This window comes from Loxodonta africana, chromosome 20 (genome assembly GCF_030014295.1).
Source record: "Loxodonta africana isolate mLoxAfr1 chromosome 20, mLoxAfr1.hap2, whole genome shotgun sequence".
NCBI classification, from domain to species: domain Eukaryota; kingdom Metazoa; phylum Chordata; class Mammalia; order Proboscidea; family Elephantidae; genus Loxodonta; species Loxodonta africana.
The window spans coordinates 38415198-38703555 of NC_087361.1; the positions used below are offsets into that span (position 1 = coordinate 38415198).

General features: G+C 36.9%; 1 protein-coding gene across 10 annotated transcripts; it reads left to right on the top strand.

Annotated features, from left to right (window-relative positions):
* Positions 1–14256: 14256 nt before the first annotated feature.
* Positions 14257–186577, top strand: USP25 (ubiquitin specific peptidase 25). Of its 10 annotated transcripts, XM_064273110.1 has the most exons (28): positions 14257–14385; positions 58601–58678; positions 60036–60176; positions 61786–61930; positions 65891–65974; positions 82328–82451; positions 96249–96411; positions 103205–103291; positions 115519–115656; positions 120412–120488; positions 122586–122659; positions 127713–127861; positions 133946–134073; positions 134467–134562; positions 135899–136060; positions 136822–137048; positions 140100–140170; positions 140837–141065; positions 142440–142640; positions 150699–150838; positions 155407–155520; positions 157636–157731; positions 167801–167979; positions 169796–169874; positions 172221–172300; positions 176057–176180; positions 181030–181225; positions 181534–186577. In XM_064273110.1, the coding sequence occupies exons 1-28, from the start codon at positions 14338–14340 to the stop codon at positions 181704–181706; spliced, it is 3603 nt and encodes a 1200-aa protein (XP_064129180.1). In that variant the 5' UTR covers positions 14257–14337; the 3' UTR covers positions 181707–186577. The 10 variants fall into 10 exon arrangements, with proteins under 10 accessions (XP_064129180.1, XP_064129182.1, XP_064129181.1 ...); XM_064273112.1 differs by lacking the exon at positions 155407–155520; XM_064273111.1 differs by lacking the exon at positions 65891–65974.
* The last annotated feature ends 101781 nt before the right edge of the window (positions 186578–288358 follow it).

The following is a 288358-nucleotide window of genomic DNA, read 5'->3' on the forward strand; positions in this document are numbered from 1 at the left end:
TAAGTTTGCAATAATTTATTACGTAACACAGAAAACTAATACACAAGTCTATGAAATTTTGTAAGTAAGTCTAATAACTTTGCACCACATAAAGCTGGTGCATATATCCTCATGTATTGCACGCTGCTTGAGGGAAGAGCTCATTTCTGGTTCTGTTTACAACTAAGTGCCTTCACGTAGCATATAAAAATATTCCTTAAATGTTCTTTGTATTAATAAATTCATGGCTGAATTTGTTTTTATAGTGCCCTTGTTTTTCAGTTCAATCCTTATGGTATCAAAGTGCCCTTGCCTATTCCGATTTTATTCCTTCTTGCTACTAATCACAACTACAGAACAAATTGTATCAATTAACCAGCTACGTTTTGATTATAATTAGCAAGCTTTAACATTGTGTTGTCTGGGGGAATTTTATCTCTTTGGGTTTGGGGTTCATGTGAGCTACTCAATGTATCTTCTTTCATATTTAATCATAAAGACATTCTTCCTTGGAGCATAATCACTCGTCACTTGACAATTGTTAAGGCATTCTTAAAGTGCATTTCCCATAGATGTTGTCCAATTAGAAGTACTGCTAGATACTGTTGCATTATACATTCTGTTACTCAGGAAAAACTGAACCACTCAGGGTTCCATGTTACAAATGTCAAAAATCAATTCTGCCTTTACAAAAGAAACAATCATATTGGAAATTTACCTGACAGCTCACAGAATAAAAGAAAGGATGGAAAACAAAGTTTGGGAAATGGGTAGGAACCGGAGGGGCTAGGTGGCTAGGACCCCAGACAAAGAAATCGCCTTCCAGCAACGAGGGCAGTGTGCTGCTACAGCCTGAGCCGGACAACAGACACTACTCATGATGTACGGACCACCACCATCTCTACCACTTCCCACCCCCACCAGAATGAATTCCAAACTGTCTCTGTTTCTCTGCCTTACTAGGTGAATATTCAACAGGCTTGAAGTAGCATCTGGTTGACAGAGTTCATTCTACGGATCTGAGACAGCATGTATCTGGCATTTTTGGCTTCTGCGGCAGGAGGTGGAGCTCTACCTCTTATCAAGACTCACACAAAAGTCAATTGCCCAAATATAGGTTCAGATAGTGGGCTACCCCTACCCAAAAACATGACCTCTGACACACATCTACTGCAAAATGTTGGTATCTTCTAGAAGAAGGCTCCCAGAATTTGCCTGCTAGTATGTACTTTTTTTTTTTTTTTTTATGTGCAGCTATGGGTAATTCCAATAAAGGAGAGTGAGGATTCTGCAAGCTTTAAGAAGTGCCATTTGCCCTTCGAAGTTTTTTTTTTTTTTTTTTTTTATGTTCCTTACTCTCAGCCTGACTATTGTAGAGACTCTGGCTACAGGACTTTCTGCTTGCAGCATGCAGGTATTATTTAAAACTAGCCAATATATTCGTGATCATTCACTTTGAGTTTTCAGTTTCCATGAAACAAAGTAAAAGAAAGGTCAAGTTTTTAGGATTTTCATTCAGCAGGCTCAAAACTGGGACCTGAGTGGGGACCTTTTTATTTTTTCATGTTTTAGATAAACATTTATTCTACTATGCTATCAAATTTAAGCTTAAAAAAAAATTACATTATTTCTCCAAAATTCCTTGTTTAGCTGAATACCTTACATAGTGTGGGTATTCAATGCTCAGTTATGTATGCTGAATGTTTAATAAGCAAGCTTTCATTTTCTTTAAAGGGTGAAAGGAAATGTGATACGTAAGCCCATGCCTTTCTCCCACCCAGCGAAACACCCACACGGATCAGACACCCAAATGTGATGACACTCAGAAATAACGGATGTGTCAGCATGTTGTCAATTGCTCTTACTACCATTCTTTCTCTACCAAGGCCTATAGCAGGTGTCATCTTCTATCTGAAACTTCGCTTTTTTCTTCCCAGACTGAGTCCATTGCTCCTTCCTCTGGGTTCCAGTAGTTATTTGTAAATAAATTTCCTTATTAACCAATGAACTTCCATTGTCTATATGTCTGTTTCTCCCACCAGACTGTGAATCGTATCAGAGTAAAGATCCCGTGTTATTCTGGCGGTAAAGTATTCTCTATTCTGGGTTTCCAAATGACCTTGAATATTACTACATTTTTTTCTGTAGCTGACTGCTCACCAGGTTGCAAGCTCCTTCAGGGTATAGTTTTCTCATCTTTGTTCATGATACTGAAATTTAAAAGAGCAAGTAGGGAGTGACCATCAGTTTGTCTTAAATGAACTTGACACATACAAAACATGGACTGAATTTTCATTTATTTGGCAAAACTATTTTACTTTTGGAACACCAATGAAACTTTTGTGTGTGTGTGTGTCTGTCTGTCTGTTTTGGATGTTAATGTTAATCCCATTATGCCATGTGAAAAAGAGTTAGCATTACCCTTTGAAGAAAGAAAAAGATAAATATGAGGCTTGAATATAAGCCCTTAGTATAAGAATGCATATCCTCTTCATCTTTTACTGCACTTCTGATAAAGATCTGCAGAAGTGAGTGCTAAATAGATACCACAATATGTCTTTTCAAATTCTTTTTGAATAATGATGGCAAATGAGCCTGTTGCAAAATCCCTAACATTCTTTTAATCAGCATATGTCAAAGCTAAGACACCGAGTTCTTTACCTTTCTCCATTCAATACATATTTTCTGAGTCATTATTCTAATTACAAGTTTTAGTACAGTCACTTACCTGCTGTGTTGTGTTGTCAAGTCACTCAACTACTCTTAGACTAAGGTTTGCGCAATGGTTTAAAGTGCTTGGCTGCTAACCAAGAGGTTTGTGGTTTGAACTCACCAGCCATTCCGGGAAAGAGATATGGCAGTCTGCTTCCATAAAGATTTACAGCCTTAGCCTATGGAGCAGTTCTACTCTGTCCTATAGGGTTGTTATGAGTCAAAACTGACTGGATGGTGCATAACAACAACAGCAACTACTCTCTGAGACAAGACAGGACATACAGATCCTAAAACCCACTGAGTGGTGGTTAGTAAGGGTCAAATGAGACACACTGTATGTTTAAGTAATTTATATATGGTAAAGTTTTTTTAAAGGATATAAATAAATATAAAACCTGTACCAAATCCCTTGCCGTCGAGTTGATTCCAACTCATAGGGACTCAGGATAGAATTATTAATGCAATAAAGTTGTATTTCTTAAATAGCATTATGGTTGTCTATCAGACCCAATTCCTAACTTCCAAAATTTCTGTACAACCACTGTATTAACTCATAACAGTACCATATATTAGGATTGTCCTTTGCTGTCTTGTGAATACTTCAAAATAAATTATCTTTGGTATTTTTTGTCTTCTAACAATAGAGAAGGTAGAACCACATTCTCTGCTTTAGTTTTTCATCCACACGTTTCTAGGGCTCCACTTTTTAATGTGATACAAGACCATTTCTAAATCTAGAGCTCAAATAGCTTTATTAATAAAAGATATTTTTAAAGATTTATTTTGATAAAATATAAAACCCATTGCCATCAAGTTGATTCCAACTCGTAATGGTCCTATAGGACAAAGTAGAGCTGCCCTATAGGGTTTCCAAGGACAGCCTGGTAGATTGGAACTGTCAATCTTTTGGCTAGCAAATGAACTCTTAAGCACTATGCCACCAGGGTTTCCATAATAAAATATATATGATGTATAATTTATCATTTTTGAGTGTACAATTCAGTAACATTGATTACACCCATGGTGTTATGCAACCATCACCACTATTTCCAAACTTTTTCATCACCCCAAACAGAAACTCTGTACCCATTGAGCAACAACTCCCCTCCTCTAAACACCTGGTAGCTCCAATTTACTTTCTGTCTCTATTAATTTGCCTGTTCTAGATATTTCATATATGTATTATCACACAATATTTGTTCTTTTGTGTCTGGCTTATTTCACTTAGCATAATGCTTTCAAGGTTCATCCATCTTATTGCACGTATTAGAACTTTGTTCCTTTGTGCAGCTAAATATCAAATAGCTTTTGAATGGTACTTGGATAAGGAAGAAATTTTGATTCAATTTATTTCTACCCCAATTTCTCAAAGAACCACATATACATGATACCTGAGAGGCATAGCTTCTTAGTTACCTAGTGATGCTGTAATACAAATATTACAAGTGGGTGGTTTTAAAGAACAGAACTTTATTTTCACAGAGTTCTGGAGGCTGAAAGTCCAAATCAGGTTCTTGGGCATGCTGATTCCTTCCTCACTGGTAGCCCTGGGTGTTCCCAGGTTCCTTGGTTTGTAGATGATCCTCACATGGCATCTGTCTTCCCGTGTGTGGGTGGTTTCTAGGTCTCATCCGCTCTTTTTAATCAGAAGTGATTAGATTTAGAACCCACTCTACTCCTGTATGATCTAATCAATATAACAAAGAAAAACCTACTTCCAAATAGGATTACACCAACAGGTATACGGGTTAGGATTCTAACACATATTTGGCAGGGGGCACAACTTAATCTATAACACATAGAGAGCTGCCAAATCATTTTTTTCCTAGTTCTTACAAAATGCGTGATGGCAATGGAAGTCCACACAATAGGTTTTAAGTTTTTGGACCTAGGACTGCTTTATACTCTTAAAAATTAGTGAAGACCCCAATAAGCTTTTATATCTGTGAGTTAGGTCTATCACTATTATAAGTTAAAACTGAGAAATTAAAAAATATTTATCATTATACCATTTTAACATAAGTTGTACTTTTATGAAAAAATAACATATTTTCCCAAACTTAAAAAAAAAAAATTTAGGGAGAAGAGAGACATTCTTTAACATTTTTGCAAATCTCTTTAATGTCTGGCTTAACAGAAGACAATAGAATCCTCTGAACTGCTTTTATATTCAATCTCTTGCCATATGTTGTTTTGGTTGAAATACATGGAAAAAATCTGGTCTTATGAAGATACACAGTTGGAAAAAAGGGCACCTTGTAGGCTCCCTGAAGGGGTCTGAGGACCTCCAGGAATCCATCAAGCACACTTTGACAACTACTGGTCTGCAGCATAGGGCGTCTAAGTGCAGAAGCTTTTAAGTCAGACAGACCTTCTGCCTGGTTTCAAACTGGTTTAACACAAATTGTTGCTTGAACGCCCTTGGGCAATTTACTCAAGCTATAAACTGCAGTTTCTTCCTCTATAAAAAAGAGTGTAATAATTCCAACTTCCTGGGGTTCTTGCAAGGATTAAATAATAAGTGTAAAGTACTTGGCACAGGTCCTAGCACATAGTAAATGCACAAAAATAGTTGTTATGTTGAGTTGATTCCAACTCATGACTACCCAGTGTGTGCAGTATAGAACTTCTCCATAGGATTTTCAAGGCTGTGATTTTAGGAAGAAGATTGCCAGGGCTGTCTCCTGAGATGGCTCTGGGTGAGTTTGAACCACCAACCTTTCGATTAATAGTGACATGCTTAACAGTTTTGAATCCCATATCCGCACTGAAAAAGAAGCCCAGAATAGTGATGACAACTGATCTGACAGTAAGGTCAAGCTTAGAGTGAAGATCCTGAAATCAAAACCATAAAATTTAATTTTAAAATACGCTACCCTATTTTCACTTGTACAGGGCTTATTCCAAGAAATTATCCCCATTTAATTAGGGGGTAACACGATAGTGCAATCTGATGCTATGTTAGATTTCAACAGAACCATGCAGCTAACCTTACCATAAAAAAATTCAATGTGATATTCTTGATGAAAAAATAGACCAAACTAATATGTCAAGATAATAGTAGATTATTGCATTAATATCTTATTTTACAAGATGATATTCAATACACTAATCAGTTGCCGTATAGTCAGTTCCGACTCTTGGAGATCCCATGTGCGTCAGAGGAGAACTGTACTCCACAGGGTTTTTAATGACTGATTATCCAGGAGTAGGTCGCCAGGGCTTTCTTCCAAGGCACTTATAGGTGGATTCAAACTTCCAATCTTTCAGTTAGCAACCAAGCGCATTAACCCTTCACACCATCTAGTGACACAAGTTGTTGTTGCTGTTAGGTTTTGTCAAGTCAGTTCCAACTCATAGCAACCCTATATACAACAGAACAAAACACTGCCCAGTCCTGCACCATCCTCACAATTCTTGCTATGTTTGAGCCCATTGTCAAAGCCACTATGTTAATCCACCTCATCAAAGGTCTTCCTCTTTTTCGCAGACCCCGCCAAGCATGATGTCCTTCTCCAGGGACTGGTCCCTCCTAATAAAATGTCCAAAGTATGTGGGATGATGTATCGCCATCCTTGCTTCCAAGGAGCCCTCTGGCTGTATTTCTCCCAAGACAGACTTGTTCGTTTTTGTAGCAGTCCGTGGTATATTCAGTATTCTTCCCCAGCACTATAATTCACAGGTGTCAATTCTTTGGTCTTCCTTATTCATCGTCCAGCTTTTATCTGTATGTAAGGCCATTGAAAATACCATGGCCTGGGACAGGCACACCTTAGCCCTCAAAGTGACATCTTTGCTTTGCAGCACTTTGAAGAGGTCTTCTGCAGCAGATTTTCCCAATGCAATATATCTTTTGATTTCTTGACTGCTGCTTCTTCCATATATGTTGATTGTGGATCTAAGTAAAATGAAATCCTTGACAACTTCAGTCTTCTCTTTATCATGATGTTGCTTATTGGACCATTTGCAGGGTTTTTGTTTTTTTTTTTATGTTGAGGTATAACCCAAACTCAAGGCTGTCAGTAAGTGCTGACTCCATCAGTAAGTGCTTCAAGTCCTCTTCATTTTCAGCAAGCAAGGCTGTGTCATCCGCATATCCCAGATTGTTAATGAGTCTTTCTTGAATCCCGATGCCTCATTCTTGTTCATATAGTCCAGCTTCTCGGGTTGTTTGCTCTGTATACAGATTGAATAAAATGGCAAAAGGATAAAATCCATGTGCACACCTTTCCTGATTTTAAACCATCCAGTATCCCCTTGTTCTGTTTGAATGGCTGCCTCTTGGTCTAAGTACAGTTTCCACATGAACACAGTGAAGTGTTCTGGAATTCCCATTCTTTGCAATGTTATCCATAGTTTGTTATGATTCACAGAGTCAAACGCCTTTGCATAGTCAATAAAACATCTTTCTGGCACTCTCTGCTTCCACCCAAGATCCTTCTGACATCAGCAATGATATCTCTCATCCCACATTCTCTTCTGAATTCTGCTTGAATTTCTGGCAATTCCCTGTTGACATACTGCTGCAACCATTTTCTAATTATCTTCAGCAAAATTTTACTTGCATGTGGTGTTAATGAAGTTGTTTGACAATTTCTGCATTCTGTTGAACAGAATCCAAAAATGAATAGTTTCTGCTTACTACTTAAGTTTTCTTCTTTTTTTCCTACTTGCTTTAGGATCATTTGCCCAATGATAAATTTCTGAATTCTCATATCTCTAGTATGTATTTAAAGAAATTAAAGACTTTTACACTTGAATGTTGTGTCTTTTCTCCTGTTTAATTGAGAATACAAATAATCACCATGGTTCTTAGACTGGAGGTAAAATAGCTGTCTAGTGATAACTAAACAAGATCATTGGATATGATTTGATGTATTGAATTACTGCAGAAATGTCAGCAGAACAGTTACTTCTTGGTCTTCAGATATTGGACTTCACTTGACCTAACTATGTTGCTTGCCTTGTTTTTCTAGACTGAGAATATACGATTCCAGCTGACTAATTCTTCTTGGTGCTCACCTAATGGTTTTAGCATACCTACTTATAGGTTGAAAACCCTGGTGTCATAGTGGTTAAGTGCTACGGCTGCTAACCAAAGGGTTGGCAGTTCGAATCCACCAGGGGCTCCTTGGAAACTCTATGGGGGCAGTTCTACTCTGTCCTATAGGGGCACTATGAGTCAGAATCAACTCGAAGGCACTGGGTTTGGTTTTTTTGGCTTACTTATAGGTCACAGAGATGCCCTAATAATAGTAGTGAAAACTAGCTCACATATATTTAGTACCTACGCCCTGGTGGTCCAGTGGTTAAAGCACTGGAGTGCTAAAGGAAAGGTCAGTGGTTCGAACCCACCAGCTGCTCTGTGAGAGAAAGATGTGGCAGTCTGCTTCTTTAAAGATTTAGAACTTTGGGAATCCTATGGGGCAGTTCTACTTTGTGCTATAGGGTCGCTATGAGTCAGTATTGATTCCACAGCAGTGGGTTTGGTTTGTTTATGTGCTGTAAGATGAGTTCCCTAGGTTGAAAGGCACTGAAAATACGTAATGGACTCAAGTATACCAATGATCATGAATATGGTGCAGGACCAGGCAATAGTTAGATCTGTTGAGTCAGAGCCAATTCAGCAACTTACAACAATAATCACAAATTATGTGCCTTGCCATGTTCTAAGCACCTTACATGTACTAAGTCATTTAATCATCCAAATAATGTTATATTATTTTTCCCGTTTTATAAATGATGTAACTGATGAGTGAACGTATATCAGTAAGGGTCCTGTCAGAAAAATAGAATACTCTCTAAGTGTTTAAAACAGGGTTACTTAATTCAGGCCATAGGTTTTAAAGGTAATGGAAGAGCTGAGAAGCCAAACAGTACAGTAAGTTAAGCCAGAGGTTAACAATTGCAAGAAGTTATTACCACCTTTCATTTGGAGGCATTTAGGGAGAAGTCAAGGTTTCCAGCGAAGCTTAGGACCCTGTGATGGTTACTGTTACGTGTCAACCTTGGCTAGACTATGATTTTCAGTGGTTTGGCAGACACTGGATTGGTGCTCTTCCATTATGTAATATAATGTAATCACTTCCCATTATGTGATCTCATGTGATCAGCCAACCAGTTGAAAGGGTGTGTTTCCATGGGGGTATGGCCTGCCTCCAGTATATAAATGGATATTCTGGTATAGCTTGTACTTTCTCTTTCTATCTCTCTCTCTCGACCCTGCACTCTGTCACCCGACCTCTGGTTCTTGGGACATAAGCCTGCAGAAGTCTTCAGTCTTCCACCTGACTCACAGATTCGGAACTTGCCAGTCCTTACATTTGTGTGAGCCATTTCCTCTCAATTGTGTGAACCATTTCCTTAAAGCAGATTTCTCTCTCTATGTTTATATATATGTTTCACTGGTTTTGCTCCTCTAGCGAACTCAGATTAAGAAAGGCCCTGTCTCAAGGAGGAAGCTGGAACCAGGGTGAGTCACTGTGGTGAGAGATGGACCTACAGAAAAGACATAGCCCAAGGAGAGTCCACCCCAAATGAGAGGGAGAAGGAGAAATAACCTAGCTTCTCCCTTTCCACCACACTTCAATACCTCACCTCTGCCTCTTGCTGGCCAAATTCATTCTGAATCCAGCTGACCTAAAGAGGGGAATATGCAGGGGTAGTACTTCCTGTGATTCAGAGCAGAGCAGTAGAAGTGCAAAGAATGCATATAGGCAAGGACTATTGGGTTTGGTTTTTATACAAAAGGGTTAAGTGACTTGCCCAAGGCCACAGGGTTAGTAGGCCCTGAGTGGTTCTTGGGAATTTGTATATATGTAGTGATCATGTCCTCTGAATACAGGAGAGACAAACCTTGGGAAGTGACATTAGTCATTTTTTAATATGTTGTTCCCTCTGCTCAGATGTTATTAGGATGATTTCAGGGAAATCTGCGACTATCACTGTAAAAGGGGAGGCGTTTGACTCTTGAGTACAGTATAAATGGAAGAAAGGAAAGAAATGAGGGGGAAGTGTCTGGGGCCTCTTAGCCATCTTCGCCATAAGAGTAGGAATTTGGGCATGTTCAAGGTGAGGGAAGCAAGAGGTAACAGGCGAGAAACTTCTACTTGCGCTGGCTCTCAGTTGATAAAGTGTGGCTATTTCTCTATATAAACCTTGCTTTCTAAGTAGACCTTGCAGAGCAAGAGTTCAGAATAGACTAGGTTCCTTGTTCAATTCACAGAATGCTTTCCTCCATAACAATTTTAATTGTAAGTGTCAGTATTGATAGAGAATGTTGTGGTACTATTCTTTAAGACATCTCTTACTAATAATCTGTGTGGTCATGGGTATAGGGCAGGAAAAGGAAGATTCGACGTGACAAATGTTTGAAATGCACAATGAAGCAAAATAGATTGGCTATGACCAAAGAAGCAATATCTGGAGGCTCTCAGGGTATGAGACACCGTTGAGAGTTGGAAATCCTAATAATGCCATACTTTGTCATGTTCAGAACCACAAAGCTGTCCACTTGGAATGAGAAAGTAGAGTTGGGTGTGTGCTGTAAACAGCATAAACAATTTTGTTTTCTCTTCTTCATGGCTGCCCAGTTAATTCAATAAGCATTTCATTGCACATGTATTAAGCAGACGATCCTAATGCAGGTTGTAATCTATAAACACTCTATCACTGAATAGTACCATTGAGACATCATAGAAACCTTTTCTTCGAATTATTGCTTTTTGTTTCCTTATTGCGGAAAATAAAATTATTTCTAAGATATCAGTCCGGCATTATGAATGAGATGCCTTCCTAAGTCTGCCTGTAAGCTGAATTTGCAGGTGAGTTGGAAGAGGTACATACGGTTTTTATTTAGCATCAGTTAGTCAAACGTTTGTCTTAGTATATAGCATATATCTCACCTTTCTATGCATATGAAACACTTAAGAAACACTTCCAAACCTTACAATGCTTTCACGAGCATCACAAAATAGTGCCTGCGTTTGTTATTACAAACCATTGTATTTAACTTACATTTTTAATATAATTGGCTTTATGGTAGTATATTCTTTAGTACAGGCTTTCTGTAAGTCAGATGTTTTTAACTGGGGACTGTCTGTATACCTAAAGGAGGAAGATAGTTCTGATTTTTATCCAAGTACATTTAACAACTATTCTTTTGTCATGAAAATTGTTCACATCTACCCTATGAATTGAATGCTGCTCTTTTACTAACGGCTTACAAATGTGTTTTGGTAACAGAAGAATTTTGGTCTCCGGGAATGGATTCTCAAACCCTTTGTCAACAGAAAGAAAGGAATACTCAAGATGGAGGAGTACTAATTTCTTTAGTTCGCATACAAAACACAACACTGAAAATTGTTAGAAACAGCATTTTGATGCAAAATAAATCTGTTTACTTTTAGACCTATGATTAAAAAACAAAGAAATTCATTTTATATGAAATCTATCACTTTATGTTTTTATCTGAATGTCCACGTTCCAGAGTAATGCAACAGTATACCAAAAAGAGTTATGAAATAGTATCCTCAGGGTATATAACTCCTGCAACCATATGTATTAAATCTGAGTCCTGAGCAAGAAAACTGGCATAGGGACAGATTTTGAAAAAGAATTAGGAAGTCCTCTCAATGGGTTTTATGTGCAAACTTATCTTAAATTCTCAAATTTCCATCTTGTACTTTTGCACTTGGGTGTTAACCAAAAGGTTGGTGATTAGAACCCACCCAGCAGTACCGTGGAAGAAAAGGCCTGGCAATATGCTTCTGTAAAAGATTATAGCCGAGAAAGCCCTATGGAGAAATTTTGCTCTGTAACACTTGGGTTGCCATGAATCGGAATTGACTCAATGGCATAAGACAACAACAACAATATTTAATTCATTCCAATTGTAAGCTTTCTAAAAAGAAATACAAGTAAGGAAACTTGAAAGTTTCTCCTCAAAGTTCTAGAAAATTACAGCAAGAAAAAGTAAGTAAATTATAGGAAATTATCAGAAATGAACCGGAAATCAAAGATCCAAGTAGGTAAATCTGACTACCCTATGAAGAGTTCTGGAGTGCCAGGCGGCAGCTAAGGAGACCTGGGGGTGCAGGGGTTAAAGTGTCTGACTCCTAACTGTAAGGTCAGTGGTTTGAAACCACTAGTGGCTCTGTGGGAGAAAGATGTGGCAGTCTGCTTCCGTAAAGATTTACAGCCTTGGAAACCCTATGAGGTCACTATGAGTCAGAACCGACTCTACGGGAGTGGGTTTTGGGCGGCTGCTAACCAAAATGTTACAGGTTCAAGTCCATCTGTAGGCACCTAGAAGAAAGGCCTTGTGATCTATTCTGAAAAATTAGCTATTAATAACCCTACGGAAATCAGTTCTATACTGACACATGAGTTGGAATTGATCTGACAGCAACTTTTTAAAAAATATTTTTCATGAAGAGATTTATCTTTTTTACCTGTACTAGCAGTATGAGGCCCTAGTTAAAAAAAATGTATATGTATATTTGTAGAGCTAAAAATTTTAACTCAGAGGAACACTGTATTGCCAAATTCTTGAAGCTAAACTTTAATGTCTGTCACTTTTTTAACCATGGTCCTAAATTTTTATGCTAAATTTAACTTTCTTAAGTTTAAATGTTATGAACCTGACAGATTTTAAAAAATACACATCTCTAATGCAGAGATACATGAGATTAGCATGTTGGAAAGATCTTTGGGCTGTGAGGAAAAATGGGCTCTTGCATGCTATGCTTGACACGTCACCCTTTTGGGGCCTCAGTGTTCTCCCAAAAAGATTTTTGCACTTGATGAGAACTGTTGCGTTATTCCTAATATTCTGAGTTTCCAACCATTCATGACTTTTCAAAAAGTTCTTACAAATAGGTAGGCCATCAATAAAATGAAATTTGCAATTTCTCAAAATCAAATGAGCAAATAAATATGAAGATTCAAGAGAATGATCACAAAAGGTGGTTGAAGGTATGTAAAGGGCAGACCAAAGAGGGTTGTAAAGCGTACAGGATTGTACAAAGCTTTATTTTAGAGTTACTATGATCCATGCTTATTAAATAAAACCAGATACTATTTCAGTTATCATTTACTAAACTTGCTTTTGTCATAGGATTAAAAATTCTACCTGGATTTGCAGAGGTGTGTACAGTATTTGTGACAATATGAGCTCACCCCTCACCCTGCCAGTCCCCAGTGTAGCCCATGAAACTCAAGATATTTTTCCAGCTAAAGATTGCTTTCTCAACGTTATATTTTCCTTTCAATTCCATATATAGTCAAGTATTTCACTTATGGTAGTTCATTGTTTGCTTAATATTATTAACTGGAATATTAGAATTATGTATCGTCTAGATAGTGATCCTCCTTTATAATGTTGTTTGCAGTGTAGGCCATATGTCATTTCCATTAACAGAAGCCCTGATGCTACAGCGGTAACCAAAAGGTCGGCTCAGACCCACCAGGAGCTCTGCGGGAGAAAGATGTGGCAGTCTGCTTCCCTAAAGATTTATAGCCTTGAAACCCTAAATCTCCGGGGAATAAATCCTATTTTTCTAGAACCTAGTAGAGACTGATGTATTTGAATGAATGAAGTAGATGGAAAAGGTCAATATTCATTTATGTAATGATTAGTCAAGTACATTTCAACGCAAGGACCTCTGACAGTCCTTTGCTTAAATCACACTTGGCTTTTCCCTTTGAGCAAGTTTGTTGCTTCTCAAATTCCTAGAAAGGAGAGGGGCGGGACAGGTTACATGGAAAGAAGCTGGGGCTAGGGACCCAACGCGGTTTTGGGACGTACCAGGGCCTGGAGGGAAATATTTGTTTTGGAGGCATGGGAAAGCGGGCGATCTGACAAGTCGTGGGCACAGGGAGGAACGCGGCCGTCGGGCTTCGGCTCCGAGATTCTCGGAGCCAAGGGCTGGAGCCGCGCAACCTGCCGCAGGGGCGGCACCCCAGCAGCCCCGCCCCCTGGGCGCGCCCTCGCCCAGCTCGGGGAGCGCAAGGCTCACGCGGGGCGGGGCGCGGTGGGGCGGGGCGAGGATTGGGGGCGGGCCTCCGTGCTGGCCCCGCCCCTCCCCTCCGCCCTACGGGTCACAATGTAGGGTTAGGGCGGCCGGCGGGCGGGGCTCGGCAGGGGAGGAGCCGCCGGGCGGGGGCGGTGACGGCGGTTGGGGGAGGGGAGGGGAGGAGGAGTCGGGGAGGGAGGAGAACAGCGCCATTCCGGCCGGCCGCTCCCTCCGTCCCTCGCTCCCTTCCTAGCAGTGGCCCCTTATCAGCCAGCGCAGGAGCGCGCGAGCGCGTGACGCGTCCCGGCTAGCTCGCGCCCTCTTGCGCCCCAGCGTCCGCCGCCAGCTCATGGCCCGGGCCGCCGCGGCCGAGCCGCGCTGAGGCGGGCCGAGCCGAGAGGTGGGGCCGCCGCCGTGGCCCTCGCAGCCCGCGCCTCGCCGCCTGCCCGCGGTGCCCGCGCACGCCGGCCGCCATCGCCTTCGCGCCTGGCTGGCGGGGGCGCTGTCCTCCCCGGCCGTCCGCGCCGCTCCCTGGAGCTCGGCGGAGCGCGGCCGCCTGGGCCGGCGGAGTCCCCGGGAACCGGACGCTGCCGCCTGTGTCGCCGCCGCCGCCGCCGCCGCGGGGGCCATGACCGTGGAGCAGAATGTGCTGCAGCAGCAGAGCGCGGCGCAGAAGGTAAGGCGAGCCCGCGAGCCGCTTCCGACGTGCCGGCCTCGTCTCCGCGGCCCCGGCTGCCTCCCCTGCCACCCACCGCTCCGACGCTTTGCCCTGGGGGCGTCGCGCCCAGCGCGGGGTCGCCTGTGGGGAGCGGGGTGTCCTTAGCGTCTTTCCGTCCCCGTCTTTCTGCCAGTTATTTTCCTAGCACTGACGGTGCAGGGTGTGGAGAGCCCTCACATTCCTACACTCCTCTTCTTTACGCCTTCCTAATTAAAGTTTTGTCTTTCTTTTTAAGAATAGCCAGTTGTCATTTCTCCTGAACTCAGTTTGTATTTCGAAGGTAGGAGCGTTCCAGGCCTGCTATTTTGCAACGAGTCTCCACCAAAATCCAGTTGCCTGCCTTGAGGGACAGGTACATTGCCAGGTGGACTCTATGTAGAAGTAGGGGATTTGGTGGGTTCCTTTTTCTTTTTCCTTTTCTGGTTGTAGAAATTATCCCTGAAGTAAGGAAACCTTTTGACCATGTTTATTCCAGGAGTCTTTTGTCCCCTAAGTTTGACCTTGTTCTACTCTTCACCCGTTAACTCCTGCATCAATCACACATTCTCATGGTCGCTCGCTGAAAAAAAAAAATTTTTTTTTTTCTGTTTGGGAACCTTCAAATCTGTCATAGTGGAGAGTGAGAGGCTCTCTAAATACTGTAGATTTTGCTTTCAGAATCTTAAATGCACCATCATGGCTTGCACCATATTCTGAAGAGCAGTTGACCGTGACTTACGTTTTTTTTTTTCCCGTCGTTTGTGTGAAAAGCACTTTGGGCCAAAGGGAAACGTTGCTTTAGTCGTGTTGGAATTTTGGGGTCATTGAGGTTTACTGTGAGCCATCAGCAAAGCTGTGTTTGGTTTGTCGGGGTGAGTAATGAGTGCCCCACCCTGTTGTAGTTTTAGAGTAGTAGTTAACGCCTACCTGTGATTGTTTAACTTGAGCATAAGGCCTCCGTCCCTAACACAGCCTTTGTATAAATTAAGCTTTTGCTTTGAGATTATTTTTAGGATTTTATGATAGTACTTGAGGTAATTGAAGATGCTAAAGAATTTCAGAAAGCAAGGATAGTGCATTGTTATTTTAGGAACTTTGGGTAAGTTGTTTTTGGAACTTTTGTATGTTAGCTGTTACTGGGAAATTTAGAAGATTTATTGCAGACTGCAATTTATTTACAGTGAAATAATTCAAGATTTAATAGTAGGAGTTTAAAACAGTAACCTCCTAAACCTTCTCTCTTCTGTTTTGAAAACCTTAAACTTTAGTTTTTGACACCGTGTATGTCATGAATGTTAGTACTTAGGACAGGATCCTGAGGCCCTGTGAGTGCGAAGCAATCTTTAACAGGCTTGGTATCGTTTTGTCTATAGTTGTCTTCAGTGTTGAATATTAAATCCTGTTATTTTAAAGTGGAAAGAGTAGTTTATGTTTTTCATACCTCTTAAGTTTGAACAATGGCAAGGAATTTGTTCTTTTCTCCCTTGACTTTGCTGGAAGTACACAGAATCAGAAAACGCAGAATAAATTTGTAGAATCAAGAATCAGATCACTGACAGTGGTCTTGGCAGTCAAGTCAAATTTCTTAGTTTAGTGACCCCCCTCCTTATACAAAGGAAGTAGTTGTTATTCCGGAATATTACCATTTTGTGTCTGGGGTGTGTGTGTGTGTGTGTGTGTGTGTGTGTGTTTTAAATCTTTTCATTGATATTGGGGAATTTTTTTTCTTGAGCAGTGTAATATAATTTTGTTTTGTTGTTTGCTTTCCATTTTTACATGCTACTGCTTTGTTATCCTAGAGTAAAACTATTTATATGACTGCAAATATGTTAAGCCATCTACCTCAAATAACTTGACGGATTTAAATCCACCAAGCTGGTAACTGGGAAGTGGACTTCAGACTTCAGAAGAAACAAAAGTGAAACTCTTCCTTTTCTTTTAGAAACTGTATGGAATATCAGTAAAAGGAGATGTGTCCAGTGTGTCTTGCACAGTCAGAATTTTAACCTGTTTTCTGTCCTTCTTAAAAAAAAAATACATATATGTGTGTGTGTATATAGAGAGAGTGTGTGTATAATATTGTATTAAAATAAATAGCCATATTGTGGTTGGAATGATTCCTATGTTTTCAAGATATTTTTTTTTCTTCCAGAGGGATGTAAAAGAAATAACCTTTTTTTCAAAAAGCAACACTACACAAAACTTTCATAGCTCTGTCATAGTTCACCTACAGAATAGCTTGTCACAATGTAGTATGAGAAGGCAAGTGGCTGCCTTGATGGGTTTTTTGCTTGATTGCTGAAGTTTGGCCAAGGCAAGGACTTAATGGGATACAGTAGAATTGCAGAGAGCTGCTTTTCTTAGGTTTAGATGCTATAAGTGAGGTGGTTTTGGCTGCAAATTAGTTACAATTAAATCCTGCGGTAATTTTGGTCTTGAACATGTATCTTTAGTCTTTGTGCTTGGTATTTACCTAAGTGGAGCGTCCTTTGACACATCTCGGATATTTGATGCACAGATTCAAGTTTCAAATGAGGATTCTTAGGGCAGCATTAGCATTTGGTCCTAGGGACCAAATTAATTTATAGAGCACTCCCCAATAAACAGGATATACTTACATTTAATACATCGATTTGAGTTGAATAAAGTGTAAAGTTAGGAGAACAAGCACTTTGCCTGTTATGTTTCACCCTAGGGTTTATAGCACTTCTTTGCCCTTTTTTTTTTTTTTTTCTCCACATGCTGTCAAGTCCATTGCGACAGAAGGGGACCCCATGTGTGTCAGAGTAGAATCGTGCGGCATAGGGTTTTCAGTGGCAGATTTTTGGGGAGTAGGTCATCAGGCCTTTCTTCAAAGGAGTCTCTGGTTGGACTCGAACCTCCAGTGTTTTGGTTAGCAACCAAACATGTTAACTGTTTGTACCATGTGGGGACTCCATTGTAGGAGTCAGTAAATATTTGTTCAGTGAAGTAAGGGATGAATGGCTTCTACAAGGGATGTGCATGTCTTAGTTCTTTAACTGATTTGCAAGTTTTAAAAATTATTCAGAAAGAATCAAAGCTTGAAACTGTGGAAAATTGTTAATTCTAAAAAAGAGTATTATGTGATAGGAAGACAGTAGAACTTGGGTTAGATCTAAATCACCTTTCTGTGACCGTGGGCAAGTCATTAAATTTGTCTAAATCTACTTTTAAAGCCTTATAGTTAGCATGATTAAACATGAACAACTTTGTATCTGAGTGTTTCCAGTTTAGCTAAGCAAGCATTTATTCTGGGAAGGGAGGGTAAAAAAGAAATAGTACAGGTAGTCCCGAATTAGGACGCATCAAGTTACCATGAGCTGCACTTGTGACAAACCACACTTACAACGGTTGGTTGGTTTTGTTTTTTTTTGGACATTTTATCGTTAGTAATATGTTGCAAAGCCTATGGGCTATCGGATTAGGTTTGAGAGTTACAGTAACTCATAAAATGATTAGAAAGCTTTTTATGTTTTCCTGTTCTTTGTTGAATATGGGATTAGATTGACCTCTTCAAAGTTGTTAGCATTTGGCCATATTTCACTTAAAAATTTAGGTGTGGTTCAACCTAAGTCCTTGTTACTTTGGAGGTTTGGCGAATATGACTATATTATATCAGGGCTGAGCATCTTATTTACAGCAAGTTTTAGATAAGGCTTACAGATTTTGCCTATTGTCTTTGTAGGTTTTCTGACTCTTCCAGAGTCAATTTTCTAAAATGTTTTATAGTTCTTAAAAATTTAGCAAGAAAATCTTAATTTAGATTTTCGTATTTATTGGCCTGAACTTAAATCTGTGCATAGGTGGGTATATGCCCTTTCTCATTCCTGTTTGTTTCCTTCTCAGTTATGACTGCCAGTGTTGAACTGTTTTATCAGTCTTACCAAAATTTAGCTCAGTTTTTTTTAATCAGTTGTTTTGTTTTCTAATTTATTTATTTTTGCTTTTTTCTTTAGTGTGTAATTCTACCTCTCTATTTTTTTTTTTGGTGTATTTTTTTCTTTTTGCTGCTTAAATTCAGTACTTAGTGAATTTACCATCATGTTTAATAATGAAAAGCATTTTGGGCTTTGGATCTTAGCCTGATTTTGTTATGGATTTGACTTTCTTTTTCTCTCATTTTTTTTAAAGTTTTTTTTTTTTTAACTTTTCAATATGTTACATTTTTTTAAGTCTTTCAATTCTTCATTTCTAGATTTGATACACTGTTTAGAAGGTATGATTTGTAATGGTTTTATGTATTTATTGAGATCTCATTATCAAGTATATGAGATTTTGATGAACATATGAAAAGAACGTATATTCTTTGAAAGTTAGAGTTCTATGTTTATATGTTAAATGAACACAGTATTTATTTGACTATGTCTTTTGTTCGTTTTCTTGATATGTTAAATTCAGAGAGATGTTGATGACACCACTTTTGATGTGATTTCATCAAATTCTTTTGGTATTTCTAATGGCTCTAATTTGGACTTGTATTTGTTTATATTTTGGTAGGATTCAGCCACTCACATATATGGTGATAGGTGATTGTTTTCTGATTTTCCATTTTTTAGTCTTTTTCTCATTGTTTTGATGTATTGATCAAGTTTTCTTCGTATCACTTCTTCTACCCTTCATTTTTTAATTCTTTAATAGTTTGGAATTTTTCTTATTTCTCTTACTTTGAAACTTTTACTTTTAAACAAATATATCTAAACATAACTTTTCTGATAATGTCAAGAATTAATAACTAGGTTGCCCTCCTTCCCTCACCCCAGTAGGATAAAACCTTTAGCATATTTTCACTTATCACATTCCTGATGTTGATGGGATAATATAGAATTGTAATTCGAGATGACTAATTTTTATATTTTTTGAGGTATATTTCTTGTGTTTACTTTCCATTTCTTATATTTACAGACCCATTATTAATAGATAATTAGCTTTTTGGAATTAGGTATTTAATTTTAACTACATGCTTTGTATTGTATAATACTGTTGAATCTCTCTCTTTTTTTTTTTAAACAGGTAAGTTAACTCTTAAGCTTTAAGATTTCCTCTTTGGTTTTAGAGTTCAGAAATTTCACCAGCATATGTCTTGTTCACGTATATATCTTTTAACAATCCTGCGTAGGATTTTTCATCTCAAAAACTCAGTGTTTTTTCTCAGAAGGAATATATATTTTAAAATTATTGCTTCTACTTTATTCTTTTTCTTCTTTGTTAAGTTGCATTATTTGAATTTTAGATGCTGTGGAAACCCTGGTGGCGTAGTAGTTAACAGCTATGCCTGCTAACCAAAAGGTTGGCAATTCGAATCCACCAGGCGCTCCTTGGAAACTATGGTGCAGTTGTACTCTGTGCTATATGGCCGCTGTGAGTCAGAATCAACTCGATGGTAATGGGTTTGGTTTGATTCATCTCACTTATTTCAAATTTTATTTTATAATTCTTATCTCTCCCTTTTTGCTGTATATAGTAGGCTAAGTTTTTAATCTAGATTAATTTTGTAATGTGCATTCTATATTTACTACTTCTATAGGTGATCAGTGGAAACCCTGGTGGCATAGTGGTTACGTGCTATGGCTGCTAACCAAAGGGTCGGCAGTTTGAAGCCACCAGGCGCTCCTTGGAAACTCTGTGGGGCAGTTCTGCTCTGTCCTGTAGGGTTGCTCTGAGTCGGAATCAACTTGATGGCACTGGGTTTGGTTTGTTTTTATAGATGATCAGTACTTTTCTGTTGTTCTAATATACATTTTTAGTTGGTTCTGAGGTACACAGAATTGAGTTCATTATAAACACTGGTTTGTGATTTGGAGCCCTAGTGGCTCAGTGCTACGACTGCTAACCCAAAAGATTTGGCATTTTGAATCCACCAGCTGCTCCTTGGAAATTCTATGGATAGTTTTAGTCTGTCCTATAAGGTCACTATGAGTCAGAATATATATATGTTATATATATTCTGACCTTCTTTTATTGAAAAGTTCATCCTGTTTCCATTGAACCGAGATCTTACCTTGCCATATACAAAAGTTTTATATAAAACATTTTTTTTTTTTTTACCATGGCTCTCTATTCTATTCCATTATTCATTTTGCCCACTCCTGTGCCAGTGCCATCCTGTCTTACTGCTCTAGCTTTATAATAATCTTTAATGTTTTAATAATCTCTAATATCTTGAAAAGTGGATGGTGCGGTGGTTAAAAGCTCAGGCTGCTGACCAAAAAGTTGGCACTTTGAATCCATCAGGCGCTCCCTCAAAACCTTATGGGGCAGTTCTGCTCTGCCCTGTAGGGCTGTTAAGAGTTGAAATTGACTTGACAGCATTGGGTTTGTGGTTTTTTTTTTAATCTTGAAAATAAGTCCCTTCTCTTTGTTCTTCTTCTTCAAAAATGTCATGACGCTTTATTTTCTTTTGAAATTTTAGAATAGTTTTACCAGGTTCTCCAAAAAACCCTGTTTGAGTTTTTGATTTATTTTGTTGAATCTGTAGATCAATTTTGGGATTATTGATATCTTTATTTTTTTTTTTTATAAGGAGTTCTGGTGGCATAGTGGTTAAGCTCACAGATTGGCGGTTCGAACCCACTTGACTTCATGGGGGAAAAACCTAGGCATCTGCTTCCATAATGATTATAGTCAAGAAAACCCTATGCGGCCATTCTGCTGTGACGCACGGGGTCATTATGAGTCAAAAATTGACTTGATGGCACCCAGCAACAGTAACAACATCTTTATTACATTGAATCTTTCTGTCCATTAACATAACATACCTCTACTTTTAGTTAGGTCTTTTTAAATATCTCTTTTACAGTTTGTAATTTTATCTGTAGAACTGTTAAATGCATCTTTTGTCACAGGTAGTCGATAATTTCTGGTAACTATCACACATGGTATTCTTTAAAAATTGCCCTGCTTAATGATTTGTTTCTGATGTGTACAAATGCAAATGATTTTTGTCTATCATTCTTATATCCAACCACCTCGTTCAACTTTACTATTCTAATAATTTCCCTGAAGATAATTTTGGAATTTCTATGTAGAAAATTATATTAAGCTTATGTAATGACAGTTTTATTTCCAATTTCTATGCCTGTAATTTCATTTTTTCATGTTTTCTAGCTGAGACTACTAATAAATGCTGATCAGAAGTGATGATACTGGATATCTTTATTGTATATATATATATTTTTATAACTGATTTTAAAGAGTGGATCCTTACTTTTCTATCTAATATACTTCTAAAATATTTACATGTGAAAGTTACATGAATTTCTTGAAGAACTGAAGAGTATCGTTGTGTTTTTAATTTTGGTTCCTGCACGTACTTTTTCCTTTGGGTCTTGGTGACCGCTGTGAAAGTTTTCACTTCCTAGGCTTCCTGGGATGGGGGACAGCCACTCTTCTGTCATCTTGGGTCCTCTGAAGTCTGGCAAGGTGCTTCCTTTTTATCATGGGTCCTCCTCCATCTTCTTCTCCAAGGATCAGCTTGGCAGTTATTCATCTGTGCCCAGATGTACCTAGAGTTGTTGTTGTTGTTAGTTGCCATCAAGTTGATTCCACCTCGTGACGAGCCCATATGTAGAGGTGGTTAAAAGGTCTTTCTTCCTCTGACACTGTTGTTGTTAGTTGCTGTTGTGTTGGCTCCGACTCATGGTGACCTTATGCATAACAGTGAAATGTTGACTGGTCCCATGCCATTTCCATGATCTTTGATATGGTTGATTGTTATCTATAAGATTTTCATTGGCTTATTTTCAGAAGTAGATCACCAGATCTTTCCAGTCTCTCTCGGTCTGGAAGCTCTGCTGAAACCTGTCCACGATTGGTGACCCTGCTGGTATTTGAAATGCTGAGGGCATAGCTTCTAGCATCAGAGCGACATGCAAACCACCACGGTGTGACAGAGTGTCAGATGAGTGGTAGACACTGCAATACACTTTTACTCCAATGTCATAGAACTGCTGTAAGTACTGATCTCCACCAGTGGCATTCCTTTTTCCTGCAAACATAACTGATGAGTATGGCACCATAAATAGCACATAATAATCATAGATGAATATTGTATATGAAAAACCAAATTTGCCTTTTGAAAGACAGTTTAGGGATGTCACTATGCAATGTGTTGTTGTTGTTGTTAGGTGCCTTCGAGTCAGTTCCAACTTATAGCAACCCTGTGCACAACACAACGAAACACTGCCTGGTACTGCGCCATCCTTACAGTCATTGCTGTGGTTGCCTTGTTGCAGCCACTGTGTCAGTCCACCTTGTTGAGGGTCTTCCTCTTTTCCACTCACTCTGTACTTTGCCAAGCACGATGTCCTTCTCCAGGGACTGATCCCTTCTGATAACATGTCCAAAGTATGTAAGACACAGTATCGCCATCCTTGCTTCTAAGGAGCATTCTGGTTGTACTTCTTCCAAGACAGATTTGTTTGTTCTTGTAGCAGTCCATAGTGTATTCAGTATTCTTCACTAACACCATAATTCAAAGTCATCATTTCTTCTTCGGTCTTCCTTATTCATTGTCCAGCTTTCACATGCTTATGGTGTGATTGAAAATACCACGGCTTGGGTCAAGTGCACTTTACTCTTCAAGGTGACATCCCTGCTTTTCAACACTTTAAGGAGGTCCTTTGCAGCAGATCTACCCAATGCAATGTGTCCTTTAATTTCTTGACTGCTGCTTCCATGGGTGTTGATTATGGATCCAAGTAAAATGAAATCCTTGACAACTTCAGTCTTTTCTCCGTTTATCATGATGTTGCTCATTTGTCCAGTTATGAGGATTTTTCTTTTCTTTATGTTGAGGTGCTGCAAGTCCTTTTCACTTTTCAACAAACAAGGTTGTGTCATGTGCATAATGCAGGTTGTTAGTGAGTCTTCCTCCAATCCTGATGCCCTGTTCTTCTTCATATAGTCCAGCTTCTTGGGTTATTTGCTCGGCATACAGATTGCGTAGGTGTGGTGAAAGGATACAACCCTGATGCACACCTTTCCTGACTTTAAGCCATCCAGTATCCCCTTGTTCTGTATGAACAACTGCCTCTTGATCTATGTAAAGGCTCCTCAAGAGCACAAATTTAAGTGTTCTGGAATTCCCATTCTTCACAACGTTATCCGTAATTTGTTACGCTCCACACAGTCGAATGCCTTTAAATAGTCAATAAAACACAGGTAAACATCCTTCTGGTATTCTCTGCTTTTAGCCAGGATCCATCTGACTTCAGCAATGGTATCCCTGGTTCCCCGTCCTCTTCTGAAACTGGCCTGAATTTCTGGCAGTTCCCTGTCGATGTACTGCTGCAGCCGTTTTTGAATGATCTTCAGTAAAATTTTGCTTGTGTGTGATACTAATGATATTGTTCTGTAATTTCCACATTCAGTTGGATCACCTTTCTTGGGAATAGGCATAAATATGGATCTCTTCCAGTCAGTTGGCCAGGAAGCTGTCTTCCATATTTCTTGGTATAGATGAGTGAGCACCTCCAGTGCTGCATCTGTTTGTTGAAACATCTCAGTTGATACTCCATCAGTTCCTGGAGCCTTGTTTTTCGCCAATGCCTTCAGAGCAGCTTGGACTTCTTCCTTCAGTACCGTTGGTTCCTGATCATATGCCACCTCTTGAAATGGTTGAACATTGACTAATTCTTTTTGGTATAATGACTTTGTGTATTCCTTCCGTCTTCTTTTGATGCTTCCTGAGTCATTTAACATCTTCCCCATAGAATTCTTCACTATTGCAACTTGAAGCTTGAATTTTTTCTTCAGTTCTTTCAGCTTGAGAAACCCCGAGCACGTTCTTCCCTTTTGGTGTTCTATCTCCAGGTCTTTGCACATGTCATTATAGTACTTTACTTTGTCTTCCCGAGATGCCCTTTGAAATCTTCTGTTCAATTCTTTTACTTCATTAATTCTTCCTTTTGCTTTAGGTGCTCAGTGTTGGTGAGCAAGTTTCAGAGCTCTTCTGGCAACCATCTTGGTCGTTTCTTTCTTTCTTGTCTTTTCAGTGACCTGTTGCCTTCTTCATGTATGATGTCATTCCACAACTTGTGTGGTCTTCGGTCACTAGTGTTCAGTGTGTCAGATCTATTCTTGAGATGGTCTCTAAATTCAGATGGGACATACTCAATGTCATATTTTGGCTCTCGTGGACTTGCTCTGATTTTCTTCAGTTTCAGCTTGAGCTCGCATGTGAGCACTTGATGGTCTGTTCCTCAGTCTGCCCCTGGCCTTGTTCTGACTGGTGATATTGAGCTTTTTCATCGTCTCTTTCCACAGATGTAGTCACTTTTATTCCTGTGTGTTCCATGTGGTGAGGTCCATGTGTCACCATTTATGTTGTTGAAAGAAGGTGTTTGCAGTGAAGAAGTCTTTGGTCTTGGAAAGTCGTTGGTCTTGACGAGTTGTGCCACATCAGCAAATGAAGGTCCTGAAAGCTTTATTGTATCCATGTAATTAAGGTCGACTTTACTTTGACGAGGCAGGTCTTTCGCAGTCATCTTTTGAGTGCCTTCCAACCTGGGGGGCTTTTCTTCTGGCACTGTATAGCATTCCGCTGCAATTCATAAGGTTTTCACTGCCTGCTTCTTTTCAGAGGTAGACTGCCGGGTCCTTCTTCTTAGTCTTTCTTAGTCTGGAAGCTCAGCTGAAACCTGTTTTCCTTGAGTGACCCTGCAGGTGTCTGAACAGTGGTGGTATAGCTTCCAGCATCACAGCAACATGCAAGCCCCCACACTACGACAAACAGACACGTGGGGGCTATGCAATGTGGCCAAGTAGGTCGTGTGAAAAGTTGGATTTATAAAAGGACCACTTGTTTTTAATTTATTTTGGTAAACTTGTTTTAATTTCCAAGAATATATTGTTTGTCATGGTATCTTGTTTTATAAGTGCAGTAAGTAATTTTTCAAAGTTTTCTCTTTTTTTTGGTCTTAATTAACTTTGGGTACAGACCATCTGCTTTATTCTTATTCTTGGATCCTCTGAGTTGCTAAATATTTTTAAATGACCCAGTAATGTTTTCCTTATTTCTTTAGCCTTGTCAGAATAGGTCTAGATCAGAATTTCTTACAGTGTGGTTTGTGCACTATCTGTATTACTTGTAGTGCTTTCTAAAAATGCAGGTTTTTGTGCTTCTCTCTAGACCCACTGTTTCCAGACTCAGTTAGGCTGTGGCATTCAGAACAATAATCAACCCCATTGGTTGAAATTAATTAGTGTTCTTACAGATGGGCATGTCTTTAGCATTTGTGTAAATTGAGTACAGTGGTCCTCCAGGGGTTGAATTATCACAATACATCCAATTTAGTATAAAAGAGAGTCTGCTTCCCTTGACCACATAGGGTTTCTCATGTTTCAAGTATTTCTCCCCATCAATGCACTGACATGCTTTCTAGTTGTGAAGGAGATGTCTCCTCCCTCAGCCTTTCATGGCAGACATCTCTATGGAAACCTAAAGCTTCAGGTGTGTAGGTGGGGCACTTGTCCCACCACCCCCAGAGGGACAAATTTAGTCTTTTTTTTATTCATTGTATCACTACAGCAGGGAATTTAGGATCAGTCAACTGTATATGCTAAAGTTGGAGTCTTCCTGTTGTTTCTTTTCTTCTCTTTTTGTTGTGTGTGTGTATATAAATCACTTCCGAAAGCTTCTTTTAAAAATTGTGAAACGTGAAAACTTATGATTTTTTAAATATAATAAATAATATGTACACACATATGTGTGTGTGTGAATATGCATGTGCGTGTATATGAAGCCCTGGTGGCACAGTGGTTAACAGCTTGGCTGCTAATCAAAAGATCGGCAGTTCGAATCCACCAGCCGCTCCTTGGAAACACTGTGGGACAGTCCTAACCTACCTTATAGGGTCGCTATGAGTTGGAATCAACTTGAGAGCAATGAGTTTGGTTTGTTTTTTTGGTTTTTATACATAATGTTGTTAGTTGCTATTGAATGTGTTCCTGTTCATGGCAACCCTGCCTATGCAGAGTAGAACTGCTCCATAGGGTTTTCAAAGCTGTGAACTTCCAGAAGCAGGTTACTAGGCCTGTCTTCTGAAGCACCTTTGGGTGGATTTGAACTGCCAACCTTTCGGCTAGTAGTCTAACGCTTAGTCATTTGTACCACCCAGTTGTGTATGTGTGTGTATATATATATAAATAAGTACATATATACGTACAAAAAATGAAAAAAAACCAAACCCATTGCCGTCAAGTTGATTCCGACTCATAGTGACCCTATAGGATAGACTAGAGCTGCCCTGTAGGGTTTCCAGGGAGTGCCTGGTGGATTCGAACTGCTGACCTTTTGGTTAGCAGCCGTAGCTCTTAACCACTGTGCCACCAGGGCTTTTATATATGTATATAAATATGTATGTGTGTGTATATATACACATACATACACAAACACACACACAGAGTGATCTGCTTTCGTAAAGATTATAGCAAGAAAACCCTGTGGGACAATTCTACTCTGTCACATGGGGTCACTATGAGTAAGAATCGAGTCAGTGGCACCCAACAACAACAACAACCTTTTGTAGCACCCTGGACATGAAGTAGTGTACGTTATTATCCCAGAAGTTGGTTTTGTGCTTCAGCCAAACTGCTCTTCTCTTCCGTATTTCAATAGCTGCTATCTTGACTTATTTTAAATTAATGTTACAGTGGTATAATTTACATAAAATGAATGTGACCATTTAAAGTGTGTGTTTTGATAATTTTGGCACATAGATAATTTCCAGCACTCTAAAAAGTTCCTTGTATCACGTCCTGTTCCATAATTGTACCATCTTCATTTTACGTAGCCACAAATCTGACTTCTTTTTCTTTATGTCAGTTTGACTGACTGTTTTAGGTCAATCAAAATTTCTTTGTATCTGGCTTCTTTCTTTCAGTAAAATATTTTTGTGCTGCAGCCATGTTGTTGCATGTGTCAGTAGTTCCTTTTTATTACTGAGTAATGTTTCATTGTATGACAGGTCCATAATCTGTGTATTCATGCACCTGATGGTGGACTTTTGGGTTGTTTCCAGTTTTGCCTGTTATTAATAATGCCACTACACGTACATTCGCGGGCAAGTTTTTGAGTAGACATATATTTATTTGCCTTTCTCTTGTGCAAATGTGTAAGAATGGAATTATTATAAGATATTGCGGAACTATTATCTGAAGTGGTTGTACTATTGTACATTCTCATCAGCAATGTATGGGAGTTCCAGTTTGTTGACATTCTTTTCTACAGTTGGTATTGTCAGTCTTTTAAGTTTTAGCCATTTTAGTGTGTATGTAGTGGCATTGTATGTGGTTTTAATTTGCATTTCTCTAATGACTAGTGGTTTTGAGCATCTTTCATGAGCTTATTGGCCATTTTTGGATTTTTTTTTATACTACATTTCATAAATTATCTTGTCTCACATTCTCAACAGGGACCAGGAATAATGATAGCTGCCTAGTCTTCCATGTCTGAAAATGGCAAGAATGTCACAGATGTAGCTAAAGGTAAAGCACTTCAGGACCAGTCACTATTATGTTCACAAAATTAAATTCCACAATTTTGCCTTCATTCTGTTTTTCTGAAACTACTGCCTATCAAAAAAGCTCATTGCTGAAGAATGAAAACCTTTTTCTTCTTTATGCCTGAAACTAAGCATTAAAGTTATCTGGAGAGCAAAGTGTCTTTAATAATTAATTGATTTCCCACAGAGAAGTCATTTATGATGCATATTTTATTACACAGAGTATAAAAATACCTTCACATCTCGGTTGGTTTGGCAGTTTGCAAAGAATGAGGACCAGTGGGAGGAGTGGAACGAGCTATGAAGAGGTAAACAAACTAGGCCCAGAAAGACTTTTCTTACAGATGCTGGCCCATCTAAGGACAAGGAAGAGGATGATCCTGATTTGAACTGGAAAAGAAAACATTCTGCTCGTTGTTGCTGTTCGGTCTGGCAGTTGGTGTGGATGGAGTGGGGATGAGGGGTGTTAGGCCATCAGAGCAGAATTGGCTGCCGAGCTGAGATTGCTGTGTACTCACTGAAGCAGGATGGATTTGTGGGAAGGGGTATGGAAAGAGGAACCAGAAATGATGAGCCATGAGTGGTTAGGACCTTTGCTATGGTGGCACCAATGTGAGAGCCAACTGTAATCTTACCTGTGCACCAATTCATGCATCTTAATTCATGCCCCAAAAAATGCAAAATCAAATGTTGCGGTTCCCTTGAGGTGGAGTTACAGAAACAAGTTTGGGCTGGAGATCTGGGGCTTGCCTCTTTTACAGAGGCTCTGAGTTGTGTCTGGATGCCTTAGCAAGAATGCCCCTGGAGTCCTCCCATGAAGCCTTCACCAAAGACTTTGGGGCAGGACAGGCCTGAGGAGAAGAGGATTGAAAGGAAACGAGAAGGTGTCCACTGAGTACGGTTTAAAATTCCCAGAATTTGGAGGGAAGCAGCAGCTCTCTGCAGGTTGCCAAGTGACAGTGGAAACTCTGCGTACCTATTCGGGTACTGTCATACAGACTCCCAAAATGGACTCCTGGGCTTCCTCACCTGTGGGGCAGGGATGTCAAGCAGTATTAAGACTGCAGAACTAAGAGAGCAGACCTTTCCATCCTTTCTGGGTGGCATCAGAGGGAGGGCACCAGTGCAACTGAGCATGTAAGGTAGGGGCTGGGTAGGTGAAGGCAGCATATGAATAGGCCGGGGTCAGCACTGTGGCGTACAGTGGGTAGTACCCCAGGCTTCTGTGGTCACAGGAATTAGAACAGCCCCTTCAGATCACAGCGGTCCCATTCAAGGACATGTGGTCCTATAGCTTCATGAATGTTGGTGGAATTTGGTGTTGCCATTAGCTTGCTCTTAGCCATCTGGTGTTGGCTTGGTCAAACTTCAGCCTCAGGGTCTGTGGTGGTTCTCAGATGGGAGCCAAGGCCTTTCTAAGCATTCTTGGTCACTTTAGCAATGCGAATATGATCAGGGACTCTTCATACCCCTTGAGTTCTCTGAGCTTAATGTCCACAAGGAGGTGTCTAACAACATCTAGACCACTTCCTCCATTTTCTTTTTCTCCTTCTCTGGTGCCAGTACCAGTGCTGTGCTGCGCTCCACTGCTAACCTAAAGGTTGACAGTTTGAATCCACCCAGTGACGCCATGAAAGAAAGGCCTGGTGATCTGCTTGCATAAAGATTACAGCCAAGAAAACCATGTGGAGCAACTCTGCCCTGTAACACATGGGGTCATCATGAGTTGGAATCAATTTTACAGCAGTGGGCTATCGTTTACAGGTCTTTGCTGTCTTTTATTAGATTTGATCCTTTTTAATACTGTTGTCAATTATATTTTTTGTTTAGTTTTATACTAGAATCATTCTTTGCTTAATAGAAAACAGTTGATTTTTATGTATTGAACTTCTGTCTCCTGACCTTGTTAAATTCACTTACTAGTTCTCTTTTGGGTGTGCAGATTCCATAGTTTTTTTTAATTATAATGTATAATGTCATGCTGTTTGTGAGCATCACTTTCTGTATAACCTTTATGTCAATTTTTTTCCTTGTTTTTATTGCACTCTATGTGGTCTCTTGTAAAATGTCACATAGAAGTGGCGATAACATACATCCTTGCCTTGTTCCTTATTTTATGTAGAAAGCAGTCTTTTACCATTAAGTGTGATGTTAACTGCAGGTTTTTTTGTAGATGTTCTTTAAAGGTTGAGGAATTTTTCTTCTATTCCTTCATCGCTAATATTTTGTTAAAGATTTTTATGTTGTAGTGTGTTTAAGAGGAGCCCTGGTGGTGCAGTGATTAAGAGCTTGGCTGCTAACTGAAAAGTTGGCAGTTCCAACCCACTAGCTGCTCCATGGGAGAAAGATGTGATAATCTGTTTCTGTAAAGATTACAACGTAGGAAACGCCATGGGGCAGTTCTCCTCTGTTCTATAGGGTTGCAGTGAGTTGGAATCGACTTAACGACAACAGGTTTGGGTTTTTTCTTTTCTTTTTTTTCCTTTTCAAGTACTTTTATACTTCTGGATATACTACAGCTTAACCATTCTACTGTTGATAAACTATTTGGTTACCTTTTTGTGTGCTTATGGACCGCTGTAGTTCTTTTCTGTGAAATTTACATTTGTTTCTCATTTTGGATTGTTTATCTTTTAGGTTTGAAGGAGTTCTTTATATTTTAGGTACTACTTTTTTTTCCTGGCTAATATATTTTGCAAGTATCATTTCCCAATTTGGACTTGTCTGTTTATTCTCTTGATGGTGTCTTTTGTTGACTAAGACTGTGTAGTTTTAATTTAATCTCACATATAGTTTGTTTTCCCACGTGCTTATCAATTTTTCATACTTTGGTGGCTTGCGTGTTGCTGAAAGCTGTGCCAGTGATATTTCAAACACCAGCATGGTCACCCCTGGGAGACAAATTTCAGTGGAGCTCCCAGACTAAGACAGACTAGGAAAAAGGACCTGGCAGTCTACTTCTAGAAGAATTGGCCGCTGAAAACCTTATGAATAGCAGTGGAACATTCTGTGATGTAGTGCTGGAAGATGAGCCCCTCAGGTTGGAAGGCACTCAAAATACGAGTGGGGAAGAGCTGCCTCCTCAAAGTAGAGTTGATCTTAATGATATGGATGGAGTCATTAAAAAGACAAGAGAGAAAGAAAAGATCACATGGATTCTGAAGAAATTCTGAAACTTGCTCTTGAATGTCTAGTAGCTAAAGTGAAAGGAAGATATGAAGTAAAAGAGCTGAAGAGAAGATTTCAAAGGGCATCTCGAGAAGACAAAGTATTATAATAATTTGTGCAAAGACCTGGAGTTAGAAAACCAAAAGGAAGAACATGGTCAGCATCTCTCAAGCTGAAAGAACTGAAGAAAAAAATTCAAGCCTCGAATTGAAATATTGAAGGATTCTATGGGGAAAATATTGAACAATGCAGGAAGCATCAAAAGCAGATGGAAGGAATATGCAGAGTCACTGTACCAAAAAGAATTGATCGATATTCAACCATTTCAGGAGGTAGCATATAATGATACTGATGATACTGAAGGAAGAAGTCCATGCTGCACTGAAGGAAATGATGGAAAACAGGGCTCCAGGAATTGACAGAATACCAAGTGAGATGTTTCAGCAAATGGATGCAGCACTGGAAGTGCTCCCTCGTCTGTGTGAAGACATTTAGAAGACAGCTTCCTGGCCTACCAACTGGAAGAGATCCATATGTGTGCCCATTCCAAAGAAAGGTGATCCATCAGAATATGGAAATTATTGAACAATATTATTAGTATAACGCATGTAAAATTTTGCTAAAGATATTTCAAAACTGGTTCCAGTAGTACATTGACAGGGAACTGCCAGAAATTCAAGCCAGATTCAGAAGAGGACATGGAATGAGGGATATCATTACTGATGCTGGTGGATCTTGGCTGAAAGCAGAGAATACCAGAAAGATATTTACTTGTGTTTTATTGGCTATGCAAAGGTAGTTGACTGTGTGGGTCATAACAAATTATGTATAACAATGTGAAGAGTGGGAGTTCCAGAACACTTGAGCTCATGTGGAACCTATATGTAGACCAGGAGGCAATGGTTCGAACAGAACAAAGGTATACTGCATGGTTGAAAGTCAGGAAAGGTGTGTGTCAGGGTTATATCCTTTCACCGTATTTGTTCAATCTGTATGCTGAGCCAAAAAGCCGAGAACTTGGCCTATATGAAGAAGAACTCGGCATCAGGATTGAGGAAGAGTCATTAACAACCTGTATTATGCAGATAACACAGCAGTGCTTGCTGAAAGTGAAGAGGACTTGAAGTACTTACTGATGAAGATCAAAGATCTACAGCCTTCAATATGGATTACACCTCAACATAAAGAAAACAAAAATCCTCACGACTGGACCAACAAGTAACATCGTTATAAATGGAGAAGATATTGAGGTTGTCAAGGATTTCATTTTACTTGGATTCACAATAAATGCCCACAAAAGCAGCAGTTAGGAAATCAAATGATGTATCACATTGGGCAAATCTGCTCCACCTTTCCACTTCAGATTTCCTGTGTCCATTTAACCAGCTCCTGTCCTTTTCTGCCTTCACATCTCAACTCCAGACAGAAGCTGCCCATTTAGTCTCATACATCTACTTGAACTAGAAGTGCACTCTTCACAAGTATCATTTTATGTCTATAGCCTGTCTAATCTTTGTCTGAAGAGTTGGCTTCCGGAATGGTTTTAGTTCTCGGTTAATAGTAAGTCTTCCAGGGTTCCTCCAGTCTCAGTCAGACCATTAAGCCTGGGCTTTTTACTACAATTTGAGTTCTGCATCTCACTTTTCTCCTGCTGTGCCAGGGAATCTCTGTTGTGTTCCCTGTCAGGGCAGTCATTGGTGGTAGTGGGGCACCATCTTGTTCTTCTATTCTCAGGCTGAAGGAGTCTCTGGTTTATGTGGCCCTTTTTGTCTCTTGTCTGTTGAACACTTTTTAATTGGACTGTTTGTTTTCTTGTTGAGTTTTAAGAGTTCTTTGTTTGTTTTGGATATAAGTCCTTTATCAGATATGTATTTTGCAGGTATTTTTGCCCAGTCTGTTGCTTTTCTTTTCATTCTTTTGAAGGATATTCTCTTAGTATGTTACTGTAAGTGGCACCTTAGGGAGTAAATTCTGTTATTATTGTCATTCATACTACACCTGTGACCTGTTACTCAGTTAATAACTATGATTTTAGATGGTCTTGAGTCATAACACACTCCACAGCAACTGGTTGGTTTAGGTGTCCCTGGGCTGCGCAGATAGTTAAACACTTGGCTACTAACTGTAAGGTTGGTGATTTGAAACCACTCAGGTGCATCGTAAGAAAGGTCTGGCAGTTTACTTCTGAAAGATCACAGCCATTGAAAACCTGATGGAGCGCAGTTATACGTTGAAACACATGAGGTTGCGGTGAGTCTGAGTTGATTGTACGGCATCTGGTTAGTAAAGCAGTGTCCTCAGCCTGTTTGTTGCAAAACCTTCATAAATGTGCCACCAAGTGTTGATCAAAGTTCAAAACATCTTTTCGATATAGTCCTATTAATGTAATGTAATTATTGCAGTGTTCCTCTAGGGTTCACAGGTGAAGAGGAATCTTCGGAATTTTGACTTGGAGTTGATTTAAGACTTTTGCTATGATGAGATGATTTGAATGTGTTTTACATGTGGCAAAGACATGAATTTTGGGGGACCAAAGGGTGGAATGTTGTGGATTGAATTCTGTCCCCCAAAAATGTGTGTCAGCTTGGCTAGTCCATGATTCCCAGTATTTTGTGATTGTCCATGATTTTGTCATCTGATGTGATTTTCCTATGTGTTGTAAATCCTACCTCTAGGATATTAATGAGGTGGGATTAGTGGCAGTTATTTTAATGAGGCAGGACTTAGGTTGTGTCCTAAATCAATCTCTTTTGAAATATAGAAGAGAGAAGCAAGCAGAGAGACATGGGGACCTCATTACCATCAAGAAGAAAGTGCCAGGAGCAGCACGTCCTTTGGACTCAGGATCCCTGCCCTTATACCTTCCCCCAGAGCCGGCAGAGAGAAAGCCTTCCCCTGGAGCGGGCACCCTGAATTGGAAATTCTAGCCTACTCGACTGTGAGAGAATAAGTGGTATTTCTGTTACAGCAGCACTAGATAACTAAGACAATGCCAAATAAATGTTATTTATTGAAACTCGTGAGTACTTTGCCTCGTGAACATATCTCAGAGCCTGGATAGTCAAGAGAGTAACTTATTGCTGTGCAGTGTGGTAACTGCTTTTGCTGACACTGTAAGCTGATATTATTATACTGGACTAATAATTATGTTGTGATAATTGCGATCTTTTGTAGAGTTATTGTACTTTGTTGTGGTGAAAGTTTTAAACTCTTTTCAAGTGTGCTGCCAACATTTTTAATATTTGCATGTATATTACGAACACAAAGAAGTTGAGAATTATTGGCTAAGAAGATACTAAGTAGCAAGTAGGTCTAGATATTGGACAAGAATTTTGTGAGCTTACAGCCTTTTGCTGTGTGAACTTTAACCAAAAACATCAAACCCGTTGCCCTTGAGTCTATTCCAACTCATAGTGGCCATATAGGAGAGAGTAGAACTGACCCATAGGGTTTCCAAAGCTGTAATCTTTACAGAAGGAGACTGCTGCCACATCTTTCTCCTGCGGAATGGCTGGTGGGTTCAAACTGCTGACCTTTCAGTTAGCATCCAAGTGCTTAACCGCTGTACCACCAGGGCTACTGGTGTATGAACTCTGAGTACATATTTTTAAACTATTTTCATTTGGGCTATACGGCATGGTAAAAATTTGGCTGCTAATACGTTATACTGTGTTTTCATGTCTTAACTGTAGGAATTTTCCAAGGATTAGTCCTTGATTTTCTGCTTTATTTTTGCAAGCCATATCTTTGAAGATAGCATGTATTTCCTGAGTCCTTTGTGTTTGCTAGGAGTTGGAATTGACTTCATGGGAAAGGGTATGTGTTCATTTCTGCCAAGTTTGTATAATCAAAGTAAGTATAATTTTACATTCTCACATAAACTCTAGTTTCACATTTTCAACCTCCTACTGTGGATTTTTTTTTTTTTACTGTGGATTTCTGCTTAGATATTTAGTTATCAGTCTGTACCTTGTCCATCGATTCATCCATTTATTTTTTGTTTTAAGCAGCTTGAAAAATAAATAAGATACAAAAAGCATACAGTTTGGTGGTGATAGGAGACAGAAATGCGTATGTCATTAGAAGTTAAATGAAGTACTTACAGGATTTAGTGGTAGGATCAAGGAGAGACTGGGTAGTTGTATCCAGGAGGAAAAAGAAAAGATTCGTAGAGGGGGTAATGGTTGAAATGAACTGCTGAAGATACATATGTGGATTAAAAGTATTCCAGGCAAAGAGAAGCCCGTGAGCCAGGACAAAGAAACACAAAATGCTTTGGTATATTGTTATCTACAAGTAGCTGTACATATATTGCTAACCATATAAGGCAAGGAGCTATGGTGGCACAATGGTTAAGCACTTCTCTACAAACCCAGCAGCTCTGGCGGAGAAAGACCTGGTGATCTGCTCCCATAAAGGTTACAGCCCAGGAAACCCTATGGGGCAGTTCTGCTCTATCCCATAGGGTCTGTGTGAGTCGAAATCGACTCAACGGCACCTGATAAGAACAACAACCGATAAGGCATATAATGTTGTATGGAAGTAGAAAGGATGAGTTAGGCTGGGACTAGATCGTGTATAGAATACTAAGAGGCTGGAATTTATTATATGGGGAATGGAAAGATTTAAGCTGGAATTCTGTGATTGGACTTGAATTTTACTTATAAATGCGGTCATAAAGTTTAATAACTGTTTTGTCTTGTTTAAATACAGGACAATTCATAATAAAAGACACTGATTTAAGTTTTATGAACCTGTAATTTTTTTTTTAATGAGGCTGAAGTTAACTTTTCCTTAGTTAATTTTTTAGTTAGCATATTCTAATGGGTTTAACACATTTATTTTCAAGAGGTGTGATGCTTTAGTGCCTGTAAACACTTGTAATAGGATTTTATACTTATGTCATTATTTCATCATAATTCTAGTGAGATTTGCTTGGAAGCCATTGTCCAGATGCTGGATGATTAGTGGTAAGGTTTTAGTTCATTGCTTGTCATTGAATGGCTTTCAGAATGAATTTACTGGTTTTATACTTTATACTATATGCTAACATTTGAAAGTCTAATTCAATGGATATTCTTATTCAGTGAAAAATAATGTCTGCATTCTGGCTTAATGATAGTTTTACTTTGCAATGAAAAGTTAGAATTCGTGACTCAAAAGAAAATTGACTTAGCTTTATAATTTTCGTGGCCCTCCTCACCTAGTGGTATTTCTTTTTCAGATATTAAAACATGGCAACATAATTTTTAAGATTATGAAAGTTTACACTTTTCCAACTATATGGGTATACTAAGCTATATAATAAACACTTATGCATAAGTTACTGTCTTAGTTATCTAGTGCTGCTATAAGGGAAATACCACAAGTGGATAGCTTTAACAAAGAGAAATTTATTCTCTCACAGTCTAGGAGGCTAGAAGTCTAAATTCAGGGTGCCAGTTCCAGGGGAAAGCTTTCCCTGGGTCGGCTCTGGGGGAAGGTCCATGTCATCAATCTTTAATGGTCGAGGAGCTTCTCAGTGCGGGGATCCTAGGTCCAAAGATGCAGTATTCTCTGGCTCTTGTTTCTTGGTGATTTGAGATCCCCATGTCTCTCTGTTCACTTCTCTCTTTTATATCTCAAAAGAGGTTGATGTAGGACACAGCCTAATCTTGTAGACTGAGTCTTAACTCGTTAACATCCTCAAAGTAGGATTTACAATATGTAGGAAAATCACATCAGATGACAGTATGGTAGACGGTCACATAGTACTGGGAATCATGAACTAGCCAAGCTGACACACATTTTTGGAGGACACAGTTCTATCCATAACAGTTGCTATTCATGGAAAATGTTTAATTTCCTTTTCTTTTATATAAAAATCATAAGAGGAACATTTTCAGCATCAGATGATGAGTGGCAAGAAAACAACGATTTTTGCAACGTGTTCAAGCCAACACCTTTTAGGAATTCTTTTGCGTGTATTCTACAAAGATTAACTGTGTTTATAATTTCATTTGGAAGAATAAAATGCTGCCGAGCCGTTGCTTTAGGTATATGTTTTGTATTTTTTTTTAAATAATTTTTATTGTACTTGAAGTGAAAGTTTACAAGTCAGCCTCTCACATATACACTTATATACACTTCATTACATACTCCCAATTACTCTCCCCCTAATGAGACAGCCCGCTCCCTCCTTCCAGTCTCTTTTTTCGTGACCATTTTGCCAGCTTCTAACCCCCCTACCCTCCCATCTCCCCTCCAGACAGGAGATGCCAGCATAATCTCAAGTGTCCACCTGATGCAAGTAGCTCACTCCTCATCAGCATGTCTCTCCAACCCATTGTCCAGTCCAACCCATGTCTGACAGGCTTCGGGAATGGTTCCTGTTCTGGGCTTACAAAAGGTTTGGGGACCATGACTGCCGGGGTCCTTCTAGTCTCAGTCAGACCATTAAGTCTGGCCTTTTTATGGGAATTTGGGGTCTGCATCCCACTGTTCTCCTGCTCCCTCAAGGGTTCTCTGTTGTGTTCCCTGTCAGGGCAGTCATCGTTGTGGCCGGGCACCATCTAGTTCTTCTGGTCTCAGGATGATGTAGTCTCTAGTTCATGTAGCCCTTTCTGTCTATTGGGCTCCAAATTACCTTGTGTCCTTGGTGTTCTTCATTCTCCTTTGATACAGGTGGGTTGAGACTCATTGATATATCTTAGATGACGCTTGCTAGCGCTTAAGACCCAGATGGCACAGTTCAAAGTGGAATGCAGAATGTTTTCTTAATAGATTTTATTTTGCCAATTGATTTAGATGTCCCCTGAAACCATAGTCCCCAAACCCCTGCCCCTGCTTCGTTGACCTTCAAAGCATCCAGTTAAGTCAGGAAACTTCTTTGCTTTTGGTTTAGTCCAGTTGTGCTGACCTCCCCCATATTGAGTGTTGTCCTTCCCTTCACCTAAAGTAGTACTTATCTACTATCTAATCAGTAAATACCTCTTTCCCACCCTCCCTTCCTCCCTCCCCCCTCTCTTTACCAGAAAAGAATGTTCTCTTCTCAGTTTAAACTATTTCTGAAGATCTTATAATAGTGGTCTTATACAATATTTGTCCTTTTGCAGCTGACTAATTTCACTCAGCATAATGCCTTCCAGGTTCTTCCATGTTGTGAAATGTTTCATAGATTCATCACTGTTCTTTATTGATGTGTAGTATTCCATTGTGTGAATATACCCTAATTTATTTATGCATTATTCCGTTGATGGGCACCTAGGTTGCTTCCATCTTTTTGCTATTGTAAACAGTGCTGCAATAAACATGGGTGTGCATATATCGGTTCGTGTAAGGGATCTTATTTCTCTAGGATATATTCCTAGGAGTGGGATTGCTGGATCGTATGGTAGTTCTATTTCTAGGTTTTTAAGGAAGCGCCAAATCGATTTCCAAAGTGGTTGTACCATTTGACATTCCCACCAGCAGTGTAGAAGTGTCCCAATCTCTCCACAGGCTCTCCAACATTTATTATTTTGTGTTTTTTGGATTAATGCCAGTCTTGTTAGAGTGAGGTGGAATCTCATTGTAGTTTTGATCTGCATTTCTCTAATGGCTAATGATCGAGAGCAATTCCTCATGTACTGTTAGCCACCTGAATGTCTTCTTTAGTGAAGTGCCTGTTCATATCCCTTGCCTAATTTTTAATTGGGTTGTTTGTCTTCTTGTGCTTGAGTTTTAGCAGAATCATGTAGATTTCAGAGATAGGCGCTGGTTGGAGATGTCCTAGCTGAAAATTTTCTCCCAGTCTGTAGGTGGTCTTTTTACTTTTTTGGTGAAGCCTTTAGGTGAGCATAGGTGTTTGATTTTTAGGAGCTTCAAGTTATCTGGTTTCTCTTCATCATTTTTTATAATGTTTTGTATTTTGTTTATGCCGTGTATTGGGGCTCCTAAGGTTGTCCCTATTTTTTCTTCCATGATCTTTATCGTTTTAGACTTTATGTTTAGGTCTTTGATCCATTTGGAGTTAGTTGTTGTGCATGGTGTGAGGTATGGGTCCTGTTTCATTTTTTTGCAGATGTATATCCAGTTATGCCAGCACCATTTGTTAAAAAGACTATCTTTTCCTCAATTAACTGACCCTGGGCCTTTGTCAAATATCAGCTGCTCATATGTGCATGGATTTATATGTGGATTCTCAATTCTGTTCCATTGGTCTATGTGTCTTTTGTTGTACCAGTACCAGGCTGTTTTGACTACTGTGGCTGTATAATAGGTTCTAAAATCAGGTAGAGTGAGGCCTCCCACTTTGTTTTTCTTTTTCAGTAACACTTTACTTATCCAGGGCTTCTTTCCATTTTGTATGAAGTTGGTGATTTGTTTCTCCATCACATTAAAAAATGTCGTTGGAATTTGGATCAGAAGTGCATTGTATATATAGATGGCTTTTGGTAGAGTAGACGTTTTTACAGTGTTATGTCTTCCTCTCCATGAGAAAGGTATGTTTTTCCACTTATGTAGGTCCCTTTTGGTTTCTTGCCGTAGTACCTTATAGTTTTCTTAGTATACGTCTTTTACCTCTTTGGTAAGATTTATTTCTAAGTATTTTATCTTGGGAGCTACTGTGAATGGTATTGATTTGGAGATTTCCTCTTCGATGTTCTTTTTTTTGATGTAGAGAAATCCTACTGATTTCTGTGTTTGTCTTGTAACCTGATACTCTGCTGAACTCTTCTATTAGTTTCAGTAGTTTTGTGGAGGATTCCTTAGGGTTTTCTGTGTATAAGATCATGTTGTCTGCAAATAGAGATACTTTTACTTCTTCTTTGCCAATCTTGATGCCCTTTATTTCTTTGCCTAGCCTGATTGCTCTGGCTAGGACTTCCAGCACAATGTTGAATAATATTGGTGGTAAAGGGCATCCTTGTCTGGTTCCCGTTCTCACGGGAAATGCTTTCAGGCTCTCTTCATTTAGGATGATGTTGGCTGTTGGCTTTGTATAAATGTCCTTTATTACGTTGAGGAATTTTCCTTCTATGCCTATTTTGCTGAGAGTTTTTATCATGAATGGGCGTTGGACTTTGTCAAATGCCTTCTCTGCATCAATTGATAAGATCATGTGGTTTTTGTCTTTCGTTTTATTTGTATGGTGGATTACATAAATTGTTTTTCTAACGTTGAACCGGCCTCGCATACCTGGTATAAATCCCACTTGGTCATGGTGGATTTTTTTTTTTGATATGTTGTTGAATTCTATTGGCTAGAATTTTGTTGAGGATTTTCGCATCTAAGTTCATGAGGGATATAGGTTTAAAATTTTCTTTTTGTGTGGTGTCTTCGCCTGGTTTTGGTATCAGGGATATGCTGGCTTCATAGAATGAGTTAGGTAGTATTCAATTCTTTTCTATGCTTTGAAATACCTTTTGTAGTAGCAATGTTTACTCTTCTCTGAAAGTTTGGTAGAACTCTTCAGTGAAGCCATCTGGGCCAGGGCTTTTTTTTTGTTGGGAGTTTTTTGATTACTTTTTCAATCTCTTTTTTTGTTATGGGTCTATTTAGTTGTTCTACTTCTGTTTGTGTTAGTTTAGGTAGGTAGTGTGTTTCTAGGAATTCATCCATTTCTTCTAGGTTTTCAAATTTGTTAGAGTACAATTTATCATAGTAATCTGATATGATTCTTTTAATTTCAGTTGGTTCTGTTGTGATACGGCCCATCGCATTTCTTATTTGGGTTATTTGTTTCCTTTCCTGTATTTCTGTAGTCAGTCTGGCCAATGGTTTATCAATTTTGTTAATTTTTTCAAAGAACTCGCTTTTGGCTTTGTTAATTCTTTTGTTTTTCTGTTCTCTAATTTCATTTAATTCCGCTCTAATATTTATTATTTGTTTTCTTCTGGTGCCTGATGGATCTTTCTGATGCTCTCTTTCTATTTGTTCAAGTTGTAGGGACAGTTCTCTGATTTTGGCTCTCTCTTCTTTATGTATATGTGCATTTATTGAAATAAATTGACCTCTAAGCACTGCTTTCGGTGTGTCCCAGAGGTTTTGATAGGAAGTGTTTTCATTCTCGTTGCATTCTATGAATTTCTTTATTCCCTCCTTAATGTCTTCTATAACCCAGTCTTTTTTGAGCAGGGTATTGTTCATTTTCCAAGTATTCGATTTCTTTTCCCTGATTTTTCTATTATTGATTTCTACTTTTATGGCCTTATGATTAGAGAAGATGCTTTGTAATATTTCGATGTTTTGGATTCTGCAAAGGTTTGTTTTATGACCTAAAGTGTGATCTATTCTAGAGAATGTTCCATGTGCACTAGCAAAAAAATGTATACTTTGCAGCTGTTGGGTGGAGTGTTCTGTATAAGTCTATGAGGTCGGGTTGGTTCATTGTAGCAATTAGATCTTCCGTGTCTCTATTGAGCTTCTTACGGGAAGTCCTATCCTCCGAAAGTGGTGTGTTGAAGTCTCCTACTGTAATTGTGTAGGTGTGTATCTCACTTTTCAATTCTGTTAAAGTTTCTTTTATGTATCTTGCAGCCCTGTCATTGGGTGCATAAATATTTAATATGGTTATATCTTCTTGGTCAATTGTCCCTTTAATCATTATGTAGTGTCCTTCTTTATCCTTTGTGGTGGATTTAACTTTGAAGTCTATTTTGTCAGAAACTAATATTGCCACTCCTGCTCTTTTTTGATTGTTGTTTGCTTGATATGTATTTTTTCCATCCTTTGAGTTTTAGTTTGTGTCTCTGAGTCTAAGGTATGTCTCTTGCAGGCAGCATATAGACAGATCGTGTTTTTTTTTCCCAGTCTGCGACTCTCTGTCTATTGGGTGCATTTAGTCCATTTACATTCAGCGTAATTATAGATAAGTATGAGTTTTTTTTTTATGAGTTTAGTGCTGTCATTTTGGTGCCTTTTTTTGTGTGTTGTTGACAATTTCATTTTTCTACTTTTTTGTGCTGAGAAATTGTTCTTTGTAAATTGTGTGTTCCTCATTTTTATAGTAGTTGAATTTAGTTTTGCTGAGTCGTTATGTTTGTCTTGGTACAGAATTGTTAGACCTCTTTGTGTTTACCTTAATATTTACCCCTATTTTTCTATGTAAAAACCTAACTTGTATCATCCTGTATCGCCTTGGTTTCCTCTGCATATGTTAGATCTATGCCTCCTGTATTTAGTCCCTCTTTTTTGATTATTGTAATCTTTTACATAATGACATCAATGATTCCCTGTTTTGAGCATTTTTTTTTTTTAATCTTATTTTGTTTTTGTGATTTCCCTATCTGAGTTGATACTAGGATGTTCTGTGACCTTGTGTTGTGTTGGTATCTGATATTATTGATTTGATGACCAAAGAATTTCCTTTAGTAATTCTTGTAACTTTGGTTTGGTTTTTGCAAATTGTCTAAGCTTGTGTTTATCTTTAAATGCCTTAATTTCACCTTCATATTTGAGAGAGAGTTTTGCTGGATATATGATTCTTAGCTGGCAGTTTTTCTCCTTCAGTGCTCTATGTATGTCATCCCATTGCCTTCTTGCCTGCATGGTTTCTGCCTAGTAGTCTGAACTTACTCTTACTGATTTTCCTTTGTAGGTGACTTTTCGTTTATCGCTGGCTGCTTTTAAAATTTTCTCTTTATCTTTGGTTTTGGCAAGCTTATGATAATATGTCTTTGTGATTTTCTTTTGGGGTCTATCTTGTATAGAGTCCAATGAGCATCTTGGATAGATATCCTTTCATCTTTCACAGTGCCAGAGAAGTTTTCTGCCAACAGATCTTCACCTATTCTTTCTGTATTTTCTGTTATCCCTCCCTGTTCTGGAACTCCAGTCACGCGCCAGTTATTCTTCTTGATAGAGTCCCACATGATTTTTAGGGTTTCTTCATTTTTTTTTAATTATTTTATCTGATTTTTCTTCAGCTATATTGGTGTCATTTGCCTTATTCTCCATTCCCCCACTCTGCATTCCTATTCCTTGATTCAGGTCCTCTGACTTCCTATTGAATTGTCTAATTCTGTAATTTTATTGTTAATCTTTTGGATTTCTGAATGCTGTCTCTCTATGGATTCTTGCAGTTTATTAATTTTTTCACTATGTTCTTGAATAATCTTTTTGATTTCTTCAACTGCTTTATCAGTGGGTTCCTTGGCTTTTTCTGTGGATGCCTTATTTAATTACTGAGGTCATCCCTGATGTCTTGAAGCATTGTGTATATTAGTTTTTTATATTCTACGTCTGGCAATTCCAGGAATGTATCTTCATTTGGGAAAGATTTTGATTCTTTGATTTGGGGGTTTATAGAAGCAATCATGGTCTGCTTTTTTATGTGATTTGATATCGACTGCTGTCTTTGAGCCATCTATAAGATGTTGTAATGATTTATATTTGCTCACTGAGTCTTCTTGTTTTGTTTTGTTTCAGTACACCCCAATGGGCTACTAGATTGTGCTATCTTGATTGTTGTAGACTTTGAATCACTTATGTCCTATTACCCTATGGTTTGAGCTGTTACCAGATATATGAGCCTATGAGTCCATTCACTCTTCTTGAATAGAATCAGCTTAGGTGTCCTGATTGTGGGTCACGTAGTGTATGGTGTAGGCTGTCATCTATTAATGTAGAGGAGTAGTGGAGATGGTTGTATGCACCAGATTCTAGTAGTGGAAGGGGGTCACACTCTGAGGAGGGCAGGATGCTGACAGCCTTCCCCCACATGCCAGTGAGGTTGGAGTGTCTCTATTCTCTCACGCTCTCTGGTGCGTGGGCTCTGCAGCTGTACTTTAGGCATCCAGTGCTTATATCTCTAAAGATTGGTAGGCGTCACCATCCTCAGACCCCTATAGCAGGTGGCTAGTAGTGTGGGTGGAGCTTCAGCCCTCAGTTCCCTGCTGTGGATCAGTGAGGGCTCTGTTTAATAGGTAGAGAGGCATCAGACCTCCAGAGCTTGCCTTTCCACAGCTCAGGTAAAACAATTACAATCAGATCTCTATCAGAATTGCCTTTGCATTATAATAGCCACCTTGTTCCCTGTAGGGATGAAAGCCAAAGACTATGGATCTCTTATGCTTGGCTGGAGCTGGTTTTGTATTATTATTCCAGTTTAGGGAAGCCAGGAAGGATTTTTTCCCCATTGTTAATTGCTGCTTCTCTAAGGCCAGGAGAAAGGGTTAGAAGAAGAAGAAGAAAAAAAAAAAAAAACACAACCCTGCAGAGCACTTTACTCCCTGGCCCAGGAAATTCCAATGTTAATGAATCCTGCTGAGGCAGGGAAGGGAGGGATCAGATAGATACGAGAGAATAGCTGTGGCAATATAGACAAAGTTACTTATCTTGTTTGGTGAGGACTGTTTTATCTGAGATGCCAGAGGGGCGTAAGGCCTGTGTGCACTGGCTGGGTTGAGATTGCCCCTGAAGATTGGGGCTGCGTCCAGTCCAGTGCTTTCTCTGTCCCGTGCTTTCTCCATCTCAGGAAGCCGTGATGAGCTCCTCCGTGTTTAGTCCAAAGCCCAGTGCCAAGGTTTTCTGACTGGGACGCTGGCTCCAGGCTCTGAAACGAGTCGCTGCTTCCCTGTGGTTTCTCTTTCTCCTGTCAGCCACGTTGGTGTGCAGCCTGCGTGCACTGGCTGGGTCCCCGCCGAGGTTACTCCAGGGGTTAGAGCTGCGTCCTGTGCTTGCCCCATCTTAGTAAGCCGCGATCAGCCTCACCGCTCTGGCACCAGGGAACCTCGAGGCCTTAAGGCTGTGGCGCGGGACGCTTGCTCCGGAAGCGGTTGCTGCTTCACTGCGCAGGTTTTTGCTCCCCTGTCACTCAGGTCAACTCCTTAGTTCAGTGTTAGATGGTCAGGGTTCGTAGATTGTCACGTATATACTTGAGTCACTTGTTTTTTCGAGTCTTTGTTGCAAGAGGGATCGGCGGAAGCTTCTACCTATTCAGCCATCTTGGTTCCGCCGCCTATGTTTTGTATTTTTAATAGATTAGTATCATGCTCTCAATTTTGTAATCTTATGCACTTCCTTGTCTTTTTAATTTTGGGGGCAGAGCTTTTATGAAATTATTTAAATGGGAACATACCTGTTGGTCGATACTGTACTTCTTTCAGGTGATTTGGAGCATGCAGTGTATAATTTTCGCCATACCTTTCAAAGCGTCCCTACCATCACTTTTAAAGATGAGTATTTGTGCCAGAGCTGTTTTACTGCATATTTGAATAGTAATTCATGGTTTTGTTTGTTTGGTTTTGTGTTTTGCTCGGTTGTTCCAGAAAAATGTGAATAATAAAAGTACTCCAATACAAAAGTTGTACTCTGTGCTTACCGGTATGGATTTGGAAATTAGGTAGACCTAGGTTCACAGGTCAGTTCTCCTGCTTTCTGTTTGCATAGTTGAGGTGGGTCAGTATTCTTAATCTTTAAGCCTTACCACCAGCATCTGTAAAATAAGGAAATACTTTGTAAATATGGTGTTGCGGAGGCATCTGACCTTCTCGTCTAACTTTGAAGCAAGGGGGAGAATCACCATCAATATCAGCCCAAGGCTGATTCCTGTGAAACAGAGGGCAGTCATAGATCCTTTCTGCAACCTTTTTTCCCAATTCTGATACCAGCCGTCCCTTCCACAGCACTGTCTCCTTCTCTGCTGGCTGTGATAATTGTTTGCAATGGGTATACAGAACTCACAGACCACACTCACAGTTACGGGGTTTATCAGGGAAGTAACAGGTTACTATTTAGGATTAGGAATGACTCATGATACAGTTCTTCAATCTGGACAGCCTGTTCTCAGCTGTGGTTGCATGCAGGCCTCTCTCTGGCTCTCGGCCTCTTGGCCTGGCTTCTGCCCTGCTAGGGCAAATGTTATAAAGTTCTTTAGCTCTGCTAATAAGTGCCTGGGGCACCCCACTGTGCTAGGAAGCCTCCTGCTGAAGGCGCTCAGTTCTCTTGCTCAGTGGGTCAGCACATCCATTGTAACCGCCTTGGTCCTTGAGCTGGGAAGCCTACTGTGCTGTCTCATGCCAACCTCCTGGTTTGCTGCCACTGCTTCCCTGCCATTGCTGCTTGCCACCTTGTGCCATCTCCAATGTTACAACTCTTTCTGTTTCCTGGCTCTAGAAAGTTCTAAGCACAGGGATCCCAGGTCCACAGGATATGCTTTGCCCTCTTCTTCTTGATGGTAGACAGGCCCTTCCTTTGTAAAACTGACCAATCCCTTAAAGAACAAAGGAAGGAGTAAGGAGAAGTTCTGAGACTCAGTTCTAGCTTCCTGGATGGTGAAGAAGTTTGCTGAGGTGCTACAGGCTGAGACATTCCTGCAAATTTAGCTTTTATGGATTCGCAAAAGAAAATGGCTTAGACAGGGCTTTGAACTGGCTCTTCCCTGTTAAGTCATGGCTGAGGAAGTGAAACCAGAACAGACTCAGATTTGTAAAATTTGGTTGAAGTAGAATGATAACCAGAACAGGAGAAATTACACGTCGAAGCCCAGGTAGAAACCTAATCTCCCTCTTAGAAAACAAGGGCAGTATACGAGTTGCATAGCAAGCAGGTCTCTTGCCCCTTGCGTTTTGAGCAGAGTCAGAAACAGTGGTACCCTTCTCAAAGATGGCAGCCGACCATACTGCTTTGAATGTATATCGCTCTCCACAGTCCTGTCAATAATCCCATCTCATGCATCAGGCTCTTGAAAGGGCTCACTGGCTTCTTCCGAACCTCTCATTCCAGGGCTTCAACATGTAATTTTTCCCATTCCAGTTATTGTTCTGGATCACCCAAAATTTGAGTCTGTTCTGGTTTCACTTAGTTGGCCATGACTGAGCCAATTTGAAGCTCTGGATTTAGAGCATATGCTTTATCAGAACCCAGCATATCTAGATGAATTTTTTGTAATAGTCAGCAGGGTTATTACATGTGTTATTAGTCTGACCAAAAATTGTATTTGCTTGAAGAAGTTGTTCAGAGCATACATAGTTTTTGGGAATTACACCTACTGCTCACTTACCAACTGTCTTGTTATCTGACATTTCATTTACAACACTAGTGAAAAAATCTACTGACTGTTTTGTGCATTAATGAGGAGTTGGGATGACAACAACAGCTCTGAAGCATCCCTTCCCTTGAGGAGGATGTCTGGCGGCCTCCGTGAAGCTGGGCTGTACTGCCCTGTGCCCTTTACTCCTCCTGCCAGTGGGAGCACTATATCCAGCTGCCACATGGGGCCAGCCTCCTCATTGGCCATGGCCTTTGGGCAGATGAGCAGGTAGCACCAAGCCAGCAGGCGCCTGTTCTGCATTCCCAGCTCCTGATGTGGCCTGAGGCCCTGCAGCTCATTCCTTTTTTTTTTTTTTAATTATTATTTAGGTGAAAGTTTACAGAGCAAATTAGTTTCTCATTAAACCGTTAATACACAAATTGTTTTGTGACATCAGTTGCCAGCCCTGTGATGTGTCAGCACCCTCCCCTTCTCCACCCTGGGAACCCTGTTTCCATTCATCCAGGTTTCCTGTCCCTGCCTTCTCATCTTTGCTTTTAGGCTGGTGTGCCCATTAGTCTCATACACATGATTGAATTGTGAAGCACGTCTTTCACATGTGTTACTGTTGGCCCCATAGACCTATCTAATCTTTGGCTGAAGGGTGAACCTTAGGAGTGACTTCAGTAGTGAGTTAAAAGCGTGTTCAGAGGCCGTACTCTCAGGGTTCTCCAGTCTCTGTCAGATCAGCAAGCCTCGTCTTTTTTTTGTGTGTGTGAATTTGAATTTTGTTCTACATTTTTTTCTTGCTCTGTCCAGGACCCTCTATTGTGTTGCCTGTCAGAACAGTTGGTGGTGATAACCAGGCACCATATAGTTTTTCTGGGTTCAGTCTGGTGGACGTTGTGGTAGTTGTGGTCTAGTAGTCCTTTGGACTAATATTTCCCTTGCATCTTTGGTTTTGTTCATTCTCCTTTGCATCAGCTGGGATGGAACCAATAGATATATCTTAGATGACCGTTCACAGGCTTTTAAGACCCCAGTTGCTACTCGCCGCAGTCGAATGTAGAACATTTTTTTGTAGACTACGTTATACCAATTGAGCTAGATTGGTATAACACATCCCCCAAGACCTTGGTACCTAGCCCTCAGCCCAGTAGCTCAGTCCTTCAGGGCGTTTGGATGTGTCTGTGAAGCTTCTATGACTTTGCCCTGGTCCAGTTGTGCTGACTTCACCAGTATTATGTACTGTCTTACCCTTCACCAGAGTTACAACTTATCTACTGTCTAGTTAGTGTTTTGCCCTCCCTACTTCACCCCTCCCTCATAACTATCAAAGATTTTTCCTTTTTGTGTGGAAACATTTCCATGTGTTTTTGTAATAGTGGTCTCGTTCAGTATTTGTCCTGTTGTGATTGACCTATTTCACTCAGCATAATGCCTTCCAGATTCATCCATGTTGTGAGGTGTTCCGCAGATTCATCATTGTTCTTTATCATTGCATAATTTTCCATTGTGTGTATGTACTATAGTTTGTTTTTCCATTCTTCTGTTGATGGGCACTTAGGTTGTGTCCTTTTTTTTGCTATTATGAATAATGCTGCAGTGAATATGGGTGTGTATATGTCTATTCTTTTGACAGCTGTTAGTTCTCTAGGATATATTCCTAGGAGTCGGCCTGCAGCTCAGAGTTGCTGTGGAGTGGGAAGGGAGGAAAGAAAGAGGCATTGAAGAGGGTATTTGGAAGAAATACGTTCGAGTTTAATGACTGGAACTGAAGCCTCTGCCTCGGTGGGACGAGTTCTCCTCCAGGTTCCCAGAGCCCACACAGAAAGCCCGGAGCCTTGATGACTCCCCAGGCCTGGAGGGCAGAGCAGGCTCTGGAGTCTTGAGTGCAGAGCTTGCAGGAGCTTGGGGTAGGTGGGAGCGTAGCCCTAGAGGCGGCTCTGCAAAGGAAAGTCTGACCCAGCACACGAGGAAGGTAAAGTGGTTAAGCCCTGGGCCCTCTAGTCACGTAGCCTGGCCTTACCTAGCTTTCTCTCCTCCAATCCTCCTTTTCCTCAGAGGAATAATCTATAACTGGACTCGTCACACTGATGAGCACATCAGTAAATCTTGTTGTTGTTAGGTGCCGTATAGTCGGTTCCAGCTGACTCACAGCAACCCTATGTACAGCAGAACGAAACACTATCTGATCCTGTGGTGTCCTTAAAATCGTTGTTATGCTTGTTTGTGCCTGTTGTTGCAGCCGCTGTGTCAGTCCATCTCATTAAGGATCTTCCTCTTTTTTGCTGATCCTCTACTTTTCCAAGCACGGCGTTGTTCTATAGGGACTGGTCCCTCCTGGTAACATGTCCAAAGCATGTGAGATGAAGTCTCACTATCCTCACTTCTAAGGACGATTTTGGCTGTACTTCTTCCAAGACAGATTTGTTCATTTTTCTGGCAGTCCATGGTATATTCCACATTTTTTGCCAAGACCATAACTCAAAGGCATCAGTTCTGCTTTGCACTACGTTATTCATTGTCCAGCTTTCACATGTGTATGAAGTGATTGAAAACACCAGGACTTAGGTCAGACTCACCGTAGTCCTTAAAATGACATCTTTGCTTTTTAACACTTTAAAGAGGTCTTTTGTAGCAGATTTTCCCAGTGCAATTCATTGTTTGATTTCTTGACTGCTGCTTCCATGGGTATTAATTGTGGACCCAAATAAAATGAAATCCTTGACAACTTCAATCCTTCTATGTTTATTATGATGTTGCTTATTGGTCCAGTTATGAGGATTTTTGTTTTCTTTATGTTGAGGTGCAATCCATATTGAAGGCTGTAGTCTTTGATCTTCATCAGTAAGTGCTTCAAGTCTTCTACACTTTCAGGAATCAAGGTTGCTTCATTTGCATATCTCAGGTTGTTAATGCATCTTCCTCCAGTCCTGATGCTGAGTTCTTCTTCATATAGTCCAGCTTTTCGGATTATTTGCTCAGCATACAGATTGAATAAGTATGGTGAAAGGATACAGCCCTGATGCACACGTTTCCTTGACTTTAAACCACTCAGTATTCCTTTATTCTGTTCGAATGACTGCCTCTTGATCTATTTACAGGTTCCTCATGGGCACAATTAAGTGTTCTGGAATTCCCATTCTTCACAATGTTATCCATAATTTGTTGTGATCCACAGAGTCTAGTGCCTTTGCATAGTCAGTAAAACATAAACATCTTTATGGTATTCTCTGCTTTCATCCAGGATCCATCGGACATCAGCAGTGATATCCCTCGTTACAAGCCCTCTCCTGAATCAGGCTTGAATTTCTGGCAGTTCCTGTTGATATACTGCTGCAAGCACTTTTGAATGATCTTCAGCAAAATTTTACCTGTGTGTAATAGTAATGTCATTGATGATTTCTGTATTCGGTTGGATCACCTTTCTTTGGAATAGGTGTAAATATGGATCTCTTTCTGTCGGTTGGCCGCGTAGTTGTCCTTCACATTTCTTGGCATAGATGAATGAGCGCTTCTAGCATGGCATCTGTTTGTTGAAACATCTCAATTGGTATTCTGTCAATTCTTGGAGTCTTGTTTTTCACCAGTGTCTCCTGTGTAGCTTGAACTTCTTCCTTCAGTACCATCGGTTCTTGGTCATGTGTTCCCTCCTGAAATGACTTAATATCGACCATTGCTTTTTGGTACAGTGACTCTGTGTATTGCTTCATCTTCTTTGATGCTTCTTGCATCATTCAGTATTTTGCCAGTAGAATCTTTCAGTGTTGCAACTCAAGGCTTGAATTTTTTCTTCGGTTCTTTCAGCTCGAGAAATGCTGAGCATGGCCAATGCCAGGCCATTTCAACTCACTAATGCCTAGGATATCGATGTTCATGTGTTCCGTTTCATTTTTGACGATTTCCAGTTTTCCTAGGTTCATGCTTTGTACATTCCACATTCTGATTATTAATGGATGTTTGCAGTTGTTTCATTTTATTTTGAGTCATACCACGTAGCTGATGAAGGTCCTGAAAGCTTGACTTCCTTCACATCATTAAGGCCGACTCTACTTTGATGGGGCAGCTCTTCTCCAGTTGTATTTTGAGTGCCTTCCAACCTGAGGGGCTCATCTTCTGGCACCATCAGACAGTGTTCTGCTGCTATTTATAAGGTTTTCACGGGCCAATTTTTTTTTAGAAGTAGACTGCCAGGACCTTATTCCTAGTCTGCCTTGGTCTTGAAGCTCAGCTGAAACCTGTCCACCATAGGTGACCCTGCTGGTGTTTGAATACTGGTAGCATAGCTTCCAGCGTCACAGCAACTCGCAAGCTCCCATAGTACAACAAACTGACAGATGCATCAGTAAATCTTAGCTGTTATTACTTCTGTGAATGTATTTTCTAAATTAAAAAATTTGGACAAATGGATGGTCTGACAACAAAACAAAACGAAATCCTCCGTTTTCGCATATTGCAGATTTTCACATAATGACCTGCTTTGGGCCTGACCGTGTCGTTAAGTGACCATGACTGTTTATATTATCCTACTTTGAAAGTTCCTTTTTTTTTTTTTTTAGTTAGTATAAGGGATTTTATTTTTTGATTGCAAGTAATTATAAAAATTTAAGTATGAGATATAGTAGAATCTAGAGATACATACAGATTTAATCAGACAAGAGAGAACTGCATTAGGAGTCAATGAAATTATTAGCATCAAAACAAGTTAAATACATGTTTTGTTTAAACTTTATACCTGGTAATTCAAGAATATAATTTGATTCACGAAAGTTTTTTTCCTACGTGTGTTCTGGAATATAGACACTCTGATTAAAAACAGACTGTTTCCCAAAAGTTATTGTGATTTGGATTTTTGTAACTCAAAATGCATGTTGCCATAGAAACCATGTTTCATGGTATTTGATTCTTATTTAGCTTGGAAATGTATTTAACTTTGCGTAGACTTAGTCCGTGGTGCTGTATAGCTGTATGTGTGTATATGTGTATATATATATATATTTTTTTTTTGGGGGGGGGATTTCATTTAGTTTCTACTTGGGATGTATTTCTTTTAGTGGCCAGTTAGTATAGAGATGGGGAAATTCTCTTAGAAGTATGGACATGATGCAAATTTCTTTTATTTTCTCTCTCTCTCTTTTGATTACTTGAATGCCTAAGATCATTTGTAGCCTTGGTTTCTAAGGGAAGAAGCTTTTCTTTAAATTCAGAATTCCTGGCATTTCTAAGCCTAAAAGGAAGTAGTAAAGAATAAAATTACGTCTTCAGACTTATATGGACTTACATGTATGTGGTTAAATTTAATACTAGTAGTACTGTTAACCCAAAAGGTTGAGATAAGCCTTGATCCCGTGGCAGTAGGAAATACAGCATACTCGAGCCATTCATATGACTACTATATAGATGACTTTCAGTAGGAAATTTCATAAATATTGTACTGTATATTCACCTTCAAGCAGGATGGATAGAGGTAGGAAATGGAGATTGTCTACATAGAAATTCTAGATAAAGGAAAGTGTAGAAAATTTTGCTTAGTAAGTGGGCCTGATTTATATTTGTTTCTTGAATCTAGAAGAATATAGCAAACTTACTTAGTTATTTGTTCTTACCAGCTTCAATAGTTTTTGCCTCTTCCCTGAAGATCAGCTCAGCTCTATGTTCTGATTTACTCCAGTTCGTCTCTGCAAACCCTTATATTCATTTATTTAACTAGTATTTATTGAATGCCTACCAGGTACTAGACTCTGTACCAGATACCAGGATTACAATGCTAAGCAAAATAAACAGTCCTTGCCTCCTTCAAACTTATGGTCTGGTGATGAAATAAGCATAAGTTTATAATTACAATCTGTAGTAAGTGTTAGGAGAGTCTCAAACCTTAAAAGTAGGCACCTGAATGTGCAGATGCCTTTGAAGTAGGGAGGAGAATGGTGTTTTGTAGACCCCCAAATACAAGTCTGGAGTAGAAGTTAAGAGAGGGAGTGAGTAGTGCAAGATAAGGATGGAGATAGAGATAGAGGTTATGGCATGCAAAGACCTGTTAAGCCATGGTAAGGATTGTCCTATGGGACAGTTCCTCAGAGAGCTGATAGGATATTACATTTGATGGGAAACAAAAGGTCATATAGTTCCCCTTAAAATTACAGATTAAAAAACAAAAACAACAGCACATAGCCCGACTCAGGAAATTAAAATCCTTCATTGCTTATATAGCTGCTTAGAGGCAAGTTTGGGGATTCCAAGAAAACTATATGCAAGACATGGTATGTACTTGAAATGGCCTGTCATACTACCTTGTGAAGAGTAGTATGAATGACTCCTTTCATTGAAAGGTAACTTTGACATGAGTACCACTTGGTGCCTTGCCTAGCAGTGCTTTAATTTACTGCATGTGATCTGGAAGTCTAAGAATGCTTTGTGATTTTTATGAAATCGTTTTTTTCCTCTAAGAACATTTTTAAAGTTTCTTAGAGGTCATTCTAACTTTGACCCCCCCCCCCGCCCCGATAATGGAAACTTCTTTCTTCTTTTGTACTAAACGAAGTTTCATGTATATATTTGGAGATTCAGTTAAAGGAGCAAAGACTGACTTAAGAGTCACTTACCCCTTAATGTAAAAAGCTCTCCTGCTTTGCAGGCATCACTGCTTCAGTTGTTTTTGTACCATTATCTTAAGTTTTTAATGTCAATTTAATAGTGGATTTTGGCGGATAAGTTGTAATTTTTCATTGAATTATTAATCTCTAATATCAGATACCACAGAGAAAATATGGAAGAGATAGGGCCAGGGATTGGGAAAGACCTGGTTTTATTCCTGTCTACGCACTTAATGATCTCTTGACGTCTTCATTAGCTGTAAAATGAGAGCAGCTTTTTGGAGGATTGGGATGTGTGTATTAAATGAAATTATATACTGGAAGCACTTGAAACAGTCTGGCATACAGCAAGAGCATAATAAAATCTAATCTTTTTTTCTTGGTCTGAGCTAATGATCCCCTTTTTTCATCTTCAAAAAGTTACACTAATATTAAATAATTTTGTAGCCTTCACTGAAACAAATTTTAAAAGACTCAGCATTAGGGTCAACTGGGGAGGGAAAGAATTTCTGTGAAATCCTTATTGATTTTTATGGCATCTTCAAGCCATTATATCACTTTGGGAGGTCCTCGGGTGGTGCAAAACGTTAAGCACTCAACTACCAGCTGAAAGGTTGGCGGCTCGCATCCACCCAGGGGCAGGAACACAGGCCTGGTGATTTGCTTCCAAAAGGCTGTAGCCTTGAAAACCCTATAGGGTAGTTCTCTGCACACATGGGGTTGCCATGTCTGAATTGACTAGACGGGAACAACAGCAGCAACAACATCAACAATACATCACTTTGGACGTTGTAATGTCTTGCCCTTCTTAGTCCAGCAGTGGGAACAGATTGAACTCATCTCCTTTGTTCTTTAGTAGATACGAAGTCCATGAAAGGAGGACCTGGGAGCTCAGAAAAGGAGCTCTAGAGATGGGAATGCATTGAATCCATCTTGGATCTGAAAATGCTAGTCAAGTAGGAAAGAAAAATAGGAAGGTTCTAGTTGAGGATCAGGGTATGTAGCAGACCAGAATTTTCATACATAGAAAGATACAAACCTTGAAAGACTCGAAATAGCAGCAACAAAAATTGCATGAATTGAAGGTGTAGGTTTTCAAAGACAGGAAAAGTACAGCTGAAAGATGCCAGTAACAAAGTAGAAAACTTTACAGACGAGATAGCTTCTCTGCCTTAGAGTTTTTCTAATAGCCCACTTCTTTTGACTGGTTTCCCATTTTTTAACTTAAAAAAACAGTAAGAAAATTCTTTCACCTTCTCTCCTTTCCACACAGTTGACTTGCATGCGCGCACGCACTTTCCTTCTCTCTCTCTTCCCTCATTTATTTTCTCTTCCTTCATTGCTTCATTTTCAGTTAAATTTCATGAGATAAAGAACCATGCTAGAGGTTCATCTGTTACTTTTGTCTAGTATATTTTTCTGTCTTGAATGAAACACCACACCACAACAAAATTTCAGAGGCCTTGCTTCTCTCCATAAAATAGTGTTCTTACTGTGTTTTGTGTCATTTAACAGTTGCTCTAGTTTTTATAGGAAACTACCCCAAAGCTCAAGGCCGTTAAAAAAAATACCATCATGTTCACGGCATCGTAGATTGGCTGAGGTAGCTTTTCTCCACAGGTGCCTGACTCTTTGGGTCGAGGAGGCGTGCTACTCAGGTCCTGTTCTTCTTAAGGCGGTTGCAGAAGCTCAAGAGGCACGCCCAACCATACAAGCACTTTTCATGTCTGCTTGCAAGCTGTCTGCTAAAATGCTGTTAGTCAGAGTGAGTCACATGGCCTAGCCCACCAGTGGAACAAGGAAATACATTGTGTCTCTAGTGAGAGAAAGTGAAAAGTGACAAAGGGTATGGCTGCACGAATGGGTGACAAATTGGAAATCTACCTCTGGCTGTGTAATCCTTTCTGAGCATTATAGCTGCGTGTACATTTTATCTGGTAGTAACTGGTTTGCGTATATACTATTTTGTATTTCACCTCTTTAGCTTAATATGATTTGTATATGTAACTTGTATATAAAAAACTTATAGATTATATATATATTTTAAATGTATCATTGTTTGCTTAACTCAGACTGTGCTTCTAGGTCCATCTGCATCAAAATCGTTTGAGGTGCTTATTATAAATGCAAATCCCTAGGCCTTAACCCACACCTCTGGAATCGCAGTCTCTGGTGGTGGGGTGGGAGAATTTCCTCATTAACAAACTCGTCAGGTCTTTTTGTGCAGGCTAAAGTTTCAGAACCACTTCTTCAGTGGAAGGACATTCTCAGTGCTTCCATTTTTCCAGTATTATAAATTATAGTCATAAACATTTATACAAATGACTCAGTTCCTTGGGAGTGTTTAATACTCACTCCTTTTTTCATGATTGAATGATTTGTAGTTGAGGAAAATAATACTTTGTATATAAAAATGGGGTTTGGAGTTGTGGTGGTGATAAGGTTATAAACAAGCTTGTAAGATCTTTTAAGGTACTTTGTTTTTACTAAAAGAAGACATTGAATTAGATAAAGTGAATTCCTGTGACATTTTTATGCATCTTTTTTTAATGGTGAATGTCTCATGACTTAGTCATGGTTCCATTGATAGTTATTGGCAATTTTCTAAATGAAATTAAAAAAAAATTGGTAGGTTAAAGAAAATTATGCTTTTCATATTTCAGCCGTGTTAAATTTGGCAATTTGGTCTGTTATTCAACTATTCTAATACTTCAGGCATTATATATGACCTTATTTATATGCTTTATTGTTAGATATTCTTGGTTATCTCAGCCCTTTAATAAGATTTTTATGGAAATGAAAATTTACTGATGGAATGACATGCACTGCCAATACCTATCAAATACATAGTCTTTTCTTTTTTTCTTGCTGACAGAACCCTGATTTCTTTTTCAGGGCAGCATTATGCCTAGCTGGAAAAAAAAAGAAAAAAAACTACTTCTCAGGCCCCTTTGTCACTGTGAGTGGGCAGGTGACATTGTTCTGCCCAGTGCAGTTTATGGGGAACAGTCACTGCTAAAGAAGGCAGATGTATTTGGCAAACACCTTTTGTCCTTTGTCGTCCCTTTATGCTACCTTTGTCGTCCCTTTATGCTACCTGGGACTTGGAAAGGAAACTGAAGGAGGGAACTGTGGGGTGACAAACATAATGGTGAATGTCTCACACTAAGGATGTCTGAGTGGGAAGAAAGGAGCTTGGATCCTTGATGCCTTGTGGGGTGTCCATATCAGATCTGTACTGCCCACCTCTAGGCTTCCTGTGTTAGAAACAACAAAGCAAAGCATTCTAGTTTGAAACCACCTTTTAGTTAGAACTTTGTTCTATGTAGCTGAATATAATTTCTGATACAGATAGTTTCTGTAAAAGATATTTGGAATAGTTTGTCTCAAAGCTAACTTGCAAAAAGAAAAAATCAAGCGTGTTTTGAAAGGTGCTTTTTGCTGTTCTGACATCGATGTATCTATATGCAGAATATTTTTAAGTTTTCTGCTTTGCAGTAATTTGAAATTTGAAGAAAAGTTGCAAGGTTAATGCAAAGACCTTCCATAGCTTTTTTTTTCCCTCTGAATCATTTGAGAAGTTGCATACATCATCATGCCTCTTTACCCCTAAATATATAGTGTGTATTTCCTAAGGATAAAGATAATCTCTTATATAACTATAATGTAACTATCAAATCCAGAGAATTTAATTTTAATATAATATTTCTATCAAGCAGTACATATTCAGATTTCTCTACTTGTCCCAGGAAATACTACAGATCATCTTTTCTTCTTCTAATATAGAATCTAATCCAATCTCATACATATACTTGGCTACCATGTCACTTTAAAACGAAAAACCCCAAACCCGTTGCTGTTGAGTCGAATCCAACTCATAGTGATCCTATAGGACAGAGTAGAACTGCCCCATAGAGTTTCCAAGGAGCACGTGGTGGATTCGAACTGCTGACCTTTGGTTAGCAGCCGTAGCACTTAACCACTATACCATCAGGGTTTCCCATATCCAGTGAGCTTTCTTTATTTTATGGTGCTCTCTTAAAGTTTTTGGGAACTTGTTTTCAGAAATACAGAGATATAGGCAGGAACATGATTCTTACTTAGGGAGGTTTGATACTAGAATCCTATCCTGCTGCTACTTTTTCTCTCTAGAGTTCTGACCAATAGAGTATAAACAGATTTGAAACCAGTGGGAGCAAATGATCGATTCTGTATAGGGACCTTTTTTAACAGCTAGATTGGAGAACGGGATGATTGTCGTACTCCTTGAATAGACCTTGGCATCCTCATGATGCAGTATACCTACCCAAAGTGTAGCCTGCCGAAAGCAAGCCTTTTTCAAGCACCCCAGGTGCCTGGATGTGGTCTGCCCTAGGGCTGGGGAGATATTACCAGCCAAAGAAAGCCATTGACATGGAGTCGATTTCGACTCACAGCAACCCTATGGGACAGAGTAGGACTGCCCAAAAGGGTTTCCAAGGAGCAACTGGTGGATTTGAACTGCTGGCCTATGGTCAGCAGCCAAATGCTTAGCCACTGCACCACCAGGGCCCCGATATTACCAGAGCTACCTGGATTTCAGTCAGTGGTCTCAACTCATCTGTTGAAACCATTAAACAGATGTTAACAGATAATCTGTTTTCTTCAGTTCTTCTCGGTCTTTATCAGTCCTTTTCTTGTTAGGAGGCAAAGATGAGCGTGTGGAGAATGGGGCTACAAACTGTTACTCCATTAAGACTTCTTTTAAGGTAGAAGCCCCCTTTTGGAATCTTGAGAATGAAATGAAAGCTTCGCACTACTGGTTCATTCTTCCTAAAAGAATGACGTTTGTTCAGTCTCTCTCAAATTTTGTGTGTGTGTTTCTTTTTACTCTAGTTTTAATTTGTTTTGTTTTGTTTTTAACCAAAGATTGTTTTTTTCCTCATTGTATGTTTTCAGAGTGTAATGGTTTTGTTTCTTTTCCCTTCCCGCAGCACCAGCAGACATTTTTGTATCAACTCAGAGAAATTACTGGGATTAATGACACTCAGATACTACAGCAAGCTTTGAAGGTATGGCCTTTGTTTTATGACATACAGTTTATGGTTTACCTACCGTATTTGAGAGTTGAGTTTTCTAGTTACGCCCTGTGATAGTAGAGATATAGGAATGGCCTTCTGTAATGTAAGAGCCTTACTTAATTTTGAGCACATTAGTTTTTAGCAGCCTGGTGTTCCAAAATAATCTTGTAGCAGATGACCTTTCTTCATGTGAAACACGTTTCATGCAAAATGATGGGTTGAGAATCTGAATGTCAATTGTAGGTTTTACTAAAGAGCCATACCTTGAGGTAGCAGTGGGGGGTGGGGGGGGGCCAGGGCTGGTGGGGGTGGGCAAGGTGGTAGAGGAAGAGGGAGAAGAAGAAAATTAATAGAGGGTCAAAAGCATAAGTTTTTTTCCTCCCAATAGAAGAAATAGAAATTAGATTCCATTCAACTAATTCTACTTTAAATTAAGAACTTTAAACATCAAACTGTTCAGTATACGCAACAAATGAAGTGCATATTTTGGTCGTGTCTTATGGTGCACCCTCATGTCCACACAGAGGCACCCACATCAGCAATATATACATTGAAAAAGATCAAGCGAATGAAATATGTTCAAGAAATAGAACTCATCTTAGACTTATTTGTATATTGCTACTAAAGGCTTAAACCCAAAAAAACCCAAAGGCTTAAAGCAATATACAAATAAGTCTAAGATGAGTTCTATTTCTTGAACGTATTTCATTCGCTTGATCTTTTTAATAAGCCTAAGATTGAGGTTTTTTTTTTTATTTTAATTTTTGCCATTACAGGCATACTTGTGGCTCCAATCCCCGATTCTGAGCTAGGTGTATTTCATTTTTTCTAGAAATAATGTGCTTATCTTTTAGATGATGACAATCACACTCATCAGAGTAATGATAGTAATAGCTAGCACATGGTAAGGACTTACAGTACCAAGCACTGATCTAAGTACTTTACGTGGGCTAACTCATCCTCATAATAACCCTGTGAGATAGGCATTATTTCCATGCCCTCTTTAAAGATGAAGAAACAGAGAGGTTAAAGTAACTCCTTCAAGATCACACAACTAGTATGTGGAGGAGTTTGGGATAGAAACCAAGACAGCCTGATCCCAAAGTTACACTCTTAATCACTGTTTCTTTTACCGGAAGCTCTGCGTCACCTTATTTCCCCATCAAGAAAATGATGAAATAGTACTGTTTAAAGCATTAATGTAGGGTTATAGGAAGCCACTGAGGTACTTTGAGAAGAAGCAAAAGTGTTAGGCCTCAGTTTTTGTGATTATGACATTAGATGAAAACTCATTTTTTTCTTTATTCTGATATATGTCGTGACTCAGTCACGCCACTTCTATTTTCAGAAAGTTCCATTCCCATTTTATATCTCTGAGTGTGAGATTACAGCCAATCACCTTGTGAGGGCAGAGTTTGGAAAATCACTTTTTTTTTTTAAACGTGCGAAACTATTGCTCAAATCAATCTTTGCCTACATTCCCTTAAAGGTAAGTTATGTGAACTGAGTATCTTTTTTTTTTCCCTTTTGTTTCAGTTACAGTTTCAGCTGTGGGGAAACCATTGTGTCTGAACCTTAAATTTTACCGCCCATACATTTGTAAGATGTTAATAATGAGTTGATACTCTTACAACTATACTGATAAGGAGTCTGCTTTTGGTAGTCACAATGTCAAATATTGATTTTACCACCTTTAATTTGAGAACCTTTTTTTACCCTCATAAGTAAATTTTGTGAATTCTTATATTCAGTGTATTATTATTATATGAGATGTTATTTGCAAAGCACATAGCAAATGCTCAGTGAATGTCAGCCATTGTTATTATAAATTATTTTAACAGTAGCATATTTTGGATGAGTCCTTTACTAATCTTATAGTGGTTGTGACAGATAACATACTTTAAAGCAGTGGTGCTTTTCAAACTTTGCTCTTATTTTTCTCTCCTAACTGGTTACTAGATTGAAATTGGAAAAGGTGGAGAATTTTATTCTTCCAGTTGCTCAGGCCCGAGATCTTGGAATTACCCTTGACCCTTCTTGTATCACATCTCACCTTTAACATGATAGCAAATAGTACTGCACTCTTTGCTTCTGCCCTTTCTCTCCTGTTGTCTGTTCTCAACACACAGCCAGAGCGTCCTTGTATAATGTGACTCATACCATGTCAGTCTTGTACAAAACCATTCACTGACTTCCTGTTACACTCTGCATGTATGCTAAAGTTCTTAGAGCCCGCAGAACTTTACATGTTCTGGCTTTATGTTACGAAGATAACTTCATTATTAATATCTGGATTTTCTATGTTGTTTCAGTTAGCAGTCTTCGAACTGTGTTTTACTGATTGTCAACTGTACAGGGAATATGAATACATAACTGGGCAGGTTCCGTCTCATTATTTTTGCTCTTTCAGAAACTCTTGGTTATTCCAACATCAGCTTTCTCCCATATGAACTTTAGAATCATTTTGTCCAGATGTGCTTTGCTTGAGAACTGTGTAAGATTTATAGATTTAATTTGGGTAGAATTGTCTTCTTGAACAATATTGAGTATTCCTGTATATGAGCTCTGTGTGTCTCTATTTACTATCAAGTGTCGGTACATTTTTGCTGTTTTCTTCATATGAGTTCTAGACATTTTGCTTATTACTTTTGCCACTATGTATGTATTCAACGCCCATGATAAAGGGAGTTTCTTTTATTGTCCTTGTTTGTAGAAGTACTGTTTTAAATATTAATTTTGTGCTCTTTTATATGGTTAGTTCCAGAAAACATTTTTTTACTTTTTTCATTTGCTTAAAAGTACAAGTTTGTTGTTACTGATTTTTGTTAAGCAAATATGAAAACAATGGAACACTAATGAATTAGTTATAGAATTAATTCTTATATTTGATAAGTAGTTTTAATTCATAGAAGAACGGATTAATATTTAATATTTATTTGGTATACTTTGTGTACCAAATAAATATGAATTGACACTATAAAATTAGAATCTGAAAGTTATTTTTGCCGTTAAGTAATATTTTGGAGAAAATCATAGAAGTCGTGAGAACTTATAGAGTTATTCCAAAATATTTGATGTTCCTGTCTTGATATTTGAAGGATAGTAATGGCAACTTGGAACTAGCAGTGGCTTTTCTTACTGCAAAGAATGCTAAGACCCCTCAGCAGGAGGAGACAACTTACTATCAAACAGCACTTCCTGGCAATGATCGATACATTAGTGTGGGAAGCCAAGCAGATGCAAGTAAGTTTTCTTCTTTTTCTCAATATTTTCATAAAATGTGATGAAAACCTCTCCTTAGGAATGTGTTAATTTTGTGTAATAAGCACAGGTGGAGGACAAAATCTTGGTCGATCTTGTTTTTATTTTGGGGGGGGGGTAGTTGAAAGGAGCATATATTTTTTTATCAGCTACCTTGTATTTTTTCCCAGATTAGAAGTAAAAGATTGTATTTAAGTGATACAGTCTTTCATAGAGCATGCCACATAGTATTCATTGATTTGAAACATGGAATAGTTAAAGGTCTCATTTATAAAATGAAACAAATTCCTAGAATTTCAGTGGGCACAGTCATTTGTTTTACAGGTTTTAAGTAGATGTGGAGGCCTTAAATTATTTTTGAAGGGAAAGTGTTGTTTCTAATTACTGACAGTTTACCATTTAAGAAGATTTTCCCTCTCTCTCCTCCCCCACAGGCAAAAATAAGTAAATAAATAAAGACTTTGGAAAAAGGTTTACCATATAACAAGTTCCCCTTACCCCAATAAAATAAATTTGGGAAAAGTATATGAAAAATTTTACATGGACTCTGCTTTTTCTCCATAATATGTATACCTTGCGCTTATATGGCACTCAGAGTTTTTCAGAATATGTTGTTACCTCAATATCTCGTGGTTTAATAACTGTACTGTATAAAAATGCACTAGCTACCAGTATCAGTTGCCATTGAGTCAGTTCTGACTCATGGTGACCCTGTGTGTCAGAGTAGAACTGCGCTCAATATAAAAATGCTGTGTTTATTTTTATATACTGTGGATTTGGGAAGTTTGATAACTAAAGGGTATTTGAAGAGAATTTCAGATTTTTAAATAGACCTTCTCAAAGCTAGGCAGCCAGGAAGAAAGAGTCCATCCACATAAATATTTTCAGCTGTTGATTGGCGTTAAATACCGCTTACCCAGACCCAGTACCGCTTAGTGTTTATCTATTGATAAACTATTTTAATTTCCAATTTTTAGGGTGATCATAATAATTTTGGTCCATAAATGACCTTGCATCATCCAAAGCTGGAATACACCTTTCTCACATACATAATAGGTGATAAGAGACATTTAATGTATTTAAGGCAGACCCAGTTGGTTATCTCCAAGTTCAGGGCAGACTGACTTGGTGCCTCTATTTACGTCTCTAGCTTCATTTTACCCTATTTTTCCTGTCCCACTTCATACTGTGATGAAGCAAAAAGACTTGATGTTTTTATACACCCAATGCTGTTCCATTTTTCTTTGTCTTTCCAATTGCTGTCCTTTCTGTCTGGGATTTCCGCCCCCTAATTTCTTTTGGTGTTAAAGTTCAGTCAGGAGCTACTTGCACTGGAATATTTTCCCTGAGTGTGTAGGTTGGACCAAGTACTTCTGCAGCACCCAGAACAAATTTCTATCTCAGTGTATCGTGCTTTGTAATTATTTACTTATGCCTGTCTTCCTTAACAAACTGGATGCTTAACAGGACAAGGGACCATCAGCATTCCTACAACTTGTACATAAACAGTGCTTGGCACATTGTAGGTGCTCAAAAAGTGTTTGCTGAATTGTTTTTGATAATATGTGTAGAAAAGCTGCTTCAAAACCAATGGAAAGAAATTAAGAAGCTTTTTGTAAAAAGTTGGAAAAAAAGAGAAGTAGTATAAAGAATAAAGAAATTAGTATTTGATAACGTTTTTCAAGGTTCTGAGATGTGGGGGGAAAAGAAACTGGGTAGGCAGAAAAAGGAAAAAATGATTTAACAGAATGCTACTGGTTAAAGTGAAGGAAACAGGAAATTGACTAAACTTGTTCAGTGTTCTGGTTCAAAGAATAAAAGATTTTAGAAAGATAGTTGTGAACTTTTATTGTAGATGGTTCACTTTGTGATATGTGTGTGTGCGTGTATGGGAGAATGAGGATTTTAAGGCTCATAAAGAAAAGAAGATATCATATTTGTTGTGCAAAAGTGAGTAAATATTGCCAAGCCAAATAAGTGATAATACCTGTTCATGACTTTCCATAAAGGAATAGTGACAGTGTTATAGGGGACAAGAAGAGAAATTTGAATAGGTGCCCTTAGGGAGAAGGCAACCTGGTTTCAGAAGGCTTGTGTTTACTGATAATTAAGAAAAAGAAAATTGTGTATGTGTGTTTATATGTGTGTATCTCTTGAAAAATATCCACTAAGTATTTTTATTTTCTACTTAAAAGAAAAATAGGGAAATGGAGTTTCTGATTTCATTTCAACTGATTGTTGTATTGAGCAAATTCCTTGCTGTTTTGGTTTCTTTGTGTATGAAATGTGCCATCCTTCTAACCAGGATGTACTGTCTTATGTAATTGGGAAAGTGTATCCATAAAGTTGATTTGAGATTGTTGAGAAACAAGCTAGAAGTTTAATGTGATTGTATCAATAAGACAGTATCAGTTTGGAAGAAAATAGCTTATGAGGTAATAATCATATTTTTCCATTTAACATACTTGTATCATGTTTTATAAAGTTCTAGGAAGTAGCGTTGCCCTTGGGAAGTAGCCTTGATTCAGGATTTGCCTTTAATAGTGTCATAATATAGTGTTACATGGTTTAAAACCGCAAAAGTAAGAAGTCATGCATTCAGCAAGTATTTTGAAAATACACTTTCTTTAAATTACTATTAAATTATTGTTGGCAAGAAATAAAGTCTTTTGAATTCCTGATAGGAGTGACAAAATTTACCTGTGGGGAAAAAAGAGAATAAGTAAAAATGAATATGTATTACAATGCAGGTTTCTTGAAAAACTGTAATTTCTGAAGGAAATAGAGTAATAAAATGATCAGAGTGTAAAGAAGTTCTCAAGGAATTGTACGTACACAAACCCTTTTTAAGCATTTTCTTAATTTTATGTGAAATGAATTGTTACCTGCAAGTTGATCATATTTACCTTAATTCTTTTAAATATGGCAGGGATTTTTATTTTTGGTCAAAATTTTTTTCTTCTTTTTTTAAGTATAGAATTTCTTACAACCAGGGCTAAAGTTTAAACAAAGCTTTCAGTATGCTAACTTTACGTATGTCACACGTTTGGTTGCAATGCTGATGGAAGATCTATATTTTGAAATATAAGTCTTCATTAAATGCTAACTACATTTTTGTTGTTGTTGTTGAAATCTTCTGGTACATAACTGTTAGCTGTTCATAACTGAGAATTTCTTTTAGAATGAATAAAATGCATGTTTTTTGGTGAGTAGAAAAATTTAGTTTTTAACCATTATCCCCTGGAAGTCATATTTGAGGCTTGTGGAGAAATTTCCGTTTATGTGTACCCTGACATATGACAGGATAAAGCAAATTATGTAATTTGATTTGAAGAATACTTACATTTGTGAGATTTCATATAGTATTTATTTAAGAAGTACTTATATTTGTAATAGTAGAACAGTGATACGCTTTAGTGCATTTTACATTTCACATTTGGAGAAAATGAGGAAATGTTTTAAGGAAAGCTTGTAGTTTGCAGAGTAGGGAATTCAGAAGTACCGAACCTGGTGTCTTTATTTTACTTTGGGAAATATTCCATACTATAATTTAATAATCTATAGAATTCTGGGAAAAGCTCAAATCATTTGTAATATAACTAGCAAAAATTCGAGGTACCTTTTTTTCATTTCTTAGGTCTCCTGTCCAGATGGGATATCATGAATTGTCAAATGAGTGCCTCCCAATCCCAGTTTAAATTGGGAATAAAGTTGTTTTGGGGATTTGCAGTCGAAATACAGATGGTAATGGGACTAGGGCACAATGCAGGGTGTTGTTACCTATCGTAGGTGTACTTAATCATCAGAGTAGAGAGTCTGTGAAGTTTTTGTGTCACGACAAACTCTGTCATAGACATGACTGTACAAGGCTTTGCCCGATTTGAGCTCTAATAGGAACATTCTTTGATGACCATTAAATTCTTCTGAACTTTCTTAAAACAGGAACAAAACAGTATATGCCTACCAGAACAAGATGTGCTACAGTTGAGCAATCAAAGTGTGGATCAAAAGATAAGAGGGATTTGGGTAGGTAATTTTAACACAGAAAGTAATGCCAAGTATTGACTTAAGTTTTAGAGAAATTGGTATAACAGATTGGACTGAGTGTTAATTGATAGACTGTTCACAAATTTATAATCAGTATACTTTTTTTTTGCCCCCCAGAAACCTGAAATATTTGGGAATGATTGGATAGAAAGTGAGAAAAATGTTGAGGCTCTGTCCTAGAACTCTGGCCATGGCTTTGTAGCTCACCCAGACTGATAGTGGTTTATACCACAAGTGATTAAACGCACTCCAGTCAGCTTAGGGTTTTAGTAACTGAACACTGATTTTTCACTTTCCCCAGGTTTGGTAAAAAAGATAGAAAAAATAAATAAATAAAAGTTAAATCTTTTTCTGAAAACATTTCTATTGCATGACACTATTTTGATGATTTAAAAAAATCAAGGTTAAACTTAAAAATGCAGTGGTAAAACGGGGCAAAAGTTGTTACTTTTAATTGATTAAACTTATATTCTGTTAAGACGTGAACTCTAGAATGACTTGTATAAATTTATAAATTACTTTTAGGGCAGAAAAATACCCATTGGCCTTTGAACTTTTTACTTACTAATATGGAATATTCTAATTTTTCTGTTCCATAATCCAAGTTGAAAAACAGTAAAATTAATGACAAAAACATAAGGCTTCCTCACTATGGCCCTACTTTACTTTCCAGCGGTGCCATTCTAATTTTTGTAGCTATTATTGAAAACAGAACTAGACCATTGAGAGCTGAGCTGTTTCATAGCGTAGTCATTAGTAACATGGATCTACTTAAATATTAAAAGTATCAGTTCCTTGAGTGTACTCGCAGAGTGTTTTAAATGCTCAGTAGTAATCACAGGTGACTAGTACTTTCTGCATGGAAAGTGCAGGTATCGTGCATTTACATCATCACAGAAAGTTCCATTGGACAACACTTTGAGAGTTCTGCAGTGAGAAATTGGACAAGCAAAGATCTTAGTGATGACTGAGGGCAGGGAAAAGGGGAGAGTAGAGTGAGAAACACAATTTACATTGCTTATATCTTTTTGCTTTTAAGTGTTCCTTTAACATGACACTTTTTACCCTGTCCTTTCACTTATTAAACAAAAATTTTAAATAGGATAGAACATATGTTCTCAGGTCTCAAAATTAGTGCAGCTATGAAGATGAGTCAGTTATCTGTCTTCCATGGTCTAGATCTTGACCTTTTCATTTAACAGATATTTATTGATTGCCTAATATGTATCAGATACTTTTTTAGGACACCAAACAACCAAACAAGTAATCCCAGCTTACACAGAGGGAGGACAGACAGTAGACAATAAACAATGCTAGATAGTGGTGAGTTCACAAAGAACAATAGAGCAGGTTAAAGAGACAGCCTATGAGGATGCGGTTGTTGGCTGGGTATGAGATATGCTTTTTTAGATAGAGAGCGGTCAGGAAATGACTCATGGATGAGGTCACATTTGCACTGAGACCTGAGTGGAGTGGGGAAGTGAAACTTGCGGATATTTGAGGGCAATGCATCCTAGCCTTGGGCTGTAGTGTTGTTTGGTGAAGAGAGGAATAGTAGTAACAAGGACATGACTGAGGCTGAAGCAGAGTGAGCGAGAGCCAGAGTGGTAGTATTCTTATTTCGGATCTCCTGAATAGCTCCGTGTTCGTACCTGCTTGTTTCTCTTCCTTCTCATGGCCCAGTTTTTTACAGCTCTTCTTAATTTTCCAAAACAACCATTCAGTTTACAGTCCAGTCAGTTCCTGTATGTGGACTTTTTCCTTCAGTTGTTACTGCCCTGGTACATATTCTCAGTACTTCATTCTAAAGTCTTGTTCAGCACTTAACTCCTAACTTCCAAAATGGAATTCTGCTCATGCTGCTCCCCTGCCTAGATATCTCTGCTGGCGGTAAATATAAACTTGGCTTATTAAAAGAAAAAAGGTATTTCTCTTAGGCTTAGCATTATGTAGATAAGGAGAAAAACAGAACACTTTTGTTTCCCTTCCAAAATAAAAGATCTTTTGCATATGGAATTTGTATTTTAACTAGATTATGGGCTAAATGGTGGAAACCCTGGTGGCTTAGTGGTTGTGCTACAGCTGCTAACCAAAGGGTCGGCAGTTCGAATCCACCAGGCGCTCCTTGGAAACTCTATGGGCAGTTATGCTCTGTTGTATAGGGTCACTATGAGTCGGAATGGACTCGATGGCACTGGGTTTGGTTTTTTTTGTTTATGGGCTAAATAGGCTTTTGTGAACTCATTTAATATACATGTTCATGGGGAAAGGAATTATAAATTATAAACAATACATACATTTGAAGCCTGATTTATTGATAAGTTGATGGTTATATACATTTTGGAGTTAGCAGAGAGTGTTTGGTAGTTGGCATTTTACTCAAATGGTATTTTTTTGGAAAGGGAGAAATTTACTAGTGTGAGTTTCATGTTTTGATGTATATTCTGACCTAACAGGAAAAATGTTTTAATTTGTTCATTCTTGAAAATATTGGCAATTACTGCTTATATACTTTTGTCACATGATTTTCTATGAGTGACATCCAAACAACCAGAATGCTCCTTAGAGGCAAGGATGGCGAGACTACGTCTTACATACTTTGGACATGTTATCAGGAGGGATCAGTCCCTGGAGAAGGACATGATGCTTGGTAAAGTACAGGGTCAGTGAAAAAGAGGAGGACCCTCAATGAGATGGATTGAAACACAGTGGCTGCAACAGTGGGCCCAAGCATAACAACGATTGTGACATGGCACAGGACTGTGCAGTGTTTCATTCTGTAGTACATAGGGTCCCTATGAGTTGGAAGCAACTCTATGGCACCTAACAACAACAACAACAACAACAACAACACTTATTCTCTGTTCATTTTTGAGTGTAAGCATGTGGAAAATCATAGGGGGCTAGTTTTCATTCTAAAATTGGTAGTTTATGTCACGTTTTGTGGAAATGGTTATTCTGCTCATTCCAGAGAAAGAAAAAAGGCAGGTTTACCTGTTCTATGTGAAACATTTTTCTTCTTAATATCTGGTCTTAAAAGGATTTGTATTTGGTATGTAGGTAGATTATAAAAATGATTCTTTCAGGATTGCTGTATTGTTATATCCTATGGAAAGATGAAGCTTTATGGAGTAACTCGAACATCATGGAGAAAATTGTTATTACAGTGAAACTATAAACAATGAATAAACCATTTCCATTGCTTAAAGGATAGAGTCCCAGCTTTTCAATTAAGTACTGGCCTCAGCCAGCCTTTCTACCGTTAAGCCCTATTATTCCTCCATACCAGCGGTTGCAGACTCGGATGTCTTCAGCAGAGCTTCCCAGCTGGTTTACAGATGTGTCTGTATAGTGACCCCTCAACTTCTGGAGCTGCTAGATGGGACTGGGGGTAACTTGAGTCATTGAGTCTGGTTATTCTAGCCACTAGCAGTTTTATCCTTTTACCCCAGTGTAAGGTACCTTTTTTTTTTTTTATGTTTTCCGTGATAAAAGGGTAAGGCCAAGTGTAAGATATTAGGAAGTGTTGGGGTGGGTGCAGAAATGGAGAGTGAATACTCTGTCTACAGGGCGCTACTTGTGCCGCGCTCCGGCTTTGGTGCCGTGGTTGTTGCTGTGGAGGAATCATGTGACCAGGTCTTCTTCTTTTTTTTTTCCCCCCAAAAGAAGGAAGAAATCTTTGCTATGTTCACATAAAATCTCCTGATCTTTATATCTTGTGAATTATTTTGTAATTTTTTTAATCATATTGTAAAAATCAAAGAAAACAATTTTCAGTTATTGTTTGTTAAACATTCAGATCTGAGAATGTGGCATAGTGATTGTTTCCTTTTTGATTTCAGGATCCCTTGATACTCTTAAAAATTGAGGACCTCAAAGAGCTTTTGTTTCAGTTATTTTTGTTGATATTTACTATATTTGAAATTGGAGCCCCGGTGGTGCAGTGGTTAAAGAACTTGGCTGCTAACCAAAAGGTCAGCAGTTTGAATCCACCACCTACTCCTTGGAAACCCTGTGGGGCAGTTCTACTCTGTCCTATAGGGTTGCTGTGAGCTAGAATCGACTTGATGGCAATGGGTTGGAGAAAAATTTGGAATATATCTAATTCATATTAAAATAACAATCCTTTGTATGTTAGTGTAAATAATGTACTTTTTTATGAAAAAAAAAAAAAAACTATATTTTCCCAAACAAAATAAATTAGTGAGAAACCTACATTGTTTTACATTGTTGCAAATCTCTAATGTCCACTATAATAGAAGATAACTGGAACCTCATACCTGAATCTGCATTCATTCTTGGTTTTGGTTGATGTAGGTGAAGAAAATCTGGCTCCACACAGATGTATAGTTAATGGATCCCTGTTATCATCATCCCCTTGGCCATCGAGTTAATGGATAGCCTTTTTAAATTCTATACCAAAACTCTTCAACTGGTAATTTCTTAAATATTAGTTACAGTGTGGAAACTGAAATCGTATCAGTGGCCTTCCCAAACTCTTGTTACATTAAAATTCATTAGTCTGTCTTGCCCTCTGAATGGATCTTTTACCCATGCATGATTTTATAACTGTGCATTGATAATTTGGAAAACATTTTCTTTTCGTTGTTGGAACAGTATTTAAAAAAAAGAAAATTGTTTATACTACCATTCATCTCACCAGTAAAGCTTTTAAGTACTGAGAAGATATCAAGCTCACAGTGGTTGAAAGAAGTTTTCCAAAATTCTGATTTTTTTTTTTATAATTTTTATTGTGTTTTAAGTGAAGGTTTACAAATCAAGTCAGTCTCTCACATAAAAACTTATATACACCTTGCTACATACTCCCAATTACTCTCCTCCTAATGAGACAGCCCGCTCTCTCCCTCCACTCTCTCTTATTGTGTCCATTTCAGCAGCTCCTGACCCCCTCTACCCTCTTGTTTACCTTCCAGGCAGGAGATGCCAACATAGTCTCAAGTGTCCACCTGATCCAAGAAGCTCACTCCTCCCCAGCATCCCTCTCCAACCCATTGTCCAGTCCAATCCATGTCTGAAGAGTTGGCTTCGGGAATGGTTCCCGTCCTGGGCCCAAAGAAGGTCTGGGGGCCATCACCACCGGCATCCTTCTAGTTTCAGTCAGACCATTAAGTCTGGTCTTTTTATGAGAATTTGGGGTCTGCATCCCACTGCTCTCCTGCTCCCTCGGGAGTTCTCTGTTGTGTTCCCTGTCAGGGCAGTCATCAGTTGTGGCCAGGCACGATCTAGTTCTTCTGGTCTCAGGATGATGTAGTCTCTGGTTCATGTGGCCCTTTCTGTCCCTTGGACTCATAATTACCTTGTGTCCTTGTTGTTCTTCATTCTCCTTTGATCCAGGTGGGTTGAGACCAATTGATGCATCTTAGATGGCTGCTTGCTAGTGCTTAAGACCTAGACTCCACTCTTCAAAGTGGGATGCAGAATGTTTTCTTAATAGATTTTATTGTGCCAGTTGACTTAGATGTCCTTTGAAACCATGGTCCCCAAATCCCTGCTCCTGCTACACTGGCCTTCGAAGCATTCAATTTATTGAGGAAAGTTCTTTGCTTTTGGTTTAGTCCAGTTGTGCTGACCTCCCCTGCATTGTGTGTTGTCTTTCCCTTCACCTAAAGTAGTTCTTATCTACCATCTAATTAGTGAATACCCTCTCCCACCCTCCCTCCCTCCTTCCTCTCATAACCACAAAAGAATGTTTTCTTCTCAGTTTAAACTATTTCTCAAGTCCTTATAGTAGTGGTCTTATACAATATTTGACCTTTTGCAACTGACTAATTTCACTCAGCATAATGCCTTCCAGGTTCCTCCATGTTATGAAATGTTTCACAGATTCCTCACTGTTCTTATTGATGCGTAGTAGTCCATTGTGTAAATATGCCATAATTTGTTTATCCGTTCATCCGTTGATGGGCACCTTGGTTGCTTCCATCTTTTTGCTATTGTAAATAGTGCTGCAGTAAACATGGGTGTGCATATATCTGTTCCTGTAAAGGCTTTTATTTCTCTAGGATATATTCTGAGGAGTGGGATGCTGGATCGTATGGTAGTCCCACTTCTAGCTTTTTAAGGAAGCGCCAAATCGATTTCCAAAGTGGTTGTACCATTTGACATTTCCACCAGCAGTGTATAAGTGTTCCAATCTCTCTACACCCTCTCCAACATTTATTATTCTGTTGTTTTTTTGGATTAATGCCTGCCTTATTGGAGTGAGATGAAATCTCATTGTAGTTTTGATCTGCATTTCTCTAATGGCTAATGATAGTGAACATTTCCTCATGTATCTGTTATCGACCTGAATGTCTTTAGTGAAGTGTCTATTCATATCTTTTGCCCATTTTTTAATAGGGTTATTTGTCTTTTTGTACTTGAGTTTTTGGAGTATCATGTAGATTTTAGAGATGAGACGCTGATCGGAATTGTCATAGCTAAAAACTTTTTCCTAGTCTGTAGGTAGTCTTTTTGTTCTTTTGGTAAAGTCTTTGGATGAGCATAACAAAAACTAACAGTGCCATCGAGTCGATTCTGACTCATAGCGACCCTATGAAATGAAATGCCCCATAGAGTTTGATTTTTAGGAGCTCCCAGTTATCTAGTTTTTCTTCTGCATTCTTAATAATGTTTTGTATACTGTTTATGTCATGTATTACGGCTCCTAACCTTGTCCCCATTTTTTTCTTCCATAATCTTTATTTTTTTAGATTTTTATATTTAGGTCTTTGATCCACTTTGAGCTCGTTTTTGTGCATGGAATGAGGTATAGGTCTTGTTTTGTTTTGTTGCAGATCGATATCCAATTATGTCAGCACCATTGGTTAAAAAGACTGTCTTTTCTCCATTTAACTGTTTTGGGACCTTTGTCAAATATCAACTGCTCATACGTGAATGGATTTATGTCTGGGTTTTCAATTCTGCTCCATTGGTCTATGTATCTGTTGTCGTACCAGTATCAGGCTGTTTTGACTACTGTGGTGGTATAATAGGTTCTAAAATCAGGTAAAGTAAGACCTCCCACTTTGTTCTTCTTTTTCAGTAATGTCTTATTTATCCAGGGCCTCTTTCCCTTCCATATGAAGTTGGTGATTTGTTTCTCCATCTCATTAAAGAATGTTGGGATTTGGATTGGAACTGCATTAAATGTATAGATCGCTTTTGGTAGAATAGACATTTTTATAATGTTAAGTCTGTCTATCCATGAGCAAGGTATGTTTTTCCACTTACATAAGTCTCCTGGTTTCTTGCAGAAGTGTACTGTAGTTTTCTTTGTATACGTCTTTTACATCTCTTTATTCCTAAGTATTTTATCTTCTTGGGGGCTACTGTAAATGGCATTGATTTGGTGATTTCTTCTTCAATGTTCTTTTTGTTGGTGTAGAGGAATCCAACTGATTTTTGTATGTTTATCTTGTATCCCAATACTCTGCTGAACTCTTTTATTAGTTTCAGTGGCTTTCTGGAGGCTTCCTTGGGGTTTTCTGTGTATAAGATCATGTTATCTGCAAATAGAGATACTTCTACTTCTTCCTTGCCAATCTGGATGCCCTTTATTTCTTTATCTAGCCTAATTGCTCTGGCTGGGACTTCCAACACAATGTTGAATAAAAGTGGTAATAAAGGGCATCCTCTTCAGTTTCCCGATCTCAATGGGAATGCTTTCAGGCTCTCTCTTTTTAGGGTGATGTTGGCTGTTGGCTTTGTATAAATGCCCTTTATTATGTTGAAGAATTTTGTTTCTATTCCTGTTTTGCCGAGAGGTTTTTTTTTTTTTTTATCATGAATGGGTGTTGGACTTTGTCAAATGCCTTTTCTGCATCAATTGATAAAATCATGTGATTCTTGTCTATTATTTATGTGGTGGATTACATTGTTTCTCTAAGGTTGAAGCATCCCTGCATACCTGGTGTGAATCCCACTTGGTCATGGTGAATTATTTTTTTGATATGTTGTTGAATTGGCCAGAATTTTGTGGAGGATTTTTGCATCTGCATTCATGAGGGATATAGGTGTATAATTTTCTTGTGGTGTCTTTACCTGGTTTTGGTATCAGGGATATGGTGGCTTGATAGAATGAATTTGGTAGTATTCCATTCTTTTCTGTGCTCTGAAATACCTTTTGTAGTAGTGGTGTTAACTCTTCTCTGAAAGTTTGGTAGAACTCTGCAGTGAAGCCATCAGGACCAGGGCTTTTTTGGAGGGGAGTTTTTTGATTACCTTTTCAGTCTCTTCTTTTGTTATGGATCTATTTAGTTGTTCCACCTTTGTTTGTGTTAGTTTAGGTAGGTAGTGTGTTTCTAGGAATTCATCCATTTCTTCTAGGTTTTCAAATTTGTTTGAGTATAGTTTTTCATAGTAATCTGATATAATTCTTTTAATTTCACTTGGGTCTGTTGTAATATTGCCCATCTCATTTCTTAATTTGGGTTATTTGCTTCCTATCCTGTTTTTCTTATGTCCGCTTGGCCAGTGGTTTATCAATTTTGTTGACTTTTTCAAAAAGTCAGTTTTTGGTCTTGGTAATTTTTTCAGTTGTTTTTCTATTTCCTGTTCCATTTAGTTCAGCTCTAATTTTTATTACTTGTTTTCTTCAGGTGCCTGTGGGTTCCTTTTGTTGCTCTCTTTCTATTTGTTCAAGTTGTAGGGATAATTCTTTGATTTTGGCCCCTTCTTCTTCTTGGATGTGTGCACTTATTGATATAAATTGGCCTCTGAGCACTGCTTTTGCTGTGTCCCAAAGGTTGTGATAGGAAGTGTTTTCATTCTCATTGGATTCTCTGAATTTCTTTATTCCATCCTTAATGTCTTCTATAATCCAGTCTTTTTTGAGCAGGGTATTGTTCAGTTTCCAAGTGTTCGATTTCTTTTCCCGTTATTGATTTCCACTTTTATGGCCTTAAGGTCAGAGAAGATGCTTTGTAATATTTCAGTGTTTTGGATTCTACTAAGGCTTGCTTTATGACCTAATATGTGGTCTATTCTAGAGAATGTTCCATGTGCACTAGAGAAGAAAGTATACTTGGTTGCTGTTGGGTGGAGCGTTCTGTATATGTCTATGAGGTCAAGTTGGTTGATGGTGGCATTTAGATCTTCCGTGTCTTTATTGACCTTCTTTCTGGATGTCCTGTCCTTCACAGAAAGTGGTGTGTGGAAGTCTTCTACTATTACTCTGGAGCTGTCTATCTCACTTTTCAATGCTGATAGAGTTTGTTTTATGTATCTTGCAGCCCTGTCATTGTGTGCATAAATATTTAATATGGTTATATCTTCTTGGTGTATTGTCCCTTTAATCATTATATAGAGTCCTTCCTTATCCTTTCTGATGGATTTAACTTTAAAGTCTATTTTGTGAGAAATTAATATTGCCACTCCTGCTCTTTTTTGAATGTTGTTTACTTGATATATTTTTTCCATGCTTTGAGTTTTAGTTTGTTTGTGTTTCTAAGTCTAAAGTGTGTCTCTTGTAGGCAGCATATGGACGGATCTTGTTTTTTAATCCATTCTACCACTCTCTTTCTCTTTATTGGTGCATTTAGTCCAGTTACATTCAGGGTAATTATGGATAGGTATGAATTTAGTGCTATCATTTTGATGTCTTTTTTTGTGTGTTGTTGACAGTTTCTTTTTCCCACTTAATTTTATGTGCTGAGTAGATTATCTTTATATATTGTCCTTCCCTCATATTTGTTGTTGTTGATTTTGTTTCTGCTGAGTCTCTATTTTTTTCTTGTATTTTATTTTCATGAGTAGGATAGTTTGTCTCCTTTGTAGTCACCTTGTTATTTACCCTTGTTTTTCTAAATTTAAACCTAACTTTTATGTCTTTGTATTGCCGTATCTCCCTCTCCATATGGAAGGTGCATGATTACATTTCTCAGTCCCTCTTTATTATTCTAATGTTGTCTTCTTTTATATAACATCGCTGTTACCCTGTTCTCAGCTTTTTTTTTAAAAAAAAAAAATAATAATCTTGCTTTGTTTTTTTGGACTTCCCTGTCTGGGTTGACTTCTGGTTGCTCTGCCCAGTGTTCTAGTCTTGGGTTGATACCTGGTATTATTGATTTTCTAACCAAAGAACTCCCTTAACTATTTCTTGTAGTTTTGATTTGGTTTTTATAAATTCCCTGAACTTGTGTTTATCTGGAAATGTCTTAATTTCACCTTCATATTTAAGAGACAGTTTTGATGGATATATGATTCTTGGCAGGCAATTTTTTTCCTTCAATTTTTTAAATATGTCATCCCATTGCCTTCTTGCCTGTATGGTTTCTGCTGAGTAGTCTGAGCTTATTCTTAATGGGTCGCCTTTGTAGGTGACTTTTTGTTTATCCCTTGCTGCTCTTAAAATTCTCTCTTTATCTTTGGTTTTGGCAAACTTGATTATAATTATGTCTTGGTGACTTTCTTTTAAGATCTGCCTTATGTGGAGTTCGATGATCATCTTGGATAGATACCTTCTCACCTTTCACGATATCAGGGAAGTTTTCTGCCAACAAATCTTCAACAATTCTCTCTGTATTTTCTGGTATCCCTCCCTGTTCTGGTACTCCAGTCACTCGTAAGTTATTTCTCTTGATAGAGTCCCACATGATTCTTAAGATTTCTTCATTTTTTAAAATCGCTTTATCTGATTTTTCTTCAAATATATTAGTGCCAAGTGATATATCTTCTAGTTCAGAAATTCTAGCTTTTACTTGCTCAATTCTGCCCTTCTGACTTTCTGTTGAGTTGTCTACTTTTGTAATTTTATTGTTAATCTTCCAAATTTCTGATTGCTGCCTGTCTGTGGATTTTTCCAGTTTATTAAACTTTTAATTATGTTCCTGAATAATTGTTCTAATTTCTTCATTTGCTTTATCTGTGTGTTCCTTGGCTTGTTCTGCGTATTGCCTCATTTCCTTCCTGATGTCTTGAAGGGTTCTGTATATTAAACTTTTTTATTCTGCATCTGGTAATTCCAGGAATGGACTTTCATTTAGAAGATCCCTGGATTCTTTGTTTTGAGAGCCTGTTGAGGTGATCTTGGTCTGTTTCTTTATGTGACTTGATATTGACTGTTGTCTCCGAGCCAGGTATAAGTTATTGTGTTAGTTTATGCGTGCTTACTGTGTCGTAGCTTCTTGTTTTGTTTTGGTATCCCCATATGGGTTGCTTGAGTGAGTTATCTTGATTATTTCGCCTCTGGAGCTCTGACGTCCTGTCCCCAGCTGGCTAGAGCTGTTATCAGGTATATCTGTCTAGGAGTCCATTCAGTTTTCTTGTATGAATTCAGCTCAGGTTTCCAGGTAGCTGATTATCAAGTGTGTTGTACAGGCTCTGTCCTACAGGCTTAGAGGGGCAGAGGTGATTGGCGTATATACCGGTATCTTTTTGCAGCAGGGGGTTACGCTCTGAACAAGGTAGGCGGCTGAGAACTGACCAGCGAGTGTCTCTGAGGAAAGTATGTCCCTGTTCTCTAGAGCGTCCAGGTGGTTGGGTTCTGCAGACAGACCATGGGCACCCAGAGTTTTTGGTTGTAAGGATTGGGAGGTGCCACTTATCTTTGGGCCCCTGTTACAGGTGGCTGGGTGACCTGAGTGGAGCTACCAGTCCTTAGGTCCCTGATGTGGGCAGGTGAGGACCTTGTTTAATAGGCAAAGCAATGTCAAATGTCAAACACCCACCTCTCCACCGCACAACTGAAATGGTTGGAGCCTGCCAACAAGGGCCTAGTCTCCCAAAAAAGCCCACACAGGTCCATGCAGAATGGAAAGATGCTCAGAGTCCACGGGTGGTTTATGCCTCAACAGGAGCTGCTTCTGTTCTGAACTCGCCTGGTTAGTGCAACTAGCAAAGTATCTTTTCCCCCAAATGCAATTTCTTTCCTTCCCCAAGGCCAGAAGGATGGCTCTAGGTGCTCAATAGGGCCTATCTCAGGCCCAGGGATTCAGCCGCTGAAGCTGGTTGGAGGGGGGGGAGCGTTAAAATATACGGAAGTACTTAGTTTTTGCCGTGAGTGCTGTTCTCCTCAGGTTCTGGAGGTGTGAGTAGGCTGTGTGGCTGGCTGCTTTTCCCTGACGAAACTGCAGCCCAACGCTAGTACCAGCCTGCTGCCGCTCCGGGAATGGTGCCTGAGTGCTCTTTGCGATTCAGGTCCGGTAACTCCTCTCCGCTTCTGAGCCATCTCTTCCTTCCCCTGCCCCTCAGTTCATTTTCTAAGGTTGCCTTTGAAGCTCAGGGCTCCCAGCTTGCCACAAATATACTCATTTCACTTGTTTTTTTCTGGTCTTTGTTGTAAAGAGGGCTCACCAGAAGTGTCTGTCTATTCCACTATCTTGGCTTTGCCCCCCAAAATTCTGATTTTTGCTTCAAAGCTTGAAATTCATCATTGGCAATAAATACTCTCATTTGTTTTTCTTAAAATGACAGCCTTACTTTTTTCATTTATGAGGAAACACCTGCCAGATACTCGTCTGAATAACCATAGTTTGTCAGCTATACTTGCAAATAAAAATTATGTTACATAAAAAAACAGTTTGTTTGCATCTCAAACATTATGCTAGTGTTTTTTCTTTAGACAACTACATACTTTGGGTATACAGCGATAGTACTTCAGGTATATTCCCTATTTCATCACACAGAATATAGAATTAAAAAAAAAAAAGAACGTGTAAATCAAGATTTGAAATTTAATAAAATTAAATTTTGCTTTTTCATTGAGGACATTCTTAAATGAAATTGACTTTTATTTTTTAAAATAGTGTGCATGATTTTGACTAATACAATGAATGTTCATTTACTTTGGTGCCACTGCCTTGATTTGCGGAAACCCTGGTGGCATAATAGTTAAGAGCTATGGCTGCTAACCAAAAGGTCGGCAGTTCGAATCTACCAGGCGTACCTTGGAAACTCTATGGAGCAGTTCTACTCTGTCCTGTAGAGTCACTATGAGTGAGAAGCGACTCGACTGCAGCGGGGTTTTTCAGGCCTTGGTTTGTGCTAACGTGCAACAGTTTTACACCATCAGTGCAAATGTGACCATAGAGGAAAGGGGAAATAACATCTTAGTATTATTATGAGAATATTTTTTCCTTCCTGGACCCTCCCCTCAAAGGGCTATGGAGGGTTACCAAAATCCATGGACCACACTTGGAAAAGGCTAGAATAGAGAGAAGAACACTGCATTTAAACGGTCCAAAAACCCAAACACCAAACCCATTGCCCTCGAATCGAATTGTGATTCAAAGTGACCCTAAAAGATGGAGTAGAGCTACCCCATAGGGTTTCCAAGGTTATAAATCTTCATGGAAGCAGACTATTGCATCTTTCTCCTGTGAAGAGGCTGGGTTTGAACCATCGACCTTTCTGTTAGTAGCCAAGCACTTAACCACTGCACAACCAAAGTGCTGTATTTTAAATGGTAGATGACTTAAATTTGCTGTCTGGCCACCGTTCTCAAGTCTTACGATGTGCTTTATGTCGCAGAATCTCCGTCATCTCATCTATAAAAGAGGGTTAAAAACATTTTTGTTTTTGTGTGCTTCAGTTACAGTTAGTAAATTGGAAAAAGTTGTAAGTGCAAGTTGTTGCTCTTTCTAAATGAGTTCCTACTCTAGCCAGTTTGGTTTACTTATCAGTCATAAAACAGTAAACATCCTAGATGTTTTCAAAAGAAGGTATTTAGTACAAAGAATTAGAATCTTAAATCAGTGGAAGGAATGGAGGAGGAGTTTCTAGCTCAGCCTTCCAAAATGACTCCCAGATTATTGCAAGACTGACCAGCCAGGGAAGCTGCACCCTCTGCCACAATCATGAAGACAGTGAATCAGGAGGCTGCCTCTGGGACTGCTGAGTCCAAGAACATGCTTCGGTAGCTGCAGTCCAGGGAACAGGAAGCCAGGATTAGGTAACTGCTGTTGAACTGTGCCTGCGCGTTGGAATGCAGAGGTCCCTTGCCACTTCTTTCTACTGTAACAATCTCTTGACATCCCTGAATCTGGAAATTGGATACTGGAATGCTTCTGTGGAGCAACCCATGTCTGTTCAATCATGCGGGAGAAAACAGCCATAAGCAGCAGCATAATGGCTTCCACCTCTCTCCTGCCTTCCAGATCTCATATGAGCGCATCCAGGTGGTGGAACTGAAATTTTATCCAGAACCTTAACTGCAAATGACCCTGGGAAGTAAATTTAAAAAAAATCTTCCTACCCATTTTCTGTAGTTGAAGAGAGCGCTCTAGGAGGATGAGAGTATGGAGTCTGAGGGTTAATTGATCAAAAACCTGTTTTTCTGCTTCTCTGTGATTTTCAAATTATTTCATCTCCTTCCATCCTCTTACAAAGTTCTAGCTATCATTTAATGATTAGCGTAGTTCTCAGTTTTATGAGGCCATTCCATACTACTTCTCTTGTCCAAGCTTTTTCTAATAAGTTATTTGAGCTGAATGGGGTCACTACACCCAGGTGACACCCATTCTTAGCGCTGGTCTGGGTGGACTTCTGGAACTCTTTGGTTGTTGTTTGTAGGCATGCTCTGTCATTTCAGTTACCTTGCTATAACTCTGTTCCACATTTTACTTGATTGAATTTTTTTTTGGATTCTACTTATTATGTTATGCTGTTTTTATTATACTGTCTAAGGACTTTAAAAACATGTACATACACCTTCCACAGCCAACTGTTATTTCTGGTATTTTTAATATTTTTCTAGCTACTGTTTGGAAAATCACTGTAGTTTTTATTGACATAGATTTTTGAAACTAACAATATGCATAATTTTTTTCCTCATTAAATTTTAGAATATTTGTTTCTAGTAGCTGTGTGTAACCCTACAGCCAGATATTAAAATATAGCTACCTTCTCTCCCATTTGCTACCTTCCTGTTTGTTTCCCTCTTGTAAAATTCTAGGATTAAAAAGAGAAAAAGAAATCAGTTTTTTAACATACCTAAAATAATTTAAAATACAAGTAAAATTAAGAGGAAAGCCCCGCCACTATAATTCTACCCAGTCTAAAATAAGAGAATAGCAGGAACAGTTCTTGCTCTTTCCCACTTGAATTTTAACTCGCTATCCCTCTCCCACTTAACAATGTATTACAGTCCCTATCAGTGTTTAAATGATGACGGGAGATTGTAACATTGGCCTTTTATGGGTTAAGGAAGTTTACCAATATATACTGGGAATTGGATTAAAAAGTAGTAATATTTACCAACATATACTGGGAATTAGATTACTGAAGGTGGTAATAGCTGTAGCCTTTGTTCTTTGGAAAAAGGAGAGTGAATACTTGTAGCATCAAGGCTATTTTCTTAGTGGGAGGAGGCACAGTTAGTTTTTGTGTGTGTGTGTGTGTGTATGTTTTCATCCTAAATAAAAATCTCATTTTAAATTAAAAGGACTGCACGCTTATATTAAACAATTCAGATGCCACAGCTTGTTTAAAATAAAAAAAATAATAATAAACTGAAACCCATTATCATGAAGTTGATTCCAACTCCTGTCGACCCCATGCATTCCAGAGTAGAACTGTTCTATAAGATTTTCTTGGCTGTATCTTTATGGAAGTAGATCGCCAGGCCTTTCTTCTGAGGAATTGCTTGGTGGGTTCAAACTGCCAACCTTTAGGTTAGTAGTTGAGGGCAAACCATTCACACCAAAGGACTGCCTTGAAAAAATAGAAAGTGAAAGATCCTTATATTTCCTCATCCCATAACAGCCTTCCATCATTTCATACGTTAAACCATGTAACAGTTTGGCACATTTGTCTCGACTTAAAAAAAAAAAAAAATGCATATATAAATGTATACCTATGGTCAATTAGTTTCTGAAACATAATTTTGAGGCATCACTTATTAGGATTTGATAAAAAACATCTAGGTAGTACTGTGGGCAAACTATAATGTTAATATCTTGAAAGGATAGTTGTTAAGCTGATAGGAGTTTTAATTGTATATTTGGGTTAATTTTAATTTCAGAAAACATAGAAGTAAGTGTTTAATTATGTTGATTTTAATTTTTATTGGTAAGGGAAATGTTTTCAGCAGTCTGTTATTAGCTTTTAATCAGAGACCTCAGTGAATCCTGAGATTGCTTTGCAATGAAAAATATTTTTGCTATTATTGCTTTAGATGTATTTTATAGAAAAGAAAGTTAAGTTAGGAAGTAATAACTAAGTTGAAATGTGTTTATTTGTATTCTCTTTGGGTAGGCTCTTATAAAAGAAATCTGGAATAAAGTTGGTGTTGATTTGGTTTGATAGGGTGTATTGGTTATAAAATCTCCATGATAAGAATTACTTTTCATTTTGTTTGACTTTGAATTTTGAGAAGATAGTTTTGCTTTTCAGATGTGATTGATCTCACTGGAGATGATAAAGATGATCTTCAGAGGGCAATTGCCTTGAGTTTGGCGGAATCAAACAGGGCGTTCAGGGAGACTGGAATAACTGATGAGGAGCAAGCCATTAGCAGGTAAAAAAATAATTTGTGTAAAGCAGCTATAAGTACCATTTATAACAATTTATAATTGGCTTTAACTTTCACAGGTAATAAGATATATTTTATGAAATTAAACTATTAATATACTTCTGTTTGGGACGGGTATTGCTTTATGTTTTATTTTCTGATTCTTATGTGATTTGAAGCTTAGATTTCTAGGATTTGGGGGTAGCATTATGAGAGATTAAATTTAGGTGTATATTTTAGTATTTTTTAAATTTCCTTCCCCTTTCGGATGCACTGTCTGATTCAACTTCCAAACATTAGTAGCAGGGGTTAGCAGACTTTTTCTGTAAAGGGTCATTAGTAAAATATTTTAGGCTTTGTAAACCATATGGTTTCTGTTGCAGCTACTCAGTTCTCCTGTTGTAGTACAAAAACAGCCATAGCCAATGCATAAATGAGTGAGCATGGCTGTTTTCCAGTAAAAATGTGTAAAAACAGACCTGCCAGAGGGATTTGGCCTATGGCTGTAGTTTGCTGAGCCCTGATTTATAGTATGTTGATAGGTTTTCTTTTTCTTCCTTTTGGTCTTTTTTTTTTTTTTTTTAAATAGCCAGGGTTCTAAGATGTGTGATAGAATACGTTTTTTTGATATAATAACAAACTTCAATTTGAAACAATTTGATCTATCCAGGGATCAAATAGATAAATTTGGCTTCATCGTTAAATCAATGTTGATTAAAAACAAACAAAAAAACTCTTTAAATTACAGCTATAATCTTCTACATAGCTATTTCGAGGCAGTGGCAGCTCCATTCTACTGAAGAAGAAATTTGGCTTGTAAGAGGTTAAATGTTTTTTCAAAGATAGACAAGTACCATGACTCAAATTCTTTTCACTGTAACACAATTGATTGCTAGCAAGATGTACTAGCTTTCTCAGATAGATTTTCCTTGGAATAATATCAATAGTATATTTCTTCTTAAATAACCTGAGATTACTGCATGGTAGGGTATATCTCAAATGCTATGTCTAGCAAAGGTGCATTATTTTCTTTTTAGTGTCTTTAATGTTGCTTTAGAAATTTCTTTGTAAGGCATTATATTAAGATGGGAAGACAATTAAAATGCATTGTTCCCCTCTTTAATTGTGGCTGATGTCATTTAATACCAGGGACTTTAAGTGAAAAGTGAAAATGGAATGGCTTTTTGGGGGCATCTTTTATTAGGCTTGTTCTGAAGGATCTGGAGAAGTTTGTCTGGAAAAGCATGTGTCTTTAAAATGGACATAATTATCTCAGTTATTAAACTTGACACTGCTTAAAGTTTGAAGATAAATATTTAATATATGAGTTGAATTTTGTATTTAAGGGGAATGATTATTATATGAAAAAGAAGTGATAAAATAGAATGAGTAATTGTAGAATTTTTATTTTAAAAATTATATGTACGTTTTGTTTATATGTATTTTTATTAGTGTATAAATAGTAAAAAGACTGGAAACATATGCCAAATTAATATTAGTATTTCAACTTATTTTGTGTTTTCTCATTTTTCTGAAAACATATACAAACTAGTTAATAAAAAGTAAAAATAACTTTAAAGTTCAGTAATTAAAACTATTCCTAAGCTTATATTAAGTTAAATGTATATGTTCTATATTGTTTTGGATACCTATTTTTCCCCAACTTGGAAAAAAAAAATCTAGGTAATGTTTTCTTTTTTATTCTTGGTCTTTTATATTTTAATGTACTCTTAAAAGAGTAAATAGTTATATAAATATTTTTATTGTAGCTGACATAGTGAAGATTTGACAGTGTAATATACTATAAAATATTTACATAAAATCAGAATCCATAGAAGTAAACATTTTGCAAAATGTTCTTTTTTCTTGGTATGTGTAGATTTCAAAATTTGCAGTTAAAAAGGGAATGTTAAATGCAAAATGTGCAATTAATAAGCACATATGTAAATCAAATTGTAGTAGCAAAGGAGGGAATGTGAGAATTCTAGCTAAAACTTTGGCAGAAATCTCTTTGTCCCCATTGGCTTTATTAAGGTTTAGGACTAAATTCAAAAGGGAAAATGATGTATTTTCAAGGAAGAATTCATATGTCATGTTTAAAAGTATACTGAAGTAGGTCACTAGGCCTTTTTTCTGCAATGCCTCTGGGTGCATTCGAACCACCAACCTTTCAGTTAGTAGCTGAGCGGAAACTGCGCCATCAAGAGACCTGAACACAGGTTAGTAGAAAATTAGAAACAACTAAAAAGATCATTAGTATACTGGAATTTGTATTAGAAGAAATTATCTAACCTGTAACACAGTCAGCTTAAAAGATGGAAAGTATGGAGGAAAGTTGAAAGACAGAGAACGTGGAGTGAGTAGATCTAATATACATTAACTGGTGTTCTAGAAGGAGGGGAGAGAGAGTGGTCCAGAGGCAAAATTTAAGGAGATAATCACGGAAAATTTATCAGAAATGAGAAGATGATCCCTAATTTCATGAAGCCCAACAAATTCTAATCAGGAAAATTAAGAGAAACCCATACCTAGATTCATTTATAGTATTACTCTAGAACACTTAAGAATAAGAGAATCTCATAAGTATTCAGAGAAGAAAAGGTATATTCCCCTTTAAAAATAGTGACAGTTAAGCGACAGATAACATTTCAACAGCAACAATGGACACCTGAAAAATAATAAAGTCATTTTCAATCAATAGAAGGAAAATAACTGACCAAATTGTATTCTTAGTGAAATAGTTTGGGAAAGTCTAACCAGAGCAGTTTCTTCATGATGAAAGCTCCAGGGACAGTAGTGAGAGACTAAGGTGTTCCATCCTTAGCTGTGGGGTAGTTGTTCTGTCACCACTGCTACAAAATCATTGTATCCTATTCCAGGAGCTATAATTTACTTTTTTGTCAATCATCCCTTACCCATACCTTGACCTCTCATGCAAAAAAGATCAGATAAAAGAGGAAAAAGGGCATTTTTATAGAATTTACAGAGACCCATTGTGCCTTCCACTTTGGCTGACATGGACCTTCTTAGGGGAATTGGGTAAGCAGTGCATTCAACCAAGTGGTTATTATCTTTATGACCTACTACCAATCAGTCCATCAGGAGAATTCAGACGTCTGAACTGCAGTTAAGTTTGGCGGAGAGACATTCAGAGAGCTTACCAACTAAGCTAGCCTGGGGTTGCCATTAGGGGAAAGGAAGAAGCATTGTGTCCAGGAATGGTCAGACTAGAATTCTGAATTTTTGAAATAGGACTGTATGACCCCTAGCCTTTTCATGTTGAACATTACCCAGGCAGCAGGGGGAATCGCCTAAGAAAGTGTGTGGAGCCAGGAATAGGTGGTAGAGGTAAAAATGTTTTTGAGTTTTATTTGTGAGGAAGACATTCCAATGGCCAAAAATATTGCCTACCTTTTGGTGGTAGGAGTGTGAAAGGCTCATCAAGTACTTTGATTGTCGGCTATTGCTGTGTGGCTTTTACAATAAAAGGCGCATCATAGTTAGGTTACAAATGGGCTAGGAAAGTAAAAAATATGCAGATTAGTTTCAAGGCCTGTAAGGGTGTGGCTGGAGTTGGCTGATCAGACTGGAACAGCAACAAACACTAACTGGAAAAAGTATCAGCAGCAGTGAAGCACAGCTGATGGCCCCTAGAGGGGGTCAAAGGTCTGATGTCATCAGCCTACCAGGAGTGGGCAGGGATCACACTCCAGGCAGTGTGGCCACCCTCAGCACAACAGAAACAGGTCAGTTTTGTCAGGAGTCACATATCCAGCGTAACAGTGGTAGCCTCTGTTTCAGAAACATAGAGTTCCTTAATTTTTACCCTTTATATGATTTCGTTATGTATTGCTCTGTTGGGGTTAATGATGGCTTATAGCATTGGTGGCGATCTGCATGGTACAAGCGTGATCAGCATCCTAATTCTAGTCATCTCATTAGAAAATAGACTTCACTACGTACCCATGACACTGGCTAAAATGAAAAACACTGACGATGCTGAGTATTGGTGAGTATATGGAGCAACTGGAAATGTCAGACCCTACTGGTGGGAAAGTACAAGGGTATAAGTACTTTGAAAATCTGGGAGCTCCTAATGAATTTCCATATATGCTATATACTAGCACTCTGTATTTCTACTCCAGGTACAGACCCAAGAGAAAAGAGTACATGTGTCTACAGAAAGACTCATGCAAAAATGTGCTTTATTGATAATAACTAAAAACTGGAACAACCAAATGTCCATAATAGCAAAATGGATGAACAATGATGGTATATTCATGCAGTGCAATACTAAGCAATATAAAGGAAAATATTCCTGCTACTTGCAAAAATATGGATGAATTCCCAGACCAACATGTTGAGTGAAATAAAGAGTAACTGGTTTGTGATTTCATTTATATGATGTTCAAGAATAGGTACAACTAATTTATGGGTATAGCAGTCAAAATAGTGTTTATCTGGGGGATGGAGAGGACACTGTTGGATGGAGGACAATGAGGGTATGTTTGGGGTAATGGAGATTTTCTCTATCTTGGTCTGGTGGGGGACATATAAGCATATAGATGTCTTAGTTACCTAGTAGTGCTATAACAAATAGTACAAGGGGATGGCTTTAACAAACAGAAATTTATTTTTTCACAGTTCAGGAGGCTAGAAGTTTAAATTCGGGTGCTGGTTCTAGGGGAAGACTTTCTCTCTCTGTCACCTCAGGAGGAAGGCCCTTGTCTCTTTGACCTTCTGCTCCTGGGCAGTCGTCATGTGGCTTGGCATTTCTCTCCCCCGTCTCTGCTTGCTAGCTTACATTTAATTTCTTTTATATGTGGAAAGAGATTGACTCAAGATATACCCTACACTAATCCTGTCTCATTAACATAACAAAAAAAATTCCCAAATGAGATTGTAACCACTGGCCATAGAGGTTAGAATTTATAACATTTTTGGGGGGACATAGTTCAATCCATAACAATACATTATGTAAAAAAGTCACCAAGTTATACATTCAAAATTTGTATATTATCTATAAATTATGTCTAATAAAATGCTTTAGGGGGAAATTTTACTGCATTTAGCTGTGTTGATGGATAATCACTATACAAAATTATATAAGAAAGACTGAGAAAGTAGATTTTTAAAAAGATAACATTTATAACATCTGAAACTATTAGAGACAAAGAATAAGTCTTATAAGAATTGCTCAAGAGACACATTAAAGAGTATGTAAATAATTGGAAATAAGTGCTATTTCACAAATTGGAAGACTGAACACCAAAAAACTGGTCAGTTCTCCTTAAATGAACTTATTGGCTCACTGCAGTCCCAAACAAAATATTCGTGTATTTTTTCTTTTAGGAAACTAACCATGAGATTCTAAATTTATTTGATAATACAGAGAAAAAAGGGAGAGAATTTGCCATATCAGAAATCAAGACTAATTGCAGAGTTATAGTCATTATGAAAATGATCTGTGTTAGAGATGGTACCACTGCTCAGTGGAGAATGGAAGATCTATTTAATTAAACTGTGTTTGGAAAATTTGATATTTATGTGGAAAAAAATAAAATTGTGCTTCTTCCTTACACCATTTGATAAAGCTAATTACACACACGAAAACCCAAAATATAAAATGTTTAAAAGATAATATGGGAGAATATTTTTGTATTTTTTATTTTTATACCTCAGGATAGAAAAGTGTTTCTTAAAGACAGAAAAAGCATCAATCTTAAGATAAAGATTCATAAGTTCCACTCTGTTAGAAATGAAGAGTTCTGGTTATCAGTCACATAGGGTCACTATAAGTAGGAATCTACTTGATGGCACCCAACAACAGTAACATTTATTGGTCACCCTAAGAGAATAGAGAGGTGAGATGTTAAAAAGTTATTAAACATTAAAATCTCACCCTGCTCTTTGGAGAGGTTTGTTTTCACATATACTATAGAGAGCAGCCTTCTTTTGTTTGACCTGGTTTGGGACCTCCTTTTTCATAATGCTAATGTGGTAACTTCAGTTTTTTCATCTTTGACATTAGTATTTGGTGTGTGATTTTGAATAGTAGTCATATTAACTGGTCTTCCTTGTAGGCTTGTGGATATTGTCATATCGCTGACAGTGTTTCATTTCAGGATAGGTCTTGAAATGTTCTTCTTGACAGTGAATGCGACACCATTCCTCTTCAATTTGTCATTCCTGGCATAGTAGACTGTATGATTGTCCAGTTCAAAAAGGCCAGTACCAATCCATTTCAGTTACTAATCCCTAGGATATCAATCTTTAAGCATTTCATTTCATTTTCGACAGTTTTCAGTTTTCCTTGACTCATACATTCCACGTTCTGATTATTAATGCATGTTTCCAGCTGTTTCTTCTCATTTAGAATTGGGCCATATCAGCAGATGAAGGTCCTGAAAACTTTACTCAATCCACGTCATTAAGGTAGACTCTCCTTTGAGAAAGCAAGTCTTCCCCCGTCATATTTTGAGTGCCTTCCTACCTGAGGGGCTCCCCTTCCGGCACCATGTCAGACAATGGTCTGCTGCTCTCCAAAAAGTTTTCATAGGCCAATTTTTCAGATGTAGATCTCCAGGTCCTTCTTCCTAACCTGTCTAAGTCCGAAAGCTCTGCTGAAACCTGTCCACCATGGGTGACCCTTCAGGTATTTGAAATACCAGTGGCATAGCGTCCAGCATCACAGCAACACGTAAGCCACCATAGTACAAGAAACTGACAGAAGAGTGATGGAAGATTTTTGTCAACTTCTGCATTCTGAAATTGGTCAAATATGCAGTCAAGATGCATTGGTGATTACTGATGATTGAAATGTGAAAGTTGAAAATAAAGAAGGATCAGTAGTTGGAAAATATGGCCTTGATGATAGAAATGACGACAGTGATTGTGTGATAGAATTTTGCATGACCAACAACCCACTCATTGAAAATACCTTTTTTTAGCAGCATAAATGGCAGCTATACATGTGGACCTCACCAAATGGAATACACAGGAATTAAATCGTCTACATCTGTGGAAAGAAAATAGGGAGTAGCTCAGTATCATCAGTCAGAACAAGGCCAGGGGCCGACTACAGTTAATTGCTCAAATGGAAGTTCAAGTTGAAGCTGAAGAAAATAAGAACAAGTCCACAAGAGCCAAAGTGTACCTTGAACATATCTCACCTGAATTTAGAGACCATCTCAAGAATGGATTTGACACATTGAACACTAATGACTGAAGACCAGATGAGTTGTGGAATGACATCAAGGACACCATACATGAAGAAACCCAGAGGTCATTAAAGAGACAGGAAAGAAAGAAAAGACCAAAATGGATGTCAGAGGAGACTATGAAACTTGCTCTTGAACACAGAGTAGCTAAAAGGAATGGAAGGAAGTGATGAAGAGAACTGAACAGACAATTTCAAAGGGTGGCCTGAGAAGACAAAGTTAAGTATTATAATGAAATGTGCAAAGACCTGGAGTTAGAAAAACAAAATGGAACAGACTTGGCATTTCTTGAACTTAAAGAACTGAAGAAAAAGTTCAAGCCTTGAAGTGTAATATTGAAGGATTCTATGGGCAAAAAATCAAATGATGTAGGAAGCATCAAAAAAAAAAAAAAAAAAAAAGAAGGAATGCATAGAGTCACTGTAACAAAAAGAATTGGTCTACGTTTAACCATTTCAGTAGGTAGCATATCAATAAACACCAATGGTACTTGAAGGAAGAAGTCCAAGCTGTACTGAAGGCATTGGTAAAAAATAAGGCCCCGGGTATTGACAGAATACCAATTGAGATATTTCGACAAACAGATGGAATGTTGGAAGTGCTCACTCGTCTATGCCAAGAAACTTGGAAGACAGCTACCTGGCCAGCTGACTGGAAAAGATCTATACATAGGCCTATTCCGAAGAAAAATGATCCAACAGAATGCAGAAGTATCAAACAGTATCATTAACATCACATGCAATTATGCCGAAGATAATTCAAAAACCATTGCAGCGGTACACCAACAGGGAACTGCCAGAAATTCGAGCCGAATTTAGAACAGGATGTGGAAAGAGAGATATCATTGCTGATATCAGAAGGATCTTGGCTGTGTTTTATTGACTATGCAAAGGCATTTGACTATGAGGATCATAACAAATTATGAATAACTTTGTGAAGAATTGAAATTCCAGAATACTTAATTGTGCTCATGTGGAACCTGTATATAGACCAAGAGTTAGTTGTTCCAGCAAAACAAGGGGATACTGCATGGTTTAAAATTAGGAAACCTGTGCATGAGGGTTGTATCCTTTCACCATAGTTATTCAGTCTGAATGCTGAGCAAATAATCCAAGAAGCTGTACTATATGAAGAACTCAGCATCAGGATTGGAGCAAGATCCATTAACAACCTGCTTATGCAGATGATACAGCCTTGCTTGCTGAAAGGTAGAAGAACTTGAAGCAGCTACTGATAAAGATCAAAGACTACGATTTTCAGTATGGATTACACCTCACCATAAAGAAAACAAAAATCCTCACAATGGGACCAACAAGCAACATCATGGTAAGCAGAGAAAGGACTGAAATTGTCAAGGATTTCATTTTACTTGGATCCACAATCAACATCCATGGCAACAGCACTCAAGAAATCAAGTGACACATTGAATTGGGCAAACCTGCAGCAAAAGACTTCTTTAAAGTGTTCAAAAGTAAAGATGTCACTTTGAGAACTAAGGTAACCCTGACTCACGCCATGGTATTTTCATTTGTCTCATATGCATGCAAAAGCTAGTCAATGAAGAAGTAAGATCGAAGAATTGATGCATTTCAGTTATGTTGTTTGTGAAGAATATTGTATATAAGCATGGATTACCAGAAGAACGAACAAATCCGTCTTCCAAGAATTACAGTCAGAATTCTTTCTTAGAAGCGACGTTGGTGAGACTTGGTCTCCTGTACTTTGGGCATGTTACTAGGAGGCACCAGTCCCTGGAGAAGGACATCATGCTTGGTGAAGTAGAGGGTCAGCGAAAAAGAGGAAGACTGTCAACAAGATGGATTGACACGTTGGCTGCAACAGTGGGCTCAAACAGCAACAATTGTGAGGATGGCGCAGGATGGGGAAGTGTTTCATTGTACACAGGATTCTTATGAGTCTGAAACGACTTGATGGCACCTAACAACAACAAATGTCGTAACTGAGTAGCAGAGGACACTGCTAGAAAGTCAGTGTTCCAAATTTAACTACATGAACGGATCTCTTGCCGTAGTTCTGTGTTCCAGTTGCCAGTCAATTCAGTGTTGAGGACTATGGGAGTTTGGACTACATAACTCTTGAATTAATGTTCAACATACAGGTTTCACCTTCAGTGTGGATAGTCCTTTCCCTGAAAATTTAAATTGTATGTGTGTCATTATGTGCACACCCACACAGACCTTTCTCTCCTCATGCAAATGTATTTGATTGCTTAGTTTTAATTTCATGAGCTTGGATAGTGAGAAATAGTGTGGGTTTATACTCACTGTAGTTTAGTGTATAAGGTTTGTATTCAGAGTAAATACAATCATTCTGAACTTAAATTTTTTTAAGTCTTGATGATAGATTTTTACTGATGACTTAATCATGGTCCCCAATCTGATTTATGAAATTTTTCTTTTCTACAAAATAGTAAAGTGAATATATGTAATGAAACATTCATAAACATATCAGATCTCATTTTTTTTTTTTTAGTTCATAAAAACCTCAGAATATAACTGACAGTATGTTTATATGTGAAGAGAGCCTTTAAGTATATATTAGGTGCTTATAGAAATTCAGTGAAAGAATCATCGATTTATCACACATCTTCAGTATTCAGCCTATGGGGGTAAAAAAGTAAAAATGTATTTTAAAAAACCCAGTGCTGTCGAGTCAATTCTGACTCATAGCAACCCTATAGGACAGAGTAGAACTGCCCATACATTTCAAAATCATAAACATTTTATTCTGTGTTCAAATTAAGTGGATAGAAGTATTTCACACATATGTTTTAGGAAGATAAACATGCTGCCTTATTTTGTAACATTTTGACATTTATGGCCTGTATTATATACCTTTTGGATTATATTATCATTTAAAAATGTAATAGCAGTTATTTGTGTCTCGTACATTTTAACCATATGCTTTAAAACAAATGATTTTCTTTTCTCCTTCCTTTCTTCCTTTTTTCCTTTCTTCTTTTAATTGGTTGATCTGTACAGCTTAAATGATAGTCATGTTTTTCAGTGAGTATGACGCTTCCCAAAAAGGGACTTGGTGAGTTTAAGTGGGTAGTTTTCAACATTACAGCTGTAAACAACACACATAAAACAGACAAAAAAACCCATACAGTGAAATTTTAATGGCAAAGTGAAAATTCACCATAATTAAGCGCTTTAAGCATTCTGTATAGTGTGTGGAAAGATTAGACACCAAAGCATTTTGTCATCTTTTATATTGCTGAGTGCCAAGGTCATGACCGGTGTTAGGGAGAATAAGAGAGCAGGTGATATGTGGCAGGGGTTGGTTTTTGATTTGTGGCTCATGGAGTTGCCTCCCTCAGCATGCTACATTTTGCTTTTGGCTATTTATGAGCTCCCTAAGATTTGTAGAATTTATTATCTGTCTCTGTTGGCAGCCTTAGTATCTGGAACTTAGCTGTTGTGTATTTTATACTTCAGAGCCTGACTTTATATTGGCGAGGCCAGAGAATGAACCCTTACGTAGGACCTGACTTTATAAAAAGCTTACATTCATAGTGTCAGTACTGAACTTTAGGAAGGGACAAGGGCTTGGGAGTAGAGTAGTATTTTGGCTAGAGGCCGAGCTTTTGTTTAAAAAAAAAAAAAACTAAGAGGTGATGGAATCTAATATCTGATCATCCATTCACTTCATACACTTGTTTAACTGCTACTATTTGTCATGTAGACTCTACCCAGAAACCCAGTGCCGTCGAGTTGATTCCGACTCATATTGAAAGACTCTAGGGATAAAAAAGAAAAAATGATAATAATTGGTGTTTCTGCTCTCTAAATACTGATGGGAGAGACTGCTTGATTAATAAATATTTTCGGTGCAGTGTAATAAATGTGCTTTTAAAGTTCTTTTGGAGCCAAGAGGAGGTGGTAGGAAGACACCTAATGAGGCACATTGTACTCATTGCTATCGAGATTCTGCCTCTAGGGACACTATAGGACGGGGTTGAACTGCTCCATATTGTTCCCAAGGCTGTAAATCTTTGCAATAGCAGACTGCCATGTCTTTCTCCCATGGAGTGGCTGGTGGGTTCGAGCTGTCAGCCTTTTACTTAGCAGCTGAACTCTTTTTTTTTTTTTTTAATTGTGAACAGCTGAGCTCTTAACCACTGCGCCTCCAGGGCTCCTTAGGCATATTGAAGGGCCCCTGTAATACAGTGAGACCTGTGAGAGCCAGAACTCCACAGGACTGCCTTGTTCTTCTGGGTCTCACAAGGTTTCCATGCAGTCTTACCACTTTTCTGTCACTTGTTTTAGTGGAAAATATTTGAGTTTTCCTTCTCTGACAGGTTACCACCTTACACAGGTTTGGGTTTTCACAGGTTTTACTGTATCTGAATGTGCTGTAAGCTCTAAATCAAGGAGGTCACAAAGTCACAGTATTCCTTTTTTGTCTGTCTTCTTTTAGCACCGTAATTCTACCATATGGTGTGGTTAAGGAATTTTACAATGAACCTGCTCCCATACTTTTGTTATAATGAATATCGTATCTATAAAATGGAGAAGCCCTGGTGGTGCAGTGGTTTAGAGCTTGGCTGCTAACCAAAAGGTCGGAAGTTTGAATCTAGCAGCTGCTCCTTAGAAACCCTGAGACAGTTCTGCTCTGTCCTGTAGAGTTGCTGTGACTTAGAATCAATTCAATGACAGTGAGTTCGGTTTTTAGGTTTTATAAAATAGAAATATCATTTAGGAAATGGGTATTATTATTATTACGTTATCATTATTGTCGTTTTGTTCTTATACTGTGCTGTACCGCCCAAATAGGCCAGTGGGAGTTCTCTTAAGTCGACTCTTTGACCTTTTATCAATCCCTCTTGTGTTCTTGAAAACTTGCATTCTGGTAAAAGTGGAAATCCTGATTTTTTTCTGCCCTTGTTTGTCTATCTTCCAAGAAATTCTGATTCTTTGTTATGGTAAATAGTTTAAGAGAAAAAGCCTGGAATGTCGGTTGCCTAGGACAGTTGATTTTGGGCAAAGAAAACCCTTAGAAGTGATAGAAATGTAAACAGTTTATTTTTAAGTACATCAGTTTACCTGGATCTCTACATTTTAGCATCTCATGTGGTGACCCACTTTTTTTTTTAGTGTATGGCTTTATTGCCACTGCCCCCCGCAGACTTTCCTCCTGTATCACAAAGGTTATTTTAAATGCTGTTTTATAACACAACTACACTGTATGTAATGTTGTAGATATTATTGTTAGAGATAAGAGAATAATTAATTTTTTCCATAATTATGAAATATAGCTATATTATTTTGACATTAACCTGATAAGGAAAACTCTTTAGGATAAAGATGGTGTAGCATGAATGAAATTTTCTCCAGAAGCTGAAAAGTTAGAAAAACTTATTTTTGCTGATAATAATGTCACTATGATTTATTCTACCTCTGAGTTTTCTAATTAATACAAAGTGGGTTAAGGCAATCTGCATATTACTTATGCTTATTTAGTATAGTAAGTAACAGCATCTCTTGAGAAGGCAAACTTCTTGGGTAAACCAAAGAGGTTAAATAAGGTAAATTCATACGTGAAATTATGGGTCATTTAGTGATTTTAGGTTTATTTTTGTATGCTTAGAAGCAAGAAAAGCTTTATTATCAAACAAAGTAACATTACTTTGCCATGTTTAGATATATTGAGGGTATCCTTTAGAATAGTTTATCTTAGAGAGGTTAATAATCTTTTCTTATTCTGATAGTTAGGTATTTTCACTACTTTTATTCCTAAGCAAACTTTTAGGTGAAGAAGTGCATACAAAAGCATTCTTGTCCTTTATTTAGCTATCATGTATCTCTAGGACTGAAAAAAAAAAGGACCCCTAGAATTTCCCATATTTAACCTCTTTTTATAGAGGAGGTAGGAGCCCTGGTAACACAGTGGTTAGAGCACTCAGCTGCCAGCCGAGAGATCGGCAGTTAGAAGCTACCAGTGGCTCCACAGGAGAAAGACATGGCAGTCTGCTCCTATAAAGATTACAGCCTGGAAAACCGCATGGGGCAGTTCTCCTGTGTCCTGTAGGGTCACTATGAGTCGAAATTGACTCTGCAGCAGTGAGTGTTTTTTTTTTTTTTTTTTTGGTTTTATAGAAGAGGAAATTGATGCTTACAGCAATAAAAAGTATATGATTTCTTCAATTTTTAATATTGATGATTCGAAGTAATTGTTACATTAAAAAATACTTATGATAAGTGGTAAGCATGTGCTTTAATACAATGATTTCTTAGAAAACTTACCTACTTGCTATATTCCTGATACTAAACCTCTAATTTGGTGAAAATTTATTCAACTCTATAATATTTTTTGTGTTTGATATGTGCTTTTTCTTAGGAAAAAGGCTGAATTTCTTTTGGTCTGTTGGCATTTTCAATTGCTATGTTCTTACAGAAAACTGGTAACTGGAATAAAGTTCATGTTAACTATTACTTCTCCAAATAGATGATCCAGAACTTGAGTAATCAAAATTGTTAGGGCTTATGGTTTATTATTGCTTAGGGTGTAGCCTTAAATTAAAACTACTTTTTTCAACATTTTCTCTCTATTGCTTAAGAGTTCTTGAAGCCAGCATAGCAGAAAATAAAGCATGTTTGAAGAAGACTCCTACAGAAGTTTGGAGGGATTCTCGAAACCCTTATGATAGAAAAAGGCAGGACAAAGCTCCTGTCGGGCTAAAGAATGTTGGCAATACTTGCTGGTTTAGTGCTGTTATTCAGGTAAGGTTCTTTATTTGAATCTTATTTGGTGGGCATGGTAGCAGGGGAAGTGGGTCAAGGTTGTGTTTCTTTTACGTTGTCTACTTTAAACATAAACATAGACCAGTGTTTAATATGCCCGTCTGTCTAATGAACTAGGTTGGGAATTGCAAGCCTCAACCCTCGTCAATCCTCATCCCCAGCATGGAGTTTTAACAGTAGAGCACTACCTGTGCTTCTCTTACCTGGATTCATTTCTGCTCTGCTGTTAGGGATTGTTGTCAGGGTGGAAAGAAGACATTTTTTGAATGAACTTTTCCGTAAATTTAGTGAAGCATTGTAAACAAGATAAGAAATCAGAATTGGCTGTTTGTAGGTCAGTGCTCAAAAGTGAGGTGGCCTTACCTCCTGGTTTGCCGGTGCAGTCCTGGTTTACTCCCATTGTTGATCAGTTGGCAGCTAATGTCTTAAAGCCCTCTTTCACGCTCAGAAGGGTTGTGGATTGGATGATAAAATTATATGGTGACCTTACTCATAAACGATGTGATTCCAGGTTGCCTAAAATACAAGCATCCTGAAGGCAGAGAGCACATCTTCTGTTACTGTTCTATAACCAGCATATAGTACACTGTCTAGTACACTGAAGGAGCTCAGTTAAGTAATGAATGAATAAATTAACTGAAAAGGGATGTGTATGGTTTGTGCTATAATAGAAGACTTAAGATGCTTCTGTCACCCAAATGATATGTGTTATTTTTGTTAGTTGCTGTCAAGTTGGTTCTGACTGATGGCAACCCCAAGCGTGCAGAGTAGAACTGCTCCATAGAGTTTTCAAGGCAGTGACCTTTCAGAAGCAGACAGCTAGGCCTGTCTTCCAAGATGCCTGTGGGTGGGTTTGAACTGCCAGCCTTTCGTTTAGTAGTCCAGTGCATAACCATTTGTGCAACCTAGGGACTCCTCAGTGATGTATAAAATACCTAAACTATTAAGTGAGGATATTGAAAAAAGGTTGCATGTTTAAAAAAAATAGGATATTATTTATTGTGTTTAGCCATACTACTTGCTCTTATCTCTTTAATTTTTAAATTTTCATCAAGAAACAGAAGTGCATAGTCAAACCCAAAAACCCCATGGCACTAAAAGGCTTAAAGCGAAAAAGAGCAGCGCTCTGCCACAAACCTCTACCTCATAGTCTTGCTTCTTAAAGGCAGCCACGACCAGTTCTAGCTGATTCTCCCATCGGCTGTGCTCCCGTTTCTAAACTCCAGGCTTTTCTGTTCAGATAGCTGAGAATTTAGCTCTCCTTTTTCACCCAGCCAGAATTACCTTTTCCCTTCATTTCCCAACATAGCTATATATAACAAGCCAAAAAGTCAGTAGTCAGTGTTTATATTTTCTGTGGCTTTGTAAATATCAATCCCTAGTAAGCCAGTGATTCACTAGGACTACCCCCTGTAATCTTTCATTTTCTTGGAGTCAACTGCTGCCTTCCCCCCCACCCCATTTTTTACATATGGATCCTTGAAAATTTCCAGATACTCTAACATCTTTATTATAGTCTTATCAATAATATTTTCTATATCCTCAAACATTATCAGTTCCTTTTTTTTTTTTTCCCACTTGGAGATAATCTGCCACAGAACATTTTTCTGCTTTAAATCTAGACAGGATTCTGATTCTTTGTAGTTTAAGCATGGTTGCTGACTTTACAAAAGTAGGTCTAGAGAAGGAGAGTTGGGATCTCAGGGTGGGAGTCATTTTGCAGGTTTTTATTTAACCTTCGCATTTGTTGTCCTGAATCTCATTCCCCTCCTCCCTCAACACAGACTTTGCCTAATGATATTTTCTGAGTCTGAGCCTCTTAAATTGAGCTATCTCCAAAGATTATATTTCCCATATTTCACAGAGGGTAGAGTAGTTGTCTGACTATTCTGAGCCTGGGGAAGGACATAGGGCTTTAATTGCTCTGTACACAGAATTTCAGCTTTCAAGCATGCCATCTGTTTTTAGGCCCTGCCTCACCTTGAGGTTATCACTTACGTGATTGATATCCTTCCTTTTTTTTTTTTTAATCCACCAAGGACAATTTGGAAACCCTGATGACGTAGCGGTTAAGTGCTAGGCTGTTACACAAAAGGTCAACAGTTTGAATCCACCAGATGCTCCTTGGAAACTCTATGGGGCAGTTCTACTCTGCCCTGTAGGGTTGCTATGAGTCAGAATCAACTCTATGGCGATGGGTTTGGTTTTTTCGTTTAAGGAGAATTTATCATGCTTCTCCTCAAGTATCATCTATTGTAGATTCACAGTTATATTCCTGTCTACTTTCTTAATTCTGTAAGAGTACACTTTCTTTCTTCCACAAGTTATTTGAACTCTCATATCCCGATAGCTCTCTGTTTTTAGCAAGAGTCGAAAACTTCATTTTAACAGGTGTTTTCCAAAATTCACGTTAGTTGTGGATTGAATGAATGGATACTTTTTTTCCTCATTGTGCATCAGTAACAAACATAATTTAGGCAACAGTGACAATTACCTTCCCTACCCCTTTTAAAGGAGTGTGTCAACCAGTACTAACTATGACTGTGACTTAGGGTGTAAAGGGTTTGGGATTTTTAATTTCTTTGACTTGTTATATGGAGTTCCACTTTGGGTAATAGCAGGCTAGGTTGTTTTAGGCCACCTTCCTGGTCGTATTTTGCTACACCCCAAACAAAGCAAAACAAAAATAACTTGTTGAAGCCATTGAGGATTGCCAAAACAGTGAAGAACTTTGAGGCTAAGCTCTGGGAGAACAGGGATGTCCGGAGAGTAAGTCTGGCTACAGATTTTACTCCTTGAGACAGTTCCAGAAGTGTCTACTGACTCACTGAGAAGCTAAGCGAAGTTCTTCACAGACTTGGTGTCCGAGTAAATATCTCAGACTTTCAGTTAGAATTCTAGAGGACTAGAGCCTAGGATTAAGTAAGAATTGGGAGTAGTTAGAGCAGGTTTCAAAGTTTCTAAATTCCATCTTCAAACCATCTCAGAATAAATTATATTAAGATGATCTAGGAAACCCTGGTGGTGTAGTGGTTAAGAGCTACGGCTGCCAATCAAAAGGTCAGCAGTTTGAATCCATCAGGCACCCTTTGGAAACCGTATGGGGCAGTTCTGCCCTGTCCTGTACGGTCGCTATACATCAGAAATGACTCGACGACAGCGGGTTTTTTTAAGATGATTTAGGATTGCAAAATAGCGCCAGTCTAGCTGCCTGTCAGAAAAAATGTAAATTATCTCTGGTAGAAGATAGTATCTAGAACTTTGAATTATCTCCTTAGTTTTTTACATACAATGTCTAGCACTCAGATCAGTCATAATCAACCATTTCAGAAGATTGGATGTTTCTGAAAATTAAGAAAGAAAAATGGGCAATAGAAATATACCTACGGGGAATTATTGGTCATAGGTAAAAATGAGTATGCTAAAGCAATCAAAAGCAAGACTGAGAAGTTTGGGAGAAACTTTAAAAAGAAGAAAAAATGAGTTTTAAAATTGAAAAGTATAATAACTGAAATTAAGAAGCTAGTGGGTAGGTTTAGCAGCATATTAGACAAAACCAAAGAATTTGTTAATTGGAAGATTGGTCTGAAGAACATTTTCAGACTGAAACCATGAAATACAGATAAGAGTTTATGAAATATTTTGAACACGGGGAAAAGTACTAATATAGTATATTTGTAATTCCAGAGAGAGAGTTAAAAGAGAACAGGGCAAAAGCAATATTTAAAGGATGATTATTGAAAATATTTTAAACCTGATGGAAGAGATCAAGCCACAGATTCAGAAAGCACTAGGAATTAAGTTGGATCGACGTAAAGAACACTGCGCCAAGGCACATCATAATAAAACAGTGACGAACTGTAGACATAGAGAAAAGCCTTAAAGCAGCCAGAAGGAAAAAAAGACATATTACCTTTATACCCATTGCCATCAAGTCGATTCCGACTCATAGCAACCCCGTAGGACAGAGTAGAACTGCCTCATAGGGTTTCCAAGGAGCAGCTGGTAGATTCGAACTGCTGACTTTTTGGGTAGCAACTGAGCTCTTAACCACTGCAACGCTAGGTCTCCATACTACCTTTATAAAGGAGTAAAAATACGACTGACAACTGACTTCTCAATAGAAATGGTACCTTTAAAGTGCTGGTAAAAAATAGCTACCCATTTAGAATTCTATATCTAGAAAAAAATATCCTTCAAAAATGAAGAAAAAACTATTTTCGGTCAAGCAGAAGCAGAAATAATGTGTCACCAGTAGTCCTGTACTCAACAAATGTTCAGGGAGAAGGAATCTCTTCAGTGGGAGTTCAGAGGGTAAAAATCCACTGGGATTCTCCTCCTTTGCCAATATTTTCTTTCCTGTTTAAATTACTTTTTTCCCTAGCTCTAAAGCCCATTTTTTCCCCAATACTCATTGCAGCTATCGTTCTTCTACCATTCTGCCCAAAAGGTGACTCCCCAGTTGCCAAATCCCAAGGATGTCTTCATGTCCTTACCTCATTGGAATATGGCAACGTTTAACACTATTGCTAATTCCGCCCTTCTTGAAACTTTGCCAGTGATTCTTTGATGTACTTCAGAATCTGCTGTGGTACTTTATCTTTGTTGAGAGGCTTTGGCATCTGAATTTTTTAAAGTTCTACGAGTTACTCTGCTGAACAGCTTCTTACTATTTCTGCTTTGTCTTTGCCATAGCTCCTTTTCCTCTGGCTTTTAAATACTGCTGACCCCCAAGGTTCAGATTTTGGTCTACCACCCCCACCACTCACTGCCATCAAGCCGTTTCCTACTCATAGCAACCTTATAGGACAGAGTAGAATGGCCCCATAGGGTTTCCAAGGCTTTAATCTTTACAAAAGTAGACTGCCACATTTTTCTCCCATGGAGTGGCTGGTACTTCAAACTGCCAACCTTTCAATTAGCAGCTGAGCATTCAACCACTGCATCACAGGGCTCCTTGATCTCGGCCATCTGCACATTCATTCTTTCTGGTTTATATTTTCTTCTCATTGTTTTAATGTGCTGTCTCAAGGTTGTATTCCTCTTGATGGCAGAGACTTTTGATGTATTCTGTGCCGTCTGTATTTCTTGTGTCTGGCATTTAGTGGGTATGCCATAAATATTTGCTAAATAAATAAGGTAATTATCTCTTGTGTTCATATTTCTTAGTTAAGTTCTTCCAGATCCACAAGAAAACCAAAATATGTTTCTATAATTTCTACAATTACGTTTATGGTTTTACCTTTCACAGTTGGCCTTTAATCCATGTATATATCCAGCTGTATTTTTTTTTAATAGATTGGACCTGTTTTCCCAACACCCAACTAAACAAAACCTTGTTTTCCTATTGATTTGTGATTTATCTTCTATCAAGGTGGCTAACTCATCTTTTCAAAAAGTTAACACATTATTGACCCTTTACAGTGATTTTTAAACTTTGTAAACAGTGAATCACAGAAAGGCATGCATTTCATGTTGCAAGGCACTTTACGTATACAAATACACATGTACGTAAAATATCTACAGTGAAAATTTTACAAGCAGTACTGTGTGGTGCATTTACTGTGTGATGCTGCCTGATATTTTCTGTTGTATGACATTTCATTATTTAACAAGTGCTCTTCATGATGCCATACAGGTTACAAGCTGGAATTAAAGCACGTTGCTCCAGAAAGCCTTCCCTTGAGCCATCTTTCCTCTGCTCCTGTTATACTCTGCAGGATCAGTATTACTGTATCCTGGAGCCACATTGCTATTGTTATAACTACGTCTGTGCCCTTTCTAGAGTGTGTGTCTCCTTTAGCATAGGCATTATATGTACTATCTTTGTGACACTGTCATCTACCATCTGGCTCATAAATTTATTGGTGCTATATATTTTTTTGAGATTTATTGTGATAAAAATGTACATAACAAAACATATATCATCTCAACAATTTCTGCACGTACACTTAGGTGACACTGATTACATTCTTCAGGTTGTACAACCATTCCTGCTATCCTTTTCCAAATCATTCCACCATTATTAACATAACCCCAGTGCCTCTTAAACATAAGCTCTTTACCCTAGCCACAAATAATCTTTGGTTTCTGTATTTCGTATACTTGGTATAATAAAATATTTACCGTTTTGTTACTGACCTATTTTGCTCAGCATGGTTGTTTCAAGGTTCATTCATGTTGTGGCATGCATCAGGACTTCATTTCTCTTTTTAACATTTTGGTAGTTTCTGCCTTTTGGCTATTGTGATAAGTACTGCAGTGAACATGGATGTACAAGTTTCTATTTGCGTTCATGCCTTCACCTCTTCTAGGTATATACCTAGGGTTCGGATTGCTAGGTTTCGTAGTTTTGTAGAATTAATGATACTAACAGATAACTTGGGGTAAACATATCTACAAATTCCTAGACCTTGTGCTTGTTTACGTTTTTATTTTGAGGACATTGCTTATTAATTGCACAGCAATATAAAATATGAGAGGCTTTAATAATAGTACTTTTTAAAAGTTGTTCATGTATGATTTTGTGTCTTGGAGTAAAATAAGTATTGCTAAAGGCAGTGGGTTTTTAATGCTCAAAAGTAGTGTATCAAAATGTAAGAAATGAGACTTTTTCTCAGGGAAAGAACATGGGCCTCCTTACAGCTGTAAAAATTTTGTGTGAAAGTAATACAGTGGCCAAAAATAAGTGTCAGAGACTCGTCATATTTTTACAGTTCTGTCAGTAGGATTTTCCTTTAGATTTTCTTAAATTATTGTTATTCTTTTTCAGTCATTATTCAATCTTTTGGAATTTAGAAGATTAGTCCTGAATTATAAACCTCCATCAAATGCCCAAGATTTACCTCGAAACCAAAAGGTAAGATTAATAAAAGATTTTTAAGCAGAGATATATATACCCATTAAATTTTCTTATCTGTGATTGTTTTTTTAGGGACATTTGGCTCATCAAACCTGAAACTTAATGTCCAAATTTGAATGCCATCTCATTAATCTCAACTACTGCATTAATTTTCTATCCTTTATCAATATATTATAACTCTGATTTTTTCTTCCTCTGCACATCAGAATAATACTCCATTTTTTGTGTCATTTTATTTTCATTTTTGCCTGTCAAATTTCATCAAGTTTTTAGGTTATAATTCAAGGTCTTTCCTGAATTGTCTTCTGAAAAATTGTGTAGAAATGAAATTTTTAAAAATTGATTCTCAGATGAGCCCTTCAAATAGCTTTTGCATTGGCTATTTTTGCACAGATAGTCCCCGACTTACAACAGGTTTCCATTGCTATGACTTTGTCCTAAGTCGGTTCTGATGTAAGTCAAATACTTTTTTTTTAAGTTTTCATTATTATTACCTTTTGTTATCGGTATCTTTATAAATCTAATCTTTGTTGGGGGTTTGAAACACAATGTATATACTTACAGATATATTTCAATACATACATGTATAAAAAATTGCACAAATCATAGAAATTTACTGCGATGGAGAAGAAAAGTTAGACGATGTTGACATTTTGTCAGTTGTGGTAATAACTCCACTTGTGGAAGGTTCTGTATCATGTGGAGTGTATCTGGGAATGAGGGTAGCATTTTTAGTCAGAAAATTAGTGAGAGTTGTCTCTATGGTCTTTTTCTTTTTTTCTTCACATATTTTGCAGTAATACAACACTGCTTCCTGAAAATGCCTCTCAACTTTAATAAAACAATCAGCATTTGAGTTCATGTTTTCAAGCAACTGAAACCCCTAATTTAGTTTATTAAAAACTCTAGCTAATTCTTCTCTCTGTAAGATATTTTAACAACTTTTCTCCTTCCTTTTCCTTATTATGTCTTCCTTCTTAGCATTTCTTTCCTCTTCAAAATCCATTAAATGCTTATCTGTCAGTTCCCCATATTTGTGACCTATGAGCTATTCTACATTAGCGATATCAAGTTCTAAATTCAGCATTCTTGCCATATGGGTGATTTCTCCACCAATCTTTTCTGTCATATTATCCTGGTCAAATGCTTGGAGCGTGATAACATAACTCAGCAGTTTTTTCTAAATTCCCTGTACGTATCTTCCTGTAACTTCTTCCCAGGAAGATGCAATGTTCTGGATACATTGTAATGAAGAATATTACAATGAAATTGGCATCAGTGTTGTAACAGTGAGATTGCAGTCCTAACTGCTGTTGGGCGTGTGCACAGCTCAGCTGCCGTATGTCTTTAGTGTTGTGCATTGCACAACTTTCCATCCATTTTGACTCCCTACAACAGAAACCGTCACAGTCTTTGTCATAGACCAGGCCATAGCCTGTTATACGGCAGTGTTGTGAACAGTAAACCATAACATTGAACATCTGTGTGTGAACATCTGAAAATGATGATGTCATCAAATTATGCACTGCCACATTGTAGTATATGTTATTAATGATAAGATATATTAAAAAAAGGATGGTTATAAGTGCAGTTTGTCTTAAATATGTCTCAAGTCAGGGACTACCTATAGTGTAAATACATAACTTTTTTTTTTTTTTTGTATTTATTGTGCTTTAAGTGAAAGTTTACAAATCAAGTCAGTCTTTCATACAGAACTTATACCTTGCTATGTACTCCTAGCTGCTCTCTCCCCCTAATGAGATAGCACACTTCTCCCCTCCACCCTGCAAGTACATAACTTCTATTTTGTAAGTTAGCATTCTTATATAGTCACGATATAATGTGACTGAGAACACTGTAGGACCACATTGGCTGGGTTCAGGCTGTGGACCTAGAGAAAATTACTTGGTCTCTCTGTGCCTCAGTTTTGTCATCTGTGAAGTACAGATATGATAGTAATATTTTATAGAGTTGCAGGGAGGATTAAATGGGATAAAACATGTAAAATGCTTAGCAGTGCCTGGCACACAGTACTAGGTGTGAGGTATTGTTAGTTATATTTCTATATCTATTAGCTTTTTAAAAAATAGACCCAATTTCCACGCAGAAATTCATACTTACTGGAAAAAAATTAGTTATGGAGATGAAATACTTGAATGCAGGGCTTTTGTAATCTTGCCGCAAAGAACCTACGGCAGTAAAGTAGCCAAGTCACAAAGATAATGGCATTAAAGCTTGAAGTTTCAATAAAGTGTTGAACTTAGAGTGACACATTATCAGTCTTAGTGATAAATTAGTAAGCTGTTTTTCTTCTGGTGTATGATTTTTAAAAACTCTTACTCTGCAAACATCTGAAACATTTATAATGCAAACAAATGGGAATATAACTTGATTAATAACCTACTTTTCAGCAAATCTTTGGTCAGTAAAGTGTAAGGCTGATATATAGAAATCGTTTTCAAAAGGGAACCAAGATCCCCTGACAACTCCTTACACCTCCAGAGAAATTATGCAAAAATCATTACAGTTTTTACATTCAACTTCTTTGACTTTCACCTTCCCTTACTGCAGTTTGTTAGTATCAACAATTCTTCTCTCTTCTAATGTCTCAGTTGAAGTGTATCTATAATTTAACTTAAGTTATTTAGAATCATTATATCCAATTATGTATTTATATGTGACTTGATGTTTTATGTTCCTGGAGTTCAGTGTTTTTCAGAGCTTTAATTTCTTTTATTCTTCAAAGTGCTGAAAAAGATTTGTTTTGTAACCTTATTTAAAAAACATTTGGATGTTCTGATGTGTATATTTTCAACCACAAAATAAAATAAATTATTAAGGAAAACTTGCGAAAACAAACAGCAACAGCAGAAACAATGGCAGTAACCCATGCTTTGTATACTAGGGCTTGTTTTAGATTCAAGAAAATGTTCAACTGAATACTAGGGAGATGTAAATCCAATCTTTGGCACCTTTATAAAGAAATTTGTTACAGTAGAAGAGCTAGCATTTCTAAATGTCTCTTTAGCTTAAGAATTAAAGAACTCTCTCACTTATATTCCAAAAAAGACACTTAGGAGAATAGTGTGCAATTTTACATGATTGTTCCTCAAATGAAATTTTTCTTTAATTTGACATGTTGACAGCAGTATACACTATAACTTAACACCTTTGAAACAAATGTGGGTTTTATAGATAATTATCAGCCACTGGAGCACTGGTAGCATACTGGTTAAAGCTCTCGGCTACAAACCACTGGTGGCAGAGTGGTTCAAGCTCTTGGCTAGAAACCAAAAGGTCAACACTTCAAACCCACCAGCAGTTCTGAAGGAGAAGATGTGACAGTCTGCTTCCCCTAAGGACTTACAGCCTTGAAAACTCTGTGGGACAGTTCTGCTCTGTCTTACAGAGACTCTGTGAGTCGGAATCAACTCGACAGCAGTGAATTTGGCTTGGTTTTTTGATCAGCCACTGATTGGTGCTGTGTTTACTTGAGGTGATAGAAGGGACAGTTTTATAAAAGGTGTTGTATGACTTTTCTCACTTATCATTTGATAATGAATTTAAGTCTAACTCATATAATGTTTGCAACTACATTGAGCTTGAAAACACTTGGATCAATTTGATCAGGTCACAGAGATGTTATTTGTGTGCTATGATAAGCAAGATTTTTTTTTATTAGCAGTTAAGTTTCCACAGGTATTATAAACATGTCGAGTGAAAAAAAGAGATGGAGTCTTTGCAATCAGTTTACATTTTAGGTAAAATGGGGCCAATATTATCAATCCATATTTATTTGAACTGTTGGACATGACAGTATCTAGGAGAATTATGAAATTACCAGAAATTTAAAGATAGATTCCCACTGTAACCATCTCCCTTTCCCACTTCCACATATTCTCTTTTGGCTTAAAAAGCACAAAATGATAACAAAAAGCTATTAATTTAAGGAAACAAAGATGCATACCAAAAACCAAAACCAAACCCGAGTCGATTCCAACTCGTAGCACCCCTATAGGACAGAGCAGAACTCCCCATAGGTTTCCTAGGAGTAGTTTGTGGATTTGAACTGCTGACTTTTTGGTTAGCAGCCAAGCTCTTAAGCATTATGGCACCAGGCTCCGTTAAACATGCATAAGCTAATAATATTCAGAGGAAATAGCCACATAAATAGCTAAAGTCTTTTTAATTATAAGGGTATATTATTTGTAAAGTCTTGATTTAGGGTGACTATTTCCAAACAAACAATATTTTCCCGACTTGCTACTACTTAGAAGTGAGAAGCAAATGAGAAGGGAATGTGTTTAGCTGAATACTGTACTATATTCCTGGAACAAATACCTGAAGATATTTTGAATTTTATAAATAAAAGAAGCATGCTGAGATTTTTGCCTCTGGCCATGATAAAGTAACAGAGACTGGATTTACTCTCCCATCTTAACCGCCCCCCCCCCCAAAAAAAAATGGATAAGACAACTGTTTTCAGTAACTGTACCATAGGTAGCACAGGAGAGGGTATCCTTGAGGGAAGAGAATCAGATGCGGTGAGCATTGTGATTGCTAGGCTAAAGCATAGGGACAGGAAACCCAATCAGAAACAGTGGTATCCCTGTAGTGAGGACATGGAGCTTATAGTTTGGGAACAGGAAGGCACCTAAACGTGTATCACGTAAGAACCTTACAGCACATAAAGTATAAGAACCTTAGCACTAATACATGGTAGATTTAATCAAACCGTGTCAATAGTCACATTAAGTAAAAAATATGAATAATACAACCCTTTTAAAAGGCAGAGATTGTCATACTGGATTAAAAAAAAAAAATAGAGCAGCTACATGCTGCCTACAAGAAAGCCCACTTTAAATATAAAAGCACAAATGGGTTACAAATAAAAGAATGAAAGAGTAATGCTAATCAAAGCGAAAGCTGTAGAGGCTATTACAATCTTAGTAGATTTCAGATCAGACATGTTGCCAGGAATAAAGAAGGTAAATTTCACGTTGATAAATGGGTCAATTCATCAAAGGGTTTATTCACCTAATAACAGAGTTTTAAAAGACATGAAGTAAAAACTGACACAAATGAAAGGTAGAAAAGACAAATGCACAATTAAGGACAGAGAGTTTAACACCCCTCTTTCAATCTACAAAGCAGGTATGCAGAAAATCAGTAAGGATGTAGAAGATTTGAACAGCACTGTCTACCAGTTGCACCTGATTGACATTTATGGAACATTAAAGCTGACTGTGTTATAATATATATTCTTTTCAGGTATACATGAAACATTTACTAAGATAAACCATAATCTGGGCTGTAAATAAACCGCAATAAATTTTAAAGAATTTAAATAATACAAAGTGTATTTTCTGGCCTCAGTAGAATTTAGACATTAACAACAGAAAAATATCTAGAAAATCCTCAGATTTTTGGAAACTAAATAATGCAACTTTGAATAGCCCATGGTGCAAAAAAACATACAAAAAAAAATGAAATGATGACAGAATATGCTGAACTGAATAAAAATTAAAACATGACATATGAAATTAGTAGAATGTAGCTAAAGCAGTGCTTAGTGGAAAATTTATGAGCTGAACACCTTATTAGAAAAGAAAAAAGGTTTAAAATCAATAATGTTAGTTGTCACATCAAGAAATCAGAAGAAAAAGCATATTCCAGAAGTGAAAATAATAATAATAATAAAGAGCAGGAATCAATGGAATAGAAACCAGAACAACAGTAGAGAAAATTAATGTCACCAAAAGCTGCTGTTTTGAGAAGACCAGCAAAACTGATAAACTTCTAGCTAGACTGAGATAAAATAGAGAACACATAAATTGCCAGTATAAGGAATGAAAAGGGGATATCATTCCACAACTTCTGGACAATAAAATAGGGAAATAGGTCAGTAGAGATTAGGGGGATATTATAAACCAGGGACAAATACCTTGAAAACACGGACTATTGAAACTCACTGATGAAGAACTAGAAAACCTGAGTTGCCCTATATTACACGGAAGAAATTGAAGCATGGGTTGAAAACTTTTTCACCAGAAAATTCGGCAGCACAGATAATTTTGCGGCTGAATTATACCAAACATTTAAGGAAGGAATAATACCAATTCTCTATACTTTTTCCCAGAAAGTTAAAGAAGAGATAAAACTTCCCAACTCATTTTATGAGCCCAGGATTATCCTGATACCTATATATATAAAACGAGAAAACCACAGACCAATACTACTCATGAATGTAGAGGCAGAATTTTGTAGCAAAGCTTGGCATATTGAATCCAGCAGTATATGAAAAGGATAGTACATCATGGACAAATGGGGTTTATCCAGGCAAGATTGGCTTAGCATTCAAAAATGAACCAGTGTAATTCACCTCCTGATTAAAGGACTGCCTCTTGGCCTCTGTACAGGTTCTGTATGAACACAATTAAATGTTCTGGGTTTCCCATTCTTTACAACGTTATCCATAATTTGTTATGATCCACAAAGTCAAATACCTTTGCATGGTCAGTAAAACACAGGTAAACATCTTTTTGGTGTTGTCAACTTTCAGTCAAGGTCCGTCTGACATCAGCAGTGATAACCCTCATTCCTCATTCTCTTCTAAATCCAGTTTGAATTTCTGATAGTTCCCTGTTGATGTACTACTGCAACCGTTTTTTAATTATCTTCAGAAAAAAAAAAAAAAAACTGAAAAATTACTTAAAACATGGAATACTTAGGGATAAACTGGAGAAAAGATATGTATGAAAGACCTCTGCACTGAAAACTGTAGAACATTACTGAGAGAAAGAATTGCTAAATATAAGGAGGAATATACTGTATTCATAGATTAGGAGATTCTGTACTGTTAATACATCATTTGTCTTCAAATCTATAAATTCAATGTAATCTCAAACATAATTTCAACAGGCTTTTTTCATAGAAATTGACTAACTCTAAAACTATGTAACAGTTTTAAAAAGAAAAACAATGTTGGAAGAATCAGTTATAATGCTAAAGTGATAAAGACTCTGTTATTGGCAAAAAAAGATAATCATATAGAGCCATAGGATAGAAGTGAGAGACCAGAAATATGGCTCAGTGGTTAAGAGCTACAGCGAGCTACGGGTGCTAACCAAAAAGGTCAGCAGTTCGAATCAACCAGCTGCTCCTTGGAAACCCTATGAAACAGTTATACTCTGTCCTATAGGGTCGTTGTGAGTCAGAATTGACTCAGTGGCTGCAGGTTTGGTTTGTGTTTTGATAGTGTTGAATGGACTTTCGTCAAAGTTGTCAAGACATCAATGAGGAAAGGAAAATCTTTTCAACTAACAGTGCCATATGTAGGAAAATAATCCTTAACCCTTACCTGATACTATATATAAAACAATTTATAATGGTCTAAAGAACAAAAACTATAAAATTCTTGAAGAAAACTTAGAAAATGTTAGTGACTTGGGTTAAGTGAAAATTTCTTAAATAGAACAAAAAACAACTTACCTGTACCTATAAAAGAAGAAAAAATTGAAAAATTAGATCTCTTCAAAGTTAAAACCTTTTAACCTTTGAAAAACGTATGCAGAAGAAAATGCAAGCTACAGACTGGGAGAAAATATTTGCAAAACATATATCAGACAAATCAGTTGTATCTAGAATATATATAGATCTTGTCTAACTCCATAGGAAGATAACCTATTTACTGTATTTTGAAAAAATATTAACAGACACATCACCAAAGAAGATAGGGAGATGGTAAATAACTACATAAAATGGTGCTCGATATCATGAGCCATTCGGGAAGGGCAAATTAAAAGCAGAGATGCCACTGCATCCACTGGAATGGATAAAATTAAAACAGCAGACTACATTCAAGTGTTGGTGAGAATATGGAACTGGACCTCTCACTATACTGATACTGGATTTATGAAATGGTATAACAACTCTGAAAAACAGTTTGGTTGTTTCTTGTACATCTACCTTAGGACCAGCAATTCCCCTCCAGGATTTTCTACACAAAAACACACACACCAATATTCACAGCCGCTGGAACAGGCTCATTGATAAATAAGTTCTAGTATATTTGTGCAATGCAATACCACTCAACAATAAAATGGAATGAAATACTAGTACACATAATCATATGAATGAAGCTCAAGATAATTGTCAATTGCAACAAGCCAGACTAAAATGAGTACATCGTGTGTAATTCAAATAATATAAATTTTTAGAAAATACAAAGTGACTTTGGTGTATGGGAATGGTGAGGGGAGGGATGAGGGATGGGAAACTTTGGGCAGTGGTTACTTGATTGTGGTGATCCTTTCATGGACACATACGTGTGTGGAGCTCATAAATTATGGTACAGATTTTTATATATACAGTTTACATCAGTTATACTTTGATAAGCTGTTATAACAAAGACAAAAAAGTTGTCTTCAGGACTAATGGACCACAAGTACCACAGCCTCCACCAGACAGTCTAGCACAACTAGATGGTGCCCAGCTACCACCACCAACTGCTCTGAGAGGGATCACAATAGAGGGTCCCAGACAGACCTGGAGAACAATGTAGAATTACATTGTAACTCACATACACACACACACAACAAAAGACCAGACTTACTGTTCTGACAGAGACTGGAGAAACCCTGAGAGTATGGCCCCCGACACCCTTTTAACTCAGTACTGAAGTTTGCCTTCAACTAAAGATTAGACAGGCCCATAAAACAAAACGAGACTTAGGGGCATAGCAGCCCAGGGACAAAGACGAGAAGGCAGGAGGGGACGGGAAAGCTGGAAATAGGGAACCCAAGGTCGAGAAGGGGAGAATTTTGACATGTTGTGGGGGTGGCAACCAGTGTCGAAAAACAATGGATTGTTTAATGAGAAGCTTTTTGCTCTGTGAGCCCTCACCTAAAATACAAAAAAAACAAAAAAAAACACAGATTAAAAGAAAAGTTGATTCTGTCACTTTTTGCCAGCTTAATGGTTGTTTCACTGGAGGGACATATTCTTGAGGCTGCATACTCTCTCATTTTCCATGAAGTCATTCAGCATGCATAGCACTATCAGCTGCTGGCTATATCCCAAGTCCCTATACCACACAGAGAGGCTTTGGGGCCTGTAGTCACACTGGCCTTTTTTCTCTTCTATTCTAACCAGAAGGAGGAGTTGGACCTCAAAAGTCATACCAGTTCTCTACCCTTTCCAAAAAAAAAAAAAAGTTGTCCCCATACGATATGGTGCTATTTTTGCAGGTTAGCCAAATTTTTTGTTCTCAGTTGCCATCAAGTCAATTCTGACTCACGGTGACCCCATGTATGCAACTCCATAGAATTATCAAGACTGCGACGTTTCAGAAGCAGATTGCCAGGCCTGTTTTCCAGGGTGCCTCTGATTGAGTTCAAAAGGCCAGCTTTTAGGCTGGTAGTCGAGTGCTTAACAATTTGTGCCTCCTAGGTACTCCCGAGTAGTTTTTCTTAATAGTATTTTCATTTTGCTTTTTGAAATTCAGAAGCATTTTCTATCCACAGGAATTGTTTGCAAGCAAAACTATTTTAGTATATTACTTTTCTTCTGTGCTTCTTAGCAGAATTTTACTTAGTTTTCAAAAGTCATTACTTTTAACCTTGCTACTTTGCAGGGAATGTCTGAAAAAAAACTATTGATTTATGTGCAGTGGTAAATAAAGAAATTGATCTCAGAAAATTAAGGGTATTTGTGGAATTCATTTTGCGAACGGACATTTTTAATATTTATGCTTTTTAAATTTGTTTATATAGGGTACTTGGTGGGGGGTAGGATGTACCAGAGAAAAATCAAGAATTAGTTTTCTTTAAAAATGTTGCATTTTAGTCTTTCACGTTGATGATGTTTATTGTACTTAAAGTCTCTATTTTCTGTAACTTAGTATTCTGTCAGACTTAGTGCACTTTGTGATTGATATAATGATACATAATTTTTAGATCTTGTGCCAAGTATTTGTAGCCTGTTTTATTCCCTTCCACCTATCACTTAGGACTGATTTGGTGATATTGTTCTGGACAGCAACTATACAGACACACACACACATATACATATGTGCTTGTGCAGTTTTATACTGTTTATAATGTTGAGAACGCCAACTATGTAAACTTGGAAAATTTTTCTTATATTTAAGTAGTATACATAAACTTTATCTCTTAAAATTTTTATGGCAAGAAATAAATATTTTAAGACACTCTTGTCTGATTTGTTGTCTTGTGGCACAGTGGTTAAGAGCTCGGCTGCTAACCAAAAGGTCGGCAGTTTGAATTTACCAGTCATCCCTTGGAAACCCTATGGGGCAGTTCTCCACTGTCCTATAGGGTCACTATGAGTTGAAATGGACTCAATGGCAGTGGGTAAATGGGTATTTAAAAAATGGGTAATAATTTTTATTGTGCTTTAAGTGAAAGTTTACAAATCAAGTCAGCTTCTCACATGTAAACTTACATACACCTTACTACATACTCCCATTTACTCTCCCCCTAATGAGTCAGCCCGCTCCCTCCTTCCAGTCTCTCTTTTTTTGACCATTTTGCCAGTTTCTAACCCCCTCTACCCTCCCATCTACCCTCCAGGCAGGAGATGCCAACATAGTCTCAAGTGTCCACCTGATGCAAGTAGCTCACTCCTCATCAGCATCTCTCTCCAACCCATTGTCCAGTCCAATCCATGTCTGACGAGTTGGCTTCGGGAATGGTTCCTGTCCAGGGCCAACAGAAGGTTTGGGGACCATGACTGCCGGGGTCCTTCTAGTCTCAGTCAGACCATTAAGTCTGGTCTTTTTATGAGAATTTGGGGTCTGCATCCCACTGTTCTCCTGCTCTCTCAGGGGTTCTCTGTTGTATTCCCTGTCAGGGCAGTCATCTGTTCTAGCTGGGCACAATCTAGTTCTTCTGGTCTCAGGATGATGTAATCTCTAGTTCATGTAGCTGTTTCTGTCTCTTGGGCTCATAATTACCTTGTGACCTGGGTGTTCATCATTCTCCTTTGATCCAGGTGGGTTGAGACTCATCGATGCATCTTAGATGGCTGCTTGCTAGCGTTTAAGACCCCCAGACGCCACAGTTTAAAGTGGGATGCAGAACGTTTTCTTAATAGATTTTATTTTGCCAATTGACTTAGATGTCCCCTTAAGCCATAGTCCCCAAACCCCTGCCCCTTCTTTGCTGACCTTCAAAGCATTCAGTTTATTCAGGAAACTTCTTTGCTTTTGGTTTAGTCCAGTTGTGCTGACCTCCCCTGTACTGAATGTTGTCCTTCCCTTCACCTAAAGTAGTTCTTATCTACTATCTAATCGGTAAATACCTCTTTCCCACTCTTCCTCCCTCCCCCCTCTTGTAACCACAAAAGAATGTGTTCTTCTGAGTTTAAACTATTTCTCAAGATCTTAAAATAGTGGTCTTATACAATATTTGTCCTTTTGCAACTGACTAATTTCACTCAGCATAATGCCTGAATTACATTTTTTAAAGTTTCTTTTAAAAAAAAAAAAATTGATAACATGGGTGGTTTTTCTTCTTTCTGGAAGGTTTGGTTTATCCACCAATAAGAATTGTTTACTTTGTGTAGCAAAGAGGTGTGGAAGAGGTGTATAAATTCTAATCCCTGAGAAACTTGAAGTCTTTCTGACAAATAATACAAAATTAAGTTTTTGAAAAGGAAAAGTAGAAGGATGGTGTATTACTCTAAGTTCATCACACAGCAGTGGCCTTTGGTAATTCATTGCTGAATGAAAGGTGTTTATTTCAGTAGATGTGGAATTTGAAGGGGTCATTGACTTGGAAGTGTCTGGAAAGGCTACTTGGAGGAGGAGGAGGAATTTGCTTAAATGCTTTTATTGGGTATAAGAGCGCCTGGAACGTAGTGAGCACTCACTGAAAGTTGTTATTGTTGCTGTCATCACTAGCAGCTGGACCTTGCTGAATAGAAGGGTTATAATAAACAGGCTTGAATGAGGATCATATTCCTGCCTGGGCAATGACAGGCACAGAAGTTCTTCGTGGTTTGCTATGAATATGTGGTACTGGAGTTGAAATTGTGAGCCTAGTACCAGTTAGAGTCTCTGCTGTTCTTACATTAATTATGATAGATGAGTGCTGAACACATCACTAATCTATATCCTTTAGTTTAATTGTTGATTAATTTAAATATCTGCTTACCAGCAAATTCTTATAATCTTCATTTAGGTTTTGTTTGTTTTTTAATAGGAGCATCGGAATTTGCCTTTTATGCGTGAGCTTCGGTATCTATTTGCACTTCTTGTCGGTACAAAAAGGAAATATGTTGATCCATCAAGAGCTGTTGAAATTCTTAAGGATGCTTTCAAGTCAAATGACTCTCAGCAGGTAGCTTTGTTGTACTTACTGATTTATTAACCATTTTGTATTTTATTTAATCTGATTGTTCTTTACACAGCGTTTTCAGTGATACATGACAATTTAAGATGTGGTTAAATAACCAGGAGCCACTTGGAACATTGTTTATTTAGAAGACTGACTTTTAGATTAAGGAAAAAAAAAAAGAGAATAAGGGCGTTGAAATTGTGAAGATAAATGATTTCTTAAAAATAATATTGGATATTTTCCTATAAAAATACAAAATGTCTATAAATGAACCAATGTTTTCACATATAATATGAGAAATCAAAGAAAGGAGGAAAGCAGAAGAGAAAGGAAAAAAGTAGCAGAGAATAATAGTGACAATGTTAGAAAAGATGCCAGTGAAGAAGTTTGTTTTTAATTAATTTTATTTTTATGTTCTAATTATACTGCATTGTGATTAGAGAAAGTTGCTTGTAATATTTTAACTAACGAAATTTTCTGATTCTTTTGTAACCTAACACATGATCAGGGAGTCCTGGTGGTGCAGTAGTTAAGTGCTCAGTTGCTAACCAAAAGGTCAGTGGTTTGAACCCACCAACTGCTCAGTGGAAGAAAGATGTGACAGCCTGCTTCTGTAAAGATTACATACAGCCTTGGAAACCCTATAGGGCTGTTCCAGTCTGTCCTGTAGGGTCACTGTGAGTCAGAATTCAACTTTGCAGCATTGTGTTTGGTTTGGTTTTTAATTCATGATCATTTTTTCTGAATGTTACATTTATATGCTTGAGAAGAGGGTATTATCTCTATAATTTTTAAGTGTAGTATCCCATATAGATCTTTGGGATCTGCCTGATTTATATTGATCCTGGTAGATATGGTTGCTTATTTTTGTCCTCTTTACCTCTCTCATCCTGAGAAAACCCGTTGCCATCATGTAGATTCTGACTCATAGCGACCCTATAGGATAGAGTAAAACTGCCCCAGAGGGTTTCCAAGGAGCGGCCTGGTGGATTTGAACTGCTGACCTTTTGGTTAGCAGCCAAATGCTTAACCACTGTACCATCAGGGCTCCCTTATCCTGAGAGTGGTGTGTTAAAGATTATTTGTATTGGTTCCATGTATTTCTTCTTGCTTCTCCTGTACTTCCTGTTTTATATAGATTGTGTATATTGTTTGGTACATAGATATCTATAATCATTAAATCTTCATTGTCAATTGTGACTTTTAGCATCATTAAGTATCCTGCTTTATCTAATAGCACAGTCTTAACCTCTACTATTTTATTATTTTGAGTTATTTTATTTTTAGTCTTTTTGTATTGCTGCATTTTAATTGTCTTTTGCACATAGCATACAGTTGAGTCTTCATTTATAAGTCCATTTTAAAATCTTTTTCATGTGGGAGATGAGTGTGTTAATTTCCTAGGGCTGCAGTAACAAATTACCACAAAGTGGATGGCTTAAAACTACAGAAATTTATTATGTCACAGTTTGGCAGGGCTATGCTGTTCTGAAGGCTCGAGGGGAGAATCTGTTCCATGACTTTTTCTTAACTTCTGGTATTTGGGCAATCCTTGGCATTCCTTGGCTTTTAGATACAGCATCCAGTCTGTCTACAGTGTCACATGGCCTTCTTTCTGTGTGTATATCTCCTCTACTGATAAGAACACCAGTCATGTGGGGTTAGGGCCCATCGTCATGACCTTATCTTAACTGGATTTCATCTGTGAAGACTCAGTTTTCAAATAAGATCACATTTAGAGGTACCAAGGGTTACGATTTTGACATATATTTTGGGGGGTTACAATTCAACCTATAACAGCAAGTTACACCCATTTACATTTAGTCATAAGACTGATCTCTTCTTGTGTTATGTCTTATTATTTTTTCCATAGCTCAGGTATGTTTTGTCTATAATTTTCTTCCCATAGTTTTTTTTATTCTCTACTTCTTAAACTTCTGTTTTTTAGATCTTGCCCTTCCTGTTTTTACTTTTCTTTCTCCAGTCCTTTTCTCTCATGTTTTCCATCTTAGAATCTTTTTGTTATGTTTTCTGGGAGATTGTCTTCACTTTATTTTCCAAATCTTCTGTTGAATGTTTTATTTCAGCCATCATATTTTTTTTTTTTAGGATGCTCCTTCTGGTTCTGTTTTTTATTTTTATACTTTTTTGTGGCTTTTTTTTTTTTTTTTTTTTTAGTATATATACATATATATGTATATGCACACACACACATATACATATACATATATATGCACTGCCTCCCCCAGTGGCCTTAGTATACAATTAAACTTTAAAAATCACTGCTGTTTCCTGATACCTCTTTTCCTCTGAAACTATTTTTTTTTTCTTTTTGTTTTACTTGTGTTGGAGGTATTCCACAGATGTGATCTTCGGGTATATTTTCATATTTAAGGATGAAGCTGCACAAAGTTTATTAGGAGTTATATGTGTAAAAGGAGACAACTAGCTGTTATTCTGTTATCTGCCCTAAATGTCATAGTGGAAATGCCTTTACTTTGAGCTAGCAGTGTAGACACTAATGAGTTTTCTCACTGTTGATTCTCTTTCTCTAGAGGTCTTTTAGAGGAGAACACACGTCAGTGCAGGCTACAAAGAGTTTGATTCTCTTCTGTTCCCCCAAACACTTGAATCTGAAGTACACATCAGTGACTTAGTAGAACAAATCAATAAGTAAGCATCATTATTTAAAAAAAATATATGGATTCATACTTACATTTAGTATTCTTCCTAAATATTTTAAGTATAGTCATGCGTTGCTTAACATCCATGATACGTTATGTGATTTGGATGTTGTGCGAACATCAGCCTTGGCCACATAACATCCTTTCAGGCAACGTCCAACCATATATGTGTCCATGGTCCCATAAAGTTATATAGTACAGGAGGAGGTAGAGCCTGTGTCCCTGCCCCCAGCAGGAGCGAGGGAAGGAGAAAGGCTTTCAGGGAAGGAAAAGGAACAACAGTAACTGCTGACTGTCGCCAGAAGCTAGGAGAGAGGCATGGAGCAGATTCTTTTTTCAGAGCCCTTCAAAGGAATCAACACTGTTGGTACACTGATTTCAGACTTCTAGCATCCAGTACTCTGAGAGAATAAATTTCTGTTGTTTTAAGCCACCCAATTTATGATACTTTGTTATATAGCACACTAGAAAACTAATACAATTTCTTAAGAAGACAGAGTATATATACTCAGAGAATGTGTGTGTGTATATATATATATACATATATATATATACTTTCCGAAGAGTATTATGATAACTAGGAAACCAGTTTGTTTTTTGCTAGATATAATCTTGCAAGAAAAGTAAAGTTATAGAAAAGTATAAAAAGTTGTTTTAAGATGGTATTTTAGTTTCTTAGAGCTGCTGTAACAAATTGCCATAAAGCCAGTGGCTTAAAACAACAGAAATTTATTCTCTCACAGTTTGGAGGACAGAGCCTGAAATCAAGTTGTTGGCATGGCCATACTCCTGCAATGGCTCTGGGGAAGAATCCTTCCTTGCTTCTTCCAGCTTCTGGTAGTTCCTTGGCTTGTGGCAGCATAACTCCAGTCTCTTCCTGTCTTTATAGGGCCTTCTACTCTGCGTGTCTTCTTTGTCTTCTCTTTTTCTGTCTCATACTGACAAGTGTGATTGAATTTAGGGCCCACTCTAGCGATCCTTACCTTTATTACATCTACAAGGACCTTTATTTCAAATGAGATCACATTCTGAGGTTCTAGTTGTAAGTGGTATGGATATTTATAACTAGATTTTTGTCCTGAATTATTTATTTTTATTATTGTAACTTTATGACTTTGGAGCAATTAAGCTTTCTAGACCTCAGTTTCAACATTTTTAAGATGCATAGTTTGGTCTAGATGGTCTTCAGCAAACTCCTAGCCGGAAAAATATATGATAACTAAAAATAGTAAGTTAATTTTATACCTGGGCCTATTTTTGTTAGTAAAGACATATTGCTTATACTGATTTAATCTGCCTTTGATTGGACAGTCTTAGTGGGGTTGATTTATTTTTTCCTGTTTTCTATATGAACATATTTTCTATGTTCCAAGCGAAATTATTTGGAAAAATAATGGTAGCTGAGAAGTGCAACTTTTATCATCTATTCCTGTTTTCCTGTGTTAGGGAGCCAGGGCTGAAGCAAGGGAAGGTGAAAGGTGATGTATGTGTTGGTTCTGAGTAGATCAGGTTGAGGTTGATGGCGCAGTGATGTAATTCTGCTTCACTGAGAACTTGACAGTCGGGGGATCAGTGATTGGTTGGACTTAACCTTTCCAAGTTAACAGATACATTAGTTAAAGTGGATGTGGCTTAAAAAGTTGTGTAAGTTGAAGTTAGAAAATAAATTTATTGTCCGAAAGCACTTTTCTTCCTCCCATGAGAGATGCCATTAATAATCTTTATAAAAGGAAGACCCCTTTGGTAATGAGGGCCCTTCATTTTATAAAGATTCATTACAGAACTCTCTTTTGGGATATAGCTCTTTTTTTTTTATCCCATTCATAAGTTTGAATTTTAATATTTTTTCCTAACAGTGATGTCAGTATAACGCACGTTTTTCTTAAATATTGATTTCATACTGATTAAATTATAAAAATTTCTTGCATATAATATAAAACACTTGATATGATAACCGTTGTATGGGGAGTCAGTAATTACACATTTAAATGACTGGCTATAGATTTTATGTTGTGATGTTTAACATCTTTATAAGTAGGCACGAATACCAGAAAGACTTTTTTTCTTTCCACAGCAAGACGTGAGTGAGTTTACACACAAATTATTAGATTGGTTAGAAGATGCCTTTCAAATGAAAGCTGAAGAGGAAACGTAAGTTACCATGAAGTTTAACAATGAGATTTTAGAAGGTCATTTTTTTCCTTTTATGTATTTAGTATCAACTGAAAAATGGAACCAAGATAGATTTATGGGAATCTAAATATTATCTGTGTTATTTACAAGCTATTTGTAGTTTGTGACTACAAATGCTGAATAGCTTCGGGTGTTTACTGTAAGATCAGAATCTATCCAAAAAGATCAAAATAATGAACCCCAAAAGGGTTGATCCACCCATGCACAGGTCTTTTCCTTAGATTCAACAGTCACCTTCCAAGAGGAGGAATAGGTTAGCGGTGGTGGTGGAGAAAGGCTAGGAGTATTAATTCTGCTGAAGTCCTTTTGCATGGAAACATGAGAACAGATAAAAAGTTTCTTCTCAATACTCCCTAGCTTGTTATGGTCTGCCATTTGGGTCTACTCATTAAGGCTGGTTATTTAAAATGTGTGACTTCGCCTCTGTAGAGGAGGAAATTAGCACGCTTTCATGATGATTGCCCCCTCTCAAATGAGATCACTCTCCTAATACAAACCCTTTGTTCCATTGTGTGCCTTTTTGAAACACTGGTGGACCATGTAGGCTTTGCTTCCCCATGGCTCTGACATGAGTCTTCAAGGTGCAGTAGTTAAATTACTGCATAAACACTGCATACCCAATACTGAAATTTTCTTTCTTTTTTTCTATTTCTAAATTATGTCCAGCTTCATTATCCAATAAAGATCGTTATTAATGGTCTATAATGAGATTAAATTAAGGATGTTCTAATAATACAATGTTAACAGCAAAGATTGGTCCCAAACTCTCATAATGACCCCCTTTCATTACCAAATTTCCAAGGAAGACTTAAGTTTCCAAATGACATTCCCTTGATCTTTTAAGGTAAAATTTAAATAAGGCAAGGTCAAAAATAAAATCTCTTGCAATCCAACAAAAAGAAAAACCATTTGTACGTTTTTTAGGTCATTCAGCCTCAGCTGCACATGCATCATTTCTGTGCCTGAATAGACTAGGGTCCTACAACTCTAGCCTGCACATCTCTGTCCTATGGGTGTAGCTCCTGTAGGACTTCAGAGGCTGAATGACTCGTATAATTAATATTGGCCCCTTACTTTTGAAATAAAGAAACAAAAGCAAAAATTTAAACCCTTTAGCTGTTTGTCAAAATTATTATTTCCAGAACTTAATTCTTAGCGCAGTCCAGATACAAGCTGCCGTTGCTGAAGAATTGTCTTCGTTTTAGTTCTGCCAGGATGCCAGTCATAAAGGGCCAATTGGTTGCAGACAGCGAGCTGTGAACTTTAAATTCAGTTGGGAGAAATGTCTCAAGAGATTAATTATGACACTAAGGCCACAATATCTGAGGAGAAAAAGGAAATCAATTTTTTTGGAAGCTGTCTGCTGTCGTAGGAGGTGGCATTTGAGAGCTGCTTTGGCAGTCAGTTTTTGGAATGTGCTTCTTTCCTTGTATCTGAAAGTGGAGGGCTGACCAGAAACACTTTGGAATAGCACTAAAGACTACCACGGGATTGTAGTAAGGATTCTATGAATCACTGACCATCAGTTGCTCTAAGTATTAAATGGTGAAGCATGTAACACCCTTATCAAGGGACAGCAGGCTTTCGTTGCTGATGGTCTGTGTACTCATCTGTGTAAAACAGGAAATGAAATATTAAAATTTTATAGAAATGTATGCTGGCTGAGAGTGGATTTCCCCCTTCTCAACAAGTTCAAATAAGTATATTTTGTTCAGACTGAAAATATGAGATTTAATTTTGTAACGATAATAAAAATAGCAAGCACTTACTGAGTATGTACTGTCAAGTACTCTTTGAAGTGTGTTCCGTATATAAACTCATCTTAACCCTTAAAACATTCCTGTGAGTTAAATTACTATTATCTTCAGTTTGCAGGTGAAGAAATGAAAGAATAAATTTAAGTACCTTTCCCAAGGTGACACTATAATTAGTAGGGCCTAAGTGCATGATAACCACAAAAAACATTATTGTTGTATGTTATAGTTTGTTTCATATTTTGTGTATTTATTAATCCAAAAATTATAGCCACATTTATGTTTTTGTAACGTGCTTTAGGGATGAAGAGAAGCCAAAGAACCCGATGGTAGAGTTGTTCTATGGACGATTCCTAGCCGTGGGAGTGCTTGAAGGTATAGTTGGCTCATGTTTACTTTTTATTACAAGTGAAGGGATGTTGTTATCCAGTGGCTCCTCTATCTTGATAGTGACTCAGTATTTGTTGAACAATTTTTATTTTAATTTGACTCGCTCTGTTTAGCAGTTTCTGTTACATTGCCACTAATTATTTGCACAAGAACACAGAATCAAGTGACTGAAAAGGAAGGTACAGAGTGCCTTATCACATGCTAATTGGTATTTACTGAATCTTACCCTGATAATATTTCCAGTGAGAGTGCATCTTTTACGCTGTGAATTGTTGGAATATAGGGATTTATGGGATCCTTTAATTTTTTTTTTTTTTTAGAGAGAATATTGGGGCTTGGTATGGTGGTGACTTTTTATTTTGAAGAATTTCAAGCCCTGCGTGTGCCAGTCTCCTCTTGAAAGCTGAACCTACCAATTTAGCATAGTCAGGGTAGTGCAGGGTCACCATTTTTTAAGTGATTATGAAATGCTTTAGACACTAGTTTTCAAAAAAAGGTATACTCTATTTTTTTGCCAAATTGCTTAAGAGTGATATTACTTCATCTACCCCGAATACCTGTTAGTTATAATCCGGACCTAATCAGTTTCTCTTTGATTATCCTAGCAAGGGAAGGAAATTGGGCTCACTGTGTGTACTGCATATAATAATAAGTCCCAAAGCATAAATTTTTAAAAAAAATTATTTTCCCATATTTCTCAATCAGTCAATATTTGAAAATTATTTATCTCAAATCCCCCAAAGTATAAAATTTGGAAGACTGTTTTTCTTTTAGAATCTTGAGTAATGAATTCTCATGAAGTTTTGTTTGAATATAATTTTTTAGTACAGGATACAGAACACAGCACAAGGCAGACATTAACTCAAAATTTATTCAGGCATTTAAAAGATTATATTGAGGTGTCAGTATATTTTTGTTGGCCTCAAACATGAAATATTCATTATTCGAGTGGAATACTTTACATGGTGCATTATGTTCCAATTTGGGATGCTCGTATTATTGTACTGGTTTTATTTGAAGTACAATACTGTATCTGAAGTGGTAGCTTTGTCAATTAATATTAAAATCTTTGTGCTCGATGCCAGTAAGTTGCTTCAAAGAAAGTGTGCTGTGCAAACATGATTTTAATGCATTTCCACATGAATGATATGTTTGATTGAGCAAGATATTTTAGAGCACTTTCTTACCATTTTTGCATGTATTTTCCTATGCCTTATTTTACACCAGTGCTCCTTAATTAGAGGCAGTTTCACCCCTCGTGGACATCTGGCAATGTCTGAAGACATTTTTGGTTGTCACAGCTAGGTGGGTGGGGGGGTGGTTGCTATTGTCATCTAGTGGATAGAGGACAGGGATGCTGCTAAACATTTTGTAATGCATGGAACAGATATCACAGTGAAAAATTATTTGGAACAAAATGTCAGTAGTGTCGAGGCTAAGAAATCTTATGTTAGACCACTGCTTCCCTACCTTCTTGGTTTAAAAAAAAATCCTGCTAAGTTGATTTATTCTATCAGATTATACCATCGTTTTTGATGAATTCATCAATCGACTCCCCCAATCCTTGTCTCTTTTTTTAATTGAAGATTAACTCACATTACCCTCTCCATGTTAACTCTTGCCGTCGGCTTCGGTTTCCCTGCCCACAAAGATGATCCTTTATATACTCTTGCTTTTCATTTCCTTGACTTCCTCATTGACACTGACTTTCCCTTGCCTTCTGCCTCAGCTGTCAGCTCCTGCTGTGATATGCTATCATTGCCATTAACTCCACTACCTCTGATAACTCCAATCATTTCCAGTTGTTTGCTAAAGCCCCCAAGTTCTTCAGCTTTTCCAGAACTTCTGGTTCCTTGACTCCTTTACTTTGTTCCTATTCTCCTTTCCTGTATTTCACTTGCTTCCTTGTTGATCATTACTTTCACTCTTACAAATATCTAACACTCTCTTCCTTGCTTTTCTTGTATTCCACCTGTGTATTGTCTGATCCTCATTAAACTATCCATATTCTCTCTGCATGTACTGACTAAATGAGTGTTGGAGAAAAGTCACACAAATGAGCCCATCATATCAAGTATCTGTAGTGATGCTAAGCTCCACTGGTCTCAATCCTGTAACCTGCTTTGTGGTGATACTTGTTTTGTTTAATCACTGTCCTCGCTGCCATTTTCTTCAGGAACTCTTTTTATCTTTCCCACTCATTTCAAATCCAAACTTCTTAGTCACTTCATTCTCTGAGAGTGACATTAACTCAAACTTTCTGAATTTACCATGAAGCTAATGAACCTTAACCATGGGTCCTCTCCAGGGCCCTGAACCTAATTTCGTGTTTGTACTTTAGTGTTTTGTTTGTTAAGAAAGACTGCCTCAGATATCTAAGCTTCAGGCTCCACAACCTGGATCCATCCCTTCTCCACCGTATAATAAGAGAATTATCCAGTCTTATATCAGAAGGCAACATGCAAGTCATCACAGTACAACAGACAGATGGGGCAAATCTACTGTAAAAGACCTCTTTATACTGTTAAAAACAGAGATGTCACTTTTATGACTAAGGTGCACCTGACCTAAGCCAGGGTATTTTCAGTCACCTTACATGTGTGCAAAAGCTGGACAATGAAAAACGAAGAGTAAAGAAAAATTGACACATTCAAATTGTGGTGTTTACAAAGAATATTGAACTGCCAGAAGAACGAACAAATCTGTTTTGGAGAAAGTACAAGTAAAATGCTCCTTAGAAGTGAAGATGACGAGACTTCCTCTCAGGTACTTTGGACATGTTATCAAGAGGGACCAATCCCTGAAAGAAGATTATCAGGGTCAGTGAAAGAGAGACCCTCACTGAGATGGACTGACATAGTGGCTGCGACAATGGCCTCAAATGCAGCTACAATTGTGAGGATGATACATAGTGAGCAATGTTTAATTCTGTTATACACAAAGTCGCTATGAGTTGGAGCTGACTCTGGCACCTAACAACAGCACTATCAAAAGGCAATTCTTTATACACATGCAGAAGACCATGCCTTCATGCTTTCACTAGACCTCCCTCTGTCCATTATCTTGCTTTTCTTTTGTATCTTAAGCTTCTCCCTCTCCACTGGGTCTTCCTCATCAATATTAAGACATGGTCTTGCATCTCACATCTTAAAAAATTTCTCCCTTCGCATACTATTTTCCAATGAATATTCTAACTTTGCTCCCATTCAGTGTAGAGCCTTTTAAAGGGAGGAGTTTGTTTTCACCTGCTTACTTTCCATTTATTGAACCCACTCCACTCTAACTTTTGACCCCACGCCTCACCTAAAATGGATCTTTCTAAGATTACTGATTTCCTACATATGGTCAAATCTATTGGCTGCCTCTCAGTTCTCATGTTGAACTCTTCTCAACTTTTAATGCTTTTTGCCTCTACTCTCTCCTCCTGCTTCTCGTTTTTTCCATTCTTTCCTTGAAAATGCATTTCCCTGGCTTCTGTGGCACCAGATTCTCTTGACTTTTTTCCTTTTCCTCTGGGTACTTCTTAGAAGTCATATTTGTAGTCTCTTCTTGCATCTCACTGTTAAATACAGGTGATCATTGGGACTATGCTTCCTTTTACTTGGTCCTTCTTTCTTTTCCTGCGAGCTAATTTCCTAGGTAATCACATTCACTCCCTCAGTTCCCTGCTATCAATAAGCCAGCAGTTCTCCAATTTATATTTTCAGACCAGAAGATTAATCTTAGTTATGGACTCAGATCCAACTCTCTTTTTAATTTTAAATTTCGTAGGTCATTTTAAAGTAATGATTGTCATTGCTACCTCAGCACAAAAGAAGAAAAACCTGTGCTCTCCAGTGGTGTCCTTTTCCATAAATAAAAAGCAGTCCAACTATTCACACTAGAAATCTTGACTGTCATTCTTGATACCTTCCTTACTCTTCTCTCCTCCATCCTGCCAGCCAGCCAATTAATCAAGTCCTGTTGGTGCTCCCTCATTAATATATGTATAAATGTGTGTGTGTGATTTCATCTTTTTTTTTTGTACATTTTTACCATTAACACCGTAGTTCACAATTCTTTTATTTCTAGATGGATTCTTATATCTTATAATTGTCTTCCACCCACTTCTCATAAAGGCCATAAGTATATTTCGAAGACATAAATCTGATCCTATCATTCCTAGGATTTAACCATTTGGAAATTTTCCATTGTACTCAGAGTACTGTGAAAAAAATTCCTTAACAGGGACAATATGACCTTGTAGACCTTGACCCCCTACCTGACTGTCCATTGTTACCCTCCCCTTCCTCCCCCAAAGCTATATTGTCCTTCCTTCCTTATTTTTTTTTGCAAACTTAGAGCCTTTACACCTTCTGTTCCTTGGCGGAGAATACTGTACTGCCTCCCCCCTCCCACTCCCACCCTCACCCACCCCTGCACCCACCCCAATCTCTCTGGCCTGGATGACTCCCACTCTCTGGACAAGTTTAGGTTTAAATGCCACTTTGTCATGAAAATCTTCCCTCCTCTACCTTCCAGCCCCCAAGACTTGGTTAAGTCCCCTTTTTATACTTCTCATAATGCCCTGTCTCATCACACCTTTCATAATACTTAAAATAATAAACAATTATTTATGCGTAATTACATGTGCAATTAATGTGTATAATGGCTTTCTTTCAAACGAGGCTGAGAGTTCCCTCAGTTTAGGGACACTGTTTTTATTCACTGCAGTATATATTCTCTGTTTAGCACAGTATCTTGTTCTTAGAAGTTTCTAGTTGAAAGAATGAATGGATGTACATATATATATGTGTATATAATTACATACAGACAGACATCTGTGTGTGCAGTTGATACCTGTGGCTGAGTGAGAATGTACATGCATGCATGAATAAACCAACAGGAAATTTATAGTCACTCACTCCTCTGTGGAACATAAGATCAGTGGCACAGTTTTCAGGTTCAAGAGGTAATTCACATCAGCATCTACTTTTAGTAGCTAAAAGACTATTTTGAGAAACATTGATTTAAATTAACATTTCTCCCCCTCCTATAGGTAAAAAATTTGAAAATACTGAAATGTTTGGCCAGTACCCACTTCAGGTCAATGGGTTCAAAGACCTACATGAGTGCCTAGAAGCTGCTATGATTGAAGGAGAAATTGAGTCTTTACATTCAGAGAATTCAGGAAAATCAGGGCAGGAGGTGAGTTTAGCATCTTAATTACTTTTTTGCCTCCTCAGGGTCTTTCTTAAAATGTTACAAAGTATGGTGTAAGGCTGTAGTTACACAGCTACCTAGTAATTGAAAAGAATACTCAGAAAAATGTGTTTGGATTTCATTATGGTAATTTAAACATATTCAGAAGTCTCTGAGTGGCACAGATGGTTAAGCACTTGACTATTAGCTGAAAGGTTGGTGGTTCGAACCCACCCAGAAGCCCCTTGGGAGACAAGCCTGATGATCTGCTTCTGAAAGGTCATAGCCTTGAAAATTCTATGGAGCCGTTCTACCCTGCACACACGGGGTCACCATGAGTCCAAACCAACTTGATGGCAACCAACATCAACAACAAACATATTCCAGAAACTTATTCTGCACAGTCGATACAGTCTGTAATCTATGTTAAATTCTCATTTAAACAATTTACTTCAAAATTTTCTGTTAAAGTCCTTCTACCATTTTCACTAGAACCTTTGAAGAGGACATAGCTCAGTCTGAAGTACATTTTTAATTTTTTTTAAAGACTTTTCAATGAAAGTGCCAGCCATTAGCAGCATGCTTGTTCTGATATTAAAGAAGAAAAACATTGATATTAAGGTCAATTTTTATGTAGACACACACTACATCAAATATTATTGGAATTTCTCCAAGCCTGAATAGACAATACCAAATCCCCTTTACATGTCAGATTGCTGTATGATTGCACGAAGGGCAAATGGAGTGACTTGACTTCTCAGGAAAGAAATAATTTTAAAATATATTAAAAACCTATTTATTTCTACCTGTCTCTATTTGTGTACCCATCTCTGTCTCTACCCATCTCATAGCTCCATCTGTGTATCCATCTACCAAGGAGTTTTATAAAGCAAAGGACAGATTATGTGCTTCAGAATCAGCTGTAGTTAAACAATATCTGATAACTTGTCTAGATGTAAGCTCCATGTATGAGGGTAGGGATCTTTATCTGTGTTACTACTGTATCCATAGTGAATAACGTGCTAACTGCAAATGGTATTGCATGATGGATATTTATTGAATGAATGAGTGAAATGTCTCTGTGCTTAACAAAACAGTGTCTGAGGCCTTTAGCCCTGAAGAGGTACTTAATAAATATTAAGTGAGAATACATCTCTGTTTATCTAAAAAGGGACTGAAGTCTTGTTTCTTTGAGAGTAGATTGATGGCTTTTATCTGACTTGTAAGTCATCATTGTTTTTTGTTTTTATTTTTGTTTTCCTGTTCCTGCTCTATCCTTACATCCTCCCCTGTGTGCACATACCCAAACAAAAAAAGAAATAAAGAATGTGTAGTAGCATCACTGATTCGGAATATGTAAGGTTAGCTTTTTTTTTTTTAAAGAGAGAGGATATGTTTGGGATAGCTTTTCTCTGCCTGTCATAAAAAAATATATAGATCCTCTATTTCAGTGATTCTCAGAAGATGGCTAGGCCCCACTTCACGTCTATCAGATAGAGTCTAGGATAGAGATAGGGTAAAACAGGTATAAGAGCTCCAGGGAGATTCTGATGTAGACATCTAATTAAGAATTTTTAAGTTTACCTTATTTATTTTGATTGGGAAACAGATCTCCAAAGCTTGGGATTTCCCCAGGCTTGCACAGTGGCACGAGAAAGCAGACCCCTTCTAAAAGATGATGGGTTGGGATGAAGGCAGAGTCGGGATAGCATTTTTCTTACCTATCGGAGTAGCTTATAAGTGAAATGAGCTATAGTTTATTGGTAAGTGATTTTTCTCACATATTCCTAACTTTTAAAATTTAACTTTGAACCTGAATCTCATTTTTTTATTAAAAAAAAATCTAGTTCTCCATTTTGTTTCTGGCTTCATACTTGGAATATCCTAAGCTATAATATGTAATTTCTCCCTAGGTTTTCTAATTAGCCTAAAGAATAAAATACTTTTTTACCTTCTCTATAGCTTCTAAGGAGTTTCAATAATAGCAAATTTGATTACCTGTGATTTCTATTACCAATTGCCTGGTTTTTCTGGCGATAGTAGTTTCAGTAATAATTCAGCTTGCTTAAAGAGAGTGTCACTCCTTAGACTAGAATATCTTACAAGTTTTTAATCACAGATTTAAATTATAATTTTACTGCATTATGCCCTTCAGAATAACCATTTTCTTCTTGAGTCTCCAACAACCAATGAGTAACATTTGAGGCTATTTCTAAATTGTCACACTGTCTCTGCACTATTATTTATTAAAAAATGTTGATCTTACTGTGACACGGAAGACATCTCTTGCTGAAACAGCTGGAGTCAATACAGGAAGCTCTTCAGTCTTCAGAATTGCTCAAGTTAAAGCATTCAGTGGCTGTAAGAGTTTAAATTTCTGGAGTGTCACACTAGACACAATTGAATAAATAAAAAAGTTATATGTGATATAACTACTTAGAAAAAAAATTTTAATATAAATTTTGAATTTTAATTAACTGGTATGCAATGTATAAATTAGATTCTTCAGGAAACTTGGAGATACCTTTTGAGTGCCTATGAGAGAGAAAAAAAAAATCCCATGGTAAATACCTTACTTCTCTTGTGGGTATTCACTACTAATAATATGTTGTGCCTTTTTGTAGACTTTTGCTATGCACAGTAAATACTGGATGTGTCTGTTCATACTGCCCTGAAACCTTCGTTTTTCACTGAGCGGTATATTGTGTACATTCTTCTATGTCAGTGCACAGCTTTACACGATTCTGTGTAAAACCTGCAGGCTATCACACAGCCAGTATTTATAAAATTAAATTGATTTAAGCAATAGCTAGACAGAGTGATTTCAAAGAATGTCTTTGAATACATACGTTTGTGCACGTATGAGTAATGTAATACAGTCAGAATTGGAGTCTGAGTTACAGGCCAAATGTCCCTTCACAATGTTCTACCAAGTTATATTAAAGTACTAGAAAATGATTTCCCTAAAGAACTAAATTAGAGAAGTAGTATCTAAATGTACCCTATTAGGTATATGGAGATGTTACTGTACAGGTAATTTATCTTTTTAAGTGAAATGGTGTATGAATGAAGGCAGTTAGATAATGAGAATTAGCTTTCAATTGAAACAGAAAGTGCCTAATTTACATCCTGGCTTTGTTTAATGTTCTATGGTGAATTTGAAATTGCAGGTGTGGTTTCTCTGTTTTTTCTGCATTCAAGTAATCTTACCACAGAATCAAGATATTTTAAACACCCTAGTGGAAAAACCAGCTATTGAAACCTGTAAAAATGATTACATTCTCTCCAGAAACTATTTCTGTTAATAGGTCAGATTTATAGAGTCACTTTGCTAATTCATGAGCACTTGCTGCTAACCGAAGGGTCTGCAGTTCCAGCCACTCCAGGGGCGGAAGATGTGGCAGTGTGCCTCTGTAAAGAAATACAGCCTTCGAAACCCATGGGGCAGTTCTGCTCTGTCCTATAGGGTCCCTGTGAGTCAGAATTGACTTGATGGCAGTGGGTTTGGTTTCTGTTTTTTTGAGTATGTTGCCATTGCCCATTATAGAAATTAAGTGCTTTATTCACTAACTGCAGAAATATATTGCTCCTGTTGTTTCATCATATAACACCCCCATTGCCCCCACCCCCCCCAGAAAAAGTTAATAAAAACGTGTTTAGAGATATGAAGAACCAGAATCACTTTTACGTTTTATGACCTCCAGCCAATAGCACTACATACATACCAGTTAGGTTACAGAGAAATAAATGTAGTTCAGTGGAAAGAAAGTTTTTTTTTTTTGAAGGAAAAAAATTATTTAAAATTCTCATCATACTACTATACATGAATATAGCTTATAATCCTAAAATTGCAGAGATGGACATCCCCAAAATAATTTTTTAAAGTAAATTTTGGGAATGTCTGGTTGTCTCCTGTTGTCACCATCAGTTCTAGAATGAGAAGGTGAAAGCCTTCCTGTTGTGGCAGGAGAAATGGACGGAATGTAACAAGTGTAACGTGAGCACTCTTAGTAAGGCGTGAAGGCTGTTTCCTGTACTTTTCGTGGTATTACAGAGGATCATTTTATTTATTCTGGTCATTATAGGTTCTCCTGAAGTAAAATATGAAACTATTTCATTTTAATGGTGACAGTTAAAGTATTAACAATAAAATATGAAAGTAATATTTCTTGAATGGTACTCACTTGGACATAATTACTGAGTATCATAAAACAGAGTAGAGAATATTATCCTAAGGCATGAGAAGTTTTTTTTTTGTGTGTGTGACATATGTAGATATATTTATTTCTTAATTTTATGTGTAGATCAAAACTAATTTCAAAATTTTTTTGCCAATGCCACGTGAGAACAAAATAAGTAAGCAAACTTTGCTTCTTAAGTTTTAAAGCTTAAGAGATACTTCTGATATTAGAACTTTCATAACTTTATTCAATTCGTTTTAGTTAATGTCTGTGTAAAACAAATTCCCTAAAACTGAACTTTTGGCAAAAGACAAACTGAATCCAACTTGGAAAGTCTAGGTTCAGGTCCTGAGCATTTTGTCAGGGAGAAATAGTTGTGAATAACCGTTTTATTGCCGTTATTTAGAGAAAAGTAGCGTTCAAGAGCTAGTCAAATTCAGTTTGCCAGGCGCGCATCATTCCTTATCTGAAGGTTGGCGTTTACACCCGTGTGCTCTTAGCTTATTGAGAGATGTGTGGGTGTCTTTTGTGACATTTGAAAATATCACATACATGTGTTAGGTAGTCCTTTCTTTTTACAGTGCACATTGAAGGGCATATAATAAATGCTTCAGAAATGTTTGTTCAGTTATTTTTTTACTTCCATATTTGCTGATTACAAGTTAATTTTCCTTTCTCTTTAAATAATATGTTTATGTAAAACTTAAAGCTATTATATGAAAGCCATTGTTTTTTGAAGTTTTATTGAATTTCGTGCCTAATTGAATAGTTGCCTGTGGGGGAGGGAGGGTGGCAGGGAAGGAATACACCTGTTCTTACCATCATGATTTGGCTCACAGCAATGAGGCATTTAACTATTGAAGGTTAGTCCTTTAAAAGATTTTTAACTGTGCTTACCACAAATATAAATTTTACATGTAGATTAAAATATCATATGTGTAGATAAAATATAAATTTTATATTTGTTAGTGATCTTTTTCTTAAGTTAATCTAAATTTCAGCAGGAAAATAAAGTTTAAAACAAAATATCGGAGTTATATTTTTAGTTTTTAGCACTAGAGTTGTAGTCATTTCATGATACAAAAGTATTTTTTTCCTTTGCCACATCTTACAGGTTACTTTGTCACAGATATTTGACAGTGTGGTTGATTGCATCCAGTTTAAGTACCATTTCTAAGAGTAACACTGACAGAATATCGAAGTGTCCCAAAGATAGAGACTATGAAGTCATGATTTTTACGACTGTCTTTTTCTTTGCATTAGAAATTTTAATTAAAGGAATTATCATGGAAGAACAGGTATTAGAAGACTTTTCCCTTTCCTGATTGTTATCTCCACTCTGGGAATTTTCAAAAGATGTGAAGGATTTTTAGGGGGAAGTTGAGTTTTAACTGAATTGTGTAGCCAGTTACCTGTTTGCCGTGTCAGCATTGTGGTAATGCACATAAAAATGCCTAAAACTCTGAGACTAGAGAAGTCCCGGTGGTCATGGTCCCCAAACCTTCCGTTGGGCCAGGACAGGAACCATTCCCGAAGACAACTCATCAGACATGAAAGGGACTGGACAGTGGGTAGGAGAGAGATGCTGATGAAGAATGAGCTATTTGTATCAGGTGGACACTTGAGACTGTGTTGGCATCTCCTATCTGGAGGGGAGGTGGGAGGATAGAGAGAGTTGGAAGCTGGCAAAATTGTCATGAAAGGAGAGACTGGAAGGGCTGACTCATTAGGGGGAGAGCAAGTGGGAGTATGGAGTAAGGTGTATATAAACTTGTATGTGACAGTTTGACTTGATTTGTAAACGTTCACTTGAAGCTCAATAAAAGTTAATGAAAAAAAAAAAATGCCTAAAACTGTGGTGAGAAAATAGGAAGGGGATCGATATTAAGGCTTTTTTGTTTTCTTTCAGCATTGGTTTACTGAACTGCCACCTGTGTTAACATTTGAATTGTCAAGATTTGAATTTAATCAGGCACTGGGAAGACCAGAGAAAATCCACAACAAATTAGAATTTCCCCAAGTTTTATATCTGGACAGGTATGGTTTGGCATACCATTATGACTTCGTTTTAAAACAATTTAGTAACAAGATGAAGAATTACTGTGTTTAAATGAAAATATTGCTTAATTTTCTTAGAGTTAACATCCACTTTTTGCATAACATATCTAATACCATTTTTCGAGGGCAATAGAGTTCTCTTTGTATTAGAAAAGTATAGTTACTGGGGAAGATGTTGTAAGGAAATTAAAAAACAAGATTATTTCAACAGTCTTTCAATTTCTTTTAGAATTAATAATTATAGTATTTTGTATTGTTAGTCTAACATTTTGTTGTAAAACTTTGAATGAAATGGTGTCTAGACTTAATGTTGTATCTCCTTCCAGGATTTTTAGAAATGCTAATGATTGCTGTTTTTCTTTTTCTGGATAGATACATGCACAGAAACAGAGAAATAACAAGAATTAAGAGAGAAGAGATCAAGAGACTTAAAGATTACCTCACAGTATTACAGCAAAGACTAGAAAGGTATTTTAACTTTCATGAAATTATAAAATAACTATGAGAAATCACGTATTTAGTGACTATGTAAACCTTTACTTTTAAATTTGTCTTAAGTGATTTGCAATTCTAGGAGTTAATAATTCTTCATTGATCTTTTACTTGAATAAATTAGTTTTGACTTTCATTGGGCATTAAAAATAACCAGAGTTGGCTTTAGAAGATTATTTTAGCATTTAAAATTAAATAACAGGTAACGTTAACTGTTAACAGATAATGTTCATGGTGCTGAAAATACCATATTTTTACACAAATAGTGCGTGCCTTTTACGTTTGCCAGCCGTAACCCCGCAAGAGGTATTTTTGTAAGCACGCTGTGCTAATTTTTCTTGATAGCAACATGTGAAGAAAAATTGGCATAGCCGCACTTTAGAGGACACACATTATTTGCGTGAAAACTGAGTACATATAAAGTAAAGCTAATCTAATATTGAGATAATTTCTTGCATAAGACGAAATATCACTCTTGAAATTTCCATTAAAACAAATGGTGACTGAACTTTTCTCCTTAACACGTAATACACAACTCTCAAATACCTATCAGGGCCTTACAGAAGCTTTATAAAAGAGCCAAAGGGGACCAGATATAACATGATGGTTGGCAGGGTGTGGAGCCTGGAGAACACATCCCTCTGTAGGAGGTAGTAGCTACACCCAGCACCAGTGAAATGGTGCCAGGTGTGAATATGATCTCATTGTCACCTATAGCTTTTGATTGTTTCCAAGAAAAGCCAGTATCCAGATTGTCCAGTGTTCTTCAGGTCAGACTAAAGTCTAAAGATTCAAATTTGGCCTGAGGGATCCCTGTTTGCAATCTCCGATCTAGTCTGTGTTGCCTTATTTTGGTATTACTTTGAAGATCAATAGCCTAAAACTTTTTATACAAAAGCAGTCTGTCATCGTAAGTTCGCAGTTTTTATACTTAAAAGTTTTGGTAATCATGCTGAGAAATAATCAGAGCGAAAAGGTAGAGGTTGATAAAAGTTAGCATCTTGATCATAAGATCAGATGACAGATCTAAAAATAAAAACAGCCTCAGGAGAAAAGTACCATCAGTTTTTTCTTCCTATTGAGTTACAACTTAGAACAGCCTTTAAAAATAATAACAGTATATACACACATTCAGTCGTAATTAGCTTTGTTTTTCTTCCTTTGCTAAACATTGAATTTATTTGAAAGCAAAATCAATTTAGTTGTTGAGGAAGATTTGTTGAAGTATTTTATCATGTTTTATAACAATTGTTGAAAAACTAAATGTGCTGTATATACAAATAAAAACGTTCACACATTTTATGGTTAACAGATACTTAAGCTATGGTTCGGGTCCTAAACGATTCCCCTTGGTAGATGTTCTACAGTATGCATTGGAATTTGCCTCAAGTAAACCTGTTTGCACTTCTCCTGTTGATGATATTGACGCTAGTTCCCCACCTAGTGGTTCCATACCATCGCAGACATTACCAAGGTAAAAGTTTTTTTGATGCAAGAGACAGCTATGTTACGTGTATGACATGATAAGTAATAGATTGCCTTTAAAGAAGGCCTTATAATGCATGTTTTGATTTATTTTAATGATCTCTTAAAAAGATTCACTTAAATTGCATGCCTTCTGGGTTTTTATGTGTGGGTTGAAATTTTTATCATATTTTTTTCTGTTCAGAATTATAGTTTCATTATTTTTGGTATATAAGTTTCAACTTTTATTGAACCATGAAAATAATACTGTTAAATTAGAATTCGTTTCTGTAATTAAGGTAGTGTTAGCAAGGGCAGTCTTTATAATTTCAGTGTACATGAAATTTGGCTCTTTAAAAAAAAAAATCAAGCCATTTCTACTATAAAGCCATAATTTCAATCTTACAATAATATAAACCCATTGCCGTCAAGTTGATTCCGACTCATAGTGACCCTATAGGACGGAGTAGAACTGCCCATAGCATTTCCAAGGAGCACCTGGTAGATTTGAACTGCCACCCTTTTGGTTAGCAGCTATAGCACTTAACCACTAAGCCACCAGCATTTCCAACAATAATATAGTCCTTGTACATTTTCCTTTGTATATTAAGAATCTTAAAGGATATTAGATCAATACACATATTTCTTTTTAAAGATCTTTCCTTTTGAAATTATAACCTAATATAATGCCATGTATTTGGCACAACCTTGGTCTACAGCTTAAATTTAGAAAGTTTCATAATAAATATTCTATTTTTTAAAAAAATACAGCACAGCAGAACCACAGGGAGCTCCTTCTTCAGAAGTGCCAAGCACATCACCTGCAGCAGTTGCTGCCATTTCATCAAGATCAGTAATACACAAGCCATTCACACAGTCTCGGATACCTCCAGATTTGCCCATGCATCCAGCACCAAGGCACATAACAGAAGAAGAACTTTCTGTGCTAGAAGGCTGTTTACATCGCTGGAGGACAGAAATAGAAAATGACACCAGAGGTAAGAAGCTTTTCACAGTGTAGCTACTGTCACCTCAAATGGATATGTATAATATTGTTAAAATTGAGAAGAGAATTCACCTGTGGATTTCATATTTTAAGTATTTTAAAATCCCTTTTTCCCTCAAAAGTGTTTTATATAAGATAATCTAGTCTGGCTTCCGAATTTTATAGTCTTAATATCAGATTCAAAGGGGTTGAAAGATTTTCCAGGATTACTTAGCTGATTAATGACATAACAGGTGGTATGAGTTCTTGTTTAGTGCTCTAAATTTATAACAAACTCATATTTACAGGTACTCCATTGGTGAACTGCCTTATAGCATCAAAGTTTTAATGTATCAGTTATGTACTTCCCCTGTGACTGCACAATGAAGTTTATATAATTAAAAAAAAAATTCTTTAGGGTTAAGAATTAGAGGTGTGAATTTTAAGTTTTAACCTGCTTTTACAGAAATTTCCAAATATGATCTCTGAACCCAATGCCAGTCTTTAACAGAGCTTTCGTTGGCATGAAACAAAATAAGAAAAATAAAACAATGCTTTGTGAGGGGTGTGGGGTGTATGTGTGCACGTGCACGCACACGCACACATACCTGTGTTTTGATGTTAAGTTTCCTTGATCCTTTCTTGGAAGGAATGAACCTTTATTCTGAAATTATGTCTTCTTCCTGCTTTCTGTTGTTAATTTTTTAAAATAAACTGATATTAATATATTATGGTAGATTTTACTGTTATATTTTTCCTTGTCAAAATATAGTAGCCCATTCAATATTATCCTATCGATCTTTGAAAAAAGAAAAATGTAGGAACTACTGTTGTATACTACAAGGTTGAAATTGATTGAATGATGCAGATTGTTAGAGTTTAGATGAGCACCTTGACTTTTTCTAGACATTCAACATGTGAGTAAAGAGCAGTCCTAATTTAATAGGTTTAATAGGGTGTGATGGTGACTATTTAACAGTTTGTATTAGTAGCTGTAAGGATTTTCCTTAACATATTTCATATATAAGGGAATTTCTTATGTTTGAATTTATTTGAGAAACATTCATTAAGCACATGGTATTTACTGAACACTGTACTAGATACTGGATAATATTCTACTAGGTGTGGCAGATCCTGATTGTTTTTGTAGGATTACATTAGAAGGGTAGAAAATAGGAAGTTTTTTCTCTAAATTGGAAAATCACAGTTTTTTTTTTTTTTAAAAAGATACAGAACACAGTGTTTCTCCATTACAGTATTTTGGTATTTGTGAGGAAAGTTAAAAGTAATTTATTTAGTAAAAAAAAGTATCAAAGTTTGTGGCTGGTTTCTAAAAATAAGCACATTCACTTTAAAAATATCCCTCTATGTCCTTGAATTCCAGTGTAGAGAAGTAGTAGAATTACCAGTAGTCTATATTTTTTTTATGTCTGTTAATACCTGGTTGCTTTTGTAGAAGCATGTGGAAACTGTGAAATTATCTGCCTTGCAGGAAGAAGAGGTTGAGAACCACCAATATGTACATTATTTTTGTTTTGTTTTGTTTTTAATCAGATACTTTTAAAAGATAAGCTGAAGAATAAGAATTTATCATCTTTTTAAGGATTTCTAAATATGAAGACTCGCTTCCTCCATTACTGTCCTTGAATCAAATAACCGTTGCTCGGTATTAGGATATGGTTTTAATACTAAGCTGTCCCAGTTTTACAGTTTTCTCAATGTGATTTGCCATGTAGTAGGTAGTTATTAATTTTTTTTTTTCCTGCTTGCTTTTTTTTAAACCTTATTCTCAAATGTATGCCTTTGGGTATTCTGTTTAATATTTTACTATTTGAAATTTTAGATTATTCTATTCTTCTTGAAATTCCATTCCTTTGGATTTTTCTGTGAAAACGAGTAATAAAGGTGGTTTGAACCAAAATATGGCTTGAGGGAGGAAATAACTTGAAATATTTTTTAGAAACAACCGACAGAGGTGGGTCATTGACGAGAGGTGAAAGGGAGAAATCAGGGATAATTATGATTCCCGTGTTGATAGCATGAGAAAATAATAAATGAATACGCTTTGGAAAAAAAGCCAAGCTGGTAGACTAGCTGGTCCCTTCCTCAGGAGAGGAAGTAGAAATATGATTAGCTCACTTTTTGGCCATTTTCAGTTGGAGGAGCTTGAGGGACGTTCCTGTGATAAAGTTTTAGATATATAATACTGTGAAACAGGAGGGAAGGTTTTCCTTGGCATATTTGTTTTCTTTTTTTCATCTCTGCTAATATTAGCTACTAGCATTATTTTTTACACTATAGTGTTCCAAAGTATGGATATACTGTAATTAATTTCTGTATTGATACTCATTGCAAATAGTGTTGGGTTTCTAAGTACGTATTTATACACTTCTGTAAGTAGAATATATTTGTGTAATATTGTAGAATGGACAAAGTAGAATGCTGCATAATGGAATTCCCATAATTTTATTTCAATTGGTGACTATAGTGGATTTTTATTCATTTGTGTATACCATATTTTTATGCAAATAACGGCTTACCTTCTACATTTGTTCGCTGACTGTGCCCTCCCCAACGATGTGTTTTCATAAGTGTACAATGCTAATTTTTTTTTACAGCAACATACGTGGGGTGAAGAGGGTGCAGTTTGCAAAACAAATGTAGAAATTGTGCATCATTTGCATAAAAATACGGTATATACAGGGTATGTGGTGAAGTTATTTTGTTTCACTCTAAAGTTCTGTTTTATATCAATATATAAAGGAGGAGTCCAGCTTTAATTTTCATTGAAACCTTTATAGATTTGAACAAATTTCATTTTTATTGGCTTCATACATTTTCCATGTGAATGATATTTTATTTTATATTTTAATTATGCATTTGTACATTATCTTTCATTAAGGATAACTATACTTTATACAGATTCTAAATAGTAGTTTTTTAGGAACAGTTTTAGGAAATTTTCCTTACTCTCACATGTTATTAGGGAAATCTGGAATTCCTGCTTTAAGTCTCGGTGGAAACATACTCGATTTTAATTATTAGTGACACATTATATGCTTAGATTTGCAGGAAAGCATATCCAGAATCCATCGAACGATTGACCTAATGTACTCTGACAAGTCTATGATCCAGGTAAGTGAAATTTCTCCCTTACATATTTGGCTATAAAATTGCCAATCTTAAAGTTTCCAATTGATATTTTCCCCATTCAATTGTGTTCTCATACTCTACTTACTGCCTACATTTCTGTTTATTATTTTACAATAAGATGTATTCAATTTTTTTGGAAAGGCTTAATATTAAAAAAAAAATTCCTTTGGGAGAAAAATAGATGACTGTTTAAGGACACTAAGAAGACAATGGGAGAAGAGTTACTTTGTAACTTTATATACATTACATAAGTTATTTTGTTAAACACAGCCGTCATATTATACTTGTGAAGATTTAGACAAATCATGTGCTATTTTTAATACTGGTCATCGTAAGTTCTTTATTGGGTTAATAAGTAACCTAAATAGGTAAACAAATACTATATTCACAACAAATAAGTCTTCAAATTTTTGAAAATCATTCTCTTATCTATACTTCTACCTCCTTTATGTATCTTTAGCTTACTTAACATCCCTCTTTTTTATTATTTGTATTTCATAGATTTTTTTTTTGTATTCCGACCAGTTTTCTGTTGTTAGAAAATAAGTTGTTCTCGTAATATCCTCCAGATGATTAGTTTGTGGCTACATGAGATGTGCTGTAATGGACGACGTAATTGCACTTTAACTCTTCTTTTTTCACATTTAGGTTCCTTATCGCTTACATGCGGTTTTAGTTCATGAAGGCCAAGCGAATGCAGGGCATTACTGGGCATACATTTTTGATCATCATGAAAACAGGTGGATGAAGTACAATGACATCACTGTGACAAAATCGTCATGGGAAGAGCTAGTCAGGGACTCTTTTGGTGGTTATAGAAATGCCAGTGCATACTGTTTAATGTACATAAATGATAAGGCACAATTCTTAATACAAGGTAAGAGTATGAAATTTATAGGTTGCGTATATGTTTTTAAATAAGTAACCCTTTTATGTAACTCTGGTCTGTGGTGCGAATGCGTAAGAAATTCACTCAGAGTGAGGGATATGAGGAGGAAGTGCTTGCTGTTGGGTTCTGGCACGTGAGAATGCTGAAATTGAGAGGTAGTGTGATCAGGGCTGAGAATTGGAATGTATTTTGTATTCAGCATTAACTACTAAATGTACATTTGACCTTATCTTTCCTTGCTAAAAAACCTTTAATAACTACATCCACTTATTAACTCATATTTAAACTTTTTAGCCTCTGTTTTCTGCCTTCTGACCATCTGCAGATTCATATACCACTGTTCTGCATATTGAACTTTATGTACTGCGCTGATACTTGATCCTCTTACTGTATTCTCCTTACACCATGCTGTTCTGCACATTTATATCTATGTGTTCTTATGTTATTTTTTTTTTCTTTTTTTACCGATAATGTTATTTCGTTCTTCCTTTGCCTAATTCCTGCTCATCTGTCAAGACTCAGTTGAGGTGTTGGCTCCTCTGCAAAGTTTTTCTTGATCTGCAGAAAGTATCCCATTTTGTGCTCTCACAGCATACCCCTGTCCGGCATTTATTGTTTTGTGCTGGAATTCAGTGTTGACTTGTCTTTCCTACTTCACTCTGATCTGCTCAAAGCCAGGGACCATGACATACCATGCCTTCAGATTTTTGTTTCTGATATTTTAATATGGGTGCTCCATCTAGGAAACAAGGCTTGTTGAAACTGATACAGTTAACTTTCCTTTTGTATTTAATCATTCAGTGAAACTAGGTAGGCGGTCCATTTATGACTGAAAAGTAAAGCTATTTGCATGCATGTTTTTTTTATGTATGGTAGAGGTTGAGTAACTTAAATATTATTCACATATGTTCTGAAAAAATCTTGCTACATAGTAGTTTTCATGAGTAAATATTTTTTTCTATACTTAACTCAGATAAAGAATTTTAGTTTTATTTCAAGAGTTTGAGTTATTCTAATTTTTTGAGGAGTTCCACTTCATGAGTAAGTAGGCATCCCTTTTATAATAGCAAAAAGTAGTAGTATTACAATGTTTGAGTAGCAAAAATTTTGGCTTTATATCTTATATCATTTCTACTCTTCAGATTTAAAAATAATGCTTAGAAAATTACTTATGAGGGATTATAGTTATTTGCATCATTGCTTTTCTGGGCATTTGAGTTTTCTTTAAAGTTGTAAGTACAACTGATTTGTTAAAGGGTAATAATTTATAGTTTAAATCTCTTTGAAATGCGTTCTGTTTTGAGCTTTGCATTTTTCCTTTAATTCTTGATTTTATATTGGTTTTTAAAATATGATTTGCAGAGGAATGTAACAAAGAAACTGGGCAGGCCATTGTTGGAATAGAAACATTACCACCGGATTTAAGGGATTTTGTTGAGGAAGACAACCAAAGATTTGAAAAGGAATTAGAAGAATGGGATGCACAACTTGCCCAGAAAGCTTTGCAGGAAAAGCTTTTAGCATCTCAAAAACTGAGGGAGCCAGAGTCTTCTGTAACAACAGGTTAGTCAGTCCATTTTTATTAAGTTGTATTTTTTTATTAAGTTGTATTTTGTTATCAGTAGTGCTATATTTAGTGTTGGTGTTTTGTTATTATTATATGATCATTGAAAGATATGCTCATTGAAAAAAAATATCAGCTATCATAAGTATGAAAAAGCAGTAAAAATTATCTGAAATTCCATCACTCAGAGAAACCATAAATAACAGTTTAGTTAACCCCTTTGCCAGAAAGCACTTTCTGTATATGCACCTTTATCAAGGTAAATTAGATGATTCTGTTGATGGTTTCCTCCACCCGTCCTGCCTACTTTGGGGCTTGGCTTGGCAGGAAACAGGAAAAGCTGTGAGATTAGCAGGCAACTCAAACCAATTCACTAAAGCTGTCAAGGCAGTGAACTTCACTAAGTTCAGATTTGGTATATCCCTGAATACTTTGTGCAACATTGAAATACCACCATTAACAAAATATACTTTATTTGATTTTTTCAAAATTTTTAAAGTTAAAAACAAAACTAACCAAAACTATGTATTTTATATATTCCAACTAAAAAAGTGTATAGAAATGTAAAACAGGAGATACATTTATAAAAATATTTTAAAATTATTACCTGATGAAATCAATAAAATATTCAAAGTAAACAGTATATGAAAATGAACAAAATGTGTTCAGCAGAATTGAAACTAAAATGTTTTTGATCTTTTTTTAAAAAAAAAAAAGATTAATTTCATTGTCACTAAATTGAGAATATATTTTAGGGTGATATATTTCCTGCTGCAGAAAAAGTACTATTTCTTTAGTCTAGTTGGAGAAATGAAATGAGATAAATTAAACTCATTTTCCTCAAACTCATTACTCTCTCTTTTTTTTAGTAACTACCCCTCTTCATTTTGTCCGTTTTTCTTAAGTCTCTCCTACTTTACACTTAAGCCTTCTACTGCTAACTCACAGTAATACATATTCTCCATTGATATTCCTATATGATAAGGATTAGCCAACATTACCCAAACTTTTAATTTTGTTGTCTTTTCCTGGTCAATATTTTCCACCATATACTTTCCATACTGTTTGTAATTAAAAAAAAAAAAAAAAATTTAGTGGTAGGTTTTAGGTATACATTTTTATTTCTTAGTATTTAAAATTAACTTGAAGAGATTACAGATATACTTCTGAGAGAAGCCAGAGTACCTAAGAGATAAAGAGAATGAATGTTCAATTCACATGTAACTATTATGACAATTGCCCATTCTGGGTTTAAGAAAGCAGTAGTAATACTCTCTCAGTAGGAAACCATGTATCCTTTATTGAATTTATGAAAATATGTATTTTGTTTGAGTTAGTAGAAACTGAATGGATTAAGTCTATACATTTGGGAAGCAAGATTGTTATTTAAAAGTGATTTCTATTACTGTACTATCTTTCTTATATTAAGAAATCCATCCTCTGTTGCAGGGGCATTTAACGTAGCACAACTGAATAAGGGAACTGGGTACTGTTCACGGAACACTTATCATTAGTGGAGAAATTTTATGTCAACGCCCATATGATCCTCTTCCCATTTCTTTTCCGAGTTTTCAAAATAAGTGACTTGTCTAATTTGGTATAATACTTCTCAGCATCTCAAAGAGAACCTGTATTTAAATCTCCTAAGTGCATGCTAGGCTGATGAGTGAAAAGTAGAAACAGTATAAGGAGATCTTGGTCTTAAAATCCATCAGAGTGATTTACCTTCCTTCCCTGCGAATCTTCTCAAAAAATCTGTACTGCAAGAACCATTAAAATCCAATTTCTTCTGAGTAGTATTATGAAGAATATTAATTTATATAATATTTATCAAATTAGTATTTGTCATTCTTCTGCTGAAATGTGATCAAGAAATCCGTGTGCATCTATTCTGTAGTACCATTCATAGTCTTACTGAAAGTAAAATAAATACTACGTGGTAGAAGACTATTGTTTGGTCTATCTTTTGCTAACTCCCTAACCTACTTTTGCAAGGGAAAACTTACCTGAATACTTTTGTTTTGATTTCTAATAATAGTCCCTTACTAAGGAGCAGCATGTAAGAATTAACCCAGGAGAGGTTTTCTGAGTGCAAGCAGTACACACCATCTATGGTCAGCTAAGAGTTAAATCAGGAACTCTGGAGGAAGGGTCTAGAATATGCATTCTTAAAAAAAAAAAAAAAATTCTTAAAAAGATTTAGATAATTCTGAGGTATACACCTAGTTAGCAAGATGGCTCTAGGGTATGTTTATAAAACAGAGACATTATCCTGATGAGAGAAGCGCTCTGCTTGAGTTACTATTTTATTTGTGTTACTCTCATCTTGTGTCAAAAGTATTTGAGACCCTTACAACATACCTAGCATACTCCAGTTTTCTTTTTTAATTAAGAAACCAAAACAAAGGAGCAAAAAAAAAAGTAGAAAAAATAAGGAAAATGTGGTTAATATTGGAATGAAATGTATCCCATAAGATTTGTTAAATTTCCCCAGAAGTGACATGCAGATTTGGCTCTGAGACTTCTTTACAAACACCATTTACAAGTAAAATATGCTGATGTCCCAGAAAAATACAACTGGTTCCTGAGACTACAACCTGGTAGAATGCATAGTATCCTCAAGTGTTCTTAAGTTCCTTAAAAGCAGGGACTGGGGTGGTAGTCTTATTTATATCTCCAGCACCTCATATAATAAATGACATATCATGTCCCATGAATGTTTTCTGAATCGAATTCAATCCCTAGGAGATTCCAAAGAGTTTCCTAGAGACAACCCACGGTGTAACAGAATATCAAGATTTCAAAAGTATAGCCAAGATAATTCTGTAGTAGGGAAGTGAGGGAAAATCGTGTGATGCAGGTGTAGCACTCTCTTCTGGATAAATTTTAGGTTCAACTCAGGTGGTGCAGTGGTTAAGCATTCAGCTGCTAACCAAAAGGTTGGCAGTTCGAATCCACTAGCTGCTCTTTGGAAACACCATGGGGCAGTTCTACTCTGTCCCATAGGTTTGCCATGAGTCAGAATCAACTTGATGGCAACGGGTTTTTTATTTGTTCTGGTTCCTAAGCCCCTCCCTACCATTCCCCTGAGATTCTCTTTGGAGCAGGGTGGGGCCCAGGAATATGAACTTTTAAAAGTTCCACTGGGTGTTCTGTGTAGTCAGCTTAGCATGGTTCCTTCCATAGGCTGCCTTTTAAAGGTGATATTGAAGAACATAACCAGGGAATACACCTAAGTAGAAACACTCGCCGTCACCACCACCACAGCTCCACTGCTTCTACAGGAAGGTGGACCGAAGGAGCAGGCTCATCGTGCCCTCAAAATTTGGGGTTTTCTGTGACATCCAAACAAGTGAATGAAACCGCTACATTATTAACATATGACATGGCTAGAAAATCCCTTAAGTGAGATATAGCCATTCAAAAACTCAAATGAAGCACTCATAGAAAAAATAAATGATTTGGAGCCCTGGTGACACAGTGGTCAAGAACTCGGCTGCTGAACAAGAAAAGATCAGTAGTTCGAATCCACCAGTGCTCTTTAGAAGCCCTATGGGGCAGTTCTTCTCTGTCTTGTAGGGTTGCTATGAGTTGGAATCAACTTACAGCAGCTGAAAGTTTGGTTTCTGTTTAGGTGCAGGAGTATTATATACCTCATAGAGAACTAACTGGTCATTCACAGTGAAATGAGTTTATTCAGAAATTTATAGCCGTAAGTAGGGAACCAGGGAACACTATCAGGATAGATTCACACGTGTTACAGAGGTAATCACCAGCTGTATTCTAAGTAGTAGCCTGAACGATATATACCAACTGAAGAATTAGTATATAAACTGTCAGTTAGGACATAAAATAAACAGCGTGGTCTCTTTTATTGAGTTTGTACCATTTACCCAGGCCAGCAGTGATGAGCTTTTTATGGGTTATAGGATGAGTAAAAATCATTGTGGTATTTCCATGATAAAAGCTGTTGTTTTTAATAAAGAAATGGAAATTGCCTAAATGTACAGTAGAGTATTAGTTATATGAGTCATCCATACAGAATACATTATAATAGAAGCAGTAAAAATTATGCTGACATAAAAATGTTTGCTATAAGTTATAAAACTGTATATTCAGAATAATTCCCTCTTCATTTAAAAACAGTATATGTATATAGATGATGTCTAGAAATATATAACATCAAATATATTAATAGCACTTATCTCTCGGTAGTGGGTAACGGTTTATTTCCTCATTTTGCTTATTTGTTTGTTCTAGAAAACATGTTTTTACTCTTTTGGTTTAACAAAATGAAGCCAAATCCACTCTTCTTTTTATGCAGGTCCTCTATTATAATCCGACCCCCTCGTAATTCTTCCAACATTACTTTTCCTTTTAGTACCCAGAGTTTCATCTAAACCAGATTACTCCCTATTTCTCTTACATTTAGACAACTTTCCTATCCTTATGGCGTTGCTCATGAAGTATCCTTCACTTCAAAAATGTCGTCTTAACATCAGTGGTCTTGAAATTTTACCCATTCTTCAGACCTTTCTCATACCCCAAAGTCTTGATAAATCCCTCTCATATAACCCCTACAGCAACTATTATCCTTTTCCTCTGAATCCCAAACTATTCTCACTACCAAATGTATCATATCATCATATCCCTCTTTCTGTCATTACAGTGCTTTTGCATATGCTATTCTTTCTGCCTGGAGCCTTCTCCTTTCTCATCTTCAAGATGATCCTTTCTACAAATCCTTCAAGGTGCAGCTCAGTTGACATTTCTTCTAGAAAGTCTTTCTTAACATGCACCATCATCCCACGTGTGTGTATTGGGTCCACAGTGCTTATCTAGATCCTTGTGCATAACTCTATTACTGCATTTAGCACACTGTGTTGCAATTAAGTGTATACGTACATGGTTTTTCTGAAAGTTTTTTAAAACAAGTATGTTGTGTCTTTGTTTCCCCCTACATGTTAATACCTGGCCTAGTACTGACAGTGGCGCAGGCTTGATAAACAGGTTGTGAATGCGGTTTGGGTTTTTTGATTCCTGTTTGTCAGGGTTTCAGATCCTTGTAGGTTCACCTACTGTGATTACAGCACCACTCATGTAAGGTCCCTGGGAGATAATCCACAGGGGAAACTCTAGAGGAAATGGTTCTGTGTGACATTAGGGCAAAATCATTCTGCCCTACTCATGAGGTTGTTGGACTCAAATTCCTGTGTGAAAAAAATCTCGACCCTGGTGTCCTAAGGTGGATTGGACTATGTTGACCAGCTAAAAAAAAATTTTTTTTTTTTCCTCATAAGTGCTTATTTTACATAAGATTCTGCAGGTTTCAGTGCTGTAGAGCAATGCCAGACCAAATAGATTTCTTTGATGCTTAATCATGGTAGGCTTACATCCTCATAACAATTTTGACATTTTATCTGTTATGGGGAGAAGAAACATAGAATAGAAAAAGCTAAGAAAAGCTTTATCAATAAGAGGTTTTGTTCTGTTCACCCCTAAAGCAACTGGCTTAAGCCATCTATCACAGAGCCTTCCAGAAATGGAACTCTCCTAAGCTGGAGGTAGCCCAAGGTTTTCTTCATCTGTCATAAAGAACTGAAAGAACATTGCAGTTCAGAGTCAGGAAGTACAGGAATGAAAACATTTATCTTCTTTTAACTTCTTGCCTTGTCACGCATATTATAAACTTTTCCACTTCTAGTTTTCCTTATCATAGAAAATTTTACCTCCACCAACCTAGTTACTCATGCCAGAAACCTAGAGTCATTCTTTATATCTAGTCTCTAAGCTTCAAGCACAAAATATATGTTGAATCAAGTCATTGCTTTCTACCTCTGTTGCTTTCTCTCTTGCCTGTACTGTTCTAGTACCTTCACTGACCTATAGTTTCAGTCTCCTCTCTAATCCATTCTTCAAAATATACCCAAAAATGATTTAAAAAAAAAAATTGCCATGTTGGCATCATATTTAAAGTCTTTATTTACTTTGTGTTATACTCAAAACTCTTTCATGACTTAAAGGCCCCTAATGATTTTGCCCCTACCTGTACATCTCTTGCCATCCTCTCTGCTTGTACTGTATGTAGTCCAATACACTGGGCTTCTTTTGGATCCAACCTATGCTTGCTGCATGGGTTCTTCATTCTTCCATCTGGCAAACCGAGCCCATCCATCGCTCAGCTTAAAAGCCCTTTATCCCATATCCTACAACCTAAATTCACTACCATCCAGTTTTATTCCTAGAATGTGCTATTGTAATATTGTCATAATTCATAATAATGTGTGTGATTCTTTGTTTAATGAATTCCCTGTAATTGACTATAAGCTTCATGGGGACAGTGACTGGCTCTTTTGTTCACAACTGAATTCCCAGTGCCTAGCCTAGTGCCTGTCACATAGATGGGTTAATTAAAATTTGTTGGGTAAATGAATGATCATGTATGTACTTTGAAATTATAATTTTTTGAAATAATTCACGTTGAGAAAATTTTTTAAATTAATATAATATTAGATAGGAATAAGAGGATTTACTTTGTGTTATACTCAAAACTCTTTCATGACTTAAAGGCCCCTAATGATTTTGCCCCTACCTGTACATCTCTTGCCATCCTCTGAGCACAGACCCACTTAGTCAATCCGAGTAGCAACACAGAACATTTTAGGGTACTTTCTTATTCCCCATATCCTTTCATTAAATTAGTTATTAGTTCATTTGTTCCATTACGTTATTATATGCCTATTGTATGCTAGGTATTTAATTATGCTAGGTGTTGAAGAATCAGCAATACAGAAGAGGGATAGCGTCCCTAGTCTTGAGATTCTTACGTTCTAGTAGGGGATGTAGCCTTTAAACAAATACAACAGTAAGTCATAGTTGTGGTAAGCACTGTTAAAAAGAAGGTATAAGTTACTCTGGGAGTGATTTTGCCCCACCAGGGGACATTTGGTAATGTCCGGAGATGTGTTTACTTGTCACTCCTTGGTGGAGAGTTGGTGGTACTACTTTCATCTTGTGGGTAGATGCTGGAGTACACTGGACAGCCGTCCACACCAAAGAATTATTCAGTCCAAAATGTTGATAGTGCTGAGATGGAGAAACCCCACCCTAAAAGGTTATCACTGGGAGACCTAGCCTCTTCTGGAGTAATCAAATACTTACATAGGGAAATGGCATTTAAGCAAAAATGACAAGTGGAAGTTACTAGATGGGGAGAGTGAGAGAGTAGGTCAACATACAGGCACAGGAAAGAGTATATGGAAGAATCTGAAGGACATACCCTTCCTTTGGTGTATTAGTAAACACCCCCCCTAAAAAAAAAAAAAATTCTTTATGCATGTTCCCCTTTGACCAAAGGATGAAGGGCACAAGATGATGGTGAAGAGATAGGCAGAGGTCCACTTATGTAAAACCTTATAGGTTGTGAAAGGATTTTGAAGTTGTCTGTAAAGCACACTTCATTCAGAGTACGTTGTTGGCTATAAGGGTTCTGAGTTCAGGAGGTGAGTAACAGTTGGAGATATATATTTCAAAGTTATCTTCACATGGATGGCATTTGAAGTCTTGAATTTGTAATGGTACCAGTTTGTGAAATTGTTTTTGTTTTTCCTCTGCCAATACTCAGCTTACCAGGAGCAGTTTCAGAAAACACAGAAGGTTGGGCTCATTCAGGGTTAGGGCTTTTTCAGGTGTGCTGTCTGTGGAAACTCAGACCAGGATTGCATACAAACCAAAAACTTTTTCTTTTGGTGAATTGCTAATGATTTTCCGAAATTAGATTTTGGTACTTACCATGTCAGAATAATTTATTGTGAATTCCTTAACTTAAATTACAGTGAATGCTTCAGAAATTATTTGTGTTTTCTTTGTGTTTTTTTTTTTTTGGTGAATTCTTGGGGGGAAGTTCATTATGTTGAAGGATATTATACTTTAAATAGAACAGTAAAATTGGTTGTTATGTAAATTCAGAATTATTAGAAATAAGTAATGTAGATTCATCTTAGTGTAGACTCTCTGTGATTTATATTAGATACACAATTGATTCTTTTCTCATGAAGCACAAGCGGGAGAACCAGAATACCTAGAGCAGCCATCAAGAAGTGATTTCTCAAAGCACTTGAAAGAAGAAACTATTCGAATAATTACCAAGGCATCACATGAGCATGAAGATAAAAGCCCTGAAACAGTTTTGCAGTCGGTAAGAACTTTTCTTTTAGCTCTCTGAACATAGCCCTGTTGGCAGCATTTCCTAGGAACGTGATGGTGAGTGACCTGTCTGGGAGTCAGGAGACACAGCGTCAAGTGATAGCCCTACTGTAGGTGAGCAGTGACCGGGGCACCCACCTAATCCCAAGGCTGTCACTTCCGAAGCTGTAGATACAAAGATGCTTTTCGTATAGGTTTCTGTCTGCCTGTTAGAGAATTATGAACAATCATAATCATAGACTAAATTGGCCATTTGATTTTGAACTTTTAATAGAGCAGCATAAAATTTAGCAGTAGTTCTGCTCTCCCCTAGCACTCTCTCCACCTGGAGCCTTATTACATTAGAAGAGTTGGGAATTTAAGGTGTTATTTTTATTGCTCCGTAAAGTGTGGTTAACAATGAAATCATTAATGCCCTAGGTTGGAGTATTATTAGCAGGAGCGACGTGATCTTAAAAAATTGTTTATGCATATTTCAGTGGGATAGAAAAATTCTTATCTTATTATATTCTAATTCTCAGGTATATGTTTTTATATCAGTAAGTTGAACACATTGGTCTTATACTACATTATTATCATATGATAGACTGAAAGGTGTTATTTGAAGAATTTAGAACTACAAAACCTTTCAGTCGCTATGATTATATTTTGTTTTTGTAGTAAGCGTGAGCACCTCTAATGCTGGTTTCCTGATAGCTGATTTTAGTATTTGAACATTCCCCTCCTAGAGAACTAGAAGGAACAGTGCTTGACAAAATTTTACAGTGCAGAATTTTCTGCTAAGGAAGTAAATTTAACCTGCTAATTCCAATGAGGTCTTTAACAAATAGGACTTGATCAACCAAAATTTTCAATAGAATATTTTGTTAATTACACTAAATAATCAGAAATTACTTTTTTATTTCATTTCCTGTTTGGAAATTTTTGAAAATATTTTAATATATCATCTTACCAAAAAAAAACCTTTTAATATATTAATGTAATTAGATTTTCTTCTTGAAGATTCCAAACATTGTATAAAAATAATGCCTCAGAGGCTCTAAATGAGCTTTGATGAACATCTGCTAGCTGTAAAGTATTTAATGAAACATGCTTTAATGAACCTGGGATGCGTGTTTCTTGGGGGATGGTGGAACAGGAAAAACTCTGGGCGGGAGAAGGAGCCAAGGGGTAGGTGCAAGAGAGACATTTTTGCCTGATACAAAAAATTATTTTGCCAGGGCCTTTGCTAATTAAGATTTTTGCTAGAACCTACATTATGGCTAGTGAGAATCATCCATTTAGCTCGAATTAGAAAAACAAAAGCTTTACATATTATAAAATCATTTTTTTAGTTGACTATTCATTTGTTATTTAAATTCCCAGAAATTAGCGCTTAAGTTTTGATTATGTACTTACTTACTTAACATCAGTATCGTCTTGTAAACTAACAGCCTACTGCCTCACTTTCACGTGAAAAGAGGATGACACGGAGAGAATATGATACTTTTTTTTTTCCCCATTTACTTGTCTTTTTGAGTAGTGCCCACAGTTGATCCTATTGTCTGTATAAATCCTGCAGCATGTCTAAGGATGTGTCAGCGGCCATCTGGAAAGGCCTGTGGTTCTTGGTCTCATGGCCAGTTGCTTAAAAAAAGAAAGAAACCATTGCTGTTGGTTCGATTCTGACTCATAGCAACCCTATAGGACAGAATAGAACTGTACCATAGGGTTTCCAAGGCTATAAATCTTTGTGGAAGCAGACTGCCACACCTTTCTCCCATGGAGTAACTGGTGGGTTTGAACCACCAACCTCTCAGTTAGCAGCGGGATACTTAACCACTGCGTCACCAGGGTTCCCGATCATTTGCTTAGAATCATGGTAATCACTCCTTGTTTGGGTTTTCTCATTTAATTCTATAGATCAGAAGCTTAACTGCATAGGCTAAAAAAGTCTTAAGACTTTGAATTAGATAGTCCTGGGTTTTTTAATATTTGTTTACTACTTACTAGCTATGCAACTTTGAATAAGTTGCTTAATTTCTCTAAACCTCACTTTTCTTTTCCACAAAATAGAAGTGATTGTAGGATTAATTAAGGTTATTCATTTGAAAATACCTGACATGTATAGGCACTAAGTAGCTGTCTCCATGGCACACAACAACGTAGCTGTTAGGTCCTCTGTGTTACTTAAACCTAGCCATCTTGCAAATGTAACAATACATTATTAAGTTCCAACTTCAGTGTAAGAAGAGCTCCTGGGAAAGCTTAGAATCACAAAAACCATAGAGAGATATTCTCAAAATATTTATGCAGCTTGAGCTTTAGAAGAATGCCTTCAATTTTAAATGGAATTCTTTAGAAAATTTGAGAAGTACAGAAAAGTAGACTTCAAGAAAGAATCATACATATTCCCACTACCAGAGTTAATCATATGTTGATATGTTGGTACTCTTGATTTTATAGACAGGTTTGGGATTTATTTTACATAGTTGACCTACTACTGCATATACAGTTTTATATCTTACCTTTTCTGTTTTTACTCTTCTAGCCTTGTAATCATTTCTCTATGTCACAAAGTTTTGTCAAAAAAAAAAAAAAAAACACATTTAATGGCTGAGTACTATTCCATTGAGTGATTCAGTTCTTGTTTACTTACCCATTCCCCTACTGCATATTTGTTTCTATTTTTACATTATTATAAACAGTCTGCTTGAAATAAAACTTTTCCGATTTCGTATTATTTCTTTAAGATAGATTCCCCCACAGTTGTTACAAGATTAAAAACTGTGGTCATTTTAAAGTTCTGTAGCCAAGGCGGTTGTAGTCATGCAGCTTTCTAACAAATCTTTTATGAGACCATCTTTTTATTTATTTTTCACTCGGGCTCTTAAGCAAGCCCTTAAGCACTGTGCCACCAGCGCTCCTGGATAGGTAATGAATTTCTGGTATTTAGCGAAAATATTTTATTTAACACCTTTTAAGTTTAGCCTTTTTGGAGGTGTTTGCATAGGGCCCAATTATAATAGAAAAAAATAAACACACATTTATTTTATCTCAGCGAACCCAAAAAACGTCACACTGAAATCCTTTGTGAAAAAACGTAGTGGCTTTGGATTACCTGAACTTAATGAATGATACCTGAGAATTATTCTGTGGCTGAAGCTTTTTTCTCCCACACTTTTCACCATGTAATTGATCAGCGTTGTGCTGCTGAAACTCTTCTGCAGTAAGTGGGGAGGCTTACAAAACATTGATGTTTCCTAAGTGCGGTTTTGTTTTTCAAAAGGAATATATTGTTTTATAAGGATCAGTATTCTAAGTCATAAATTTCCAAGTTGCTACTTGCCATAATTGCCTTAACTTTATGTTTTCTGTTTTAAGATAATTTCAGGTAATTAATAAAAATCTTTTAATTATTCTTCTAACTTCTTAACAGAGGAATTTATTGTAACACCTTTCAAGTTTAACCTTTTTTGAAGTGTTTACTGGGATTGATTTGCTGGTGAGGAATTCTTCACCCAAAAGTCCAGACAAATTTTTCCGTTTACCTGTTTATATTTCACTCTCTTGAACAGAAACCTGGTGGAAGTATTCCTCATTCATATGCTGGAAAGATTAAAAATCTGTAACTAAATATCATGGGCCAAATGTTTAGCTATAAGATAGGTGTGATAGTCATATGTGAGCTAGAATTATTCAAATACAGCAACTTAAAGTAGCATAATAAAATAGTATAATATTGGTAATACCTGCCATTTATGGAACAACTTTAACGTACCCGGTGTTGGGTTAGCTGGATATTCTCTCTCATGATCACAACAACTCTGCAGGTTGGTCATTTCCTTTTGAAAAGTTGAGGATCCGGGTAAAGTAAGAAAATCTTTTCTAACATTCTTAAGGTTAAAAATAACATTCATTTTAAAAGGGAAAAATTCCCGTCTTGGCCATTAGTTATGTTCTGTTGTTTAGTTATTGCCTGTGCACCTCTGGAAAACCAGAAAATGTTCACGTGCTGAAATTTACTCTAAAATTTACTGTATATTACTCATGCTAAAAATGTCTATTTTATGTCAGAACTGTGCTTAGGAAAATATCTATGCTTAGGGACACTGTTCTTTATAGTGCAAATTGAAATTAGTTAAGCAAGCTGCCTTCAAACACCTGAAGTACTTTAAAAATGTGTTTATAGATAAACAGTAGGACATGCTAGTTATAAATCTGTTCAGTGAAATAAGACCTTTTTGGAGTTACTGGAATTTTTTTTTAACGTAAACTTTAGCTTTATAGATAACACTAGTAAATATAACTTCAGTGTTTATAATTTTTAAGTACTTGGAGTCCGGAATGCTTTGTGGGGTAAAAAAAAATGAAAACTTAGAGTTTGGGAGGTGAAGGAGAAGCTGTAGATCTTGTACTATCACTTGATTGATATATTTGCCTCTGTTGTTCAGTTTTAAGTGGCTTCGTTTCATACTAAGCAAACGCAAATATTTTAGAAGACCAGAGAGTCTGTGCACTCAAACTTGGTGTTCCCATTGTTCTGTTTCTAATGTTGATACTAATGATTCTCTTCTGCAGAAACCTGGAAATGCCACAAGCCAGCCAGCTTCTAACCAGCGAGTTGTAGAGGTGGCGATTCCTCATATAGGGAAATTTATGATTGAGTCAAAGGAGGGGGGTTATGATGACGAGGTACCTTTATTATAGCCCTCTGCACTATTGCTACTTATTTTTTGCTATTTAATAGAAGTACTTTGGGCATGCCTGCACCCTCACACTTATGTTTATTGCACATAATATACAGCTTTGCCACCCATGGTCTGAAATTACCTTACCAGTTGCTAACAGAACTTTGAATTTTAAATGCAAATTTAAGCTTATGAAATTTGTCAAAAGAATAATTTTACGTTTCTGGAATTCTTTTATGTAGAAATAGATTAATTTACTCTCAGGATGATGGATTACGATAGGATTTGTTTAATTAATAGAAAACTTTTGAGCATTTAATGATTTTATTTTCCTTTCCTGTTTTACTTGAATTATTTATAATACTTTTTGCCCAGCATTATCTACCAGAAAATCCTATAGCATCACTGCAAAATAGATAATTGATGTTTTTGTTTCTGCTACTTCTCTGCATGCCTGAGAATTGAATGATTTATCAACATCACCAAGTGCCTACAGGTGTTCATAGTGGCCCTTCCCTCTTATTTGTTTTTACCTCTTTGCTGTGAACACTCATTTATTTAGGCAGTTTTTCAACAGTGTAGGAGCCCTGGTGTCACAGTGGTTAAGAGCTATGGCTGCTAACCAAAAGGTCAGCAGTTCGAATCTACCAGCTGCTCCTTGGAAATCCTATGGGTCAGTTCTGCCCTTTCCTGTGGAATCGCTGTGAGTTGGTTTTGGTTTTCAGTAGCTCGGAGACATTTTCACTTCTCATGATACGGTTCTTAGGAATCCAAATGAAAATGTCTTGTTATCCTGGTCTATGAAATTATTTCTTTTCTTTTTTGCTTTTCTCTCTGAGATTCTTAGAGTTATTATTTTCCATATTGAAGGCCAATAAAACCGTTTCTGAATAGTAACAACAAAGAAGACCATGTCTGTGGCCGGGGGACGTTTGAGAAAAACCTTGATGGATTAGCTCATTTGTTGATTTTTACTGGCATAGATAAATGAGAATTGAACATATATAAAATAGAGTTTTCCAAGTAAATTTTTTTCAGGTTTACTCCCAGGTTATAGGTTAACTATTAAAAAAGATCTAATCTCCAAAACCAGAAATGTTATATGTAATAACATTAATATCACTGCTAACATAAGAAAGCATGGGCTACGAGGAGAATATGAGGCAGATTTATGAGATGGGAACTGGTCTGAAGGGTTTTTCTTAAGTGTATAATGTTAGACATATTATAACTTTCAGTGTCTAATCCAAAATAAATCCATGGTTATTAAGCTTCAATGAATCAGATAACGGGTTGCAGTCTCTTGAATTGCTCTCGTAAGATAGCCTCATAGTGCATTGAACTATTCCATTTTGCAGATATCTTAAAATGTAAACAACTGAAGGTAATAAGCTATTATGAAAGCAAAGAAATACTTTAGTATTTATTTAGTCATTAATAACATTGTTCCAAGGAATTTTTAAATTAGCATATTGGCTCTTGAAAATTAAGGAAACTGGCATGTTTTTAATAAAAATGTTAATGCATTGATCAAGCACCTAAGTGTTAAATGTTTGTATTTGAGTGAGCCTTCTGGCATTTAATAAGGTAGAATTGTGATTAATCATTTAACACTATCTTTTGTGTTAGTACTTGTGCTGTTGGTTGATTTTTTTTTTTTCTTAATAGTTGGACTGACAGTTTAACAGTGCATGTGCCTTGGAACTTTTAAAAATAAGTCATATGGATACAGGGCTGCTGCTTTCAGATATGCAGGTCGTATAGATGTGCGGGGGGCCTAGCCAAAGGGCAGAAGTGGGGTTAAAATTGAGCTCACTCAGGGCAGCACACTTTTCTGATTTGTCTGTCCAAGTGAGTGTGCATTTTTTAAATTTCTCAGTGCTTTTTTGCAGTTTGCACAAAGGCACCATGTCAGCTAGCTGTCCCTGTATGGATGATTTCAAAAGCTGCTTACCTGCATATCAGATTACATTTGGTGTATTTAAAAAATGCAGCATTTGATATATGTAAATCATGAAACACAAAGGAGCTTTTAACTTGCATGTAAAGAATTTATTTTGGTTTTTGATTGTTTTATGTTAACAATTCAAAAACTCTTACTTTAAATCCCTCGTGGCAGATCATGATGACACCAAACATGCAAGGTATTATCATGGCGATAGGTAAATCCAGGAGTGTGTATGACAGGTGTGGCCCTGAAGCGGGGTTCTTTAAGGTACAATTAACGTTTTCCTTCTCTTCTTTTTTTTAAAGTAAACTTTAAAAAAATGTTTTATTTTCTTCATTTAAATCTGGTTTATCTGTATAGATTTTCTTTTCCCATCTTAGCCATGGCCACTTGACATCCCGGGGGAGGGAGGCTTTTGTACATAAGTCAAAGACTGATTTTCTTCTTTTAATCCAGATAATTAAAGAAAAACAATGTATTTTACCTGAGTTTCCCTAATAGTACTCCTCTGATTTGTTAGCAGAAATTTGAATTGTGTTTTATATCTGAAGGGAAAAAAGGGAATTGATGAGTAATAATAGGGACTGAGTAACTGCTTCTGATAATAGTTTATTTTTTTTCATTGTTAATACTGTTAGTCCATATTATAATATTTTTTCTTTAATTTTATTATTATTTGATACTAAATTGCTGTCTTCATTGCATGTTTCTAAAATGATTTATTATCATATGGTTCTTATTTGTTTCTTATTCGCTTGTTTTCCTCATAATTAATTTTTGATATTCTACTCGTTTCAAGACATGTGAGACCATCAAGCTGATGCACTGCTCCATGACTAGATTTTTTTTCCTCTAATAGCAGATCTTTTAAATGTTTTTGTTACAGCATTATCTGCTGTCATATTTGAAGGCTGAAAACACCATTTATGTCTTGTCATTTAATTTAGATTAACCAGAAATCTTCCTTAAATTGTTTTACTCTCCTCCCTTTTTTTGAAAACAATTTTATTGAAGTATAATTAACACATAATAAACTATAGTCTCCTTTCTCTTTTGACGTCGTTAGTGGCCATCAAGTTGATTCCAACTCATGGTGACCCCATGTGTGCAGCAGACTAGAACTGCTCCTTAGGGTTTCCAAGGCTGTGACCTTTCAGAAGCAGATAGCTAGGCCTGTTTGCCAAGGCGCCTCTGGGTGGGCTTGAACTGCCAGCCTTTCAGCCAGTAGTCAAGTAATTAACCATTCGCCCCACCAAGGGACTCCTGTCTTTTTTCATTAAAACTGCAGTTTTCCATGCTCTGCTCTCATCCAGCTCTGTCTTTAAAAGCTGTTTATTTTCCTTTTTTTCATTATATAGTGCAAAACCAAGACCTTGTGCCTTATATCAATACCATGTTTTTATGCAGATAACACACACATTCTATGTTTGTTTGCCAATCGCTCCCTCCCCCTCGAGGTATTTTCATAAGCGTGCTATTTTAGTTTTTATTTACAGCAACATGTTAAAAACAAAAAAATTGGCTTACTGGTGGTTATGAAAACACCTTGCAGGGAGGAGGGCATGGTTGGCAAATAAACGTAGAAAGTGTGTGTTATTTGTGTTAAAATACAGTAAATATATTTAAATTTTTAGAATTTGGGTGACCCAACCATCCTTTTGTACCAAGGATTGGGGGATTTCCCAGGATTTAAGACTTTGGATATTACACCAGAACGTCCCAGGTGATTTGTTCCAGTACAAGGTGTTCACCCTAATAGGATCCCATATTGAAAAACTGCTCTTAAAAAAAAAAAGAATAGGAAAGGAAAAGGAAATACTCTTTTGTAGTTATGTTTCCGTACTAATTTCTTAATTTTTTTATGTTAAAAAATTCATCCACATGCCTAGGTGGTCTACATTTCCTCTCAAAACAAAAAACACTGAATATATGTCTTAAAATTTTCACCTCTTTCTTGTGGAAAAGTTATCTGTAATTTACTGTGTATTGTCATTTTTTGTCAAATTATGTATCTTCAAGTTGTATTGGAAATCTCATTTTTATTAAGTAGTTTAAAGAGTCCAACTAATTCTATACACTGCAGACAATAGTCACCAACTTCTCAGCAGTAACAACTTTCAGATATTTTATCTGATCCTTTTGGTTTTTAATTCCATATCTTTAAATAGCGTGCTTGTCTTTTGGTATTTTTGTAGTTCTCAAGTCACATGTTACCTGTGGAATTCTCTATGTGATACTGTGAAAGATAAATATGTCTTCTTTCTTCTCTTTTCCCACATATACATACTGATAGACGCAGTTCCCATCCTTCTGTCTTCATGTGCACGCACACACTCATACACACGATGTTTACATGTATTAAAATCTTTTGAATTTGATTAAATCAGAATTAAATGAAAAATTATTTACATTGTTACTGTGTATGCTACACAGGATTGAGCTAAGTCATAAACATTATATTCCTTTTTCCCTTAGCTTTCATTTTCCTTGGAGTTAATAATTATTTTGTTTTGGGGTTTGCTTAGTGTTCTGTGTATATCACTGATGCAATTTGAAACTCTCCACCAGTTGCGTAAATCTCCTCTTAGTCTGTTCTTGGCCAATTTTATCTTCTTGGGGAAGTCTAAGCTGGAGCTTTATGTCCTCCCCTCTGGACTGATTGGTCTTTACTCCTGATGCATAACTAGTATCTTGAGATTTCCTTTCACCATTACCCTGGAGTTCCCTTTGCATCTTTCCTCTTTTGTGTTTTCTGTATCTGTTACCTTTCTCTTTTTTGGTTTGCCTTCTGATTCTGATGGAGCAGTAAGAAAGAATGAGCTATCAAAAGAATAAGAAGCAGGATTGTGAGAAAGGTAATGGTCACAATGGTTTTCTTAAGCAGATAATGTTAGACATATTGCACGTTTCAGTGTATAACTGAAAATAATTTCTATGGTTAATAAGTTTCAGTGAATCAGAGGAAAGAGTGTTCAAGCATCTCTTTAGAAGTTTGAGCAGAGTTTGAAGTTTCACTTGTGGCTATAGCATAAGAAACTTTGGTCTTTTGTCAGATGTTAAAAAACATTATTTCAGTATCTATTTATTTCACTAACCACTCGCGTTGTTGTTAGGTGCCGTCCAGTCAGTTCCGACTTGTAGCAGCCCTGTGCACAATAGAACAAAACACTGCCCAGTCCTGCCCTATCTTCACAATCAGTCGTTGCTATGCATGAGCCGTTGCTGCAGCCACTGTGTCAGTCCATCTTATTGAAGGTCTTCCTCTTTTTCGCTGACCCTCTACTTTACCCAGCGTGGTGCCCTTCTCCAGGGACTGACTGGTCCTTCCTGATAACATGTCCAAAGCACTTGAGACAAAGTCTCGCCATCCTTGCTTCTAAGGAACGTTCTGGCTGTACTTCTTCCGAGACAGATTTGTTTGTTCTTTGACAGTCTGTGGTCACATCCTTTTACTGTTGAAAAGCTACTCAAGTCTGGAATGTACCTTAGGGAGGAAGTAGCTTAAAGCTTATTACAATCAGGTTGCTCTAAAGCCTAGGCCCACCACTTAGAGCTTGATCTTGGGCTTGTTATTCAGCCCCTTTGTATCTGTTTCTCTAGTTCTTAAATGGAGATGATGGTAAGAATAATAGTAGTATATATTTTATTGGATAATTGTGAGTGTTAAATAAGTTCATCAGTTTTATACACTTAAAGTAGTATCTGGTAGATAGTAAATGCTCAAAGTTTAGCTGTGTTATTGTAATTGTTATCACTAGCTTTATATTATGGATCCATAATTCTAGTCCTGATGCAATGGAAGATGGAAAGTGAGTCTGCTATTCTGCTATGTCAGTGTCAAGACCTTCATCTTCCAATATAACTTTTTTTTAACTTTTGTATTAGAAATTGCTGATAACCATTTCGAACCTACAAATCAGCAGTTTCATATGGCTCCGCTTACTACCTATAATCACAAAACCTTCCTTTCTACCTTTTTTATCTGTATAATGTATATGTGTTTATATTAGTGTACATTTTCAAGCATCTGTAATTGAAAAATGCATATGTGTGTAAATCATATTAAGCACTGTCAGCTGTCTCTAATTAATGTATGTTCTTGGTAGAGGACCAAATAGAATAATTTTTTTTTTATATTCATATTTTCTATCTTGGCAATTTATCCTAACCATTATCAACATTCAGAATTAATTCACAGAATATGTGAATGATAGTATCCAACACATGATAGCTGTTTCTGTCTTCCTGTTTTTCTTAAATTAGATATACTATATAAACATTTTTATTCTTTTTAGTGTTGTTGTTGTTAGGTGCCACCGAGTCAGTTCCGGCTCATAGCGACCCCGTGCACAACAGAACAAAACACTGCCCGGTCCTGCGCCATCCTCACAATCATTGTTATGCTTGAGCTCATTGTTGCAGCCACTGTGTCAGTCCACCTTGTTGAGGGTCTTCCTCTTTTCTGCTGACCCTGTACTTTGCCAAGCATGATGTCCTTCTCCAGGGACTCATTCTTCCTGACAGGTCCAAAGTATATAAGATGCAGTCTCGCCATCCGTGCATCTAAGGAACATTTTGGTTGCACTTCTTCCAAGACAGATTTGTTCATTCTTTTGGCAGTCCATGGTATATTCAATATTCTTCGCCAACACCACAATTCAAAGGTGTCAGTTCTTCTTCAGTTTTCCTTATTCATTGTCTAGCTTTCACATGCATATGATGCGATTGAAAATACCATGGCTTGGGTCAGGTGCACCTTAGTCTTCAAGGTGACATCTTTGCTTTTTAACTCTTTAAAGAGGTCCTTTGCAGCACATTTACCCAATGCAGTCCATTGTTTGATTTCCTGATTGCTGCTTCCATGGCTGTTGATTGTGGATCCAAGTAAAATGAAATCCTTGACAACTTCAATCTTCTCTCCGGTTATCATGATGTTGCTCATGGGTCCAGTTGTGAGGATCTTTGTTTTCTTTATGTTGAGGTGCAATCCATACTGAAGGCTGTGGTCTTTGCTCTTCATTAGTAAGTGCTTCAAGTCCTCTTCACTTTCAGCAAGAAAGGTTGTCATGTGCATAACGCAGGTTGTTAATGAGTCTTGTTTAGTTTATTATAAATAAGATAATGCATGTAGAGCCCCTCAGACAGTGTCCTGCCAGATAATGAACACTTAAAATTATCTGTTATTAAATTCATCATTACCATTTTTGTTGATGGGTATTTGGGCCATGTCCAATATTGCTGTGAACATTCTTGTACATATATTGTTCTTGTGCATATATCGTGAACATCGGCAAGTAGAATTGCCACGTTAAAGTGCTTGTGTATTTTAAATACCGATAATACTACAAATTGCCTTCAAATAGTTTTACTAGTTTATACCCTATTCATAGTTGTAGACAAAAATGACAGAATAAGCTTGTAATTCCATTTTTTAAGGTGTATTTCTTGATCTTTGGTGAGGTTGAGTATCTTTTCATAAGATTTGTAATAGTTGCTCGTTCTTATGTTAACTATCTATTCATCTTCTTTGTACTATCCAAATTAAATACATACATATATGAACTAAGCATATGATCTACTAATACAATTCATTTTTTAATCTGCTGATTGTTTTGTGCTTTATCATTTGTCTTTTAAATTTACGTTTGGTATCTTACTGTGCAGAATTTTTTTCATTTGTAAAATACAATTTTCTTTATAGTTTCTGGGTTATATGATTCTACCAAGATTATACACATATTTAATTCTTCTGGAGCTTTTTATGGTTTAACTTTCTCTTTAGATTACAAAACACATGAGTTTAGTTTCCCCAAAATAGAGAAATAACTCAGTAGTCCAAGTATAAAATTTTGATTAATGTATCTTTTTTTATGCTGACTTGAAATGCCATTTTTATCATATACTAAATTCCATTTACAAATTGGTCTTTATGGGATGGCACTGTTTTTTTTTTTTAATCCCACTGACCTTCTTCTGTTTTGAACAGCCTATCTGTTTTCACTCCTGGACATTTATAATATATTTTGACATTTTGTAGGAAAAACAGTTTCTCATTTTCTTTAAGGAAAAAGTTTGGTCTCATATATTTTTCTTTTTCGATACTTTTTAAAACAAGTCTGCCAACTCCCTCTTTAAATCCCATCAGATTTTGATTATATTAATGCATTAATTTAGTATGAGGTAGAGAATTCCACCTACTAGTATTTTCAGTCTTCAATGGGATATGATACACCTTTTCACTTTGTTTCCGTGTTATATTCTTTGGTAAAATTTTATTTTACTTCATAATGTTCTATACCTTTCTTACTTATTTTATTTCTAGAATTTATAAGAACTGGGTCATTTTTCTACACTTTTTCTACCAGGTTATTTATTGGTAGAGTAGGTACTACGAAAACTAGAGTTTTAAATATTTATATTGTATCTAGTAACTTTATTGAACTCTTTTGTTTTCTAGTAGTTTTTCATTTGAATATTTCAGCAGACTGTCTCCTTGTTATTATCTCATTATTCCCATTGTATTCTTATTTTATTTCTGGTTTTAATACAGTGACCAGGAGTTTCAGAACATGGTTGAATATTAAGATAATGGTAGCATGCCTCTTTTTCTATTTCCTGATTTTAATGGGAATGTCTCTAGTATTTTATTATTAAGTATAATGTACAGTCTTGGTTTCTTATAGGTCACCCTGATAAATTTAAAAACATTTTCTTACAGTTCTTGTTTAAGAGGTTTTTTTTTTAAACTCATGGGTGTTGGAATTTAGCATTTAAAATGCATCTATTGAGATGCTGAAAAAATTTCTCCTTAATAGCGATAAAGATTTTAACATTGATTTTTTTAATCCCTGTAAACAGCATCTATCTTTTGTAGATTCTTTTTTTACACTATGCAGTTTATAAAAAATGAATATAGGTGTTGGTATCTAGATACATAGATGAAATTAATCTAGAGTTTCTTTTTTTAATATTTGTCTATTTTTGATATTCAGATTATACTAGCTTTATATAATCATTAAGGAGGTTTTTCCCCCATTTTTCAGGATCTGGAGCAATTTAGATGTCACAGAAATCATCTAGTCCTTGAATATTGCTATAACAGCACAGCTTTAAAATAGTGTGGGCCTGATTCCCTTGTTGGGTACAGATCTTGGGCAACCTTTTCAGTTATTCTAGTTTTGCTGGGTCTCTTCAGTTTTTCTACCTCTTAAAGATATCCCGGTAATTTATGTTTTCCTAGATAATCAGTTGTTTAATCTAGGTATGATGATTTTTTGGCCTAAAAGTTAGATGTATGATTCTTTTACAAATTTTAAAACTTTTTCTGTGTTTTTGGTGTTATTGCCTTTCTTATTCTTAGTGTTAAGTATTTTCTCCCATTTTAGTCTTCTGTTTGGCTTTTTGAAAAGAAAAAAGCCTTTGACTGTCAAATTACCACATTATTTTATTTATTTTGGCTTATTTTCTTCTTGAAACAAATTTCATTCTATATTAAATTTGAATTTTCCTTTGAATATCACTGGCTGTATCCTATAGGCTTCCATAGCTCATATTCCCAGTATTAATATAATTCTGATCCCATTGAGTAAAGAATAGTTTAGAACACTATCATTAAATTCCTAAGGTTTTGTTTAGGAATTATCTTTATTATTTTTATTGTATTGTGGTCAAAGAATATGGTCTGTGTAATTCCTGTCCTTTGGGATTTGAAGTAAGTTTTCTTTATTTCCTGTTACACTGTCAGTTTTCAAAATATTGTCCTTAGGCATTTTCTAAAAAATGTGCTCAACTAGCATGACCGTTGAGTGGCTCAAACTGTTAAGCATTCGGCTGCTAACTGAAAGGCTGATGATTCACATCTACCCAAGAGTGCTACAGAAGAAAGGCCTGGCAGTCTACTTCTGAAAATTCACAAAACACAGCCGTTAAAAACCCTATGGAGCACAATTCAACTCTGATACACATGGGGTTGCCCTGGGTTGGAATTGAATCAATGGCGGTTGGCTTTTTTTTTTTAAGCTCAACTAACCTTATTTTAGATATAAGAACATTGAGAGTTAGAGGATTCTGTGACTTGCTTATGTCACAATTAGTAAATAGTATATATAGTTATTTGAATCTTAATCTAATCAATTTTGATTGGATCTTTCTGCCTTCAGATATACTGTATGTTTGTATAGCTGGTATGTGTATAGTCTTAAAGTCTTTAAGAAATTACAAATTTTAAATATAATTTAGAAAAGTAGAAAAAAATCCATGTAGAAATTACTTGGGTCTTTAAAACTGAAGGAGGCTTCAGAGGACCGAGACTTAAACCATTCTTGTTGAGTGGGTCCTCTGTAGATAGAGGAGGAGAACAAGAAAGGGCACCATACATGCCGAGAACTTAATGAGCAAAGGCATTTATGCATTTGTGGAAAGATTAACCTGATCTAGGGGAGAAGTAGTCCCTGTTGAAGAGGAATAGGAATCAAGACTGGATAGTTAACTTTGGATCTGATTAGGATAGGAGGACAATGGTGAAGGTCTGGGTAAAAGAGAGGTTAAAAAATAATTAGAAAGTAGTTCTGTCAGCTCATGACCAATACCACATTTTATTTTGTAGATGTATGGTATGGTTTCATTGAAGTATCTGCAATAATTAGTTACCATCATAGTCAGCCAAAAAATATGCAAAGGACAGACTTACTCTAGTGGTGGATTCTGAGGAAGAGTTACAAGGCAAATCAGACAGCTCAGCAGTGCTAACTTTGCACATAATGGCAGGTTGTGTAGACACCAGCTTGGAACATCTGTTGAGAATGTGAAGGACCGGATATGATGCCAGTATATTTTAAAAGTCAGAAAACTTCCAAAAATGGGAGGTTAAAAATAAAAATTAGTGGAGAAATGGATTTAAGCTGATGAAAGTTTTTTTTTTTTTTTGTCCATTTGAAATATTAATCCTAGAAATTTAGAGGCGCCTTTCTATCTCTACTGGTTTAATAGATTGAAAGCACTGTGATCGTGACCTTAACTTGTGAAAATTCAGAGAATCTTAAAATAGAAAAGGAAAGAGGTAAACTACATTTTTTCCCCAAGTTAAAAAAAAAAAAAAGGGAGATTCATAAGAGTTTTAAGCAAGCCTTATGTGCGTTAGAATCTTATATATCAACATGTAATTAATTTTCGTGGTTATTTTTAACCACAGCAGTAAGACTTTGGAATGACATTCTGAAAATAAAGTTTATTCAAGGGACAAGTATTTTAATCATTTGTATTAGCAGATGCTTCTCATATTCTTTTCATAGTGCTAAGCTATATGGAAAAGACTTACCAGCCTTCTCCTCAATGAAATATAACTAGAATATTTCACTTAAAGTTTATCCCTTCTGTAACATGCAGCCAGATAGGTGGTAATTTCTGTATTGCCAAGAATTACTTAAGAAAGTCATGCATTTACAAAACAAAACTAAAAAAACCTTCTAAAGAGAATGGATTTTTTGTAATATATTTTGCATATTTTAGCTCCATATTTTTGTGGTTAATAGAGCTAAAATTTAGATATAAGTCTAATATAAATAAATATAAAAATGTTATCTAATTATATGGACTTCTTGTATACAGCAATATTTGATATATGTCACCGCATAACTCTATATGAGCAAATAATTTCTATATTATTTCCCCATATGTGAAAACATGTATTGCTGTGTATTATTATGATTCCCCATTGTAATTAATTGTAAATTCTGAGGTGTTTCTGTTAATAAAGAAAAGATAAGCTCAAGCATCAAGGTAATAATATTGGTAACATTCGTTAATAATCATTATACTAATAAAATTCAAACTTTGCTCAGTAACATGGGATTCATTCTGTGTTAGCTACATCAGGGCTGCTTGTATCATCCTTTATTTGTGGGCTGTTCAGCTCAAAAGAAGTTCAAGAGCCGGCCATTTTCTTCCAGATATGGACATTCTGAGGGGTTCCATTTCAGTCCTAGGGTTTGGAGTATTAGAAATGCAGATCATACGATAACAAAGTAAAGTGGGAGAAGGTAGCATCTCAGTGCCCAGGCTCTGAACATAGAAGTTGGACAGGATCGCTCACTCTGTGAGCTCGGATGTATTAGTCTACCACTTCTGTGTATGAAAGCAAAAAGAGCATTTGTATAGTGAAAGGATGTGGTCAATAATTTAGAAAAAAATTTTTAACTATGAAATATGAACAGTATTCTTTGATGTTTATAAAACTTAAAAAGGAGAAAATTGAATTGAGGAATAATTAAAATTATAATATTGAAGGATTTTAATTTTTATAATTAACCAAAATTAGCATTTTCATTGCATTTTCTAGGCAATAAAGTTGGAGTATTCAAGGTTGGTTAAATTGGCCCAAGAAGATACCCCACCAGAAACAGATTATCGTTTACACCATGTAGTGGTCTACTTTATCCAGAACCGGGCACCCAAGAAAATCATTGAGAAAACATTGCTAGAACAATTTGGAGATAGAAATTTGAGTTTTGATGAAAGGTAATTTGAATATACAAAATATCTAATTCATATGCTTAAAATTATCCTTGTATTTTTTTAAAAAATCCCCAGCGTAATTGTTAAATGTTTTTATTTCATGCGTACACAAACACATTTTTAAATAAATACAGCACAAAATTTGACTTCACCTAATTTAAACAGCTGCTTTGTAATTTCTCATGGACTTTTAAAGTTTGGACTGAAAAATAACTTCCATCGTTTAGTAAATTTCAATTGTGAACCAAGATGCTAAGCTAAACAGTATACACATAAGAGCATATAATATAAGGACTGCCTGATGGGACTCAATATTTTCACAGAAAAAAAAAAAATTTTTTTTTCAGCCTTTGCACTGTGGACCTTTTGGATTAGGTAGTTCTTTGGTGTGAGTAAGGGGGCCTGCCCTGTACTGTAGGATGTTTAGCAGTACCCCAGGCCTCTACCTACTCGATGCCAGTAGCATCCTCTAAATTGCGAGAGCCCAAAATGTCCATATTGCCCATTGTCCCCGGCATGGTGTGAGGAAGCAAAATCACCCCCGTTCGAGAAACACTGGAGCAAAGTGTTGAGTCAAGTATGTAACCAAACATCCTTTGACAAAAAGAGAAGGCATACAGTGGTTAAATTAATTTTGGATTTTCCAAAAATGTTTTTCTGTTAAGAATTAAAATTTAATCTGGTTAGAATGAAACAAAAAATATTTGGACCTCATGTAAAAGTCCAAGATACAGAAAAGTATTTTAGAATACAGAAACATTTATGCTATCTTGGAGCTTATTGTAATAGCATTTTAATTCTGAAATAAATGATTATCTTTTTACGATAATCTCTAAAAAATGTGTAGCCGAGGAGAATTTGAGGAAAAACAAAGTACCTGGATTCAAATCCTGCTTTCACTAGGGTGCCTGGCATGAAATTAGTAATTAAATAATCAAGTAAATGGCTTTGAATAATACCTGGTAGATTTAGGTACTTGATGAATCTTGGCTAGTATTACTGTTTTGCTACCTATGGCTGCAAAGAGCTAAGAAATGCGACTGATTATGGCCCTCATCATCTGGGCTGTCACTGTCCTATGTTCCCATCCGTATGTTCTTTTGAATTTGGTGAAGGTGTTAATGGAGTAATCCCATTAATTTTTTCATCCTTTGCAATTGTCTGTCCTGGGAATTGCAAGTAGTCAGTCTATTTTGATAACCTGATTTATCTTTTGCTTGCAAGACAGGTATATATGATTAATTATAATGTGTGGGGATTTTTTTTTAGCAGTCATTCTGATCATAAAATCTATTGGAATGTTTCCATCCTTACCAAAAATGATAGGCACATTTTGGATTTCTCCTTTTTACTATTTAAAGATAATGCCATTTGGTGGAAAAATAAGATTTAGTATCTGTTGAGCTTGCTTAATAGATACACATTGTACAAAAAAAACACTTTTCATATTTTTTCCATATGCAGTTTTTATTTCATCTTTCAGTATGTGTTCAAGTTATCTTAATTCCATTTGGGTGGCCTATTGTAAATTTGTATATTTATTGATACAGCATAATTTAAACACTACAGCCAAATATAAATATAACATGATAACATGGTAGATTTAAATTAGAGTCATTGATGCTATCTTTATACGCGTTGGTCCAAAAAACACATTTTTCACGTAAGGTTATTTGGGAGTTGTTTGCTCAAAAAAATATTGCCCAGAGACAGCGTTATTTCATTTTTATATGTGCTTGGTAGTTTAGTTTTTGTGTAACACACGTTTTCAGTTTATGGATTTTGCTTTTGATTTGGGAATACATTTCTTTTTTTGAAGGTGTCACAATATAATGAAAGTTGCTCAAGCCAAACTTGAAATGATAAAACCTGAAGAAGTAAATCTGGAGGAATATGAGGTAATGTGCCTTTTTAGAGGTTGAACTATGGATTGTGGGATTCAGTGATTCCCTGACATTCCTTTAATTTCAGTACAAGCACAACTAAGTTTGAATTTGTTACGGTTGGTAAGTAAAAACTAAATTTCTAGGCCAATGCCCAAGTTATTAATAACTTTATAAATTATTTTAGGATTAATCGATATGATGGCACATAAACCAAAAGATTTGAAACCAAAACAAGGAATTTTTTCTATTTTGTTTTTAAGTACAATCTTCTTTTATATTGCAAGATTAGTTCCAGCTACTTTTTTGTGAACTTTTCCAGCTGAAGAACAATACAACAGATTATATTATTTTTGAAATTGGAATTACATCATAACTAACATTTATGAAGTGCCTGCTATATGCCAGGCATCCTTCTCAGCCCTTTGTATGTACTAACTAATTAACCCAGACAGTAACAACAAATAGAAGCTCAAAGGCATTTACCCATAAAGGACACCATTAACCAGAGAATTTTGACCAAGATACATGATCTGGAACCATAGATATCCAGAATATGTTTCGTCATGACCATGAGGAGCACATTGAGTCTTGTTTTAGTTAATAATGACTCCACATTCACATCCTTTAAATGAGCTGAGCTCTCTAGCCATGTTCCCAAGATTCAGGTTGCAGGGTGCTTAATTTTTAAATGTGATTTGAGCCTGCAACCCCTCAGGTTGCTTCATCAGATTGGATTCAACAGTTTTTATTCTGAAACCTTCTCATTTTCTAACTTCAGAGCAATTAAATCTTTAAATAGCATGTTCTTGGATTCTGTATATCCCCCATATCTTTGCCTTTCTCAAAGTCATGGGTCATAAACTTTGACCTGAAGACCAAATCTCGCTCACCACCTGTTTTTATAAATAAAGTTTTATTGAAACGCAACCATTTGTTTTATGTATTTGTGGTTGTGGCTGCTTTTGCATTACAGTGGCCAAGGTAACTAGTTGCAATAGAGACTGCAAGGCCTGCAAAGCCTAAAAACATTTATTATCTGGCCGTTCACAGAAAAAGCCTTCCTATTCTTCCTCAGTCACAACTTCTAAGCCTATTCTAATGACAGCATGGAATAGCAATTTGAATACCTTCCCCAGAAAATCTAATTTAATACTTGCACAACAGCTTTTACCTTTATTTGTTTTGAAGGTCTACTAATATTATGAAAATTGTACCTTGAATAATTAAAATTGTTTATATTCAGGGAGAATATTATGGGCCAATAACTTGCCTGTGTGTTTCTTTCTTTCATTTGCTTTTAAAGATTTGTATATAAAAGCTTTAACATTTTTATTATTAGTATCTCTTTTATATTGAGTTTTACTCAAGTTTTTCTTGAATCTATTTTTATTAAATAAATTAAGAAAATCATGATTTTATTGTCTTCTTGAGTTATAGTATGTCAGCTCTGAGTCATCTAGTTTTACATGCCCTGTAATTGTTTTTTGAGTTTTTTTTTTTTTTTTTTTGCAGAGGCTGGGGTGTGTGGGGAGCCCTGGTGGCACAGTGGTTAAGAGTTTGGCTGCTAACCAAAAGGTCGGCAGTTCGAATCCACCAGCTGCTCCTTGAAAACCCTATAGGGCAGTTCCACTCTGTCCTGTATGGTCGCTGTGAGTTGGAATCTACTCAACAGCAGTGGGTTGGGTTTTTTTTTTGGTTTAGGATATGTGAAATGTGCTTTCTTTGCAACTATCCTGTGAGTCGGAATCGACTCAATGGCAATGGGTTTGGGTTTTGGTTTTTTTAATCCACTTTACCATTCCTCTGGTAAATAGACTATTCAGGTAACATATTTAAAATGAAATTTACCACAAATTTGGAAAAATTAAAAGGTTAAATAAATTTATAATTAGCATTTTTTCTATTCTTTAAAATTCTGTATCAGGTTACAGTGTTCAAGCTTTGATTCATTTCAAAGTAATAACTTCATTTTTATCTCCATAGAAATTTAGCAGACATTCAGTGTGTTGTAGGTACTTTAATAATACGCTTTTATGATGAAGAATTTTGAGAACAAGAAAGATAACCTGATTGATTATCCTGTTTTTATATTTTTTTATGTCCTAGTGAGATCTTTGCTAATTCCTCATCAATACTTAGTAACTTTTATTTTCATTATTATATTAGTAAGTGGTTTTGTTAAAAGTTAAAAAAGTCTTGAGTTTGGTCTAATTTATCTTAAATTTGAACGCTTTGCTTCCGTTTAATTCAAATAGTTATCAGAAAACTATTTGGTAGTTTTGTTACTTTATGAACAGTCTTCATTTCCAATTTTATTGTGTTACTCTATGTATTTTTAATATTTTCGTTTACCTACAGGAGTGGCATCAGGATTATAGAAAATTCAGGGAAACAACCATGTATCTGATAATTGGGCTAGAACATTTTCAAAGAGAAAGGTAAGGCAAAGTGAAAAATTTTAAGCTTAATTTTTTAAAAATTTAATTTAATAATTAAAAAGCTTAATTTTTGTACTTAATTTTGGTCAGTGTTACCTTATTTAAAGAAAAAGTTTTAGTCACTATATATATTTTTTAATAAACTTTTAAATGACAGTTTTAGATTTACAAAAAAAAATCACAACGATAGTATAGAGAGTTCCCATGTACCTTCCACACAATACATTTTTTGAAAATATTTTTTCAAACTAAGTCTGTAAGATTACTATTAGTGTCTTTGTTTTTGTCAGTTCCCAAACACTCCAGGTGAAACATAGAACAGAATATTAGTCTAATCTAGACTTCAAAAAAGAGATAATGTTTCCAGTCTGTCTCTTTGTCTGAATTTTCAGGTATTATAAAAAATATAACTGTGGAAATCTGATTGCTGCTAAGTAATGTGACTCCAAATGTAGCTTAGATTGTTTTTCATTTGAATTATACATGGTTTTAAATGTAAGTTTAAATTTCTACTTACTAAATTATAATATTGTTACGTATTTTTTTATTATTAGGAAGAAAGGATAGATCTTGATTCATAAATGAATCATAAATATTTCAGATTGTTCACTCTTTTGTTTTTACTTATTTCTCACATATTTCTTAATTCATATTCTTTATTAATTTTTAATTTAACCCTGGTGGCATAGTGGTTGAGAGCTCATCTGCTAACCAGAAGGTTGGTAATTCAAATCCACCATCCACTCCTTGGAAACCCTAGGGAGCAGTTCAGCTCTGTCCTGTGGGGTCGCCATGGGTTGGAATTGACTCGATGGGCAAAGTGTTTGTTTTTACAATAACTTACTTGACTAGGGTTTTTTTTTTTTTTTTTTTTGGACAAAATACTATATTTTAAAAAACAATGTCACATTGCAGCAAAAAGAAAGGTGTATTGAATTTTTTTTCAAACTTTCTGTCTTAGTTTTTTTGTATAAAGTGTAAGAACCTTCCACTGAGGTACAATGCTATTTTTTTTATGGCAAGATGGACTGTTTCTACTAGAGCTGTGCTCTTCAAGGTGATGTTCATCAGCCATGCATGACAGTTTAAAATGAAATTAATTAAAATTATTAGAACTAGAATTTCAGTTTTTAGGTCAGACTAACACTTTTCAGATCCCCAGTAGCCGTAAGTGGCTAGTGGCTACCATATTGGCCAGCACAGATGTGGAACATTTCCATCACTGCAGACAGTTCTGTGGACAGTGCTGCTCTAGACACAATGCTGTCTGTTTACAGTTATCAAATGAGAAGATTATGGTGTACAAAGTAACATGAATATTTACATACAGATTATTAAAGTCCTTGTCACTGTGTAGTTCGAAAGAATTCCCTTTGGTTATTGAGGTGGAAAATTGTTTTGATTGTTAGCTCCATTTTATGAGTTTATATTTTAGTCAGGGTTTTATTTCATTAATAGGAATATTCAAACTCACTTTTAGGTTTTCTGAGATTTGTGCTGATGTGACAAAAGTATTAATAGGATATTGCACTTGAATAGAATGTCTAAGACCAAGGAAGGTATTTCCGTTTTGCAGATGAAGAAACATGTTTCCACAGAGACGAAGTAACTTTGTCAAGTCACACAACCAGGGAGCTAACAAAAATAAGAGACCCAAGTATTTTTGTATAATTTAAAAAAAAACAGACAAATACAAAAAATATTGTCCATGTATCTCTCACTAAGAATTAAAAAAGATGGAACTATCACTTTTTAGCTACATGCATAGCTCCTACATTAGCTTTTCTCAGTTAACATTTGTTAAAGGATTTTAAGATAGATTTCAGAAGTACTTTAAGATTTTATAATTGGCTAATCAGTTCTTAAACATATACTTGTTTGGAAAGCCACAATTTCGGGATAGTAAGTGTTTATTAAATTGGAAAGATTATCTAGAAAATCAGTAATAGTAACAAATAATATGGAATATCTTAAAAAGAAACGGTAGTTTTTAGTTTTATCACTTTAAATATAGCAGTTACTAAAACTAGCAACATGTAAGACATTGCCAAATGGTTCTGTGAAATTGTTTTTAATGAAAATGGTAATACTTGAGAGCCAGGAGTGAGATATTTACTGATGGGCCATTGCCACTTTGGAGTAGTGAAATGAAACCAGGCCTTTACGAACCATAATTTCAAATGAGTAAAGTGCAGGATAAGAGGTTTTAGCAGGGTACATAGTCTTAATGTATCTTAAATAAGAAAGCAGTGGTAACTGGAATGCTGAGTCTTATTCTGGATTATTTTGCAAATAAAAGCTTAAGCATTTTAAAGGTTGGTAAAATGTAGAACATTTGTATACCTCAGTAGAAAATTGGAACAAGATCATTGTTGCCAAGCTATTCTCAGAGGGGAAAGCCAGATATGAATGTCACTCAAGGGAGACCTTTTTAACAGGAAACCTGATAGCTATAAACGAAAAGAAATTTGTTCCGACTACCTATTAAATAACAACTACCTCAAAATAGTGGCATAAAATGGCGTTTAATATTATGGTTGCTTCCTTCTTTTTCATAAAACAGAAAATCTTCAGCTGAGATAATATCCATATTTCAAAATAAATTTTGCACTCTTAAGTTTTCTCAAAAACAAACTTCTAAGAAGTCATTTTCAAAAAATGCTTGTTTTAAAACTTATTTTTCGTGACAGTTTTAGGTACGTAGTTTGATTGTCACACGTGTGTATTAATTTCCAAATAATTTTGTATTTAACAGTTGAGATATAGAAATGATTTTATATCTGAGCACATTAATTGAACAAACAGTAACAGCAGTTGGCAGTATAGAGTTTTAAAATTTTCTTTAAAATATTTCACTCTAGACTGTTGCATTTTTCTTTATTAATCTATGATAAGATAGTTTAGATTGGAAATACTGACATGAAACAGATATCTTAAAGTATCTTTTGTATCTCAGTTATACACATAAATGGATGTATAGGTTTTTTCCTATAGCATGCTAACAGAAAGTTATTTTAGAGACAAATATATTCTATTAAACATTTTTCTTCTGCTCCCATTTATAAACCTAGTTTGAAATTCGTTAAAGTCTTGTATTAATTATATTAACTATAACACGTAGGCCCAACCCTGTCAGCCTTTTCTATCAGGTTTTTTTTTGTTGTTGTTGTTACTTTTTAATCTCACCAGACTGACCAGCTTTAAAAGCATTCTTTTCCTTTTCCACTTTCTCCGATTTCCTTTGGAAAATTCTTCCCCCATCCTCTACATTTTTCTGAATGCCTGGAGCAGTGCTTATACAAAGGGAAAAAGAACTGAGTAAATAGTCACTGAGTGAATGAACAATTGATGTTTGTGATCAAAAAAACAAGTAACCTGACCCTTTTCTTCATTTAAAAGTGACTTTATGTTTCTAAACAAGAAAATTGTTGGCTTTCATATCAGTCTTAATTTTTAGTCCAAAAAGCAGACATTGGAAAAATAAATACCTAAGAAGACGAAAGGAATTACCTGAATTCATCAATTTTTAGCCTTCTTAAGTAAATTTCTAGTTCCTAATTTTTTAAGTCTTAAGACTTAACTCTCTCCTTTTTTCAGATGTTGTTATTGTTAAGAATATGCTCTCAGCCATACAGTCTGTCCAGTGGTATTTTTTGCTGTAATGTTCTGAATAATCAAAATTTGAACGTTTTATAATTTAGTTTTTTTTTTAATAAAGGCGAAATACTAATGTGATGTTTCTTTTTAATTTTTAAGTTACATAGATTCCTTGCTGTTTCTTATCTGTGCTTATCAGAATAACAAAGAACTCTTGTCCAAGGGCCTGTACAGAGGACATGATGAAGAGTTGATATCACATTATAGAAGAGAGTGCTTACTAGTAAGTTGAATGTATATCATGTGTTTACTTGGCCATTTTGTATTACTTTGGGCAAATTTCCAGGCTCGTGTTTTACCAGTGATTGACTCTATAACCTATGATGTCAAAAGCCATGGTGATATCTATACCATGGAGTCTTTAACACAAGATGAGGGAATGCCCTTAATTCTTTATTTTTCCTTCTTTATGGCTTCTAAGTGTTACAGATGATAAACCAGAAGTGTTCTTAAAATGGGATCAGAATGTTTAAGTTCCTCTGTTTGGATTTCTTCATCACTGCTGTCACTCCTTTTTTGGTAAGGGAGAAGGGACTGCATAGAGCATGAAGAAGTATCATTTTTATTTTCCAGAAAACTTATAATGAATTTTTCAAAGATTTTATAAATGATAATATGTTTAGTGTAAATAATGCTAAAGAATTCATTGTGTAATAGTATCCTTTTTTGTAGCCGGTGGTTGGTAGTTTTTTTCCTCAGATATTTTCAGTATGTGCTGAAGTATTAGTGTTTTATAAATCTTTTTTACATTTTAACTGTTTGCACCAGTTTACTCAGAGTGTCTAAAGACTTTATACATGTTCCCTAAATCAGCTAACCTATATATCAAACCACAAATTTCATCTTTTATGTTTTTCTGATTAGATTTCACTATGTTAAATATTACTTCGCTCTACATTGTGAACTCCTAAGTTCTGATCTTTTTTTCTTTACAAAAATACATATGTATATAGAAAAAGGTATTCAGGAGTGATTGGTTTTTGAGCCTCCGTAAGTTCGTTACTTGGTTTATGTGTACTTTAAAAACTTGAAGGAGGTGTGCCTGTGCAACATTTTCTTTCAGTAGAAATGTACAATGTGCATTAATTTTAGTCTGCAATAAGTCTTTATAATTTTTGAATGGCAATATAAGACTGTGATCTTACTATTTTTCCTTTTAGCTGATTTTACTCGTTTGGGTGTATTTTTAAACTTGAGTTATGTGATGGTTTGTATTCATTGATGACAATATTCTTAATTTGGCCAGTTTCAAAAGGTTTTTGAATCTATCCCCTGAGAAGGAGGAACTGAATTATAAATATTTTCAACTTTTAAAACACAAACACACATGAAGATTTATATAAATATATAAAAATATACGTTGAATGTATTAGAGCAACTTTTATTTAACTTAAAACATTGGGATATGGAAATATTTTGGTAAAGGTAATTTTATACATAAATGCAACCAATACTTAATGGTTGCTTTAAAAAACATTCAAAAAATGGTAGACTTTCTGTTTCCATTTGATTACAGTGAACCAGCCGCACTCAGTTTGTTTTACGTAGGAACATAAGTGAAACTTCACGATGATCATTTTAGTATTTTTTTCAGGTGTTTTCATATTGGGTATTTACTGAGTGTCAGGTTTTGAGAGATACAAAAATGAGTAAGACACGTTCCCTATTCTCAGAGAACTCCATTTGGTGAGAGGCATAGACACTAATTTTTATGTTCTGGGATAAGTGCCATTATAAGAAATGTGAGAAATAATATGCCTGGAATTCTTGGGGAGAACTTTGAAAGATAAAATGAAAAGAGACACTATATGAAAAGACATGGAAAATATATGACAGAAAATGAAGATAAACTCATTGTGGTTAGGTTATGAGAAACAGGATTAGGTGGAAGTAATGAAGTTGACAGTACTTACTGAGGTCGAACTACGAAGAAGCTTACATGCCATTCTAATAAGATTGCATTTTATTTTATACATAGTCAAGAGCATTTGTCAATTTGATTAGGTTTGACATGGCCAGGCTTGATTTTCAGAAGATAATTCTGACCATATTGTACTAGAGGATGGCTAGAAAGGAGAGGAGATTGAAGTCAGGAAGCCTAGAGGGAATAGACAGGGAAAGGAGGATGAGAGTTTGAACTAAGGTAGAAGTGCATCAGATATGACGGAAGAGTGTATAGAAGATGGTGAAAGAAATAAAATCAAGAACTTGGTAACCACTGGATGAGTGAAAAGAGAGAGGAGTCCAAACTGCCTGACTTTCTAGCTCTGTGTTTGACAATTGGGGGGATCTAAAAAGGATGAAAAAATAATTTTTTATTTTTATTTAAAAAGGATGACCAAGGTTGGTTTTGAACATCTTAAATTTAAGGTGTTTCCAGACACTCTTTGATTCAGTGAAATTAGAATAAAGCTTAACATTAACTTTCAGGATAATAATAACTTACATCTCCTTGAATACATGATACATGTTGCCAAAAATTACTGATGGTCCCTGACTCACAACATATTCGAATTACGGCAGACCATACTTATGGACCGTCCTTGTTTGTTGGTTTTTGATAGATCTTATTATTAGTACATCTTTCTGGGAGGAAGTTACAGGAACATGCGTGCAGGGCACATGGACAAAATTGCTGAGTTACATGAACACACTTCTAAGCATCTGATCAGAATAATATGATAGAAGGGATCGGTAGAAAAATCATCCACATGGCAAGAAAGCTGGATTTAGAACTTGGTATGACTGATGGGAAACAGCTCATAGATCACAAAAAAAGGGAAGTTGACAGATCACGACTTAATGGATTTTGAAAAGGAAAGAAATGCTGAAGAAAGAAATAATGAAGAGGAAATACAGAAGTTGTCAAAAAAAATTTATAGTGAAAGGATTAGCTAGAATTTTTTCTAAACTCTATCAGGAGCTTCAGTTTCTTGAAAACATGGACCCAAATACTGATTGCTTTGCTAATGTTGGTTGAGAGACAGATTTGGGAAGCAGTGAGATATAACCATGAAATATATGAAGAAAAAAAGAAAGGGACCATCAGACAACTATCACTAATTTTCTGCCTAGAGACGCCATGTCCATTCCCAGGGATAATCCAGGTGATCCAGAACCTTCCACAAGTGGAGTTATTACTGTAACTGACAAAATGCTGTTGTCCAACTCTTCATCTTTAGAGTAGATTTTTATGATTTGTGTAATTTTTTTATGTATGTATGTGTGTATTAAATATATCTGTAAGTTTATGTGTAATGTTTCTAACCTCCAAAGACAAATAAAGATCAGATTTATAAAGATACTGATAATAAAATACAATAATAATGAAAATTATATAAAACAAAAAAAATGATTTATGACAGTCGTCAGAATGGAGCCCTGCCGTAAGTCGGGGACTATCTGTATAGTACATACTTTCCAGGCTTTATCACACTTAATCCTCTTAACCACTGTTGAAGGAAGATAAACATTCCATTTTTCATATAAAGATATTGAAGATGAGATTTAAATAATTTTCTCAAATTAGTTAATTAGTGTCTGAGTAGGGCTTTAGCACAATCCAGTCACCAAAGTCAAGAATAATTGTACAAGAATGATGTAATATAAACATGAGTAATATAATTCAGTTTAAAACTGATTTAAAAAAAATTCAGTTTAAAACTGATTATTTAAAAATAATATTTACCACGCTATAATAGCATAAGATTTCAGACACAAATCCTCAAATATATAGCTCTTATTGTATCTATATTCCTTATCTATATCTTAAATCTGTGTTTCTTATCTCATGGATTTCTTCTACTGGCTCAGAAGGTGTATGTATGGTCTCTGCTGCGGTTTGCTGCCAGTTTTTGTAAATAAGGTTATAATGGAACACAGGCATGCCCATTTATTTACATATTGTATATGGCTACTTCGTGCTGTCATGGCACAGTTGAATAGTTGGAACAGAGACTGTTTGACTCACAAAACCTGAAATGTGTCCTATCTGGCATTTTACAGAAGAGTTTGCCATCCTTGTACTAGACTGTAAACTCTGTGTGAGTTTGTCTGTATTACTCCCTTGGTATCCCCATATCTAGAAAGTTTCTGACACATAGCATGTACTCAGTAAGAATTTACGAAAGGAATAAATGAATGGATTACTTTAGGTTTTTGTAGCAAGGGATATAACAGTGCTTATTCATTTGACATTTATGGAGAAAGTGATGAAGAGCTTTTCAAAATTAATATGGAGTCTGAATTTCTTTATTTTTTTAAATTACTTTCGAGTGCTGGTCAGATTTTAGATTGGGGAAAGTTCAGTGGTTTCAGTAGTTGGGACCTATGGATAAATCATTTTCTTTGGAGAATAAATAAAAAACGGCCTCTACAGTGATGAAAAAAGGAAGACAGAAAAAGAATTGATGCGTTCAGACTGTAGTGTTGGCAAAGAATACCGAATATACCATGGACTGCCAGAAGGACGAACAAATCAGTCTTAGGAGAAATACAACTGGAATGTTCCTTAGCTGTGAGGATGGCAAGACGTTGCCTTGCTTACTTGGACATGTCATCAGGAAAAACCAATTGCTAGAAAAGGACATCATGTTTGGTAAAGTAGAGGGTCAGCAAAAATGAGGGAAGCCCTCGTAGAGATGGATTGACACAGTTGCTGCATCAGTGGGTTCAAACATACCGCGAAGATGACGATGGACCAGGCAGCATTTCCTTCTGTTACATACAAGGTTGCTATGAGTCAGAGCCGACTCAATGGCATCTAATAACACCACCACCAATAGTGAAGACTGAAGTAATAGAATCTGAACATGAACTTTAAAAACATGTGACAGTATTTTCCCGGCTGCTTTCTGGTTGTGTTGCTGGTGCCATTGTTTTATGGCAGCTTTTTCTAAGAGATTTTCAGTGTTCAGACAGGTTGAGATTGTTTTTCCTGACTACCATTTGCTCTAATACCATTTGTGAACATACTTACTATGGTGTCTTCAGTATTAACACTTAAATGAAGGTCTTTTTATTTAATTAAAAAAAGAAACAAAATCTGTTGTTCTTTTTCTCATTGCATTAAGAAATTAAACGAGCAAGCTGCAGAACTGTTTGAGTCTGGAGAGGATCGAGAAGTAAACAATGGTCTGATTATCATGAATGAGTTTATTGTCCCATTTTTACCCTTGTTACTGGTGGATGAGATGGAAGAAAAAGATATACTTGCCGTGGAAGAGATGAGAAATCGATGGTGTTCCTACCTTGGACAAGAAATGGAATGTAAGTTTAAGTAATGCCTACTGGGCACCTGAGTTGTGATTAAAAGCGGATAGTATTAGATACTATTCATTCTTACTGCTTTTAATATTCTGTAATATTTTTACATGTATATCACTGCTTTTTTTCTTATTTACAAACTAAGCCATGCACACCACAATTTTACGTTTTATATTTTACTCCTTCCTAGCGTTTTACATATTTTGAAATGAAACATCCACTGACCACTCCAAGTTATTAAATAATGTGAGGACAACATTCCTCTCCCTCTCTCTCTATCTTTAGTTACATCTAATTGTTTGTATTTGCAGCAAACCTCCAAGAAAAGTTGACAGATTTTCTGCCTAAACTGCTCGATTGCTCTACGGAGATTAAAGGTTTCCACGAGCCACCGAAGTTACCTTCGTATTCCACACATGAACTCTGTGAGCGATTTGCCCGAATCATGTTGTCCCTCAGTCGAACTCCTGCTGATGGAAGATAAACTGCGCACATGTTCCCTAAACACACTGTATAAACAATTTTTAGTTCTTAACCCTTGCCTTCCTGTCACAGGGTGTGCTTGTTGCTGCTATAGTTTTTAACTTTTTTTTAATTTTAATAACTGCAAAAGACAAATTGACTATAATACTTTAGCCAGACTGCAAACAATAAAGCTGAGAATCGCATGGCACTCAGATTTTGTTTTAACCAGAACTGATGTATAATTACAAACCTGATTGATTTTATTATGGCAAACCATGCTTTTGCCACCCCTCTGTTACAGTATTACTTTGCTTTTACCTTTTCTTTATCAACAGCTTTGCATTCAGTCTGGATTCTTCCATGACTGTAGCCATTTAAGTGTTCTGCATTATGTACAATACATAATATTTGGTAGCTTGTAAATGAAATTAAAGAATAAAGTTTTATTTATGGCTACCTATGTGTTTGTAAGCAGGTATATTGTATATTAGTGTATTATTTTAGTAATAATATATAAATGAATTTTGTCTTGGGATTAAGATTGGGTGATAAACAGATTGATACAGTCTTTTAATTTTGCTCTAATGTCAGCACATTGGACATTTACTAAATATTTGACATTTAAATATATTTATATTTTTTACTAAGTTTTTGAACTTAGTATGGCACCTAAACCTATTTAGAATTCAAATACTGTTTTCACTGAAATGAACGGCTGATTTTTAAGTCAAACCACACTGAAACTTTTAACCTTTTCTTAAATTAACCTTTTATTTTTTTATGTATTTATAACCAGTGCAGCAAGGTGATGATTTCAAGAGAAACCTGGAAAAAGTACTTGAATAAGGGCTACTTACTTGTGAAACTTATATGTGTATATATACATACACACACATACACACACACGTATTCTTCATAATGGAGAACAATGTTTTACATTATATAATCATTCTATTTTTGTAAATTGTATACCACTTTAATTGAAAATGTTCTCTACTAATCAGTGCTGTGAATGAAGTTGATATTGTTAAACTAGAAGTTGTGAGCATCTTTCCTGCTTTTATTTACCTCCTTTCCAAAAAGGAAATATCTGTAGAACCTTTTGTAGATGGAACTGCTGTTTAAGTTTGATGTAGTCATATTGTGAATGCCAATCAATGCTTTAAAGGTAATCATGTTATCAACAACATTTTTGAATTTATAAAAAATTCTTTATAAACAATATTTTGTTAGCATAGTAAAATATTCATTATACCACGTGTTTGTTTGTTATAGCGACGCCAAAACCAATACTCTTTGTAAGTGCCTCAGGAAATACTGGAAGGAGCAGGAAAAAGAAAATATTAAACGATTATGTGATACTCTTTATAGAGGTATCTATGTACTGTTAAGATATTAATGACAAGAAATGGATACTGTGTCTGTTATAAAAGTTAGATCTTGCAGGTTTTAACTATTGCAGTGTGTTTTGGTTTCGGTTTTAAATTCTCTACTGAGCAGAATTAGTATTCTGTATTGGGTTTCAAAGCCTATGAAAAATTCAGACACTTCATATGTATCATCAAAGCTTTTGTAAACTCTCCAGTTTTTTATGATATTCAGCAGTAAAGTTGTTTGTGTGCACGTGTATAATTGACCACTGAGACATAAAATGCTCAAACACAAAATGGAAATTACTTCTTTCAAGTGACACATCCGGGGAGTCATGTGGCTCTTGTGTTGAAGGTAAGTCAGATAGCTGTTTACTTTGTACTTAAAAACCCGATTATTCCTGATAATGAATCTGAAATACTTACTTTAAAGAAAAGACTTTTTTCTAAGACCTGGCAAAACAGCTTGTTTTTATATCAGCTGTTTATCTGGTCTTTGGTCAGTGAAATTCTCTTACATTATTTTCTGGGTTACATATAATTTATAGTTAGTAATTTAAAAATTGGAATCCCATAATACTATCGTTTGCTGCAGGTTTCATTGTAATTTAAATGACTCTCCTTTGGTTACTGTGGTAGTCCCTTGTTTCTCCCCATAATTAGGTTTTGAAGTAATTCAGGGTAGAGTTCGTGGTGGAAGAACTTAAGACTTTATAGGAACTTCTGGTAAGTACAGGTTTTAGGAAGACTGCAGTCATGAGTGAGCTGATGAGGACAGGCCCTCTTAGCGCTTTTCACATTCACTAAAATAGATGGTGACCATACACTAAATCAGTATACGTAAAGTGTGGTCCCCAGACCAGTTTCAGCTTCACCCGGGAACATGTTAGAAGTGCAGTTCCTGAGCCCCTCCCACAACTATTGATTTGGAAACTCTAGAGCTATCTGATCTTCTCCAGATAATTTGGATGTTTGCTGAGGTTGGAGAACTACTGTGCTACATGAGACTGTCAGCATTCTGCGCATCTTCAACTGATGCCATATAATTTCAGTGGACTCATTAGCCCTTGTTTGTTGGAAACGTCTCTGTATTTCTCTCACCTTGAGCAACTTCAAGGAAGTGATTAGAAATCGTTTTGCTTGATTTGAGATTTAATTGATAATAAGGTGGATTTTCATTGTACCATGAATATGTTTCTGTTTTGCTACAGTGTTTTTATTCTTACTCCTTTGACTTCCCTTTTTCCATCTCTCTCTTCACCCCTAACCTGGAGATACCTACCAACTACTGTGGCCACACCTTGTTCCATGTTCAGAGAATATTATGAGGTGCACATAAGCAGTAGTGGGGTTTTTGTTTGTTTGGGGGGGTCATTGTTTTTTACAGAAATGAAGTAACCATCTGTTTAACACATTTATTTTCTAGACCCAATTCCTTCTTTTTCTAATTGGCTTTTTTAGGAGTAACTTAGAATTGCATAAGAATAATAATAATTAGTCATGATTGAGGGAACTATATTAAAAAATGAATACACATTTATACACATAAAACTAAAATTTCAAATATCTTTAATCATTAAATGTACAGCTCTTCTCAACGGCTATTGGAAACTTTCACTGCTATACACAACCTCCTGCTCAACAGATAGCTTTTCCTCTCCTTCATTGAGAAAATTGGGTATATTGGGTATAATTGGCCTTTCAACTTTGTGCCTCCTACCTATAAATTTATAGTGAATTATTACTTAACCAGGGTATAACAACAGGATGCTCAACATCAGTAACCCAAAATTATGAGGAAAGTATAAATCAAGTCAAAATTTATTATGAAGTAGACTTAGAAATTTAGTTAAAAAAAAAAAGAAACACTGCTATTAAGCCAATTTTGAGTCATGACAACCCCGTATGTTACAGACTGGAACCGCTGCATAGTGTTTTTTCTCTGTAATCTTTACAGAGGCAGATTGCCAGGCCCAGTGAAGCCGCAGAGTGGGTTTGAACTGCCAACTTTTAGGTTAGCAGCCAACCACAAACCACTTGCACAACTCAAGGGAGTTTTTAGTAAAAAACATCCATTATAAACAGACATCCATTGTTCAACTTCCGTTAGTTAACATCCATCCATTAACTTTTACAAAAGTTTTCCATAGTCTTCCTTTTGTCCCTCTAGTACTAGGCTGAAGCCTGTACATAGTTTGTCTTCAGCAGATCATCCATATGTGTGTAAGATAGATAGGTAGGTAGGTAGATACATAAATAGATACATAGATGATTGGTTGATTGATTGATATCTGTATATATATCTATATATAGCCTAGGGCTAGATCAGTAGTTCTCAACCCTGGTTGTGCATCAAAAGCGTATGAGGATTGTCTCCATGAACAACTGCCTTCTTTGCTGTGAGACCAGAACTGGATGGTGCCCAGCTACCATTACTGAGCATTTTGATCGAAGATTCTATAGAAGAATCCTGATCATAAGGGGGAAATGGAGAGCAGAATTTCAAATTCTCATGGACTTCATACTTTCTGGAGCCATGGAGGCTGGATGAACCCCTGAAACTATCGCCCAGACATAGTCTTTACCCTTAAGAATATTCCCTGAAGTCTTCTTAAAACTGAACAATAGTTTAGCTTAACTAATAAAAAAGGTCTGCCTTGAGCATTATGCTCTTCTCAGAACTATATGGGATCAAAGTGACAACAGCAACTCAAAAGATGACATAGGAACCTTAGAGGGCAATGAGTTTTATGTTAATGAGGGAAGAACAACTCAGAAAAGGAGAATGAGAATGGTTGTACAACTCGAACAATGTAATCAATGTCACAGAATTGTACATGTAGAAACAGTTGAATTTGTGTATCTTTTGCTGTGTATATTCTCAAAAAAAGCTTTTTAAAATAGGTGTGTGGACACTATCATGTGTATTCCTAAAAGTCTTTTAAGTTGAAAACTGGTTTCAGAATTCTTGCTCTAGATGAGTGTTTCTCCAACATTAATTTATCTGAGAATCATCTCTGGTCCTTTCTGAAAGACTGAGTATGCCTAGAGTAAGGTAGAGGAATTTTTTTTTTTTCATTACTGTATGCACACGAAATGGTGGAGGGCTTAAATTTACCTGTCTACCTTAAAGAATAACCTGTTGCCGTTGAGTTGCTTCCAACTCATAGTGACCCTGTAGGACAGCGTAGAAGTGCCGCATAGGGTTTCCAAGGAACAGGGCACACCCACGTCTCTAACCAAAGATACACTCAGATGTTCTTCAGTGCTTAACTTTAGACTTTTCTCTTTCCTATGCTGAGTAGAACCAGACTGTTAAGTTCAGATCCTGGCTCTGCCACTTACGAGCTGTGAGTTGACCTTGAGTGAGCTATTTAATGTTTTTGTGCCTCAGTTTTCTCATTTATAAAATGAGAATCACAACCTTCCTTACAGAGTTATTTTAAGGGTTAAACGTGTTTCTACATACAAAACACTTAGAAAATGCTTGCCACATAAAAACCAGAAAAACTAAACCATTGCCGTCAAGTTGATTCTGACTATTCAGTAATTGTCAGCTTTTTTTTTTTTTTTTTTTTGCAGTATGATACTATTGCTTATTTTTGCTCCTGATGTTCAAGATCTTTGGCTTGATAAGACAGCCTTCTTTGGGCTACTCTCATTCCTACTTGCATTCCTTGTTGCTTCCTTCTGTGTCTATTCCTGAGATAATCGTATTGCTGAACGCACTGTGATTGGCCCTCTTCTCCCTGTCTTCACCTTCCCTGGATGATCCTGTCTACTAGTTTGTCTTCCTGTGCTACCTACATGCTAATGATTCACATATCCATGTTTCCAACCAAACCTCCCTCCTGAGTTCCAGACCCATATGTATCCAGTTGCCTGTTCAACATGTGTTCTGGGTGTTTCACAGGCACCTTAAATTTAGCACAGCTTCTGAATTCATCACTTCTTCCCAAACCTGATTCTTAAATTCCTTTGGTGAATATCTGCCATTGATCATCAAGTGTTGACAAGTCAAATTTAATACGTGCTGTCCCTGCTACTGCTGATAAAGTATCTTATCTCTTAATTTGGGCTATTGGACTTGTCCTGGAATGGCCTCTCTTGTCTTTGATCTTGTCCCTGTAATCCATTGTACACACTGTTGGCAAAACAATCTTTCAAAGTGGTTTGATGTACAAGTATGTTGTCCACTTCTGGCCTGAGAGCCTTTAAAGAGAGAATGTGTCTCTTGTAACCCCAGAACCTATTAAAATATCTGGCAACATAACACATGTGCAGTCTTGGAGGTTCTCCAGCCCTCCAGTCACATTATGCTTGTACTGTCCAATATGGTAGCCACTAGCCACATGTGGCTATTTAGATAAAATATTATTGAAAATTATAGTCACACTAGTCACATTTAAACGCTGGCAGCCATGTTTGACTTTTGGTTACTGTATTGGGCAACACATTTGAGAACGTTTTCATTATCTCATGAAGTGTTTTATTGGACAGAGCTGCCCCAGATTCTTTCCGATGCGGATACCTTACACGATGCGCCATTATCAGGGCAACGCTGATAGAAATAGCAAGCAAAAACAAAGTAACTTTCTTTTCCCTTTCCTGCCATGCAATTTCCTTCTGGTACTTCTGATTGGCTGAATCAAATAGGCAGCTGTCAAAAGAGTCAGGGAAACGTAGTTTGCGGAGTCCCAGCCCCAGCATTACAGAGCAGAGGATAAAAAGCCACTGTTGTTGATTCCAAATCATAGCAACCCTAAAGGACAGAGTAAAACTGCCCTATAGCATTTCCAAGGCTATAATATTTACAGAAGCAGACTGCCACATCTTTCTCCCCCGGGAGCAGCTGGTGGATTCAAACTACCAACCTTTGGGTTAGCAGCCAAGTGTTTAACCACTACACCACCAGGGCTTCTCAGTCACAGGATAGAAGGGTGGTATTGAAGCTGATAGACAATAGGTAACGAACCAGCACACTAGTTTCCTCTCAAAGACATCTTTCTATCTAAAAATACTATTCATTAAAACTCCAGATATTCAGGAATTTCTGTATATCTGGGGGATGAACAGAAAATGTACTAGTTCTGATTGAGTTCTTGTTACTCTTTTCTGTCGAGTGAGAAACCTTAAGGGATCTATTTAATGCTTCTCTGTTTTATCAACAGGGAGGGATGTACATACTATAATATGAATTCATGCCCATCTTTTCATTCACACACCACATGATCTGTCGGGTGGTACTTACATAAAACAAAATGTAAATAAGTAATGAGACAAAAAATAATGCACCCAAATCTACCTACCCAGAGTAGTTACTAGGTGACGTTGAGTCGGTCCCTGACTCATGGGGTCACCATGAGTGGACCGGGTAACCCAGAGTTAGGCACTGTTGCCATTTTTTGTGTTGATGTTTCTAGACTTCTTTCTATGCACATAGGCACACACAACTGTACTTAAATGATTTTTGACTCATAAATGTAGACATTTCCAAGAAAGTGTATATACATCTACCTCTTACTGCTATACACAATTTGATTGTAAGAAGTACACTGTAATTTGTGGGCATATATAGGCTGCTATGTATGTCTACATATATATTTGTGTATTTTGTCTTTCAGCTACATTTCTAGAAGCATAACTTCTTTCTGGGTTACTGGGTATGCAGATTTAAATTTCTGAGCTAAATTGTCAAAATACCGTCTACCAAAGTGATTCCAGTTTATTCTGCTGGTTTATATGTGCATGAGAGTGTGTGTCTTCATACTTTAAACATAGACTACTATCAGTCTTTAATATTTTCCAAGAGTTTATTTGTAGGTTTTGTTTTATTTTTAGTGAGTGAACAAATTTAACTATACTGGTTGACCGTATTTCTTGTGTGGTTAACTATTGGCTGTCTTTTGCACTTTTCTTTTTGGATGCCCACCTCTCTAAATTTGCAGTAGCTCATATTAGGAATTATTGACCCTCTAAATTTTTTATTATTATACACATTACAAATATTTTTTTTCAGTCATTTAAGAGTGTTTATAATGTTTTATAACCATTTTTATGTTATCACATCTCTTGGCCTGCTTTATGATTTGTCTTTGTTATCATGTTGAATGAATTTTCCCTGTCCAAGATTATAAGCATACCTGTTTTTTTAATATTTTGTTTTTTATGTAAGTCTTTAATGCACTTAGAAATTATATTAATTTAAAGGCTAAGGTATAGACTCAACATTTTCCACAAAAATTATCAATTTGTCTTAATACCATTTATAAAATCCTCCCCCCGATCTAAAATATAATCACCATTAGATAATATATTTTTATATTTTATATTGATAAACACTACTGAGTTCCATTTGTCTTGGTATTTATTCCATTACCATTACTAATTTAATTCCTGTTGCTTTATATTATGCTTTAACATTGATTTTAAAATATTTGTTGTTACTCCAACACACACACACACGCACCTTTATTTTTTCAAAATGTTCTGTAGTTTTACAGATAAAATTTAGAATTATTTAATCTCCTTTCAAATAAAAATTGTTATTTTGATTGTAGTTACCTTGACTACATTGATTGACAAATAGAGAAATCATGGTTTCTTTAAAATATTGAGCCTTCTTGCCTAGTATTGTTTGTTCTTTGATTAGGTTCATATGTCCATTAGTAGAGTTTTATTCTCATATTTTCTTATTTCTAGGCATTTTAATGTGTTAATATTTCTATGTTAATAGTGAATAAGCTTTAAAAAAATGTTTTCTAATGTTATAGAACAGTGGTTCCCAAACATTTTGGTCTCAGGACCTCTTCACACTCTTAAAAATTATTGAGACCTCAAAGTCAGTTTTTGCTAAGTTATGTCTATTGATATTTACTGAGAAAAATAAAACGTTTATTGTAAAATGCTAGTTTTAAAATGACAATATGTTAACATTATATATATATATATGCATATATATATATATACACACCCAGAACCCAGTGCCGTCGAGTCGGTTCTGACTCAGCGACCCTATATATATGGTTATTTTAAATGAAAAATAGCTAAATTTTCTGCCTGGTCCTTTTTAGGAGGCTGGTGTGCCTAGCCTGAGGTTTGAAAGAAATAAAGCACTAATTATAACTGCCCCCGCTCCTTAAAGTAATTACAAAAATTGTGCTGTGCACACACTTCCATATGAGCATATAGAATTAAAGTTTGCACTATGAAGGTCTAAAAAATGATTATTAAAAAAATCAGTTGAAATCATTTTTCAAAACATGATTCCTCAGAAATTTAGAGAATTTCTTAGATAAAAATTGTGTGACAATTTGAAACTTCAGTACACCTTCATAAGTCATGGAATTTTCACCCAATAAGACACCTGATATTTCCTTGAGTTACATTTCCCTTATCCAATATTTTGAAAATGCTTCAGGGAAGAAAACTTACCAGGTATCCTTTACTTCTCTCAAATACTCAACTTTGCGCTCTCCATTATTTAAACATTGAAAAGAGTTGCTTCATATATTTTTATTCAGTTTTATAGTTACTGATGTCAGGAAGGTCATTCTGATACCAGCTGTTCCATGATGGATAAATCACAGAAATCTATGAATCTTTTAGGAAGTAGCATAGGAGAGTATCTTTGAGACCTTGGAATAACAAGGAATTTCTTAAACAACATAGACAAAGCATTAAACATGAAATGTTTGATAAGTGTAACCAATTAAAATTCTTTCCATCAAAAGATTAAGAAAGACATGTAGTGAGAGAAGATATTACAACATGCAAGATGACTGGACTAATATCAAAGTTATGTAGCGAATGGACTTACGGTTTGGGGAAAATAATTATGATGGCATAATTTCTGAAATGTTCCTAGATCCTTTCATAAAAACAGATCAGCTTGGATATATGAAGGAAAAACCCATAGACGGCATGCTCATAAACCACACAATATGAGTGGATGGAGCCAGATTACAAATGACCACAATATTTTTGCAAGACTTAGCCATGTTTAGCAGATGTGTGGAGGTAGAGTAAATAAAAAAGGGGAATTATGTCTGTCCAAAGAGTCTAAAATACAGGCATCACTAACAAATATCTGTAAAGAAGACCAAATCTGAGTGGAATCTGCAAGTAAATTGAGAACAACTGATCAAACAGGTAGAAGGATCCATTGGCTCAAATTTGTGTATGAGCACAAAAGGACATCAGGGATGCTAAGGTGTTGCAGAAAATCAGGGTGCTGAAGTGTCTAATGCCTAAGAAATTAAAAAATGCTTAAAAAAAAAAAAAGAAGGACAGAGATCATCCTGAGACCAAAGCTGCCAGGGAGAATAAAATCCAGTGGAGATGGACCTGAGCCAAAATTCAATCGATTGACCTGCATCAGCCCCTACTCTTACTGAAGCACTGCAGTGGCCCCCCTGTTGCTCCAGGAATTAATATCATTTTAGATACAGTGTACTTCATCTCTGAAATGTTTGATTTTATCCTTTCCTTCAGTGCATGGTTATCTTGGTAGATGGCATAGGTCCCTTTAGGGGAAGTCTAGGAGTCTTAAAGTGTAGATATTTTTACAGTGTGATTAGGACCTTCTTCAAGAGGACTAGACCTCCCCTTCGTTCAAGTGGCTCTGAATCTGTGAACTGGCCGAAATCTTGGAGTTGACTGAGGAGCCATGACTGTTCATTTGTCTGATTCAAGTCAAACAACCACAGCTTTTCTTTAATAAGCTGTCTATATTTCAGTCCCAGGGTGACATGATCAATTAGATACTGCCAACAATTTCTGCAGATCAAACCATTGAAATTACTTTGACTCTGTTGGTCATTATGGTAAACATGTCCACCTTGTCTGCTGGTTCAGTGATGTCACATGACCCCTAATACCCCTGGGATGCTACCATTCCCACTGAATTCAGGGAATGCATTCTGAGGGCAGCATTTCCCACTGTCATTTTTAGTGCACAGAGAATAGCCATGACTATTCAACAGCCACAGCTCTTCAAGGATGCTAGTGACTACTTCACCAAAGTATTTCCCTAAGATTTGATGAAGAGAGTGTCTTCTGGACTCACTAGAGACATAGTCAACAGGTCAGTGTGCAGATCCTACATAGTTAGCATTTCTTTCTACCTAAAACTTTGGAGACCTCTGTATACTGTATACCAAGGATGTTCTGGCATCCTAACTCTATTTAGTGTAGGCTCCTTTTGAATCCAAGTTTCAGTCAGCCAATCAAACTGTTAGATCTACTCCTAGCTACTGGAACCAACAATTTAATCGATTTTTTTTTGAATTTTTATTGTGCTTTAAGTGAAAGTTTACAAATCAAGTCAGTCTCTCATACAAAAATTTATGTACACCTTGGTGTATACTCCTAGTTGCTTTCCCCCTCATGAAACAGCACACTCCTTCTCTCCGCTCTCTATTTTCATGTCCATTTGGCCAGCTCCTGACCCCCCTGCCCTCTCATCTCCCCTCCAGACAGGAGCTGCCCACATAGTCTCATGTGTCTACTTGATCCAAGAAGCCCACTCTTCACCAGTATCATCTTCTATCCCATAGTCCAGTCCAATCCGTGTCTGAAGAGTTGGCTTTGGGAATGGTTCCTGTCTTGGGCTAACAGAAGGTGTGGGGACCATGACATCTGGGGTGAATATTGATTCTTAATGCCTCTATATCAGTCCAAACAAATCTTCCATCACTCTAATCCAACATCCATTCTCACATATTCCTTTGGTCTCTCTCAATATAAATATTTGGTATGAATGGTATCTCTTCTTGGGTCATACTTTGAACTGTACTCACTGGGGCCTGCTGGGACTTGCACTTGGTTATAGGCTTAGAGGAAATGAAAGGCGGTGAGAGTAAACATTGAGGAGGACCATCAGTAAGCAGCAAGACAACGACCATCAGTAAGCAACAAGCCATTCGAGGTAATTCAGGCAAGGGAAGTCTAAACTCGGGAGGAAGAGATGCACTATTGACAAAGAAGATTCAGAATTTTGGGTTTAAAGTTTCTCAGCTTCATTGGAAATTATATATCCCCATCCCAATATTTACAGTCCCACTCTTTCCCTACTTATAGGAAACCTGTAATACTGTGAATTCCTTTGCTTTTTAACTCAGTCCCCCACAGAATTAGACTTTGGGTTTGGTTTTGGAAACCTTGACCCTGTGGCTACAGGAGATACAGGTTTCATTTAAGAGAATTTCAGTATCTTTCTTGTCCTTTACCTGGACTTTGAGCTTCATATTTAAAACTCTGAGCTTATTCTTTGTTTCCCCAAATTCTTCAGAGCACTTAGAAGCAACTGACCAATCCCTTTATATTCCTTATTTCCACTAAAACATGGCAGAAGCTAGTCACCCAAAGTCTTGCCTTGCCATAAGCCTGTGATTACAGGTGACTTCAGGTTTGTGTCACTATTTTGCCACTGCAATCCATGAACTACCGTTGTTACCTTTACAAATGGCAACTTTAGCTTCTTTAAACCTAAACAGATTGGTGGGGGTGCTGAGAGGGGCTGGATTCTAGATGATTGTCATCAAGACTCTGTTCTGGAACCACTTCTGGTGCCAGTAACTATGAATCAGGTTAAATGAAGAATGGAAAACTACTATGACTTATGGTATAAGACACTTAATATTATAAGAATAAAAACTTACACAATTGTGGAAAGATCTGGGAGGTGGAACTTTGGGAGAGAAATTGGAGGATCAGAGAAGGTGTTACCGACCAGTAGATCTGGGGAGCCAAGCATGCCCAGTTGCTGGATGGGAACTGAGAAGAGAAGTCTCAGAGGAAGGGAGATCTGCACAAAGATGTGCCCCTGAGTCATATGCTACCACCGGTGATGGTCCTAGGTCAACCAACGATCAACACGGTGAGCGCTCAAGAGAAGAGACTATCTGCAAGCCAATATAAAAAAAACTCTGACAATCCAATAAAGAAGTGGCCAAAGACTTGAACAGTCACTTTGGGGGGAGGGGGGAGAGGGGGTAATTTTATATATATATATATCTCCACATACTCCTCACTTATCAACTATCTCATTATCCAGCATTTCACATTTACAACAATAGTAAAAAAAAATTATTATTTAACATATTAGGGATGTACATCTGACAGTAACAAATGCTAAGGTGTGAAGTGAGAGTAATGCTGGCTGTGATGGTTAAGGTTATGTGTCAACTTGCTGGGCCATCATTAGTGATTTGGCAGTTATGTAATGATGTAGTCATCCTCCATTTTTGCATAATGTTGATTTTCACATAATGACCTGGTCTTTGGACCCTAACCATGTCAGTAAGTTAGGAGTGCACGTGTGTGTGTGTGTTGCTGCAAAAGACCTCTTTAAAGTGTTAAAAAGCACAGATGTCACTTTGAGGACTAAGATGCACCTGACACAAGCCATGGTATTTTCAATCACCTCGTATGCATGCAAAAGCTGGACAATGAATAAGGAAGACCGAAGAAGAATTGATGCCTTCGAATTATGGTGTTGGCAAAAACATTGACTATACTATCCACTGCCAGTAGAATAAACTGTCTTGAAAGAAGTACAGCCAGAATGCCCCTTAGAAGCGAGGAGAGACTTCATCTCACATACTTCAGACATACTATGAGGAAGGAACAGTCTCTGGAGAAGGACATCATGCTTGGTAAAGTAGACTGACAATGAAGGAGAGGAAGACCCTCAACGAGATGGATTGACATAGTGGCTGCAATGATGGGTTCAAGCATAGCAACAATTTTGAGGATGGCGCATGCCAAGCAGCGTTTCGTTCCATTGTGCACAGGGTCACTATGAGTTGGAACCAAATTGACATCACCTAACAACAACAATGAGTGTGTGTGTGTGTGTATATATATATATATAATGACTGATAAACATGGAAAGGTGCTTAATCTCGTTAGTAACCAGGAATACGATTAAAACTACAGTGAGATGCCATCAAATGCTCACAATATTGGCAAAATACTAATAATGCTTGATGTTACTAAATGTTGGTGAGGTTCTGTAACAATAGAAACACTCAAATGAACCTATTGGGTGTGTAAATTATTGCAGCCACTTTGGAAAAATGTTTAGTGTTGTGTTAAAAACCCAAAGTTATGAATATTTTCTTATTCAACAATGTCTAATTGTTTTCCCTAAAGATTCTTAGAGGAGCCTGGGTGGCGCAAATGGTTTGTGATCCACTGCTAATCAAGAGACTGGTGGTTCCAACCCACCCAACAGTGCTGCAGAAGAAAAGCCGTGGTGATCTGCTTCTGTCAAGATTACAACCAAGAAAACCCTATGGAGCAGTTCTACTCTGTAACACATGGGGTTGCCATGAGTTGCGGACCGATTCAATGGTAGCTAACAAGAAAAACAACAAAGATACTTGGGTATACATGTACCAGTTTACATGTGAAAGAATGTTCTTAAAAACATTGTTTATACAAGCAAAAACTGAAAACAACCCAAGTATCCATCAATAGTAAAGTAATAAACTGTAGTATATTTGTATAATGAAACATCAATACAGCAATAAAGAGGAACAAACCACAGCTTCGTATATCAATGTGGAAAATTTTTATAAAGACAGCACTGAGTGAAAGAAGCCAGACAAGTGTATGGAGTGTACCTCCATTTATTTAGTGTGTTTAAAAAAATCTAGGTAAAACTAAAATATGTAGGAATGCCTTCAGGAATGATAAAACTATAATACACTGTTTAAAAGCTATATTTAAAAAGGCAAGAAAATGGTTGCTATAGAAGTTAGAATACTGGTTAATTCTAAGAGGAAAAAATGATGTGTCCTTGAAAAGGAACATCTGGGAGACCCCTGGACTTGTTTCTAACTTCATGTTTTGTTTAAATTATGTGTATATATGTAATTTTGCTTTTGGATTTATAAGCCTAGATTTTAGAGTGGAATTATCCCCTGGAGGTATACATTTCAGATTTATCAGCTCTGAGTTACATTTAATGCCAAGGGAATTAATGATATCATGTAATAAGATGATGTAGAGAAAAGATGGCCCAGGACTGAGTTCTGAGTAGCATTAATAGGCCCTGAGTTGGTGGGAAAAGCAGCGAAAGAAATAGAGAAGAATATCCAATTAAATAGTGAAGTCTGTGTGTCTCTTAGTCCAAGAGAGAAGAGTTTTTCTAAAAATAGGAAGTGGCCAACTATGTGGAATGCCTCTGAATAAAATGAGGACAGGAGACAAGATAATTTTGACAGGCGTTGTTTCAGGAGAGTGGTAAGGACAGAGACATGTTGAAGTGGCTTCAAGAGTTCCAGCAACACTGTTGGTCACACAGCTAGAAAACACTCTCATTAACAGGGTACTTACATATTGATAAAATATTAAAAGAGTTTAATGTATGGCACAGGCTGGGAAGATAGAAATAGTCTCAGTGGCCACGTTTCAAGAAAGCCTGAATCCATTTTAACCAACTATACTAGAAAGAAGACTGAATTATTTTCTAGCCTCTCCAAAGAAAATATTTCAAAATTGTTAACTTATGAAGGGATGCAGTCAAAAATGTAAGGAAAAAATATTATAGCGGTGACTGAATTCTGTGATAATTCATTGGTATTTGTAATCTTGTAATTATTGGATTTCATATTCTAAGTAAATATTAACTTTTCTGCAAAATGTTTTGCATTTTTCTATTTCTACAAAATATTTTGCATTTTTTCATTAAAAAGGTTCTCATTCCACCGTAAACTGAATCTGTGGGCCCACAAAATGTAATTCACATCAACGAGCAGGAGAACACAAAGCCCAGGACCCAGGCAAAATGAACTTGAGAAATTTCTGCATAAACCATGATTCTCGTAAGGCAAAACCATCAGGAAAAAAGAAGAAAACCTCTCCAACGAAGACAGTGAAGAATCTTGTCTTTTTATCCTTTTGTCCTTGATGGAAGGAGGAATTCACAACCACAAGCCATGTGTGTGGAGATGTGGGCTTGGAGCTAGAATTCACATTGCATACAGGGTCTGAAAGATCTCAGGATTCGAATCTGAGTGGCTTCAGTTTGGTAGTGACTATAGAAATCTGACAGTGTTGTTGTGTGTCCTTGAGTCAGTTCCGACCCATAGCAACCCTATAGGACAGAGTAGAACTTCCCACTAGGGTTTCCAAGCCTGTAATCTTCAAGGAAGGAGACTGCCATACCTTCTACCTGCGGCACCAGATCTTAACAACCAGAAATGTTGAAATAAAAGATGGGGAAAATGCTGGCCTGTGGAACATGTTTTTTAAGTTGATTTTATAGAAACAGTGACCAAGAAATAAACATTTGCAGAAACTGACATTAAGAGTCGCTTTAGATGTTGATGTTAGAATGGAATTTGTATCAATTGTGATGGTGTTTTATAGTATAGGGAAGGGAGAATTTCAAAAGGTAGGGGACTGAAATGGAATAGAGGGAGGCCCTCTTATGTTTATCAGATTGATAACTCATCCAATAAATGTGTTCCTAAATTATTTTTAGAAGCTTTCTCTTATCCTACCTTGAAGTGGACACAGAGAGGAGTTGCCCAGCTTCCCTTCCCAGGAGCACTTATGGCGGCTGTCAGGTCCTCGGCTGCAGAGGGCTCCCTCACCCATGGACACGCCTTCCTGGGGTGGCCCCATCTAATCTGGGCAGGGGAAAAGGCCCAACACAGGGCCATATATGCTCCAGAGCTCTCGCATGAGTTGACCATGTCTTTGATCATCACAGTTCATCTTCCTCTACCCAACCCTAGTTTTTTCTTTTCCTTTCCTTCCACTGCCGTTTATCTCTTCTGCACACCAACATCATCTCAGTGTCTCTTCCAGAGAACCCAGCCTGTGATGCATGTTTACCCAAACTGCTGTGATTAGTATACTTATACAAAAATAGGGCCACATTAATTTCTCAAGCAATTATCTTTAATTATAGGTTAATAAACTGGTGTTTCGGTTGATAAATAAAGCTATTTATTAGTTTCATTAATCCAAACTAGTTCATCTGGGGATGATCATGCTGGTTAATAGTGAGTTTCTGAAATAGCAAAGATAAATGATTCAGCTGGAGGCTCCCTAACATGAAAACTTGCTAATTTGTCAGATTTCGCTATACCTTCACCGTGTGTACATGTTGTACGGTCTTCTAATGGCACTGATAATTTAAAAAATGCTTATGCCTGAAGAAGGGACAGTTACAGTAGTTACAGGGAGAAAACGTGATTGTTGTCTTCGAAATTCCCAGTAGGTGGTGTCCTAATACTGTACTTAGGGGATAGTGTTTTTACATGAAGTGGAGAAAGAAGAGAATGCTAATATACTCTCTCAAATGTGCATACTTTCATTTAAGAAGCTACTTTTAAGATGACACTGCTATAAACGTCTAAATACTTCATTTCTTCAATTCATATTTTTACAAGGAAACATGTACAAAGAGACAATCTTTCATTCTCTGTGGAATTATGTAACACTACACAATCTGTCAAAATGTTCCCAGAAAGATTTCCCATGATCTATTTTTACACTCATATCTTAGACATACGAAAAACTGTGCTTGTCCTGGCAGTCAACCAGACAGGGGGGACCTGTGATAATCACCACCACCTTTATTTTGCACTCCAAATATTTTCCACTTTTAGCTACTCTTTTCAACTCTTCACATCCTAAATGACTGACCTTGCTGTGAAGCTAGCTATTTCTGGCTGAGTTGAATGTAATCTTAATTTTCATACCTGACATTTCACTAATCCTTATGTTTGCTTTGGCAATACATGCACTAGAATAGTTAGAATTCAGAGCTTAACGTGACCTCTGCAAGGATGACTTTCAATCTGGTGAAACGGTCCAGGTTAGGTCTCCCCAGCTAGATTATAAACTTGAAACCATGGTCCGTGGATTCGTTTTTTTTTTTTTTTTTTTTTTGTCTGTCTCTTTGTTTTGTGTTTTGTAACCTTCACAATGTCGGTTTAAACTGGGCAGAAGCAGAAAGTAGATGTATGGCCCCCGTATCTATAAGAAAATAAACTTCTGTTGTTTTAAGCCACAAAGTTAGTGGTAATTTGTAGTGGCAGCCACAGAAGGTTAATCCACTCGGATTGTGGCTCCTCATTGTCCTTTGAACACCTTTTTTAGTGGGTTCCTGGGACCGTGAAGGAAGTTAAGCAGTCACCAGAACCCCCTTTTTTTTTTGTCGTGGAGAAGGCAGAAGAACATTTTAGCACTGAGTGCCACGTTACCGTCTCTGGTATTTTTTGGTAAGCTGGGATAAAAGTCGATAGGAGTTCACCATACAGAATGCACAGGGAACATGCAAAGAAAGTCTGTCTCTTCAGGATTATTTGGAGAGGCCGTGTTCCTGTTTTAACCTATGGATACCCCACCAGAGACTAAGTTTATCAGACTTTCGAGTCTTACCGTCCTTAACTGTTTGAATACATTCCACCTACCATTTTTCTGAAATCTCTGGTGCTTACAGAATGCGAGAGCTGACCTAAATGTAGTAGAAAAAATTTGGGGACATTCTAGTATCCTTTCACCCTATTGCAGCTAATATTTTGATTTCCACTGGGCTAATTACACCTTTCCCAATTTATGACATTTTGGAGATACTGCAAATCACGGTGTTCTCTCTTTTTCTAAGCGAGGGATGGGCATGGGACCTAAGCTAGAAGAGTTGGACTCACCCTCCAAGGACTTTGATTTTTGAGTCAAAAATTTAAGGACAGAAGGGTTCTTGGAGCTCATTCTGTCCTGCAGTGATCATTGCTGGATGCTCAGGTAGTGCCTGCTGCCTGAACCTCTAGAGCTGCTCTTGTTCAGGTCTTTCCTGAGCCTGGTTCTCCAGACTCCCTGCCAATTTTGTGAGCTTCTCAATAGCATTCAAATAAATTTCATAATTGCTTAGGGTGGACGTAGTAAGTTAAAGAACCTTAAGTCTACAGGAAGCTCCAACAAAGTAAGTTCTAACATCCTAAGAGTAATCTGCCCCTGGGGCAGAAGGATGGAGGGCACCTTTAAGTGGGAAAGCTATAAAAGGAAAAGCGAGCCCACGCATTTATTTAGCTAAGCAGAATAGTCATCCTGGTTATCTCTAAATATTTTCTAAAGTTCCTTTGACCCATGTGCTTTACAATGTTTACATTAATGATAGGGAGTAGCCTAGCATTCTAGTAATGTCAAAAAGTGCTTTCAATTATGCAATCCAACATATATACAAATCTGCTTCTATTTAAAAGTACACAGTTAATTCTAGTTTCATTTGGCATTTTTACTGATAAGTATCTGCGTGAATATTTCAGCAGTATTTGCACTAAGGAAAGTTTCTTTTCAAACAGCAGCTATAAAACAAATTAGCTTGGTAATATTTATTCTGTTAGGCAGTATATCCTATGTTGGTAGTAAGTGAATACTTCAAAATTAATGTCTCCTTAAAGAAAATTTGTGTGACAACATTTTATTAAGGTAAAGTCTTAGATTTCCTACATTATTATACAATGATTTTTTAAACAAAATATTTTTTGTCAGTCATTTTTTAATCTAAAACTGTTTGAAGGTATTTATCATTCAGGGTCTAATCAGAAGACAGGAATCATATCATAATTTTAAAGTAAAAACTTAATTTAAAGAATTATTAACTGTAGCAGGGGATTACCTTCACAGGGAGAAAAAGTACTCTAAAGAATAATGGAATAGCAGATAAAGGGAGAAGGCACTACTTTAAACATGAAGCAAAGCATCAAAGGAAGGAATGGATCCAGTAGAGGTACCTACCCACCCCCATTGGATAGGCTGTGGTCATGGCAATGACCCACTGGATGGTAGAGAAGTTCTCTAAGGTATATGGTCAGCAGAAATTACTGGGAAACTGCCTTCTGGGGTGGTTGGAAAAGTTGTTCATAGGGAGGTGCTGTTTCACGGAATTGCTGCCTAACTGGGTGGTGTTCTGAGAAGCTGCCCTCTGGGGTTCCAGGGGAAGTTACCATGGGGAGGTACCATGCAGTAGAATTTACTGATCAGAGAACTGCTGGGTATTCCAGTCACTGCTTCACGTTTTACTCCACAGAAGCACACAGAGAAAAACACTAGAACCAGTAAGAAAAGCACCTTTTTCCTGCAGTGTTGCTCCAGCTCCCCCTACTAGCAACATTTGACATCGTGTCATCTGACAAGGAATATTTGCAGGGTTCAGCTATAGTGCCACAAGCAGGGCAATGAAGGGTGTATTTGAAGCTGAGAGACACATTGATAACTGACACAAGGTATGTGGGATTTCTTTTTTTTTTTTTTTTAAGTAAAAGCAATGAAGTTTTCAAGACTTCAAATTCATTGATGTATTTCAATAAGGAAAATCAATCCTTAAAGAAATTTTTCATAGGCTTTCATATAGGTGTTTAAACCGTATAAACGGGAATTAATATTCAGAGCTAATATTTAGTTTTAGCAATCTACCTTTGAAATAGTTACATCTATGCACTGAGAGTGCTACAATTCTCAGTTTTAACTTGTGAAAATGCTCAACTGGAAAATAATTTTCTTATAAAAGGGGCTGCCTGCCCACTATCAGTTTCCTAAGAGAAAAATAACTGGTTTCTCAAAAATTGAGTTCAGATTGTATTTGCACGGTTAGTGCCACACTGAGTTTTGTGTTCTGCTGAATTATCTAAGACATGGAATCGTATTCCATCCAGTACGATTGAATGGGAATGAATAGGCCATCAGCTAAGGCACAATACGTTGCAGATTGTAAAGCAGTATGTAAAAGTACTCTAGAAGGATTTCTGTTTTGACTCTACCTTTCCTAAAGTTATTTAACGCATGTAAAACATTCACAATTCTATTGGTAAAAATGATTCTTAAAAGCTGTTGAAGTGACATGGCAGAACTTGTTAGGTGGGCCGCTTTACGATATAATCTTATTACTTTCTGTGACTGTTGGGATTTACTATAAAACAGATTCTAGATGTTATCTGGAGGAAAACTAATTTCTTCCAGGTGGGTTTGAACATTACTGGAACTTCAGACAGCTGCCACCCTCTAGGCTTTTCTCCAGAAATCCTGGCATTTCATACTACCCTTATACTGTTCATAATCCTTACTGTTCAGAATTTGTTTTTTGATGGCTGCAAAACTAATCAGAGAAGAATTAAATTGGACCAAGGGCTTGCTATTTCCTAGGGCATTACACAGAAATATGACCAACCCACTGTTGTCAAGTCAATTCTGAGTTATAAAGACCCTACAGGATGGAGTAGAACTTCCTCATAGGATTTCTAAGGCTGTATGTCTTTATGGAAACAGACTACTCGACATCTTTCTCCCACGGAGTCTTTGGTGGACTTGAACTGCAACCTTTGGATTAGCAGCCAAGCGTTTTAACCACTGCGCCACCAGATCTCCTAGAAAAAATGACCAAATCGTGAAGAATCAGAAAGAATGTTTTCTACAACTGAGATTCTTTGTATGTTAAAATTTCTGGAGTTTACATACTAACATAAGGCTTAACCATAACTCAAATTTAATTTATAAAGGTTTAGAAGTTTCCCAAAATCATTACCATATTTTCTAATCATGCATAAATAATTTATGATTTAAGCAGAAAAGAAAATTCAGCATAAGTAATCTCATATTTCTGTCTAAATTGTACAGCAGAGTGTCTGAGGTACCATAAAGTGGAGCACAGACCACTTCGCATATGCTGTTTTTTTTAAGTTTCTCTAAAAAGTTTTTATGTAATTAATAGTCTAGCTCCCTTCCCAAGATTAGCCCCGCCGACCAAACTCTTCATCTCTTAATTACTATAAATACTGGTTTCATTTTGCTTACAAGTAATTTTCTGCTTCCTACATTTTTGTGGTTTACGAACTTTGAAAAAATTATAATCAGTGTACTATACCTTGGATAACTCCGCAATACTACAAAGTCCAGGGTAGAAAAGCTCCATTTTCTGTGTTTTGGGAAATTTTTAAAAACTTTTGTTTATAGCACAGTCAGATAGTTTAATTTGTTCTACAAGACAAGAGGAAACCCTGGTGGTGTAGTGGTTAAGAGCTATGACTACTAACCAAAATGTTGACAGTTTGAATCCACCAGGCACTCCTTGGAGCAGTTCTACTCTGTCCTATAGGGTCACTACGAGTCAGAATCAGCTTGATGGCAATGGCTTTTTTATAAGACAAGAACAATTCCTGACAGCTATGGTAAGCTGTTAAAAAAAAAAATAAGAGCTGCTAAATAAGAGAAGAGCTCCCTAGTTTCTTTCCTCCCTTCCTCCCTCCTCCCTCCCTATCTTCATCCCTTCCCCCCCTTCCTTTTCCCCTTCCTTCCTCCCTCCCTTTCTTCCTTCCTTCTTTCCTCCTTCCCTTTCTTCCTTCCTTCATTTTAATATTCATATTGAATACTCTCCCCTTTTTTCTTAACAGGCTTCATCTCTGAGTTTCACAAACCTCCAAATAAAACAAGTAAAAGTCATTAATTTGTTATTTTATTTAAAAGGAAAAATTAGTCACCCACAATTTTTTTTCCCCTCTCTTGAGGGTAAGAGCCAGGTGAGAAATATTCTGTTAAGACAAATAACCATGCAGCTGAAGATGCCCAGTGGTTTTGAAACCCCGCTGGGGTCTGTCAATTTTTGCTTTTATAAATGGAGAGGTTTACAAGAACCAGAACTTTTATAGTTTTATCTCAGAATTAAAAAAAAAAAAAACTGTAAAAAACTTGAATGGCTTCTGACATGACATTATCTCATAATCATTCAGTATAAAATTTGACAAAAAAAAGAGAAAATAGTGCTTGCCCTAAATGGCAACTTAAAGGCTATCAAATTCAGTAAAGTCAGTTTGATTTTGTTTTTCAAGGAACTAGATTTTAAGAACTCTTTAAGGAAGGACGGTAGTTCAAAGGAAATAGGAAATTAACTATTTAATCTAAAGTTTAATGGACCACTTCTCTTCACTAGGTTCCATTCTCACAAATAACATCTGTAATTATGTTAGACAATATTTGAATAATTCTAATTTACAAGCAGTTGGGTATCTGGGCATGTGATTACAGGCTGTGTGTGCTGCGGTTGGGAAGGGTGGTGGAGGAAAAAATGAAAATAAATATTTATGGACAAATGAACCTACATCTATAACTCAATTCAAAATCATTTAATAATAATTTGTGTAGATGAAGTGGAACTTGAATTATTACCCTAATTCTTAATTTTTAAATCAATGTTCCCATTTCATTTTGTAAAAACCCATTATTAATTGATATCATTAATTTCTTTATTGTTTTTGATGCTGGGTAATCATCTTCAAAAACACATTTCATTAAATGAGAATTATAATTTACTAGATCTATTTTAATTGAGCTGGGCAACTTGACTGAGAAACCAATGCTTACGATAAAACTTCTAACAAAGAATGATTATTAAATTTCTTGTCAGGTAATTCCAACATCAGTGTCATCTTGGTGTTAGCACTAGTGATGGTCTTTTCTCATTCAAGTTGAGCTTTTCCTGGTTCTTGGTTTGAAGAGTGATTTGTGATTTTATTCTGAACATTTTTGTATTATGTTACGGACTGGATCTTAAGTAAATCTCCTGTTTTAGTAAGCCTCCTCCGACACTATTGCAGCAGGGATGGGGAGAACTTCCTCCCTACTGCCAGGTGGGAGTGGAAGCCAGGCTGCCTGTTAGGCTTTTTCTGACAACAGGGAGGGTGGTGATGGTTATCTTAATACCGCTGGGTAGGGGTGGAAATTTAAGGTCCCACTAAGCCTTTGCTGACACCTCCATATTGGTTCCCACATGGCCTCCACTGTTGGGGATGTCTTCCTTATCCCTAGGCAGTGGTGAATGTCCTGACTTTCCACTAAGCCTCTTCTCTTACTATCCCACCAAGGGATAGTGAGAGTCTTTCAGAATAAAGACTTTATTCTGAAAGACTATTGTAGTAGACAGAACGCTCAGAATTCAGGAACTGCAAAACTCTCAAAATTAAACAGAAAAAGTCTTTCATAGGAAGGTAGTTGGACAAATGTGGGGAAATGACCAACAGGATCTGACTTTGGTCAGCTGATTCTTGGGATTAGTTGGTAAGGGGGTGTGTTCTCAGGCTTGGGTGAAAACAGGGTTCAAGGGCCTGTAGGGAGAAGAGAAGCTTGACTAAAGTTTGGCCAAGCCAAAGTAGAGGATAAAAAATGGACAATTGTGAAGATTTGGTGACCCCTGACATTGATGGTGGTGGTGAGGGGATTCCGAAATGCTTCGTGGAGGTGTACTTTCTGGCTGCCGACTCAGCCTTCTGTAATACCACCCTAGCACGGATGGGGCATGAAAGGATGCTTCATATAGCTGGGTAAGAGTGGCAGTCTTGGCCACCTATCCCCTTGGCTTTTGCTGACAGGGTTTGTGTAGGTCACATTATTTTTTTTTTTTTGCCATGGTCTTTGTTTGCAGTAGAGCGGTTACTGTTTAGGCTGCCCCTTTCATGGTCCTTTGGGTAGAGAGAGCAGGCTTTTGTTGGAGCTTTCTTCTATCTATCCCCATTGGCATTTCCTGGTTGCTGGTTTCTTCAGCTCCAAGTTGGGAACATAGAAAGCAAAAAGAAAATCCAGAGAACTCACTATACTACCTTTCCTTGGATCCATGATCCTTAGCTAGTCTCTCAACCATTCAGAGTCTTCTTATGTTTGCTTTATTTATAGTGTCCCGGGTATTTAACTGTGCTTTAGTGGGAGCTTTAGTGGGAGAAATAGGGAAAAGTACCTCTACTCCATCTTTCCAAATTGAGAATGAAGTTTTAGGGCTCGATAGCAGAGCTATTAAAAAAAAAAAAAAAAGGCTAGAGCTACCTGGGAATAGGATGGAAGGAATTTACTAAGAAAGCCCTCCGGCCCCCTGGATATGATGAAGCTGCACTTTGGCATTGTAGCCAGCATATTCCCACAGCAGTATTTCACAACTGTGACCACATTGTCCACAAATATGCACTTGCCCACTTTGCTCTCCCCCAGGATGATGGGCCATGAATGCACGTATCTTTGGGGAGAAATTGCCTTAAGCAATACCAGTGGCTTATTGAAGCTATCTCCAGGATTCTAGCTTAAGTGTGAGCAGATCCGACACCCAGTGTGATTATCTATTTACTGGTTAAGTGCTAAAAAAAAAAGTGTCATTTGTTTATTTTCTTTTTTATTTACCCATACAGAAACTTGACTTCTCTCAGCATGGTTTCAGGTGAAAGCAATGCAAAACTTGGCATTACCATGAGTTCCATTTAGACAGAGTTTTGTGGTTTTACCAGACTTACAAGCCCTGAGATTTTATTTTAACTCACATCTCTTAACCTCAAAGTTTCCCCAGCCAATGCAAATCAAGTTGTTTTTGGAAGAAGTAAATTCTGAAGAAACCTAAAAACCCCCTATTCTTCAGTTCTCCAATGTTCCAGCATTGCAGTTACAATTTCCCACTCTTTCATCATAGCCAGCTGGGGTGAAACTTTGTACAATATGGATTGATGTTTAAAACCAAGATAGAAATCACGACTGAGAAACCACTAAGATATTATTTTAGGAAACTTAAAACCCAATGTATCACCTGGGATCAGTGTGGAATTTACTCTGCAAATTTAATCGGAAAAGCATAGTTTATCTAACATCTTTCAAGTATATGATTTGAATATGTGCTCCTTTTTTCCCAGTTTAAGGAACAAGACAATTGTGGAAAAATTTGAGGCAGTTGGCAATATTCTTATATATGAGTCCTGTATCACAAAGCCTTGTGAGTACTCTCTGGAGGGAGTGGTGAGATAAGGAACAGTGTCTCAAGTCAAAGAACTGGACTGAGTAGGTACTTCTTTTCCTTGGACCTTCCCACCTCAGTCCACAACTCCTCTTCTTCAAGTCTGAAATAAGTTTAAACAGGTTTATGAGTTGCCAGACTCTATTATGAAAGATAAAAATTATGGTACAAACATAAAGCTTTAGAGAAAAATATGTTATTAATTACATATTTTAAAGTGTTTGATATGGTTAAAATACAGGCCAGAAAGTTAATACAAAGAGGCAAGAACAGGATTGCCAAACTTTTTCTCTAGAGGACCAGATCGTACATAGTTCAGACTTTGAAGGCTAAGAGGAAAAATCCAGAATAAGCAAGTAGTTATACAACAATAAAGAACATAAATTTCTATGAAATTTTTATTGATAAAATTCAAAATATAATAATAATAACAGTAGATTTTGTATTGTAGGTCTACTAACGAGAATAATTGAAATCTTTTTTTAGGGAGACTAACATTTCACTTAGTTGAAGTTCAAAGTTAGTATTCTTGTTGAAATTGGTTACAAATGTTCATCTGTTAATGCTGATCTGCAAGGAGATTTTTTTTTTGCCTTTTTTTAATTGCGCTTTAAGTGAAAGTTTACAATTCAAGTCAGTTTCTCACACAAAAACTTATACACACATTGTAATGTGACTCCAGTTGCTCTCCCTATAATATGACAGCACACTCCTCCTCTCCACTCTCTATATCCCACGTCCATTCAACCAGCTCCTGTCCCCCTCTGTCTTCTCATCTCGCCTCCGGGCAGGAACTGCCCACATAGTCTCATGTGTCTACTTGAGCCAAGAAGCATTCTCTGCACCAGTATCATTTTATGTCTTGTAGTCCACTGTAATCATTGCTGAAGAATTGGCTTCAGGAATGGTTTTAGTTTTTAGCTAAAGGAGATGTAAGGAGATTTGACGTATTTCATCTTCGGAAGTATGTTTTCACATGGTTTTTTTTTTTTTTTTTTTTAGGTACTGCCAAATACCGATGTCAGTCCTCAAGCATATGATTTTCATCAATCATATTTATCATTTGGAATACATCTATAAAATTCTGTTATATTCTTTTCTCGACATTTGCCATTTAGCATACCATTATACTGCAGATAAACCACTTCCAATTGAAGGTTATGTGGAAACTCCCAGTTGCAAAAATGGAATTGTAAACATGGTAATTTCCTTTGCAGTCACATTGAGGTCTGAAAAATGCTTCTGGACCTGTAGGTTGAGTTTGGAAAATATACATCTTACAAATTTTGTGGGAATGGAGATCTCACTTCTTGTTTTAATTTTTGACAGCATGGGAAGTGTATAAAACAGTTTGAAATTTTCGTGATCCAAACAAAGTTAGTTGTGTCAAAATGACTTTACCACAGTATATGTGTTGCATATAAACACTGTAATTTAGGTTGAATTCATTAAGAAACATTAAAAGATCAATAACAAAAGGTAATTTCAAAGCATTCAGGGTTCGATAATAGTGGTTAAGGTCAGTTTGTCTCATTCAGAAAATTTCAATTTAAGCCTCGTTACAAAATTCACAATAAAAAGTTTACCACTACTAAGTCATTGAACTGGGGTGTGATAGGGCAAGTCAAAATATTCTGTTTCTAATTTGGCAAAAATTTACAGAAATAACGATAACAAGAGCAGATGAAGGTCTTAACTGAACTACTGGTTCAATAACGCGATAAATTCAAACACTGCAAATTATCTTCTGTTGAATAATATAATGAATCATTATAGGCTTTAAACATCTTGGATTTTTAGGAGATTTGTAAATTTTCCTATCTCCTCATGTATTTTTACCGCTATCAGTTTTAACATATTTTAGCAAATTTCACTTCATTTTGTATTGAATTAATGTTTCCTCAAATTGAAAGTAATATCACCTGAAGTTCTTCCAGAGCCCAGGTGGCACAGTGGTTAAGAGCTGTGGCTGCTAACCAAAAGGTAACCAGTTCAAATCTACCAGCTGCTTCTTGGAAACCCTATGGAGCAGTTCTACTCTGTCCTATAGGGTCACTATGAGTCGGAATCAACTTGATGGCAATGGGTTTGGGTTGTTCTGTTTTGTTTCTCGGTAGTTGTTCCACGAATACTATTCACAAAGGCTAATTCTTTAGTCACCTCCAACCCAGCATTGACTCTTCTAATGAACAACAACTCAACAGTGTCGGTAACATCTTTCAAATTTTCAAGAGCCAAGGAAAATCACTCAAATAATTTCCTTGTTTTTTAATTGACGTTGCTTCTAATGTCCTAAATTCTTGGAGCAATCATTGTTGCTAAAATTCTAATAACCAGAAATCCATTGTAGCCAAGTCAGTTCCAACTCATGGTGGCTGCATAAGCTCCAGAGTAGAATCAAGCTCCACAGGGTTTTCTTAGCTCGAATGTTTGTGGAAGCAGATCTCCGGGCCTTTCTTCTATGGTGCCACTAGGTGGGTTCAAAGCATTAAAGCTTTCTGTTAGTAGTTGAGTGCAAACCATTTGCACTGCCCAGGTACCTTAAAAGGCTGATAGTTTTCTTGATATAAAGCCGTTTAATCAAAGACCATTCTTAGCACCCAGCCGATACAAAATTAGGCAGCAGGCCATACTTTGCTGATCCTTGGGCAAGAATATTGACCCAAAGAAGTTTCTTAAGCTTAAAATATAGCCACAATTCCTAGAAGAATATGGTTTAGATCAATGTGTCTAAAACTTGAGAGATGCATCTCTTTTAAAGAAAGAAATATTTTCACAATATCTGGGTGTTGACTTAATTTTTTCATAATGTTTATGAATGAATATTAATGTTTATTGATGAATATTAATCAAAGAGGCTTGTTATTCCTACAATCCTCTAGTTATAATTTATTGAGAAATTAAATGGGAACAAAGTGGTAAAGCCAAAGATATTCCTACAAAAATTAGTTTAACGGGCAGATGGTTTTATTTTTTTGAAACAAAAAAGCTGCTTATTATGAGTATAATTATAACCCCCATAGCATTGTCTAGAAGCTCTGATGGTGCAGTGGTTAAGAGCTATGGCTGCTAACCAAAAGGTCAGCAGTTCGAATCCACCAGCCACTCCTTGGAAACCCTATGGGGCAGCTTTACTATGTCCAATAGGGTCACTGTGACAAAGTGGGTAGCTTTAAAGAACAGGAATGTATTTTCTCACAGTTTTAGAGGCTAGAAGTTAAATCAGAGTATTGACTGTATTGATTCCTTCTTCTGCCTCTGAGAAAGAAACTGTTATGTGCCTCTCTCCTAGCTTCTGGTGGCTTCCAGAAATCCTTGACCTTCTGTGGCTTGCATCTGCCCCCATCATCCCATTGCCATCCTTCTTCTCTGTGACTCTCCATGTCTCTTCTGCTCTTTTATAAGACACCGCTGGATGAGATTAGGACCTACTCTACTCCCGAATGACCTCATGTTAACCCTTTCATGACCACTGGGATATACAATTGCTCACCCACTTTTTCCACCTCTCAGGTTCATTGGAAAGCTGCTTTCCCACTGATGGTGCGTGCTGCCACAAGGCAAGTGCCTTTATACTGTTTGAAACTGAAAAAATCAGTCATGTGCTGCAAATTACTTTTTCTGTATGGTGTAGTATGAGGAGTGTGCATTTTTGGTAGGAGAAAGAAATTTTTCTTTTTTGGGATATATTATATCTTTCTGAGTTCTAGGGGGTATCCAGGGCTAGAATTAGTGGAACAACATATACACCTCAGGACGTGAAGGGTAGGGTTGTTGGAGGAGACCAAAAAAAAAAAAGAAAAAACCCATACTACCTACCAAAAATTCACCAATACTCAATGATTCAGCATGCTTCCATTAATGAAAACACTTGGTACCAACAAAAAATTCAAAACATAAAATAATATCTTCAAAGACTCTTTTTCCAAAGAAGGTCGTGTTCACAAGTACCAGGGGTTAGGACTTCAACATATTTTGAGGGGGGACACAATTGAATCCATAAAAAGCACGCTAAAAAATTTAGCGTGTCTCTATTTCCATGCCTTCCCTGATAAATCAATTCCTCTGAGGCCTTTTTCTCTCTTCGGGGAACTTCATTTACACAGCATGTATTTATATCATTTGGCCTTTACTTTGTGTGAACACGTCACTAAGGTATTGTGTTGGTTTCTGTTTCTCATTAGCCTGTACAAGTAACCTAGTATTACTAGAGCTTACATATATGTAAAGAAATATAGACACTGAGACAACAAAGCAGTATTGATACTCATGCAAATAATTAATAATTTTTAGTTTATGACCAATGTGACAATAAAATATTAAAAATTAAAAAAAAATTGTTCTAGAGAAAACGCACAATCTAGCAGAAAAACTGATTTAGATTGCACTAGTGACGACGACGGAACAATGTGGAGCCTCATGTGTGGTGGCCAGTTCTTCCTTGGGCTGAGGTTATTTTAATATTTTTACGATTCTAAAATACAATAAATGCTTGTCCAATCACCCACGGACCCTTATTTGGGTTGTTGTTATCTGCCCTCAAGTTGATTCTGACTCGTAATGGCCCTATCTGACAGAGTAGAACTGCCCCATAGGGTTTCCAGGGAGCGGCTTAGTGGATTTGAACTGCTGACCTTTTGGTTAGTAGCCTGAGCTCTTAACCACTTCACCAGGGCTCCCTTATTTGGGTGGAGTGGCTTATATTATGAAAATGGCTTTCACAAAGGGCAAAAAACATATATAAAAATACCATTTTATAATTTTCTTTCCCTCACACTTTCTCACCATTTTTGTCCTAAAATGTCTTTGAACTAAATGTGTTTGAATTCCTGCCCTGTTATTTACTTAAGGAAATTGCTTATCTGTGTCTCTGTGTTCTCATTTGTAGAATAAAATAATAAACGCTGCCTCATAAGATTTTTTTTTTTTCATAAGATTATTATAGGATTAAATTGACAACAGCAACTTGAATGATTAGATAGGAAAGTTAGGGGGCAGTGAATTTATGTTAACAGGGGAGGAACAGCTCAAAAAAAGAGGGTGAGAATGATTGTACAACTCTAAGAATGTAATATCTGAGAATGTAATGAAGCAATATGTCGACAGGGAACTGCCAGAAATTCAGGCCAGTTTCAGAAGAGGACGTGGAACCAGGGATATCATTCCTGATGTCAGATCTATCCTGGCTGAAAGCAGAGAATACCAGAAGGATGTTTACCTGTGTATTATTGACTATGCAAAGGCATTCGACTGTGTGGATCATAACAAACTATGGATAGCACTGCAAAGAATGGGAATTCCAGAACACTTAACCGCGCTCATGAGGAACCTTTACATAGATCAAGAGGCAGTTGTTCGGACAGAACAAGGGGGTACTGACTGGTTTAAAGTCAGGAAAGGTGTGCGTCAGGGTAGTATTCTTTCACCATACCTGTTTAATCTGTATGCTGAACAAATAATATGAGAAGCTGGACTATATGAAGAAGAACGGGGCATCAGGATTGGAGGAAGACTCATTAACAACCTGCGTTATGCAGACGACACAACCTTGCTTGCTGAAAGTGAAGAAGACTTGAAGCACTTACTGATGAAGATCAAAGACCACAGCCTTCAGTGTAGATTACACCTCAACATAAAGAAAACAAAAATCCTCACAACTGGACCGATGAGCAACATCATGATAAAGGAAGAAAAGATTGAAGTTGTCAAGGATTTCATTTTGCTTGGATCCACAATCAACAGCCATGGAAACAGCAGTCAAGAAATCAAAAGACACATTGCATTGTGCAAATCAGCTGTAAAATACCTCTTTAAAGTGTTTAAAAGCAAAGATGTCACCTTGAAGACTAAGGTGCACCTGACCCAAGCCATGGTATTTTCAATCACATCGTATGCGTGTGAAAGCTGGACAATGAATAAGGAAGACCGAAGAAGAGTTGACGCCTTTGAATTGTGGTGTTGGCAAAGAATATTGAGTATACCATAGACTGCCAAAAGAACGAACAAATCTGCCTTGGAAGAAGTGCAGCCAGAATACTCCTTAAAGGCAAGGATGGTGAGACTGTGTCTTACATACTTTGGACATGTCAGGAGGGATCAGTTCCTGGAGAAGGACATCATGCTTGGCAAAGTACAGAGTCAGCTGAAAAGAGGAAGACCCTCAACGAAGTGGATTGACACAGTGGCTGCAACAATGAGCTCAAGCATAACAATGACTGTAAGGATAGCGCAGGACCCGGCAGTGTTTTTTTCTGTTGTGCATAGGGTCGCTAAGAGTCGGAACCGACTCGATGGCACCTAACAACAACAAGAATGTAATCAATGTCACAAGATGGTACATGTAGAAACTGTTGAATTAATGTATGTTTTGCTGTGTATATTCTCAACAACAACAAAATTTTTAAAGAAAAGATTGTTATAAGGATTAAATGAAGAAGCATTTTAAAATTCCTGTAACACAGAAAATGCCAGAAATATTGGTTTTCTTTCTTCTTGGACATCAGCAGTTAAGTAAAAGAAAAAGATGCTTAAGCCAATTTTGGTTTGAAGTACAACCTAAAACAAGTATCCATGAGTTTCTCTCCACAGATCGAGGGACAAGTGAATTTTAAAGTTTGATGTGTTTTTAAAAATTACTCTAAAGTTTTAATTCAATGGCATAAAATAATAATAAAAAGCTCACAGATATAACCCATGTTTTTGATATCCCACGTTATGATACTATATTCAAACTCGGTCCCAGGCACCATTCTACTCATCCAATTAAAGAAGATTACACGAATAGATTGCTGAAGACTTCTTCCTTTCACGTGGCATTAACATTGATTAAGTACTTCAGAGTAGTATAGGTGATGTAATATAAGCTAGGATAATAATCAATTAAATGTAGCATAAATTCAATTTTAATTGTGAATTACATCATAAGGTATAATTAGGTAGAAATTATACATGGTTTCAGTTTATCTAATTACTGTGGTAAAAGATATAATACTTGAGTCAAATACTGAGGGTTTTTTTTTTTTCTGTGTTTTTGTCATCCGGTTCTTTATTGTTTCCCTTAAGAGGCTTTGTTACCCCATCCCTTTTTTTAAGTTGCAGTTCACACTCTTATACGCAATTTCCACATTATTTCATTTTCTGTGAAAGAGCAAACAACTCAGGAAGGAAACGAGAACTACAGTATCAGTCTTCAGATACTGAGAGCAAAATGAAGAGGCACTTCCTCTTCAGATCCTCTTTGAATTCAAGTCAGTTAGCTCTTCCTGAAAACAATTTTGAGTTACACTCGTTGATACGAACATCTTCCTCAGATATTGTTCTGAGGCGCTACTACCTTATAGTCTGTGTGTTGAGATCGCGAGCAGGCATAAGGAAATGTGTTTAAACTGTTATTGTGCTCAAGGGGCATTAAAAACCTTGAGTTTAAAAATGACAAAGGGAATGATCTAATACTAACAAACTCATGGAAGTTTTAGGATTAAAAGTGATTAGTATATTTTCTTAGTGACATCTTACAAATCTCTTTAAAAATTCCTATTTTTTTAAAACAATTTTCAGCACATTGCTAAAAACTATTCAGTGCTGGAAGCACGGCACGACATGTTTTATGTTTGCCTTTCCTGAACTCTCATTCATATATGTTAAACATTTTCTCTCTTTTTAAAATCATTTGACAGAATTCAGTCCACTGGGTCCTGACTCACTTCTATGTATTGTCACAACTTGGTTTTCAAAGATTATTTGACATCCAAAAACCAACATCCTTAGAGAAACTTTTTTGGTTGGATTTTGGTAATCTGTTTTCCTTTTGAGCAAAACTTTAAAACTCCTTTGATTAAAGGAAACTTGTCTTAAGACTAAAAAAAATTATTTGGTTCCTATCCAAAATTAGAAAAACAAATTATGAGGTCAGTTCTCATTCTATTATGTGAATTATTATAATACGTCAAATTATTTGAGCACTTACTTAGATTTTAAAGTACTTTTGAAAGTATTTTTTAAAATCTATACATTCACCTTTTTTTTGGTATTGATTATGCCCATTTTGTGATAAAGGAGTAAAAGAGTGACTCGTCTGTGGTCACTTAACCCTAATTAGTGGAAACGGTGCCCAGGTCTTCTGATCCTCAACTCAGCTCTTTCCGCAAGGCTTCACTGCCAAATCCAGCCTCCACTCATTTCGGTTGCATGGTTTCCTGTTCATGTCCCAGAAAAGCAAGAGTAATGCAGCTGTCTGTGTTTTTGCAGCTGAGGGAAGTGAAATAAAGGGTCACCAGGGTCAAGATGACAGCGGAACTCTCAGAGCTTGACTCCCTGTGCTGCTGCTCAGCCCTGCCAGTCTTGCTGCCTTTGGAAACATCCAGGAAAGGAAACTCTCCTTTCTTGTACTCCAAGTATTCAAAGGTGGGCAAATCTTGTGGGGTTTAATAAACATAAAAAGAGTATCAGCTTCACCTAAGTAGCTTGCAAACAGAGGAAAGAGAAAACAGTGTGCATTAACGTGTCTGGTATGGGAGTTTGAGATGTGGTGAAAGATAGTGGAAATGATCACAAGTAATTAATAAATATGCAGATAAGTGAGATAACTAGTGGATAAGTGAGTGATTAATGGGTACCTCATTTTCCCTTCTCTGAACTATTGATGATAATAGTTTCTTCATAAATACAATGGGAGACTGTAAAAATTTCTTCCAAAAACTTTCAACCCTAAACTGTGTGGTTAGAAAAATATTTTTATGAAACTAATAAAGGCATTAGAACTTGTTGACAGAGCCGATCTGTTTAGAATGAATCTTACAAAAACATGCAAAAGGAATGTGTGTTGTTCTGAAGCTAAAGTTAAGAGAAAATATAAAGTCAGAATTATGGAAGTAAAAAAAAATATATATATATGTATTTCACCCAAATATGAGTCACTTCCCATAACCTTCACTGATGTTTTTACCAGTTGGGCATCTCTCATGTTTGTGTAGCAATTTAGAAAGGAGCACTTTTAGGCATACACTAAAAGAAGGAATCCTGACCTGCTGGCACAACAGTTAAGCACTTGGCTGCTAACTGAAAGGTTGATGGTTTGAACCCACCAGCAGCTCTGTGGAAGAAAGACCTAGCAATCTGCTTCTGTAAGGATTACAGCCTAGAAAGTCCTATGGGGCAGTTCTACCCTGTCACATAGGATCACTATGAGCCAAAAATTGACTCTACGGCACGCAACAACAAAAAATACGAAGAGCTTTATTTTCCAGGTAGATTCCATTGACATGTTTTCCTAATAGGATCCCTGCTGTTAAGATTAGAAAAAAAAAAAAAAAGATAATTGTTGTAACCAATAACATCAAGTTTCATTTACATAATGTTATTGTTGACTGCTGTCCACTTGGCCCCCAGCTCACGGCAACCCCATATATTACAAAGTAAAACTGCTCCATAGGATTTTCTTGGCTGTAATCTTTACGGAAGCAGTTCACCAGGCCTTTCCTCCCTTGAGATGCTGGGTGGTTTGAACTGTCAACCTTTGTATTAGCAGCTGATCACAAACTGGTTGCACCACCCAGACTCCTTATATAGCAAACCTCAATAACTAAGACCCATGTGCAGTATCCTATGCTGTTGATGCTCTATGACTTTGAAGTCAAGCATGCTGTTCGATTAAATTCTAGTAAGAAGCATTGCTTCTTACAATTCTATTAAGAACAATGGTAACGGTTTTATATATATGCATATATATATGCATCGTTGAAGCCCACTGCTGTTGAGTCCATCCCGACGCATAGCGACCCTATAGGATAGAGTAGAACTGCCCCATAGGGTTTCCACGGAGGGTCTGGTAGATTCGAACTGCGACTTTTGGTTAGCAACCATAGCTTTTAACTACTATACCACCAGAATTTCCGTATATATACGTAGTACTTTGCAATTTACTTATTTCCATATATAATATTTTATTTATTGTACTATCAGAGTTTAAATGCTGTGGAGAACAGAAATTTTCTGAAATTGATTACACAATCCAAGATAAAGCTTACTTCCCTTCTTCTCTACTCTCACATTCATATATTTTATCCAAATCATTCAAATAAAAATATTTAGGGTGAACTGAAGTTAAAGAATAAAGTGAGAATGGGTATTGTTGACAATAAGCAGCCTCTATCCCATCATCGTTCCCCCAGTTCAGCTTCTTGTACCACTGTTCAGTCAGATAAATGCCCACGTGTGCAATTGTTGGGTTGTACGGTAGTGGCCTATGTAGTGTCTCAACTGCCAAAGGGTTTTCCAGAGTGGTTGTACCATTTTACATTCCTACTAGCAATGCGTCAGTGAACCAATTTCTCCACATCTTTGTCAGCATTCGAGGTTGTTATTTTCTCGTTTTAGCCATTCTGATAGATGTGGAGTGATAGCACGCTGTGGCTTTAATTTACAATTTCCTAATGGCTAATGTTGAACATCTTTTTATGTGTGAACTTGCTGTCTGTATATCTTCTTTGGTGAAATGTCATCATGCCTTTTGTTCATTTTAGTTGAATTTTTTTTATTGTTGAGTTTTAAGAGCTCTTTATATAGTCTAGATACTAATCTTTTGTTGGATATGCAGTTTGCAAATATCTTCATCTAATCTGTAAAAAAATAAAAAAAATCTGTAGCTCGTCATTTTGTCCTCTTTTTTTAAAAAAAAAATATTGTATTTTGGATGAAGGTTTACGGAGCAAATTAGTTTCTTATTAAACAATTAATACAATATTGTTTTGTGACATTGGTTGCCAACCTCATGACATGTCAACACTCTTTCCTTCTTGACCTTGCGTTCCCCATTACCAGCTTTCATGTCCCCTCCTGCCTTCTGGTCCTTGCCCCTGGGCTGGTCTGCCCACTTAATTTCATTTTGTTTCATGGGCCTGTCTAATCTTTGGCTGAAGGGTGAACCTCAGGTGTGACTTCATTACTGAGCTATAAGGTTTTCGGGAGGCCATGCTTTCGGGGTTTCTCCAGTGTCTGTCAGACCACTAAGTCTGGTCTTTTTCTTTTTATTTGTGAGTTAGAATTTTGTTCCACATTTTTCTCAAGCTCTGTTCGGGACCCTCTATTGTGGTCCCTGTCAGAGCAATCAGTGGTAGTAGCTGGGCACCATCTCATTGTACCGGACTCAGTCTGGGGAGGCTGTGGTAGTAGTGGTCCATTAGTCCTTTGGACTGACGTTTCACTATTGTTTTTAGTTTTCTTCTTTCTCCCTTGCTCCTGATGGGGGGAGATCAGTGGGGTATCTTAGATGGCCTCTCACAAGTTTTTAAGACCCCAGACGCTACTTCTTTTTGTCCTCTTAACAGGATTCTTAACACAGAATTTTTTTTTTTTTAATTTTGATGTGGTCTAATATTTGTAAATTTTTCCTTTCATGAATCCAAATCTTTGTCTAGCCCTAGACCCTGAATATTTTCTCCTATGTATTTTTCTATAAGTTTTTATTTGACATTTAACTTTGTGATCCATTTTGAGGTAATTTTTGCATAAGGTATAAGATTTAGGTTGAGGTTCAATTTTTTTTTTTTTTTTTTCTGGGCATTCAATTGCTCCAGCATCGTTTGTTGAAAGACTATACTTTCTCCACTGAATTACTTTTGTACCTTTGTCAAAAGTCAGTTGGGCATGATTGTGTGGGTCTATTTCTGAGTTCCCTATTCCGTATTGATCTATGTGTCGATAACTCTACCACTATCATGCTGTATTGATAACTGTAGTTATACTATAGCTCTTAATATTAGGTAGAGTGATTCTTTCCACTTCATTCCTTATTTCTGAAATTGTTTTAGCTATTCTGGGCCAGTGCTTTTCCATGTAAATTTTAGAACAAGCTTTTCTACAAAAATCCTTCCTGCAATTTTGATAGTAATTGCATTAACCCAAAGGATCAATTAATTTTTTTCTTTTCTTTTTTTTTTTTAACAGCTTTAGTGGAGCTATAGTTCATATACAATACAATATACCACTTAAAATCAAACCAGCTGCTGTCGAGTAGATTACAACTCATGGCAATCCCATGTGTGTCAGAGTAGAACCGTGTTCCACAGGGTTTACTGTGGCTGATTTTTCAGAAGTGATTGCCATGCCTTTCTTTTGAAGTGCCTCTTGCTGGACTTGAACCTCCAGTTTTTTGGTTATCAGCCAGGCATATTAGCCATTTGCACCGCCCAGGAATTTAAACCATTTAAAGAGTACAGAAAACCAAACCAAAACAAAAAACGTCCTTTGCTGTTGAGTCAATTCCGACTCACAGTGACCCTGTAAGACACAGTAGAACTGCCCCATAGGGTTTCCAAGGAGCAGCTGGTGGATTCAAACTGCCAGCCTTCTGGTTAGCAGCTGAGCTCTTAACCACCATGCCACCAGGGCTCCAAAGTGTACAACAAAGTGATTTGCAGTATATTCACAGTGTTGTGCAATACCACAATCAATTTTAGAACATCTTTATCATCCCCAAAAGAAATCCTGTACCCCTAGTAGTCACTTCCCATTCCCCACCCCAACCTATCTAGTCCTAGGCAACCACCGCTAACGTACTTTCTGTCTATACCAATTTGTCTAGTCTAGAAATTTCATATGAATGGAATCATACAATATGTGACCTTTTGTGTCTGGCTTCTTTCACTTAGCACAATGTTTTCAAGGTTCGTCCATGTTGTTGTATCAGTTCTTCATTCCCTGTTATTGCCAAATAATATTACGTTGTTTGGATATATCACATTTTATTTATCTATTCATCAGTTGATGGAATTTTGGCTATTTCCACTTTTTTGATGTTACAAATACTGCTGCTGTGAGCATTTATGCACAAGTAGTTACGTGGACATGTTTGTATTTCTCTTGGGTATTTAACAACTACGAATGTAATTATTGGGTCATATGGTAACGCTATGCTTAATCTTTTGAGGAACTACCAAATTTTTCCAAAGGGGCTGCACTATTTTACATTCACAGCAGCAATGTACGATGGCTCCAATTTCTCCAAACCTTCACCAGCACTTGTTATTATCTGTCTTTTTACTATAACCATCTTAGTGGGTGTGAAGTAGCATCTCATTATGGTTTTGACTTGCATTTTCTTAACGGCTAATAGTTTTGAACATCTTTTCATGTGCTTATTGGCAGTCTGCAAGCATTCTTTTGAGAAATGTCTGTCTAGAGCCTTTGCTCATTTTTGATTGGCTTATTTATCTTTTTTGTTATTGAGTTATAACAGTTATTTATACATTCTAGGTATAAGTCCCTTACCAAATATGATTTCTAAACCCATTCTATGGGTTTTCTTCTCACATGCTTGATTATATAGTTTTCAGTACAAACATTTTAATTTTGATGATGTCCAATTTACCTCATAATAGGACATCATCAAAATTAAAATGTTCTTGCTATGAGTCGAAATCGACTCGATGGCACTGGGTTTTGGGTCCAATTTACCATTTTTTTTTTCTTTTGTCACTTATGGTTTTTGTGTTGCATCTAAGAAGGCTTTGTGCAGCTCAAGGTCATAAAGATTTGCTCCTGCTTTTTTCTTCTAAGAGTTTTATGGTTTTAACTTTTGGGACTTAGGATACATTTTGAGTTATTTTTTTATGCATGGCAGAAGGAAGGGGGTCTAACTTCATTCCTTTGCATGTGGACATCCAGGCATCTTAGCAGCATTTGTTGAGAAGGCTACTCTTTTCCCACTGAATTGTCTTGGCAACCTTATCAAAAATCAATTGACCATATATGTAAAGCTTTACTTCTGAACTCTAAATTCTGTTTTATTGATCTGTACATCTATCCTTAAGCCAGTTCACAAGAACTTGATTACCTTAGTTTTTTGTGAAGTTTTGAATTCAGGAAATGTAACTCCTCTAATTTTGTTCTCTTTTATCATGATTGTTTTGGATATTGAGTCCTTTGTATCGCTATACAAATTTTATAATTAGCTTGTCAATTTCTGAAAAATAAATCAACTGGGACATTGATAAGGGTTGTGCTGAATCTGTAGATCAATTTGGGGAGTATTGCTGCCTTAGCAATATTATTAGGTCTGTGTCAATTGATTTTTGACAAATGTGCCAGCATAAATCAACAGGGAAAGTGTGGCCTTTTTAATAAATGTTGCTGAATCATACCCTAAATGCAAGAGCTAAAATTATGAAACTTCTACGAGAAAATTTTTATGGCCTTGGGCTAAGAACAAAAACTTTCTGGGTACAGCACCAAAAACACAATTTATAGTAGAGAAAATTTGATAAATTGGACTTAAACAAAATTGAGAACTTTGACCTTTAAATAACACCAACAAGAAATTGAGAAGACTAGTCACAGTTTGGGAGAAAATATTTCCAAATCACTTATTTATTTAGGTTCTGATATCTAGAATATTTAAAAAACCTTTAAAATTCAATAAAAGAAGAAAAAATTGCAATAAAAATGGGTAAAAGATTTCAGTATGTATTTCACCGAAGAAGATATAAAAATATTCAATAAGGACAGAAAATGATGCTCAACATAATTATTCATTAGAAAAATACAAATTAAAACCACAATGAAATATCACTACACACCCACAAGAAAGGCTATCATAAAATCTGACAATCTAAGCATTGACGAGTGTGGATAAACTGGAACCAACCCTCATACATTGCTAGTAAGAATGTATAATGTTGAAGTCACTTTGGAAAATAGTTTTTAAAGTTTTTTTAAGTGTTCCACTATCTCTCACTCTAAGACACAGCAATTTCATGACTAGCTACCTTCTCAAGAAAAATGAAAACATTTTTCTCCACAAAAACACTCAAATAAATGTTCATAGAGTCATTATTTATAATACCCCCCAAAAAGGAAATAGTAAAAATTTCTAGTAACAGTTGAATGGGTGAACAAAATGTGGTACATAAATACAATGGAATACTATTTGGCAATGAAAAGGAGTGAAGTACTGATAAATACAATAACCAACATGAACTTCAAAACATTATACTCAGTGAAAGAAGCTGGGCACAAAATTCTACATCAAGCGTGATTTCATTTATGTGGAGTTACAAAAAAGGCAGAACGAGAGACTGAAATCAGATCAGTGTCTGAAGCTGAAGTGGTAAATCATGGGTTAATTGAGAACTGGCATGAGAAAATATTTTGGCTTAATAGAATTTTCTGAAACTGTAGTGATGATTGCAGGTCTGTATGCATTTACTAAAATTCAGCCTCAATAAAGTTGAAAAAAGAAAAGAAAAATTAAAAAACAATATTTTACAATTTATAGGAATTTTAGGTAAGCTAGTTCTTTGGAATTTAGTTGGAAATTATTACTACTGATTTTTTGTTCTCTCTGCTAACCATCTTTCCTTACTTTCTGTTGCCTTAAAACATTTAGAATGAATTTGGGAAAAATTTAAGTGGACAATTTCCTCTCATTATATAAGGTGACATTTATAAATCTGAGCTAATTTCAGTAAACAGATCTTGCTTTTGGATTCCTCTCTATCTGTTCTATCTCCTGAATTTTTCTAGTGCATAGGAAGTATTACCATGCGTATAGCCTCATTTGCTTTTTTCTCTTGTGGATGCTGCTTTTTGATTTGTTGCTGTTGTGTGTTGTTGAGTTGATCCTGATTCATAGTGACCCTATAACGAAAAGTAGAAACGCCGACAGGATTTCCTAGGCTGTTAATCTTTACAGGTTAAGAGCTCAGCTGCTAACCACAAGGGCTGACAGTTGGAATCTACCAGCCGCTCCATGGAAACCCTATTGGTCAGTTCTACTCTGTCCTCCAGGGTGGCTACGAGTCAGAATCAACTGGACAGCAATGGGTTTGGGTTTAATCTTTATGGGAGCAGATCACCAGGTCTTTTGGTCAGCAGAGCAACTGGCAGGTTCAAACAGCCCACCTTTCAGTTAGCAGCCAAGCACTTAACGATTGCATGACCCGAGCTCAAAAAAAGGGGGCCTTGTTCCTTTGCATTCCCTATTATTTCGCTCTCCCTTTGTTCTGTGTTTTAGTCACTTATCATACTTCAATTTATCCCCACCAGGTATGTTTGATTGATTCTGATGTTGGCCATCAGGCCCTTTAATCCAAGTTTATCACAACATGTTTAAGCAGTGCTTCATACAGCTGTATCCTAGCCCTTTATAATAAACATATCCTGCCATCTCCCCATTTTTGTAATGATGGGCGTTGTTTGAGTGGGACGTGTGATCTATGTGTTCAGATAGGATTAAAAAGGTCAGTTTTCACAGATGAGCGTTATGCTTTGGATTGTAGCTATAGTCCCTCTAAATACCTGTCACTATAGCCACTATTCCAGTACCTATCACTGTCGGAATATGCCTCCTGGGCATGTATTTTGCCTGAAGGAGCAGGTTAAAAATACGGCTCAATAAAATTTCTTATGGCTACTGAACATTCAGTTATATTGGCAGAGGTAATTTTACACCCATTACATATTGCTTACAGCTGGGCTTCAGCGAATCTCTACGAGTTTCTTTTTTCTCTCTAGTTAAACTCTCACATTTTTATTCTCAGTACTAGAAGTGATATCTGTTCTGTTGTCAAAATGTATATGTGTCCAACTCCACAGTTTTAACTTGTTTTATGATGAGCAGCTCTTTACTAGTAGTAGACTGATAATGGTAATGTTCAAGGATACTGATAAGATTACAGAGGGAGGAGTTGCCATAGACCTTTTATTCCCCAGTAAGCAATCAAAAATAAAATATATACAAAAACACAAATACATATGTTTTGTTATATTTTTATATTTATGATTTAAGATAAATATGAAGTAATAAAAAAATCTTAGCTGATGATTTACTGTTATTTCATGCCTTTAATTTTGGAGGTTACATCTTAAAATGATAGCCTGGCATGGCAGGAGGCTGCCAAAGCCATGGCTTAATCCAAAGGCAAGAGAGCAAACGTGGTTCCTGGTTTTAGCTTATTTGGTATAACTAGGATGCTAATGAGGAGGAGGTTGATGCTGCTGCTGACTTTTGCCATGGAAGGCGGGGATATTGTTTTTGAATGCCATCCTGAAACATCTCTCGAACAACATGCTGTGTTGTGTGTCTGTGTATGTGTGTGTGTGTATACATCTATCACCAGAACAATGACAGGCATATTATGTATTATAAAATTATTGTTTCAAATGGCAAACTTTTAGGTATGCATTATATATCTCTCTATGTAACAAAATTAGCTAAATTAAATTTTCATCAGGCACTTTTCTTAAATCAATGGAGAATTCTATCCTATTAAAAAAAAATCACTCCATTTTCTCAATTAAGAGAAAACATGGATTATAATGAAAATGCTCAAGATACGGCAATTGTTGCATGTAATTCTTGCATGCGTTAGTAAATATTCTGAACTCTTGTTAGTAATTATTTATTAAGGTACATTACTTTTTTTTTAATTCTGTAATTCTGCTTTGTTTTACAATAGCAATAAATAGTAGGACCATGGATTTTCTACTCTGCTTTTAAAAAGTATGGCTTCTAGTTAAAACAAGTATTGCCAACCCCTCTCCGCCCCCCATGATGGTGAGTGTGCTGGTCAGTTGAGCTAGTGCTAGGATTCGAGTCTCAGAGTTAAAGATCCTGAGTCTTGCATTTATTTAGTCAATGATGCAATGACTGATGTTGACAATAACAATGCCTCCTTGAGACAGGCTAGATTAACAGAACAGGGTTAGAGTGAAAAAATATTAACTAATACAAAAGATAATTATTATAGAATGATCCTTTTTTATCAACAACCAAAATTACACATTTTCATGTATCTGGGTAATGAATGCTTGATTACTCCTCTATTGTGTTGAATTGAGATATAACTTGAGTTTCATAAAATATTTGTTTCTTTAGCAGGCTTGAAAATCCTTTTTTGAACCATAGATATCTAGTATATGAATCCATTTAGACCAACTGTATTTTTATAATTTTAATTCGTTGTTTCGTTGCAAAAATAATTCACTGTAGAATGTTTAGAAAACAAGGTTAAGAATAAAAGGAAATTACTCATAATCCCACTATCCAAAGATAACAACTGTTAATCACTTCTTCTATATCATTCCGTTTAAAAATGTGCACCTAAATTTTTGAACAAGAAATGGGAGTATAGTGCACATATTATTATATATTAAAAAAAATTTAATTGACTTCAGTATCTCCAGATTTTCTTTGCCTGTAGGTTTAGAGGTGTCTGTGGTAACCTATCCAGCTTTTTCCTGAATCTTCTCACACCTTCTCTACAGAATTTCAGGTTTTTCTCAAATTGCAATAGAGTTATGTCTGGGAATTTTCTAGTGGTGACTCCATTTGTTCCCAAGGTCCTCTTCCATGCATTCACAGTTATGAATTTCCTGTTAGTGCCATGTCCTATTGGTACTTCTATATCCCACCAGACTGTTACGAGACATTATCGTGACCAGTACACTCCTTCCTTTCTTCATTGGGCATTGCCATTGATGTAATGGAGCTCTCACGGGGCATATTGCGCAAGAAAATCAGCCACTTAGTAGAAAAGCCTGGCTGTACCTCCTTGGTGTTACAGTCTGTAAAAAAACCAAACCACACCCATTGCTGTTGAGTCAATTCCAACTCATAGTAATCCTATAGGACAGAGTAGAGCTGCCCCATCATGTTTCCAACAAGCGACCAGTGGATTCGAACTGCCAACTTTTTGGTTAGCAACCGAACACTTAACCATTGCACCACCAGGGCTCCTAGAGTCTGTTAGAAGGATGCTAAAGAAATACTTCTGTACTCCAGTGTTGCAATAGGAAAATAGCTAAATAATCCACAGTCAATACATTGGATAAAATGCAGCCATTTTAACTGATGCTTAGAATGACTTTTTTATAACATTGAGTGACAAATCATACGTAAAATCAGGCCTTGCAAAGATGGAGGCACCTGCTCACCGGAAGATGCTCCAGGCCCAGACTCTCATAACACTAAAGAGAGTGGACAGAACACACCACATGGTGTGAAGACAGTGACTCTAACTGAGGACAAGAAATTGAGACAAGGGGATTCGCCCAAATCTAATTCTTCCCACTAAAACCTCCACCCAGTCCCCTAAAACTATGACCTACAAGTCTCCCAGCATTCCATTTTTTCTTTTTCAAATCTCCTTTTTCTTGAGAAATGAGTGAAAATTTCAGGAGCGTTGAGCTTCCCCTAGAATGTGCCTCGATTAGTCTAGACTTTAAGCCTTACCTGAAAAAGACTTAGATTGCAATTTGCAGTCCAAGGTAAATAACATTTTGTTCTCACATGCTTTCCACAGATCTCTGCTAAACCCAAGGTATAGTTCCTCACATTTCTTCTTCCAGACCAGTTTGTTGAAGTTGTCTGATAAGAATTATTTACTTGCTGTTCAAAAATAATTTCCCAGGTATATACCGCCAAGATTGCCTTTCAAACTTAAATTCACCAGGCAAATTTGAAGTGCTTTAAAAGAAGAGTTCTTCATAAATTTTCTAAATAAGTTACTGTTTCCCTCATCCCCCATGCCTAAACATGTTGGGTTTCAAACTGCCTTTGTTTATCTGCTTTGCCTCCAGCTTTAAAGAAAAATTGGTCATGTTTGCTTGTTGCGTTTTTAAACATGAAACGACACGATTAGATCCATTTTAAGAGTTCGGGGCAGCAAACATCTGAAATGGCTGTTATTTAGGTTGCAGCAGCAGGCATAGCTTAAAACATGCAAACCCACAATGAGGTGAATTGAGGACTGATTTTTTTTTCCACTTGCTGTTGTTGGGATCAAATCAAAATTTGTCAGTCAGTGAATGAGACCTCTGGATTTATTTGTCCTGGCTCTGCTAGTTAAACTAAGCCTACCACTTTGGGCAAGAAGCTCACTACATTTATTCTAACTGGTTGACAGTTTTATTTGTAGTCCCTATTTAAAATGGAGAAAATGAGCCCAGTCCTTAAAACTTTGGCTTTGGCAAAACCACTTTGGACAAGATGCAGAAGGCTAAAGAAGGAGAGGCTGAATTTTTTCCCTTAATAAACCTTGCCTTTGTAAAGCTGGCAAACCACAACCTACTAAATGATGGGCAAGCTCAAGCATGTTCAATGCCAGCTTGACCTAGAATTTCTTTACCAGTCAGCACACTAGCTTCTTGTCACTGACAGTGTCAATACTTTTCAGCCTCATATTCTAGAAGAAACTCCTTAAACTTCTGAAGTTTTATAAATATCATCTGAGGCCTTGGCTTATGTATAGGAGCCAGGCTGTGGCTTCGTAGGTGCTTGATTACTGTTTGCAAATTTTTTCTTTTTGGTACAACTTAGAATAATGAATCAGCAATCAGAAAATCTTAAAGAATAGCCTCAAAGTGAACAACTTGTTGTAACAATGAGAAGGAAAATGTTTTCTCTGATTTTAACTACTTTCATCCCTCCATTCCCTGTATGTGAACAATAAGGTCAAAATGGTTGGGGAAAAAAAAAAAAAAGACGAGAGAAAGATTAATATATTTACCAGAAAAGAGACCGGGAGCTAATAGAACAGAGAACTACCATACTTTTACCCAAATAATGTACATCTTCTATGTTTGTTTGCCTGTTGCGCCCTCCCCCCGTGAGGTATTTTTGTTAGTATGCCAAGTTAATTTTTTTTCTTTAATAATTAGAATAGTGCACTTACAAATATGTCTCTTGCTGGGGGGCCGTGGTTGGCAAACAAGCATAGAAGATGCACATTATTTGGGTAAAAATATGGTAATAAATATTTCATTCAATTAAGCATCATTTTTATATCTTTATTGAACCATAAAAGGAGAGTTGGGAAATGAGTTTATCTGTGAGACTCAAAAACTGTCCTGTCCTCTTTTGAGGAATTTCGAAGCTGTTTATTTTTGGTGGCATTATATGTATGTTTGGTTGACACTCATTTCAACAAAACCGACCTAGCAATGCTTTTTCCAGACCACTTCTAGAAGAATGTTCGGAATACTAGACATTTGACAATTGTAAACTTCTAGGTCCACTTCCTGATACTAGCAAGGTGACTCATACACCTGTGAGTTAGTTCTTCACTTTCGTTGTTGACTTTGTTTTTGTTGTTGTTTTGCGTTTTATAAAGAGAACTGCTCCATTAAATTTTCTTGCCTATAATCTTTATGGAACCAGATTACCAGGCCTGTTTTTTCATGATGCCACTGGGTGGCTTTGAACCGCCAATTTTTTGGTTATCAGTCAAGTGCAAACTGTTTGCACCACCCAGGAACCTTAGTCCTCCACTTTTTATGGACACCAACTGGGCTCAGCCAGGCTCCACCCTTCAAATAGCTATTGAAAAAATGTGGGTTTTTTTGGTAAGATTTATTCACTGATCTACACATATTTATAAAAGTTTTACTATGACCCAGGTAAAGTCCCTAGTTGTCACAAATGGTTTGTGTTCGACTACTAACCAAAAAGTTTGTGGTTTGAACCCACCCAGTGGTGCTGCGGAAGATAGGCCTGGTAATCTACTTCTATTAATATTACAGCTAAGAAAACCCTATGAAGCATTTCTACTCTGTAACACATGAGTTCACTATGAGTCAGCATCAATGTCAACTAACAACAACAACAACCACCACATGACCCAGGTACTGTACAGATACTGGGATAATCCAGTGAACAAAACAGGTAAAATTTCACATTCCCATGGAGATTATAGTTTATGAGAGGAAGAAAGTGACAACACCCAATAAGCGTAATAAATGAATAATACAGTTTGTCCTTTAACTTTTTAAGAAGTTCATAAGGGTTATGAAATATAAAATGTGCAAAGATAAACAGGATTATGAGTATGGGGATTGTGGTAGTTCACCATTGTAAATAAAATGGTAGGGGTTAAAAAAAAAAAAAACACAAAAAAACCCACTGCTGTCAGGTTGATTTCGACTCATAGCGACCCTATAGGACAGAGTAGAACTGCCCCATAGAGTTTCCAAGGAGCACCTGGGGGATTTGAACTGTCGACCACTTGGTTAGCAGCCGTAGCACTTAACCACTACACCACCAGGTAGGGGTAGGGATCTTTAAAACAGCAAAATGCAAGAAAAATTGACAAAGGTGAGCGAGAAAGCCATCTGGATATCTGGGGGAGGTGTATTCTAGGCAGGGAGAAAAGCCACTCTTGAGGTGGGAGTGTGCCTGGCAGTTGAGAAAGAGCAAGAAAAGGGGCCAGAGTTGAGGGAGTGGAGAAGGGAGATACAGGAGATCAGAAGGTAATGCAAAGGCAAGTCAGAGAAGGCTTTTTTGATCACTGTAAAGACTTTTACTCTGCTCGAGAAAACTACTGGAGCATTTTGAGTAGAGGAATAACATAAAAGACTCCTCTGGCTCCAATGCTGAGAATAGATGAGGAAAGAAAGGTGGAAGCAGGGAGACCAGCCGGGTGGCTAGTAGCAGTCATCTACGCAGATGATTGGAAACCCTGTGGCGTAGTGGCTAAGAGCTACAGCTGTTAACCAAGAGGTCAGCAGTTCAGAGCCACCAGGTGTTCACTGGAAACCGTATGGGCCAGTTCTACTCTGTCCTATAGGGCCGCTATGAGTCGGAATCGACTTAACGCCAATGGCTTCGGTTAGGCAGATAATGATGAGGGTTTGAGTCAGGGTTGTCACAGTGGAGGTGGTGAAAAGTAGGTGGATTCTGGGTACACTTTGTAACAAAGCTAACAGGATTTCATGAAGGATTGAATATGGAGTACGAAAGAAGAGTCAAGGATGATTCCACGGTATTTGGCCTGAGCAATTGTAAGGGTAGACTTGCCATCTACTGAATAGAGAAGACGGAGGGTCCAGCAGGTTATGGGAGGAATATCAGCAGTACCATTTTGGATTTGTTAGGATTGATAAAGTAGAGGGTCAGTGAAAAAGAGGGAGACTGTGAACAAGATGGATTGATACTGTGGTTGCAAAAATGGGCTCGAATATACCTACTATCATAAGGATGATGCAGAACCAGCAAAATTTGTTCTGTTATGTATATGGTCACTATCAGAACTGACTTGACTGCATGTCTTAGTTATCTAGTGTGCTATAACAGAAATACCACAAGTGGATCGCTTTAACAAACAAAAATTTATTCTCTCACAGTCTAGGAGTCTAGATATCTGAATTCAGGGTGCCAGCTCCTTGGTGAAGCGTTTATCTCTCTGTAGGTTCTGGGGGAAGGTCCTTGTCATCAATCTTCCCTCGCTCTAGGAGCTTTTCAGTGTAGGGACCCTGGGCCCAAAGGACGAACTTTGCTCCTGGTGCTTCTTTCTTGGTGGTATTGAGGTCCCCTATCTCTCTTCTTTTATCTTTTGTAAAATAAAAGGTGATGCAACCATACCCCAGGGAAACTCCTCTCAGATCAAGGATATAACCTGAGTAAGGGTGTTGCATCCCTGGAAAGATCAGTCCCTGGAGAAGGACATTGTGCTTGGTAAAGTAGAGGGTCAGCAAAAAAGAGGAAGACCCTCAATGAGATGGATTGACACAGTGGCTGCAACAATGGGCTGAAGCACAACAATGATTGTGAGGATGGTGCAGGACAGGGTGGTGTTTCGTTCTCTTCTACAAAGGGTCGCTAAGAGTCAGAACCGGTTCTATGACACCTAACAACAACAGCAACAACAACGACAATTTTTCTTCATTAACCATAGGCAGAGTTAGGATTTACAGAACAAAGGAAAATTACATCAAATCACAAAATGGAGGACAGCCACACAACACGGGCAATCATGTCCTAGCCAAGTTGACACATACTTTTGGGGAATACAATTCAATTCACGCACTGCAACTTACAACAAGGCTTGAGATGTCTATTAGATCGTCATGTAGAAATGCCCAGAGTCCATGGGAAAGGTTCAGGCTGAAGATGTAAACCCAGGCTTCATCTGAAATGGTAACTTCTGGACTAAAAAAGAAAATCAAGCAGACTTTAAAAGATCTTTTAATACCACTCAAATCCACTGAGGACTAAGTACTTCTAGAAAGAACAACAGCCAACTATGAGTGTATGTTGCATACAGTACCTGCATGCCAGGTACTGTTCTAGGGTATTACCTGATTTATTCTTCAGGCCAATAGGGTTTCCAAGGAGCGGCTGGTAGATTCAAACCGCCGACATTTTGGTTAGCAACCATAGCTCTTAACCACTGCACCACCAGAGCTCCAGTAGGTAAAAGAGCCAGAAATCAAACCCAAGAAGATGGGCCCCTGGGTCTACCTGTCCTTAATGCATTTTTTGGGGGAATATCATTGTGGATTCATGTTTTTTAAACAAATGTATTCAATCCTTTGCTGAGGTGCTCAAATTGTTTCATCTTTGGGTAGTGAAACCGTTTCCTTACTTTAGGCCAAGATATTCTAGATTCTTCTTGTGCATTCCTACATTACTCCTGAGTCAGCCATTTCTCAGAATTCCTAGTTCCTTTTAGTAAAAAATAGTGTTCAAAATCACAGTCAGAATAACACATATTCTCAGTTATTTCCTGTACCACCTGCTTCCCTAAGCTCCTTGTTTCCTCAAATATCTTCTATGCCCTGCAAATCATCAACCTCTGCATCCCTACAGAACAAGATCAAGTCTGTGCTTTCTCCAAAATGCCTTTCTTCTACCTCATGTCTCTTTCTTGTCACTGCCCTATTACTCTACTTCCCGTCAGAGTCAAACTTTCCGAAAAAGTAGTTTACTTTCTGTCTCTTATTTACTCAATAATCTTTTATTTCAACAGATTGCAATGTGGCTTCTGAGCTCTCTCAGGTCAATCATTTCGCCAAAGCTAAGGGGAACTTTTCTGTCACTTTACTTGACTTCTCTGAATCATTCGACACTGCTAGCTATTTAACTCAGGATTTCTCAGCTGCGGCACTGTTGACGTTTAGGTGCTGGATAATTCTTTGCTGTGGCCTGTCTGTGCGCTGTTGAGCGTTTATCAGCATCCCTGTCCTCTACTTACGAAATGCCAGCAGCACTCCCCAAAGTGTGACAGCCCACAATATCTCCAGATATTGCCAAATATCCCTGGGGGGGGGGGAGGAATATTGCCCCTATTGAGACTATTGCTCTAACAAAGATGGTGCAGAAATCAAGTCTTAAGGCAATTTTCCAAGTAAAAAATATGAGGAGGGGCAATTATCAAATGGAATTGTAAGTGCTAAGTTCCATATGCCTGAAAGGAAATCAAGCGTTTTAATAACAGCTGGTGTCAAGTTTGGCTGGATCTTAGGGGGCAAGTGGGGAATTATAGGCAGAAGCCATATGAATCAGCAATGTGTACGCCATATTAGGGTGTTCAGGCTTCATCCTGCTGCTCCTCTTCCGTACAGGGTGGATCCAGAGGCAGGGATCCTTTGTATCTGCCAACGACCTTTGGACACAAGAGATGCTCAATAAATATCTAATGAACAAAGACATGCTTGGTTCCAAAAAGCTTCTAACAGTAGTGGTAAGAATTAAAAGAAATATAAGCTCCTGTGTGTATAAAAAGGGCTAATAAAAAAATATTGACATTAATTTTAATAACTAGAGGTGACCTTTTCCTCAAAAATTTCTTTTTCTTTAAAAAAAATTTTATGTGGGTGAATTGTATGTCTGTATTAGTTTTCTGTTGCTACAACAACAAATTACCACAGAACCTGTGGCTTAAAACACTGCGTATTTATTTTCTCACAGTTCTGTAGGTCAGAAGTCTTGTTGTTAGCTGCCTTCAAGCTACCCTACAACTCTCAGTGACCTCATGCACAACAGAACGAAGTGCTGCTTGGTCCTGTGCCGTCCCCATGATTGGTTACCACTGGACTGTTGTAAACAATAGGGTAGTATTAGCTCATTTTCAGAACTAGATTGCTAGGCCTACTTCCTAGTCTTAGTCAGATAGCTCCACTGAAACCTGTTCAGCATCATAGCAATACACAATCTACCACTAACAGATGGGTGGTGGCTATGCACGAGGTAAGTTAGCTGGGAATTAAACTGGGTCTCATGCATGGGAGACAGGAATTCCATCCCTAAACCACGAATGCCAGGTCAGAAGCCCGAGATGACTGAATTGATTTCTTTGCTCAGGGTCTCACAAGGTTGACGTCAAGGTGCCAGTGGCCTGGGCTCATGCCTGGAGTCTCTAGGGGAAAAGCCTGCTTCCAAGCATTCAGGTTGTTGTCAGAATCCAGTTCCTTGTGGTTATAGGACTGAGGCCTCCGTTTCCTTGCTGGTTGTCAGCTGGGGGCCCTCCTTAGCTCCGCTTCTCTTACTGACTGACACCTTTCTCTGACTGACTCTTCTCCCTTCCTCTTCTGCTTTTAAGGGATCATGAGATCACATTGAGCCTACCCAGGTAATTCATGATGATCTCCCTATTCTAAGGTCAAGTGCTTGTTGTTGTTGTGCGTCATTGAGTCAATTGCAAATCCTAGTGACCCTATACGGCAGAGTAGAATTGCCCTGTAGAGTTTTCTAGGTTGTAATTTTCAAGAGAGCAGATCGCCAGGTCTTTTCTCCTGTGGAGCCACTAGCAGGTTCAAATCACTGACCTTTTAGTTAACAGAGAGCACTTAACCATTGGGTCACCAGGACTCCTTTGTTAGCTGATTAGTAATCTTAATTACATCTTCTAAGTCTCTTCCCTGCAGTAGCTGGATTTGTGTTTGGTTGGATAACCAGGGGATAAGAATCTTGGGATGATATCTTTAGAATTCTGCCTATCACAATGCAATATCTTGAGGTAACTTATGCCCAAATGAAGATGGTTCTTCTAGAACAGGACAGAGAGAAAGAAAGCCAGGTGGTAGCAGAACACCGGCTGCCTGGGGAGGAACTGACATGGAAGAAGTGATCCAGATACAGATACTGATGAAAAAGAGATGGCAGAGTGGGGTGTCCTATTTTTGAGGAATGTTGCAGTGTAATTTGCAGTGCAGACAAAGCCATTTTCCAATTAGGCCAGCAGTGGGAAAACCAGGAAGCAGGGGCTAAATGCGAGCCAAGTGAACAGTTGGTCATCATTTGTAGAACTGGCCTGTCCATAGGCACAGTTCTCTTGTACTGAATAGGGGTCAAGGCAGGGTCCTTAGTTGGTGGAGGCAACCGAGGTGCACGTATGATACTAGCTAGGGAACAGGTCGAAAATAATTAAGCCAATTTCAAAATGAGAAGATTGGAGAAGTAGAGGTATAATAACAGCAACCTAGGAAGTCAACTGAATGCATCCCTCAATGTCACCGAGTTCTGGCTCTTAAATGAAGTAAGCAGTTTCTCTAAAAACACCTAACAGTTCCTCAGTGCTACTGTGTGAATACTAATATCTAGTCTGAATCCTTCTATCTCTAGGAAATGTCCCATGTCTCCCCTATATATGTGAAGACATAGTTGATTTAAAATATAATCTGGATCAATACGTTACTATCTTTTACAGATGGAAGAGGGCAATATCCCTCAACCAGCTCTTGTTCCCTTGACTTCAAAACATTGTTTTATGCCTGTTGGTTTTCTTTTTATCATTTGTTATCTAGAATTTTTGAGGTCGTAGACAAAATATGAATGTAAACAGACATCTACAGGGAGAATAAAAAGAACTTTATTCCCTCTTGGTTGTAAGTACTTTAAAACATTTGTTTTTTGGTCTACAAAAAGAGCCAGTTTCTTGGTAGCTTAGAAGGAATCTTGTATCTGAGAGGAGAATCTTAATTGGTCCTTTGGGTAAGACTTATTGTCAATAAACCCGGGAGGCAAAGTGAAGAAGAATTTCAGAGTCTGTAGTATTTAGAGCTCTTTCCTGAGGCACATTTCCTGGACCCCTTGCTTGTTTGTCTTGTGGTCAAAGACTTTCATGCCAGATATCCATTTGCTATTAGATGTGTGTGTGAAAGAGGCGAGGAGGAAAGTGGTTGGGGGAAAGGTGAGTAATTACTGAGTGGTATCTCTCTGCTTTAAGTCAGCTCGCACCTTGATAATGAGCAAGTTTTCTGCTTCACATTTTTCCTCCAGCTAGCTGACCTGGCCAAAACTTAATCTAGCAGATGATTGACTGTGGCGTTAGCCAACACCACGCTGCTGCCAGCTTCCTGTCCTGGGCCTCCTCTCCCTGGGTTTATTGTATTTCAAGTGTGGTTCTCATCCAGCTGGCTCACTACCCCAAAGATTGCTTTAATTGTGACACGGACAGGCCATAAGCTGAATTATGTCTCAGAAACATCAGAAATACTTCCCTTTTTCTAGTCACTGATGGGCTCTGTCATTTACTTAACCACCTGTATCAAAATCCATGTTTGTAAAAGGCAAAGGGAAAGCAAATGCATTAATTGGTGTTAATTAGTCTTTTAGATCATCACACAGCTTTGACTGATGTTGTACACTTTGCTATAGAATATTGGAATTTGTTAAGACAAGAATAAATTGGTGTAACAATGATTATGATTAGTGTAGCAAGTAATTGAAGTAGAACAAAAACAACAGGAAGAAGACAAAGATTGAATTCAACAACCACAACAAAAAAGTGATGAGATTTGAAAGGATGTTGTCTCATTAATATATGGTCAGTATTTCCCAGAAATCCAGGCTTCCCTTGCAGTGAATAAAGGTTGCCTTATTTAAAAATGCCTAGGTTGTTAACCGAACCAGTTGGTAGTAGGCACAAAATTAAACGGTCAGTTGGCTACCTGAAATTGAGTTTCAATATGTTGTTGGCAAAAGACTATGTATTGATGGCTCAGTACAATCTACCCCAAATCTGGAAAGTTAACTAAATACGTGTTTTTTTTTATTGTTGGAAAAATACCTTAACAGCTGAGCTCTTATCTACTTTACCACGAATGCTCCATAAATAACACAGATACATTTTATTAAGAGTGTATCAGTGAATATAATTTTTAGGTTCAGAGGACAGAATGATATATATATATATATAAATTAATTTAAATTCATAGAAGTCTGAGACATATACTAGAATGCCAGTTTTTGTTATTTTTTAAAAAAATGTAAATGTAACTTCCCCATAGACTGGATATGATATTGGTAGGCTCTAACATTCTTTAGACACACTGAAAGACAAATTATAATTGCAAGTGAATGTAAAGTCAGAATATGGAATTTATCTTGGACAAGATAACTTTGAATTCTCTTCTGTAGATATAGCACCAATGCTGTCTGAAGGACAAGATTGTCTCAAAGAGTGCAGAATAAGCCCAGATCAGGCTCAATGTCACTTACCCCACTCTTTTTTTATTGTGTACTAAAAAAAAAAAAAAAAAAAAAATTTTCCCCACTTTGGGTAATTATTTTGTTGATAACTTAAAATTATATGAATGCTATTATCTGTTCTAAGCTCAAATGGGATCATGGAAGTTATCTCTTCCTTGGAAAGTTGGTGTTTGGTAAACTCCTCAGCCATCCATTTATAAAATATTGCATAGTTGTATAAATTAACATATGGCCAAGTTTAGTCATTGTAAGTGGACTAAATTATATTAATTCTTTTTTTAAGTAATATTTTATTGTGTTTAAGGCAAAAGTTTACACAGCAAATTAGGTTCCCATGTAATAATTTCAACACAAATCATTCAGTGATAATGGTTACATTTTTCACAATCTGTCCTCATTCTCATTCATTTCATTCTGGTTGTACCATTTCCAGTACTCTTTAGTTTCCTGGTCCTGTACCTTCTCATCTTTGCTTTAGAGTAATTTATGACCATTTAGTCTCATGTAGATGATTTTTTAAATGAGCTTATTATTCATGGGTGATAATTTTTTATTTTATGAGCCAATCTTTCATTTAGCTAAAAGGTGACCTCAAGGGATAATTTTTATTGAAGGTTTAAAGAATATCTCAGGGCGGTCATCTCAGGGAGTACTCTAATCTCAACAGGTCCAGTAAGTTTGGGATTTTTAAGAATTTGAGTTCTGTTCCACATTTTTCTCCTAGTCTATTAGGATCCATCTATTGTGGCCCTGATCAGAATGGTTGGTAGTGGTAGCTAGGCACTGTCTACTTTTTCTGGTTTCAGGGTAGTTGAGGCCGTGGTTTGTGTAGGCTTTTAGTCCTGTAGACCACTTTTTTCTCTGAGTCTTTGGTTTCATTTTTTCTCTTTTGTTCTGGGTTAATAGAGAATATAACTTTATGAACTCTATTATGCCAATTAACTGACTTGTCCTATGAGACTGTGGTCTTACACCCTCAAAACCAGAAAACCAATCCTGCAAGATATTTGGTTATGTCTAAGAAATATCTGTATCTGTGTCTCCTATGTGGTTTATTATATATATAGATATCCTTGCATGCACACATATCTGTGTGTACATATGCCTATAGGTATATCTATCTATGCATACATCCAAAAGAGCCCATTGCTGTAGAGTAGATTCTGATTCATAGCAACCCTGTAGGACAGAGTAGAACTGCCCTGTAGAGTTTCTAAGGAACAGCTAGTGGATTTGAAGCTCTGACCTTTTGAATAGCAGTTGTAGCTATCAACCACTGCTCCACCAGGGCTCCATGCACACACATGTACCCACATATTCATACCCGTACACATATATGCCTATATACATATTTGTGCACCCACACACATATTTTTGGTTGTTGTTGGCATTGTTGCAAAATTATATTTGTCATATCCTTTACCAAAAACGTCCTTTTCTCTTGTACACTTCTCAGCGACATCGTTTACCTTGGCCAAACTGTGTGCATTTCAACCACATTCAGTGCTACCTTATCCATCACCAAAAATGACTAGTGTCTTCTATCTCCAGAGTGCATTTGCCCCACTACCTATTTCTCCACCCATCCCTGGTAACCACCGATGAGTGTTGGTCTCTGTATGTAGATCTATTCTTATCTTTTTATGAGTGTGATCACACAATATTTGTCTTTTTGTGACTGACATTTCATTCAGCATAATGTCTTCCAGATTTATCCACATTATAAGATTTTTCAAGACTCATTATTATTCTTTATGTTTGTATAGTATTCTATTGTATGTATTTACCACTGTTTATACATTCATCTGTTGATGGGCACTTACGATGTTTCCATATTTTTGCTATTGTGAATAAGCTGCAATGAACATAAATGTTCGTATGCCTTCCATGTACGTTTTATTAGATCTCTAGGTTATATACCTCCCCCACATATCTGTCAGTTTGTCATACTGTGGGAACTTGTGTATTGCTGTGGTGCTTGAAACTATGCCACTGGTATTCTAATACCAGCATTGTCACCCATGGTGGACAGTTTACAGCTGAACTTCCAGATTAAGATAGATGAGGAAAAGAGACTGGTGGTCTCCTTCTCAAAGGAATTGACCAGTGAAAACGTTATGAATAGCAGTGGAACACTGTCTGATTTAGTGCCAGAAGATGAGCCCCTCAGGTTGCAAGGGACTCAAAATACAACTGGGGAAGAACAGCCTGCTCAAAGTAGAGTCAAGCTCAATGATGTAGATGGAGTCAAGCTTTCTGGACCTTCCTTTGTTGATGTGGCATGACTCAAAATGAGAAGAAACAGCTACAAACATCCATTAGTAATTGGAATGTAGAATGTATGAAGTATGAAACTAAGAAAATTGGAAATTGTCAAAAATGAAATAGAATGCATAAAGATTGATATCCTAGGCATCAGTGAGCTGAAATGGACTGGTATTAGCTATTTTGAATAGGAAAATCATACAGTCTGCTATGCTGAAAATGACAATTTGAAGAGGAATGCTTTGCATTCAGGGTAAAAGAAATTTCAAGATCTATCCTGAAGTACAATGCTATCAGTGATAGAATATTATCCATATGCCTACAAGGAAGGCCAGTTAATATGACTATTATTCAAATTTACACACCAACTACTAAGGCCAAAGATGAAGAAATTTAAGATTTTTACCAACTTCTGCAGTCTGAAATTGATCAAACATGCTATCAGGATGCATTGATAATTACTGGTGATTGGAATGTAAAAGTTGGAAACAAAGAAGAAGAATTGGTAGTAGGCTTGGTATATGGTATATGGCCTTGGTGATAGAAATGATGCTGGAGATCCCATGACAGAATTTTGCAAGACCATCAACTTCATTGCAAAACCTTTTTTTCACCAACATAAATGGCAACTATACACGTGAACCTTGCCAGATGGAATACACAGGAATAAAATCCACTACATCTGTGGAAAGAGACAATGGAAAAGCTCAATACCATCAGTCAGAACAAGGCCAGGGGCCTACTGTGGAACAGACCATCAATTGCTCATATGCAAGTTCAAGTTGAAGCTGAAGAAAATTAGAACAAGTCCATGAGTGCCAAAGTACAACCTTCAGTATGTTCCACCTGAATTTAGAGACCATCTCCAGAATAGATTTGACACATTGAGCACTAATGACCAAAGACCAGATGAGTTGTGGAATGACATCAAGGACATTATACGTGAAGAAAGGAAGATGTCATTAAAAAGACAGAAAAAAGGAAAAGACCAAAATGAATGTTGAAAGAGACTCTGAGCATTGAGTAACTAAAGCAAATGGAAGAAATGATGAAGTAAAAGAGCTGAACAGAAGATTTCAAAGGGTGGCTTGAGAAGAAAAATTAAAGTATTATAGTGAAATGCCCAAAGACCTGGGGTTAGGAAATCAAAAGGGAAGACATGCTCGGCATTTCTAAAATTGAAAGAACTGAAGAAAAAAATTCAAGCAGTATTGAAGGATTCCAGGGGGGAAATATTAAACAATGCAGGAAACATCAAAAACTGATGGAAGGAATACACAGAGTCACTATACCAAAAGGAATTGCTGGACATTCAGCTGTTTAAGGAGGCAGCATATGACCAGGAAACTGAAAGAAGAAGTCCAAGCTGCACCGAAGGCATTAGCGAAAAACAAGGCTCCAGGAATTGACAGAATACCAATTAAGATGTTTCAACAAACAGATGCAGCACTGGAAGTGCTCACTCATCTATGCCAAGAAATTTGGAAGACAGCTACGTGGCCAACCAACTGGAAGAGATCCATATTTATGCCGATTCCCAAGAAAGGCGATCCAACTGAATGTGGAAATTATCGAACGATATCATCAATATCACAAGCATGTAAAATTTTGCAGAAGATTGTTCAAAAGTGGCTGCAGCTGCCCATCAACAGGGAACTGCCAGAAATTCAAGCTGAGTTCAGAAGAGGATGTGGAATGAGGGATATCATTGCTGATGTCAGATGGATTCTGGCTGACAGCAGAGAATACCAGAAAGATGTTTATTTGTGTTTTATTAACTTTGCAAAGGCATATTTAATATGTGTGTGCATCATAACAAATTATGGATAGCATTGCTAAGAATGGGAATTCCAGAATACTTAATTGTGCTCATGGGGAACCTGTACATGGATCAAGAAGCAGTGATTTGAACAGAACAAGGGGATACTGCGTGGTTTAAAGTTAGGAAAAGTGTGCGCCAGGGTTGTATCCTTTCACCATACTTATTCAAGCTGGACTATATGAAAAGAACAGAGCATTAGGATTGGAGGAAGACTCACCAACAACCTGCGTTGTGCAGATGACACAACCTTGCTTGCTGAAAATGAAGAGGACTTGAAGCACTTGCTAATGCAGATCAAAGACCACAGCCTTCAGTATGGATTGTACCTCAACATAAAGAAAACAAAAATCCTCACAACTGGACCAATAAGCAACATCATGATAAACAGAGAAAAAATTGAAGTTGTCAAGGATTTCATTTACTTAGATCCACAATCAACACCCATGGAAGCAGCAGTCAGAAAATCAAGCAGTGCATTGCATTGGGCAAATCTGCTGCAAAGGACCTCTTTAAAGTGTTGAAAAACAAAGATGTCACCTTGAAGACTGAGGTGTGCCTGATCCAAGTCATGGTGCTTTCAATTACCTCATATGCATGTGAAAGCTGGACAATGAATAAGGAAGGCCAAAGAAGAATTGACACCTTTGAATTATGGTGTTGGTGAAGAATATCGAATATACCATGGACTGCCAAAAGAAAGAACAAATCTGTCTTGGAAGAAGTACAACCAAAGTCCTCCTTAGAAGCAAGGGCAAGAGACTATGTCTCACATACATTAGACATGTTATCAGGAGAGATCAGTAGCTGGAGAAAGATGTCATGTTTGTTAAAGTACACGGTCAGTAAAAAAAGAGGAAGACCCTCAATGAGATGGATTGACATGGTGACTGCAACAACAGGCTCAAGCATAACAGTGATTGTGAGGATTGCACAGGACCAGACAGTGTTTCCTTCTTTTGTACATAGGGTCGCTATAAGTTGGAACTGACGTGACAGCACCTAACAACAACAGGCTATATGTCTAGGAGTGGGATTGCTGGATCATAAGTATGTCTATGTCTAGTTTTTTGAAGAAGTGCCATACCATTTTCCACAGTGGTTGTACCCTCTTACACTCCCATAACAGTGGATAAGGCTTCCAATCTCCCCACATCCTCACTAACATTTGTTGTTTTCTGTTGTTTTTTAATGTGTGCCATTTCTGCAGGGGTGAGGTTGTATCTCATTGTACCTTTGATTTACATCTAAAATTTTTTTATTTTTATTTTTTTAATGGCTAATGATCATGAATATCTTTTAATGGGTTTTTTTGGTCTCACGAATGTCCTCTTTGATGAAGTCTCTGTTTATGTCCTTTGCCCATTTTTTAATTAGATTATTCATCTTTTTGTTGTTGAGTTGTTGAAGTTTTCTGTGTATTTTAAAGATGAGACCCTTATCACACATGTTCCCAAAGATTTTTTTCCAGTCTGTAAATTGTCTTTTTACTTTTTTGTTGGAGCCTTTTGATGAGTGTAAGTATTTAATTTCTAGGAGATCCCAGTTACCTAATTTGTCTTCTGTGTTTGTGCATTTGCAGTTGTGTTTTATAATCTGTTTTTTTATTTTTTAATTAGGTCGGATAGTTTTGTCCCTATCTTATCTTTCAGGAGCTTTATAGTATTAGCTTTAACATTTAGGTATTTGATCCATTTTGAATTAGTTTTTTGTGTATGATGAGAGGAATGGATGGTTTTTTCATTTTTCTTAAAGTAGATATCCAGTTTTCCCAGCACCATTTGTTAAAGAGACGTTTCTTCCCCATTAAATAGACTTGACACCTTGTCAAAAATCAGCTGCCCATTGGTGGATGGTGTCTTGGCTATCTGGTGCCACTGTAACAGAAATACTACAAGTAGATGGCTTTATTCTCTAGCAGTTTAGCAAACTGGAAGTCCAAATTCAGGGCACCAGCTCCAGGGGAAGATTTTCTCTCTGTCAACTCTGAGGGAAGGTCCTTATCATCAATCTTCCCCTGGTCTAGGAGCTCCTCATTGCAGGGACCCCAGGTCCAAAGGATACACTCCCTCCTCTCTTCTTGCTTGGTGGTAATGATGTCCTTCTCCTTTCTGCTAGTTTTTCTCTTTTACATCTCAAAGGAGATTGCCTCAAGATACAACCTAATCCTGTAGATTGTTTTCTGCCTCATTAACATAACTACCTTTAATCCTGTCTCATTATCATCATAGAGGTTAGGGTTTACACATAGGATAATTACATTAGATCACGAAATGGAGAAAAATCACACAATACTAGGAATCATGGCTTAGCCAAGTTGACACACATTTTGGCAGGACACAATTCAATCTGTAGCATTACATCCTTTGCCATCCCCCCAAAATTCATGTCCTTGCCACATGTAAAACACATTCACCCCATCATATCATTCCAAAAGTCTTAAATCAACTCCAAGTCCAAAATCTCATCATTTGCAAAATTCCTCTTCATCTGTGAAATGTAGAATATAAATTATCTGCTTCCAAAGTACAACAGTGGAGCATATAAATTATCTGCTTCCAAAGTACAACAGTGGAGCAGGCACAAGGTAGATATCTCCATTTTAAATGGGAGAAATTGGAGGGAAAAAAGGGATACCAGGCACCAAGCAAGTCCAAAACCAAGAACACATTACATTAGCTCTCAAGCCTTGAAAATAATCCTGTGTTCTCTGAGACCATTTAGGCAATGACCCTGCCCTCTAGACTCTGTGCTTTGACCACACTGTCCAATTTCTGGGTGGATGCCCCTTGGCCCTGGGCTTCAGCTCCACCTTCCAGACCACTGGGCTGGCAACTCTGCTCCTTTGGATTTGGGTGGCCCCCACTCTCCTAGTCTGTTAGTTGGCAACCCTACCCCCTTGGCTCTGGCAAGCCCCATTCTTCTACCCCTTGGGCATGACAACCCTGACCCCACAGGTTTGGGCAGCAGATTGAACCCATCTCCCTGGCACTAGTGAAAGGCAGCCCCACACCCAGAATGAAGTTGGTAAAGATCTGACTCTTTGAAACCTAGGAGGACGTGGCTTCACCCTTTGAGACCCAGCAGGCCATGGTTCCACCCTTTGAGACCCCAGAGGTTGTGGCCCCACCCTTTGAGATAGAGGTAGCTCTGCTTCTTATGCGCCTTTCCTCATCAGCTTCTGTTTCCTGGTTCCTTGGCTTGTTGGCCTCTCAGCCCCTTGGGCCTCTTGGGTCAGTCCAGCCTCTGTCCTGCTTGAGCAAGTGCTAGAAAGTTCTTTAGCTCTACCAATAAGTGCACAGAGGCGCTACACTCTACCAGTAAGCCTTGGCCCAAAGGCACTCATCTCTCTAGATCCATGGGTTGGGTACTGAGCCCTTTTGCACTGGCCTTCTAGTTCTGCTGCCGCCGTTTCTCTGTCACTGCTTCTTGCCATCTGCAGTGTTACAGTTTTCCTTACTTCCTTCTGATCCCTCTCCAGTATTGTCTTTGATGTCCACCAACAGTCTCTTTAAGACAATCTAGGCTTTTATATTAGGTACTTGAAAACTCTTCCAGCCTTTACCCATTACTCAATTCCAAAACTGCTTCCACATTGTAGATATGGCACCCCCAATGCCAAACTCTGTCTTAGTTTTGCAGTGCTGCTATAACAGAAGTACCACAAGTAGATGGCTTTAATTTATTCTCTCACAGTTTAGGAGGTTAGAGTCTGAATTCAGGGTCTCAGCTCCAGGGGAAGACTTTCTCTCTCTGTTGGATCTGGGGGAAGGTTCTTATCGTCAATCCTCCCCTGGTCTAGGAGCTCCTCAGCACAGGGATCCACTCCTGGCTCTTCTTGCTTGGTGGTAATGATGTCCCTCTCCACTCTGCTCTCTTCCCTCTTTTATATCTCAAAAGAAATCAACTAATGATGCAACATAATCCTGTAGCTTATGTCCTGCCTCATTAACATAACTGCTTCTAATCTTGTCTCATTAACCTCACAGAGGTTAGGATTTATAACACATAGTATAATTACTTCACATTACAAAATGGAAGACAACCATTTAATGCTGGGAATCATGGCCTAGCTACATTGTCACATCTTTTGGGGGCATACAATTCAATCCATAACAGCAACAAAAAAAACCAAACCCATCATTGTTGAGTTGATTCAGACTCACAGTGACCCTATGGGACAGAGTAGAACTGCCCCACAGTGTTTCCAAGAACTGGCTGGTGGATTCGAGCTGCTGAACTTTGGGTTAGCAGCCAACCTCTCAACTAGTGTGCCACCAGGGCTCCGAATTCGTAATAGATGGGCTTATTTCTGTGTTCTCAATTCTATTCCCTTGATCTATGTGTCTATCATTGAATCAGTACCAGACCACTTTGATTACCATGACTGTATAGTATCTTCCTGCGAGATGGTGAAGTGTGAGGCCTCCTACTTTGTTTTTCAAAATTGCTTTAGCTATTCAGGACCTCTTTCTTTTCCATATAAAGTTGGTGATTAGTTTTTCCTTTTTCGGTAAAGAATGTTGGAATTTGTTTTGAGATTGCACTATATCTATAGATTGCTTTGGGTAGTATTGACATTTTCACATTGTTAAGTTTTCGAATCCATGAACATGGAAGGTTCTTCCACTTACATAGGACATTTTAGTTTCTTGCATTAGTGCTTTATAGTTTTCATTGTGTATGTCTTTTTCATTCCAGGTTATGTTTATTCCTAGGTATTTAACCCATTTTGTGGGCTATTATAAATGGTATCATTTTCTTGATTTCGTTTTCAGTGTTCTCCTTGTTAGTGTAAAGAAACCCAACTGATTTTTGCGTGTTGATCTTGAACCCTGACACTTTGCTGAGTTTTTCTATTAGATTCAGTAAGTTTCTTGTGGAATTGCTGGGATTTTCTGTGTATAGAATTATGTCATGTGCAAATAAAGATAACTTTACTTCTTCCTTTCCAGTTTGGATACCTTTTATTTCCCTTTTTTGCCTTATTTCTCTGGGTAGGACTTCCAGTACAATATCGAATACGAGTAGTGATAATGGTCATTCTTGCCTTATTTCCATTTTCAAGGGGAAGGCTCTCAGTCTTTCTCTATTGAGAATAAATGTTGGCTATTGGTTTTACATATATACCCTTAGTTATGTTGAGGAAGTACTCCTCTATTCCTATTTTCCTGAGAGTTGTTATCAGGAAAGGGTATTGGATTTTATCGAATGCCTTTTTTTTTTTTTTTTTTTTGGCATCAATCAAGATGACGGTGTGGTTTTTTTTCCTTTGTTTTATTTACATGTTGAATTACTTTGATTGGTTTTCTAATGTTGAACGTCCATTGCATTCCTGGATGAATCCCATTTGTTCATGGTGTATGATTTTCTTAATATGTTGTTGAATTCTGTTCACTAGAATTTCATTGAGAATTTTTGTGTCTATATTCACGATGGATATTTGTCTGTAATTTTCTAAGCTATATTAATTCCTGTTTGTAAGGTACATCAGTCTCACCACTAAGCTTACAACTATAATAAATGATATTTCTTCTAAAAGACTTCTTGTAGCTTCTATGTAACCATACTTCCACTTTAGAACTCTGTAGACATTAGAAGAAGAATCTGAGCTCATATGTTTTTCCTATTTGCTCCCAGCAATAATAATATTAGAAAAAGAGCCTCTGTTTTTCCAGAGTTTTAGCATGTTTTACAAAGTCTCTGCACATAGTTATAGGATAATATTCAACAAAGAATTGTTATACACCCACTCCTCACTTATTAACATGATTAGGTTCTGAAGACCAGATCGTTATATGAAAATCAGCATTATTCAAAAATGGAGGATGACTATATCAGATGGCAAAATAGAGGATTGCAGCATCATTACATAACTGCCAAATTACATTATTATATAACTGCCAAACCACGGAGAACCATGGCCTAACCAAGCTGACACAGAATCTTAACCATCACAGCCAGCGTTACTCTTGCCTTGCACTTCAGAGATTTTTAATGCCAGGTGTTACGTCATTAATGTGCAAGATAGTCAGATAGTAGCTTTTTTTTTTTATTATTGTTGTTAATGTGAAACATCGGATAATGAGAGAGCTGATAAATAAGGAGTAGATGTATAATATATTCACGCACTAAGTTTTCTAGTACTATCATACAGATACCTAGAATTTTTTGTTCCATTAGACATAATAGCTCCTAAAGAAATGGAGTATATCAAATTGTGGATTTACTTGAGAGTTGAAGGAATTTAGCTAAAAAGAATATTTATGAATTTGTGAGACACAAGATTTCCCAGGGAGTTTTATTTCCATATGATTCCTGTCACCTCATGTAATGACTTTTTTTAGAAGTTATGGTGGAGAGCGACAGAATAGCATCCTGTTTCATTGTTCCTAGCATAGACACTTCATCCTGTGGCCGTGATGATGGGATTTTCTGGTGAAGGTGAAGGATGAGAACTTGTGTGGTCTCTGTGATACCTCATTGACCACTGGTGTCACTGTCTTTGACATTTGTGAGACTCATGCTCACATTTGTCCCCTTCTCCTTCTTTAGGGGCAAAAAAATCAGAGATTTTATATATAGTGCCTATAATTCAATCTCATAGCACCTACTAAGAGGTACTGCTACGTTCTGGCAAAAAATGTAGCCACTTTATTTTATGCACAGCTATAAATTCATGACCTCATTTTCACTTGGTTAAATGTAAGAAATAAACTGCTCTCTATATTCAAAGCATGAAATAGATTGCCTTGGTAGATAGTCACTGGAGGCATTGGAAATCTGGCTAGGCAACTTCTTCAGTGAATTTGGACTTTTTTAAATCAGAACTGTCCACTCTATCAATTATCCTTTGATCTCCACCATATTGAAAGCATTTTACCACATTTCATAGTTATTACACTCTACACTGAAGAAATAAAATGTGAAAATACTTGTAGTAATCCATAAAGAATGATGTTACTTTCCATTGTTTCTTCTGCAAGTTTTAGTATTGAGTTTTTTCATAATGAATAATAATTTGTAGCTACTAACTGCTAAACCCAGTGGCTTACTAAATGTTTCTACCTTTATTGCTAATTTGGTTATTTTAGCTGCTGTCGAGGTGGTTTTGATTCATGGTGACCTCATGTACAACAGAACAAAACATTGCCCGATCCTGCACCATCTTCAAGTTCATTGGTATACTTAAGACCCATTGTTCCTTCCACTATATATTTTGAGTGTCTTCTAACCTAGTGGGCTCATCTTCCAGCACTATTTTGGTTAATATTCTTTTATGATCCATACTGTTTTCACTGAATAATTTTCAGAAGTAGATTGCCAGAACTTTCTTCATCATTTGATGTAGTCTGGAGGCTCTGTTGAATTCAGCCCACCATGGGTGACCCTGCTAGTATTTGAAATAATAGTTTCTATTATCATAACAACTTGCAAGCCACTACAGTTTGACAAACTGACATAGATTGTGATTCTTGCTAATAGAACCCCAATTTTGAGGAGGATGGCAATGTTCCCAGCCCCATATGTTAACATATTATTGGTCTAGCCAAATATGGCATTTTTATTGTCCTTTGCCAGATACAGAATTTTTAAGAGTCTAAAAAAAAAAAAAATAGCTAGTACAGGAGGGAGCATGTGACAAAATTTAAACCAATGAGATATAAAGAAAATCCACTGGGGAATCTGGATACATATTTTGATGAAAAGAAGGATTTCTTGCATCCGTTGCTGTTTGCAAGCCCCATTGAAAGTATTGTTTAAATTTTATCCAAGTTTTTCTTGTTATTACAGTGGGAGAAAAGGTTTTTCATATCCTTCAACATCCTAAATAATCTTTGAAGTCCATTAGTGTATCTTAATGCCATCATTTAATATTTAAAGGACAGTAGCAGGTGGATATTAGAAGGTAATGTACCTTCCCTACTTCTGGTAATTTTTTTATATCCTATCAGGTCATTATCATAACATTCCTGTTCCTCTGTGTGCTCGTCCTCATTCTCTGAAAGAAGGAAGCATGGCACATTCTGGTGAGTTTGAAAGGGGAACCTAGGGATGCATAGTCAAGACTCTTCCTTTGTTATTTAGGACCAACTCATTCTCTTTAAAGTTGTTATCTTAGTCAGCTAGTACTGCTATAACAGAAATACCCGAAGTGGATGACTTCAACACGCTGAAATTTATTCTTTCACAGATTTCACAGACTAGGAGGCTATAAATCCAAATTCAGGATGCCAGCTCCAGGGAAAGGCTTTCTCTCTGTCAGCTCTGGGGGAAAGTCCTTGTCATAAACCTTCCCCTGGTCTAGGAAGTTCACAGCACAGGGACCCTGGGTCCAAAGGATGCACTCGCTCCTGGCTCTTCTCTCTGGGTGCTAAGAGGTCACAAGATAGACAGGTAAGCTGCTAGATCAAGTCCCAAGAACTGGAGGTCAGATGAACTGGAGCCAGCTGCAGGATCCAGAGCAAGCAACAGCCTATAAGCCTTGCCAGAAAGTCCACCTATATTGGATGGAGGCTACACCCTCAAGGAAACTCCCTTTCCACTGACTGGCTACTCACAGAAGACCTCGTCATGGAGTTGATCGCATTATTATACAATTGCCAAACTACCTCATAACTGCCAAAGCAGTGAGAATCATGGCCCAGCCAAGTTGACATACAACCTTAAAAATTACCATTGCTATTTTTGTTTGTTTGTTTTATATAACTAATAAGCCCAACAATGTCTGTGAATAAATGAGTAGATCTATCCAATTCATGGGATCAGCACTTTATTCAGAATTCCTGAATGCAATGACCATCTAATTCCATATCTGCTTTCTTAACCACAAAAGTGATGTTTTGGTCTTAATGGACTAAATCCTTTGATTATTGTTCAATTGGTTCAGAACTTGAGCTGCTAAGAAGAATGCTGGTTACTGGGCTTTCCTGAAATCTCAATTCATTGTTAAGCATTGCTATTCAATGCCTATATATAAAGATCTCATGTGGAGCACAAGAATATAAAGTACTTATTTATTTCCAATATATAAAGAATCATTTTTCAATATAGTAATCTATTTTTCAGGCTTTATACTGGTATTGAACAATTTTTGAATAAAATTGCATAGATACAATAATAATGAATTAATGAAAAACATTAATTGTACTTTATGCATTTGAAAAGGGGTAGATCTATTAGGAAGTTTTGTACATTATGAAGTAGTAAGTTATTAAATGGCCACATATATAATAATAGAAATTTTAAAAAATGGTGTCCAGAGATGGGTAAATAAATTCTACAGTGAAACCTGCGAGAGCTGAAACTTGATGGAACTGCCTTATTTTTCTGAATCTTGCAAGTTTTCCACCTTTGAGAGTGTGCAGTCTTACCACTTTTCTATCACTCATTTTCGTGGAACATATTTAAGTTTTCCTTCTCTGACAGATTTCTGCCTTACCCAGGTTCTGGCTTTCACAGGTTTTACTATATAATCTTTCACAAATGATAGGAGCATTCAGAAAGCTGCCATAAATAACAATGAGAGGATGAAGGCAAAAGAGACAAGTCACATAACTAACTTCAAAGAAAAATATATTATGGGGAAAAGTTACGAAAATAAACATGTAGGGGAGTGTGACTTTCAAAAGTCAAGATCAAGGCAGCACAGTTGTAAGAGAATGGGTCTTTGAGAGTTGATGAACAATGGGTAAGGCAGAAGTAAGATACGGTGAAGTGGGTTAGGGTAAAGGGGAGTAGATGTAGTTGGAGAAGGTTCTGTCTTCCATTGTATGATGTAGGTTTTAGGGATAAAAATTATGTTTGAAATGGCCCTGGGATGCTACAATATAATTTTAGTGTTAAATATTTTGTCTGTTTTCACATTGTCAAGTAAATGGTAACGTGTATACTAATTTGACAGACAATATGAGGAGAAAGAGACTTTTCAGTACAGTATTTTAATAGATTTAAAGTTCGGGGCAAGTGATTTAAAATTCTGTTTTTGAGAGTTATTGTATTTTTATTTAACTTACTTTGTATAGGGGTTTATTTTTATTTAGTTTGGGATTTGTATTTACTCAAAATGATTTCCTGCCATTGGTTGGAGAAATCAAATGTAATGAATAATTAAAATTTCAAGTGAAGACCTCATTAGTAAAGGTACATTACAGCTCTGAAAAATTCTATTATTGCCCAAATGATCCTGTGAATATTAACGACATTTTGATTTCTTTGTGTGTAAACCCTTATTTTTTCCTCAACTGTTTTAACTCTTGCTGGATATATATATGTTTATGAACTTAATTAATGTTTATACTAATCTTTGTAATTTGTTATTGCGCTTTGTTTTAGATATAGAAAATAGTAGCTGAGTCTCCTCTTTCATGTACACATACTCTGAAACCTGTTTCTTCAATAAGTTGAAGAAGTCCTCATTTGAATTTCATCGAACTTCTTCTTTTTCATCAATAAAGGACAGAATGTGTGGCTGCGTTAACTGCGAGCAATGTACTTACTCAATCACTGCGGAAGCAACCTTTACTTAGATTGTTTGTAATCAGAAAATTATGATCTTCACTGTTTAGGCAATCACCTTTGACATTTTATCAGAATTCAAGCATATTATTATTTTAGTGGAGTAATTGCTTCAATCACCTAATCAACCTCACTAGCTTCAAATTAAAAGGCGATGGAAACTGTCATCCTGGAAAGCTTTAGGACCCTCTCTGTAAAGAATGTAAGAAGTCAGGTTTTCTTCTGAAAGTACAGGCAGTGCTTAGAGTTCTCTCTTCCTTGTCTCCTGGGGTCACTGAGCTTTCCGTTCTTCAGAGGGCCAGAGCTCTAGGTTCAGCATGGATACATAAACCCAGGAAGAAAATTATGTTCAGGAAGAAAACTGTGACCTACCAGATTATCATAATCAGGAAAATGTTTATTTCTATGAAAACCATCTCCTCGCTTGAGACTTTCAACTGAAAATATGTATCAGTCATTAGATAAAACTTTGAAAATCAATTTTTGTATGACATTTCATCTTCATTTTCCAATTTGGAATGGTAATTTGAATGTAATCTCTCATGTTTTCTTTCATATGAAATCTTTCATACTTAAACCTGTAAGTATCTTTGTTTGCATTTTCTAAGACAGATAGAGCTGAACTTCAAAGAACATCCAATTTTCCTAAACATATAAGCATCTTGAAAAACCAGCATGAAAGAGTATATCTAATTGAAAAACAACACTTTTTTTTTTACGGTGCGAAATCTCAGAAGACCAGTTTTTAGAAATGTCACCACAGGACACAAAATTATACTTTAAAAAGATCTATTTATCCCAACTACCACCTGTCTGTCATTTTGTTGTACTGTGGTTACTTGCATGTTGCCGTGACGCTGGAAGCTATGCTACCAGTATTTCAAATACCAGCAGGGTTATGGTAGGTAGTTTTTATTGGAGCTCCCAGACTAAGACAAACTAGGAAGAAAGGCCTAGTGATCTACTTCCAAAAATTAGTCAATGAAAACCCAATGGATCATATCAGAATATTATCCAAAATACTGCTGGTGGAAGATGAGCCCTCTAGATTGGAAGACACTCAAAATACACAATGGCTGAACAAGGAACTTGAACATGCCAATGATGTTAAAGGTGGCACAGGTGGGCAATATTTTGTTCTGTTGTACATGAGGTCACCACGTGTCAGTGCCAACGAGGCGGCAACTAAAAACACCATTTATACCAAAATTCCAGATATTCCTCCCTCCTTTCATCCACATGTTAGAAAAAAGTGGTCTCTTTCTTCCACTATTTCCCCTCATTTTCCAGTCACTCTGGCGCCTCAAATTTCATCCTGTCTTCTCCAGCCAGCAAGAATGATCCTGCTGGAGTTTGGCATCCTTTTGTCACCCAACCGCACCCCCAGGGGTTGCCTAGGGGATGTCCTCAGCAAAAAGCTATGTAAACAAGGTTTTTACCTGGTGAGCTTCCCTTGTTTCAAGAAAGACTCAAAGGCTCTCCAGTTTCTTCCTGAACTTGTTTACTCTCCAAGGCCTTCTGAGTTGCCTTTTACGTTTTGTTCAGAATTTTGAAGAGTTGTCTATAGGTGGATTAGCTACTTCATTGTTCTTTTGGAATAAATTTTATAATAAGGGTTCATATTATGCTGCAGGAAACCCTGGTGGTGTAGTGGTTAAGTGCTACGGCTGCTAACCAAAGGGTCAGCAGTTTGAATCCGCCAGGCGCTCCTTGGAAACTCTATGCGGCAGTTCTACTCTGTCCTATAGGGTCCCTATGAGTCGGAATCGACTCGGCGGCACTGGGTTTGGGTTTTTTTTTATTATCCTGCACACTTGAAAAGTAATTAAGGAAAAAAAAAAAAGAGAGAGACAAATAAACTCTCTGTGAGTGGCTTTATGAGACACAGAGAATTAATCCAGTAGGAGCAGTACACTTTTTCTGAGAGGAATATAGTTTATATTGGATATATAAATTGGAATGTAATAATCTATTTCAACAGTCTTATTAACATATGTAAAAAACTGAGTGTTTGACCAAAGACAAGGAAGGAACAAGCAATAAACCAAGGTAAAAAGTATTTACTGAACACATACTTTGTGCTTAAAAGATCACATTTTAGTTCATAAATAGAATGTGAAAATTTCTTCATCTTTCAAGGTCCCCTTTATCATTCAGCTTTTAAAATCATCTGGAGAATTTTAACTATTTGTAATAATTTAAAAATAATTTTTAATTATTTAATTGGATTTAATTTAATATTTTAATCAAATTTGAATATTTATTTTGGGAAGATAGAGGCAGTAGCCTAAATTTTGCTTCACCCTGAATTCTTCCATAAATACAGAGATGTAGGAAAGAAAACCAACTGGAAAGCGTGGTTATGTGAGAACAGGAGTCAAAACTGTAAGGGGTCCTCAGGGTCTAACTGACCGGTTAGTTCAAGGGGACCATGTAAGGCCTGACAGTGAGTTCCAAGCAGCCTGGACTCTAAGAATTCTGGAAAATAATAAATGGAAGCTCCCTTCCAGGTGAAAGCCTTGCACTAGGAGAAATTTATGGAAGTAGAATCCAAATTAGGGATGACAAAGCTGAAGGAAAATGTTGGTCCAGGATGTGGAAGGTGGCGATCTTTTTCTGTAAAGGGCCAGCTAGTAAACTTGCAGTTTTTATTGCAGGCCACATGAAGTCTCTGTTGCATGTTCTTTTTTTTGCAACTCTTTTGAAGTTCAAAGGCAGTACAAAAATAGGCCCAAGGTCCATATTTGGTCCACAGACATTAGTACGCTGTCTCTGATCTAGGTTAGAATGAGGAGGAGGTTCAGAGGAAGATGACCTCAGAAAATCAGATCCATGAAAACAACAAAAGAGGGAGCTCTAGAGCCACAATGCTGAGAAAGATAGCATGGCCGGCCTGCCTTTCTTTCAGAAAGGACAGCCTGCTTCAAAAGAGCAACAGAAAAAGGTGAGTTGTATCTCAAACCAATTTAATGTAAGGAAAAAGACAAGGAGCATCAAAACATCCCTACAGATAATGAAAGTACTTGAGAGACTAGCCCACAGACAAGTCAAAACTGCAACTAATAGTTCAAAACAAACTACACTGAAAAAATAATAAAAAAATACAGAAAAACAACATAAACTAGAATGGTGAAAATACAGAAACATATTACTCTGAAGAAACTGTTCACAAATTTTTTTGTAATTAATTTTTTTTTTTTTCATTGAATGTTGATTTTGTCTTGCTAATAATGTGGGCATAAGAAAGGCACCGTCTCTTTCTAGTATTTTTTACCTTGGAGAGGATCTCTGGGTTTTGTAAAGGCTATAATCAGACACTGCCTTAATTCTTTGTTCCTTCTTTTACTAGGTATCTTGGCTGAGAGAGAATTATTTCCTATCTTTGCAGCTGTCCAATGGTAGGTGTATTTACTAAAATGATAAGAATTTAATTTGTGAGGAATTTTTTTTTAACAGGTACATGGTAACGGAAATAATATTTATAATTTCGGAAGTTAGAATAAATCAGCTCTGTTTTTAATAAGCAAATTATATGATGAGATGGATGATAGTTCTTACTCCATTGTTGGTTTGATCAAATCTCAGGGGATGATTAAATCTACTGAAATTCATCAAGTTTGTCATTTATCTGAAAGATGACCTTTCTTAGGCTACCTAGTGCACTTAATCCATTATACGACTGTACACCATTCTGGGAGGAGAGGAATTCCATTTTTCTAGTATTACCCTTCTTGCAATCAATGCTATTCTCAGGAGAATTTTTGTTTCATGGACTAGATGTTCTTTGTAAATTCTCAACATGACTTAATATAAAAATCAATGCATCTTTAGGTAAGTTCATTTCTATTATTAGATCTAGCTGTAACTTCACGCTAGTGTGTTTTGAAATATAAGCAGCGCCATACCACAGGGCATGGCCCTTTCCTGGTAATGCATTAAATTTCATTATGGTAAAAACCATTACAACAATACAATCTACCACAGGTTTAAAAAAAGTCTTAGCTCCAGCTGATTGCCAACAATGTTTATGCTTTAAGGTTCTCATTACCTTACTAGTCTCCACTAAATTAAAAAAAATGCTTTTGTCCAGGTTATGTCTGTATTAGTGATCACACCTCCCAACAACTGAACACATGGGTTCTGGTTTAGCAAGAACTCAAGGAAACACTGTGACACTCAGAGGGAGGAGGAGTAGACAGCTTCTCTGGGAGCTCACAGCAAAGGAGGAAAGCAAAAGAGTGGATGCAGTGTTCAAGGAGTGTTTAAAAGATAAATGAATATGGACAATTTATTTCATAAAGAAACAATGATCAATTCTTCATTTTGTGTATTTATGAAGCATCCTGCCCAAATTAAAGAAAAGGCGTAAAAAGGACTCTTGAGGCATTTGAGGTCTGTTTTAGTTTATTCCATTTCTGACCGAGGAGGTGATTAATTATCCTGCGCCTTGGTTTTTCTAGCCGTAATAATTATAACATTCCAGCACAAGGAAAGAATTTTGTCACTCTTTGAAGTGGTTGCAGAGGGATTTGCCTTGAACTATGATTTTTCTAGAATCTAGAGTACACAGAACACTTTAGTGGTTGCATTTTCTATTGATCTTACTTTCCCATTAGAGCACAACTTTCATGATCCCCACATATATTTGAAGCTGTGTGGCTTTCTATTGATCACCCATGTTTTTTATTATCCATGGAAAAATCTCACTTTCATATTCCAGACTTTTTAATTAAGTGCTTGATTGAAATAGTCATCCTATGTTTTACAAGTTTAATGTCATCAGAAGAGAGATCCTTTTGAAGAAAACTATTATTATAGGTACTCAGTCGGGTTTCAGCAACTTTACAGAAATTCTCTGAGCCTGAACTTGATGCCAGTCTGAAAGGTGCTCTCAAAACAAGTTGGAAAGTAGTATAGAGGCAATTATGAGGACAGATGTAGAAAATCGACTTTCGAAGCTTCATGGTGAAATTTCAGTATTTAGTTTGAACTATTTCTATAAAGTTAGACACCGTCAAAATAATTACACATAAAAATAGACTTTAAAGACAAGTAATTCTTGAGTTATCCACCAATTTGGATAATGAGACTGTCTATATCCCTTGATTAGCTCTGATTACAGTTCTATGCCACTATTTATTTAATATAGCATATTTTCTTCATTGGTTAGTACTCTGTTGTTAAAATTTTGTAATATCACCTTCACTCTTAAAAGCATAGGTACATCAACAACAGATACATAGACCAATGGAACAGAATTGAGAATCCAGAAATAAATCTATCTACATATGAGCAGCTGATATTTGACATAGGCCCAAAGTCAGCTAAATGGGGAAAAGACAGTCTCTTTAACAAATGGTGCTGGCATAACTGGATATCCATCTGCAAAAAAATGAAACAAGGCCCATACCTCACACCATGCACAAAAACAAACTCAAAATGGATCAAAGACCTAAATATAAAATCTACAGCAATAAAGATTATGTTAGGAAAAACAGGGACGATGCTAGGAGCCCTAATACATGGCATAAAAAGTATATAAACACCAGAAGAGAAACTAGACAACTGGGAGCTTCTAAAAATCAAACACCTATGCTCATCCAAACACTTCACCAAAAGAGTAAAAAGATTACCTGCAGAATGGGAAAAAGTTTTTAGCTATGACATTTCCAATCTGTGCATGATCTCTAAAATCTACATGATACTGCAAAAACTCAACTACAAAAAGACAAATAACCCAATTAAAAAATGGGCAAAGGATATGAACAAGTACTTCACTAAAAAGACATTCAGGTAGCTAACAGATCCATGAGGAAATGTTCATGATCATTAGCCATTAGAGAAATGCAAATCAAAACTACAATGAGATTCCATCTCACTCCAACAAGGCTGGCATTAATCCAAAAAACACAAAATAATAAATGTTGGAGAGGTTGTGGAGAGACTGGGACACTTATACACTGCTGGTGGGAATGTAAAATAGTACAACCACTTTGGAAATCAATTTGGTGCTTCCTTAAAAAACTAGAAATAGAACCACCATACAATCCAGTAATACCACTCCTTGGAACATATCCTAGAGAAATAATAGCCTCTACACGAACAGATATATGCACACAATGTTTATTGCAACACTGTTTACAATAGCAAAAAGATGGAAGCAACCAAGGTGTCCATCAACGGATGAATAGATAAATAATAGAATACTATGCATCGATAAAGAACAATGATGAATCCACGAAACATTTCATAACATGGAGAAATCTGGAAGGCATTATGCTGAGTGAAATTAGTCAGTTGCAAAAGGACAAATATCATATGAGAACACTATTATAAGAACTTGAGAAATAGTTTAAACAGAGAAGAAAATATTCTTTGTTGGTCCAAAAAGGGGAGGGAGGGAGGGAGGTAGATGGGTATTCACTAATTAAATAGTAAACCAGAACTATTTTAGGTGAAGGGAAAGCCAACACACAATACAGGAGAGGTCAGCACAACTGGACTAAACCAAAAGCAAAGAAGTTTCCTGAAAACAATGAATGCTTTGAAGGCCAGTGTGGAAGGGGTGGGGGTTTGGGGACCATGGTTTCAGGGGACATCTAGGTCAACTGGCATAATAAAATCTATTAAGAAAACATTCTGCATCCCACTTTGGAGAGTGGCATCTGGAGTCTTAAATGCTAGCACGCAGCCATCTAAGATGCATCAATTTGTCTCAACCTACCTGGAGCAAGGGAGCATGAAGAGCACCAAAGATACATGGTAATTATGAGCCCAAGGGACAGAAAGGGCCACATAAATCAGAGACAGCATCAGCCTGAGAACAGAAGAACTAGATGGTGCCCAGCTACAACCAATGACTGCCCTGACAGGGACCACAACAGAACCCCTGGGGGAGCAGGACAGCAGTGGGATGCAGACCTCAAATTCTTATAAAAAGACCAGACTTAATGGTCTGACTGATACTAGAAGGACCCCAGAGTTCACGATCCCCAGACCTTCTGTTAGCCCAAGACAGGAACCATTCCCCAAACCAACTCTTCAGACAGGGATTAGACTGGATTATGGGATAGAAAATGTTACTGGTGAGGAGTGAGCTTCTTGTATCAAGTAAACGCATGAGACTTTGTGGGCAGCTCCTGTCTGGAGGGGAGATGAGAGGGCAGAGGGGGTCAGAGGCTGATTGAATGGACATGAAAATAGAGAGTGGAAAGAAGGAGTGTGCTATCTCATTAGGGGGAGAGCAACTAGGAGTATATAGCAAGGTGTATATAAATTTTTATATGAAAAAGTGCCTTGATTTGTAAACTTTCACTTATAGCACAATAATAATTTTTTTTAAAAAAAGCATAGGTACACAAAATATACTTTAAAATTCAACTCATTGCTAAGTGACATGAGCTGCTTTTTAATATTTAATATTCTATGTAAGTTAAAAGCATTGTGGGAACCATAACCTAATGTTAAACAATCAAGTGAGATGTGGTACAATTTTTTTTTTTTTTTTTACCTCCAACATGGCTGGTCAAATGTGAGAAGGAAAACCTCCATAGCTGTCACAGCATGGTGAGTCTCTTTGCGGGTAGTAGAGTGAAAGTGGAAACAGGACTCTTTCAATAATTTAAAGAGTCCTTTTGGACCTTTGGTTTCTGTCTTAGGCTGGGTTCTCTGGAAAAGCAAAACCAGTAAAATGCATAAATATATATATATAGAGAGAGAGATTTACATCAAGGAAATGGCCCATACAATCCAGTAGAGGCTGGAATGTCCCAAGTCTGAAGATCAGTATCTATTCAGGCTTCTCCTGATTCACTCAGCCACGGAGACTGGTGAACCCAAGATCAGCATGTCAGACAGCAGCACTGTTACTCACAGGCTGGGAAGATCAATGAATCCCAAGATCAGAAGGCAAGATAGAAGATAGCTGCTAGCTCAAGTCCCAAGAACCAGAGGCCAGAGTAGCAGAAGCCAGCTGCAGGATCCAGAGCAAGCAAAAGCCCAAGAGTCTTGCCAGAAAGCCCACTTATATTCTAGGCAGGCCACACCCGCAAGGAAACTTCCTTTCAACTGATTGGCTATTCACAGCAGATCCTATCATGGAGCTGATCACATCATATCAAATTTCATCATGGAAGTGATCACATCATAATATGACAGCCATGCTACATCGTAACTGACAAATCACTGAAAATCATGGCCCAGCCAAGTTGACACACAACCTTAATGATGACATTTTCTTTTTCTAAGGATTAGTGGAATCACCATGAGTAGGAATTGACTCTAAGACAACAGGTTAGTAAAGATTGCAGTAACCATTTCTTCTTGTGTTTTTCCCCAGCTGTACATCACAATTGGCAAGCAACATTTTTCAATATGGTGCAACTAATCTTGATCCTCATGAACAAAAAAATAAAAAAAGAATACAAGTAGTCGTGATTAACAATGCATTCAAGTTACAACTAACGGCACTTATCACAGTCTGTCTTTTTTGTTTTTTTACATCTTATAGTTAGAATACGTACTACTTACAATAAAATGTTGCAGCGGGTAATTTGCTGATGTTGTCATTCTCACATATTCACTGCCTGATGTTCAGTGATACGCTTTACTGTTCAAAACACTGCCATATAGCAGGAGATGAAAACTAAAAAAAAAACAAAAGGGAAGGAGATACTTGACTTAGGTCAGAGCCGACTAACGACGGAATTGTCGAAACAGAACCCTTTCTTAGGTCAGGGGCTGCCTGTATTGAAATTGATTACAAATTGATAAAGCATGCAAGGTTTGTAGCCCATCATGCTACAATGCTATTATTCAGTAGAAAGAACATACAAGTTGGCATGAGGGACTTCTAAGGAGCATTCTGGCTATACTTCTTCCAAAACAGATTTATTTGTTCTTTTAATCCTAATCTGCCCATTAACAGTGAAGTGGCCTTGGGAAAGACCCTCAATATTTCTGGGTCTTCATTACATAAAGGGCCAAACAATGGGATTTCTTAGGTGTCTTTGTATTGTAGCAATCTGTGAATGTTTTCTATTAGTTGCACTGCTAGAAAATTTGTATATTTTAGTTTATGAGAAAGGATCACATTTTCATTTTATATGATTTGTCTGAGAGATGAAGATAAAGCCTAAAATAGTTCTAAGAAAGTTAGGCTATTTTACTCAACATCCCTTCTGGACTCCCTATAGATGTATTTAAGAGATTAAGGAGAGAAGACCAAGAAGAAAATTAACACTTTTCAGTTATACATCCTTCGGTGTCAAAGAACAATTTAAAATATTGAAAATATTTTCCACCAGAATTCTTGACTGGCCAGAGCATGTTGATACTAAATTCAGCATTTTTTTTCTGGAAAAGTAATGAATTTTATGCTAATCATGTCTTTGTTCAATTCTTGGACAAAATCTTAGCTCTTCAATAACAGGCTTTTTAAATTCTATTTTGTGATTGCAGTAAGGCATCTCTAAGGATTTATTTAGTGATGCATGCCAGTAGGATGTGGCCTTTTCTTGAACCCGTCAGAATTGTGACTTTTCTTTGAACTCTCGGCTGCTTGGCGCTACTGACCTTGTTGCTCATTTATAAGTTGGGTGCCATTTATCACTCCCAGACTTACAGATATTGTTGTGGAAAGAGACTGAATGCAATCATTCATGCCATTGCCTCCTTCTAGTGCTGCCTTCCAGCTTCCTTCCTTACAGGATAAGTGATAGGGAGAGATTAGTGACAAAGCTGGGATTCTATTGAGGTATTGTGATGTAACTGTATCATAAACCACGAAAGTGAGGCTCAGGAGATTCGAGATCACCAGAATGCTGAGATTAAGTTACAGCAGCCACAGTCGATCTCTGTCAATATGTATTTTGTGATGGTTTGTAATCTGCCAGTAAAATATGAGCTACCTGTAGAAAATGCCTTTTTTTTTTTACAGTATTGACTTTATTATACAGCTTCTGCAAATTCAGAGCTTAAAAGAAATATTGATTTTTGTTTTTACAAACACATACGGACATTTAGATACCATTAAAAAAACTTTTTTTTTTTTTTTTTAATTTAGCCATAGGTTTTAACTCTGAAACTCTATTGGTTTCTCATATACCACTTGAAATATTTAGGGCTTAATATTTTGAAACTAAACCTTTTATGTTATGTGTGAAACTTTACAGTAAAAATGTATTAATTGACTTGATATTTTATTTACTTAACTCTTCTTGTTGTTAGGTGCCATCAAGTTGGCTACAACTCATAGTGACCCTATGAACAACAGAATGAAACACTGCCTGGTCCTGCACCATCCTCACAATCATTGTTATGCTTGAACCCATCATTTTAGCCACTGTGCCAGTCCATCTTATTGAGGGTCTTCCTCTCTTTCGCTGACCCTCTACTTTTCCAAGTATGATGTCCTTCTCCAGGGACTGGTCCCTCCTGACAACATGTCCAAAGTATATGAGATGAAGTCTTACTACCCTCACGTTTAAGGAGCATTCTGGCTGTGCTTCTTCCAAGGCAGATTTGTTCGTTCTTTTGGCAGTCCATGGTATATTCAATGTTCTTTGCCAACACCATAATTCAAATGCATCAATCCTTCTTCAGTCTTCCTTAGTCATCCAGTTTTTGAATACATATGAGACAATTGAAAATACCATGGCTTGGATCAGGTGCACTTTAGTCCTCAAAGAGATTTCTTTGCTTTTTAACACTTTAAAGAGGTCTTTTGCAGCATATTTACCCAATGTAATATGTCCTTTGATTTCTTGACTGCTGCTTCCAAGGGTATTGAATGTGCATCCAAGTAAACTGAAATCCCTAAAAACTTCAGTATTTCCTCCATTTATCAAGATGTTGCTTATTTGTCTAGTTGTAAAGATTTTTGTTTTTTTTTTATGTTGAGGTGCAATCCATGCTAAAGGCTGTAGTGTTTGGTCTTTATCAGCAAAGTCCTCTTTGCTTTCAGCAAGCAAGATTGTGTCATCTGCATAATTTAGGTTGTTAATGGGTCTCCCTCCAATTCTGATGCCACGTTCTTCTTCATACAGTCCAACTTCTCAGATTTTTTGCCCAGCATACAGATTGAATAAGTATGGTGAAAGGATACAACCCTGATGAACACTTTTCCTGATTCTAAACCACACACAGTATCCCCTTGCTCAGTTTGAACAACTGCCTCTTCATCTATGTACAGGTTCCTTATAAACACAATTAAGTGGTCTGAAATTCCCATTCTTTGTAATGTTATCCATAATTTTTTTATGATTCACACAGCCGAATGCTTTTGCGTAGTTAATAAGAGACAGGTAAACATCTTTCTGATGTTCTCTGCCTTCAGCCAAGATCCTCCTGACATCAGCAGTGATATCGCTTGTCCATGTCATCTTCTGAACCTGGCTTGAATTTCTGGCAGCTCCCCGTCAATGTACTGCTGCAACAGTTTTTGAATTATCTTCAGCATAATTTTTCTTGCATGTGATATTAATGATAAAAAAAACAAACAAAAAAACCAAACCCATTGCCATCAAGTCAATACCGACTCATAGAGACCCTATAGAACAGAATAGAACTGCCCCATAAGATTTCCAAGGAGCGACTGGTGGATTCTAACTGCCAGCCTTTTGATTGGCAGCCATAGCTCCTAACACCGTGCCACCAGGGCTCCATGATATTAATGATATTGTTTGATAATTTCTCCAATCTGTTGGATCACCTTTCTATGGAATGGGAACGAATATGGATCTCTTCCAGTTGGTTCGCCAAGTAGGTTTCTTCCAAATTTTTTGGCATAGACAAGTAAGCACTTCCAACATTGCATGTTTGTTGAAACATCTCAATTGTATTCAGTCAATTCCTGGAGCCTTGTTTTTTGCCAATGCCTTCAGTGCAGCTTGGACCTCTTCCTTCAGTACCCTCAGTTCTTGATCATATGCTACCCCCTGAAAAAGTTGAATGTCGACTTATTCTTTTTGATACAGTGACTCTGTGTATTCCTTCCATCTTCTTTTGATGCTTCCTGCCTCATTCAATATTTTGCCCATAGAATCCTTCAATATTGAAACACAAGGCTTGAATTTTTTTCTTCTGTTTTTTCAGATTGAGAAATGCTGAGTGTGTTCTTCTCTTTTGGCTTTCTAACTCCAGATCTTAACACTTAGGATAAATTAAAGTCATAAATTTGATATATCCATATCATTTCAGCTGACTTGTGCTTTTAGCAGCACATTTGTCAGCCATTTTGTGGGAGGAGGTTGTCCAGATACCACAAGTCTGTAGGGATATTGATAGATATTATTCATTAAGTGTACCAAAGAAAGCCTGGATTAAGCTAGTATAAACAAATGTCTTTGGAATCTTTTCAGGAATCTTTCATATTGTAATAATGACTTTGGCTTTACCTCTCTTTAGTCTAGAGCCACAGTAAACTGCATTGCCCAAATGATTTGACTATGAAATATCAATTTTCCTGGAACATCCTGATAGTCTACTGTTGAGCCCCACTCTTTGGAAACCAATAATCTAGGCCTACTCAAGATATTGCTGGAGGGTAGTATCTAAAATAGATTTTTATTAAAGGTATTTTAAGAAAATGCATCAGGCTTTTAAAGCTCATACTGACTCTTTGGTTAGAAGAGCAAAGGTCTGAGATTCAGGATTTCTGGATTTTCTTCTAGTAAGGAAAATAGTGGCTAACACTTTTTAAGCATTTTTTTAAATATATCATCTGTATTAGTAGCAATAACCCTGAAGGCTATTGTCACAATTTTATAGATGTATAAACTGAAGTGCATAGATATATTAGTTAATTTTAGCCCCATAAAATATCTTTCTTTGGGGTTAATTGACTTGTCCAATATCTCACAGCTCTAAATGGTGGTGTTGTACATCAGGTGGGATGAGTTCAAGTGCCAGTGTTTTGAAATTTTTCATCCTTTTTACTCTGTAGCAGTGTGGTATAATCTTGAGCTTGGTACTCTAGTTTTTGGACTTTAGTTTTCATATTCATAAAAGTGAAAGAACTCAACGATCTCTAAATCTCCTCAGCTTTGGAATTGTTATTTTATACTTAAATTATTATTTACTAGCCTGTCTAAAGATTTTAGTCAAAATATTTTTTGATACTCATATATCAGTTATCCCAAAAACTAAATAAAAATGTAAAAATACATTTCCTGAATAAATAGTTATAATGGCTGACCTTTATATAAAACTCCCAGAACTCAGAGTGTGTTATAGAATCAAGGGAGGAATTTTGCTCTGCATTTATAAATATACTTAAGACCAGTGTAAATACATGACTTGCCTTAAACACTGGGGTTTCTTAGACATGGATTGAACTTGTGAAGAGGGTGTGTGCCTGTTTGCCTTCACCTGGCTATCCTTGTTTACCAGATAAAGGAGTCCATTCTGGTGCCTGGACCTACAGCCAAGTGGGAGGAGAGGGGTACTGAATGTCAAAACAGATTCACCAACATTAAAAAAGCTTAATCTTTATGTTATTAGAAGAAAACACAGAATGAATAGAGTTGGTTAAATCTCAAATGACCAAATGAATTTAACTATTTTTTTCCTCCCACATTTAAAGCATTTTTAAGCTGTTTATGAAGACCAGGGTTTCTCACTCTTTTTATAAATGTATGCCTCTCAAAAAAAATTCTTAAATTTTCCTTTCCCTAGATTACAACAAATTCTCTCAAAATTACTGTATCTTATTATCAGCTATGAACAAGATTTTGTAAGCTATGTTTTCTGTTGTTTGCAATATTTATTACTATGGAACTGCAGAATACTTTTGTTTACTTCCTGAATTTTCTTTAAAAAATATACTGAATATGATTTTTAAACTATGTATCTCTCTTTTCTTCACCTTATACCTTGATATTCTGATGTCTTCCCTCAGTCGTGTTCTATGTGGTGAATCACTGGCAGAATAAATGTCTTTCCAGGCTATAGAGTGGTTTTCCTTTCTCACTTCACAGTCATGGGAAAGATTCCTCTCCATTTTCAGATGGAGACCCTGGAAACAGTGCCTGCATTGGGCTGAGCTATTTGGTAAGTCAGTTCGCTGTAGGCTAACTGAGTCAAAATAGGAATTAGGTAAATGCTCATAAAGAATAATATTTTTACTCAACATTCACAGCTACTATGAAATAATGGATTTCAGGTAATTTTTTGAAGACAAGTAGGCTTTCACTTCACATTTGACTTTAATGATTATTGAAAAAGTCATCTTGGAAAAAAAGCAAAGACTTCATAATTTTTTTCCCAAGATTCTCTCTTAATCCCTTGATATTTAGTCATTTGCTTTTGAGTCAATTGTTTTTTCTTCGATTGCTAAATATTGTAAAATTTCCTTGTCAGTTTCTGCACATATAATGCAGTCCTCCACAATCACTTTCATGGACTTCATGAAATCCCACATCTTGTGCAAAGTTTGTAATTTTACCTAGCAATCAATTTCCTTTGTCAGAATTTTACAACTCCTGACAAGAGAGTTGATACAATGGGCAGGTATAAAATTTACCATCAGGTGGAAAGGAATGTTTGAGTGAAGTGTAGTTCTTTTAAGTCACAATTTCATGGTGAATTTATTCATGTTATGTGGTTTTGTGGAAGTGGTGTGTAAAAGAAGAAACACCCAGGTGTCACAGACCCCTTTTATGCTACATAGCCTTCCTGAGAAATAGCTTTTGTGTAAATAACAGGGTTTATTCTTCATATTTGAATACTTTACATATATCTTCTTAGGTATCTCACCATCGTCCAGACTAAGAATTCAATGACATTTATGAGGCCATCCACACTTATCCCTTGTCCATCTCCGAAATGAAGAGACATTAGAAGCTAGCATACGGATAGTCACTCACAACTAGCTCTTGGATATACCCAAGACCTCACAGCTTATTGACTATACAATACCTGAAACACTACATATAGGTAAACCTGAATATTGACCTCTGTGTCTATGGACAAGGAGCACTGCTGTTTGGCAGCACGTGGAGGTCTGTGACACTCCCTGAGGGACACGTGGCTTGCTCTGACATGGGCATGGATCTATGCAAGGTCTCATAAAATCTGAGTGCTTTATCCAAAGCAAACATTAGATTATTGTCCCTCTAGACAGTCCATTCTATGGAGCCCTGGTGGTACAATGATTAAGCATTCAGCTTCTATCCAAAAGGTTGGGAGTTCAAATCCACCAGCAGTTTTACTTTGTCCTATAGGGTTGCTATGAGTTGGAATTGACTAGATGGCAAAGGGTTTGGTTTTTTGGTTTTAGCCCTTTCTATTCAGTGGGAATACCTAACAGGCTATTTTTGCTTTTCTTCAGAGAATGTTCATGGAAATTTTACTGACATGTTTCATTGCCAAAATATTATTTTTTCCTATAGGAACAGTTTTGGTAGGTGATAGCTGTTACATTTCTGACCCAGCATAAAATTACTCAAAAAAAAAAAAAATGCAACAGCTATAAATAAAAGACTATAACAATTGAAAGTAGCAAAATTGTGCTCAAAGCCACAGAATAGGGGAAAATATATTGTACATTATCAGTTATATACCCAAAATATTACTATACATTTGACTAAAATGTATAGCTAGTTGTGATAAACTCTTACTAAATAACTACTTTGTTTTCTTAGAAATTAGAAAGTATTCTTTGGATTTTTTTTTTTCAGTAAAAACTGTTCAAGGAAATTTGAATTAATGCCTTATTCTTCTTTCAATACATTTTTCTGCACCAAACAGATGTGTTTTGCAAAAATAAGTCACACTTTCTCTTTTTTGCCATTAAATCATTAAATATTGAGTGAGGCTTCCAAAGACATCAAAACTGATTAGGGGTGGTGGTGAAATTTACCTAAAGCAGTTGATGAATTGTGAGGACCTCATAGAAGTGTTTCAGGGAAAGTCCCTTGAAGCAAACATTTGTGCTCTTAGTGGTGGCCATGTATTGTTTGTTTATGGCATGTTCAGGTCACCTGAGCCCTCTCTGGAGATGGGGAGGTTTGAAGGAGGGTAGCAAGAGAACAACGTCTCCCTGTAGTTCTTGGCATTTTTTACTCTCACCCTCCTTGCGGTTGGCACCAGTTCAATATTTATTCTCTTCCTATCTTGGGGTGAACTAACTTGTAGGTTCCCAACTTGAAGGTTCTCTGTGACTGACCTCCATGAGCCAAAGAAATTCTGCTTATCTTTCCCAGCCCTTAACTGTCTCTAACGTACAGCCATACTTCAGGTCCAGGTTAAGTATTCAGACAAACATACTCGTTCTAAAGAAATGATAGATGTAGAATAAATGAAGCAGGGAGACTGAGTTAGCTTCAGAGTCCATTTTGCATGTTAAATCACCGAAGTGTGGGAAGAATAAGTGGTGAAATTAGAAGCCTGGTGTGAAAGATAGAACCCAAGATTAGAATTCAGAAAGTGTGTGCTACTGATGGTTCTACCACTGATTTGCTGCATGTCTTTGGGAAAGTATTTAACCCCACTGAATTTCAGTTTCTTAATCTGTAAAGTGAGTATATTAGACCAACTTAAACATCAATGACTGTGTGTTTATGGATGTGATTTTCCTTTTTCCCTTCTGCCACATCCGAACAGACAAATGCCGATTACACAGACAAGAGTAAGTACAAGGAAATTTTAATTTGGACACCTTTTTCTTAACTATTAGGATTTTTTGTCTTATTTGTATGTAGTAAAAACAGGAAATATGTGGGTAGCATGCATTTGCCCCTAAACTTCAATGTGAAATGCCGATGTCATACCAAGAGGCTTTACAGATGTTTGAGAAACTAAAAACGTCAGTATCATATGGGTCCGAGTAAAAGCTCATCCAACTCAGAAGCTTCAGACTTTAATAGGACCACTTGTGCGGAGAGGATGGGGGCTTTTTTCTTTGATCTTTATCACAAAGAGTAAGATTGGAGGTTCTAAAGTATAATTTCACCTTGATAAGGATCTTTTATTGCTGATGTTATCTAAAGCTTTTCTTGAACCTCCCGTTTTTAACCTCTATCACCTTTCATCAGGTAGATGAAACCAACTGAGTAAAAGTGTACATTAATTGACCAAAAAATGCCTCCTTCAAGATTGAAGGACATGCTCCCTTTTATGCGTATCCTGGACCTGACGATGAACATGTGATCATTCCCTACCTGTCCTTCATGTATTCATATCCTTCAGCTATATTTTTCTCACAGTCCTTCCCTTTATAAATTGAACATCTTAAATACCTTTATTCTCTTTCCATTTAGAAACTTTTATTTCACATGGATTATTTTAATTGCCCTTGAGTTGCAATAACCACAACTGCCAGTACGTATGAGTAGGTAGAAATTGGGAAGTGAGAATACTGGATAACTAATGGGAAGAGAAAAATGGTGATATCAGGGTCAGAACCTTGGGTTTGCAGTTCGTGTTGTGGGGCACTTAACTTTTCCACAAATTCTTGCCCATCTTGTGAATATTGACAGAGTTTCAAATACTCAGTTCCAATATCCATGTACTTTGTGATGCCTTCCTTCATTTTCCAACAACAACAAAAAAACCACACCTGTTGCCATCGAGTCAATTCTGACTCATGGCAACACCATTTGTTATACGATAGAACTGCTCCATAGGGTTTTCTTGGCCGTAATCCTTATGGAAACAGATCGCTGGATCTTTTTTTTCTCACTGTGCTGCTGGGTGGGTTTGGACCACCAATCTTTAAGTTAGCAGTTGAGAACAAACCATTCGTGCCACCCAGGGACCTTTCCTTGACCTTACCCAGGCACATTTGGTTTTCCTTTCCATTTTTCCATAGTATAAATGCATATTTACTATCAGGTTAAAGCCTCCCACTTCCACAACCCCTGCTAGGAGTCTGTGAGAGGCAGAAAAATGTATAATCATAAATATTTCTGTTTTTCAAAAAATAGTTTGCAAGTGGATATGATTTGAGTCTCATTGCACTCATTGCAATGGCTACATTTTTGGGGGTAAAGATAAGCCATTTTAGCTGCAGGGGTTTTTTTTATGGAAATATATTTTAGAATTTTTTGATACAAGCAAAAAAAATCCACTTTTAGTTAGGAAGTTTATTTTGAAACATGAGAAAAAATTCATATAAAAACTAATGGAAGATGAAAACAAATGCAAATTAATTGAAGTTATTCTGACATTGAGAAGCAAATTGTAACAAAACATGTTTAAATTATACCTAAAACAGTAACTCACTGAGAGGAAGAGACCATTTTTGAAAGGGCAAGGTAATGAATATACCTATTATACCCATTGCTGTCGAGTCAATTCTGACTCACAGCGATCCTATAGGACAGAGCAGAACTGCCCCATAGGGCTTCCAAGGAGTGGCTACTGGATTCAAACTGCCAATCTTTTGGTTACCAGCTATAGCTCTTAACTACTAGGCCACCAGGGTGTCCAAATCAATAAAGAATTGTTAATTAATTAATGAAAAGGAAAGAATCATAAGAACATATTGAAAAAAATTAAATTTATTGTTGATTCAACATGATTATTGCCTTTGATGAGGATAACAGAAAACTCCTAATGACATCAAAGCAATGAAGATATCTGTGACAAACTAGTTAACGAATGTTGTCAAGTCAAAACATATGTGAGATAGTCACAGTACAAGAAAGATTTTAATGCCTGAAAACTTATTTACATGAAAGAAATTTGATAAAAGTTAAGCCAAATTGAATAACAACCTAAATATTTTCATAACATTAACAATAAGTTGTGAGGCTGAAAAGCTTAACTATCAATAATAAAAAAACATATTTTAGTAAATTAGCTAGAGAAAAGACTGACTTGTCTGATGTTTGTGAAGTTTGTGATATTTTCATCTTTTTAAATTTTGCAATTTTTTGTGGTTTATTTTGTATCCTAAATATTCATACACATGCCTAATTTTACATTTATAACATCATGTAATCTTTCTTAAAGAAGGTTTCTCAAATGGAGTATGTTTCTGGCCCTACAAAGCCTGGGTCATCTTCCATAGCACACTTTTCATGCTTCAGTTAGTGTTTATTTTATTTTATTATTTTTGACTGTCAGTCTGTTTATCTCTTATGGAAGAAAACAAGAATTTTCACTTTTAAAACTCCCATGCTTAACAAAGTGCCTGAAACATAGGAGTAGAAATTGCTAGATAAATGATTGTAGGATGCAAGGGTATCTGACATCATGGGGCTAGTCCAGAGGGACTTTCTCATGGACAGTTCTCAGAGTCTCCTGCTTTCACTAATAAAATGTAATGAGGTGGTCAGATGAAAGCCAGTACATGAGAGCAGTTCATCATTTTGGAAACTTACAGAATATATTTTTGAAAGGTTTTTTATTTCATCCTTCCCCAGTTGTGATGGAAAGTAGAAAATTCTTTCTCAAAACTAATGATGACCCTTTGGAATGTGAGGAGAAATTTATATCAGAAAAGAGGTTTACATCTCAACTTTCTTTTGGCTTTGAGTGCAAGTTACAAATAAAACAAACTCTTAATGTGATCTTCATTTAGCTTAAGGGTACATTTAGATGTGGGTATTATTAGTATTATAATTTATTTTCTACTTTTTGAATATATGGAGAGCACAAAGTTAGAGTAACTCAATACTTTAAGTTATGAAAAATGCAAGATAACAGTAGAAACTGTGTGCAAAGGAAAGAAAGTGTATATGGGAGATCTCTGTACTTTCTGTGCAATTTTTCTGCAATCCTAAAACTGCTTAAAAATAAAGTTTTTTTAAAGAAAAACTAACAATAAAGAAACATTCTGTTCCCCAACCCAAAAAACACTATTTTGTACAAGTCTCCTTCATTCGATCAGCAAATAATTATTGAATACCTAACACTATGAGTGCCGGATACCAAGTTATAGAGTGAGAATGAAGAAACACATAAAAACACTCTTTGACCCCGATGAATCCAGGTCTAATTTTGGGGGGTATATTATGAGTAGAAACAGAGTGGTATGGAACAAGGGAGAGGCAAAGGACTAACTTGGCTTGGATAAATTAGGAAAAAAGTCATCAAGCAAACTGTGTGCATGTTTGTGTTAGAATCATAAGCACTCCAGGGTTGTAAGACGATATAGAGATTATCAATCTGCAGATTAGGTACAAATTTTAAAGCAAAAGATTACAGGGTTTGGTATAGTCAAATGGTGAAACTTTTCATTGATTTATTCAACAAATGATTATTGAGTACCAACTATGGGCCTGACACAGTTGTAGGCATCAGGTTCACCCTGTGAAAAAACAAAACAAACAAACAAATAAAAATCTCTGCCCTAGTGGAGTTTACTTCCTAGTGGAGTCAGACACACAGTTCTACCTGCAGCACATCAGGTTGTGATAAATTAATAACTGTTAGATTAGCTTTTAGAATATGCGAAAACATTCATCTGTGTAGATCATAATAATGGATAACATTATGAAGAACGGGAATTCTAGAACACTTAATTGTGCTTATGTGGAATCTGTACATAGATAAGTAGAGACAGCTGTTCAAACAGAACAAGGGGTACTGCCTGGTTCAAAATTAAAAAAAGTGTGTGTCAGGATTGTATCCTTTCACCATACTTATTCAGCTTATATACAGAACAAATAATCCAAGAAGCCAGACTACATGAAGAAGAATGTGACATCAGGATTGAAGGAAGACTTATTAACAACCTGAAATATGCAGATGACACAACCTTTCTTGCTGAAAGTAAAGATGACTTTAAGCACTTACTAATGAAGATCAAAGACAATATCTTCAGTACAAATTATACCTGAACATAAAGAAAACAAAAATCCTCACAACATCATGATAAATGGTAAAGAAATTTAAGTTGTCATGGATTTCATTCTACTTGGATCAGCAATCAATGCCTATGGAAACAGCAGTCAAGAAATCAAATGCATTGGGCGAATCTGCTGCAAAAGACCTCTTTAAAGTGTTAAAACGCAAAGATTCCACTTGGATGACTAAGGTTCCCCTGACCTAAGCCATGGCATTTTCAGTCACCTCATATGCATGAGAAAGGTGGACAATGAAAAAGGAAGATAGGAGTAGTGACACATTTGAATTGTGGTGTTGGTGAAGAGTATTGAATACACCATGAATTGCCATAAAAAAACGAACAAATCAGTCTTACACAAAATACAGCTGGAATGTTCCTTAACAGGGATGATGGTGAGACTTTGGCTCACTTACTTTGAACACATCAGGAAAGACCAATTGCTAGAAAAGGACATCATGGTTGGTAGAGAGTCAGCAAAAATGAGGAGAACCCTCAATGAGATGGATTGACACAGTAGCCACAAAAATGGACTCAAATATACCAATTTTCCTGTGTCATGAAGGTGGCCCAGGACCAGGTAATATTTTTGTTTTACATAAGGTTGCCATGAATTGGAGCTGACTCCATGGCAACTAAGGACAACAACAACAATGATCAGCTAAAATAGGAAAGGGTGAGAGGGATTCTGGGAGGTATTGTAATTTTAAATAATTTGGCCAGATGAGACTGCTGAGAGATGATATTGAAGGAAGACCTGAAGGAATTGAGGATATCTGGTTATATTGGGGGAGAATGTTGAAGGAGAATTTCTAGTATATGGAAGAGCACAACGTAAAGGTCATGAGGCAGAAACATGGCTGCTGCCTCTAAGAACAGCATGGAGGCAAGTGTGGCTGAAGCAGCACGAGTGGTTGGAAAGTGTAGGAAATGAGTTTAGAGGGAGAATGGAAGTTAAGTTACATAGGAACATAAGCAGTTATAAATTCTTTGGCTTCTGTCCTTAGTGAAATGGGACATAGAACCGTTTGAGTAACAGCAAAACATAAGATGACATATATTTTCGAAGGCTTTCACTGACTGCTATGAAGAATAAAGGAAGAAAAGAGATTTATTTAGAAATCTGCTGCAATGACGCAAGTGAGAAGTGACGTAACTTGGACCAGAGAGGTAGCAGTGGAGGTATTGAGATGTAGTTGAACTCTGGATATATTTTTAAAAGTAGAATTAATAGCGTTTGCTAAAAAAAAAAAAAAAAAAAAAAATGGATGAGAGACATAAAAGGAAGAGTGGTCCAAGAGGATTCTCTAGTTTTTGGCCTAAGCAGCTAGAAAGATGGAAAGGATGAGGTAGACTGTATACGGAGCAAGTTTGGGGCATAATAATAGGTTCCCCCCACAGGCACACAAATATTAAGATTGAAATATTTAATAATCAAGTGGGTATGTCAAGTAGGCAGCTGGATATAGGGTACTACGGAGGAGAGCAGGGCTGGAGATGAAAATTTGTTGATTTTCAATACATAGATGATATTTAAAGCACTCAGTGAGGGAAGTGAGCAGAGAAATAAGTGGAGGCCCAATAACTGGTTGCTGAGAGCTTGGTTAGAAAGAGACACCAGCAGAGTGAACTGAGAAGAAATGGCTACTGAGAAAAAAAGGAGATTGCTTTCTTCCAGAAGTGAGTAAAGAATGTGTGTAAGGAGGGAAAGAGTTGAGAACTGCTACCAACTTCAGCCAAATGCTGAGAAGTGTCAAGTAAAATGACTCCTTAGAACTAAGGATGCGATTGGTGACTTTGAAGAGTGTTTCAATGAAGTGGTAATGTGAGAAAAGCCTGAATGGAGTAAGCCCCAGAAAGAATGCAAGGAAAATTGGAAATGGTCAATACAAACTCTTTTATGAGGAGTTTTGCTATCAAGAAAAACAGAAATGAAGTGGTGGTGAGAAGGGGTTTGTGAATAGGAAATGCTTTTATTTTATTTATTTAGTTTTTGAGGCTGGAGAAAAGATGATGTTTCTATGTTATCCTGAATGTTCAGAAGGAAAAATCACTGAAGCAGGCGTGGGGAAAAGATTCTTCGTATGTCTTTGATTTTGTCATAATTTTCTTTTTCTGGAACACAAGGGTGTAATTTTTGACAAGTGGGAATAAATAGATAATGGTTTTCAACCTTGTCTTCCCAGTAGAATTACCAGGGAACTTAAAAATAATAATAATAATAATGCCCACACGCTACCCCCGCACAAATGAGTGAGATGCTCTGATCCATCTGGTAGATTTCAAAAGCTCCCAGGTGATCCTAATATAAAACTACAGAACTACAGAGAAATATAGAACTACAGAAAATTAGTAACAAAAATATAATTAGTAACGAAGGTAATAAAATGTACTAGAACATATTCTTATCAATTCTCAGCCTAATGGAAGAAAACAAACAAAATGACCGTCCCACTGAAATATCTGCAAATATAACAAGTCCCAATTAGTTTAACAACAAAACATAATCTAATAATAAACATTTCTTTTTATTTATGATAGATTTCAAGTTGATACTTGCTGAATTCTTACAAATTAGAAGAGGGAATTTCTGAAGAAATAAAAGTCAAGTAAAAAAGTAAAATTTTCTGGACTGTTTGCAATAGAGAAATTAAGTGGAAAGTTCTTAATTGGGAAGACTGGCTGGGAAAATGGAGAAACAGATAAATGTTATAAATACGCTTTCCCATGGAAAAATAATTTCTACTCTATAAACAAGTATGAAGAAATGACAATACTGTAAATGGTTAAAGTTTAGCTACATTGCTTTGGGAGATTATGATTTGCCAAGTGTTTCTACCATATCCTCTCATTTATCCTTTTTATAGAAATGGTAAAACCTAGATTCAAACACAAAACTTGGTCCTTCAACTCTGAAGCCTATGCTCTTTGCACCGTTGTTGGCTAATCTTTCAGCTTTTGAACTAAGGGCCAGCTACACACATAGTTTACAAAGCATAAAAAAAGGCTTTGACTTCTTAGAGTTACTGAATGAAGGAGATAGTTATTCTTAATTCCTCAAGCTTAGTATATCAAAGATAGTCTAAATTACAAAAATTTAACATAATTAAAAAAAAATTCACTGGGGGCCTTGGCTTTCAGCTGGCCTGTATTTCGGACAAAGCTTATGCATCTGATTGAATATAATGGTTAATCTGGGATGTCACTAGTTTTCACACATCTGGGAAGAAAATATTCAAGGTTGTTTGAATATCCTTCAAACCCTGAAGACAAACCTGCTAATTTGCAGTAATTTTTCCTCATATTGTAGTTGATAATCTTTTCTTCTCTTTGGTCACAACCATTTCAAAAGTTGCTGACTCCTTTTCTCTATAACATTCAGCCATTTCTTTCTTCCTTCTCCGTATGATCTTTTTTTCTCCTTCTTTCTCCATTTTATTGGGAAGAAGATTTTGTCCCTATTTGTTTTCTGTTAATCAGTGGGGTTCATAATAGAGTGGTGAATTATGAAATCAGTTAACTGTGACACAAATGACATTTTTAAAAAAAGGAAACAGAAGAGAATAGAAAATACCAGTGCGTTTTATTTTTATAGCATATAGTAAGATTAGGTATTGTTTTATGAAACTTTTTTTTACTATATACATATGTGTGTATGTATATATACACATGTACTGGATGGGATATAAAATTTATTTTTTACTGGAAATCACAGTAAAAGGTTAAAAGCTATGGGACTAATAAATGTTAAGGACTTGAAAAAATTGTGCAAAATTATTTTGAGTAGCATATTCTAAAAACTCAACCAAGTATAGGCCATAGGCCAGGGTTTATGACTATTTTCCTTATGGTGATTATTTTAAAATTTTTGTGGTAGCAGAATTTGGCCTTGTTTGAATTTGCCATAATGTTCATTCATATTAAGTACATCCAGGTTGGAATGGATTCAGTTCACAGAACAATCTGGCCCTCAAAAAAGAGGTGAAATGAGGAGAGACTTTTTTATATTCATACCTAAGAGCCCAGGCAATTTGTCTTTCTGGGAGCTGCTTTCACCTTCCTAGCCATACACTTTTATTAACAAGACTTAATTTAAAGGAGATTTTTCTCATGAAAAACTAACTTACCAATCATCCATGTATCAACTTACAACTAATAAATGCTTAACATGGAAATGACTGGTGTGGTTTTACATTAATAAAAGGAACATGGTCCATTCTTATTTTAGGATGACATGTTTTATTCTCTCCTTTTCCTTACTTTTCTCTTCCAGTCAGTGCTGTGGGAATATAAGAAGTATTCTTTAAATTCTTATTTTATATTTAAAAAAAACCTTTGAAAGTTAGAAATAGAAATACCATATGATCCAGCAATCCTACTCCTAGGAATATATCCTAGAGAAATAAGAGTCATCACAGGAGTAGACATATGCACACCCATGTTCATTGCCTTGTTCACAATAGCAAAAAGATGGAAACAACCTAGACGCCCATCAACAGGTGAATGGATAAGCAAACTATGGTACATACACACAACAGAGTACTACACACGATAAAGAACAATGATGAATCTGTAAAACATCTCACAATATGGATGAATCTGGAGGGCATAATGCTGAGTGAAATAAGTCAATGACAGAAGGACAAATATTGTATGACACCACTACTATAAAAAACTCATGAAAAGGTTTACACACAAAAAGAAACAATCTTGATGGTTACGAGGAAGGGGATGCGTGGAGATGGAAAAACACTAAACAACCAATAGATAAGTGTTGACTTTGGTGAAGGGTAAGACAGTACACGATACTGGGGAAGCCGGCACAACTTTTCCAAGGGCAAGGTCATGGAAGCTCCATAGACACATCCAAACTCCCTAAGGGATCAAATTGCTGGGCTGATGGCTGCAGGGACCATGGTCTCAGGGAACATCTCGCTAAATTAACATAACATAATTTATAAAGAAAATGTTCTACATTCTACTTTGGTGAGTAGTGTCTGGGGTCTTAGAAGCCTGTGAGTGGCCATCTAAGAGACTCTACTGGTCTCACTCCTTCGAGGAGCAAGGGAGAATGAAGAAAACTAGAGATAAAAGGGAAATATTAGTCCAAAGGACTAATGGACCACAACTACCATGGCCTCCACCAGACTGAGTCTGATACAACTAGGTGGTGCCCAGCTACCACCACTGACTGCTCTGACAGGGATCACAAGAGAGGATCTAGGACAGAGCTGGAGAAAAATGTAGAACAAAATTCTAACAAAAAAGGACTAGACTTACTGGCCTGACAGAGACTGAAGAAACCCTGAGAGTATGGTTTCCAAACACCCTTTTAGCTCAGTAATGAAGTCACTCCTGAGGTTCACCCTTCATCCAAAGATTAGACGGGTCCGTAAAACAAAATGAGAATAATAGGGTGCAGCAGCCCAGGAGCAAGGACTAGAAGGCAGGAGGGGACAGAAAAGCTGGTAATAGGGAACCCAAAGCTGAGAAGGGAGAGTGTTGACATGTCGTGGGGTTGTTAACTAATGTCATAAAACAGTATGTGTACTAACTGCTTAATGAGAAGCTAGTTTGTTCTGTAAACCTTCATCTAAAATACAACTGAAAAAAAAGAATCTGAAAAAAAAAAAACTCCATGTATTAAATAATTACTTGATTATTTGTAAAGCTGGCTTGGAAATTAATCAAGAAGCTACCAAGAATTTACTAAATCTGAATGGCAAAAGAAGAGTATGATGTAATTCCTACCAGGTAAAGTTTACAGTTGGGAGTAAGATGACTTTTTTCCAAAATAAGTAATAGAACACTAACAGGAGACAATATTGGGCATAGAAATGTATGGTGTTTGTGAAGAATATTGAATGGACTGCTAGAAGAATGAACAAATCTGTCTTAGAAGAACTACAACCAGAATGCTCTTTTGAAGTGAGGATGGCGAGACTTCATCTCATGTACTTTGGACATGTTACCAGGAGGGACCAGTCCCTGGAGAAGTACATCAAGTTGGTAAAGCAGAGGGTTAACGAAAGAGAGGAAGATCCTCAATGAGATGGACTGACACAGTGGCTACCACAACAGGCTCAAACATAGCAATGATTGTGAGGATGGCACAGGACCAGGCAGTGTTTCGTTCCATTGTACATGGGGTCTCTATGAGTTGGAACCAACTTGAAGGCACCTAACAGCAACAACAACTCATTCGTCTGGTCCATCATTCCATATTACTACCAGTCTTATAAATTCCTTGAACATGTGCTAGTAGTGAGTAAACATAGTTCATTATTATAGTGGGGGTAATCAAAAAATTTTGTTGAGGGAAGGTGGATTTTTTTGTGCCCTTAAGACTCAAATAGTGCCATCAGGAACCACATAGAAACACAGAATGTTAGAAGTGGAAGGACCTTGTAGATTACTTTGTTTTGGGGATTTGGACACTTTCTCGTGCCCTTGAGACTCAAACAGTGCCATTGAGAACCACACAGAAATACAGAATGTCAGAAGTGGAAGGAGCTCAGAGGAGATCACTTAGTTTTAGGGATTTGGACACTGTACCAATAGTCCAGAGCTCCAGGGCCTTATTCACAACCATCAACTCAGAAAAAGAGTGGTTCTCAAATTCAGGGATTTGGAGTCTGGTTGAGTGATCAGAGCGCCTTTCAGGCCTCTTGAAATACCTACAAAATGACTGTGATCAAAAATGCCAGGATGAGGGCTGTAGTCAGCCACAAACACAAGCGTACTTGTAGTTATATATTTTATTACAAAAAAATCATAAAGATGTGTGTTTACTCCATAGTGTATCTAAATGTTTTCGATGATATACAACTGCATGAATCTTGTGTGCCAGGAAATTGCATTGCATTTCTGCTCTAACTGGTATACTCCCTGACACATCACCATGTACCTCTAAGGTACATATGCACCATCCCTTGCAACCTTTAACCTCCCTAGGCTGAGAATGAAAGGATAAAGGGAAAGAAAATGGGCCATTTCATTTCATTGTTATATGATGCTTATTGGGCTGTTGTGCTTAAATAGAACATCCATTTTCATGAGTCCCTAACATGATGACCTTGTAACATGGCTGTTGTTATTGTGTGCCGTTGAGTCAATTCCAACTCATAAAAAACCCGTACCAAACCTGTTGCCATCCAGTCAATGACAATTCATAGCGACCCTGTAGGACAGAGTAGAGCTGCCTCATTTCCAAGGGGCACCTGGTGGATTCAAACTGCCGACCTTTTGATTAGCAGTCATAGCTCTTAACAGCTACACCACCAAGGTTTCCTTCCAACTCATAGTGACCCTATATGACAGAGTAAAACTGCCCCATGGGATTTCCAAGGCTGTAAACTTTATGGAAGCAGACTCCCACATCTTAATCCCACGGAGCGGCTGGTGGATTTAACAGCTGACCTTTCGGTTAGCAGCTTAGTGCTTAACTATTGCCCCACCAGGTTATTTAAATTTGCATTAGATCATGTTACACCAAATTAAATTTTAAACTGATACAGTGTACTGTCTACAGTATATTGTTTTCACACGCCATCTTTTACCTACATTTAGTTGCTGTGTTCTACTCTTTTGATTTCCGGCAACCCAGCTATGTCTGTATGATTCCCTGGATCTCCAATTGTCTACACTTTGAGTGAATCCATCAATCACAGAAGTTGTTCTTTCACAATGTAATGACTCAGAACTATCTGTACCGAACTTTGTTTATAAACCACCACTAACATTTTTAAAAAGTTTTAACGTTTTATGAACTATTTTTAGCATCCACCTGGGATTTCTCAAATAATGCAGGAAGAACAAATGACTTGTGATGCTGTTCTCAGGTCTTAGAGATAAAACAGATGCTTTTTAAGGTTCTGTTCATCATTTATTTAATCTCAAGACAAATCAGAAGAGCCTGAGTCTTCTCAAAATGTTTCTGGAATGAAGTACTTTCATAATACTGTACTTTTCCTGCCATAGCACTCATCACACTTTCATGACCTGGCTTGAAAATTCTTAGTCCCTACACCATGTCACCCTGTCACCACTCTATCATTTGCTCTGATACAGTACCGAGTATGTAACATGTATCAAATGAATTTTATTGTATTAATGAGGGAGGACTTTGGCTGCTGGTAAGATTTCATCTGATATTTCATTTGTTTATTGGCTAGGACGTGATGTTGTTTGACTAGCACCGTATTTAGTTTACTGAGTATAATGATAATATGTGTACATTTTTCTTCAGAACTTATTTCTTGAATTACCTAAGAGGCTCTTATCTTAGTTATCTGCTGCTGCTATAACAGAAGTACCATACGTGGATGGCTTTAACAAACAGAAATTTATTTTCTCACAGTTTAGGAAGCTAGAAGATTGAATTCAGAGCACCGGCTCCAGGAGAAGTCTTCCTCTCTGTCGGCTCTGAAGGAAATCCTTGTCTGTTCAGGTTCTGCTTCCTGGTTCCTTGGAGATCTCCTGCGTCTTGGCGTTTATCTTACCCCATTTGTCTGCTCGTTTGTTTGATCTCTTTCATATCTCAAAAGAGATTGACTCAAAATATACCCTTCACCAATCCCGCCTCATTAATACAACAAAGACAGCTCATTCCCAAATGGGATTATAACCACATGCATAGAGGTTAGGATTTAAAAGATTTATAATCTGAAAGCAGGCCACACCCTGAGAAACTCCCCTTCAACAGATTGATTGATTACATCATACTAGATTATATTCCAGACAGTGATTACATTGCGTTAGATTACATTAGGGAACAGCACCTAGTCTAGTGTTTGTCAAAACCACTGGAAATCATAGCTTACCCAAGTTGTACATAAAGTTAAGCATTACATATACGGAATAGGGTCTGCATATGTTCTGAAGTGCGTTCCCTGCTGGTATTGTAAAGAATTTTAGACGCTCTTACATATGCAGGGGTTTTCCTGAGCAGCAGTCTACCTTAGAGTAGAGCTAGCTCTATCATTTGAACAGTCCTGATATTTTCAGAGTTGTTATGGACAGAGCTATGTCCTCCAAAAATAATTGTTTTAAATGTTGTGGGTTCCTTGACTATAGTCAGCATCAACAAGGGCTTGACTAGACTAGATTGTGGGTTTGTTAGTAGATCATTTATTGGAAAAGCACTGCACCAAGCCAACTGGAAAGGCCAGCTGGAGTAAGGAGATGCGTGGTATCAACTGCAGCAATGGGAGCTAGAAAACAGGAGCATATTATCTTGAAAGTAGTGAGGGAAAATAATTGTTAGCCTAAAACTCTCTATTTGCTGAATCTTTAAGAATAAGACAAAATAAAGCTTTTTGCAGACAAATGAAAATGGAGAATATTTCCCACCAGCCAGCCTACACCGATTTTAACAGGAAGGTCTGAGATGTGAGCAGGAATGGTGGGCAAATAAAAAACATTCGTGTAAATCTAAGTATGTATTTACTATATAAAATAATTGCAATGCTTTCTAATTGATGGGGCAGAAATCTAGACAAGTAAATACAGAACAACTAGAGAATATAAACAGAAATGTCTGATTAGAATGAAAGCATTCTGAATTTGTTTAATTATTCAGGGTACTATTCACTTCAGTATTTAAATGAAACATACATATTAATTTTTCTAAGAAAATAGCTAATAGAATAGAAACAGAGTTAAATTACTCATTTAAACTTCAAGTTTTTCACCTCTATACTTTGGTATTTAAACATGCAAAATTATAATGCTGACAGCAGAGGGCAGGATATCCCTGATACTGTGTTGATCATTTTTTGAAATCACAAAAACTATCTAATGTTGTCCCTGAAATTGAATGTTTCATATGTTGAGCCAGATACTAGAGATTTTATAAATTTAAAAAATACTGAAGACACAATTTATATTTTATTAAATACAGAGATCCTGATATGACTTGTGCGACATTAAGATTTAGCTTCTTGACAAGCAAATGTTATATTTATTATTTTTGTTAGGTGCCATTGAGTTGATTTTCGACTCATGGAGACCCCATGTGATAGCGTAGAACTGCTCCATAGGGTTGTTTAGGCTGTAGTCTTTACAGGAGCAGATCACCAGGTCTTTTCTCCCATGAAGCCACTGGGTAGGTGTGAACCGTCAACCTTTTGATTAGCAGCTTAGCTCTCAACCATTGGTTCCCCAGGGCTCTATCGAATTTTACTAATATATTTTGAGAGTCATTTTCTTTTCCTTCTTCTTTGAAAATAATGTTGAAGCTTTTTTAGTTAAAAAAAAAAAAAAAAGAGGGAAACAACAAAGCGACTGTATAGAATGGTGAGAATCGTATTTTCTAAGACTGTGGAAACCTTGGTGGCATAGTGGTTAAAGTGCTATGGCTGCTAACCAAGAAGCCGGCAGCTTGAATCCACCAGGCGCTCCTTGGAAACTCTGTGGGACAGTTCTTCTCTGTCCTATAGGGTCGCTATGAGTCAGAATCGACTCGATGGCAGTGGGTTTGGTTTTTTTTTTTTTTAATAAAACCCAGAAACAATGCCTTATGTGGTTTCTGTATATGATTCTCTGGTTATACCCTTTCCCATCCTATAAATAACTTAAAAATCCTTCTTCAATTCTGAATCTTTTACAAAGTCTTTGTGGCTCAGTGTGGATACAATTTGGTTTTATATCCTGTTGTAAGTAACTGTCTTAATATGTTAAAAAAAAAATTCAGATTCTTACTTTTCTCTCAATAAATGAGATATTTTATGCTGCTGCCATCTTTATGTTAATTATTCTGATTAAAGTGTCAAAGTACAGAGTGTAACTGTACCTTAAAATTTTCTTAAGTAGTTAGGTTAGAGTAGGTTATACAGTGATAAAAAATCACCCCAAAATTTCAGTGACTAATGACAACAAAGGTAGATTTTTAACTCATGCTACAGGGCCACATGGGTTGGCCTCAGCTCTCTGCCTTGTTGTCTTCACTCTGGACCCTATGTTGATGGAGCAGCCCTTATGTGGAAAATTCTGGTCTCAGAACACTAAAAATAATAATAACAATAAAACAGCCCACTGCATAGTTGCTCCAACAATTTCTGCTTGGAGGTGACATGTTTCACTTCTGTTCACTTTTCATTGGTCAAAACAAATCATATAACCAAGGCTAGTATCAGCAGGTGGGCAGTGGTGGCTCAGTGACAGAATTCTTCCTTGACATGTGGGAGGCTTGAATTCGAATCCTGCCCAAGGTACCTTATGCACAGCCAACACCTATCTGTCAGTGGAGGCTTGCTTGTTGCTATTTTGCTGAACAGTTTCAGTAGAGCTTTCAAATGAAGATAGACTTGGAAGAAAGGCCATATGAGGTACTTCCAAAAATCAGCCAATAAAAACCCTGTGGATCAAAATGATCTGATCTATAACCAATCTTGGGGATACCACAGGACCAGAGCTATACATGGGGTCTCCATGAGTTGGGGACTGACTCGATGGCAGCTAACAACCACAACATCAGTGGAGTGGGAAAGTATAATTCCTCCCCAGAGATGGGCAAATAACACAACCTATTATAGCGTACTTATGATCTTTGTTAGAAATCTAACCAAAACTTTGGTCAACTGATTTGTATAAATTACTTGTTATAAATAGTGTTCTATAAATGTTATTGTTGTTTAGTATTCAGTCATAGAGAATTCTGAAGAAAGTATTTAGGAATCTAATAAGTGAAACCTTTAGAAATGATTGTATCTTGTGTTGGTGATTACTAATGATATGGAGTATTAAAAAGGTACTTAAAAGTGAAATGGTAATAGGTTATGAATTTACTTTGCTTTTACAAGGTGATGAGCTGGCAAAGATTCTGTGCTCTGGGACTCTTCTATATGTTTCTGAGATTATAGGCCAAAAAAGAGAGAGAGGAAAACAAAACATTTTTCTTTGTAGAAATAGATCGTAAGTCTTAAAAGAATATCTTAATGAAGATAGTGTTTTAAATTTACAAGGCACTTGCATGAATTTGTTCATATAAACTTCACCATTACCCTGGTAAACTAACAGGTGATATAATCGACATTTTCCTATGGAGAATACAGAGGGAAAGAGAATTGACTCAAGGTCATATGACTAGTCTATGCTAATACAAAGATTGAGAGTTTAGTTTTCCAGCTCTTCTTTCTCTTGCCCATAGATTGTGCAACTTCTCAATTATTTTAGAAGTCTTATGTAATATTGATTCATTTGGTATTCGTGGATGTGGCTCTCAAATTCTGGTAAAGACCTAGTATTAAAAGACCTAGTATTACAAAAATCAAATAGCTGATCCAGTCTGTTATTATTATTATTTTTTACTCTATAAGCAATAAGAAAAAATTAAATGTGTTTAAATCAAAAATCTTTTCCCTACTGCCTTGAATTTCAAATAACTTTAAATGTCATCCAATATTATGACATTTAGGGGCAAATTTATTAAGTGGTAATAGTTTTGAAACTAAGAAAAATATATAGATAGTAGGATTTGTTAAACTAAATATTTCTATATCAAAAAAAGCACAAACTTGTCTCTTCCTTTTCCTTTCCATTTTTTAGAAGGTGAAGTACTGCCTAAATTTCCGATTTACATATTTGTTGTGAAATAATGTTGTTAAAGCCACATTTTGTTGGGGAAGCTACATACCTTGTTTACACTAGATGGTCATCTAAATCTTTTTGCTCTCCAAATCGCAATTCGTATTAACTGGTCCGTTTCTTTAGAACAGGTCTGTGTAGAAAGCCACAGGAATTATTTGAGAATGACTGAGCCTTCACTATGGAGAGAGAACTGTATTTATTTTACTTTTTCTTATTTTATGGTGGTTCATTATTAAAACACAGGCTTGAATGTGAATCTTGCTTTACCACTCCCTAGATCAGGGGCTGGCAAACCATGGCCCGTGGATCCAACACCCATTTTGGTAACACAGCCACATTCATTCAAGCATTTTATACGGATTTGTTAGCTCTCCACAGCAGAGTTGAATAGTTTTAACAGAACTAGCAAGTCCGTAATAGTTACTTTCTGGCCTTTTTAGAGAAAGTTTGCCGACCCCTGATCTAGATGGATGATCTTGGCCAACCTACTTAAATTTCTGTCCCTCAGTTTTCTAATTATAAACTGAGAATTAAAATAGTGCCTACCAACTTGGATTACCATGAGGATTAAATGAGTTACTGTATAAAAACAGGGTAGTGGTAAAAAAAAAAAAAAAAAAAAAAAAAATTTTTGTAAGCGGACAGTAAATGCATTACAAATGCTAAAAAAAAAAATGCTAGCTACTGATAAAACCATAATCATATCTAGAAAATATAAGGTGGCCCATATTTCCTCCTCACTAAAGAGCTAACAAAAACTCCTGTAAGAATAATCTCTAGTTACGTTTGTCAAAGGTCTGGATTCTTTCTGCATTGTTTCATTTCTGCTGAGTCTTTTATTTACGTGTGTCCCATGAAATTCCAGCCTCATGCATGCCTGCTCTGGAGTGTCCCTTCCTGTAGCAGACCCTTTCTTATTGTGGAAAAATCTCCATTTCTGCGTCTGGAATTGCTCAAAGGTCACTGTAAGTATTGAGTCTTTAGTAATGATTAGTTCCCCTCCAAAATGCTTTCTAAAATGCCTGTATCCAGGCACTTATATATGGGGAATTGTTTTCCTCTCTGTTTTCAGAGAGCTCACAGTTTTGCACTTTGTTTTCTCAGTGGAGGAGAGAAAGGCTTTATCCTGCTTGCTATTAGGCATGAAGACTTTTCATGTGCTGAAAGTAAGTTCTTTGTTGGGCAAAAATATTTTAGTCTGGCATCTTTAGGCATTATTACTGGAACAAATTTAGGTGCTTTTTGTTTTATCATTTTATGTCCAATATCAGGTAAGCTACAAAACATGTAAAGACTCATTTCTTCACCTTTGTGAATTCCAATATTTTCTTATGTACAGTTTTTAGACATTTTAAGAAAGGTAGAAGAGGGTAAAGAAATTTAAAAAATCCATTCTAATCTTTTTTTCTAGTTTGGGCCCTTTGTGCCAGTGTGTTCTGTCCACATGTTATATGTAGTAATATATTACATACTGTAATATATTTACATCATCAATATGCTTTAGTATATTCTGTCTTTTTTTTCTTGTTATGTTTTACCATGTCATTGATCTTTGCTGCATAGTGAGTGCACAGTCTGTGGAAGTATCATAATTTATTTAAACGTTTTCATAGTGTTGGAAAATTTCCATAAATTGTTGCAACTTATCTGGAGGATTTTTTGTTAATATTGTACAAAATATTAAATTGAGGTACCTTTTCAAGTAGAAAATTTCACTTTTAGGAATTTATCCTAAGGAAATAATCATACAGGCTCACACAAATATGAATACTGGAATGTTCACGTCAGAGTAGAGCTTATAATAGTGAAAGACATTTTGCAGCCTAAATGTCCCAAAGTAGAAGATTGCACAAGTAACTTACAGCGAATATTTCCGATGGAACACAATGTGGTTAAAAGTGAAGGGGCTCATTTTTATTTACGTACATGAAATTTTTTTTTTTAAAGTGAAATAGAGAAAATCAGAAAAATTGTTTAGCTGATCTTAGTTTGGTAAAAACACACATATATAAGAATATTAATATCTGGAAGCATATACTTCATGATACCAACCATAGTTGTCTCTAAGTGCTGGCATCGGTGATGGCTCCTTTAAAAATTTTTTTCTTTGTAACATTTGATGGTGATCCCTGCATGTGTTACTTTTGTTATTAGGAAAGAAAACAAGGATAATTTCAAAAAGTAAAAAGGATTTATTAGGTATAAGACTCTTTATAGGTTTGTGTTTCAGTTTATTTACAATAGTTGAGCGGGTTATTAGAGACGGTTCTTCATAGTGGACTCTTTTTTTTTTTTTTTTAGTACCCATAGAACTTTATAATGACTCTCTTTCTGATTCAAACGTGCTAGGGAAATATTTTTTATACAGGATCGTTGGATCCATATACAGGTGGGGAAGGTAGGACCCCTCACGTAGGGTGGAGGGGCCTATAGCTAGAAGCACATGTTTTATATGATTTCTCCAGAAAGCTTCACAATTCATGGATGAAGGAAGGAGACAAAAAGGAGATTGAGTAGGGGCCTCATTTGCCAACATTAAGAAATTCTAGCACTTCCAGCTGAAATGGCAGCTTAGTCAGACACACCACGCTGTCCCTTTACAGCAAAGACTGGAGGAATCAAGTGAAACAGATACAGATCACGATCCTGGAATCCTAACCATCAAATGAAAGGATGAAGAGCTAGATCACACACCAAATGGAAGAAGAAACTGACTGAAAACAGTGAATGAAAAAAGACAAAGTAAAGGGACCCTAACAGCTGGCCTGGCACAGTGTGGCTTTCCTGAGACAAAGACAGCAGCAATCCCAGGTAAGGAGCACAGGAAGCAACTTCCTGGAATTCCCAACAGGGCACAAGTAACTGTGTAGACATACCTGGAGTGAATAAGCTCCTGATTGCTGGCTGCAGCCTATAGGAAGAGTCCAGGATAATTGCCCAGTGACCAGAAGAGCACACCCCTCCTACCCCCACCCACCTGGTGACTAGTGACACAAACCTACCCATCCAGTGGCCCTGACCACCAAAGACCAAGGTAGGAGCCCCCCCAGCTCCAAATGCCACCCTTCCCCACCACCAACACATGCCTTGACTGCCAATCCCAATGAGCAGCAACAGGCTGCTCTGGTATGGTACCAGCCACTCTCAAATAGCCGAGTGGGAGTGACTGCATGCCTATACACTTGCAAACCAGTCACTCACTCAGCAAGTAATGGCAACTGAGTGCCTGCACACTCACCAGCTCATCACGCATCCCTCCCTCCCCCCACCCAGTGACTGGTGGTGGCCAGGTTCCCACATGCTTGCCCACCCACCACCCAAACCCCCTGCCCTCCATCCTCCCCCTCACCACCCAGCAATCAATGGTGACTGCATCCTTGCTTGCTTGCCACAACCACCACACCTGCAGCCCCACCCACTTGACAAGTGCAACCACCCACTCTCATGCCACTGGACAGATGACAGACTGTGGTCTACACCTGCCCAGACTATATGTAGCCACCCAGCAATACCAAAGAACAGAGACTCACATAATACCAACCTCTGCCCCACTCACCTGAAGACAGGTGGTGAGTACTCCAGTGCTGCCAGACCTGAGACCAGTGAACCAAGCAAGCCCCGCCAGCCTTGATATAACAAAACAAGACCAAAACAAAAAAATTAGAATGAAGCAAACAAACATAAAAACAATGCCCCCAAGACAACAAACAATATCAAATTATATGAAGAAACAGGACAACATGCCTCAGGAAAGTGACCAGAATAAAAAGCCAGAAAACCTTCTTGAGGAAGAAATGATAAGGAATTCCAAAGACTTACTTATGTATAGAATCCTCAAAGAGATCAAGGAGAACAGAAACAAAACTCTAGAATTCAGGAAAGCAATACAAGAACAAAATGACAAAATAAGTAGAAAATTAGAAACCATACAAAAACAGCAACTAGAAATTCAGAAGATTAACACTAAAATTTCAGAAATAGATAACACCCTGAAAGGACAAAGGAGTAGAACTGAAATAATGGAAGACAGAACCAATGAAATAGAGGACAAATCCCTTGATATCAATCTGTTAGAAGAACAATCAGAAAAAAAAAAAAATGAAGAAAGCCTAAGAGTTATGTGGAACACTATCAAGAGTAATAATTTTTGTGTGACTGAAATTCCAGAATGGGAAGAGACAACAACAACAAAAAGCACAGAGGAAATTTTTGAAGATTTGCTGGCAGAAAATTTTTGTAATGTCATGAAAGATGAGAAGATATCCATCCAAGAACCCCAACAAATCCCACATAGGATATAGCCCAAAAGAAAATCACCAAGACATATCATAATCAAACTTT

Excerpts from the sequence above, each read along its gene's own strand:
- USP25 (XM_064273110.1), top strand. The coding sequence starts at position 14,338 with ATGACCGTGGAGCAGAATGTGCTGCAGCAGCAGAGCGCGGCGCAGAAG. Across the intron at positions 134,074-134,466 it reads CAAGTTTTATATCTGGACAG|ATACATGCACAGAAACAGAG; the intron begins GTATGGTTTGGC and ends TTTTCTGGATAG. Across the intron at positions 155,521-157,635 it reads AGGGGGGTTATGATGACGAG|ATCATGATGACACCAAACAT; the intron begins GTACCTTTATTA and ends CCCTCGTGGCAG.